Source organism: Ptychodera flava, chromosome 10, assembly GCF_041260155.1.
Source record: "Ptychodera flava strain L36383 chromosome 10, AS_Pfla_20210202, whole genome shotgun sequence".
NCBI lineage: Eukaryota > Metazoa > Hemichordata > Enteropneusta > Ptychoderidae > Ptychodera > Ptychodera flava.
Genome location: NC_091937.1, coordinates 40,354,661 through 40,643,018, shown reverse-complemented (window position 1 = coordinate 40,643,018; position 288,358 = coordinate 40,354,661). Strand labels below are relative to the sequence as shown.

At 37.7% G+C, this 288,358-nt stretch overlaps 7 protein-coding genes and 1 long non-coding RNA gene across 42 annotated transcripts in view; 4 read left to right on the top strand and 4 right to left on the bottom strand.

Annotated features, from left to right (window-relative positions):
• The window catches only part of LOC139142791 (WD and tetratricopeptide repeats protein 1-like), a 354,040-nt gene extending 348,826 nt beyond the window's left edge, over window positions 1-5,214 (top strand). The window contains exons 11-14 of the mRNA XM_070712959.1: window positions 817-1,055; window positions 1,943-2,111; window positions 2,513-2,705; window positions 3,242-5,214. Of these exons, the coding sequence (XP_070569060.1) occupies window positions 817-1,055; window positions 1,943-2,111; window positions 2,513-2,705; window positions 3,242-3,571 (931 nt within the window). The 3' untranslated portion in view covers window positions 3,572-5,214. The remainder of the gene's footprint in view (window positions 1-816; window positions 1,056-1,942; window positions 2,112-2,512; window positions 2,706-3,241) is intronic.
• Window positions 5,215-17,503: 12,289 nt separating this feature from the next.
• LOC139142807 (E-selectin-like) lies at window positions 17,504-27,410 on the bottom strand. Its single transcript, XM_070712975.1, has 5 exons — window positions 27,089-27,410; window positions 25,496-25,573; window positions 19,035-19,395; window positions 18,757-18,827; window positions 17,504-17,937 (listed from the first exon to the last, which is right to left on the bottom strand). Exons 2-5 carry the CDS (start codon window positions 25,554-25,556, stop codon window positions 17,912-17,914), a joined length of 519 nt encoding a protein of 172 aa, XP_070569076.1. The 5' UTR covers window positions 25,557-25,573; window positions 27,089-27,410; the 3' UTR covers window positions 17,504-17,911.
• A 3,118-nt stretch (window positions 27,411-30,528) lies between these two features.
• On the top strand, window positions 30,529-31,023 carry LOC139141656 (uncharacterized). Its single transcript, XM_070711243.1, has one exon. The coding sequence runs from the start codon at window positions 30,529-30,531 to the stop codon at window positions 31,021-31,023; it is 495 nt and encodes a 164-aa protein (XP_070567344.1).
• A 16,112-nt stretch (window positions 31,024-47,135) lies between these two features.
• On the bottom strand, window positions 47,136-96,641 carry LOC139142799 (C-type lectin 37Db-like). 2 transcript variants are annotated; one of them, XM_070712966.1, is made up of 5 exons: window positions 96,563-96,641; window positions 69,294-69,682; window positions 67,124-67,484; window positions 47,779-47,852; window positions 47,136-47,459 (listed from the first exon to the last, which is right to left on the bottom strand). In XM_070712966.1, exons 2-5 carry the CDS (start codon window positions 69,640-69,642, stop codon window positions 47,434-47,436), a joined length of 810 nt encoding a protein of 269 aa, XP_070569067.1. In that variant the 5' UTR covers window positions 69,643-69,682; window positions 96,563-96,641; the 3' UTR covers window positions 47,136-47,433. The 2 variants fall into 2 exon arrangements, with proteins under 2 accessions (XP_070569067.1, XP_070569068.1); XM_070712967.1 differs by lacking the exons at window positions 69,294-69,682; window positions 96,563-96,641 and adding exons at window positions 72,101-72,186; window positions 72,870-72,969.
• Window positions 89,810-97,498, bottom strand: LOC139141655 (lectin BRA-3-like). The gene is made up of 5 exons (XM_070711242.1): window positions 97,359-97,498; window positions 96,562-96,647; window positions 91,289-91,652; window positions 90,927-90,997; window positions 89,810-90,159 (listed from the first exon to the last, which is right to left on the bottom strand). The coding sequence occupies exons 1-5, from the start codon at window positions 97,496-97,498 to the stop codon at window positions 90,134-90,136; spliced, it is 687 nt and encodes a 228-aa protein (XP_070567343.1). The 3' UTR covers window positions 89,810-90,133.
• A 25,674-nt stretch (window positions 97,499-123,172) lies between these two features.
• On the top strand, window positions 123,173-126,160 carry LOC139141501 (uncharacterized). The gene is made up of 3 exons (XR_011554202.1): window positions 123,173-123,542; window positions 124,583-124,686; window positions 125,805-126,160. It is a non-coding gene; the product is annotated as an uncharacterized lncRNA (long non-coding RNA).
• Window positions 126,161-134,557: 8,397 nt separating this feature from the next.
• On the bottom strand, window positions 134,558-255,310 carry LOC139142781 (androglobin-like). Of its 34 annotated transcripts, none has more exons than XM_070712948.1 (42): window positions 255,162-255,310; window positions 191,806-191,965; window positions 190,983-191,159; window positions 190,332-190,544; window positions 188,331-188,470; window positions 186,868-186,957; window positions 185,227-185,417; window positions 184,449-184,541; window positions 179,534-179,563; window positions 177,770-177,879; window positions 176,887-177,064; window positions 176,185-176,275; window positions 174,982-175,189; window positions 174,141-174,269; window positions 173,592-173,739; window positions 172,930-173,125; window positions 172,252-172,315; window positions 170,285-170,329; window positions 168,469-168,594; window positions 165,588-165,638; window positions 164,215-164,248; window positions 163,297-163,467; window positions 162,528-162,678; window positions 161,864-161,978; window positions 159,779-159,943; window positions 158,970-159,008; window positions 157,527-157,674; window positions 155,825-155,848; window positions 154,362-154,403; window positions 152,560-152,607; window positions 150,110-150,137; window positions 149,347-149,441; window positions 148,455-148,548; window positions 147,808-147,942; window positions 146,845-146,998; window positions 145,324-145,511; window positions 140,428-140,636; window positions 139,374-139,558; window positions 138,678-138,989; window positions 137,501-137,832; window positions 137,151-137,334; window positions 134,558-136,542 (listed from the first exon to the last, which is right to left on the bottom strand). In XM_070712948.1, exons 1-42 carry the CDS (start codon window positions 255,218-255,220, stop codon window positions 136,339-136,341), a joined length of 5,556 nt encoding a protein of 1,851 aa, XP_070569049.1. In that variant the 5' UTR covers window positions 255,221-255,310; the 3' UTR covers window positions 134,558-136,338. The 34 variants fall into 34 exon arrangements, with proteins under 34 accessions (XP_070569049.1, XP_070569050.1, XP_070569040.1 ...); XM_070712949.1 differs by having other exon boundaries at window positions 255,177-255,235; XM_070712939.1 differs by lacking the exon at window positions 255,162-255,310 and adding an exon at window positions 246,270-246,442.
• Window positions 251,756-269,168, top strand: LOC139142784 (vacuolar protein sorting-associated protein VTA1 homolog). Its single transcript, XM_070712951.1, has 7 exons — window positions 251,756-251,899; window positions 259,308-259,402; window positions 260,744-260,871; window positions 263,470-263,545; window positions 264,240-264,354; window positions 265,355-265,567; window positions 266,530-269,168. The coding sequence occupies exons 1-7, from the start codon at window positions 251,791-251,793 to the stop codon at window positions 266,673-266,675; spliced, it is 882 nt and encodes a 293-aa protein (XP_070569052.1). The 5' UTR covers window positions 251,756-251,790; the 3' UTR covers window positions 266,676-269,168.
• The last annotated feature ends 19,190 nt before the right edge of the window (window positions 269,169-288,358 follow it).

The following is a 288,358-nucleotide window of genomic DNA, read 5'->3' as shown; positions in this document are numbered from 1 at the left end:
CTCAGTAAATTTTTACACAGGCAAGTTTTATATTTACTTGATTGTTTCCGTGTAATGTGAGTACCCATTCAAGAATCAAAGCTGAAACTTCTTTTTACCCTCCTTGATTTACAGTACAATGTGACATCCATCAAGCATGCAGGTGTTGAGTAAATTTTCAAAAAATTTGTAAAGAAGAATTTTTATGCAGAAAAGCTACATTGTAAAGTCCTATTCAAATACACTGTGTTTTGCACCTTCAAAAAATTCAAAATTCTACATGTGACAAAGAATTTAATTTCCTTGGCCGTATTTTGAATGTGTAATGAACAGTTATACCATTTACAGTGGAAGATGCCCATTATTTATTTTATTACAATGTTTCAACTTATCACAAAGGTTCAGTAGTTATAAGAATGAATGGAAACTTAATAGTTACTGTGTATTCCAGAGTGTCCATGAATAATGTATACACTAGTGTGACACAAAGTGTGACACAAAGTATCAATATCTACATTGTTCCATGGTATTTTCAATCATATGATAAAGAGTAACAAATTTTCACATCACTACATACATACAGTAAGCAGTTGTTAAATTGTTGCATTATGAGTTGATAGTTAGATACATAGTAACAATGTAATGTTGCAAAAAGTTTAATGCAAAATATATTAGTATTTCAGGTGCTACAATTCTCATTTTTTTTCAGATTGCTAGCTTGAAATGATGACATATATCTGGTTATATGTATAGTCATTGCAAGAACTTTTGGTACATGTAAACTGTTTTCTTAAATATGCAAAATACTTAAGCCAAAATTTATTTTCATGCTAACAGGGATGGTGACCTGTATGCTGGGCTAAGGGATTGTCATATTGCATTATCTATTGACCCAAGTCATTGCAAAGCCCACTTCAGATTAGCCAAGTGCTTGTTTGAACTCACTTGGACCAAAGAAGCACTGGATTGCCTGCATCAGTTCAAGGAAAAGTTCCCAGACTATGCCAAGAATCATACCTTTGAACAGCTTGATAGGGATATATGTGCAGCCCTCTATTCCAAGACAGAGGATACAAGTAAGTGACTCTAACGCTGAGTAAAATTATCAATTGTTCTGCCGAATATCCATTTTTTTCCCAAATTGATTTTTTTGACTTCTTAATTCTGGAGGTGATCATTGTATGGTTGTCTAAATATTTTCGTCAAAAGTAATATATTTTAATGTTTGTTTCTGTGAAATAATTGTACATGTAGTTGCAGTAATTTGTCGTTTGGCATAGTAAAATTGCTAGGGGAATTCAAAAATTCATAAAACCAACAGGAAAATTTTGCTTCTGTTGCTTTTAAATACCTCACAAATCAAACAAAAACCTAAATTTTATGTGCTGAACCTCAAAATGCCTCCACCCCTATAGAAGAAAGTTTTGAATTACAAACATCCAACCACAACATTGTAATTTAAACTTCCCAACAAAATGATAAATTGCTGAAATACATATTTCATATTTCACTATCAGGTCAAGTTAGTACTAGTTGGACATAACTTGTGTTCTATGTTGTATTTTAACAAAGACTTAAACATTTTAAGGCCTATTAAACAGATACTGTAAACTGTAAACAAAATTTTTTACTGACTTAACCTACTATAATTTACCGTACCAAGTAGGTAGAAATATATAACGGTATATAGGTACCGGTATTGCCAACTTTTCAAATTGGGAAATGAAAGGAGTAGCAAGATAAGGGTTAATGCAAAATATATCCACAATCATCATAATAGGGGCTAAACTATTTCTCCCGCAAAACGCAATGACTTTTGTTTGTGATAAGCATCTTCTAATTACCTGGTAGGTACCCCTTATGTTGTCATATGAACAGAGGGAAAAGGCTAATTTGTGTGAACTGTGATGAAAGCAAGTTGTCCTTTTACAAAAAAAAATCAAACCATTTGAATTCTTTGCAGACTCTGAAGAAGAGAAAAAGAGTGATGGAGGCAGTAGTCGTCGAAGGCAGCGAGAGACGCAGTCAGAACATGAGAAAGTGTTACGAAGTGCCAGTTACGACTATGATCTTAGATTCTGTGGTCATTGTAACACAACTACAGATATCAAAGAAGCCAACTTCTTTGGAAGGTAAGGAATTTAAATAATACAAGTCCAAAGCTTGTTCATGGTTCTGTTAATGGTTCAAATTTGGTGATAGATTTTGGAATAATTGCACTTGAACCAACCCAGTGTTGAACTATGAAAATAACAAACTGTTTCCATGATTTTGAATGATTTAGCCATAAGTTCAGGGTCAAATATTGACATCAAAATAAGATGTATAACAAATGTTACAAAAAGTGTTACCAATCAGTGTTTGCATTACATCTTTTTTCCTTCCCTAAGTATACATATAAGTACCAGTATACATGTATGCATAAATATTACATAAAATATACTCTTTGGAGACTGATTCTAATATGCATAAATATTACATAAAATATACTCTTTGGAGACTGATTCTAATCTCATCCTGTTCTGCATTACAGCAACGGTCAGTACATTGTAGCAGGTTCAGATGACGGGTCCTTTTTCATTTGGGAGAAAGCTACCACTAACTTAGTCCGTGTTCTCAGAGGGGATGAGTCTATTGTCAATTGCCTGCAACCACATCCCAGTCACTGTTTCTTAGCAACCAGTGGCATTGATCCTGTGGTCAGATTGTGGAGTCCAAGGCCAGAGGTGAGTTCAAATAATCACTTTTCTGAAAGAAGAAAGTATCAAAGAAACCTTATTCTGGTGGAATGCAGTTCTGCAGAAGAGGTCATGCACACCATGAAAGTTGCACTTGTTATTTTGTCTCATTTTAGGAAAAATTGCGTAAACACTTGCATTTGATCAGCACTAATGTAAAACAAACGTACAAAGCAAGCGGATTCTGTACGAATGGATTCTTTTCTTTGTAAGTTGGTAGAAGTTACAGGAAGCAGCTATACTGTTGTATGGTATATCTTGCACTGATGTCCGCTTTGGAGTCATGATTTTGCTGCAACTTACTCAAAGTATTTACTGTATTTACTCAAAGTATACAATAAAGAGCTTGGAAACATCAGAAATTTTCACCTCATTTGAATTGTATTTTTGTCACCCTTTGACCTAGGCTGTATTGGTTCAAACTCTTTCAAATGAAAATTTCCTGGTCCATGTGTAAATTCATTCCTTTTGCAGCAATATCATCCTCTCATTCTAACTCCCACATGCCATTGTCTGTGTTGCAGGATGGCCCGAAGGAGGATGACAGACACATAGAAGAAACAGACTCGGCAGCTACTGCAAATCAGAAAAGAATGAATGCTGATCCACTCGAAGTGATGCTGATGAACATGGGATACCGCATCACAGGAATTTCAGAAGGATCTGACGATGAAAACGCAGAAAAGCTGCTGTACAGTGTAGACCTAGCTAAGTTGAAGCAGACAACACACCTTGTGACAGATTCCAGCTACATTGTAACAATGTTGGGCAACTACAGGAGATTTCAGCTATATTGTAACAAATCCTGGTTGCATACAGCAGATTTCAGCAACACTGTTACAAATTCTATCTAAAGATAGACTGATGAGTTAAAATGTAGCTATATTGTACTCAATGTAGCCTACAAATGGATACATTAGAGAAAAGTGATACATAAGAACTACATTTTATATAATTTAAACATTATTGAAGTCATATTTATATGTTGTAAAGTCAGCACATTGAGTGCAAAGAGCTATGACAGTGATTTGAATATTAGGTCAATCAAGTTCATGTTGAACATTGAAATTTGCCTGATAGGTTTTTCCGTAAAATGAACAAGTATCTATGCATTGTCATACATATTTGCATAGATGGACATTACTGTATCATAAAAGTGAATTATACACACAAAGATAGAGCTGTTTATAGATGCATGGTATTTTCAACAGTGACATAAGGGGCCTTAGGAAAGAAAACAGACAAAATGTCAGCCATTATGGAAATTATGGAGTTGAAAGTTATCCTTACAAACAATTTGTTATCTTGTTGTGTCAAAAAACTTTGTTGCAATTTTGTACAAATTAGGATTTCAGGCTTTATGTTGATAAGTGTTCATAAAAATGATAGAGTACAAATGCACATTTGCTTTAAGTTGATACATGTATTGAATGTGTGTACACCTTGAAAAGTATCGATAAAAATCCCAGAAAGTATCAAATGACATCAAAAGTGTCAAAATTTTCATCAGTTTTGAGTCTTGTAGTTTTGAGTCTTGTATAATAGGCTTTGCTAGACATTAAAAGATGTATTGCACTTTCAGATATTTACTCATGGGAAACATTCACCATGTTTGATCTTGTCATTGGTGACTCAGTTGCAACATTTGATCCTTGATATCATTTACATATTAATTCATTTCATTTAGTGATCAGGAGTGTAATTGTCACAATCAATTTATACATTTTGTTAAATTAAGCCCTCGACTACCATTGCCAGTGTTATCCAGTGTACCAAAGGTCATTCTGAGCACTTAGACGATCTTGCATGAATTTCACCGCACTCAAGGTGTATAGAAATTCAACATGGCACTGGTAATTCCCAGCATTCACTTGTAGTCAAGGGGTTGCACAATGACCCTTGCTGCAGGCTGATGTACACAAAATGTCTTTACAGGGCATAACCCATTGGGTGAATGCTGTATATAGAGGGGCCTGTGCCCTAGTGCATACCACCTGCAGAGAGGGTTATTGCTATTATATGAAAATATGTGTTTCTGGCAGTTTAAAAGTGATTTTTCTTAGTATTGTGAGCACTCAAAAAGGATGAAACAGCAAGTGCTGTTGAATAAACATGTTCCGCCCAGGACAAAGCATTGTTGACAAGAGGGATATTTAGCAAGCCCACAGCTATGGCACAACTATTGAAGCAGATGACAAAAAATGGCAACACTGATATGAAGCAGCACAAAAGACCTGGTGTTCTAGTCAGGCAGGTCAGACAAAATTTCAGGTTTACTGAGCTTACCCTGTTTCTTTTGTTATCACTATGTATCTAATTATTGAATGACTTCTAGCAACAAGTTTCCTATTACATCTAAATGTTCATTTTGGCATCGACCTTTATATATTTCAATTTTACTACAGCCAGCCTGAACTCTCACTGTCCAATCAGAACAATGCATTGGCATACTTAACATGCTCGCGTAAAAAAAAAACATGACCCTTGAATAATTTAAGAGCGTGACAACAAAAGATTGATTTCTATACTAATATTACTGTAAATCACTGCTCTGCAGAAGTGAAATACACTGCTTGTTCTTATAGGGAATTTTGTAGTACTCATCAATAGTAAAGTTGAGGTCTAACCCCTTGCTGGTGATATTCTTCTAGGGTAGACGTAGTCTTTGTTACCCTGACTGCACTTAGGGGCTGCCATCTGCTCGCCCTCACACAGTTCAGGGAAACGCCATTCAAAAATCTCTGGGGAAAGATAGTGCAATGGGGACAAGAGCGATGCATCGTGGGAGTAACCGAGGCACACTGTAAATTATGTTTTGAAAAACAGACATGGAAAATATAACATCAAGGTTATGTAGAAGTGGCTTTCGAAGTCCTTTCTCAGTAATGAGGGGGAACTATGACTTTTAGATCAGTTACTCCCAGAATGCATTGCTCTTGTCTGTATGGCACCATCTTAACTCGGAGATTTTTGAACTAGATTTCCCCAGACCTGTGGGACGGCCTGAGAGAGCCCCCAAGTGCATTCTGGGTATCTGAGACTATGTCAGATTGTCTCTTGTTTTAATTGGAAAATTTAATACACTGATGTATTTCAGCAGAACGAGACCTTGCCTCCTGGTGATTGTCTGTTGTGAGTCTACAGTACAGGGGAAATGGTTTATTTTCGTCCATGTTGCAGTCTGTCCATTGTCTTTGATTGGAATGAGTCAATTTGTAGCATGTACAGTGTAAGATATGGAGTAATCATTGAGTAAAATTTACATGATTGTCTCTTGTTTGGCAATTTGTTTCTTTTTTTCAATGCACTATGAAAGGCCATTTTTAAATACATTTATTCTACATGGGTGTGTTTCTCAATTCTCTACCATCTGCAGTATTTCCATGTTGTTTTCTGACAGAGAAGGAAAGTTCTGAATTTTTGAGTTGATCAAGAGAAATCTAGAATTGCTTGATTTGATAATGCAACAGCCTGTATTAGACTTCAAAGCTACAAGGTGAAATTTGGCACCACTCCAAAATTATTCATGACATTTTATCAAGGTTAATATCAACTCCATTGCTAATGAAAAACCAGAACAGTTTCAAATATCATTTCTAAAGTACTATGTGGGTAAACTGTCTTCAAATGATTGATAAAAATGACCTTGCCGTCAAGTGTATACTTTGTGTAGTAGATTTGTTTGTACATTTCAAACAAATGTCAACAAAATATACTTGGTATATTTTACTCTACTGCCCTTGTAAATATTTTTTTTTTGACCAGACACACAAAAAAAAACGAGTCTTGAGTGTTGTGTGATTATGCATAGATAAATATCAATTCTTTTTAGAGTCTTTGATATTTTCTGTTGTAACATACTGATTCTTGTGATTGAACTTTTCCTTTTGTAAGATATATATCAAAAAGGATTTGTCTTTAAATATGTATGGAGAACCCTCATCTGTAAGCAGATAGAAGGGCATACATATAGCTCTCCTTTGAAGAAAGGAAGAGTCAAGCAACATACAAATTTTAAAAAATCACCCCTCAAGATTTGACAGTTCCTATTGTATTCACCATTGTGGCTGGATCTTTGTACTTTGATATGGGGTGGAAGGGTTAACAGATCTTGTAGTTGTATGGTGAGGAAAGTACAAACTCTTGTAAGTAGAATTTAGATTAAAAACATGTTATGAAAAAATATAGCTGGTTTTGCATGCTTCATTGTCTGTATTCTACCAGTATATTTTGCAATTTTCAAATCAGATGAATAGTTCTCAGAAGACTTACACCAGGGGTGTGCAGAGACAAGTTTAGGGTAGACATATTTGATCTTAAGGGAGAACACGTCTTGAGGACAGAAATTCAGGCTCATCAAATTTTATCAATTCTCTTCTGATCTATCACTTGTTGGAGCTCATTTTAAAGCTCTTGATGAAAAAGTTTTCACCATCTTAGTTTTCGAAAATCGAAAATGTTATTTTCCTCCATAGAGTTAACATAGGGATGGCGGCCATTTTGAATTTCAAATATCAGCAATCTTAGGTCACTTGTCACGATGGTAACAAAGTTTGCACAGTGACCCTGATTTGTATTCTTGCTGAGAAAATGGTAAAAGAATGGTCGAAAGTTTGATTCAGGAAAGTTTGAGCAAAAGTTTAAGTCCCACTTTAGAGGCGCATATTACCTCCTCAATGAGCAGAACGGGTGGTCATGCCAATATGACAATGCTTTTGTGCTCTAAAACTTGCACATTTTGCATGCTGTATACTTTTCTCCTGAAATTCGATTTTTGGCTGACCTTTACATAAATATTTTGCCTTTCAAAATACTGCATGGCTGAAAAAAATGCTACTTTAAATTTTGCTAGCAGATCTTTATTTCCACTTTTTACCAACAACACGATTGGAACGTATTTGGGATGATTGGATCTTCATATTTTTCAAATTTCTCAAAAGTGTTAGGTCCCGTATAGCTGAATGTTGCAATATTACAAATTACTCATAAAAAGAAGTGTATAACGTAAAAAGAAAAGCAGATCAGCTTTCATTTGCAGACTAAACAGACATTACTTCACCATCCAATTATCCTAAATTACTTCCATTCGTGTTCAACCCTTCCCAAGATCTAATTATTGGCCCCTGAGGTACTTTTCCCAAAAAATGCAGAGGATGGAGAAGTAGCAACATTTTAGATGTTGTAGGATAGGACATATCAGTTTAACCCTTTCACCACCATGGTTTGTCCCAATTCCATTGTTTTCTATGGTAAAGTTGGACCTGTATACAGGGAACTGGGGGTGAAAGGGTTAAAAGGCTTCATTTTATTGAGATCGTTAAGTTAATTTTCTTGACAACCAGCTCGTGAAGTTGCATTTTAACACTAACCCTTTCCTAGGGCATATGGTTTTAATGACAAACACTTTTGTTACTTTCGCCTGAAAAAGTATTACCAAATACACGACCACTCATTTGTAGAGACACAGACATTTCAGACAATGACTGTATGTATCAGTCTTGTTCATGTTAGTTTATTTTCAACAGAAAAGCGTTAGCAGTACAGCAAACAAAATCACAGAATGATCCTTCACAAGTGAAATTATACTCAAAGGCAGAACGAAAGAGAGAAAAACACTGTATAGTGTTTCGTAGAACTTTAAATTAAGTCAAACGATGGCTAATGACAAGCTCTCGTCTTTTCCCAAGGCTTTAACAAGTTAACGGTCAGATGTTTTGAATCTCAACTTAAGCATACTTTTAAGTTTGTGTGATGTAATTAGCCAAACTGAGCTTAGTTTCTAACAGATTTGATCGAATTTTGTCCCTGTGCATAGAAATGCACTTCTGGAATATCGTGTTATACCCAAAACCCCGTAAGTTTAACACCGCATAAAATTGGAAGTTTGTGCAATGGGCGAAAGCCAACATTACGATCAATTTGACATGCCGTCATATCAGTCACTGGTAGCCATGGTGATTATGAAGAACAGGAACAGTTCTCTGAAAGGAAAGATACAATTAGAAATAAATTGATAAATTTATACATGAAATACAAGTATGGAGTCGCCATTATTGAGTCTTGTCCGTCTATCGATAAAATGTTGGATTTTCAAGTTCAGATTTTCAGATATGACCCAAGTTAAGATTTCGTCATGTGACTAAAATAAAAATGAATATTGTTGAAGTGCAATTAATCGAGCCACACGTGAGCCAAAAGTCGATCGAACTAGATTTCGATATTTCCACATCGAATATCACAATACTATGGGAACTCTTTTGACTAAATATACAATGATGAATGTTATATAAATCTTTGCGTATATTTAGGTTCCCTCTGTTTATTTGATCAAATCTTTCATGTAATTATGAAATGAAATTATAATTGAATAAAAACAATTACTTTTCTTCTGACAAAAACGTGAGAATTCTGCAAAACTCAAATAACACTTTTCACCTAAACTAATTATTCAAAAGTACATCAAATGATTTTACTTTTTACAGGGCCAGTAATGCTAACTTTTAATGATTTCATTATTTTATTTAGTACATCAATTGCAACTTCTTATTCTACTCCCTAAAGAATGTTTAAACACTGACTATTTAGCTTAATAATAGTCAACTTAGTGTCTATATGTGCAAAATGCATTGTTATTGTTTATATTTGAATTCTAGTCCGGACCAGAAGTCACTTTTCATCAATAACAATGCAGTTTACACACGTATCCGGCTGAGTTGACAATCTGAACACTGTGTATATCATTATGCCTTGGGGAGTAGAACAATGAATTATGGTTCACATTAAAATAAAAATGGTGAAAAAATTATCAAAAGTTAGCATTACTGGCCCTTTAACACAATTAACTGTTTTCGTTGTTGCATGAACCTTGGGTTACGTGACTGGAATACTTACCGAGTTGTCTTTGGCAGATGTATCCTTTCTTGTTGGTACAGTAATCGTCATCATATTTATTGTTCTTTTTAATCCTACAAAAGATGGCAAACACTCAAAGTCACGAAATTGAAACCACATTCACATCTCTACGACATTTGCTGTTACGTCGACTCCATCAAAGCAAAAGAGATTTAATATACTTAGATTGGCAACCTGCCACAAAAGGAAGTCATTTACAAAATAGTACAGGGGTATTAATGCCACAACTGAGTTTTAATTGTATTTAATCAAATATCGTCGGTTGAGAACGCGTCCCGAATGGTCAGATTCGAAAACAAAGCGAAGAATCGACTGTTCTTGAGAATGTCATGCTTTTGAAATACGATGAGCGCTTTCACACTTTTAATTATGACATGAGTGATGGAACAATGTTTGTAGGAAAACTCACCATAATTGGACACAGTTTTGCCCGTAGTCAGACTTTTTTGTCTTATCATCTGGTTGTTTGTCTCCCACTGTTCAAATTTTTACACATAGGGTGGACCCATTTAAACACTGACGTGTCGTGGCCGGTTACGACTATGCTGTCATCGGGATCGTAGTAGCCAATCCACAAACCATTCTGGTGACATTTTTCTTGTTCATTCCAGCAGCTATGACCTCGTTTTCAGCGTTCTCCAGATGTCCTCTGTATCCATGGTAGCAAGCCAGCCTCCGTTGCTCTCACACGCCGCTTTTGCCTCGTCCCAGGTCAGGGCACCGCACGTCGGTGTGTACAGGTAACATTCACACCGATGGAACGTGGCTGCAGACAGAAATATGATATTATGACTTTGATTTTGTTACAAAAATATGGCACGTTATGTATGAACGTATAACAGTGTAAATCGACTATATTTCATCATAATATAAAGTTCAACGTTTACACATAGTTGGCGTGAACGTACAGTATGTATGTATGTATGTATGTATGTATGTATGTATGTATGTATGTATGTATGTATGTATGTATGTTGTGAGCAGATAGTAAGGAACAATGGCTATATGAATGTACATGTTTGCTCACTATAGACTGGTGTAGTACAGTCAGGGCAGCATTTGCACCATTTTCACGAAGTTTACGTCTGGTAAATAGTGATGTCCGTCAGCGAAATATACTGCAGGAGAGGAATGCGTATCCACAGGGCATAGACTGCGATAAGATCGATCATTTCCAGTGCTAATAGGTGTACATTTCAGCGACAGGAATTAAAAATTATTTGCCCCAGCCATATGATCATAAATGCTAAAAAACATTTTTAACACTTCATAACGAGAGAATTTATGTAACCATTCGATCAACCCATCACCTTCTGAATGTCCATGTATATTTCCTTGCTTATGTCACTTTTAGTGTTTTATGTCAACAAAAACTGAACAATTTTTGTAATGCACTCGTTTTGAATACAGAATGCGTTCAAAAGTTGGTAGCATCACAGAAAACCCGGGTTCCTTACTTGGGTTTCCTACCTAGTTGTCACTTATTCATTGCCTTTCATGTGTCGACAAATTAAAAAAAAATGTTTTATTATGAATCTTCTTGAAAAGAAATTTCCGCTGAAGAGCTGTACATGATATTCAATATAGATACGCAGTAAAACTCTCGTCAACGGTCGATATAATCATGACAGGGGCTACAGTTATCTCCCTATGAAATGTTTTCAAAGGGCTCAATGCACTACAAGTCACATTCTATGTTCGTAATCAGAAAAACAGTTCAACGGTTGTCAGCAAAGACTTTGACTTGGAAACGAAATCCATTGTCCCCATCGTTTCTGTAATGTATAATTTACCCAGAACCTGCCCCGAAAATTATAGAAACTGACTACTTTCTGCGGTGCATTTGAAATCCAGTACGGCTGAAACATCGAGCCCGTTTTTGCTGTTCACCGCAAGAGTTAAACTCAAACTGTACCAAGCAAAGAAAAAGTGTCTCTTTGTGTAACTATGTGAGAAATATTCCCATAGTAAAACAGTAAGACACAGATGTGTCTTGATTCCACGATTCATTCACGTATTTTTCGTTTTGTTTGTAAGTACAGATAAATTTGTAGGATAAAATATTAAAGGGACAAAGTCGGCCATTTTCATAAATTTTGCTTGATACGAGATACTAATATATTGTTTGACATGTTGAAAGTTACTGAAGGAATGGGTGACTATGCATATATTTATCTCGGTTTTTAAACCATCGTGAGAATGAATAAATGGCCATGACCATTTATTCTTTTTCACGATGGTTTCATTATCGTGTCTAAAAATGGGGTCGAATATATGCACGGTCATCCATTCATTCAGTATCTTTCAACATGTCAAACAATATAAATAGTATCTCGTATCAAAAAAATCATTAAAATGGCCGACTTTGTCCCTTTAAGACATGTCTCTCAATCCGTCTTAAAAAGCTCAACATCGATATCATTGGCAAGGGTCAAGTTTGGCTGAAGGTTGGCAATGGATAGTAGCGGTCTTCGAATCTAACACTCTTCCCGACGAATTTTGTCAATTTCAACTGACCAAGACTATGCAACTTTCTGTCGTTGATCTTCAATCTCTGGCCAAATGCTACAAATTAAAGTTATTACCAAAAGACCCGCGAAACTGACTTTGTTGTAGGTGTTCATACACCATACATCCGGGTATCTTTCCCTGTTCCACCGCATTCCGATGTACTCAGCCTCATCATCGTCACAGAACAGATAAAAATTAAAACATGACTGAAACTATATTTGTGTTATAATATGGTACGAACAGTAGACGCACAACTTTACATTTCCTGCTCTCAACTACATCAAATATTCTGTATATTTGCACGCAATGATAATTTTGTGTCTATTGTTACCTTTGATGTCTAATATTTAACCAAAATAATATTTTTCACCTATTGCAATAACTGAAATTCTCCGAGTCTGCATAAAACCAATTCTTTGAGCTTTTGTTTCCTGATGAAACGCACATGTAGAATGTATCAATCACTTTCATACTAAATACAAATTTATCTTACCTGATTGGCCGTAGACCAGAGGGAAAGCAAAGATCACCAGAATGGCTAATACTGTGTTCATCTTGCAGATTGTCCGAACTGTTCTGAAAGGACCAGAAGAGTGCTTGTTACAAATTCATCAATAGTTAAAACTATACAATGGTATAGACCATTCACATTGGTTATGTTGATACTTTAATAAACTATATGATCATAATTTATTTCAAAATTTTCCGATTCAGGACAACTCATACAAGAAAAAAGTTCTGAATCATCGTAAGTGCAATTATACGGCAAATCTTTCTTCAGCAACGGACAGCGAGAATGACATAATATTTTTTTTCGAACTGTGCATAACTTGTGAATCGCTCGGAGTAATCTTTAACGCGAATAAAATGGATAAAGATTGACTTACCTAGGAAGCCCGAAGTCTCCAAAGTGTCGGTTGATCATCAATTGTGACCAATGGTGTTATCCCGATATCGGGGCTTTTATAACTAATCTGTCAATGAAGATACGTAAGTGCATTGATGCGTCACACATGGCGCACATCAATCGATAATTATAATTTAAATGGCGCTAAAACTTACCCTTTGAAGAGTGAAGAGTGTATTCGTTTGACAAGGGGTGTAGTAACAAAATGTCCTAACATCACATAATTGACGCAACTGTCAATCAAAGCTAGAATTCAAACTTCAATTGTAGGAGGACCATTTGTTCTACTAGTCAATACACTCCAAAGGAAAATTTCGCAACCACGGACTGGCATAGTTATACTACAGTTGAGCTCAAGCTATTCGGGTTGTTAATTTACAATAAGAAGTCGGCGACGATGTTTAGCAACTTCAATGTCGCATGCACACGCTATGTAGGAGAGTATTTATATAGGATGGTGCACACAAAGAGAAGATTGTAAAGACAACAATATTAGGGCACTTCTAACTTTAATAACACGCGTTAAAAAGCATGGTGAACAAGCAAGTTCTGTATTATCAAAAATGTGACTCTAACTAGTTTACCTTCTCGTACCATCTTTCTGAACTTAAATCACATACATATACTTTTATGGATCGTCGCGCTTTTTATAGGAAGGCTCTCTTTTTATCATTTATTGTATTGTTTATCATTTCCCTTACACGGTAGGGGGCACAAAATTATTGAGATACCTGATTATTCATTGTTCTAAAGTAGTTAGACACACAATCTGATCTGTGACGTGTACCGGGCTTGCAAAACACGAGAAAACTTAGTTGAGAAAATTAAGCACAGAACAATTTTAGCTCGAGTTGCATAAGATGTCGTTTCATAGTCGTTCGGGACAGAGAGTTCACCGTCCGCCCGTCAAGATGAAAAAATCGAAAGGCATCACGATGTGTGTTTATTCAAAATGATGGGCATGAGCTTTGACGATTTATAAAAGAACGCATGAGTGTTAACAATTCTATCGGTAATGCCAGACATTTCTCTTATGCTCTTGTATATTTGTGTAAACATTAACTCCATCTACACAATATGTCCCTGTATGTTACATGAGATGTGTGAACAGTTCATTCCTACAGAAAGAGTAGAAGCAAACAACTGTACCGTATGCCTACTACTAACATGTTTGTTTATACAAAGTAATGGTGCTGGACGTATGATAAAGAATGCCATTATTACATCACACTATAAAACATTTCACACGTCCGATAAACTTATATTATTTCAATTGGGCCAGCGGAAAGCTCAATTAAGTGTTATTTGTTTAATATGGCGACGTGTAAGTAAAATAAACCTTTAGATCAATACAATGGTGGATTAAAATGAAACAAAAAAAAACACATCTGATGTTTTGACAGTTTTTTGGTGTGTTGAAATAGCTCGAAAGAGCAGAAAGTCCAATCTATTTTCTATCACAGAAAGCCATATACATCATAGGAACCTAAGCCAAACATACAAATTTGAATTATTTACTTCACTTTATATCAATAAGGTAAGAAAGGACAAGAATGCGTATGTGAATGTGTATGTGTCAATCTTTCTCTTATCCCCTCCCTGTCTTTCCATGTCTCTGTACACCTCTATTGTTAGCAGTTCTTTTAGAATTGGCCGTTGTTTGTCTCTGCGTCTGTCTGTTTGTCTGACCCCCCTCTCTCTCTCTCTCTCTCTCTCTCTCTCTCTCTCTCTCTCTCTCTCTCTCTCTCTCTCTCTCTCTCTCAACTCACAAATCAAAACTCGGTCTCAATCTTCCTAACTGACACACCACACACACACACACACACACACACACTCTCTCTCTCTCTCTCTCTCTCTCTCTTCTTATGCTTTATGACAGAATGCATTTCGAACGATTTCAAAATAGGAGATGACCATCAGACTAGCAATTTACAGTGAAGCCGCCATGCTATCGACAGTCGACCAAAGAGTAAAAATGCATCGTCCTAATTGAAACTGAAAATGGCTTGGGTTACTTAGCCATGCTTACTTTTGGAAACCAGGCAGCGATGTAGTTTGTTTGTTGGTTTTAATTTGAATGAATCACGGAAAATGAATGAGGGAAAAGTGAATTAGATCTAAGACGTAAGCAACGAATGTGACATGTTTTAAATTTTTAGAATATTTTAAAATGTATATCCATGAAATAACACTGTAAAGACATGATGTACCACAATCTTGTCACTCTGCCTTCATTGATGACCTGCTGGTGTTCTTTACTGGTCACTTCGTTGATCCTTTTATCTTTGTAAACCACAGAAGTGGGGGCCAAATTTCCATGAGCATTTCATCCCCGAAAAAGAAAATCAACACCTCCATAAAATTTTCCGTATTTTTAGGGCTCTGGCTATGTAGGCCTTTGAAGCAATTTACTGGGCGGGACATAGGTATGACAGCCTGAAAACGCTAATGCATGTAACGTACGTTACCTTAGACTAATCTGGCAAAGAGCCAGGGGACGTGTACTTTACATAAAGTGTCAATTCCAGCAAACTAGTTTTGATAATGTAATGCATCATCCACTCTATCATGCCGAACTTAAAATCACCCTTTGTAGAAGTATTCGCCGTGCAGTTCCATTTGTGAAAGTAAATACAAAATACGAATGTAGCACCTGGCAACCATAGTGGACCTCTAAAAGTGCTGCATCTGTGTCGTATTTTGATAAACCATGAATCGAATGAAATGTTTATCATGTAACAAAAAGTGCATCTTATGCAGAGATATCATTAAGTGTCGTTGGCTGGCTAGTGCAATGCAGAGAGAGAGAGAGAGAGAGAGAGAGAGAGAGAGAGAGAGAGAGAGAGAGAGAGAGAGAGAGAGAGAGATGGGATGTGTTTTCCAGATGCAACCTCGTGGTTGAAAACACCACACAGCGTAAAGGCCTGGGCGAGGGGCATTTACCCGAGTGGGTGCGTTCACTCGAAAATACGGTTTCAAAAGATGTTGCATTCGATGAATTCCAGCAGTCGAAGTATAATATATTATAGACCCAGGACTTATTTTTCTATATGTATGGAGGTAACAGTCGATGCTATTATAAAGGGATGGAATTTTGCGAATATATGAGTCAGTGAAGCACACAGATGTAGAGAAAATTTTGCATTATTACTTTTTTTGAGTCACATCTAGATTGTCAGGGTAATAATGATACCAGAAAACAATGATTTTATTTGCTTGAAATATGATATTTTTTCTATTCTGTCCCATAAATCATATCGAAATGCGAGGTATTCAGCTTGTCAACAGTGCCTGTATTCCGTTATTTCGGATATAGCCTATACGAGTATGGCGAGAACGTCCGGCTTTGGCTACGCCGGAGTTGGGAGGCGGCGTAGCCAAAGCCGGACACTCTCGCCATACTCGTAGGGCTACTTCGGATAGTGTTCTTTACCACTGAATTCGTTGGGACCAGAATTCTTTCATCAACGACGACACTGCATATCGTGGGCAATGCTTTCTGTTCTATTATATCATCGCTTTAGACCGGGGCATGTCCCAACCGACCACTAATTACAGTCTCAGATGATGGGACGTTTGTTTGTCTGTGAGGTGTGAATAAAATGACTACACCTGTCCAGTAGAGTTTGTGATGGATGTCAAGATATGCCACCTCCCCGCTAAGTTTTATGCCAATTTAGGTTAAAAGAAAATTAAATTCGGTATGAAGGAATGGGAAAAAAACTGTGCAATAAGGAAGGATCCTTATAGGCGACGAGACAGCACAGTGTAGATCACATATCTACACTTGGAGTTGCCAATGTGGTATACGCATTAAGAACACTCCGAGCCTTTAGTGTGGATAAGTTGCAGTTGTTGTGATATTAATCTGACGATGGATGGGGGCTGTGGGTATATCAAAATTCATGCCAAATTCTAACTTTTACACAGACATAAGATTCCCCACGTTGGTGATAAACGACGCTGACGCCACAGCCCACACCGATTGAGTATTCATAACATGACTGACGCAAACGTGCGGGTACAAACAATAAGTGAGAATAAGGATAAAAAGGACTGAGAGAAAGAGAAAAGGGAAGATTGACGTTGGAGGAGATCCCTTGACGACCTGAAGACCACGCAGGACCAGACAACTGCTCGGCACTCCTCTCCTCTACGGCTTAGACGTTTTGGTTCCCACTACTCCCGACTATTTTGTTAGTTAGGCCATTTTTATCAGGGCAGCAGTTTACGTTAGTTGGCTTATTTTATTAAATTTACACATTTCAGTTTGCACCATAAATTCCCAGTGTTGGCGTCGATCCATTCAGATGTCATTCTGTGTAGGTACCTCTCAGCTAAGTCTTAGCCAAGCGAGTTAAATCCAGCAAATGAGTGAAATTCCCCCATTATATTCCCCGCTCAACCCCCCCCCCCCCGCGTGACACAGCAGTAAGTGATAAGCACAACTCATACATTCTCACAGTGATCTGATTTTATTACTTTGACAGTGACTTTGAAACGCAGGATTACGAAGTAACGACTAAATAGAAACCTAGGGATACCGCGAAGAACTTGAATCTGCTTCCAACATTTTTGACACATATTCTGTTTAAGGAGGTGACAATGACAAAGGGGAAATGAGCGCCCGCACAAGTATTGCTGAAAATCTTCTTGCATAGTTGAAAACGTCTTCATGCAATTTTCATCATCATTGTCAATCTGCAACCCTTGGATGTTTCATTTGGAATGCGTCTCTACTTTTCGATACAAGATACAAGTTTGGTGGGGCACGACACTTGATCATGACAATATATCGCATTTATTCGTTGAGAGCGAAGAATATGCAGCAGAGCTTCGGACCGTCAAATTGACTCAACGGCGATTAATAGCAGACGTGGTCGCATGAAGCTGTAAGAAAAACAAGTGACCGATAAACTTCAAGTAAAACGCATTAAAGAACAACAAGTAATTCTTAGAGCGGTTGGTCACAGTGAAAAAATACAATTTTCTTCCACGTTCGTTCATTTTTATTTTTTTCAAATCATGCTAACTCCCGCCAAAACTTTACTCATATTTAGTCTTTAAAGGGACAAAGTCGGCCATTTTTCATGAATTTTGTTTGATACGAGATACTACTTATATCGTTTGACATGTTGAAAGGTACTGAATGAATTGGTGAGCATGCATATATTCGACCCCGGTTTTAGACACGATACATGAAACCATCGCGAAAATGAATTAATGGTCATGACCATTAATTCATTTTCGTCATGGTTTCAGTTACTTTATCTAAAACTGGGGTCGAATATATGCATGAGCACCCATTCATTCAGTATCTTTCAACATGTTAAACAATACAATTAGTATCTTGCATCAAACGAAATCCATGAAAAATGGCCGACTTTGTCCCTTCAATTGAAGAGATAATGTTTTGGTTAAGCTAGAAAGTTGCACAGTTGAATTACAATAAACTGTTATTTTTTCCTTAAGATTTCTGACCATTACTTTCCTTCCAAAGAGAGAACGGTCGATGCATAAGAGTCTGCAGATAGACGGCTGTAACAATATCTGTACTAATGGAACACGTGACATCTCAGGCTCTCCGTAGACGGCAGTGATGGTACAGTAAGTTACACTCACTGCCTGCATCAAATTGTGGGGAACAGAAGAATTATACCAGGGGATGCGATGACTATATTGTATCAGATATCTGAGGTCTATACTTACTGGCTTTCTGACAAATGTAGCCCTTCTCAGAAGTACAGTATTCATCGTCGTACTTGAAACTTTTCTTGGTCCTGAAATTCAAAAGAAAACACATCATGAAATTTTACATCTTTGTTGTATGCTAGCGGCAATGGTGGGAATATACACCTGTAAACTCTACATCCACTGAGACATATCAGCATGGATATTCCCTGTCTCATTGAAATCTCAATGAAATCGTCAAATTTCTTGACCCTGATCAGCGAGCTCTGTCAATAAATTATGGACATACAACTCACCATAACTGGACGCAATTTTGTCCCGAGTCGTCTTTCTTTTTGTTATCATTAGGTTGGCCTGGTGCCCATTTTGCAAATTTCTTACACATCGGATAAACCCATTCGAACGCTGTTTCGTCGTGAGTACTTCCATCAAGACTCCTGTCGGGATCATAGAAGCCGATCCAAAATCCAAACCCATGGCAGGATTCCTCGTCCATTCCAGCTCCTTTTATCTCAGTTTTCGATTGCTTCCACAGTGCCTTAGTATGCATCGTTGCAAGCCAACCACCGTCTGCGTTGCATGAATCATTGGCAGCCTGCCAGGTAGTCTCCGAACACACGGCAGTGTACTGGTAACATTCACATCGTCTGTAAGTTGCTGAACACAAAGCATGTGGCACATTAATAAAGCAAGAATTTTCACACTATCAAGTTAATAATTCCAGCAATATATGAATGTATTCAATCAAATCATTTTTAAGGTTTTCAATGTATTCCCCGGAACAGCAATAGTAAGTTTGAATTTTGAATTCTTTCAGAGTGAACAGATTTGTACGTGTAATCTTTGCGATGTGTGGTGTTATATCCTGTAACGATTTTGGCAGTGTCAAATGTAAGTGCAATGCCATGGAAATTACGTTTCTTACGAGATGTGCTGAAAAACAAGTGCGACTTCTAGAAAATTTATATCTGGAAAAAATGTCAACACTGCATATAGGATTGCACTTGTTTTGCCAAGGTATCTACTGCCCGGCACTGCATTCATCGACGTTAACTTAAAATGCTGGCTATATAAGAGTTACTGGTGCCTGATGAATGCTCAGGTCGAGGCCCTTCTACATCGCATCACTGTGATCTGGTGAAACTCGTTTTTTTTTCATGCCATGAAGGCAATTCAAAAATTATTGTCTCTTTTAGTGCGATCCATGCATAAGTTAAGATAGAATGCGCCCTCGAAACAGATATTCTTACTTTTAATTTTTACAATTTTTTTTTTTTTTTGATATACCACTTGTAGGGTTCATTTAAACACGATTGGAACTAATTTGGGATTATTCGATTTTCATATTTTTCAATTTCTCAAAAGTTTTAGGTGCCCTATAGTTGAATGCTGCAATATTACAAATTACTCATAAAAACAAGTGTATAACTTAAAAAGAAAAGCAGATGAGCTTACATTTGCAGATCAAACAGACATTACTTCAACATCCAATTATCCAAATTATTTCCAATCGTGTTAATTTTAAAGCCCTTGGTGTGAGAAAACTTTTCACCGGCTTAGGTTTTCGAAATTAAAAAAATAATTTTTCTGCATAGAGTTAACTCAGGGATGGCGGCCATTTCGAATGACAAATATCAGTAAATATTGGGTAATTTGTATTTCTAGTAACAATCAAGAATAAAAATGGGGAGTCACCGTGCAAATGATTTGCACGGCGACTCCCGATTTTTATTCTTGATTTTGAAAGAGAATGGTTGAAGGATTCGTCTAGGAAAGTTTGGGCAAAAGTTTAAATCTTTCACGTTCGAGGCGCATACTACCTTCAAGTTGTCCTTGGAATGTTTCATTAATTAATATCAACGGTAAGTTTTCACAATTTTCCACTTTTCGCATTGATTATAATGCACAACAATTCATCTGTTCGAAACAATCATAAGAAAAGCATTTTGTACTGGGATTTAGGACTACAGAATCTCGTACAAAATTTAAGCCGTTTGATTTAAAGGTACACTGTCACCTATTTCAATTTTGCCACAGTTACCATGGAAAGAGAAAATCTAATCAATCACAGATTTTAAGCGGGTGGCCGCTTTTTAAAAACAGCGCCCTCGCATGGGCATTGTGATTACCAAGGAACGCCCCTTTGACCATATATGGGCATATTTGGATTACAGGTGACTGTATACCTTTAATGTTTTCCATATTGGCTTATTCGAAAACACAAATTAAGAACTTATCTCATCTTTGTGACTTAGTTTTAATTGAAAGACTGAGTTCATTCTCAGATAGATTAAGGTAGTATGTGCCTCGAAACTGAAAGACTTAAACTTTTGCTCAAACTTTCCTAGAAGAATCTTTCAACCATTCTCTTTCAAAACCAAGATTACAAATTCGGGGTCATCGTGTAAATTTTGGTACCAGAGAAACAAATAATCAAAGATTTATCGATATTTAAAAATCAAAATGGCCGCCATAGCCGTGTTAACTCTATGGAGAAAAATAACATTTTTGAATTTCGAAAAACCAAATGTGCTACACCAAGAGCTTTAAAATTAACCCCCACAAGTGGCAAATTTCGCTGATCTTCTTAAGGTCTTTCTTCATTTTCATCATACTAACTTTTCAAAGTTTTCAAGTGAATATAATGTAATCTGTTGAAAACGATCATAAGATACCATTTTATAATATGATTGAATAATCAATGGGCATTCTGCAAGAATCGCGAGTCAGTCGTGTGAGTTGTTTTGCTCTGACGTCATTCTTTATTGAAGGAGAAAGATATATTAAGAACAACCACTTCATTTTCTGTTCACCTTCACGGAACCATACGTTCATTAATGATGATGAGAAAAATACTGCAAATTGAGTCTTCAATACCATTTTTCTACTATATATGGTCATAATTGAGCAATAACGTTCGAATACCAAAGAGTTGACCTGTTTTTCCATAGCGTGGACATCTTTTCTACGAGAGGGAGATATCGGATCATCTAGTCTAAACGTTGTTGTAATTATCGTACCTTCAGGTGGCGGTATTTCAGGCATTTTGAATAAACATACTGGGGGACAGAGAAGGCGAATTTCATAATCAAAACAGTCTCCAGTCTGTTGACTGTGGAAGCACATAAATCCGGTGTTCAAATCGCAGGTCAGGGAAACTTGGCTGGTTGATCATGCGGAATGTGAGGGTCGACGGCCAGCCTGCATTCGATGGCGATAGCTTGCAGGGAGCAGATTTTAATTTTTATCGGACAGGGCAAATGTCGGTTGGTTGGCCTTGGGACACGGATTGGGCAAAAAACGAGAAGACGGGAAGTTACTTGTAAAACGGGGATAGGGAAATTGAGCCTATTAAAAAAATTAAATGTGGGTATGGTGTTTCCGGGGAGAGGAACATCACAAGGCAAGAGAGCTTCATATCTGCAAGGGAATAATAAAATAAGGGAATTTTTAAGGGCAGGGGAAATCGAGAAGTTTTTTCGCCACAGGGCAGGGAGCTTCAAAAATTGACAATTGGGAAGGGAAACAGGCAAAATACGTCGGGAGTGGGTAAAAATGAAGTTTGAGTGCGGGAACGTAAGAGGAAAAATTTTCAGTTCGAGGGAAAATTATGATCAGCTCATTAATTATCCTCTTGATTTAAAATTGGCCAGTTCACATTACTTGCACAATATATGATAAGGACTTCTTTAATTGTGCATTGTTTGTTGGCTGCACCTCATAAACAGTCTAGTGAGAATCACGTTTCAACTTCATACCTTCAGTCACGGTAGTGGACACGGTAGTTGACACAGTAGTGAGGTGGAGTAACCGTGCTTCAGATGTCTGTTGTATAGGTTAAGTAATCGTTGCGGAATTGCCGCATACTGGACAGAGAAGGCGAATTTCATAATCAAAACAGTCTCCAGTCTGTTGGCTGTGGAAGCACAAAAATCCGGTGTTCAAATCGCAGGTCAGGGAAACTTGGCTGGTTTGATCATGCGGAGTATGAGGGTCGACGGCCAGCCTGCATTCGATGGCGATTGGGTTGTCGCAGAATCCATAGGTGCCTCGCAATTGATTAATGATTTCAAACTCGCCTATCGAGTTTGGGTCCAAAGGCTGGCCATTTCGTCACTCATCCAGATTGTCCACTCCGAACAGCCACCGTTGTTGTCAAAGTACGAGAATATGAACAAGTTAAGATTAAGATAGTGTCAAGAGAAATGTAAAGCCCGGTTCAGAAACACGCATGCAAGCCTTATAGTGAGAGCTGTCAGAACAGGCGATGACTGGGCAAGACGAACGGAAAATGACGAAAATCATATAAATAATCGTCACTGGTGAGGAAGAGCATGGGAACACACAGTAAGATGTTTGTTGTCACGTGATCAGGTTAGTTTATTTAAAAGTTTAAAAGTTTATTATTATTATTATTATTATTATTATTATTATTATTATGGTTTATTTCATACTCAATTTGTGACCCAAAGGTCAAATAGAATGAGTGTACAATATATAAAAAAAGTCAAAATAAACAACACAGTTTTTTTTGTGTGTAAAAATCTATATAAGAAATAGAACAAACTTTAAATACTCCAGTTAAAAGATTGATATAAACATTAAAAAGTCCACCGAGAGACAGACGGTCAAATAAACTGATAGAAAATAACAATCACAATTACAACTGATGCCGGAGAAGGAATTTATGAACTCTGGAGCAATCTCATACTGTAAACCACTTGACTTCATTCTTTACGTCTTATACGGGTTTTAAATTAATCTTGTTTTTATTCCTCGTTGAATACCCATGACATGATGTAGAGGGAATATGATAATTAAGCTTATGATCCGGTTTTAAGATTTTACTGGCAAATTGTTTACACATTTTCTGACGTCTTATTTCAAGCGTGTCGAGCTTCAACGATGAAAGCGATTCCCTGTAAGACAGACATGGATAAATAACTGGTAGTTATGAGTTTGGTTCTTGGATAAAGAACCATCGGTGCTTTCCACACAACTGTTTCGAGGTGCCTATGTCCAAAATGGAGCCGAAGTAATTCGCTGTCTGCAATCCATTATCGTGCAGGCGTTCACTGACACAAACTTATCGCTGCTACGACGTAACAAGAGGAGGGTTGAAATCATAAAAAAATAATGTGGACTCTTGTGTAGGTCTGATTCAACCGCCGTAAATAGATATTCAGTACTGCCATACAGAGACAGCGCCAACACCTATTTCATTTAGCCATCTTTATATTTTGACATCGTAAAGCGACTTACAATTCACTGACTGATTGTCGTATCTTATATGTAGAAAGAAACAGAACTGGAAGTGTCCACGTGAACTTGTTTATTGAATACTGAACCATGGCTAGGCCTCACGGCCCAGCCACTGATACATCAGTCTGTGAGTCTGTTATGACGATGGATGACAGTCAATCCTTCCTCTGAATGTCTGACGTCATTCAACCATTCTTAGTTTGACTCCTTTCACTGACATTTGTGCAGAGCAAGTGCAACTGTAACCTTTGAAAAGTCGCTACGATGAGAAAAACTATGGAGGGCATCTCCTGTTGGAAGAGATTGCATATCTGTTGTTTGCCGCCGTTTACTTGACACACTGATTATAGAAGAGTTCTTTAAAATGAAAGCGGAGGGAAAATGAATGTCCCGATAGACCATGTTCCGAACCGCGCGAGACATTCCGGGATATCGCGAGAATATGTGGTTCGCAGTAGACGTGTTCTCGCAACACAGGACAAACTGCATAAAACAGGACAAGTCGCTAATTACGTTAAATACTGCATAAAATATATGAAGTTGCAATCTTTGCTCAGTTCTGCGCTTTTTCTAGTTCCATACAAAGTTTGACTTGTATTACTAAGCTGGAAACCTGTTTCTACGGGCATGTATTAAAGTCTCGCGAGATCTCGCAATCAGCGTAACATCGTCTATTGTATAGAATCCTGTAGTTTGTCGGAGTGGACCAATATTCCTGACATTTGCCGAGTTTCTATATTATACATTACAATTGATATAACGCAACACATCAGCGCCCTCAACATTAGAAAGTTCTAGGGAAAACGGAATGCAATGCCAAAGTTTTTTTCCACTCCTTTGTTGTGATTGTCGAGAAAGAAGATATGTTAGAGATGCAAATTTGTCTGACGTTTGACATTATAATACAAATTTACCGAGGTTCACTTCTTGGGCATGCGTCGCATGATGTTTGCCGGAATGGTGCTAAGAATTGAAAGATGTATAACTCACTATGCACTTTATGCAAATGATAAAGAATTTGAAGTTCTATTCAGCGGTTTTCAGTCTTGGTCACATTTACGTTGAGAGAACAGGCATCGATAAGTCTGTGTACAAGAGCGTAGCCATCTCAAAGGGACAAGGTAGGTAGTTAGGGTATATAATCATGGGTCCACTGACAATGTTCAACTTTCCCGGCATCATAATGATTTAACTTATTGTTTGGTTTTGTCTATTTGCATTATGTTTGAACATTTCTTGGAAAGTTCGATTCTCTATCTATACTTTCTGAAATCAACTGTGTATATATCTTGTTCATAGGTTTTGTTAATTAGGGACAACGGGGGAATATGTTTCTAAAAGCCAGTTCTTTATCTATTACCACAATCCTGTTTATTAAAGTGAGATTAAAGAAGAAACACGATAATAACTTCAAAGTCATCGCTTGACATACCACAAATTTGCAAAGTTGTTGGCTTTGCTTTTCATTAAATAGTGTATTTTCAAAGTATCTTACCTGTATCAGCATAGGCCTGATGTATGGCCACAACCACTAAAATCACTGTTGCAGCATTCATCGTGTCTCGTGGTGATTCTATTGATTATCGTTTGACGAATGATAGAAAAATAGAAATTATTAGAAAGAAATGCTTAGAGAAAAAGGAAAATGCAATTATGGAAAATAACTAGAAAGTAACCGACCAGAGAGTCTGCACCCTGATTTTTCTCAATTCAAGTAGACTTAAAACAACGAGAAGGCTTTACGCGATGCGCGCTGACTATGTAGTTTCTGCTGCTCGATGCACTTCTTGAATGGCTTTCATAAATATTATTTCCCTTATTTGAACAAATTTTGGATAATTTGATCTTCATAGTTTTCAAATTTCTCAAAAGTGTTAGGTGCCCTATAGCTGAATGTTGCAATATTACAAATTACTCCTAATAAAACAGTATGTAACTTAAAAAGAAAAATTGATGACGTTACATTTACAGATTAAATCGACATTACTTCACCACCAAATTATCCCAAATTAGTTCCAATCGTGTTCCTTTCAAATTTTAGGTCTACAGATGTTTTAAATATTTTTTTTTTTTATGTTCCAGTCTTTCATTTCACTCCAGGGTCTCCTGATGCAGAACTAATAATGGACATTTTGAGGGGTACGTAGAAGATTAAAATCAGATTCGAGCAACAGATGTAATAGACAGGAGCTTAAACTCGAAAAGTTTCCTACCACAGAAACGCTTAAGAGGAATAGAAATAATACAATGGGTTCCAATTGCTCTTTAGAAGCAAAGACAAATGTAGTCACATTCACGTATGACAGTAGTCTTGCCATCCGAGTCAGCCGTAAGTTTAAGATGCGCCATCAAGCGTGTTTGCGCAATTGGGGCGATGTTCTGTGCCGAGTCAGGACAAAGTTTTAAACAATCTTTGAACATCTGCTCAAAAGGTTAGTTAGACGACAAGAATACGTTTATATCGGGAAAGCATGGCACTTCTGGTGTTTGTGTAAACTGCAAAATATCCCGATACCAAAGACGCTGGCTACTTCAGGAGCTTCTTCGTCTGAATCAACAGAAATAAATCGAGAACCACAAAAAATATCTACACGCAATTAAGACTACACGTATAGAAGAGTAGCTCGCCCTTTCGAACACTTGTGAAAACCTACGCGAATTCTGGTTTTAAGGTAAGCTTAATATGCGCCTCGAAAGTGACTGACTCAAACTTTTGCTCAAACTTTCTTCGATGAATCTTTCTACATTCTCTTTCAAAATCAGTGATAAAGATCGGGGTCACCGTGCAAATTTTGATACTAGAAAAACAATTTACCCAAGATATTTGAATTTCAAAATGACCGCCATCCCTGTGTGACTCTATGGAGAAAAATAAAATTTCGATTTTGTAAAAACTGAGACGGTTAAAAGGTTTTATTACACAAGAGCTTTAAAATGAACCCCCGCAAGTGTAGCATCAGAAAAAATTTTGAAAATTTTCAGGGTCCAAATATCTATTCCCGGTCCGCATTCTACCTTAACTAACTATGCATGCACTGATCGAAAGCGTTTATGATGTGAACAAAACTCTGAGACAAATTTCACTTACCGGAACTGTGGAAAACCAGCTTGAGAATGACAGTTGATCAACTTGGGTTACCAATGAACACTGTATGCAACGTCGGGGTATATATAAGAATTGAAAACTACCGAAGGCAAACAGCCGTACATCATCGGAGCGGTCCATACTGACTGGAACATCGAGTGTTATTTTCACCACCTTTTTCTTGAAACGAAAATTTATTTAATAATGCCTAATGGCTCTGATAAAGACCAGAAAGACCCCTTTGGTGGCAGGTATATATGATTGTCAACATCATACATCAGCCGTTCAGAATCATAGAAATTTTCTAATTGTGTGATCAAGATGGAAAAATATAACTTGCAAAGTACAATTACACAAACAGCAAACACCCGTCCATAGTTAAATTTCATATCTACAATTGTGCATTCCCAGAAACATATTGTTTTGGTCATCAAAGGGAAATAACGGCGATAGTTTATTACCAATATGAAATGCTTCTATACGTTGCTAGGGTGAAAAATTACCTGACTCAATATCGATACATATTGTTCCTTTTATTCGTGCACACCAGCGTCGATATAAATGATTCCTCATTGATAATTGGAAATATGTTTTATCAACAAACGAATAACTGTGTTAAAATGTATCGACTCGTTGTCTTTATTACCGGACATTCAGTGTCATCTAACTATGATGCGTCAAATGTTTGAAAAATATTGGTATGTTTGAACGGCCGTCTAAGGAGACAGATTAGTCTCCATTATCCAGAATAAACAGACAAGTAATACGGCTAATCGTCATTACTGATGCTTTTAATACTCCTCTTGCCCAGCCAACAGAAAGTGGCTGCTTCCTTTGCCAGATTTTCATACTTAAGTATTCCCTTAAACACACAGGAACACACACCCTCAAGTAAAGTAAGCACTCGCCAAAAGTACAGACTGGGCAGTTAAAAGTTCAAGTAGCTATAATCCGGGGTTAACTGTTCGGAAAGCCTGGGCCATACGCGAAGGCTTTGTAAGCTTCCATTTCTGCGTCAAAGTCTATGTTTGAATTCAACATATCGACCATAGAAATTCCTGTTCATAACAAACGGGAAGTTTCTGATCCCGCTGCTTGTAGTGCTTAATAGCTGAAAAATATCATGCCTATTTTCATGGCAACATACACGGTAGTCTCCTCTTGTCTGGCTAACTGTTAAACAATCAGGAGGGGCTCAAATATTGTCAAAACGTCACACTTCTGTGATGTATTAGATGCAGCTTACTAGCTGTTTTACCAGCTGTTCAGCCTGCCTTTATAGCTTACATGTACATAGCTAAATTTTCATGTTCAACTATTTTCGGAATAAGCTTTTGATGTAGAAGTGTACCCTTCAAAGATTATATGGAATGTGAGACGAGATTTACTTTCATTGTGTCATAATGCGTATGAATTCACATTTCTAACACTAACGTTTCGAGTTGAAATATAAGAGACTATCAACTATAAACAGCTAGACTGAACATATGAAAGATATACATAAAACTGGGTGTTATAGATCAGGACTGGCTTCGTGCCTCAAAATGAAAGACTTAAACTTTTGCTCAAACTTTCCTAAACAAAACTTTCAACCATTCTCTTACCAAATCAACAATAAAAAATGGGGGTCGCCGTACAAAATTCGGAACTAGCGAAACAAACTGCCCAAAATTTTGCAATTTTTGAAATTCAAAATGGCCGCCATCCTGTGTGAACTCTCTGGGGGAAAATTAAAATTTTGGATTTTCGAAAGACTAAGACGGTTAATGTTTTACTTTTTCAAGAGCTTTAAAATGAGCCAGCGCAAGTGGTAGATCAGAAAAGGATTTAGAAATTGAGAGTCCGAACATCTGTTCCCGAGGCCCGTTCTACCTTGAGCAAACTTTCAACCATTCTCTTTCAAAATCGAGAATCAGTGATCACTGTGAAATTTGGCACGAGAGAAACAAATTACTTACTTACTTACTCGTGCTTTTCCGATTACTATATGTGTGTTTGTACTGTGTCTGTGTGTCGTCTGCTCCATGCACACTGTGTTGCTCGGTCGCGCACGGGATTGTACCATCTAAGTCGGTTTCTGTGACCAACTCTTTTGGTTGGAAACGGTTGCCGACTGGTTTGTGTGAGGCCTAGCAGCTAGGCGATGTAGCCGTGAGTGTGTGGGGGTTCGAATCCCGTTTGGGTTATAGTAAAAATTTATTACAATTTACCGACATTTGAAATGGCCGCCTTCCCGTGTAACGGTTACTCGTGGGGATATTAAAATCTCCGATGTTTACAAGACTAAAGTTTATTTACTCCACAAGGTTCAAAGTGAGCCCCCGCAAAGGGTAAGCCAAAAGAATACTATAAAAGTGTGAGAGTCCCAGTAGCTGTCCTCAAAGGCTCATTCTACCTTAAGGTGAAATAAAATGGAATAGTACTTAAATTCACGCGATCATATGGATTTTTATTTTTTTCATTTTGTTTTTATATCTAATACTCATCCAACAGGCGAGCCCAATTACAGGATGACGTACCCATAACCACTGCTAATGGAGCAATGAGGAGTAAAGTGTCTCGCTCAGGGGTACAACGCCGTGCTGAAGTCTCGAACTCACTATCCTCTGAGTCTGTTACTCTGGACTAACCGGGTCTCGAAATCACCATCCTCCGATAGTGAGTGCGGTACCTTAACCACTGCCCCAAGTTGCCTCCTAAACAGCAATGTCCAAGTTCATGAATGGGTTACACCCTTTGTTTACCGGCCTCAATGAGTTACGTAAGCAGACACGTAGCAGCATGTTCAATATCTTAGCTCCGCTATTTTCGACGAATTTTCGATGGATGACTGGTACTACAGCCTATATAGAGAAGTTTGCAAGCAATTTTGGTAAGGTACAGAGACGTGGATTTTGAAAAAATGGGAACGGATTTGGAAACATTTAGGCGTAGAATTTGATGTTTTGCTGGTGGTAACCCATTGAGGCAAGCAAACTGCCAAAGATGGCGACTCTGTGCATACCAATGTGGCATATGGCACTCGCTGTCAAGTTGTGCTTGTTTGGTTTACTGGTCATTTCTGGTAACATTGAACGGAATCCCGGTCCACCAAGTTGAGAAGCGCCGATTCAGAAGCAATAACCAAAGGAGATATTACTACTTTACATGAAAAATTAGACACCATAATAGCTGATACGAAAGCCATGAACAGTAACTTCGCACTACTTCAAACCAGGATTGACAATGTTGAAGAAGATATTAATGATATCAAAGAACAAATGAAAGAAGAGTCAGAGAAATGAATTCGAATGAAATTGAAAAGTTAAAATCTGAAATAGATTGTTTGAAAAGAAAGTCAAGTGTTTCTGTTGACTCAGATTCACAAGCAAGTCCTACGACCTGGTTGAAAACAACGCTTGACGAAATGAAAAAGTCAATTAACGAAATAAGGAAGGAGAAAGATGATCAAGAAAACAAAGTCGGCGAAACATTTGGTGTTTTTTGGTGTGTCACAGAATGGGGGCAGTGAAACGTGGGCCGAATCAGAAGAAAAAGTAAAGCGAATTATTCATGATAATCTTGGGATGGAAGACATCGTGGAGTTCGAACGCGTGCATAGAATTCCAAACGCACCATCTGTTCGCGGGTCCAAACCTGCCGTCGCCATGTTCAGAAATTACAAAGACAAGGAACAGACTCTTCGTAAGGCTTACAAGTTGAAACACACGAACATTTCTATCAGTGAAGACTATACAAAAAGAATACGGGACATACGTGGCAAGCTATCAGATCTCCGCCGTTCTCTTGTCAAAGCTAATAAAGACGTGAAAGCTTATCTGCAATATGACAAACTTGTCGTAAAGGAAGCGCACTGTAAACGCATGTTTCGTGTCAACGAAGAGTCTGGGCAGATATCGGAACGTACGTACAACTTTCGAGGTGGAAGCACTGAATAGGGATGTGGTCAAGGCCCATACTGTAAAGATGTCAGGTCACTTTCTCTGTTGGTATGGAACATCAGAGGACTTAAAAGGAATATTGGTAATCCAGAATTTTCTTCCTTGTGTGCGAAATATGATAGTTTGCTTACCAGAGACATTTTGTGTAAAAGACGATAAAGTAAATTTTCTTTCTGATTATAAAGTATTCTTATATCCTGCTGTTAAACGCTCAAAAAAGGGCGTCCCAGCGGCGGTGTTGCGGTTTATGTCAAAAAGTGGATTTTCAACAAAATTATAAGTTGTAAAACTCACATTTTAGAAATTGTGTTTTCCTACAGTTTGAAAATTCTTTGTTTCTTCTGATAAAAATGTTACTTTTTGTTGTTGCTATTTACGTCCTGACAACTCTTTAGAAGAGATAGTTAGATTAGATGATTATCTGGTTAATGTGTGTGACGGTAATGATATTATTTTGGCAGGAGATTTCAACGCCAGAACAGGTACACTTGACGATTATATAACCGACGATTCAGTAGCACACATTCCGGTATTGGAAAATGTAAATTATGTCCAAAGTATTTTTACAGTCGAGTCCACGTCGGTCAAAGGATGACGTGGTTACACCTGCTGGCAAAGTATTTATTGATTTATGTAAAGGAATGGACATACATTTTTTGAATGGCAGGGCTAGCAGTGATAATGTTGGGAATTTTACTTGTGCAACAGCCTTGGGAGCTTGCGTTGTGGATTACATGATCATGTCTGCCGATTTATTTGAGTGTGTGAACGACTTTGACATTATCTGACCATTTTGCATTATCTTGTAATTTACTGTCAAGTACCACGCATGACATTGTCTCTACAACAAGTGGTGATAGCCAATGCGCAAAGCTTGTTCGTTACCGTTGGTCAGAAAATAGCAAATCTAGGTATTTAGAAAATGTCACTTCTGTTGAAACATCAAATTCTTTCGAAGATGCTATTGCCAGCTTAGCTGATGTAAATACAGCTATTCGTAAATTTACCAGTGCATTGCAGATTGCAGGTAAAGGTATGAAAGGTTCAGATTGTAACAGAAATAGTCGTAAAATACAAGGTTGATTGACGATTATGTTATTTCAAAAAAGACTTATGTACGATAAGTTGAAAGACTTTCGGAAAACAAGCTCATATTCTTCACTTAAAGAGTATTTGATAGCAAAGAAAGTTTTTAAGCGGCTTGTAGAGTTAAAAAAACAAACTATCAAGATGCCATTAAGGAGAAACTGTTACAAGCTTTCAAGGAGGGTGGTTCTTCAGACATATGGCAGATTTTGAAGACGTGTATGAACCGTAAAAGCCATACTTCAAATGCCATCAGTTTAAATGAATGGTATGATTATTTTAAAAACCTTTATGTACAATGTAGTGACACTGATGTAAGTGACCAGTCTTTTCGTGAAACTGTCGAAGATGCTATAAGTAATTTACTTTCATCGCCTTCTCCGAATCAAGCCGAGGACGGAGAACTAAATAAATGTATTACAGAAGATGAAATACTGTTAAGTTTAAAAGATTTAAATCTGCTAAGTCTCCAGGAGTTGATGGAATCCCGGGTGAATTTTTCAAATTCTCATCCGCTGTTATTACTCCTTTCCTTCTCATTTTATTTAATAGTATCTTTGACTCAGGAAATTTTCCTGTGGACTGGGCTATAGGTGTCATTATCCCTCTTTTCAAAAAAGGGAATAAAAACGTAGTTAACAATTACAGAGGAATCTCACTGCTTAATGTTTTTGGAAAAAAAATTACATCAATTTTAAACGAAAAGATTATCTATCTGGGCAGAGTCCAATAACATAAGGTCTGACTGTCAGGCAGGCTTTCGTGAGAACCACAGCACTGTCGATAACATTTTTGTTCTACATGCGATTACCCAAAAATACCTTGGTAGACCTGGTGGAAAATGTTATTGCCTTTTTGTAGATTTTTCAAAGGCTTTTGATAGAGTGAATCATTCCTTGCTTTAATTGTATAAATTGTCACTTCTTGGTGTATCAGGTCAAATGTTTTATATCTTACATTCTATGTATTCAAATGTCAAGTCTTGTGTTAAATCAGGGTCTTATGTATCACAATATTTAATTGTCCTGTAGGGGTTAGGCAAGGCTGTATGCTGAGCCCAATACTTTTTACCTTTTTATTGAAGAACTGAACGACATGCTAGTAAATTCTGGTAATTTGGGGATTCAGATAACACAAGACATTTATAATTTATTTGCTCTTTATTTGCTGACGATGTTGCCATTTTTGCAGACAGTGTTGTAAATCTACAAAGGTTAATTGATGTTTAAAGTCTTTTCTGTAAAAAATGGGAAATGAAAGTAAACATTGATAAGACCAAAGTTATGGTTTTCCGCAGAGGTGGCCATAGAGCACGTTCTGAAAAGTGGTTTTTAAACGGTCAAATGCTAGATGTTGTAAGTTATTATAAGTATCTGGGTTTGTTACTTTCATCTAGAAATACTTGGGGAAAAGCAGTATCGACACTTGCTGACCAAGCCAACAAAGCATTAACTGGCATTATATGCTTCTTCCAAAAAGTGGAATGGTTTTCCTTTTAAAATTCATTTTCAGTTATTTGATTCAATGATTCTCCCCATTTTAATGTATGGGTCAGAAATATGGGGGTATCAATATTATGACAAAGCTGAGAAGGTACAACGTAAATGGTGTAGGATATTTTTGGGTCTGCCTTCCAGTGCAACGAATGAAGCTGTCCTTGGAGAATGTGGTAGATTACCCATTTTTGTCAGAACTCTGCAACGCTGTGTGAAATTTTGGCTTAAGTTAACTGAACTGCCACCAACTAGGTTGCCACGCCAAGCTTACGTCATGCTTTTTAATTTAAATTCTCTTGGCAAGCAGAACTGGGCAACTTCAATAAAACATATTTTGTATTCATACGGTTTTGGCTACGTATGGCTAGCCCAGGAAGTGGGGAACAAGGAAAGGTTTTTGCATGAATTTTTTACTACAGTCCAAGATGTTGCTAAACAGCAATGGTGGGCAAATTTGAATAGAAAACAAAAAATGCGTTCGTATACTTGTTTTAAGAGTGCTTTAGAACCTGAAAAATATTTGTTTATGAATTGTAATTTCAAATTCCGCCAAATCTTTGCATGTTTTCGTTGTGCGTGTCTGCCATTAAACGTCGAAGAAGGCAGACGAAGTGGTACTCAATGTAGTGTCAGATTTTGTAAAATTTGTAAATCAAACAAGGTTGAAGATGAATATCATTTTTTATTTGAATGCCCTGCTTACACAGATTTACGAATAAGATATCTTCCCAGTGACTTTATTATACATAATCTTTGTAAATTTTATCGCCTATACGTACATCTGATACAGAATCATTATGTCAGTTATACACTTATATTTATAAGGCTTTTCATTTACGTAAAGAAGTGATATGTTATGTAAATTAATCTCGTTTTGTCTGGCAAATTGGCGGGTTTTTTTTTTTTCCCCCATAATTATTTGAAAATGTTCATTTTTAATTATTTCATCTGGAATGTATCTCCTTTGTATAGGTGCCGGAGGCCTAGAAATACAATAAATCCATCTATCTATCTTACCGGCCTCAATTCAGTTACTCAATATCTATTTTCAAGGAAGTTTTTATCTGTTTATGACGCGGCTCCCTTCGTCCAACTGCTGGTCTATTATCACCGCATTCTAGTCCGCACTCGAGTCCGATATTGAAGACCACATAGTGAATAGTAATGTGTTATAAGATTCGAAATCCAATGACGTCATGTAATTTTGTTGCTCAACCGTGAACTGATGGGCAGGAAGTACCTTTACCCGTTTTCGATATGACATCTAAGCTTATGAGTCAGCTAAGCAATACATACATACATACATACATACATACATACATACATACATACATACATACATACATACATACATACATACATACATACATACATACATACATACATACATACATACATACATACATACATACATACATACATACATACATACATACATACATACATACATACACATCGTCAAGTACAAAGTAATGATATCTGTTACTTAAATTTCATGCATCCTGCAATCTTCAGTAACACAAGAAGTGAAGAAGTCATTTCATCTGTCTGAAGATTGCAGGATGCATGAAACTTAAGTAACATGCAGATATCAATCAATACTTTGGTACTTGAAGTAATTTATGTTTTTATTTATAACGCCCTGCTTTAGCATTGAGCACTGTAATTTCGGTATTCTTACATATATATATATAGGCCTATATAGATATATATATATATATATATATATATATATATATATATATATATATATATATATATATTTTAGGGGTTATTACACGAAGTTTGGGCGATACCGCGTCTTATCACATACATAGACCCAGCTATCCCTATAGTATGACGTCACACTATAGGTATATGACTACGATGAATCCATATTCCACATGTGGTGGATATGGGACCCGGACTACTTTCAACAAAAGTAAACAAACACAATCAGCTGTTCAGGACACGATGAACACCGCTTTGAATTTCTCGAGACGCAAAAGTGGGAGGGTAATGAAGTTTAGGGAAATACGGGGTATTAAAATACATGTGTAAAATATAAAATACGGCCGATTCTAGAATTTTCATTAATTTATGTGCGGGCGGGAAAATTGTAGTCTGCTGTCACTTTTTGACGATCGAGTGGACAACACAAAATGACGACATTTGAGTAGCGTCAAGTAAATGTCAGTGGTCAAGAAATTGACCTATTCCCCGCAAATCAACGTCAACAAAACACAATTATAGCCACAAACACATCAGTCAAGTAGTTCGTAGACCTTTTGCGGGCTACCGAGTGCAGTCAAGTTGATTTCATGTGTTGCCACCAGAAAGTTTTTCATCGGAGCCCGACAGAGTGATAGCAGTGAGTACGAACCCGATACTTTAAGCAGCTACCAACGAGGCATCGATCATTACCTTTCAGAGAAAGGCTACCGTTACTCCATCTGTAGGGATACAGTTTTTAAGATGTCTCAAGATGCACTCAGAGCGAAGCGTTTGCGATCTTAAAGTGTATGTCCCGCATAAATTCAAAGTTAATTTTGCTTAAAATGAGCCATGCTATATGATTTTGCCACCCCTACTTTATCAAATAAATGCATCACCCCAATGAAACGACGTGGTTAAATATTATTAAAATGCAATATGTTGTGCGACTTTGAAGTTAGCTGCCATTCGGGTCGTTTCGGAATTCGCGGGCATTGCCACCGGAAATGACGTAACTAATAGAATGTACGAGTGAGTGTGTTCACCTCGGCCATAGCGAATGCTTACCGCTGTGGCTTCAACATGGTGAGAAGTTACGCCTTTGGTGGCTGAAGTAACTGCAGCCATTGTCAGTTTATTGCATTTTAGGATGATGTATTAGCCGCATTTGACAAAATTACAAGAAAGGGTCGGAAAAGAGGCATTCAGACAAGCGTTTTCTGCGGTGCACATTTTCGAGTGCCGTGCTTTGAATAAACACGGTTCGGAAGCCAGATGTACGGTAAGATAGACTTTAATTCCTGGAGTTACTACATCGATTATGTAATCGCAATGCCGTACCAGTACGACCATTGTCACCAGAAAGCTTCGCGTGTATCATCATCAACTGTGGACAAGTGCGAGAACAGCAGCAAGACTGCGACAGGTTGCCCAAAACATGTCAAGGATGCGGGGGCCGCGGAGAAGTATGGCCGTGTTTACATCCCCAAGACTGATCGCCGATTCAGATGCTTTACGAAAGTGACTGTAAATAAATAAATGAATACAAGTACTAGATCTCATGCATGTGTGACTCTATAATTAGTAACGTTTGGAGATATCTAATTTTATATTCCTAAAAAGTTTACGTAGTGATTGACTGACTCTTTGCGAGACTGAACGATAGGTTGTGTATAATACAGCACGGCGCTGCCAGTAACAGTGACACAACGTGTAGCAAAGAAGTTTATACTGTTGACGAAGCAGTCGCGTTGTCGTCATCTGTTCCCTTCTGCTCGACTAAGTCTCCCCTAAAATATTTTAGCTTCTTTGAGAATTTCGCAGTCATGAAACCATGAACACTGTGCTTTATATCGCTGACACTTAATCAAGAAAAAAAACTGCGGAAGCTGATCACTCCGTCCATAGACCCTAAAAACGGATGCTCCGTCACAGAAATGGCCGGCTGAGCCGCCCGGCCTCGGGTGCCAGTGTGCCCGATATTTACATCATGTCAATTTTAATGTATCTCTTCCCGAGAATTTGGCTAGACATGTCTTTACGGTCACATATTTTTAAAAGTGCCAATGTTCATGTGAGGTTTTATAACGCCAAACTGAAGATTTGCGGCGAGAATAATACCTTTGGTGTTTATGCTAACATGACCCTCAGCCTGTTCCACTTTCCAGCTGATGAATGATAGGAAAGATGTGTGTTATGAACGGTGGACAATTTTCAACTTGATCTCTACTACATTTATCTACAAGCGTCATGGTGTAATTCAAATTTTTATATACAGATTTTGAACGAGGCAATTTGTGTTGAGAAGTAATAATAAGGTGGGATGGCAACTCCAGACTTATATTTATATTTTGTTAGCGTGCGGTTGTGTGTACGGTAGTGCACTGGTGTGTTTGACTGTGGTCACGGTGGGCTTGTCACTGACGCGACGGTCAACAAGAGTTCCGCTCTTGTTCTCGTTTAAGTTAAGGTTCCGACTGTTAAAATTTGCAGGCCTGTAAATTCTGAACAGCTTTGTCATATCTTCTGTGACGATGATATTCTCAGTTGCACTGCTTTCACTCATGAAATTATCACTATCTCCATAGCCAATGCACGAAGTCACCATCACCCATTCTATTAGTGACGTCGCAGCTACTTACGCCAAAACGGGGCGAGCTCGGCAATTTCCGGAAAATGTCGCCATGATGGAAATCGAAAAGTGCAACTTTTCCCGTGTTTTCGTCGAAATAACATAATACAACCGTCTAAAAACAGCTCAAATAAGCTTTAGTTTGTGTGTAAATGTTTGTTTTGTTAATACCAATTTCATTGACAACCAGAACTATAGTATATGCCCAAGTCAAACGAAAAAGTCTCAAAATGTGGCAGGACTCACCCTTTAATCAAGAACAAAACTGCGGAAGCGTAGCTGATCACTCCGTCACAGAAATGGCCGGCTGAGCCGCCCGGCCTCGGGTGCCAGTGTGCCCGATATTTACATCATGTCAATTTTAATTTATCTCTTCATGTCTTTACGGTCACATATTTTTAAAAGTGCCAATATTCATGTGAGGTTTTATAACGCCAAACTGAAAATTTTGCGGCGAGAATACTACCTTTGGTGTTTATGCTAACATGACCCTCAGCCTGTTCCACTTCCAGCTGTTGTAGGAAAGAATATGTGTGCTATGAACGGTGGACAATTTTCAACTTGATCTCTACTACATTTATCTACAAGCGTCATGGTGTAATTCAAATTTTTATATACAGATTTTGAACGAGGATATTTGTGTTGAGAGGTAATAATAAGGTGGGATGGCAACTCCTGAGTTATATTTATATTTTGTTAGCTTGCGGTTGTGTGTACGGTAGTACACTGGTGTGTTTGACTGTGGTCACGGTGGGCTTGTCACTGACGCGACGGTCAACAAGAGTTCCGCTCTTGTTCTCGTTTAGGTTAAGGTTCCGACTGTTAAAATTTGCAGGCCTGTAAATTCTGAACAGCTTTGTCATATCTTCTGTGACGATGACATTCTCAGTTGCACTGCTTTCACTCATGAAATTATCACTATCTCCATAGTCAATGCACGAAGTCACCATCACCCGTTCTATTAGTGACGTCACAGCTACTTACGCCAAAACGGGGCGAGATCGGCAATTTCCGGAAAATGTCGCCATGATGGAAATCGAAAAGTGCAACTTTTCCCGTGTTTTCGTCGAAATAACATAATACAACCGTCTAAAAACCGCTCAAATAAGCTTCAGTTTGTGTGTAAATGTTTGTTTTATTAATACCAATTTCATTGACAACCAGAACTATAGTATACGCCCCAAGTCAAACGAAAAAGTCTCGAAATGTGGCAGGACTCTCACTTTAAGTCGAAGGGCAAAGGAAACAAATCTCGAGCCGCCGAGCCACTGACAGACGATGACATTAAACTTATGCGAGAAAAGAAAATACTCGGTAAACTACAATCCAGAATCGGTCTTATACACAGTGTGGTGGAAAAACACCAAGCTCCTTTATGTTGGTTTTAGAGCCTGTGACGAAAACAGAAACTTGTGTCGGGGCGACAGACTTCTGAAAACAACTACAGCGGGTCGCGAGTATCTCCAGTTTTTCGAACGTGACAACAAAACCAGAAGTAGTCAATATGTTGACGTTCGCCCGTACGCACCGAAAAATGTTCGCTGTTGAAGACAAGAGTATCTGTCCCGTTGAAACCTACAAAATATATAAAGACCAACGCCTATATGACATGTGCAAACTACATTCTCCGTTCTACCTGGCCATAAATTATAACACAACCATCCAGATATGGTTCAAATGACAACCGATGGGCAAAAACAAACTGGAGAGCGTCGTGAAAACCATCACAAAACAAGCCAGAATAAAGGGACGCAAAATGAATCACGTTGCATGAAAGGCAGCAATCCAGAAACTCAGTGAGCATGGTATACCTCCGACCCAAATAATGCAGCTTTCTGGTCACAGAAATGTCCAGTCTATCAATTCCTACCCCGTAAACTCTTTAAATCAAAAGGAAATAATGTCAGATATTTTGACCGGCACCAAAAAAACAGAAATCAACTGATGCCAATGCCGCAACAACTGTCTCCTGCTGCCGTCGAGGCTCTGGCGATGTCCATCAACAACATGATAGGAGCGTCGACGATGACCCGAGACAGAGTACGGTGACAGCTGCAGCAGCAGGAATGTTCTCAGAAGCAGCCTCGACGACTTGCAAATTTCACATCACGATCAACGTTGCCGGAGCATCTGGTAGCAGTCAACGAGTCGAGCCAAGGAAGCGAAGAGCGTTCGTCATTTCAGACAGCAGCGACGATACTTCTCCTGACTATACAGACGCATCAGAAGAAACGCTGTGTTGTTCTCTCAAAGCGACGATAGCTCGCAGGATTTTCAGTGAACTTGAATGTTCAATTAATTGCATTTTGTATTTATTGTATTGCATGATAGTATGCATAAATTTCCCAAATTACCTTGTCATAGAAGTGCTTTTGAGGTTCCGGACATTCGTAGTACTGAGTTTTTAATTCGAGCCGCACACCGTTGTTAATTACATTTAAACGAGTTAGTTTTTATTCGTAAAATATAAAATATACAATTGATAATTTCGTCAAACAAAGTTTTCAAAAGTTCATACAAAGTTTGGAAAGCAGTGTTCTTTGAATGGTGTTCAAACAATGACGACATTTTTTGAAATATGCTCGCGATTGATATCTGTTCTCGGTAACAACGTGACAGAGTAATGGTGCCGTCCCGCTTCACTCGCACGTCATTGTTATTGTTATTTTGATCGATGAATTTTCACTGACATTGATGTTATGGAATAAATCAAATAAATACCTTGTGTTAAACGATACCTGGTCTTTCGTTGTTCCGCTTGATTCGCACAGAATACCCCCAACGAGAGTTGTTATTATCCATAAGAGCAGCCTCAGTGTGCTCCAAGAACTTATGAACTATGGCGTGGCCATGAACAGCTGAGCGCGGTCAAGTCAGCTGTGACCCAACCATGACCGCATAACATGAGCGGAGGAATTTTTTTTCAAATAGTCCCTATCTTTTTTCCTCGGCATTTAGTGTGGGATATCATATCTGAAAGGTTTATTCAAGGAAAACTGGGTCTATGTATGTGATAAATATATAATCCCCCGTATTCCTCACTCGTGTGTCTGCGTCGCGGACTCGTGATTCCCCGTGTAGCGGCCGTATCCCCCCTCGCCTTCGGCTCGGAGGGATACGGCCGCTACACGGGGAATCACTCGTCCGCGACGCAGCCACACTCGTTCGGAATACGGGGGGATTATAATATAAGTATTCGAGTGATGTGTCCGTATTTTGACAAGTTGCGCAGCAACGAGTCAAAATACGGACAAATCACGAGAATACGACGCGGTATCGCCCTAACTTCATGTAATAACCCCTTTATCATACATGCATGCTTTTGTTATGACTGTTTTCCTTCAGACGCTCCACAGTCGCTCGAGAGCTATTCAGCTCTGGGACTATTCGCCCATACACGAGTATACAGAAGCGAGAAATACCCCAAGTCAGGAAACAGAATGGCTATAAAAACCGCGCCATGTAACATTCCGTGTCCGATTTCACTGTGAAAATTAGCAAGTTCATCTATCATGCAACCGTCGATCGTTCCCTATCATTCTAAAAGTTCATACCTGATACTTTATCTGATTCAAAAACGCTTGTTTCGTGTGATTTTCGGCCGAATTCGACGGACACTTCGCCAAAACCTGGGGGTGAGCAACATTCCGGTCACCTCTTGGGTACCTCCACTTTACTGACGTTGGCGCCGCCTACCCATGAGGGATGACTGGAATGTTGCTCACGCTTATGTTTTGGCCAGGTGTCTCTCGAACTCGGCCGAAAATCACAGGAAATGAGCATTTTGTAAGCAGATGAAGTATCAGGTATGAATTTTCGTGTGATTTTCGGCCCAGTTCAGAAGACACGTCGCCAAAACATAAGGCATGAACAACCTTCTAGTCACCCCTCATGGGTACGCGGCGCTAACGTCAGTAAAGTGGAGGTGCCCAACGTCCACTGTAAGGTGACCGGAATGTTGCTCACGCTTATGTTTTAGCGACGTGTCCGTCGAATTCGGCCGAAAATCACACGAAACGAGCGTTTGTGAAGCAAATCAAGTACCAGGTATGAATTTTGAGAATGATAGGGAACGGTCGACGGTTACATGATAGATGAACTTGCTACTTTTCACGGTAAAATCGAACGTCGAAGATGACATGGTGGCACAATCCCTATACGAAATAGCCATTTCATTTCCTGACTTGGGGTATTTCTCGCTTCTGTATACTCGTCTATGGGGCGAATAGTCCCAGAGCTGAATAGCTCTCGAGCGACTGTGGACGCTCCGAAATTAGCGACGAAATCAACTTGAAATCGACCTTGCTTCCTCCAGGCTGTACTTATAAAAAGTTGGTTGCTGAGGAGTGATGACAACCGTATCACTACTTGACAGTATTAATATCAGCAATATTTACACAACAAGGATGTCATTGATAAAGTTCCTCCACATTTTAAATTTCAAGAACCACCTATAGTTTCCTACAGCTATTCTAGAACTATAGGTAGGAAACTATTTAATTACAACAAGGTTTTAAGGATCTAGACCTGGAGAACATTCATGACATTACTTGTGATTGCACGTCATCTTCCTTTTGTTACAAGCCGTATGGTCATGTAATAACTGGTGACCTAAACATCGTCACGAATAATAAACTTCGGCAGTTGTTCCAGTATGGCCCTAAATATCGTGAGCCACCAACCATAAACTGGAACTATAATTTAAAATCATTATGGATGCTGCCGAGACTTATGCAAAGAAGTGGGCCTCTGTAGAAGATGAAGACGTTGAGTGCCTCTCTGACTGGTTACGTACTGTCAGAGATAAAGTTCAGAAACGTATATCACGTCTTCGTTCTTCATATACTGTCATCAAGACAACATCTTCATTTGATGACTCCACCATACGTGAATGCCTAGATGCATTGCATGATAAATATGTTGTCGTGCCTGCAGACAAAGCTTCTAATAACATCATTTTTGTCTGCAAGCAATTCTACATTCAGTGTTTGATGAATGAACTGAAAATTAATTCAGGTGACAGTAATACCACCTACTGTCCATCAAGCCTGTCCAAACAGGAAATATTTGATAATCATTCATCGGTTTTGAATGCATTTGGCATCAAGCTATCAAATGATGACAATGTTCTACCTCGACTATATTGGATTCCCAAATCCATAAGAATCCATATAAGCAACGTTTTATAGCAGGTTGCAGCAGATGTACAACCAAACGCTTGTCACAACTCTTGACCACAATTTTGTCAACCATCAAATCTGGTCTGGTACGATATTGTGACAAGGTTTATGAAACGAGTGGGATTAATCAGATGTGGATATTGAAAAATTCTAAAGAATTATTACATACTCTAGATACCAACAAAAGCAAGTATGGTTCAATCCGCACATTTGATTTTTCTACACTTTACACCACCATCCCACACAACAAGCTTAAAACTAGGTTGTCATCATTGGTTAAGCAGGCCTTCTTTTACAAGAATGGCAGTCGTAGGTATGATTACATTGTCATCAAACACAATTCAGGCTATTTTAGTAACAACAGTGATGCCAAATGCAAATACACTGATACGGAAGTAATTAAGATGCTACACTTCCTAATTGACAACATATATGTCTCATTTGCCGGTATGACATTCAGGCAAACTATAGGCATTCCTATGGGTACAAACTGTGCACCACTTCTTGCTGATTTATTTTTGTATTCATATGAAGCTGAGTTCATCCAGACTCTTCATAGTTCAGGATCTAAAAGAGTTGCAAAGTCCTTTAATAATACCTATAGATATATTGATGATCTCATCAGTTTGAACAATCCTGGAATTTCTAATTACCTCCATCACATATATCCAGATGAATTAGAAATTAAAGAAACAACGGAGAGCATAAACTCAGCATCGTATCTTGATCTATTTATTGAAATTAGACACAATGCAATACACACCAAGTTGTATGATAAAAGGGATGATTTTAATTTTGAAATCATTAACTTTCCCTACTTGACCAGTAATATTCCGTCGAGTCCAGCTTATGGTGTGTACATTTCACAACTACTGAGATACTGTAGAGCTTGTGATTCATATGGAGATTTTCAAGAGAGACACAGCTTATTAGTCTTAAAGCTGGTGAGACAAGGATTTTCACAAAGTAGGTTGGTTAGATCTTTTAAGAAGTTCTATGGTAGATATGGAGATCTTATATCTAAATATGGCAAATCTGTCACTCAGATGATGAAAGACAGTATTCCCGACTTTGACTCAGAACAGTAATTTAGCAGATAGCTGAATTACCGTACAATAACTTTGTCACACTAGTTCAATCTTGACGGGTGTAGCATGCTAGCAGGGTACGCTTACCCATTCCGGACACCTGGTACCACCACTTATATAGTGGTTCAAGATTGTACTACCGATTTTGTCAGTGATCTTATGTTTCTTTGTGTGTTTGTTTTTACTGTTTATTGGACCTGGTAATTATTTGCCTTGAATGATAATGATTGCTGGAATCGATTTGATGTCATATTGATATTATTCCGCTGTTGGGCCATTCCACTTCAAAGGTGGGTTTATAGAGCACTTTTAAAGCGAACAATTTAAATATTACTATGTTGACACAGGTTTTCACAATTTGAAGAAGATTTATTTTTCGTTTAAAATGATGGTGGATGTAAAAACTAGGCAGGAGTTTGTAAAATGGGTGTGTTTTCGTGTTTTGATACATTAACCTCATCCCTACGTGAAAGTTATGAGGCCGCCAAAAAACGGGTCAAAATACTCGCACCACGCCAGCGTTCGATCTCAAAATCGATCAAGTATGAACAGCTGAGAGCAATGGAGCAAGCAGCTCTACGACATCCATGAATGCACAGTGGATATAATACCTGTCACTTTATCTCGAAGAATTATACATGTCCCCAGACGTCAAATATGCCGAATTTACCTTCTTAGTAAGCGGATTAGGGAAAACATGAAGTGAGTACACTGTAGGCTGTAGTGTCGTAACTCGTTCGTGATTTTGTTGCTGTAGCTACAAATAAAACATGTCAAAGGTATTTCCGTCGTCTGCTCCGAATGTTCGTATATTTTCGTTCCTGGCTTGCCTAAATAGAACTAAACTAAGCCTTCCTTTAACAACCTAAGCGAATGTTTGACTTTCCCTATATCTTACATTGTATCTGAAACCTGCACCGCACCGGTGCCACCAGACACGATCATGACCTGTGAATGTCACTGACAGGGACAAATCGGATATATGATGTGCACCTTCAACCTTGTCTGTCGCGAGTATTTTCAGTGCGGTTGGGTTTTTTTTTGGCTCATTTACGGCTGTAAACGATGTAATTCACCGCCCAGATAATTAAGATCATCAACAGGAAACTTGTCGTAAAGCCGTTCTATCATGATGCACTGTCAAACGATATCTTACATGTAATCTTCAGCAGCGTAGACGACACGAAAACACCGCACCGCCACGGGACCGGCCTTGAACGATGACAGGTGTCGGCAAATGATACAAATTTTCAATACGTTACTTTGTATGTTTTGGTACAACTGTACTTGTGCCTAACTGCAATGCCAATGAAGTGACTGCAAACAACAGAATTTTGACCATAATCATAATGACGTTTCGGATTGTCATTTGTCTTATTCGCTCAGCTGTTTTATATGTACATATACCAACGAAGGTCATGCATACCAGAGAAGGTCACGCGTACGCGTAGCTGTAAGTAGTTCGGTTACAGTGAAAATATAATTCGTATTTTCACTAGTTAAAATATGGGTACATATCAGTACCGTCTGAACAATAGAAGAATGGCAATACAGGCATAGCATGTATGATAAATATATATATATATATAATATATATATATATATATATATATATATATAATATATATATATATATATATATATATATATAATATATATATATATATATATATATATATATATATATATATATATATATATATATATATATATATATATATATATATACAAAAAACACAAAATGTATACAATGTGCCCTCCCGGTTATCACCATAATGGCTTTATGGCAACCTCTGAACTTGGGCACAGAGAGTACGGTTACACATTGTTGAGGATTGAAAATATGGACTCACCAGAGTGCTCCAACGGCAATACATACCATGAGCGAAGCATAGTGCCAACAGTGAACGCCCCTTATATTACGCAAGAGGCTGCCCAAACAATCTCAGAGTGCTCTAACTACTATTAAAGCAGTGAGCGAAATACACAAAATGTATACAATGTGCCCTCCCGGTTATCACCATAATGGCTTTATGGCAACCTCTGAACTTGGGCACAGAGAGTACGGTTATATATATTTTTATATTATATATATAATACACACACACACACACACACACATATATATATATATACACACACACACACACACACACATATATATATATATATATATATATATATATATATATATATATATATATACAATATAATATATATATACAATATAATATATATATATGTGTGTGTATGTGTGTGCGTGTGTCCTTTACAAATTGATGATAGCTTTAACAGTTACTTCGGAAATGACGGTCTGTTAGTTTAAGAAGAAGTTAAATTTAGTGAACGTCTTCTTAGTGACACAAATACTTTTAAGTTTGGCAAATGTCTTTATCAGATCGGTTTTCCAGTTTTTCGGAAACAGCACGGCACTCTCTTTCTCTTGTTTTCACGGACAGTGATGTTGCACAAACACATAACCTTTATTTGCGATTTTGTAAGTGCGCATTGCATGGATACCCATTTTCCCTTGGAGTGCCACCAACTGGGGTATACTATACGTACTTGCATATCCTGAAAAGTTTTTCTGCGTCGAAGGCATGGGGTCATTATCTCGGCTACGTAAACAGAAGGCGGTCAACTTAAACGCGGTAGAAAAGACCATTCACTGCATGGTCTTCAAAATTAGTCAACACAACTATTTCGTCAGAAAGTTATAGAGTCCAAATATGTGTGTTCCCGAGCTATATTTTAACTTAAAATTCACCACAACCAAAAAAATGCACTCTTCTGTTTTGACCGGTAGAGAAAACGAATTCGGTATAAGAGGGATGTGCGTCTGCGATAGAAAATGCAATAAGAAAAGGCCTTTCCAAAAACATGACCGCCCTGTGCAGTAGGAGTAAAAGTTGTATTGAATGATAAGGATTACGTCTTCATTCTTTAAGTCATCTGATTTTATTACTATGACTAAGTTAAATGGTTACAATGTTGCCAAATATACTTAATAGCGAGCTAGGGATGCCATGAATAATATTAACTGAGCGGAGAATGACAAGAAAGAAACCCGCATACGTATTCTTGAAACTTTTCGGGCGGGTATAATAGGAAAACCTTAAAATTTAACAAGTTTGTTCATATATAACCTTAAATGTGATGTGTTTCTTTTCAAAGATGTCTCCAAGCTGGATACTCATCTGGCAAGGCACTGCATTTAATCCCCATGTTGACATTTATGAACCCGCACAGTTGCACAAAGCTGTAACAAAACAATCCACGCAACCGGTGAGAAAACATAACCACGGTCCCTCTGTGGCATAACACACTATTCTTTGGACTTTTATCATTCAATCCTTTCTAGTATAGAATCGTCAATACCGTACGATCTACATATAATAAAAGGAGTAATAGTTTCTGTTGCAAGAGTATACATAAATTCTCATACTCTCGTTACGTCTAAAATAAGAGACGGTCGAGATGACACGGTGTCAATTTTTTTCAAACATTGCCCGTATCACATAGTGTAGATCAGGACCATTGTATAAGAAGATGCTGCCTTTTAAGGTTTCGTTACTTACTGAGTTTCTTCTGACAGATATAGCCTTTTTCAGAAGTACAGTATTCATCGTCGTAAGCGAAGTCTTTCTTGGTCCTAAAATAAAAAGCAAAAACCAAAAAAGAAAATGTTACATCACGTGCCTAATTCTATTGATAACGGATTTTTACAAAAAAAGGATAAAGCACTGAAATTATAAATAAAGCGCTCAATTACACATCCAATTAAGTATATAATGGGTGTTAGCTGTCTCGTTTAATTGATATGGTTGTGAAATGGTAAAAGGCTTTGCAATATGCAAAATATATATCAGACTTTTTGGAAAACACTACAGTTGAAATGTCGTCGATTTGTGACATCATATCGAAGTACTTTAGAAACCTACTCACCATAACTGGACGCAATTTTGTCCCGAGTCGTCTTTCTTTTGTTATCATTAGGTTGGCCTGCTGCCCAGTGATAAAACTTTCACACATCGGATAAATCCATTCGAACGCTGTTTCGTCGTGAGTACTTCCATCAAGACTCCTGTCAGGATCATTGAATCCGATCCAAAATCCATTACCATGGCAGGATTTCTTGTCCATTTTAGCATCGTCTATTGAAGTTTGCAACTGTTCCCACAGTTCCTGTGTATCCATTGTTGCAAGCCAACCACCGTCTGCCTCGCATGAAGTTCTGGCGTCCTCCCAGTTAGACTGGGAACACACGGCAGTGTACTTGTAACATTCACATCGTCTAAAAGTTACTGAACACAAAGCATGTGGCACATTAATAAAGTGTTTCACACCAACAAATAAATAATTCCAGGATATATTTAATATAATCATTTTAAGGTTTTCAATGTATTCGCCTAAACGAAATAATAAGTTCACTTGAATTTTGATTTTTTCAGAATGAACAGATTTGTACCCGTGTGGGCTATCATTGCAATGTCAGATTTTGACAGCTTCAAATGTCAATGCCATTCTCGCAAAATTATACTCAAAGAATTACTTGGTACTTTTACAGTAGTGTATTGAATCACCAGTTAGACTTTTAGTTTGAAAAAAGTGAAAGACATAAAGGATCATTCATAATTCTCAAGTTCAATTCTCTTATTAATAGGCAAGGAAGAATGCCTAGTATTTGTTAAACCATGTATTTTTTATCATGTTCTCGAGTTTGAGAGTGATCCTCAATGAAAAACACTGTTTAAGGTTGCACTTGTTTTGCCAAGGTGTCTACGGCTCGACACTTCATGCACCGAGTGTTATCTTTCTGCGGGCCGCATTAGAGTTCCAGATGCCTGATTGGTGTTCAGTGTGCAGCCCTTCTATATCGTATCATATGATCTAGTGAACCTCGTTTTTTATGCAATGAAAGAAATTCAAATATGGCATGGTCAATGACAATGCTACCATTTTCGTCTCTTATAATGCGTTCCATGTGTAAGTTCAAGTAGTCCTTCGACTGTTTCGCTCATTAATGTGATGGATTGTTTTACATAATTTTTCTTATTTCGAATTGATCATAATACACACAGGTCATCTGTTGAAACAATTATAAAAAGTTTTTAATATTTTGATTCAGGACTATAGAACATCGTACAGTATTAAACCCGTTTGATTTTATGCTTTCACATACTTTCGGCCCATTTAACAGCACAATATAAGAATCAATCCCGTCTAATAAACTTAGCCTCAATGGAAATAGTGCCATTACAGACTATCGAGCATATGACGTCATAGTTGAGCAACGGCCTTGGTGTTTCTAAAGCCTCGGCCAGTTTGAGTATAACGTTCTGGAAGGGTCACTTTTCCAAGAGAGTTCACAGGGACATCACCATAATTGTTCAACTCCGTTTTGTTTAAGCTTTAAGTAAAGAGTTGACCAGTTTGCGTATAAACACACCGTCAGGTGCAGCCAAAGGAGCTATTCATCGAAAAAGCTGTTCCGGGAGCGGTTCTTTTGAGGGCAGGGGAAATTTTAATTTTGCTTGGGCAGGGGACATATTTTTAGCTTGCAGGGAGCAGATTTTACTTTTTTTATCGGACAGGGCAACTGTCGATTGTTTGGCCTTGGGACAGGGATTGGCCAAAACGAGAAGACGTGAAGTTACTTGTAACACGGGGATAGGGAAATTGAGCCTATGGGTATGGTGTTTCCGGGGAGAGGAACATCACAAGGCAGGGGAGCTTCATATCTGCAGGGGAATGATAAAATAAGGGATTTTTTTTCAGGGAAGGGAAAATCGACAGCTCATGAATTATCTTCTTGACTAAAAATTGGTCAGTTCACATTACTTGAACTGCACAATATATCTTATCATGATAAGGACTTCTTAAATTGTGCATTGTTCGTTGGCTGCATCTGATAACAGTCTAGTGAGGATCACCTTCAGACACGGTAGTGAGGTGGAGTAAGCGTGCTTCTGATGCCTGTCGTATAGATTGAGGTATCGTTGCGGAATTGCGGCATATTGAAGGACAGAGAAGGCGAATTTCATAATCAAAACAGTCTCCAGTCTGTTGACTGTGGAAGCACAAAAATCCGGTGTTCAAATCGCAGGTCAGGGAAACTTGGCTGGTTTGATCATGCGGAGTATGAGGGTCGACGGCCAGCCTGCATTCGATGGCGATTGGGTTGTCGCAGAATCCATAGGTGCCTCGCAATTGATTAATGATTTCAAACTCGCCTATCGAGCTTGGGTCCAGAGTCCCTCCATTTTCGTCACTCATCCAGATTGTCCACTCCGAACAGCCACCGTTGTTGTCAAAGTACGAGAATATGAACAAGTTAAGATTTAGATAGTGTCAAGAGAAATGTAAAGCCCGGTTTAGAAACACGCATGCAAGCCTTATAGTGAGAGCAGTCAGAACAGGCGATGATTGGGTAATACGAAGGGAAATGACGAAAATCATATAAATAATCTGAACTGGTGAGGAAGAGTATGGGAACACACAGTAAGATGTTTGTTGTCACGTGATCAGGTTTGTAGAAAACAAGATGGCATTTAGTGAAAAGTTTATTATTATTATTATTATTATTATTATTATTATTATTATATATTATTATTATTATGGTATTTCATACTCAATTTGTGACCAAAAGGTCAAATAGAATGAGTGTACAATATACAAAAAACGTCAAAATAATAGACACAGTTTTTTTGTTTAAAAATCAATACAAAAAATAGAAAAAAACTTTAAATACTCCAGTTAAAAGATTGATATAAACATTAAAAGTCCACAGAGAGACAGACGGTAAAATAAACTGATAGATAATAACAATCACAATCACAACTGACGTCGGAGAAGGAATTCATGAACTCTGTAACAATCTCATGCTGTATTAACCACTGGCCTTAATTCTTTACGTCTTGTACGGGTTTTAAAATTAATCTTGTTTTTATTCCTCGTTGAATACCCATGACATGATGTAGAGGGAATATGATAATTAAGCTTATGATCCGGTTTTAAGATTTCACTGGTAAATTTTTTACACATTTTCTGACGTCTTATTTCAAGCTTCTACAATGAAAGCGATTCCCTGTAAGCCAGACAATGGATAAATAACTGGTAGTTATGAGTTTGGTTCTTGGATAAAGAACCATCGGTGCTTTCGAATTCCACACAACTGTTTCTGAGGTGCCTATGTCCAAAATGGAGCCGAAGTAATTCGCTGTCTGCAATCCATTATCGTGCAGGCGTTTACTGACACAAACTTATCGCTGCTACTACATAATAAGAGGAGCATTGAAATCATAAAAAATGGTTTCGACTCTTGCGTAGGTCTGATTCAACCGCCGTAAATAGGTTTTCAGTACTGTCATGCAGAGACAACACCAACACCTATTTCATTTAGCCATCCCTATATTTTGACGTCGTAAAGCGACTTACAATTCACTGACTGATTGTCGTATCTTATATAAGGACGAAAAAGGGGGTGACCACGTGAACTTGTTTATTGAATACTGAACCATGGCTAGGCCTCACGGCCCAGCCACTGATACATCAGTCTGTGAGTCTGTTATGACGATGGATGACAGTCAATCCTTCCTCTGAATGTCTGACGTCATTCAACCATTCTTAGTTTGACTCCTTTCACTGACATTTGTGCAGAGCAAGTGCAACTGTAACCTTTGAAAAGTCGCTACGATGAGAAAAACTATGGAGGGCATCTCCTGTTGGAAGAGATTGCATATCTGTTGTTTGCCGCCGTTTACTTGACATACTGATAATAGAAGAGTTATTTAAAATGAAAGCGGAGGGAAAATGAATGTCCCGATTGTATAGAATCCTGTAGTTTGTCGGAGAGGACCAATATTCCTGACATTTGCAGAGTTTCTATATTACAACTGATATACGAGAAACACATCAGCGCCCTCAACGTTAGAAAGTTCTAGAGAAAACGGAATGCAATGCCAAAGGTTTTTTCCACTCCTTTGTTGTGATTATCGAGAAAGAAGATATGTTAGAGATGCAAATTTGTCTGACGTTTGACATTATAATACAAATTTACCGAGGTTCACTTCTTGGGCATGCGTCGCATGATGTTTGCCGGAATGGTGCTAAGAATTGAAAGATGTATGGCTCACTATGCACTTTAAGCAAATGATAAAGACTTTGAAGTTCTATTCGGCGGTTTTCAGTCAAACGCATCGATAAGTCGGTGTACAAGAGCGTAGCCATCTCAAAGGGACAAGGTAGGTAGTTAGTTTAACTTATGTTAGTTTAACAATGTTTAACTTTCCCGACATCATAGTGATTTACCTTATTGTTTGGTTTTGTCTATTTGCATTATGTTTGAACATTTCTTGGAAAGTTCGATTCTCTATCTATACTTTCTGAAATCAACTATGTATATATCTTGTTCATAGTTTTGTAAATTAGGGACAACGGGGGAATATGTTTTTCTAAAAGCCAGTACTTTATCTATTACCACCATCCTGTTTATTAAAGTGAGATGAAAGAAGAAAAACCTTAATAACTCAAAGTCATCGCTTGACATACCATAAATTTGCAAATTTTCATTAAATGTTTTCAAGGTATCTTACCTGTATGTGGATAATCAGCATAGACCTGATGTATGGCCACTATCACCATAAGAACTGTTGCAACGTTCATCGTGTCTCGTGGTGATTCTATTGATCGTCGCTTGACGAATGATAAAAACAGAGAAATTTTTAGACAGAAATGCTTAGAGAAAAAGGAAAATGCAATTATGGAAAATAACTAGAAAGTAACCGACCAGAGAGTCTGCACCCTGATTTTTCTTAATTCAAGTAGACTTAAAACAACGAGAAGGCTTTACGCGATGCGCGCTGACTACATATTTTCTTGTGCTCGATGCACTTCTTTAATGGCTTTCATAAATATTATTGCCTTTATCACGATTGGAACTAATTTGGGATAATTCGATCGTCATATTTTTCAAATTTCTCAAAAGTCTTAGGTACCCTATAGCTGAATGTTACAATGTTACCAATTACTCATAAAAACAAGTACGTAACTTAAAAAGAAAAATCGATGAGGTTACATATGCAGATGAAATCGACAGAAACTCGAAAAGTTTCCTACCACAAAAACGCTTAAGAGGAATAAAAAATAATACAATGGGTTCCAATTGCTCTTAGGAAGCAAAGTTACACGTAGTCACATTCACGTATGACAGTAGCGTTGTTGGTAGCCTTGCCATCCGAGTCAGCTATGGTGCGCGATCAAGGGCATTGCGTAAATGGGGCGATGTTCTGTGCCGAGTCAGGACAAAGTTTTAAACAGTCTTTGAACATCTGCTCAAAGGTTAGTCAGACTACAAGAATACGTTCATATCAAAAAGCAGGGCACTTCTGGCGTTTGTGTAAACTGCAAAATATCCCGCTACCAAAGACGCTGGTTACTTCAGGAGCTTCTTCGTCTGAATCAACAGAAATAAATCGTGACCCACAAAAAATATCTACACGCAACTAAGACTACACGTATAGAAAAGTAGCTCGCCCTTTCGAACACTTGTGAAAACCTACGAGGATTCTGGATTTAAGGTAAGGTTAATATGCGCCTCGAAAGTAATTGACTCAAACTTTTGCTCAAACTTTCTTTGATGAATCTTTCTACATTCTCTTTCAAAATCAGTGATAAAGATCGGGGGTCACCGTGCAAATTTTGATACTAGAAAAACAATTTACCCAAGATATTTGAATTTCAAATGACCGCCATCCCTGTGTTGACTCTATGGAGAAAAATAAAATTTTCGATTTTGTAAAAACTCAGACGGTTAAAAAGGTTTTATTACACAGAGAGCTTTAAAATGACCCTCCCCAAGTGATAGATCAGAAAAGTATTTGAAAAGTTTCAGGGTCCAAATATCTATTCCGGTCCGCATTCTACCTTAACAAACTACATGCATGCACTGATCGAAAGCGTTTACGTGTGAACAAAACTCTGAAACAAGTTTCACTTACCTGAAATGTGGAAAACCAGCTTGAGAATGACAGTTGATCAACTTGGGTTACCAATGAACACTGTATGCAACGTCGGGGTATATATAAGAATTGAAAACTACCGAAGGCAAACAGCCGTACATCATCGGAGCGGTCCATACTGACTGGAACATCGAGTGTTATTTTCACCACCTTTTTCTTGAAACGAAAATTTATTTAATGATGCCTAATGGCTCTGACAAAGACCAGAAAGACCCCTTTGGTGGCAGGTATATATGATTGTCAACATCATACATCAGCCGTTCAGAATCATAGAAATTTTCTAATTGTGTGATCAAGATGGAGAAAGACAACTTGAAAAGTACAATTATACAAACAGCAAACACCCTTCCATAGTTAAATTTCATATCTACAATTATGCATCCCCAGAAACATATTGTTTTGGTCATCAAAGGGAAATAACGGCGATAGTTTATTACCAATATGAAATGCTTCTATACGTTGCTAGGGTGAAAAACTACCTGACTCAATATCGATACATATTGTTCCTTTATTCGTGCACATCAGCGTCGATATAAATGATTCCTCATTGATAATTGGAAATATGTTTTATCAACAAACGAATAACGGTGTTAAAATGTATCGACTCGTTGTCTTTATTACCGGACATTCAGTGTCATCTAACTATGATGCGTCAAATGTTTGAAAAATATTGGTATGTTTGAACAGCCGTCTAAGGGGACAGATTAGTCTCCATTATCCAGAATAAACAGACAAGTAATACAGCTAATCGTCATTACTGATGCTTTTAATACTTTTTCCCCGCCAACAGAAAGTGGCTGCTTCCTTTGCCAGATTTTTATACTTAAGTATTCCCTCAAACACACAGGAACACACACCCTCAAGTAAAGTAAGCACTCGCCAAAAGTACAGACTGGGCAGTTAAAAGTTCATGTAGCAATAAGCCAGGGTTAACTGTTCGGAAAGCGTGGGCCATAAGCGAAGGCTTTGTAAGCTGCCATTTCTGCGTCAAAGTCTATGTTTGAATTCAACATATCGACAACAGAAATTTCTGGCCATAACTGACGGGAAGTTTCTGATCCCGCTGCTTGTAGTGCTTAATAGCTTAAATGCATCATGCCCATTTATAATTTCAACATAAATATTATCTTAGTCTCCTTTTGTCTAGCGAACTGCTTAACAATCAGGAGGGGCTCAAAATATTTTCAAAGCGTCACACTTCTGTATTGTATTATATGCAGCTTACTAGCTGTTTTACCTGCTGTTCAGCCTGCCTTTATAGCTTACATGTAACATAGCTAAATATTTTATGTTCAACTATTGTCGGAATAAGCTTTTGATGTAGAAGTAGTACCCTTCAAAGATTATATGGAATGTGAGACGAGATTTACTTTCATTGTGTCATAATGCGTATGAATTCACATTTCTAACACTAACGTTTCGAGTTGAAATATAAGAGACTATCAACTATAAACAACTAGACTGAACGTATAAAAGATATACATAAAACTGGGTGTTATAGATCAGGGCTGGCTTCGTGCCTCGAAAATGAAAGACTTAAACTTTTGCTCAAACTTTCCTAAACGAAACTTTCAACCATTCTCTTACCAAATCAACAATAAAAAATGGGTGTCACCTTGCAAAGTTTGGAACTAGCGAAACAAATTGCCCAAAATTTTGCAATTTTTGAAATTCAAAATGGCCGCCATCCCTGTGTGAACTCTATGGGGAAAATTAAATTTTGGATTTTCGAAAGACTAAGACGGTTAATGTTTTACTTTCTCCAAGAGCTTTAAAATGAGCCCCCACAAGTGGTAGATCAGAAAAGGATTGTAGAAATTTGAGAGTCCGAACATCTGTCCCCGAGGAGCGTTCTACCTTGAGCAAACTTTCAACCATTCTCTTTCAAAATCAAGAATCAGTGATCACTGTGCAAATTTTGGTACGAGAGAAACAAGTTACTTACAATTTACTTACTCGTGCTTTTCCGATTACTATATGTGTGTTTGTACTGTGTCTGTGTGTCGTCTGCTCCATGCACACTGTGTTGCTCGGTCGCGCACGGGATTGTACCATCTAAGTCGGTTTCTGTGACCAACTCTTTTGAGTTGGAAACGGTTGCCGACTGGTTTTGTGTGAGGCCTAGCAGCTAGGCGATGTAGCCGTGAGTGTGTGGGGGTTCAAATCCCGTTTGGGTTATAGTAAAAATTTACTTACAATTTACCGATATTTGAAAATGGCCGCCTTCCCCGCGTAACGGTTACTCGTGGGGATATTAAAATCTCCGATGTTTACAAGACTAAGCCGGTGAAAAGTTTATTTACTCCACAAGGTTAAAACTGAGCCCCCGCATAAAAGGGTAAGCCAAAAGAATACTATAAAAGTGTGAGAGTCCCAGTAGCTGTCCTCAAAGGCTCATTCTACCTTAAGGTGAAATAAAATGGAATAGTACTTAAATTCACGCGATCATATGGATTTTTATTTTTTTCATTTTGTTATTGTTTTCATTTTGTTTTTATAACTAGTACTCATCCAACAGGCGAGCCCAATTACAGGATAACGTACCCGTAACCCACTGCTAATGGAGCAATTAGGAGTAAAGTGTACATGTCTCGCTCAGGGGCACAACGCCGTGCTGGAGTCTCGAACTCACTATCCTCTGAGTCTGTTACTCTGGACTAACCGGGTCTCGAAATCACCATCCTCCGATAGTGAGTGCCGTACCTTAACAACTGCCCCAAGTTGCCTCCTAAACAGCAATGCCCAAGTTCATGAATGGTTACACCCTTTGTTTACCGGCCTCAATGAGTTACGTAAGCAGACACGTAGCAGCATGTTCAATATCTTAGCTCCGCTATTTTCGACGAATTTTCGATGGGTGACTGGTACTACAGCCTAGAGAAGTTTGCAAGCAATTTTGGTAAGGTACATAGACGTGGATTTTGAAAAAATGGGAACGAATTTGGAAACATTTAGGCGTAGAATTTGATGTTTTGCTGGTGGTAACCCATTGAGGCAAAGCAAACTGCCAAAGATGGCGACTCTGTGCATACCAATGTGGCATATGGCACTCGCTGTCAAGTTGTGCTTGTTTGGTTTACTGGTCATTTCTGGTAACATTGAACGGAATCCCGGTCCACCAAAGTTGAGAAGCGCAGATTCAGAAGCAATAACCAAAGAAGATATTACTGCTTTACATGAAAAATTAGACACCATAAAAGCTGATACGAAAGCCATGAACAGTAACTTCGCACACCTTCAAACCAGGATTGACAATGTTGAGAAGATATTAATGTTATCAAAGAGCAAAGGAAAGAAGAGTTGGAGAAATTGAATGAAATTGAAAAATTAAAATCTGAAATAGATTGTTTGAAAAGAAAGTCAAGTGTTTCTGTTGACTCAGATTCACAAGCAAGTCCTACGACCTGGTTGAAAACAACGCTTGACGAAATGAAAAAGTCAATTAACGAAATAAGGAAGGAGAAAGATGATCGAGAAAACAGAAGTCGGCGAAACAATTTGGTGTTATTTGGTGTGTCACAGAATGGGGGCAGTGAAACGTGGGCCGAATCAGAAGAAAAAGTAAAGCGAATTATTCATGATAATCTTGGGATGGAAGACATCGTGGAGTTCGAACGCGTGCATAGAATTCCAAACGCACCATCTGTTCGCGGGTCCAAACCTGTCGTCGCCATGTTCAGAAATTACAAAGACAAGGAACAGACTCTTCGTAAGGCTTACAAGTTGAAGCACACGTACATTTCTATCAGTGAAGACTATACAAAAAGAATACGGGACATACGTGGCAAGCTATCAGATCTCCGCCGTTCTCTTGTCAAAGCTAATAAAGACGTGAAAGCTTATCTGCAATATGACAAACTTGTCGTAAAGGAGGCACACTGTAAACACGTGTTTCGTGTCAACGAAGAGTCTGGGCAGATATCGAACGTACCTACAACTTTCGAGGTGGAAGCACTGAATAGGGTTGTGGTCAAGGCTCAACTGTAAAGATGTCAGGTCGCTTTCTCTGTTGGTATGGAACATCAGAGGCTTAAAAGGAATATTGGTAATCCAGAATTTTCTTCCTTGTGTGCGAAATACGATATTGTTTGCTTTCTAGAGACATTTTGTGTAAAAGACGATAAAGTAAATTTTCTTTCTTATTATAAAGTATTCTTATATCCTGCTGTTAAACGCTCAAAAAAGGGCGTCCCAGCGGCGGTGTTGCGGTTTATGTCAAAAAGTGGATTTTCAAAAAATTATAAGTTGTAAAACTGACATTTTAGAAAATTGTGTTTTCCTACAGTTTGAAAATTCTTTGTTTTCTTCTGATAAAAATGTTACTTTTTGTTGTTGCTATTTACGTCCTGACAACTCTTTAGAAGAGATAGTTAGATTATATGATTATCTGGTTAATGTGTGTGACGGTAATGATATTATTTTGGCAGGAGATTTCAACGCCAGAACAGGTACACTTGACGATTATATAACCGACGATTCAGTAGCACACATTCCGGTATTGGAAAATGTAAATTATGTCCAAAGTATTTTTACAGTCCACGTCGCGAAGGATGACGTGGTTACACCTGCTGGCAAAGTATTGATTGATTTATGTAAAGGAATGGACATACATTTTTTGAATGGCAGGGCTGGCAGTGATAGTGTTGGGAATTTTACTTGTGCAACAGCCTTGGGAGCTTGCGTTGTGGATTACATGATCATGTCTGCCGATTATTTGAGTGTGTGAACGACTTTGACATTATACCTCGTACTGAATCTGACCATTTTGCATTATCTTGTAATTTACTGTCAATACCACGCATGACATTGTCTCTACAACAAGTGGTGATGGCCAATGCGCAAAGCTTGTTCGTTACCGTTGGTCAGAAAATAGCAAATCTAGGTATTTAGAAAATGTCACTTCTGTTGAAACATCAAATTCTTTCAAAGATGCCATTGCCATCTTACCTGATGTAAATACAGCTATTCGTAAATTTACCAGTGCATTGCAGTTTGCAGGTAAAGGTATGAAAAGTTCAGATTTTAACAGAAATAGTCGTAAAATACAAGGTTGATTTGACGATTTATGTTATTTCAAAAAGACTTATGTACGATAAGTTGAAAGACTTTCGGAAAACAAGCTCATATTCTTCACTTAAAGAGTATTTGACAGCAAAGAAAGTTTTTAAAGCGACTTGTAGAGTTAAAAAAACAAACTATCAAGATGCCATTAAGGAGAAACTGTTACAAGTTTTCAAGGAGGGTGGTTCTTTAGACATATGGCAGATTTTGGAGACATGTATGAACCGTAAAAGCCATACTTCAAATGCCATCAGTTTAAATGAATGGTATGATTATTTTAAAAACCTTTATGTACAATGTAGTGACACTGATGTAAGTGACCAGTCTTTTCGTGAAACTGTCGAAGATGCTATAAGTAATTTACTTTCATCGCCTTCTCCGAATCAAGCCGAGGACGGAGAACTAAATAAATGTATTACAGAAGTTGAAATACTGTTAAATTTAAAAAGATTTAAATCTGCTAAGTCTCCAGGAGTTGACGGAATCCCGGGTGAATTTTTCAAATTCTCATCCGCTGTTATTACTCCTTTCCTTCTCATTTTATTTAATAGTATCTTTGACTCAGGAAATTTTCCTGAGGACTGGGCTATAGGTGTCATTATCCCTCTTTTCAAAAAAGGGAATAAAAACGTAACTAACAATTACAGAGGAATCTCACTGCTTAATGTTTTTGGAAAAAAAATTTACATCAATTTTAAACGAAAGATTATCTATCTGGGCAGAGTCCAATAACATAAGGTCTGACTGTCAGGGTGGCTTTCGTGAGAACCACAGCACTGTCGATAACATTTTTTGTTCTACATGCGATTACCCAAAAATACCTTGGTAGACCTGGTGGAAAATGTTATTGCCTTTTTGTAGATTTTTCAAAGGCTTTTGATAGAGTGAATCATTCCTTGCTATAATTGTGTAAATTGTCACTTCTTGGTGTATCAGGTAAAATGTTTTATATCTTACATTCTATGTATTCAAATGTCAAGTCTTGTGTTAAATCAGGGTCTTATGTATCACAATATTTTAATTGTCCTGTAGGGGTTAGGCAAGGCTGTATGCTGAGCCCAATACTTTTTACCTTTTTATTGAAGAACTGAACGACATGCTAGTAAATTCTGGTAATTTGGGGATTCAGTATTTTTTAAGTTTTGCAGACAGTGTTGTAAATCTACAAAGGTTAATTGATGTTTAAAGTCTTTTCTGTAAAAAGTGGGAAATGAAAGTAAACATTGATAAGACCAAAGTTATGGTTTTCCGCAGAGGTGGCCATAGAGCACGTTCTGAAAGTGTTTTTTAAACGGTCAAATGCTAGAAGTTGTAAGTTATTATAAGTATCTGGGTTTGTTACTTTCATGTAGAAATACTTTGGGAAAAGCAGTATCGACACTTGCTGACCAAGCCAACAAAGCATTAACTGAATTATATGCTTCTTCCAAAAAGTTGAATGGTTTTCCTTTTAAAATTCATTTTCAGTTATTTGATTCAATTATTCTCCCCATTTTAATGTATGGGTCAGAAATATGGGGGTATCAATTTTATGACAAAGCTGAGAAGGTACAACGTAAATGGTGTAGGATATTTTTGGCTCTGCCTTCCAGTGCAACGAATGAAGCTGTCCTTGGAGAATGTGGTAGATTACCCATTTTTGTCAGAACTCTGCAACGCTGTGTGAAATTTGGCTTAAGTTCACTGAACTGCCACCAACTAGGTTGCCACGCCAAGCTTACGTCATGCTTTTTAATTTAAATTCTCTTGGCAAGCAGAACTGGGCAACTTCAATAAAACATATTTTGTATTCATACGCTTTTGGATACGTATGGCTTGCCCAGGAAGTGGGGAACAAGGAAAGGTTTTTGCATGAATTTTTAGTAGAGTCCAAGATATTGCTAAACAGCAATGATGGGCAAATTTGAATAGAAAACAAAAAATGCGTTCGTATACTTGTTTTAAGAGTGCTTTAGAACCTGAAAAATATTTGTTTATGAATTGTAATTTCAAAATCCGTCAAATCTTTGCATGTTTTCGTTGTGCGTGTCTGCCATTAAACGTCGAAGAAGGCAGACGAAGTGGTACTCCATGTAGTGCCAGATTTTGTAAAATTTGTAAATCAAACAAGGTTGGAGATGAATATCATTTTTTATTTGAATGCCCTGCTTGCACAGATTTACGAATAAGATATCTTCCTAGTGACTTTATTATACACATCCTAATCTTTGTAAATTTTATCGCCTATTACTTACATCTGATAAAGAATTACTATGTCAATTATACACATATATTTATAAGGCTTTTCATTTACGTAAAGAATTGATATGTTATGTAAATTAATCTTGTTTTGTTCCTGGCATATTGGCGTTTTTTCAGCTGGTATTCTTTTTTTCCCCATTAATATTTGTTCATTTGTAATTATTTCATCTGGAATGTAATTTCTTTGTATAGGGGCCGGAGGTCTAGAAATACAATAAATCCATCTATCTATCTTACCGGCCTCAATTCAGTTACTCAATATCTATTTTAAAGAGTATTTAAAATTGTGTGTCAAGAGTATTCAAGGAAGTTTTTATCTGTTTATGACGCGGCTCCCTTCGTTCCACTGCTGGTCTATTATCACCGCATTCTAGTCCGCACTCGAGTCCGATATTGAAGACCACATAGTGAATAGTAATGTGTTATAAGATTCGAAATCCCATGACGCAGCGCTCGAAATTAACTGTTTTCCTTTGTAGACCCATTGGGCTACCATTTTCTGACGTTGGTAGCCCAGTGACAAGGTTTGGTAGCCCATGCATGAATGAAGGTTTTTTTGTAAAGGATATTTTTATTGATATCTAGACAATGAAAGATTTATTTTGCATAATTCTATCAAGGAAGTGAATTTTCCAGTCATTTGACATCAATACCTGCAGATCATAGCCTTAGGAGAACGGTATAGCATGACATAGTGGACAACGGTGACGCCTCAAAATTTGCAAATTTTGATGTTCGTCATGACATCGACCTTTCACGTAGCACGTGTAAACATAGCATGGCTAAAATAGATTGGCTATGAATTTCAGGATGACAACTTGGTATAGTCATGTTCCCAATACTTTCGTGGCAATTTTGGCTATATTTCTCCACCATAGTACACTATCATTGGATGATCTCGTACACTTCGGAAAGCGTAATTTGTGGATGGCCCAACAGCTTTTTCTTTGCAGTTTGAATAATTTTGTGTTTATCGATTGTGATTGATACATTGTGATTAAATAACTATGAAAATGAATTTTCATTGGCCATCAGTTCCCAAGCCTGTCATCCAAGTACATCAGTTCAGATAATGATATTTTATTGAAAGTTTGTCGCAACAAATTCGACTGCACTGTCGCCTTTTAACTTGCATAACAAAGTAATAGTCTGGCCTTTCTGTGTCCAGCTGAGTTGACTGTATGAGCGTCAGTCATCTCACAGCGATCAACATCATGTCGTCCGCTAAGTAATTTCATGTCCCAGGCTTTGGTAGTCCGTGTGGGCTACCATTTCATGGGTTTTGGTAGCCCCGGGAAAAGTTGGTAGTCTGTGGACGCGGGACTACCGCTAATTTCGAGCCCTGCATGACGTCATGTAATTTTGTTGCTCAATCGTGAACTGATGGACAGGAAGTACCTTTACTTGTTTTCGACGTGACATATAAGCTTATGAGTCAGCTAAGCAATACATACATACATACATACATACATACATACATACATACATACATACATACATACATACATACATACATACATACATACATACATACATACATACATACATACATACATACATACATACATACATACATACATACATACAAACATACACATCGTCAAGTACAAATTAATAATATCTGTTACTTAAGTTTCATGCATCCTGCAATGTTCAGACAAAAGAAGTGAAGAGGACATTTTATCCGTATGAAGATTGCAGGATGCATGACACTTAAGTTACATGCAGATATCAATCAATACTTTGGTACTTGAAGTGATTTAGGTTTTTATTTATAACGTTCTGCTTTAGCATTGAGCACTGTAATTTCGGTATTCTTATATATATATATATATATATATATATATATATATATATTTAGGGGTTATTACACGAAGTTGGGCGATACTGCGTCGTATTCGAGTGATGTGTCCGTATTTTGACAAGTTGCGCAGCAACGAGTCAAAATACGGACAAATCACGAGAATACGACGCGGTATCGCCCTAACTTCGTGTAATAACCCCTTTATCATACATGCATGCTTTGGTTATGACTGTTTTCCTTCAGACGCTCCGAAATTAGCGACGAAATCAACTTGAAATCGACCTTGCTTCCTCCAGGCTGTACTTATAAAAAGTTGGTTGCTGATGAGTGATGACAACCGTATCACTTCTTGATATTATTCCGCTATTGGGCCATTCCACTTCAAAGGAGGGTTTATAGAGCACTTTTAAAGCGAACAATTTAAATATTACGATGTCGACACAGGTTTTCACAATTTGAAGAAGATTTATTTTTAGTTTAAAATGACGGTGGATGTAAAAAATAGGCGGGAGTTGTAAAATGGGTGTGTTTTCGTGTTTTGATACATTAACCTCATCCCTACGTGAAAGTTATGAGGCCGCCAAAAACGGGTCAAAATACTCGCACCACGCCAGCGTTCGATTTCAAACTCGATCGAGTATGAACAGCTGAGAGCATGGAGCAAGCAGCTCTGCGACATCTATGAATGCACAGTGGATATAATACCAGTCACTTTATCTCGAAGAATTATACATGTCCCCAGACGTCAAATATGCCGAATTTACCTTCTTAGTAAGCGGATTAGGGAAAACATGAAGTGAGTACACTGTAAGCTGTAGTGTCGTAACTCGTTCGTGATTTTGTTGCTGTACGAATAAAACATTTCAAAGGTATTTCCGTCGTCTGCTCGTATATTTTCGTTCCTGGCTTGCCTAAATAGAACTAAACTTCCTTTAACAACCTAAGCGAATGTTTGACTTTCCCTAGATCTGACATTGTATCTGAAACCCGCACCGCACCGGTGCCACCAGACACGATCATGACCTGTGAATCTCACTGACAGGTACAAATCGGAAATATTATGTGCACCTTCAACCTTGTCTGTCGCGAGTATTTTCAGTGCGGTTGGATTTTTGTGGCTCATTTACGGCTGTAAACGATGTATGTAATTCACCGCCCAGATACTTAAGCTCATCAACAGGAAACTTGTCGTAAAGCGGTTCTATCATGATGCACTGTCAAACGATATCTTACATGTAATCTTCAGCAGCGTAGACGACACGAAAACACCGCACCGCCAGGGGACCGGCCTTGAACGATGACAGGTGTCGGCAAATGATACAAATTTTCAATACGTTTGTTTGTGTGTTTTTGGTACAACTCTACTTGTGCCTAAGTGCAATGCCATGAAGTGACTGCAAACAACAGAATTTGGACCATAATCATAATGACGTTTCAGATTGTCATTTGTCTTGTTCGCTCAGCTGTTTTATATGTACATATAACGATGAAGGCCATGCATACCAGAGAAGGTCACGCGTACGCGTAGCTGTGAGTAGTTCGGTTACAGTGAAAATATAATTCGTATTTTCACTAGTTAAACTATGGGTACATATCAGTACCGTCTGAACAATAGAAGAATGGCAATACAGGCATAGCATAATGATATATATATATATATATATATATATATATATATATATATATATATATATATATATATATATATATATATATGTATATATATATATTATATATATTTATATTTATATATATATAATACACACACACACACACACATATATATATACACAATATAATATATACACACACATATATATATATACAATATAATATATATATATATAACACACACACACACACACACCACACACACACACATATATATATATATATATATATAATATATATATATATATATATACACACACAATATAATATATATAAATATGTGTGTGTACGTGTCCTTTACAAATTTACGATAGCTTTAGCAATTATTTCGCAAATGTTGGTCTGTTAGTTAAAGAAGAAGTTAAATTTAGTGAACGTCTTCTTAGTGACACCAATACTTTTAAGTTTGGCGAAGTTCTTTATTATATCGGATTTCCAGTTTTTCGGAAACAGCACAGTACTCTCTTTCTCTTTTTTTTCACGGACAGTGATGTTGCACAAACACCTAACCTTTATTTGCGATTTTGTAAGTGCGCATTGCATGAATACCCATTTTCCCTTGGAGTGCCACCAACTGGGGTACACTATACGTACTTGCATATCCTAAAAAGATTTTCTGCGTTGAAGGCATGGGTTCGTTATCTTGGGTACGTAAACAGCAGGCGGTCAACTTAAACGCGATAGAAAAGACCATTCACTGCATGGTCTTCAAAATTAGTCGACATAACTATTTTGTCAGAAAATTATAGAGTTAAAACATGTGTTCCCGAGCTCTATTTCAACTTAAAATTCACCATAAACATAAAAATGCGCTCTTCTGTTTTGACCGGCAGAGAAAACGAATTCGGTTTGTTCAAGAGGGATGTGCGTCAGCGGTAGAAAATGCAGTAAGAAAAGGCCTTTCCAAAAACATCCCTGTGCAGTAGGAGTAAAAGTTGTATTGAATGATAAGGATTACGTCTTCATTCTTTAAGTCATCTGATTTTATTACTATGACTAAGTTAAATGGTTACAATGTTGCCAAATATACTTAATAGCGAGCTAGGGATGCCATGAATAATATTAACTGAGCGGAGAATGACAAGAAAGAAACCCGCATACGTATTCTTGAAACTTTTCGGGCGGGTATAATAGGAAAACCTTAAAATTTAACAAGTTTGTTCATATATAACCTTAAATGTGATGTGTTTCTTTTCAAAGATGTCTCCAAGCTGGATACTCATCAGGCAAGACACAGCATTTGATCTCCATGTTGACATTTATGAACGCGTACAGTTGCACAAAGCTGTAACAAAACAATCCCCACAACCGGTGAGAAAACATAACCTCTGTGTCATAACACATTATAATAGGGAGGGACAATATATATTATGAGAGGCTATGTATTGGTGAAGCGTGCTATTTTCCCGTTGAAATTTTTTTTCGAATAGAGGCAGGTAGGCTAACTTTCTTCCTCTGTCATAAATTTACATAATTTTCTGTCCATAATCAAGGAAATATGCCTTTGTGAGAGAGCAAGGTTGAGCTACACTTGAGTAATAGTTTCTGTTGCAAATAGTATTTGTTCTTCGGACTTTTATCATCGCAATCTTTTCTAGTATAGAATCGTCAATGCCATACGATGTGCATATAATAAAAGGAGTAATAGTTTCTGTTGCAAGAGTATACATAAAGTCTCATACTCTCGTTACGTCTAAAATAAGAGACGGTCGAGATGACACGATGTCACATAGTGTAGAAGATGCTGCCTTTTAAGGTTTCGTTACTTACTAAGTTTCTGACAGATATAGCCTTTTTCAGAAGTACAGTATTCATCGTCGTAAGCGAAATTTTTCTTGGTCCTAAAATAAAAAGCAAAACGAAAAAAGAAAATGTTACATTATGTGCCTACTTCTACCGATAACGGAATTTTACAAAAAAAAAATCACTAAACTTAAAAATAAAGCGCTCAATTACACATCCAATTAAGTATATAATGGGTGTTAGCGGTCTCGTTTAATTTATATTGTTGTGAAATGGTATAAGGCTTTGCAATACGCAAAATATATGAGACTTTTTCGAAAACACTAGAGTTGAAATGTCGTCGATTTGTGAAGTCATATCGAAGTACTTTAGAAACCTACTAACCATAATTGGACGCAATTTTGTCCCGAATCGTCGTGCTTTTTGTTATCATTAGGTTGGCCTGCTGCCCATGTGACAAAACTTTCACACATCGGATAAATCCATTCGAACGCTGTTTCGTCGTGAGTACTTCCATCAAGACTCCTGTCAGGGTCATGGAATCCGATCCAAAATCCATTCCCATGGCAGGATTTCTTGTCCATATTAGCATCGTCTATTGAAGTTTGCAACTGTTCCCACAGTTCCTGTGTATCCATTGTTGCAAGCCAACCACCGTCTCCTTCGCATGAAGTTTTGGCGTCGTCCCAGTTAGACTGGGAACACACGGCGGTGTACTTGTAACATTCACATCGTCTAATAGTCACTGAACACAAAGCATGTGACACATTGATAAAGTGTTTCACAGCAACAAATAAATAATTCCAGGATATATTTAATATTATCATTTTTAAGGTTTTCAATGTATTCGCCTAAACGAAATAATAAGTTCACTTGAATTTTGATTTATTTCGGAATGAACAGATTTGTACCCGTGTGGGCTATCATTGCAATGTCTGGTTTTAATGATTTTGACAGTTTCAATTGTCAATGCCATTATAGCAAAATTATACTTAAAGAATTACTTGGTACTGTGGTGTATTGAATCACCAGTTAGACTTTTAGTTTGAAAAAAGTGAAAGACGAAAAGGATCATTCATAATTCTCAAGTTCAGTTCTCTTATTAATAGGCAAGGAAGAATGCCTAGTATTTGTTAAACCATGTATTTTTATCATGTTCTCGAGTTTGAGAGTGATCCTTATTGAAAAGCACTGTTTAAGGTTGCACTTGTTTTGCCAAGGTGTCTACGGCTCGACACTTATGCACCGAGTGTTATCTTCTTCTGCGGGCCGCATTAGAGTTCCAGATCCCCGATTGGTGTTCAGGGTGCAGCCCCTCTATATCGTATCGTATGATCTAGTGAACCTCGTTTTTTCATGCCATGAAAGAAATTCAAATATAGCATGGTCAATGATAATGCTACCATTTGCGTCTCTTATAATGTGTTCCATGTGTAAGTTCAAGTAGTCCTTCGACTGTTTCACTCATTAATATGATGGATTATTTACATAATTTTTCCTATTTCGAATTGATCATAATACACACAGGTCATCTGTTGAAACAATATTAAAATAAGTGTTTTATATTTTGATTCAGGACTATAGAATATCGTACAGTGTTAAAACCGTTTGATTTTATGCTTTCACATACTTTCGGCCCATTTAACACCACAATGTAAGAATCAATCCCGTCTAATTAACTTAGCCTCGATGGAAATAGTGTCATTACAGCCTATCGAGCATATGACGTCATAGTTGAGCAATGGCCTTGGTGTTTCTAAAGCCTCGGCCAGTTTGAGTATAACGTTCTAGAAGGGTCACTTTTCTAAGAGAGTTCACAGGGACATCACCATAATTGTTCAACTCCGTTTAGCTTAAGTAAAGAGTTGACCAGTTTGCGTATAAACACACTGTCAGGTGCAGCCAAAGGAGCTATTCATCGAAAAAGCTGTTCCGGGAGCGGTTGCTTTGAGGGCAGGGGAAATTTTAATTTTGCTTGGGCAGGGGACATATATTGAGCTTGCAGGGAGCACATTTTAGTTTTTCTATCGGGCAGGGCAAATGTCGGTTGGTTGGCCTTTGGACAGGGATTGGGCAAAAACGAGAAGATGGGAAGTTACTTGTAAAACGGGGATAGGGAAATTGAGCCTATAAATAAAATTAAATGTGGGTATGGTGTTTCCGTGGAGAGGAACATCACAAGGCAGGGGAGCCTTATATCTGCAAGGGAATGATAAAATAAGGGAATTTTTTCAGGGCAAGGGAAAATCGAAAAGTTTTTTTTGCCACAGGGCAGGGGAGCTTCAAAAATTGACAATTGGGGAGGGAAAAAGGTAAAATATTTGGGGAGTGGGTAAAAATGAAGTTTGAGTGCGGGAGCGTAAGTCAAAAAATTTTCAGTTGGAGGGAAAATTACGATCAGCTCATTAATTATCCCCTTGACTTAAAATTGGTCAATTCACATTAGTTGAACTGCGCAATATATCTTATCATGATAAGGACTTCTTAAATTGTGCATTGTTTGTTGGCTGCACCTGATAAACAGTCTAGTGGGGACCACGTTTCAACTTCATACCTTCAGTCACGGTAGTGGACACGGTAGTGGTCACGGTAGTGAGGTGGAGTAAGCGTGCTTCAGATGTCTGTTGTATAGGTTGAGGCGTCGTTTGGGAATCGCATACTGAAGGACAGAGAAGGCGAATTTCATAATCAAAACAGTCTCCAGTCTGTTGGCTGTGGAAGCACAAAAATCCGGTGTTCAAATCGCAGGTCAGGGAAACTTGGTTGGTCTGATCATGCGGACTGTGAGGGTCGACGGCCAGCCTGCATTCGATGGCGATTGGTCGTCGCAGAATCCATGGGTGCCTCGTAATTGATAATGATTTCAAACTCGCCGATAGAGCTCGGGTCCAGAGTCCCTCCATTTTCGTCACTCATCCAGCTTGTCCACTCCGAACAGCCACCGTTGTTGTAAAAGTTTGAGAAATCGAAAAACATGAAGATTTAGACGGTACTACGAGAAATGCGAAGCCCATTGCAGAAACCTACCTTTTAAAATAGGCACTTACCGGGCAAGACTTAAGGGGGAACTGATAAAGAGACGACAAAGAGGTAACCGATTGGTATAACTGAGGAAGAAGACGGGAAAATATACACTGAGACTTGCCGCAAGTCTGTAGGCCAATGAACATGATCTAAAACAGAGCAAATTGAGGGGACAATTAGCAGGCTGTCGCGCTAATTGCGAGGTGATCGCGAATCAGAACAATATTACCAAGCTATAACACCATAGCCATAAGTTCCGTAGTGACAAACTCTATGCTACAAACACAAACAGCACAGCACAGATAGACAACAATGGCAGATAGCCGCTGGACGCAAAACCACTACTTGACCAGCCATCTACTGCCGTTTATGCCCGAGAAAATCCAAGTGACTAGTTGGCAAGTCCAGGGAACACGCTACACGGTGTTTGTTCTCGGGTGAGAAGGGTAGCCGGCAGTACAAAAGGGGACAGCGTGGAGAGACAACAACATGTGACAGATTTGGATTCTGGGATAGAGAAGAGAGGTGCTTTCTTACACAGCTCCCTGGGAGCTATCCTATGCGTAACGTGATAAGTATGCGCCTCGAAAGTGAGAGACTTAAACTTTTTCTAAAACTTTCCTCAAGCAAAGTTTCAACCATTTTCTTTCAAAATCAGAATAAAAATCTGGGGTCACTATGTAAACTTTGGTACTATAGAAACAATTTACCAAAGATTAAGCGATATTTGAATTTCAAAATGGCCGCCATCTCTGTGTTAACTCTATGGAGAAATTTTTTTTTCGAAAAACTAAGACGGCAAAAAGTTTTATTACATCAAGAGCTTTAAAATGAGCCCATGACAAGTAGTAGATAAGAAAAGAATTGTACAAGTTTTGAGAGTCTGAATATCTGTAGACGAGGCGCATTCTACCGTAAATAGTAGAACGCCGAATGTATAATCACAATATCAATCAGTGACTTAGTGAACTATAGTACAATTTTTCACTAACACAAACCTAAGCAACTGCCACATATTGACGGAAAAATTAAACTTATCGACAAACAAAGTGGACAGTCATTTAAAATTATGCGCTGTGTTAGGTCCGATTTATCTACTGTAACTATAGGTATTAAATAACGATACTTGGAGACAATGTTGTATCTACATCCATTTCATTGACGTCATGCCTCATGTTGACGTCATACAGTTGCTTCTTTATGCAATAAGTAAGCAGAAGAATGACGATCTACGATTGTCGACCAATCATCTTTCTCTAAATGTCTGACGTCATTTAACCATTCTCTGTTGACCGTTGACAAAACACAGTGTGAGGTGAAACCTATTTTGCGATTACATTTACTCCCGATTAGACCTGTAAGTTTCTCTTCTGTCATGTCTGATCGTTTGTTGTCCTCGGTTGGTTGCTTCGACTTGAAACGGTTGTCTTGTTGGTCTGATGTAATCTTCTGTGGCAATATTGTGCGAAATACGTTGAACAAGAACATTTGAGTCGTCACGATCAGAATACAATGAGGGTACTAAACTTCCATTGAGAAAGTATATTTAGGGAGCATTCGTTTTTTACGGGGAGGAGGTCGGTGGAACTTGAGTGACAAATGAAATGTAAAAAGCGACCCCCTCCAAATCAACTTTCTAAAATTTGACCCCCCCCCAAAAAAAATTCATCAATTGTAAAATGTGTCCCCCCTCAAAAAACAGAATAATTTTTAAATGTATATTTCTTAGAAAAGATAAATTAGGCAAACGAAAGACCCTCCTTACTAAAGTAAGAACGTGGCAAATTTAGTGAAATGACACGCTTAGTTCAGCTCGACACAAGGAGTACGCTGATAAATTATTATTATTATTATTATTATTATTATTATTATTATTATTGTTATTATCATTATTCCTTTTAATCGAATCATCTCACGCCATGAAGGAGATAAACTTAAGTCATATTTTGTCCATAGTCATCGCTTTCTTCGCTATACATTCGCAAAGTTTATTAAGGCTGAACAAAAAAATTGTGCTGTTCCGATAACCCGACCTACCCTATTTTTATCTTGCCGACCCTTAACTTTTTAGAGCTAAGTAAACACGGAAGTAAAAAAAAAAGAAAGAAAAAAGCCATAAAATCACGCGTTCGTTACTTGACATTTGATTTTTCCTTGAACGAGGAAGTCTTTTATGTTTTTCCCTTTTTATATGTATGATGCATTTTCTGGAAGTGTTGTGGACAGTGTTTGATCGCCCTAAACCCCTGAAAAATGCATATTTAAGATCGGAACAGCACAACTTATTTTATTTTGGACTAATCATAGTCCAATGAAAGAAAGGCTTTTCATTCTTACCAAAAATAACGGCATAGGCTTGGTTTACAGCAATCACTACCAAGAGTATTATTGCAGCATTCATGTTGTCTCGCGGAGACGTCCGTCTGTTGTTAATGAATATAAGAAACGAATGTTTTGAGAAGTAGAAAAAAACAATTACATAATATAAAAGCGATTGAAGCAACCGAAGAGTCTGCATTGATAGATTTAAGTCGGTAATGAAACGCCTTACTGCTGTATAAATCGGTTTAACTGAACAGATCGTAAGCAGATAAATAAGAAATTTGTATGGCAGCTCGCAGAGCTTATTAATCAACGAGGGAATTCCACTTGTGATTTCACTTTGACAATGTAGAATGTAATGTCATCACCCACTTTGAAAGATGCAAGTACGTTACTGAACCGGGACTACGGATTTCGTACACAGGCTAAATAGTCGGTCAGTTTCTACTTAACAGTTTGTTTTCTTTCAATACTCTTACTCGTCTCTCACATTTTTAGGTCTGCGCATTTTCAGTTGAAAAAATTTCTGTTTTTTGTGCTCCAGTCTTTCATTCTACAAAAACATCAAATAAAGGACAGCCAATAATATTCTCTGGGATGTTTATCACATTATGATAGACAGACCAATATTTAGCACAAGCTTCAAAGAACAGTGTGCTTCAGATGTTAGTGAAGAATGGAAGACAGTAACAAACACACACACACACACTCACTCAGAAGTAACGTAACGAGTTTCGATGATTATCAAGAAATAAAGTTGCTCGAGTAAATGGCGTTAGCTTACCGGAACAGTGGAGAACTATCTTGAGAATGATTGTCGATCAACTCCCGTGACCAATGAACACCGCAGGTAATGTCGGGGGTTTATATAAGAATTGGAGACTGCGGAAAGGCAAATGACCGTATGTCATCAACACATTCCATATTGACTGGATCGTGGAATGTTGTTTTCGCCACCTATGTTTGAAGTGATAATTTATTACCAAGCATAATGGCTCAAATAACAGCTACAAAGACACCTTTTGTGAAAGGCATCTAAGCACGCTTTGAAAAATCATCTGCTATAGTCAAGTGAAATCTTCAGTATTTTCCCGTGGTCATCGAGATGAAAAACTCTAAAAACCTAACTAAAATTATAGAAACCGAAAACACTCTTTTCTATTGTGAAATTTCAATTTCGCCTCTCTGTATTTCCTACACTTGCGCAAAACCTAAAACACATTGCTATTGTCACCACAATGCGATTAATCTCAGGACGGCAGCACTATTAAGTGTTAAAAAATTACCAATACGAAACATTTCCATATGTTACCACAATGAAAACTTACAAAACTCAACAGCGATCCGTATTGTTCCTTTTATCATTGCATATTGTATATTGTTGAAATAATTGATAGATCATCAATAATAATGTGTTTTATCAACAACCAATTGTTATGTTTAAGAGTCTTTCAGGTCTCAATTCACCGTCTTTATTACCTCTGCATTCAGTACCATCTGAGTTTATAGGTCATATGGCTAACAAACGTATTGGTATGTCGGAAAAGGACTGATTATCTGTCGAAAAGGATAGATTGTTCTCCATTATCCAGAATAAACAGACAATCGACATGCAATTATCGTCAACGCTGATACTTTCGTCAGGGCAACAGAGTGTTTCCGCTGCCTTGTGCACTATTTTCATACATAAGAACACTAGTATTCATACAAACACAGAGAGACAAGGGGACAGACACAAAGGAGCTGGCTAAAAAGGCCCCTATTGTTTTTTCAGGAGTTCAGCTTTCTTCTTCTTCTTCTTCCACCAATCGTGCAGACCTTTCGTGACATAAATGTAAAAAATGTATTAAATGTAAAGAATGTATTTCGTGCAAGCCCAGCTAGACCCGACCCGACCAAAGAATGTATTTCGTGCAGACCTAGCGTGACATAAATGTAAAAAATGTATTAAATATATTAAATGTAAAGAATGTATTTCGTGCAAGCCCAGCTAAACCTGACCCGACCAAAGAATGTATTTCGTGCAAGCCCAGCTAGAAGCGACCCGACCAAAGAATGTATTTCGTGCAGACCTTTCGTGTCATAAATGTAAAGATTGTTAAATTGGCAACTATTGGCCATAGCTCGAATATTTATGGAAACTTGGTAGAGTTGTTGAACATATAAAAGCAATCCCTCTGGTTGTAAAAACGCTTCGCTGAAGCATGTAAAGTCGTTTAGACGAAAAGTTCATGTTTTACTACACAATGAGAACATCAGTGGTGTAATTCAGATCAAATATGATGATCGCTTTCATTCCGTTTACGTATCAGTCGATGAACTGCGTTGTTTTCATTGTGGACTGAAAGGTCATATCCTTTAACGTTGTCCCAACTATAGATCGTCAGAAAACAATGATAATGACACTGGAAATGTTCAGACGATACTTGTGTGGATGAAAATTCAGGTCTAATGGATGTTGTCGATAGTCAAGAAAATGTAAATGAAGGTATTGATCAGCATATGAATACTCCAGAAATTAACACCTCAACTTCGACTAACGCCTCAACATCAACTCGCTTTGTTTTAAAACAATGAAGCACAATCAGAGTCCGCTCACAAAGTCACATCTGTTGATGACAATAATCTGTAGATCAAAGACCTCTCACCAGTTAAAACAATAAATCCACTGACGCTCAAGAGAAAGAAAAAGGTGTTAACTCTGCTGCAAACGTCCATGCCGATGAAGACAGGGTATGAACCCCTGCTTCGCCTTCGTTCTCTCCGCTCCCCTCCCCTTCATCATCATCATATTCAATAGTTCAGTCTTAGTCCCTTGAGTTTCCTGATACTCCCTTTTCAGGTGTCAATATGAATGAGTCTCAGGATTTATTTACTTCTCAGTCTCAGTCTCCAAGAAAAAATTCTCAAAGTCAGTTTTTTTTTGGTCAGGAGTAAAAACATCAAACTCGTTTGATGTTCTCAGCGAAATAAACTTGTGACAAAGTTACAACAACATGTTAGACAATGTAAAAGCCTGGCAATTACTAAATACGGGAAGTAAAATCGTTCTTGTCTTTGCTTGTCTAGTGATGGCAAGTTTCATTTCTTGGAATGTAAATCGGTGTCATGATTCTTTAAAACGGTACAACATTTTGTCTTCATTGAAGTCCAATCAACACGCTGATTTTTATTTTTTACAAGAAACTCATTCTACAGTGGCTAATCAGGCTCAGTGGCAAGTAGTTTGGCGTGCGCCTATTTATTTCTCACATGGTACCAGTAATTATGCTGGGGTTGCAGTGCTGTTTCCGCAAAACAAAAATGTTGATCTTGTTTCTGTAAAAAGTGTCGTTCAGGGTCGTCTACTTCATTTGCATATTAAGATGGATGACACTTCCTTTCATTTGTTCAATATTTATGCTCCTTCAGGTGGAGATGATTGTTGTATTTTCTTTCAAAGTCTTCGTAAATTTCTCCTTGATTTTGATCTTGACGATGAGAATATTGTCATAGGGGAGACTTTAATTGTACTCTAATGATTTAGACAGATCGTCACATATGCAACCACATTTAAAGTCTTCGCATGTTTTTTCTTCGCTTGTCCATCGTTGTAAGCTTTCTGATGCCTGGCGTTATTTTCATAATCAGGTTCAAAATTTTACGTGGCACAGAGGAGAGCAAAAATGTCGCATTGATACTTTCTTCATCAACAAGAGGTTGACTTCGAAAATTAAATCTGTGTCTATTGACTCTCTTACTGATTTATCTAATCACTCTCTTGTTTCTCTTGTTTTAACTATGAATGCGAGTGTCAACAAAAATCCAGTTTGGTGTCTAAATACTAGTCTTCTTAATGATGAAAATTACTGCACTTTAATAAAGGAATTCTGGGAAGGTTGGCGTAATGAGAAGGATAGGTTTTCTTCTCTTCAGTCTTGGTGGGATATAGGAAAACAAAAGATTACAGAATTAAGTCAGCAGGACAGTGCTGAACGGGTTCATCACTTTAAACGTTCAAAACAAAAAATTATTGAGGAAATTTGTACTCTGGAAACATACTCAGCCTTCTCTGGAAACAAGATATCATCAGCAAAAATACCTGTTAGACAGTTTTCAGAAACTTGATACTAGAGGTGCAGTTATTCGTTCTCGTTTTCAACAGCTCAATGATTCTGATACTAATTGAAAGTGTTTTTTCTCTTGAAAAATACAAAGGCTGTCGTAAATCCATTACTCATCTCCAACGTGAAGATCATACAATTACAGAAAATCAGAGAGAAATTCGTCAACTTACTCGCCAGTTTTATCAATACCTTTTGACTGCTGAGCCTGTTTCATCTGTAGCACAAAATACTTTGCTTCATGATGTCCCTCAACTGCCTGCTGACAAAGTTACTCAACTTAATGAACCCATTAGTCTTGATGAGTACACCTTTGCACTCAAGAACATTGCAAATGGTGAAACGCCCGGTGTTGATGGCATACCTTGTGAATTTTATAAAAAATTCTGGTCTCTTCTGGGGAATGATTTTCACCAGGTTTTTCAAAATTTCCGATGGCCTTCTTCCGACGTCCTGTCTAGAGCTGTTATCACACTCCTTCCGAAACAAGGTGATAACTCCCTTCTTAAGAATTGGAGATCTATCAGTTTGCTTTGCACTGATTATAAAATTTTCACTAAAGCTTTATCGCTTCGCTTGAAGCAAGTTATGCAAGATATCATTCGTGTAGATCAAAGTTATACTCTTCCAGGCAGACAGATTTTTGACAATATTCATTTAATTAGAGATTGCATTCATTTTCATATTGACTTGAATCTTCCTCTTGGTGTTCTTTCTTTAGATCAGGAAAAAGCTTTTGATCGTGCCAGTCATCATTATCTTTTTCAAACTCTGCATGCGTTCGGGTTTGGTGAAAATTTCATCAATTTTATTAAACTTCTGTATACACAAACTGATAGTCTTGTCCGTGTTAACAGTTCCCTTACTGCTCCTGTTCAGTTTTCACGTGGTATAAGGCAAGGTTGCTCATTATCAGGGCAGCTGTATGTAATTGTTATTGAACGTCTTTTACACAGAATAAGACAAGATGACAAGATTCAAGGTGTTATGATTCCAAATTCAGTTGATCGTAAATGTAAACTTTCAGCTTATGCTGATGACGTTAATACTCTTTTAACTTATGATACTGATATTTGAGGTTAATTATTGGTTTTCTGTCTATGAGCATGCCAATAATGCAAAAATTAACTATCGTAAGTCCCAAGGTCTTTGGGTCGGCGTGGGTGTGCTGATCATCCGCTTGAAATTCTTTGGAATAGTATTGGTCTCAAAGTCCTTGGTACTTATTTGGGCAACAGTAACGAGTATTTTTCAAAAAACTGGAGTGAGTGTGTTACAAAGATTGACAATAACTTATCTTGATGGAATTCCAAGGCCGTGTTATCGTTATTAATCGACTTGCTGCAACTAAACTCTTTCATCGTTTAATTTGCCTCTCTCCTCCTGCTTTTATCTTTGATGAAATTCAGCACAAATTTCTTGATTTCTTCTGGCAAGGAAAACATCGGTTGCCGAGTCGAACAGTTTTTGCTCCATTGAAGTTAGGAGGGCAAAATCTTATCGATCTCTCTTCACGTGTGAAAGCTTTCAGGTTAAATTATCTTCAAAGATATTTGTATTCAGGCCTGGATCATCCTTCATTTTGTTTCCTGATTTTATTTTCGAAGTGTTGATAATCTCAAGTACACCTCTCAACTATTTACAGTCAATTTTCAGTCTGTTCCAGAATTTCCAGCTAATTTTTATCTTGAGCCTTTGAGAGTCTGGAAGTCACGTATTTTCCTGAGAAAAGGTGGACCCCTTTCAATCAAAGATATTTTCCATGAAGCCTTTTTTCAACGATTGTGTTAGTTTTACAAATCCTCTTGATAGTATTCTTGTTAATCACTTTATCACTTTGTTGGCATTACAAAAGTTGGAGATCTTTTTGACCCTTTCCAAAAACTTGGCGCTCCCCAAGCCAGTTTAAAAACATTGTTTCTATTCATTCGGATAGAATTTTAACAAATACTGTCAAGACGTTGGTTGATTCTATTCCCTGTGATTGGAAAAACAAAATCCAAAGTTATTTTGAAGAGGAAATTGATTTGGATGACGTTCATTCTTGTCATCGTCCTTCGTACTCTTTCGAACTTATTTGTAAAGGCACTGATGACCATATTATTTTGAATTGTCCCTTGTATAAATTTGAAAAGGGTAGCATATATAAATTCTTGATCATCTCCAATTTTCATGGAAACAATAAACGTCAAGATACAGTTTGGAGAGATCTGCTTTCACTTTCTGAAAATATCAAACCTTTTTTCACTTCTTGTTATCTCAGTCCAATTCCCAAAAGAGAAGTTGGAGATCTTCAATGGCGTCTTCTCCATGGTGCGTACGCAACTGGCTCGTTTATGTTCCATTCTGGGTATAGCTCATCCTCTGATTGTATTTTCTGTAGCACCAGAGATGACCTTTTACACATATTTTTAGAATGCCCTCGTCTTTCTCCTTTGTTCATTCTTCTTCGTAAACTCTGTCACCGTTTTCTTGGTCAGGAATGCAAGATTTTATACTGGTGGTTTGTTTTAGGCCCAACCTTTGGTAAATCGTACATGGACAAGAATACTTTTGCGCTTTTAAATTTTCTTTTTACGACAGCTAAAATTGCAATTCATGTGACGAGACGAAATGCAATTAATGGTCATGATCCCTCAATCAGTAATATGCTTGTTTCTGTTTTTAAAAGGCGAGTTTGTTCTCGCATTTTAGAAGAATATAATTACTTCACGCTCAATTCAACTATAAGTGCTTTCAAAAAACACCAATAATACACCAAAAACATTTGGTGTATTAATGACGTCATTGCTTCCGTAGACATTGATGGAATAATTACTATTGATTCAATTTTGTTGTGAACACTTCTTTCTTTTGTGTGCTTTCAACTCTAAGCATTAATTTCCCTTTTGCCAAAACCTTACTCGTCCTGGGCACCGTACTCCTCACGGAATGAGAGGGGGTAGTCAGTTGAGAAAATTCTTGGTTGGCATGTCCCTTCTCATTGGCGGTTAGGCGGCTTTTTTCTGCAAGATGAATAGGTGCTCTTGACCTATTTCTTTGCAATTTTTCTGTCGCTTTTTCTTGTTTCGAAGTTTGTTTTGCTTTCTCCTATTCAGTGGAGATTTTTCATGCACCTCGCATCTTGCCTTCTGTCAATAACAAAATGGCGCTTTTTTCAGATTTAATTGGCTTCTTTGCCCATGTTGCAAGTGAAATAGCTACCTGTTTGCCTTTTCACCAGTTCTCTCCGTCTCGCTCCAGCATCAGTGTCATTGCCATTTTGCATTTTTTGCTGATTTTTTATAGTCCAACTTTCCTTAGTATATTCAGTCATTGACCATCATTTGCTATAACGCATTTGTCAGATTTCATTTTAGCTTTTCGTCTCTAAATTTGAATTGATTTGATATGTACTTTTCTGTACATGAGATTAATTTTAGTAATAAACGTTTATTTGAAAAATCAAAATCTTCTTCTTCTTCTTCTTCTACTTCCGCCGCAATTCTTTGCTCACCTAGATCTCAAAAACCGCTGGGCGCAACAACTTCAAAATTGCAGAGCTAATAGACTCGGATGAGTACTCGTGCACTGTCAAGAAATTTTGACTAGTCACGTGATATGGTGGTAATATTGGATTTTTCTTAAACCTAAAAATGGCTTTACCTTGTGACCTAAGGGTTCAGTAAAATTGACATTTTTTGTACTGCAACAATTAATTACCTAAGGTCTTAAAAATTTGCAAATAAAATCGCGTGCGGTCAAGTGATTGGGCGTCCTAATGGATTTTCGTAAAAATACCAATTTAGTCTTTAAAAATCTTCTCCTCAAGAACCAACGTACCAATTGAACTGAAACTTTACTCGTATCATCCTTAGTGTAAGTATTTTCAAGTTTGCTAAAATCATTTAGATCGGTCACTTGGTTGGGCGGCCATTTTGGAGTTTCGAAAATTACCAATTTTATCTAGTCAATGGTTATGGAAAATGTGAAAAATGATGCTTTAAAAGTTTTCTTCTAAAAATTAATGTGCCTCTGGCCTTTTTAAAGTGCCTCTGGCCTTGAAATGTGGCATGAAAGAGCCTTGCCATATAGTCTACAAATGTTGCAAACAAAACTTTGATTGATGAATTTTTATGCAAATGAAATGGATTTAAAAGTTTCAATTTTTAAAGGTTAAAATATATATTAAGATATATATTGCCAAACCAAGTGACTGATCCAAATGATTTTTGCAAACTTCAAAGTACCTACACTAAGGATGATACGAGTTAAGTTTCGGTACAATCGGTGAATTTATGCTGGAGTAGAAGATTTTTAACATTAAATTAGTATTCTTCGAAAATCCAATATGCCCGCCAAACCACGTGATAGATCCAAATGATTTTTGCAAACTTGAAACTACCTACACAAAGGATGAAACAAGTAACATTTCGGCTCAATCGGTGCATCTATTCTTGTGTAGAAGGTTTTTTAAGATTAAATTTGTATTTTTCGAAAATCCAATATGGTGCCGAACCACGTGACCGATCCAAATGATTTTAGCAAACTTGAAACTAGCTACACAAAGGATGATACGAGTTAAATTTTGGTTCAATCGGTGAATTCATTCTGGAGTAGAAGATTTTTAAACATTAAATTGGTATTTTTCGAAAACCCGATATGGCCGCCAAATCTAATGACCGATCCAAATGATTTTAGCAAACTTGGAACTACGTACACTAAGGATTAAACAAGTAAGGTTTCATTTACATCGGTGCATAGGCTCTGGACTAGAAGATTTTTAAAGGTTAAATTGGTATCTTTCGAAAATCAAATATGGCCGCCCAACAACGTAACCGCACGCGATTGAATTTGCAAATTTTAAAGACCTTAGGTAATTGTTGCAGTACAAAAAATTTCAATTTTACTTTACCGTTAGTCATAAGGAGAAGCCATTTTTATGTTTAAGAAATATCCAATATGGTCACCATGTCACGTCACCAATCAAAATATGTTGACAAAGGTGCACGAGTACTCATCCGAGTCTATTAGCTCTGCAATTTTGAAGTTGTTGCGCCCAGCGGTTTTTGAGATCTAGGTGAGCAAAGAATTGCGGCGGAAGTAGAAGAAGAAGAAGAAGAAGAAGAAGAAAGCCAAACTCCTGTAAAAACAATAGAAGCGTAAGTCCCTATTGGCTTGTGCCCCTAAAAAGAAGAAGAAGAAGAAGAATATTGAACCACTACAAATACAATAGGTTCCCAAGCCCCATAGGGGGCTTAGGCCCCTAATAATTTTGATACAAGTATGCACTTTTTAGCCAGTTCTCTTTGTGTTTGTCCCCTTGTCTCTCTGTGTTTGCATGAATACTAGTGTCCTTATGTATGAAAATAGTGCAAAAGGAAGCAGAAACACTCTGTAGCCCTGGCGAAAGTGTCAACGATGACGATAATTATATGTCGATTGTCTGTTTATTCTGGATAATGGAGAACTATCTATCCTTTTCGACAGATAATCAGTCCTTTTCCGACATACCAATACGTTTGTTAGCCATACGACCTATAAGCTCAGATGGTACTGAATGCAGAGGTAATAAAAACGGTAATTTGAGACCTGAAAGACTCTTAAACATAGCAATTGGTTGTTGATAAAACACATTTCCAATTATTGATGATCTACCAATTATTTCAACAATATACAATATGCACTGATAAAAGGAACAATACGGATCGCTGTTGAGTTTGGTAAGTTTTCATTGTGGTCATGTATGGAAATGTTTCGTATTGGTCATTTTTTATCACTTAATGGCGCCTCTGTCGTGAGATTAATCGCATTGTGGTGACAATAACAATGTGTTTTTGGTTTTGCGCAAGTGTAAATACAGAGAGGCGAAATTGAAATTTCACTACAGAAAAGGGTGTTTTCGGTTTCTGTAATTTTACTTAAGTTGTTAGAGTTTTTCATCTCGATGACCACGGGAAAATCCTGAAGATTTCACTGACTATAGCCGATGATTTTTCAAAGCGTGCTTTCACAAAAAGGTGTCTTTGTAGCTGTTGTTTGAGCCATTATGCTTGGTAATAAATTATCACTTCAAACAAAGGCGGCGAAAACAACATTCCACGATCCAGTTAATATGGAATGTGTTGATGACATACGGCCATTTGCCTTTCCGCAGTCTCCAATTCTTATATAAACCCCCGACATTACCTGCGGTGTTCGTTGGTCACTGGAGTTGATCGACAATCATTCTCAAGATAGTTCTCCACTGTTCCGGTAAGCTAACGTCATTTACTCGAGCAACTTTATTTCTTAATAATCATTGAAACTCGTTACGTTACTTCTGAGTGTGTGTGTGTGTGTGTGTGTGTGTTACAGTCTTCCATTCTACACTAACATCTGTAGAAGCACACGGTGCTTTGAAGCTTGTGCTAAATATTAGTCCGTCTATCATAGTGTGCTAAGCATCCCAGAGAATATTATTGGCTGTCCTTTATTTGATGTTACTGTAGAATGAAAGACTGGAGCACAAAAACAGAATTTTTTTCAACTAAGAATGGGCAGACCTAACATTGTGAGAGACGAGTAAGAGTATTGAAAGAAAACAAACTGTTAAGTAGAAACTGGCCGATTATTTTAGCCTGTGTACGAAATCCGTAGTCCCGGTTCAGTAACGTATTTGCACTTTCAAAGCGGGTGCACGTGATGACATTACGTTCTACATTGTCAAAGTAAACCACATATGGAATTCCCTCGTTAATTAAAAAGCTCTGCGACCTGCGTACACATTTCTTATTTATCTGCTTACGATCTGTCCAGTTAAACCGATTTATACAGCAGTAGGGCGTTTCATTATCGACTTAAATCTACCAATGGACACTCTTCGGTTGGTTCAATCGCTTATTATCGCTATTACCGTTACGTAATTACCTTTTTCTACTCCTCAAAACATTCGTTTCTTATATTCATTAAACAACAGAGGGACGTCTCCACGAGACAACATGAATGCTGCAATAATACTCTTGGTAGTGGTTGCTGTAAACCAAGTCTATGCCATTTCTTCTGGTAAGAATGAAAAGCCTTTCTTTCATTGGACTATGATTTGGCCAAGATAAACTAAGTTGTGCTGTTCCGATCTTAAATATCCATTTTTCAGAGGTTCGGGGCGGTAAAACACTGGCCACAATATTTCCAGAAAATGCATCATACATATAAAGGGGAAAAACATAAAAGCATCCTCGTTCAGGCAAAAATCAAATGCAAAGTAACGAATGCGTGATTTTACGGTTTTTTTCTTTCTTTTGTTTTACTTCCTTGTTTACGTAGCTCTAAAAAGTTAAAGGTCGACAAGAAAAAAAAAGGGTAGATCGAACTATCGGAGCAGCACACTTTTTTTGTTCGGCCGTAATAAACTTTGCGAATGTATGGCGAGAAAAGCGATGACTATGGACAAAATATGACTTAAGTTTATCTCCTTCATGGCGTGAGATGATTCGACTGAGAGGAATAATAATAATAATAATAATAATAATAATAATAATAATAATAATAATTTATCACCGTACTCAATGTGTCGAGCTGTACTAAGCGTGTCATTTCACTAAATTTGCCACGTTATTACTTTAGTAAGGAGGGTCTTTCGTTTGCCTAATTTATCTTTTCTAAGAATACATCAAAAATTATTCTGATGTTGCACCCAAACTATGATATTACTTTGCTCTTGCTGCTCTTTTACAGAATATCAGATACTAGTATCTCTTCTGTCGACGTAATATGACCAGGGCTGAAAACCGCAGAATGGAATTTGCTGCCGTCGTTATTTATCTAAGCTTTGTGCTTCATATATTTTTTATTTATCTTTGCATCGCTATGGCAGGTATCTCCACTTATCATGCCCATGAAGTGAAGCAATACAGCAAATTTCATTATCATGCAATGATGCCACACTATCACGTCGTGCTCATTTGCAACATCATTGCGACTTCTCATCTGATGAACATGACATGAATGTGAAATATCCTTCATAACGGCACGGTGTTGGGTAGAGTAACCGTGATAATGCATTTTCAGTAGAGCCTAATCTCTTTAATCCAATATTTAATGCGTCAGTTCATTTCACATAATCAGCTCTACCTAGTCGTAAAGAACTAATGTCAGGAATAAGTGGTCCATTCCGACAAATGCCGTGACAGAGTGGCAAAGAAACAAACACACAAACACAAATAAGGGAGCATTTGCTTTTTACAGAGAGGGGTCGGTGGAAATCAAGGGGGTTGACGTTTACAAAACCGTTTTTAGGGGGTCAAATTTTACAATCAATGATGGAAGGGGGGTCAAATTTTATAAATGTTTGTATGGACTTAGAGAAAAAAGAGAAAGAGGTCTGATTTTCGGTACAGAGGGATAACTATGGAATACAATTTTTTGACAAAACGTCACATGACCCTGATGACCTGTGAATTCAAATATATTTACATTTATGTCCATCACTCAGTAACCACAAGTGCTACCCGCTTCATATTTGGTATGATGGGAGACTTTATGATGGCACATCCTGTACCTCATTAAATATGCGCATATCTTATTCTGGGCTAACCAGTAGAGATAGAGGTCTGAAAGCATTATCCACGCGTTAACTTCTTCAGTGCATTTTGTGGACCTTATACAAATCTGGTTCATCATTTGTAGAATATGCCTCGGGAACAGATATAGGAACCATAATTTTTTACAATTCTTTTCTTGTCTAACGCTTGTGGCGTAAATTAAGTTTTCACCGTTATAGTATGGTGAAAATGAAAGTTAATTTTCCTCGTAGAGTTTACACAGGGGTGGCGGCGATTTTGAATTCCAATTGCCCGAAAATATAGGGTATATCGTTACTCTAGTACAAAATATGCAGGGTGACTCCTGACTTCTATGCTTGAAAGCGTTGTTTAGTAAAGTTTGAACGGTTTAACTCTTACAATTTCAAGGCACAGGTGCAGTTAGCGTTGATGCTTCATGTTCAGCCAAGCAACTCGCTATTAGCTCACAAATCCGTCTATTTCCTGATGAGCTGTTAACTATATACTGTTCGGTAAGGGCGATAATCCGTCGTGTTGGTGATTACTACCAAAAGCAGCCACAAATAATCCACAGGATGAGGTTGGGCAATGAACAGATATTGACTATTTTCTTTGATATACTATTGCAGAGATACCGACATGGTCAAAGTTTTTGTTATGTCATGTTTAATATTTACAAGTTATTTATCATAATCGATAAATAGTTGTATTTCCCGCTAGATCCTGAACCCAGATAAAGCAGATGTACCTTCATTGTATGTATGCAATAAGTTGCTTATGGAACAAGTCATCGTTGATGACACAGTCCCCACTTGTTAATGGGTACTTTGATTACAAGTACTCGGAAAGGATAGAGTACTCTACATTAAAAAAATACTGAGATATAGATGGGCCTTTATGCCCGAGAATGAGTTCCATTGTGGTGAAAACATAACATTACAGTTTACAGTGGGATGCAATAACACGATTTAAGCACAATGTTTGATGAATTTACAATTTTGTTAACATCTCTCAAAACTGATTTCCCCCGCTCTTAAACATCTCGTGAGTGAAGTGGATGAAACGGATCTAATCGTCACCTGTATTCGCAATGTGACTTTGTATATGATATCACAGATACGATAGTAGTATCTGTGATTTTTTTTCCATTCTGGTTAATAATCGATATTTTCACAGAAATCAGGATACAATTACGCTCCCAGAGAAGTAACCGACTTTACTCGGTGCATTCGACCTCACAAATGCCAAGTATGGTTCAACACTTACATCTACAACTTTGCATCCAACTAACATTAACATCCCATTAACGATATCCTTACAACGAGATCACATAACAGTATAACTTCAGGTTCTAACAGCATTCTGTATGTTTTGGCACAAAATCTTACGCCATTCATAGCAAACATCTTACTATGCTCTTTGCACACAGTCCTACATAGAATCCCATCCAACAATCGTCACTCAGGAAAATTCTTATGTAAACAGCATCAAAGGTTGATTTTCATCCATCGTTTATAATATATTTCCATCAATTCTTACGAACTGCACGGCATTTTGTGTCGGTCTCTTATATTTATTCTGAGGAAGGAGTCGGTTTCAAATGAAAGTTCTGATGATTTGAATTATTTTGTTTGTGAAAGATATAGAAGTTCTTGTTCATATTCCTAAAGCGCGTGTTACTTTCCAGGAGCTGGTACAAAACGGTAGAGTGATGGTTTTGACGTCACCTAATATCTTTCATAGGCTTTGGGTTAGGTATACCTATCATGAACTGTCAATCTAGTTGTGACTAGTATTGTGTATACAGTCTTCTTTAAACACATTTATTCGTACATCGAACCTTATATACTCACACTGAGCTCCGAGGGTCTGAACACGATGCGATGAAAAAACGCATAACCTATGACACATTTTAAGGCCTCTGTTGGACACGTTGTGCTCATCGGAATTTCGACTTCCCTTCCCTACGTCTCATACAGCTATTAAAATGAATTTATATATCCCTGTCCAATGAATGGCCGTACCTGTACACTTGATACGCTGAACTGCTCCACACATTAACAAAACTGCTACCGTGAGTGCTGGTCTCTTGTATGAACATGATATGTACGTCGCGCTAAGCGATTAAATATGTTTGTTTATATTAAAATTCTACTGTTTTGCACATTAAAATTTCAACTGCTATCATCAAGCTTGTCTCATGACCCTTCTTAGAGCGCTGCTCGTTGTCATTGACTGTACAAACGGTACAGGGGTCAATTATACTCTGCAATAAAGTCTAAACTGATCATGAGATTTCGGATCGGAAGTGTTCGGCTGCTCGTGGATGTCTTGACAGAATCGTCCACTCTCGAAATGATACAATTCAATGAATCGAACTCCACTCATGTAATATCTAATATCATCTCATTTGTCGAACCTCAAGGTACCTCCAATTTCCTCAGATATTCATTGCAATCTGCAAATTGAACGATATATTCATTAACTATGCCTCACCAAGTTTGCTTGTGGCAGAATAGGCAAAAAATTGAACAGATTTTTGTCCATTTTAAATTTCCCGCCATTTTCAAAAGTTTGCCAAGTTAGCTAAAAACGGAGATTTTTTGTCAAAGTGGAGCGAATCCCTTACCCGTACTTTCAGTGGAATGCACCATGTCGTATTTGTAAAGATTCAGATGTGCACATGCACCATTTACGTTGTTTATCATGTAGTTGTATGGAGGCGGCCATATTGGGGTGTAACATCCGTTTATTATTTGTCTTACTGAAACCTCCCGTAGCCTGACCAAATTGCCAAGCGGCAGAATCTAGCTTAGTGAGGATGTGGATAATTTACATAAATTTACATCTCATTTGCATTTAATCAGTAAACAACACTGATGTCTACGCACCCACTCGATATAATACGTCCTCGTCATTGCCAAAACTAAGCTATAACAATGATATAGTATATGTGTGAGAGAGATAAAGTAAACGCCCGATGCCAAATAAAAAATACATTTCGAGTTCAATATTTTTGGCCAAAGTTTATAAAAATCACACTTCAATGACTTTGATCTGGCATCTTTCCTCTACGGCTATCATGATTATAAACATGTTCATTATGATTTTTGTTTCTTTCTTTTCAATTCTGATTAGGACTTAGTGATAAGTAAATTTTAGATTTCTCTCCCAACATACTCTCAACCTATAAGTGTAGGGAGAGAGAGTACGTTTTGAGAGAGTTGCATTGAGTCAAGTAATGATAGTGGTGTTTCTTAGAACATCTACATTAGTTTGGAACAACAACAGAATAGTTATATTTGTTGAATTTTATTGGTCAGCAACAACACCAGACTAATATAAATATAAGCAACAATACAAATGACAACAACGACAACCGGATTCGGACTTTCACTGTCTGACATTTTTGGCAAATTGCGACTTCTCCAACTTTGTAACTTGACTAAATGCACTGTCTATGTGTGCGCTTCTTTTTGCATTCTCCCATTAGTTTCAACCGAAAAAGAGCTACATTTTTTTATTCAGCGCACTACAGTGAGTAGCACTTGATTCAGTTAACCCCGCGTAAACCATAGGAACAATATAAATAATAGCGAAGAGTCTGTGTAAGTACAGTGACGCTTGACGTTTTTTGGTAAACAATCAATTCGAATCACGCGGAATTGCCCCTGAAATAAAAGCGATTTTATCAGCATCTATGTGTATTAGAAAAGTTTGCATTTTCCCTAAAAAATCGGGGGGGGGGGGGGGCAGCTGCCCCCACTGAACCTTAGGCTACGTCTATGGTATTTAAACGTGTGTGTTTCAATAGTATTCAAGGAAGTTTTTATCTGTTTGTGACGCGGCTCCCTTCGTTCCACTGCTGGTCTATTATCACCGCATTCTAGTCCGCACTCGAGTCCGATATTGAAGACCACATAGTGAATAGTAATGTTTTATAAGATTCGAAATCCTATGACGCATGTAATTTTGTTGCTCAACCGTGAACTGATGGACAGGAAGTACCTTACTTGGTTTTCGATATGACATCTAAGCTTATTAGTCAGCTAAGCAATACATACCTACATACATACATACATACACATCGTAAAGTACAAAGTAATGATATCTGTTACTTTAATTTCATGCATCCTGCAATCTTCAGACCGAAGAAGTGAAGAAGTCATTTCATCTGTCTGAAGATTGCAGGATGCATGAAACTTAAGTAACATGCAAATATCAACTTTGGTACTTGAAGTAATTTATGTTTTTATTTATAACGCTGTGCTTCAGCAATGAGCACTGTAATTTCTTACGAGGAAATCTGTGTACTTCGATATTATATATATATATATATATATTATATATATATATATATATGTGTGTGTGTGTGTGTGTGGGTGTGTTTTGTGTGTGTGTGTGTGTGTGTGTGTGTGTGTGTGTGTGTCCTTTACAAATTGACGATAGCTTTAGCAATTACTTCGCAAATGTTTGTCTGTTAGTTTAAGAAGAAGTTAAATTTAGTGAACGTCTTCTCAGTGACACAAATACTTTTAAGTTTGTCAAATGTCTTAATCATATCCGTTTTCCAGTTTTTCGGAAACAGCACAGTACTCTCTTTCTCTTTTTTTTCACGGACAGTGATGTTGCACAAACACCTATCCTTTATTTGCGATTTTGTAAGTGCGTATTGCATGGATACCCATTTTCTCTTGGAGTGCCACCACCGGGGGTATACTATACGTATTGCATATCCCTAAAGGTTTTTCTGCGTTGAAGGCATGGGGTCGCTATCTTGGCTTCGTAAACAGCAGGCAAAACGGTCAACTGAAGACCATTCACTGCATGGTCTTCAAAATAAGTCAACACAACTATTTCGCCAGAAAGTCATAGAGTCCAAATATGTGTTCCGAGCTCTATTTTGACTTAAAATTTACAATTATCATAATCCATTAAAATGCGTTCTTTTGTTTTTGACCGGCAGAGAAAATGAATTCGGTCTGTTCAAGAGGGATGTGCGTCAGCGATAGAAAATGTAATAAGAAAAGGCCTTTCAAAAAACATGACTGCTCTGTGCAGTGGGAGTAGAAGTTGCATTGAATGATAAGGATTACGTCTTCATTCTTTCAGTCATTTGATTTTATTACTATGACTAAGTTAAATGGTTACAATGTTGCCAAATATACTTGATAGCGAGCTAGGGATGCCATGAACAATATTAAGTGAGCTTAGAATGACAGAGTAAAAGAAAGGACCCGCAAATGTATTGTTGAACCTTTGCTGGCGGGCAAATGGGAAAACCTCAAAGCGCATCATGTCTGTCCACATATAATCCTAAATATGGTGTTTCTTTTCGAAGATGTCTCCAAGCTGGATACACATCTGGCGAGGCACTGCATTTGATCCTCATGTTGGCACTAATGCGAGGAGGAAGAACCATATTATGCACATTGGCACGTAGCTTCAACTGTAATAAAACAATCCACACAACCGGTGAGAAAGCACAGCACATGAGGGGAGGCAATATATTATGAGAGGCTATGAATAAGTGAAGATATGCTTTTTTCCGTTGCAAACTTTGACTTCAAATATGGCAAAATAGGCTAACTTTCTTCCTCTGTCACAAATTTACATAATTTTCTGTCCACAATCAAGAAAATAATGCCTTTGTTATTGAATAACTGATATTCGTTCTCCGGAGTTTTATCATTGCAATCCTTCCCGATATAGAATGGTAAATACCTTACAGTAAAAAGGAGTAATAGTTTCTGTTTCTAGAGTATTCACGGAGTATGACTCTCGTTACGTTTCAAATAAGAGACGGTAGCGATGACAGGATCATGTCAAAGGGTTTCAATTATTGCCCATAATCACATTATGTAGATCAGAACCATTGTACCAGAAGTAGTATGCGCCTCGAAATTGAAAGACTAAAACTTTTGCTCAAACTTTCTTAAACTAAACTTACCAAATCAACAATAAAACTCAGGGGTCACCGTGCAAAGTTCGGAACTAGCAAAACAAATTGCCCAACATTTTGCAATTTTTGAAAATTCAAAATGGCCACCATCCCTGTGTTAACTCTATGGAGGAAAATTAAATTTTGGATTTTCGAAAAAATTAAGACCGTTAAAGTTTTTCTTTATCCAAGAGCTGTAAAATGAACCCCTACAAGTTTGAGAGTCCGATTGTCTGTCCCCGAGGCGCGTTCTACCTTAACGTATAGGTTCTTACTTTTCTTCTGACAAATATAGCCTTTCGGAGAGTTACAGTATTCATCGTCGTATTCGAAGTCTTTCTTGGTCCTAAAATAAAAGGCATGACCAAAATAGAAAATGTTACATCTTAGGCCTAATTTCGGTCGATAACGGAATTTTACACAAAGAATAAAGCACTAAACTTAAAAATACAGCGCTCAATTACACATTCAACAAGATTAGTATGTTATGGATTTTAGCTATCTCGTTTAATTGACATTATTTTGAAATGGTATAATGGTTTAAATATGCAGAATTAATAAGACTTTTTGGAAAACACTACGGTTGAAATTTGTCAATTTTTGACCTCATATCGAAATACTTTAGAAACCGACTCACCATAATTGGACACAATTTTGTCCCGAATCGTCGTGCTTTTTGTTATCATTAGGTTGGCCTGGTGCCCATTTCGTAAAATTCTTACACATCGGATAAATCCATTCGAATGCTGTTTCGTCGTGAGTACTTCCATCAAGACTCCTGTCGGGATCATTGAATCCGATCCAAAATCCATTCCCATGGCAGGATTTCTTGTTCATATTAGCATCCTTTATCTCATCTTTTAATTCGTCCCACACTGCTTCTGTATGCATCGTTGCAAGCCAACCACCGTCTGCCTCGCATGAATCATTGGCAGCCTGCCAGTTAGACTTGGAACACACGGCAGTGTACTGGTAACATTGTATACACCGTGTGAAAGTTACTGTCAGAACACAAAGTATGTGACACATTAATAAAGAGAGAACTTTCACATCACCAAATTAATAATTCTGGCATGCGTACAAGGTTTTAAGGTTTTTCATCGGAACAGAAAGATTAAGTTCACTTGAATTTTGAATTTTCTCAGAGTGAACAGATTTGTACGTGTAAGTAATCTTTGCAATATCTGATTTTACATCCTGTAATGATTTTGACAGTGTCAAACGTAAATGCCATATCATTAAAATTATGCTTCGTATAGGATTATTCAGCACTACGGTGTATTAAACCACGCACTAGACTTCTAGTATTTGAAAAATGATAGAAGGAAAGTATTATCAAAAATACTCGAATACTCACTTATGTTGGTCTATTTATGAAGACTGTTTCTAAGAGGTTTTTAGTTTTAGCAAAGGAAGAATAGCCTAGCCTTTTTTAAATCGTGTATTTTCACCATGTTCCAGAACTTAAGAACACCATCGAACTAATTTGGGATAATTGAATTTTACATTTTTCAAATTTCTCAAAAGTGTTAGGTGCCCTATAGCTGAATGGTGCAATATTACAAATTACTCATAAAAACAAGTGTATAAGTTAAAAAGAAAAGCAGATTAGCTTACATTTGCAGATTAAACCGACATTACTTCATCATCCAATTATCCCACATTGGTTTCAATCGTGTTTAACGTAGTATTCGCCTCGAAAGTGAAAGACTTAAACTTTGGCTCGAATTTTCCTCAACGATTCTTTAACCATACATTTTCAAAATCAAGAATAAAAATCGGGGGTCACCTTGCAAACTTTGTTGCTAAAGACACAAATTACCCAAGATTTACCGATATTTGAAATTCAAAATGGCCGCAATCCCTGTTTGAACTCTATGGAAAAAAATCAAGTTTTCGAAAAAAGCCGGTGAAAACTTTTATTACACCAAAAGCTTTAAAAAGAACCTCCACAAGTGCTAGATCAGAAAAGAGTTGTAAAAGTTTGAGAGTGCCAATATCTGTTCCCCAGGCGCAATCTACCTGAAGAGTGAAGCCTATTTCAAAAAATTGTATAAGGTTGCATTTATTTTGGCAAGGTATCTATGGCCCGGCACCTCATTCATCGCCTGTAACCTTGCTGCTAGTCTGGCAGAGACCCTGCGATTCGCGTTCTTCCCTGTTCATGCTGTTGGAACACGCGCGCGCCCTTCAGAGACGCGACGCGAATCCCAGGGTCTGGACGTTCTTGCAAGCGACCGGTCGGATTTCTGCCTGATCCGGGTACTTTATAGAACTCCACACACCCGTTAATCAAAACAAAAATGACAAGTAGCATAGCCAAATAAAATGAAAAATGAAAAATAAAACCATACCGCGTATATAGGTTCACTAGCTACTAGTATATATTCTCTCCGCCCGGTTAGATAGGTGTTTCTTTTGAAGTCACAACCCTTATGAATATTCATATACTTGCAAAAACCGACAGTCGCTGTGTCTGGCAGCGCGTAGCCTTCGAATGGAGTCCCATCGTGGGCGCGCACAAAACAAGGCACAGCGACTGTGGAGAGTCTACCTTGCTGCGAGCAGCACTATAGAGTTCCTGGTGCCTGACGGATGCTCACGTCACAGCCCCTCTATCATATCATGTAATCTAGTGAAATTCTTGTTGTTTTAACACGCCATGAAAGCAATTCAAAATATGTCACGGTCAATGATAGTTAGTCTCTGGAATGCTACCATATATGTCTCTTATAATGCTTTCAATGTATAAGTTAAAGACGGCTTCGAGTGTTTCACTTATTAATATGAAGGCCATAATTTTCCCCATTTCGAAGTGACCATTATACATAGCAGGTCCTTTGTTGAAAATATCATACGGGAGTATTGTATATTTGAATTCGGGGCCTAGGGGTGCAGAACTTTTTACAATTTTCAAGCCGTTTGATTTTATGCTTTCACATACTTCCGGTCCATTTAACAGTACAAAGTAAGAACCAGTCCCGTCTTATTAACTTAGCCTCAATGTCAGAGTGACTTTACCGCCTATCGAGCATATATCGTCATTGTTGTGCACAATGGCGTTGCTAAAGAGTTTTCCAGTTTAAATATAACATTCTAGAAAGGATCAAGTTTTCCAAGAGAGTTCATAGGAACATCACCATAACTGTTCAACACTGTTTAGCTTAAGTAAAGAGATGACCAGTTTGGGTATAAACTGTCTAGTGGGGATCAGGTTTTCCAAGACAGATCATCGGATCATCTAATCTAAACGACGTAAACTGCATACCTGCAGGTACCTGTCGTGTAGGTTCAGGCCGTTGTGTCGTTGCGGAATTGCCGCATACTGAAGGGCAGAGAAGGCGAATTTCATAATCAAAACAGTCTCCAGTCTGTTGACTGTGGAAGCACAAAAATCCGTTGTTCAAATCGCTGGTCAGGGAAACTTGGCTGGTTTGATCATGCGGAGTATGAGGGTCGACGGCCAGCCTGCATTCGATGGCGATTGGGTTGTCGCAAAATCCATAGGTGCCTCGCAATTGATTAATGATTTCAAACTCGCCTATCGAGCTTGGGTCCAAAGGCTGGCCATTTTCGTCACTCATCCAGCTTGTCCACTCAGAACAGCCATCGTTGTTGTCAAAGTTTGAGAAATCGAAAAAACATGACGATTTAGACGGTACTGAGAAAAACAGGAAACCCATTTAGATACCTACCTTTAAAGCTATGCAAGCTGGGCACTGATTGGGCGAGACGAAAGGGAGAACTGACAAAGAAACGAGAAACAGGTAACCGAGGGATGTACTGAGGAAGAAAACGGGAAAATATACATGCAGACTTGTTGCAAGTCTGTAGGCCTATGAACATGATCTAAAACAGAGTAAATTGAAGGAATAAATTTAAAGGCTGTCGCGCTGATTGCGATGTGATATCGCGAATCAGAAAAAAAGTATCAAGCCATGATCTGCATCATAGCCACAAATTCCATAGTGACAAACTCGATGTAACAAAGACAAACAGCACGTACTGCACAGGTAGACAACATTTATTTAGCAGATGGTTAGTGGACGTGAAACCGCTACTTGGCCAGCCAGCTACTGCCGCTTATGCCCGAGAAAAAGCCAAGCGACGAGTTGGCTAGTCTAGGGAACACACTACACGGTGTTTGTTCTCGGGTGAGAAGGGTAGCCGGCAGTACAAAAGGGGACATAGTGAAGAGATAACAACACGTGACAGATTTAGGTTCTGGGACAGAGGAAGAGAGATTCTTTCGTACACAGCTTCCTGAAAGCTATCCTATGTGTAATGTGTTGAGTTAGTATGCGCCTCGAAAGTGAAAAACCTATGCTTTTGCTGAAAATTTCCTCAAGCAAGCTTGCAACTATTCCCTTTGAAAACTCAAGAATAAAATCGGGGATCACCGGGCAAATAAAGGAACAATTTACCCAAGATTTACCGATATTTGAAATTTAAAATGGCCGCCATCCTTTTGTTAACTCTATGGAGAAAAAGAAAATTAAAAAAAATCGAAAAACTAAAACCGGGCGAAAAGTTTTATTACTTCAAGAGCTTTAAAATTAGCCCCCACAAGTGATAGATCAGAAAAGAAGTGTAAAAGATTGAGAGTCTGAATATCTGTCCCTGAGGCGCATTCTACCGTAAATAGTGTAGTAGAGAGCCGAATGTATAATCCCAATATCAATCCATGACTAATCGAACTATAGTACGAACTTTCACCAACACAAACCTAAGGAACTACATACTGACGGAAAAATTGAATTTATTAACAAACAAAGTGCATAGTACTTTAAAATTATGCGCTGAGTCAGGACCGATATATCTACTGAAACTAGGTAACCAATGAGGATACTTAGAGACAATGTTGTATCTACATCCATTTCATTGACGTCATGCCTAATGTTGACGCCATACAGTTGCTTCTTTATGCAATAAGTAGGCAGATGAATGACGATCGATGACTGTCGACCAATCATCTTTCTCTAAATGTCTGACGTCATTTAACCATGCTATGTTGGCCGTTGACAAAACACAGTGTGAGGTGAAACCTATTTTGCGATTACATTTACTCCCGATTAGACCTGTAAGTATCTCTTCTGTCATGTCTTACCGTTTGTTGTCCTCGGTTGGTTGCTTCGACTTGAACGGTTGTCTTGTTGGTCTGATGTAATCTTCTGCGGCAATATTGTACGAAATACGTTAAACAAGACCCTGTGAGTCGCCCCGATAAGAATACATTGAGAATAACAAACTTTCATCGAGAAAGCATATTTATTTGCGTTTGTGTGTTTGTTTCTTCACAACTCTGTCACGGCATTTGTCGGAATGACATTAGTTCTTTACGACCAGATAGAGCTGATTATGTTAAACGAATTACCGTATTAAATGTTGGATTAAAGAGATTAGGCTCTACAGAGAGTGCATTGTCAGGGACATTTCACATTCTTGTCATATTCATCAGATGAGAAGTTGCAATGCCGTTGCAAACGAGCATGACGTAACAGCGTGACATGATAATGACATTTGCTGTATTGCTTCACTTCATGGGCATGTTAAGTGAACGAGATACCTGCCATGGCGATGCAAAGATAAATAAAAAATATATAAAGCACAAAGCTTAGATAAATAATGACGGCAGCCTAGTGAATTCTTTGATTTTAGCCCTGGTCATATTACGTCCGAAGAAGAGATACTAGTATCTAATATTCTGCAAAAGAGCAGCAGGAGCTAAGTATTATTATTATTATTATTATTATTATTATTATTATTATTATTATTATTAGTCGAATCATTTCACGCCATGACGGAGATAAACTTAAGTAATATTATGTCCATAGTCATCGCTTTCTTCGCTATACATTCGCAAACTTTATTAATCATAGTCCCATGAAAAGAAAGACTTTACATTCTTACCAGAAGAAGTGGCATAGGCTTGGTTTACAGCAATCACTACTAAGAGTATTATTGCAGCATTCATGTTGTCTCGTGGAGACGTCCCTCTGTTGTTTAATGAATATAAGAAACGAATGTTTTGAGAAGTAGAAAAAGCAATTACGTAATATAAAAGCGATTGAACCAACCGAAGAGTCTGCATTGGTAGATAAAGTCGGTAATGAAACGCCCTACTGCTGTATAAATCGGTTTAACTGGACAGATCGTAAGCAGATAAATAAGAAATGTGTATGCAGGTCGCAGAGCTTTTTAATCAACGAGGGAATTCCACATGTGATTTCACTTTGACAATGTAGAACGTAATGTCATCACCCGCTTTGAAAGTGCAAGTACGTTACTGAACCGGGACTACGAATTTCGTACACAGGCTAAAATAGTCGGCCATTAACAGTTTGTTTTCTTTCAATACTCTTACTAGTCTCTCCCAATTTTAAGTCTGTTCATTTTTAGTTGAAAAATGTTCTGTTTTTGTGCTCCAGTCATTCATTCTTCAAAAACATCAAATAAAGGACAGCCAATAATATTCTCTGGGATGCTTAGCACACTATGATAGACGGACTAATATTTAGCACAAGCTTCAAAGCACCGTGTGCTTCTACAGATGTTCGTGAAGAATGGAAGACTGTAACACACACACACACACACACACACACACACACACACACACACACACACACACACACACACTCAGAAGTAACGTAACGAGTTTCAATGATTATTAAGAAATAAAGTTGCTCGAATAAATGACATTAGCTTACCGGAACAGTTGAGAACTATCTTGAGAATGATTGTCGATCAACTCCAGTGACCAATGAACACCGCAGGTAATGTCCGGGGTATATATAAGAATTGGAGACTGCGGAAAGGCAAATGGACGTATATCATCAAAACATTCCATATTGACTAGATCTTGGAATGTTGTTTTCGCCACCTTTGTTTGAAGTGATAATTTATTACCAAGCATAATGGCTCAAATAAGAGTTACAAAGAAACCTTTTGTGAAAGGTATATATCTGAGCACGCTTTGCAAAATCATCGGCTACAGTCAAGTGAAATCTTCAGGATTTTGCCGCTGTCATCGAGATGGAAATCTCGAACAACTTAAGTAAAATTACAGAAATCGAAAACACCCTTTCGTAGTGAAATTTCGATTTCGCTTTTCTGTATTTACAGTTGTGCAAAACCCAAAACATATTGTCACTGTCTCAACAATGCGATTAATCCCACGACAGCAGCGCTATTAAGTGATAAAAAATGTTTCCATACGTGAACACGATGGAAAATTACCTAACTCAACAGACATACATATTGTTCCTTTTATTAGTGCATATTGTATAATGTTGAAATAATTGATAGATCATCAATAATTGGAAATATGTTTTATTAACAACCAATTTGCGTTTAGGAGTCTTTCAGGTCTCAATTTACAGTCTTTATTATCTCTACATTCAGTAGCATCTGGGTTTATAGGTCATATGGCTAACAAACGTATTGGTATGTCAGAAAGGACTGATTGTCCGTCGAAAAGGATAGATTGTTCTCCATTATCCAGAATAAACAGATAATCGACATGCAATTATTGTCGACGTTGATACTTTACTGCTCTCGTCAGGGCAACAGAGTGTTTCCGCTGCCTTTTGCACGATTTTCATACATAAGGACACTAGTATTCATACAAACACATAAAGACAAGGGGACAGACACACAGGTGCTTGCTAAAAAGGGCATAATTGTATCAAAATAATTCAACTTGAAATTAATGATATTCGAAAAGCCTTAGTTATTGGCGAACACTTTATAAACTATTATTTAGTTTAATGCGATTTCCATGTAACAGTTACAATAGAATGCACGATATTGACAACAGACTTTTGTGTTCATGACAAATTAGAACCTTTTGAGTCCGCTGGTTTTTTTTTTAAATGGACTGCTTAATTGCAGAAAAATGTCATGCACATATTTCATCGCAATACACTGGTACATAGAATATTTTTCTTTGTCTCCCGCACTGCTGAACGATTAGTGAAGCTGAAAACATTATCTACGCCTTAACTTCTTCATTGCATTATGTGTTGCCTTATACAAATCTAGTTCATCATTTTTATAATATGCCTCGAGAACTATATAGGGAGCATGAAGCTTTACAATGCGTTTCTTGTCTGACGCTTGTGGTGTAAATAAACTTTTTATCGTCATAATTTGGTGAAATAAAAGAATTTTCCTCGTAGAGTTAATACAGGAATGGCGGTGATTTTGAATTCCAATTGCCCGCAAATATAAGATATTTCGTCACTCTAGTACAAAATACGCAGGGTGACTCCTGACTTCTATGCCTTAAAGTGTCGTTTAGTAAAGTTTTAACGAAGTTTAACTCTTTCAATTTCAAGGCACAGGTGCAGTTAGCGTTGATGCGTCATGTTCAGCCAAGCAACTCGCTATTAGCTCACAAATCCGTCCTTTTCCTGATGAGTTGTCAACCAGCTGTTGGTGATTAGGTACCGTTCAGTTTTTACGGCCGGGGGGGGGGCGGCAAAATCCAGGGGGGGTCATCACAATTTTGGAATCCGCAAAGGGGGGGGGGGTCATCGCTTTTTCACTGGTAGGAAAGGGGGGTCACCACATTTTCAAAAACATAATACCAACAATAAAGTTCACTTTATGCCATTGCCATGATCGATCCTCTTTACCAGCGGGGCGCCTTCGGCGGCCCACTACAATAAATATACATTATGTATTACCCATGACCCTCTTAACGGGCAGACGCCTTTGGCGGCCCACTCCAATTAGGTTTACTTCATGCAATGGCCATGATCGACCCTCTTTACCGGCGGGCCGCCTGCGGCGGCCCACTCCAATAAATTTACTTTATGTAATACCCCACGGCAATCTTAATGGCCGTGCGCCTTCAGCGGCCCTGTCCAGTAAAGTCTACTTTGGTGGCCCACTAGAATAAAGTTGACTTTACGTAATGGCCCATGACCCTCTTAACCGGAGGGCTGCCTTTGGCGAACCACTCCAATAAAGTTCACTTTATACAATGTCCATGGACATGAGTTGTCTATGCCTTACAGTCGTCCTAATTAACAGACGTTTCAATGGATGTGGCTGAGAAGTTTGTGCACTGGCATCTCTGCTACACGAATAAAGTGTGCCGCGTACCGGAGTTCAAATCCAAATCATGTGGGTAAATTTGACATATGGGTTTTAGTTATTTTTAAGCGGGGGGGGGGGGGGGTCATCAATTTTTTTCGTCTGACAAAGGGGGGGGTCATCTTTTTTTCACGAAAAATGCAGGGGGGTCTATATTTTTTTGAACAACCGGCGACAAGATTTTGCCGGCCCCCCCCCCCCCCAGCCGTAAAAACTGAACGCTCCCTTACTGCAAACAGCCTAAATTAATGGACAGGATGAGGTTGGGCAATGAACAGATATTGAGTATTTTCTTTGATATGCTATTGCTCTGGACATAAAAAATACCTAACAAAATGGCCACCAGGCAGCCATTTCACAGTTTACAGTCGGATGAAATGACAAGATCTAAGCTCAGTGTTTGATGAATTTACAAGTTTGTTAAAATCTCTCCAAAATAATTTCCTCCGCTCTTAAAGTCCGCGTGAATGAAGTGGATGAAACGGATCTAATCGTCACCTATATTGGCAATATGACTTTGTATATGATATCACAGATACCACTATATGTGTATGACTAGTATTGTGTATACAGTCTTCTTTAAACACATTTATTCGTACATCGAACCTTATATACTCACACTGAGCTCCGAGGGTCTGAACACGATGCGATAAAAAAATAAAAAAACGCATGACCGATGACACATTTCAAGGCCTGTGTTGGACACGTTGTGCTCATCGGAATTTCAAGTTCCCTTCCCTACGTCTCATACTGCTATTAAAATGAATTTACATATTCCTGTCCCGTGAATGACCGTGCCTGTACACTTGATACGCTGAACTGCTCCACACATAAACCATACTACGACCGTGAGTGCTGGTCTCTTGTGTGAACCTGATGTGTACGTCGCCCTCAGCGATTAAATATGTTTGTTTATATTAAAATTCTCCTCTTTTGCATATTAAAATTTCAACTGCTATCATCAAGCTTGTCTCATGACCCTTCTTAGAGCGCTGCTTGTTGTCATTGACTGTACAAATGTACGGATAGACTAACTGTTGGATTTGCATACACATATCAATCTTTATTTGTTGCTGAACGCTTAAATTATCATGAAAGGGGTGCTGCACCTGTTTACTACCAAAATCTGGCGCTATCGAGTAAACTTGCACAAATACGGTGCTTCTCCTACCATGTCTCAACACGTGCACGCCATTCAGACGGTAAAACTGTCGATGTTTCTTTCGAAAATCCAATTTGGTAGGCCATGCTGTATTTACTGTCAACAGCGTGGGCGCATATTACATGCCAAGAAATTCCTCCCCAAACACCAATCACTATTGATAATAATGTAACCAACACAGGCTGGGAGTCAGTTTTAGTTAGAAGTGAGCAAATCGGGGACCATTTTTCATGAACGCTTCATTCACGTGACAAAAATCTGACAGGCTCGGTGCAAGTGTTCTGGAGGTACTGCTATACTCATGTTACAAATGTGACTATGCGTGGCAAAGGGCCATGGCATAAGGCTGCGGCTCCGCACTGCTATCTGTCTCTGTCATCCCCTATGTCATAATTCCATGCCCGGTTATATTGTCTGATAGAGTTGCAAGGCAACCTTCTTGATCATCCTTCCAGCGATAACACAGCAACTGTATCAATCCATCAAGATCGGTTGATTCAAATTCCATAATACACCACGAGTCTCAGCTACTGCCTTAATGGAATAGGGCTGTTCACAGTTTACGTCACTGTTCTCTCATTAATATGCAAAAATAAATGTTTGTCCGCATTTTTAGATTACGCTTTTGAAAATTGCGCATGCAAAATCGACGAAAACAAATCTTAGTAGACGACTGCTAGTGTAACAATGAATACTAAAAAGCATATTCACGACTCAGAGTACAAGCTGCAAAAACGGCCATGTATGCAACAGTGATAAAATTTGTCCGCATTTCAAGCTGCGTGTCCGATGTCGCGCGCGTACAGCTATATTTAGTAACAAACCTGTAACCGTGAACAGCGCTATTCTCCACTAAATTCTTATTGATTCTATCTGCCGCAGTTGGGAACTGTACAGCAATCACATCCATCTGTGGGACGGTAGTATACATAACTATCCATGTTCTCTTTGCGACAAGTAGTCATGTTTGCATTCTTCGCAGTGCTCATCAATGATCTGATCAACTTCTTGCAAAATGAAACTGGCATAAATTTACTTTATCAACTTCAGAGGCATCTTCGGATCCAAGTCATTTGAAACAGAGGTGGATTATACTCTGCAATAAAGTATACACCGAGATTTCGGATCAGAAGTGTTCGGCTACATGTGGATGTCTTGACAGAATCGTCCACTCTCAAAATGATACACTTCAATCAACTTCACTCATGTAATATCTAATATCATCTAATTTGTCCAACCTCAAGGTACCTCCAGTTTGCTCAGATATTCATTGCAATCTGCAAATTGAATGATATACTCATTAACTATGCCTCAACAAAGTTTGCTTTTGGCAGAATAGGCAAAAATTTGAACAGATTTTTGTTCATTTTAAATTTCCCGCCATTTTCAAAATTTTGCTACGTTAGAATAAAACGGAGATTTTTTGTCAAAGTGGAGCGAATCCCTTACCCGTACTTTCAGTGGAATGCACCATGTCGTATTTGTAAAGTTTCAAATGTGTACATGCATCATTTACGCTGTTTATCATGTAGTTGTATGCTGTTTATCATGTAGTTGTATAGAGGCGGAGGCGGCCATATTTGGGCCTGGCACCCGTTTATTATTTGTCTCATGAAACCTCCCCACGCAGTCCCGCTCACTGGATGATTATACTTGAGTAAACATCTCTGAGTAAGAACATTTCTATGAACTGATTTTAATCTAAATACAAAATCATGAAAATACTGCCAAAGTTGCAGCTCATGTGCCTTTAATGCCTTCCTTTGCTGATATCAGCTGTTCATGGTCGATTGTTTAATAAAACTCCCAAATTCCAATATATAAAAACACGATTGGATCTAATTTGGAAGAATTGGATCTTTATATTTTTCAAATTTCTCAAAAGTGTTAGGTACCCTATAGCTGAATGTTGCAATATTACAAACTACTAATAAAAGGAAGTGTATAACTTAAAATAGAAAAGTAGATGAGCTAACATTTGAAGATTAAATCGACGCTACTTCACCATCCAATTATCCCTAAATTAGTTCCAATCGAGTTAACATTTCTTTTGTACATCTTGACACTCGCAAGCGCTGAAAATGTTTCAAATTCCCGCAGTGGAAATCTTTATTCCTCTCACCTGATTTTGTATTGGTATGGTTGGTTGAATACTCACCATTTCTAATGACTCACTGTTAGAAAGGGTGAGAATTCAGAGAGAGTGGTGGACATACATGAGTGCTTATTACTCATGGCAAAGGCGGGGTATGCTTTATTTCATATGTGGCATTGTATGAGAAACGTTTTAAAGTATCATTTATTGACTATATTTGTAAACAAACAAACAAAATAAACAAATAAAAGCCATTCTTTATTGACAAATATGAACAAAAATACAGCCCTTTATTGGTTCTTTCTTGTATATGGAAAACAATCATACGTAACAAATAAACAAGCACGTGTAAACAAACAAACAAGGAGGCAGAGTTCCCTGTGCTAAAATCTCACACTGTGTCTCAAGACACTGATCTCAAAAGGAGCCGTTAACACGAATTTAAACCATAGAGGGGGGTCAAGAAGTTGCGGCTGCGGCTCCCATCCGCCATCTTTGTATGTCATCCCCGTTGGGACCATGTTTTACTGTGCTTCCAGATAAAGAGTAATCTACAGCTAAATTAATTAATGTCGACTGGGCTAGAGGATCTAACAGAAACTCGCAGAGAGTCGGCGCCTGCGGCTCCTCGCTGCAAAATCGTTTGTTTATGCATTCGAGTTCCTCAGGGTTGCCATACCGTTGATGTACACTGAGTTAGGAGGCCAGAGTACTTAACGCCTGTGGCCACTTAATGCCATCTGTGAAATATATTTTCACTTCAGGGCCACTGCCTCACCGTCATTCGAGATCTAGGGCAAGCTATAGTCAAAGTGCCCACTTTGATTTGGCTATAGGAGATTCGAAAAACAAACAGGGAGGTGGAGGTTCAAAATCTCGGCGCCTGTGGCTCTTCACTGCCAATTTGTTTGTTCATACCTCAGGGCTACCTCAGGCTACCTTTTAATACCACATGATTGATAGTCAAATGTTGCTGTAATCAGTCTTTCCCACGCTTTTACAGTCAGCGTTATAGTGTCCACAACCACAAATTGTTTATGATTGTCAGTCATTGAAACACGGCTGTTTCATTGAAAACCTTAGAATAATAGTTTATGAAAGAATTTTCTGTCTCGTTGAGAGTGATTTGTAGGTATGATTTGCATTGACTAAGTTGGAGGCCCTCCTTATGGTTTGTAGAATTGTGAAGCCCCCTGCTGAACACCCAGTTTCTTTTTCGTCCCCCCCCCCCCCCAATTTTCTCTTCCGCCCTTTGCCGTTAATTGTGCTCGTTACCTTACAGACATTTTTGGAAAAAGCTTTATCTCCGAAAATCGACAAACATTGAGAATTGCGCTTTAACACTGTATCTGGTTGGAATTACACCATCAAATATTACTCACTGTTTCCATTTTAAGATTATTTGATTATCCGTAAAACCAGACGTGTAACGCAAACTCTGACCTCGTAACGATATATCCTATCTAAATCCTTCCCAATACTTACGGATATATTCCATATATTGCGATTAAATATCGTTTCTGAGGATTTGATTTCAATTTGAAGACGACATCCTTCAAAATCTTCTGAGACAGAAAAAGTTACATAGAGTATCACCCCCGTAAAGCATATGCAGTCACCAGAAGTCTAGACTCGTGTACACAATTAATCTTCATCACCTCTACAAGATCGTACTAAAGTCCCGCTGCTTTTGGTAACTTCTACTGCATTACGGTAAGATTCAATGTCATTTTTTGATTGTACAAAACAAAAATATCTACATTATATGTTATTATTGGCCACAAGGACTCGAAATGAAAAGGTATTTATCAATTTTGACCGGCAATCAACGAAAATTTGGTGATACATGGCGCTACTCAAGTTCCCGATATAATTTTGTCCCACATTCGATAGGCAATGTTGAAATTTACACCAAGGATAAAGATATAATTACAATTTAAACCCCAGGTCGAAAAGGCCCGAGATCGTGATTAACTATGGTGCTAAAAAGATTATTAGGTTTTTTGTCTTTTTGTTCTCCTTTGAAATTGCAATCGTTATATAAATACATTGCTAGATTTTTGGATTAAATCTAGTCAGCACCGGGCTTTAAGTTTGTGGTCAGTTGTCGCGAGATATATTATTTACTCTCTTCAGATGTCTTATCGACGTCTATAATACAGAAACTTTGTGAAAGAGTATCAAGTTAATTAACAAGAACGTGAATGACGCATAGCATTCAACTTCATTTACTCGTATGTTCATGGATGCTACCTTCAAAGAAATTGTGCCAATTACAGGCAACCTGGCACATCAAACACTCGCGTATTAAATTTCCGTGTTGGGCAATCATTCATGGCCGGGATATTAAACCTTTCATCTGTTTTAACATTTACACACAAAAGAAGAATGGTATACACTCATACAAAATAAAACTATAACCTTGATTCAAATATTGACAACCCCAACATTAGCTGATATTGTAGTTTTAGATTTGTTAAGTCGCTGAAATGGGTACACGTTTAACATCCACGAACCTAAGTCACGAGCCTAATAAATCACCACAATAAAACTTCCTATATTAATACTCTGAAAAACAGCGCATGCAGTTTGATCTCTAATTTTATTTTTATGACATCAAATTGCAGTAATCATGTTCATCGGGCAAAAAATCAAATCAAATCTCGTGGACAATTACCTTGGTAACCGTTGAAATCGTCCTAATGCCGTCTTATAGGCCTAAATGAGTTTGAAAGGTATGTTGTTTTAGGCAACAATCAGGAAATGAAAGTAGGTCACTTCGTCAAGTAAAAATACAAAGAAAATACTGAAGACTTAGCTCGTTTCTATGACAATTCTTTCTCTTTCGGTTCTGGTGGAACGTCTGAAAGCGCTCATGCTGATACCATGCTATATCGTCATAAGCTGTAAGTAGTATAGACAAGATTGGAACTAATTTGGGATAATTGGATTTTCATATTTTGCAAATTTCTCAAACTTGTTAGGTGCCATATATCTGAATGTTGCAATATCGCAAATTACTCATAAAAGCAAGTGGGTAATATATAACGAAAAACAGATGAGATAACATTTGTCTATTATATCGACATTATTTTACCATCCAATTATCCCAAATAAGTTCCAATTCTGTTTAAATGAATGAGCATGAAAGAGATATTTGAAGCAATACAAGGTCACTATATTTAGTCTTTTCACAGTTTTTGGAATGGTGAAATTTGATCTGAAACGTAATTATGAAAAACTAAGAAAAAAATAATTGATTTTTCTTTGATTGTGTAATACTTCTATTGAAATGAGTTTCTAACACATGACTGTGTCTATATCATTAAAATGCTCATCTTGACTGTATACGTTGAAGAACAGAGTGGGATGGTCATCTTCAATCCTTTCAGTTCTATGCATGTTTTGAAGGGTCGCATTTTTGATTCATTAACGTTCAAGGGTCGGCATGTTTTAATTCATTAAAGTTCAAGAGTCGGCATGTTTTAATTAATTAAAGTTCTAGGGTCGGCATGTTTTAATTCATTAAAGTTCAAGGGTCGGCATGTTTTAATTCATTAAAGTTCAAGGGTCGGCATGTTTTAATTCATTAAAGTTCAAGGGTCGGCATGTTTTAATTCATTAAAGTTCAAGGGTCGGCATGTTTTAATTCATTAAAGTTCAAGGGTCGGCATGTTTTAATTCATTAAAGTTCAAGGGTCGGCATGTTCTGATTCATTAAAGTTCAAGGGTCGGCATGTTCTGATTCATTAAAGTTGAAAGGTAGGCATTTTTGATTAATCAAAGTTCAAGGGTCGGCATGTTCTGATTCATCAAAGTTGAAAGGTCGACATGTTCTGATTCATTAAAGTTGAAAGGTCGTCATGTTTTGATTCATTAAAGTTGAAAGGTCGTCATGTTTTGATTCATTAAAGTTGAAGGGTCGGCATGTATCATAAAAAGTTCTTATGCATTAAAGTTATGTATTTATTAGTCTAAATATGTACCAACAGTTGTCATTCCGCAAGAGCTCTGTAAATTTGTATTACTCCGAAATACTGAATTTCGATATTTGTGCACTAGTAAAGTGAAAAAGTGTTAAGATCTGGCCAAGAAGATACCAAAATTGTCCAATTGTCTGATAAAGATTAGAAGTCACGTGTGATTGGCTAATAAGACAACAAATGGGCTGATTGGCTATTCCATTGAGGTAGCAATTGCGATTGCTATTTAGAAAAAAATACAAGGTAATAGGCTAATAAAGCAATAAATCATTGTCTTCGCCATTTGTCAGATAAGATAGAAAAATGTGTGAAGTTAGTTTACAATATGTTACTCTTTGGAGATAGTCATCTCATTGTTCAGAAGAGCTACCACAGAGTAAAAGATATAAATTAGAAGGGCGAGCCATTCGGGAAGGGAAAAGGTAATACTTTTTAGTACAATGTTACGTGAAGGGTCATGATATATTTTGTACATGTATTTGGAGGAGGTTCGCTGTATTTCTGCATTGGAAGATAATCTCACATTCAAGCAATATGCAATGAATTGTAGAAGACCACTCATCACAAGAGATCTTTACTCAGTGTCGATGGCCCTAGAAAATTCTATCCTGGGATCGATCTTGTCTTTCATTTCTTTAAAAGTGTACTGCTGTCATATTTATCCATCTACCTTCGGAAAAGGTAGATGGATAAATTCAGTCTTCTAATCTGTGTTCAGAAATATGTCTTTATGGTCTAACCCATAAATGAATATTTCTTGATGTAACCTTTTTTGTATCATTCTTTTTGCCAATCCTGTAACCATTTATATATATGGACATGCTCATTGTCCGAAATAAAGAATTAATAATAATAAAAAAAATTAAGATATCGAAAACACACAAACTCTTGCTCCACAAAAGTCCCTCAAAACATGAGAAACGACCAACTTCGGAAAAGGTAGTTCGAAGGGTTCATCTTCAATTTAAACAATGGCATATTAGACTATGGGACACACGACTATACTTATATTATACTTCTCGCCTTCTTTGGTAAATTGTTATTTTCCCGACGCTTCGCATGTTTTGTCATTGTTTAGCGTAGTTTTCACTTTCTATTTTCTTTATTTTATTGCGCCTCAGGTGAGAAATTTAAGTCCAGTCCCTCATGATATAATAATATAACTACCTATGCCCAATGTAAATCTTTTCGGCGGCATAACAGGTATTAGATAGAAGGAAATCCTTCCTCTCCTTATATATTATGACTAGATTATTGAAAATTAATGGCAATCGTTTTAAGCTCTAAAACATCTGTCAATTCATCGGAAAATCGCATACAAAATTTGCCATGCCCACCTGTTTATATTTAATGCACATGATACACAACATTTTACTAATATAGGTTTGCTGATTTTTTTCACTAATCTGAAAATAATATGAAATGAACAACGGTAAGGATATTTGCCGTGAAATTAAACATTTATCGATATGTCTTCGTTCTCAACAACTCAGTTCACTGAGAGATTTTTTGTGTAATTGTCGGATGAAAATATTCCTAGTTTGATAGTAATTATTTCAGGGATTTTCAGAAATCAGTTTGACAAAGTAACACTGTAGGTTAGTAGACATATGCAACATGGATTATATAAAACGCAAGAATCATATGAAAACAAGAAATAACACAAAGTTCTTCTGTGGTGACTTTATAGCTCAACTTTTGAAGTCATCTTACATAGCGTAATGAACCGATACCTTCATATCTGTAAACAACTCAAAAACCACTTAAATAGGGATGTGCTGATCAAGGTTTGTTCTTTTTTTCATAAGAGAATACGTGAGCCCTGTGGAGACAGAGTGGGAGTATCCTAGGTCATGACCTCGAAATTAATAGACATTATCACTACCGTTAACGAAGTTGACTTCAAACACATTTCCAAAGTGTTTACATGTGTGCGTGTAATTTGCTAGTAGCTGCGCCTGGTGTACAAGAGAGGAATCCACTGATAAAACGGTGAAAAGAAGCAGCGCGATGTTAAGGTCACCGTGTAACAAATTCTAATCAGTACATTTCAAGGTTTGCATAGCGGCGCTGCGGAGAAGCAAAGTCGTGCGTAACAACGCTAATCGCGCGGCTTAGGTCCCATGGTTACGAAAGCAAGCGTGTAATGCTCTTACAAGGTATTCTGTATTTAGAATGACGACTTGATTCAGGGACTTAAATAAAATATCAGAATTAAAGTTAAATATCATATAATATCAGTATCATGAAACGACTTCAAGCACTTCGCAGTGGTAGCAAGCGATCCGAATACGGCAAAAATCTCCCGTTTAAAATTGATCCTTTAAGGTAGAATGGGCCTCGGGGACAATTTTTTGGACTGTAAAACTTTTACAAATCTTTTCTGATCTTCCACTTGTTGGGGTTCATTTTAAAGCTCTTGATATAAGAAAACTTTTCACGTAGTTTTTAAAAAATCAAAAGTTTTAATTTTCTCCAGAGAGTTAACACGGGGATGGCATCCATTTTGAATATTGGTAAATCTTGGCATAGAGAAAGATAGATAGAGTGGCAACGGGTATTGTTTAAGACGTGAAGCGATTACGTAACCCATCCATGTTCGCCTCGCCTCAGGTTGCTCTCGCCTCTCTTTTCCGAAGAGTGCCGACCATGAATCCTTCGGTAGTTTTCGGATTTTCGCCAATTGTTAAGCGAAAGTATGTTCGGCAAAGTTTGTGTTGTTGTTGTCGTGCGGTGCTGAGCAGAATTGACATGCTTGCGAAAACGGGAGTGTTTTGAGCTTCAGGAAAACGAGTTTTACCGTTTTAAAAATTCCTCTCATATTTTTATGAATATATAATGAGTGTGTTTGAACCAAATTTGAAAGTCTTTTATCGATACTGTCTGGTTTTACTCAATGGTTTACGGTCAGTCGTACCCTCTTTTACACGTGCGTCAAGGAAGGACATGTTTATGAAACTGCTGCCGTGTTATGTTTTGATTGGCGTGAAGCAGTGTTTCTGGCCTGAGAGCTCACAAAGTAACTATGGTTGCTACGCGACTGGCAGTACGATGCCATCTCGTCGTATTTTTCGCATAATCTCTGTAATCATCAACCACAAACAAAGCCTCCAAAAAGTTTAACACCTTTGGAGCTCATTTTAATATGAAAAGCCAATAGTCTACCGAGACGACCATGGAACAAAAGGCATGCAAGTGTTGCTACTCTGCCTATGTTACTCTGTGATCTTGGGTAATGTGTTTCTCTGGTACCACAATTTGCATGACCCCCCGCCCCCCGATTTTCATTCTTGATTTCGAAAGAGAAAAGTTAAAAGATTCGTTGAGGAAAGTTTGAGCAAAAGTTCAAGTTCTATCCCATGCATGTTGATTTCAGTCGTTAAAAGTTTCCCGTTGCTTTACATTTTTCTATATATTGTCACAAGCCTACTGAGGATTTGCACACGTAAAATTGACGTCACAAACACTTAAACAATCTGTACTTTTACAATCTGTACTTTTAAGCACAAGTCTTCTTGCGTCAGCAAATTTGAAAGCCAAAACAAGTCAAGGCAAGTATTAATTCAACACCTAAGGAATAAGCTTACATCTTAAGGCAAATCATGCTTTCTTTGAAGAAAATACATCAGCTTCCACATTATGATATTAGAGAAAAGTGTCCGATGCACGTACATAAAATTCTAACATACGTGGAGAATGTTTTGCAAGTAAGTGGTTCTGTGTTTATACTGATCACGTTGTATCAATTTTTGGTAAAAGCTTTTGAAAAATTTCTCTAAACGACAACCGTCAATCTTTGCATCGCATCAAGAGATAATGAACGGTCGATTTCTGAGTGGAGCATCCACAACTCGATATATCACCGTATCCGATTTTTAGCCCTCACCCTCCGAAAGTCTATTACAGCTCAGAAATACACTAATCAAGTGATCGCAAGAGGAACAAGGCACGAGACACTTCACTACGTTCAGTTATCCTAAACCGTCGTTACACTTCGAGCCACGAATAGCAAATTTCTCTGAAAATGGCATCAGGATTTTTCAATAATATTGCAATATTTGCACAAAAACAAAGTTGGATTAACTGTTGGTATGGAAACATGTTAAAAGATAGCAAAAAAGGTCATTAATACATAGTCCATCATATCTCCAAATAGGCAACAGCGATTGTGCGCATTCGTTTGATTCTGTTATGTACAGTTGGAATCAAACACATTTTACATAGTGATGTAAAATATAATTTACTCCATGTAAGAGTCAGCCACAAACATATCCCTATTTCCAAAAGCTGTTACTGAATTACTTCACCATGGAAACATAGTCTGTTGCAAGGTATTTTGCATAAATGTCAAAATTGTTTGGGGCCGAGAAACATGTTTACAACTACCCTCCTACTACAATTTGAAAAGTTTCCCCTTCTCAACCTTTCTCAGCCTTAATTTGACTCTCTATCTAGGAAACTCTTCGCATGCCCTCTTTTTATTGCAAAAGTCTCCCTTCCTGCTACAATATTTTACTGTGGATGATACGCTCTCTGAAACACACCACCAAAGTCTGACCACAATCAATGACCCACCATTAACCCTTTGAGCGCCAGAGTCAATTTTGTCACCTTTACAAAAATATACACCAGTCAATTTTTTCGGATTTTGCCAAATTTTGATAAAAACTAGCCAATGAAATGTGATGTCCATTTTGTTCGAAATTATAAAAAAAACCTGGAAAATTCATAAAAATTTGTTAAATGTTGCATCAAAATTTTGGTGGGAAAAATACAGCACTCAAAGGGTTAAATAATTTCCAAAAGATCGGTGACAAACAGCGGTATGAAGTTGTCAGACTCTCCCAGAATACACTTACACTCATATCCACAATTTATATTTTAAGCGGCTATATGGACCCTCGTTCAAGTTTTTCCAATATACGGAAAGTTGAGAAAGCAAGTAAATGTAAAACTACATTCAAACTCAAATTTCCCTCTAGATGTAAAATGTCAAAGTTGTTGCAGGAGAGACACGTGTCAATTACCAATATTTTCAAACAAATTGAATATTATTTCTTTCACTAAAACGGCTTTGACCGTAATTCGGTGTATGAACGTTCAATAGATATGCAGGTGTTAGCTGTTTATATTGAAATATTAGCATTTTATTACAAACATTCACAAGTAAAGCTCAACGTGTGACTTCACATCAACAGTGATGTCTTATCGATTGATAGATGAAACTAAATGGACAGATGTTTCTCAGTTTAATGTCAGTATTTGGACTCTCAAAGCGTTAAAGTGGTGACTATGATTTCTATCTATAGGTGATGTGTTGAAGCGCCATATTGTGCAAATTTCTTGTTGACTAAAAATGGAAACTATTACACCGGTAAACTGAAAACTATATCCATGTTATTCTTAGCCTCTACACCTGCTATTGCTATCAGTAAAAAGCTGTAAGTAGGACAACTCTGTTAATATTAGTTGTCTCTTCATTGGTATTTATCATCTTGGATTTTGTAAACATACCCGTAATGAAAGTAATTTGAAAAATGCCCTCGTTATTGTGGCTTATGACAACAAACAACAATGTGCATTATGAAAAATGCCGATCAAACAAAAGTATAATTCCTCGGGTTCTTCAAGCAAAACAACATAGCCTGGGCATTTTTCATGAATCATGCCCAGTAATTTTATGAAAATGAAATTCGGGTAAATTTACATCGGCGGAAAGAAAGAAAGAAACAATCAGACAAACAAACAGAAATAATGTACACTGTGTTCAAGTTCAAATTTTTCACTTTGTAATGAAACGAGAATACAGGCTGATAAGAACCTCGTTAAAAGTATAAAACGTCGCTACTTTTCGTTTTTCAACATATTTATTCTGTATCTAGTTTCAAGGTCCACTATCTTAAGCCATTCGTAACCATATTTTGACTTCAACATCATAATTTGCTATGGTATAGATTTGGACCTACACGGAGGAAGATGGGATGAAAAGACGTAAACACTCCTTGTAGATGTTATCCACGTTGATTTTGATAACTTGAACCCAGGTGAATGCTAAGCAGTTAATTGTGCTAAAATGGGCTAGTTACGTACACAAGAAAATGTAAAACATACGGAAAAGTGCCGAAAGTAACTGTAAAGCTATTGACCTTTATACTTTCTGAAGTTGGAGGCCCAATGTTTGAGCTTTTCCACATTCATTAAACTACATGTTTCGGCTCCTTACCAATGTCCCTACCCACTGTACTCGACTCTTTCACAACACGGTACCATGATGACAGCTGTGATCAACGAGACTGTCCTGCACTCAAATTAAAAAGAGTTGCTAAAATAAACCAGGGCTGTTGTAAACTTCCCATATGACTCAGCAAGTCACAGCCTGTCGCACGGCGACAAAATTATGGAAACCAGGGTTGCTGGGCAAGAAGTGGAATAAAAAAGCTTCTAAAACATTTTGAACACGCGGAAGTATTTTCCGATTTTATGTGATTTAGAATAGGTATTTCAAGGGATCACATGACTGTAAATTTGAATACCTTCTCAGAAATAAGGTTTCCTTCCCGTGTACAAGCGCTGCAGTGTTTCCTGTGGAAATTTGCGTGATCAAAACCAGTAATATTAATCTTGCAAAGAGCAGAAAGAGTATCTGCGATTGATGTTTGCGAGTCTAGATCGTTTCGGATGCGACGGTTTTCCGACCGTTTGTTGATTCCTAGTCAAATATCCTTCAGAATCTGTAACAAAAAACTAGAATGGATAAAGAAATCAGATACAGAAGTTTTTTGTCACTTGTCGGTGCAAATTTCGACCGGAAACACCGCAGTACTCATGCAGGGAAGATAAAAAGAGACTTTTAGGCAAACATTCAGATTGAATGTCACATGATCCTTGTTATTGATTACAAAATACACTGTCACCACAGCATAGCCTTTCGGAAAGCATTATGCTTTAATAGGGATATGAGCTCAGTTGTTTGCATATGATACATTGTCTGGCAAGGCCCGGCACATTGATGTAAATAGCACACATAATATAAAGAATGGAGAAGTTAATGGTTTAATTTATTGACAAGTAAACGTTTCTTAACTGAGAACGGCTAACACAAAGACATTGTCTGCAAGATTGATCTAAAGCTTAATCAGTTAAGCTCGATTAGTTATTTGCAATATTTAGTCTTAAAAGAGAATAGCTAGTATTCATCAAATGGAACACGGGGAATTGACCGTTACTCCACAAGAAAGTTTTTGCTCTGGAGTTTAAAGTATGTATATAATATTTCTCCGACAAAGTCTAGAGTTGATCAGCCGACTATTCTGCTGCCATCTTTCGGTCTGTTGTACAGTGACACTTGTTTTCATTATTTTTTGATGTTCTTGATTTTTACGTATTTTATTGCACGGATAAAGCATGCCAACGAACATAATCAAATACTCCATTGGATGATACTGTCAAAATACATTCAAATGATCCCACCTCTTTTCCCTTTGTTTTTGTTTTTCGTTTGTACAGTTTACCTTTGACAGCATTTTATTTAAAGTCGCTAAAAGGCCTCCACTTGCCGACCTTTGGATCCTTCCCAACCATCATTTTCTCTTGGAAAAGAGTGAGTTTGAAAGGAAAGGTTGAGATGTGTTAGCAGTGTATTCATAACGAAATATACTGAACGATCCCTGTTGGTGTTGACCCTAAAACTTAAAAATAGAAGTTTCACTAGAGCTTTTTGCTTTTGGAATGAATACAGATGCCATAAGCTACCTTTTACACCCATCTTATACAAAAGGAAACAGGCTTTTACTAAGAAAAAACCAACTGGATTATGTTTCACTCATTGAATCTCGCAACGCTAAAATATTCCATGCGCCATCGCTTACTAATGATGTGAAATAAGACAAGCCTTTCAACAGATGTGTCATATTTTGTTGGCCGAGAGCAGGCAGACAATTCTTAAGATGTCTTATATCGCGAAGATACATATTTTCTTTAATGTTTAAACTAAGCGATTAAGATTTCGTCGTCATGGAATCGAAGTGAATCATCAAAAGATAAATGTTGCCCCAGTGAAAAGTGATAAACTCACACTTCAAAGGACGAGTGCATGCTGGTCTGTCATTCATTTGAGCGTATGTACAGACCGCCATGAGGCGCGTCAGAGGTTCCAGTTTAGCTTTACTTCGGCGGGTTCGTGACATCAAATGTTAATATTTTGAAGGCAACTAAAACAGCAATAACGTACGAGTGGAGCTTTGTTGTCATTTCTGCCTCGACATGAGTAAACGGCGTTGGAATGATAACTGACATAAATTCAAAATCCTTGCTCTCACATTCAATTTTTAGTCAATCTTTTAAAAGGACTACGATTGTTATACCACGATACGGAAAAAGAAAACACATTGCGGAATTAAAAACCTCTCCGCTGTTCAAAGGTGACTCTTTGTCTCTGAAACTTTGAACAGTAAAAAAAGGATTAGTGCAAGAGCGTGTAAAACTATTGAACGATCTGATGAAAACGTAAATAACAATACCCTCTTTTAAGTGGCATTATGCTGGACAGGGTCGCACATTTCTTGGCTAATTTGAGTAAGGCTAGATTTGTCTTTACAGGACGTGCTTGAACGTGCATGCTCACATTGACTTCCCTGTCTTTACTGTCCTTGTCCATTTGCTGCACGATGCGAGATTCATTAGTATTCATTTATGCAAATTGTATTAATGAGTATTGTTTCGGTATTAAAATTGTATTGTTATATTCATGTACCTCGTATCTTACATTGTATTTGGTTGACGGTACTTTAGATGGTACTAGTATTATAACAGCTGACGGGGAGTTCACCGTTCTAATACATGTACACTGGTGGTTATTTTGATATAAGGTTTCTTTGTGTTCTCACTATACATCGATTATTCCACACTGAGTATTCGGGTTGTTATGTTCTCCTTCTTGCATCGTTAACAAGTATACTCAGTATAGACATGGTATCATCCCTACTGAACGTTTATGACATTAGGAACGGTTCAGATCCCGGAATGAATACCAAGATCAAAATGGGATTTTCGAAAATGAGGTTGAACTAATGGGCTCAAAACATTGCTTTAATAGTATTCTTGCGTCTAAATTTTTTGGTGACATGGTAACATCACGTGATTATTGCGTAGCTTGAATGGCGCAGTTGGTCAATTTTTATCGAGACGCTTAGCCGAAAATATTGGAACGAAGTCTACCTGCCGATCTAAACGAAAACAGTCAATCGATCTCCTGAGAAGCAAAAGCTAAAGGACATATGAGTAATAGGTATTGGTAAGTACGGCAAGCGTTCTCTTTTTCCATAAGTGATTTCAATTGCTGTGGCTCTGTCCAGGCTTATTGTAGATCTCATTCAAGGATTCAACTGGGGAAGAGGAGTTGCACTGCCATAGGCGGGATATGTACCTAGATTTTGACCCCCTTTTCGCCTCATGTAGACCGTAATCCCCGCGCTTTACTCGGACGTTTCATGAGACACACTGGAAGGAGAATTCGACTGGTCAATCTCGGGGGTAATGGGCAAGGTAATTGTTGTGCGCAGATTATATATCTCAGTGGGCAAAACAGTTGGTTTGAGGAAACCTTTACCGTTGTGTTGGTATAGGTCTGCATAAAGACATAACCACTGACTGTAACCATTTTATGAATCAAGCGGTCAGAACCTATCAACTATGCTTGGCATGTAAAACGACGATATTTATCCTCTTTAAATCGATGTTTTTATGGAATCAGGAACAGAATAAGATTGAATCAACACTTCCCTATATTTCAGTTGAATCAAAATTTAATTTAAAAATACGTTTATAAAAAAACAATGTGTTCAATAAACGTCTAAAACCGAGGGCGTCGTGTTAGTAATCTAAGGAAACACTTCTACTTGCCTCGTATCTCGGTATAGAGTTATATATCATGTTAACTATGAACAGAGTTTGTCCCCAAGCTATTCGTGATGACATTTACTCCTGTTGTATTTGCACTTTACAGTCGCTTCAACGATTTGCCGCAAGCGTCTCTCTAACTACGTAAACAGCTCTTGTCAAGAAAACCCTCAGGGACTGTTCGTTGTTACAGTGAAAACTGACGTACGCGAAACGTAATTCTTCTATTTTGGTGCTAACCTCCTCCCCTTTCCAAAGAAATCGAACTCTCTATTGCGAAATTTATTTCATGATACCCAAGTCGTCAATTCTGTATGAAGAAACACACATACTGTGCCAAGTGTATGCGTACATCGCACACAATCTTCCTTGTTTTGTATTTCGACAATTCTATTCAGACAGTATACTGTATTCTAGCATTGTGCTACAATTCTGTGATTTCGCTAGTTCTGTCCTATTTCAATCCGTTGAATGGGAGAGATGTTCCACAATGAACTCGAGGCAGGTTCAATACTTGTGAACCATAGTGAGTCAAAAAGTCGAGGGATAGCCAGTAATTTCAACCCTTAAAAGTGTATCAACTCTATTCATTTTGTAGCATGATCCATAGCTCGCATCTAATGATTCTGCGATGAACCCTTGCATTTCCAGAAAATGAGCTTCCTTTTCCAATCGGAAATAGGACACGATCCCCTGCCCGTGCAAACGGAGGAACTACGTTTTGTTCATTGCAGTTTTTTTCCTGGCCAAGTTCCCTTTATAAAACACTATGAATGTTGAGAACTTTGTAAACGTCAGCGAGGCTGGCCCACAAGAACAAGATAAAGTCTTTAAAAAAACGCATTAGTTCTTGAAATCTAACCAATCAATCAATCAATTCTAGTCGAGATCTCCACTTTTGTGCAACCCACCGATAATTTTGTGTATACCGGATTCTTAGAATCGCGGATCAGTAGGTCGAACTCTACAAACATTTCATAAAACTTACGATATGTATAGATATATATATACCTAGAAAATACAGAATGTTTGAAACACAAAAGAGGATAGACTTTTAAAGAAAAGGAAAATCTGTCTTTAGTTAGGAATTATTTTCCAGCAAGTGATTATTTGTCAAGATAATTTGAAGCAGTGTGGTAGCAGTAGCACTCATTAGGTGGTGAACAGGTAGCATACACATTCGTGTAAAAAATTATGCAGACTATCACATATAGACTCACTCACTGGGCGCCGTCCTTTGACTCTAAGAATCAAGTTGACGCCACTAAAGCTTTCGACACTCTGTCATTCGTTTATTTGGATTCTGTGGCCAACTTCTTAATCTCTTTTCCCCTTATATCAGACAGATTCCATAGTGTAATAAGTAATGGAAAATCACCATTTAACACCTATTTCAATGACGTATTCCCTAGTGTTTAATGTCGGAATACCCCTCCATACGGTGCACTTTGTGGAAATTATATCTTCAATGTTTCTAAATGCAAGAGTATAACATTCACAAACGAATAAAAATTGTATTGAAATAATAATTCCATAGATGGTGGTGTGTTCAATACAGTGTCTGAGATAAACATCATATGTGCAGTTCTAGCTACTGCAGACTCAACATCAGCTTTTACATGGATACAATTGTCGAAACTGCGCTCAAATGTTATATGGGACCCTTGAAACCCAAGTAAACACTGCATCCAAGGTACGATGGTGATTGATGAAGGTTAAAACATGTCTGTCATAATCTATATCGTATAATTTAAATGTTGCAGCTATGATGATGAGTTGCATCTAGATATCTTAAACAAGAAACTCGCACAGGCGCAGTTCCGACGACTGTTTCCCTTTAGAATAGAGTATAGCTCTATGGTATGGCGTACATTGTCAGTATTATCTGTATAGAGAAGTTTCCTGTCAAAATATTAAAGTTTCCTGTTTACGGTAATAATGGTTTCAGGCGCGGCAGTCTTGTACGCTTTTCAATCTTCCTCCTCGGACGCTTCTGCGGAAGGGTTTAGATCTGATTCTTTGCCATTGGATAATTTCAGGAAGATTCTCATGTTCTTATAGGTTTTGTTTCAACCGCCATTATATGTCCAAACTAAATTGCTTCGAGTGCCCTTTATGAAGTGCCGTGACGACGGCTATATATGAGACCGTTAGATTTATCTCACCGAGACCATTACAGGGTGAAACAACATTTCTATTGACCCTAGTAAATTGATTCACTAACTAATGAAATTTATTGATTAACCAATCAATCAATCGATCGATCGATCGAACACTCAATAGAGTAAATAGTATTCACAATATGACCACTTCCTGCCATGGCGCCATGGCATACCAATAGCGAGTACTGAAACTAGAACAGAAACGCTAATTGCTATTTAAATATTCGACATCACTCCATGTAGAGATGCTCGGATTTCCATATTGCTCGACGTGAAAAAGTAAATGATCAAGATTAAAAGATTCAAATAGGTTTAATATGCTCATAGGCTGTCATTTGTGGTGGAGAATCAAGGTATCAATTGATATACAATAGTTTGTGCTTTAAGAGGATGCAAAGAACATGCATGTCCTGTAGCATTCAAATACCAACGGTTTTTTGTTGAGTCTTAACAATTTAAGACGAAACTGATTACATATGCCTACTTCTCTACACGCCTTCTCACTCTATAAAACACAGTCTTGGTGACGGTGTAAGAAATTTCACAACTTATGTACGATTCTCAAGAGACTCATGGGTGAATAAATAATCTAGGTAAACTTTATCGGTATTGAAAATTTAGCTACAAAGAGACTTTTTCCTGTTTTTAATTGCCCACATATGCCATAAGGAGCCATTCGTACACGCTTGAAAAGTCGTATGTATGTATGTATGTATGTATGTATGTATGTATGTATGTATGTATGTATGTATGTATTTATGTATGTATCTTTGTATCTATGTATGTGTCTACGTATGTTGTGTCTATTTATTTATGTGTGTCCTAATCAAAAACTTCAAACCTCAGCACGTACGTTCGATTGCAGAGTTTATTCTCTATGCATTCATTTCTTCATGACGAGATGATCGGATGACATCTATTGAACTGATTGAAGCTAAGACATCCAAGCGTAGCACAACATTTTGATATGTCTCAGATCTGAACAAGGCCAAGCCCCGAATGCTAGATTGTTTAGCTCGAATTTTCTTCCGGTGCTATTAACTACTTTGATGTGATATGCACAGGATAATTTCAAATTACACGTATTGGCAACAAGTGACTCAATATGAAGAAGGTCTCATAATTTCCGTGGGAGAGACATGAACCAAAGCCTAGATACGATGGAGTCTCTTATTATTCCAATGAAGTTTATTCGTCTTCCGGAACGGAATCGCAGGGTATCTGCCTGAAAAGATCTTTGTGTATTTAATCGCCCGTGAATATTATACCACACTGTTACTCCTTCGTGTACGACATGCGGTGAAAATCCCTCATAGGACGTGTTTGAATATTTCACAATAAATCCTTTTATTGAAGTTGTTCGTCATACTGTTTCCCATTCTGAAGACATTGGTTATAATCCCCACGCCGATGTCCCTCGCACACAACAGCAGGTGGTGTCGCCTGAAGCGATTGCTTCACTTAATTCATATTTGAGGTTGCAATTGCATGGGCAGACGATGCTGGTCGATTCGCTTCGACAATTAGCTTCCCGTCTTTTTCATGCACCATACATAGCCATCGATCCGGTTGAATTTCCTTATTGCCTGCTCTCATTATTAGGAACGACCTCGGGTATTTTTTTTCAACGAACGAAATCCAAAGTTCGAGGGGTAGATATAAAAACTAGCCATACCAATGCCATTGGCAAATATCAATTAGCTTGGAGCTAGTGGCGATCTTCATGCTGTTATTTTCCGGAAAGGTTGTTCCCATTTGGCGCAATTTTGGAAGATTGTGCTGCGTTGAAAAAGATAGGACAATAGACGGTATCAGTTGCCTTCAGCAGGACGCAAATGAAATCAATGGGAAAAAATTCGTCGCCGTTACATTGTCATCTTTGGCAATTTCGATAAGGATGACCAATATAAAGGGATAGACATAAAATTATAAAATTTGTTGAAAATGGCAAGGGTCTTACAGCTTTCAGTAAATTGGCGGAAAATTTAGGTTAAAGAAATGAGATGTGATCGTGCTCCACTACAAGCTAGGTAACCTTACTGGAATTACATAAAGTCCGGGGATGGGAAGGACCATGCTTGTTGAATTGAATTGAGTCAGAATTGTTAAATGAATTGTTGTTATGAACCCTACGTCATCTGAAAACCCATTAGGATTATCTTTATCCCAATCCCAATCCCAATCCCAGCAAACATATGCATAAGGTTGCACGGAAGAAGACATTGTTTTTGTATGATATTTGCCGCTGTCATCCATCCCTCCAGCTCCAGGTTGAATAATCTACCAGGTAACTATATAACGCCTCTGGAGTTAAACATATTTTCACCGTTACTGACATACTTCCCTGTTTTAGTTGCTCGTCTTAGCTTGTATGTGATCTACTTTCTCCCTTACTCAATGGCGAACGGAGGTGGACACACCCATCCAAATTTTCACTTGTTCAACCGTGTAACGATTCAGTCGTTTTACACTGTGTTATGTTTTTCATACGATCACTGTCACAACAAAGATTTTTGTTATTCTGCTCTATGTAGAACAGGTAGAATGACCCCTCGATCCCTTTTTCTCGCGAAAGGCAAGTACTTCATTCCTTGTGAAAGGAAATCGTAAATGTCGCAACATCACAGCCATGAACTATACGGCCTTGGTTTTGTATCGTATGTAAAGATCTTTTTCTCTTTGCGTTATTATTGCCTTTGATGTGAAAAAGGACCATTTTAACACATTCCGTCAGAATAAGTAATTTTTGATATCTGTTAGAGAGGAGATATGTTAAGAATAATGAGAGACTGAGGAAACAAATTTGTACGAACCTTTTTTTTCTTCTACGGAGCTCTTGTTCAAATGATTCTGTCACGGCATAAAAACATATTCAAACTTAAAACGAATCATAAGATTTATGAGGCTCCACTACTCAGAAAATCATGTCTCTTTAAGGTAGTATGCGCCTCAAAAGTGAAAGACTTAAACTTTTGCTCAAACTTTCTTTGAGGAATATTTCGACTTCTTTCTTTCAAAATCAAGAATAAAACTCAGGGGTCACCGTGCAAATTTTGGTAATAGGGAAACAAATGACTCAAGATTTACCGATACTTAAATTCAAAATGGCCGCCCTCCCTGTGTTAACTCTGTGGAGGAAAATAAAGTTTTCGAATTTCGAAAAACTAAGCCGGTGAAAAGTTTTCTCATACCTAGAGCTTTAAAATGAACCCCCATAAGTGGAAAATCAGAAAAGAATTGCAAAAGTTTGAGAGTCTAAATTTGCGTCTCCGATGAGCATTCTACTCTAAACCCCGGCAATCGACACTCGTTCGAAAATGCCGACCACACAAGAAATGCACCAATCCACTTCAAAATCACTGATACTCACTCAACTGACAAACAAAATTCCCTGCAATGGGGTTTCAAACGACAACGATAAAGTAAATAACATAAAGGAATTGTGTTACCAATTTTAATACAAGCGTTATTCTTCAATACGGTATGACACGAAATATGCTATTAAAATACATTGAACGTAATGGTAAAATTGGCGCCAAAATATAACAAATCACTTAATTATTATGGGAACGCTGCACATTTTATTTATATATTATTATGAACATGTTGTTATGGGTCACGTGAACTTCTTATCTCCAGCTGCCTACAGCAGTGCCCTTTTGGTAATTATAAGCAATTTATGTAATTAATACGATTGGAACTAATTTGGGATAATTGGATTTTCCTATTTTTCAAATTTTTCAAAAGTGTGAGGTGCCCTATAGCTGAATGTTGCAATATTGCAAATTACTCATAAAAACAATTGTGTAATGTAGAAAGAAAAAAAGATGAGATTACATTTGCAGATTAAATCGACATTACTTCACTATCCAATTATCCCAAATTAGTTCCAATCGTGTTGTATGTATTTAAGAAACATTTGTCTGCGACCCATATTATCAATTGATCATACGTCCGTCAAAATGAACTACAGTGTCATTTCAATATCTTATGAAACTCTAAAATCTATACTGTGATCACCATGGTGATGCTGACCAAAACGCACGGAGAGCTGTAGATTGTTATGAAAATGCAGAAGTGTATTTTAAAGCCTTCTAGATTTTTCTTGAGAAAAAAAATCGATTTTCCCAAATTAGTACCAATCGTGTTGTATGTATTTAAGAAACATTTGTCTGCGACCCATATTATCAATTGATCATACGTCCGTCAAAATGAACTACAGTGTCATTTCAATATCTTATGAAACTCTAAAATCTATACTGTGATCACCTGGCGTCACCACTTTCAGAAAACGTTTTATAGCCGACGGAATACCTTGTCCGAAGATCTGAAGACGAACAGAGTTTGGGAGTATCACCCCCGTAAATTATAAACAGCATATTTAAGTCTCTTGTTGGTATAAATCTTCCTCATCAGTGGTATTACGTCTTGCGCCAGAAGAGTGTCTTCTAGTATCGTCTACACTTGAAAGACGTCCATCCTTTTGAACTGTGGTAAGAAACGATGAATTTCTTTCTGAATGTTCCTTGGAGTCTTGATGAATTATTCACGTAAGGTAATGTTGTCTTTGAAAGATTTATGTCAGCCAAATCTGAAGGTATTGATTCTTTAATTCGCAATTTTTTGTTGTCGGGAAATACAACGTTGCTGTTTTATGGATCACCGAGCTTTAAAAGCCAACCAGCATACTTACGAACTGCTCTCCAATATTGGATGATGGAACTAGTCAGTAGACAACGTGAGAAATTAGCGAGATTTCACTTTATCCAGATAGAAAATAGTTAAATAAGAATGAAAAAAAAATTCGGTACTTCAGCTTCTTGACAAAGAAATGTTTTAGTCTTTTGGGGAAACTTTGAGTCCACCAATATTTTGCTATATGTGGGCATCGGGGTGCGAAAAATGCGCTTTACAATTTCCAGTTGATAACTTCTACGCTAATACGCATCATAAGAAATATTATGTTCGGGACTTTGTCTCAGAAAAGAGTGATTCTTGTCAAGCGTGGATGGTTTGCATTATGGAAAATCATACCATTGACAGATATCAATAAAAGGCGATCACGATCTAACATTTGCTTTTAGAACAATATGCATTGTACAGTTTGCATTTTCAGTTTCTCTGTCAGAAATTTGCGGAATAGAATAAACTGGTCGTTCCTGAAAGGAGTTGTAGTAGATGGGAACATTTAAAATATTTTCCTCCAACGAATATTAAAACATTTCCTGGGACGAGCGAAGAAACTCTTCGTCGGTAGGCGTGATGAAATGTATAAAGTTGTGTCGTGCCTATCAGTGAAAGAGTTCAACCCCGTTTAACGATGTAGCATGATACAGAAAATGGATGCAATTTCATCAAAGTTTATAGGTATGATTATGAAAATCTTTCAGAAAAAATAATGCCGACTTCATGTCGAGTCACTGAGTGAAAAGGGACTATCGTGATATTTGAATATGCATTAAACCTTCATGGATATATTAATTACAAACCTGCCTGACATCAAAATTGCAGTATTCACATTCATTTTCCGCAGGAAGACTCGAATCAGACAGAATATCACGTGGTCACTGACAGTCTTCTGAGGCTCAGCAACACTGCCTGTCGTCCGAATCTCATGTGCTAAGCTCTCTTTGAAAGGTACGCGTACATTTGTTTCTCAATATCCATTTCGATGGTCTTTTCTTTCTATTCTAATCATTATTGCCTTCTTGCTTCTATTTTCTTCAGTGCCTAGAGAGTTATGGAGTAATAACCCGAATCAAATACTCAATTATCATTTAAGAAGCTAGGAATAAGCTTGCGCGCAAGCTCAGTTCATTTGGCTGAATATATGCGTAATTTTCCTCACGTTCACCCAATGTTCCCGAAAATGATCAATCGGGCTATAAAAACAAAATATGAATGGGTTGAAAGATGATAGCAATCTGGACATGACAGATGAGGTAGAGTGCGCCTTAAAGACATCTATAATTGTGGTATCACATTTTCAAGAGCTTATTTTGAAGTTTCTGGAATAAACGAAGTTTTCACTTAATTCGTTTTTGTAAAAAATCGAAATTTTCAAGCCCCTTTTAAAATTTAGAAAGGTAGCAGTCGCTTTAAATTGCGAGTAACAGTAACTATTAGGTAATTTGTTTCTCTCGTACCAAATTTTGCTGGCTCACCCAAGACTGTTTTTCTTGATTTTGAAAGTGAAAGGCAAAACGTTTCCTAGTGGAATGTTGGAGTAAAGCAATAAAATTTTCAATTTCCAGACCCGTACTACCTTCATTGATGACAATATGTTGCATTTGCATTACTCTCTCGACATTCTAAAGATACCTTAGCATTTTGTTTAATGTGCTTTTACCGATAGGGATTTACACTCTCTACGGGAAAGCGATGTTGAAGGCTTAAACAGTTTGCTAAACTTTCCGCAAAAAAAATTTAATCATTTCATTTCAAATAAAGAATTGAAATCAGGGGTTGCCGTGCAAAAAAATGGTACCAGAGAAGCAAATGACCCAATACTCACCGACTCTTGAAATTCAAAATGGTCGCCATCCCTGTGTTAACACTAAGGAGAAAATAAATTTCGATTTTCGAAGCCGTCAACCAATTCAAATGAGCCCCGCAAATTGTATATCCAAAAAGTATTAAGTGCGAAGTATTTTGTCACTGAGGCGCACTATACCTTTAAGCAAACTTTACTGGGTTCATGACTATTTTTATATTATTTGAAACTCTCACCTGTAAGAGTAAAATTCTCGACTTAGCTGTCCACAGGTTGTCTATGAAGAACCAGTAAACACAAACTTTCTTCGACAAACAGCCGTATCTTCAGCCGATATATCTATCATCGCCTTTACGATGGACAACGAAACGTCAACGGGATCAGCATCGTGGTCTGTATCTCTCTCCACCCAGTCTACGTCCACCAAGGAGTTTATTCAATATCGGCAAGTCGAGTTTACTTGGGCAGACATTTGCAAAACTATTATGGGAATCGTTGGCATGTTTGGCAATGGCCTTGTCATTTTAACAGTTTTGAAAACCCCATCATTGAAAACTCTCACAAATGTGTTTATTGTCAGTTTAGCGGTGGCCGATCTCATTACGTCTGTGTTCATAATTCCATACCCTTTGAATGGCGTTCCCGAAGGTTTTCTCGGAGAGCTAACGTGTCGAATTTACGTTTCTGGTTTTCTTCTGTGGCTCAACTTTGACGCTTCTGTATTCAATCTCATGGCTGTGACAATGGAGCGATATTTCGCAGTAGCGCCACCCTGTGCTATATAAAATTTACTTCACGAAGTCTAGAGTATTGATGATGGTCGTAGCTGTTTGGGTTCTGGCAATCATACCACAGAGCTTTTGTCTCTATATCTGGAAATACGATTATGAAGCGCGTGATTGTAAATTAGAGTGGCCAGGCACTGAAGAATTCCAACTCTTCGTCGGAGTTGGGCTGTTTCTGTCGACCTATTTTATCCCGGTTATTATGATGTTTATCGTTTACACTCGCATAATGATAATTCTAAAAAGACGCGCCAAAGAGCTAGAGGAGAACAAGCAAAACAACCCTGCGTTATCTTTGCTGAAAGCTCGCGCCAATGTAGTGAAAATGCTCATAATAGTGTCGTCACGTTCGGTGTTTGCTGGGCTCCTGACCAGTTCATGTTTCTTGGCTATAACTTCGGAATGTATATCAACTTTACCGGAATCTACTACCGACTGATTATTTTATTTGCCTTCTGTAACTCGGCCATCAACCCATTCATTTACGGCTTCAAAATAAAAATTTTCGCAAAGGCTTCATGAGTTTGCTTTCATGCAGAAGCATGAATTCGGTAGGTAATACCACAACGAGAGTTACCAATACGACGGCCATGTCATCGACAGCTCGAGAAAATCAAAATGACAGGGAAACCACGGCTTAAGCTACCATCACTGATTATATTAGATTAAGTTGATAAATGGTCTGACATAAGCCTATCATTTTCCTTTGAGCTTATATGTTATTAATACGAAAATACCAAGATATTATCGCCGAAATCTCGTCGTTTGTATTATATCTTGCTCATTATTTTAAATCAGAGCGTAAGTTCACGTCACAAATAGAGAGTGACCTATTTTATTCTAATCTCACTCCAATAGATCATACTTAGACCAACTGATTAGATGTAATTTTAATATTACGTCATCAAGCACAAAGAAGATATTCCTATAAGTTCTCTTTGTGTATATGGGAAATCAACTACAGTGTACATACAAAATATATCATTCAGTGCATCAACTTATACGTTATTCAATCATACTTGTACTGTTACTCATTCTATGTTTCCTGGTTAATAGATTGTAGAAAAAATAGATCTAGGTTTTTTCGTTCCATTGTTCGTCACAGCTTTTTTCATTTGACGAGGTCCACCGATACTTCCCGTTAAAAAGGAAGCGAGCTTTGACATTATGAGTTTCAATAGCAGTTAATAAGAGTATATTGACTGTGTTTCAAACCACGGCCGCCTATATTTGAGCAAAACGAGCCAGAAGAAAACCTACTCCATATTGGCAGACTAGCATCTAAAGAGGATAGCTTTGGTGTGCAAGGTATGAGTATACCAGGGTTCTCATATTAAAATCGCCAAAGCTGTCCAACTCCAAGTTGTTTTTTTTGTTATCTTACTAAGGCAACAACATTCAGAGCGACGTTGAATCACGAACTGGCAAGATGACAATGCAGAGATAAATTTGACGATTGTGTCGACGAGTGAGCAATATTCTACCACCTACAGTTGTTCAACGTATCGTAAACTGTTAAATATAAGCCTTAATTCATTTCTTCAGAGTTGGTACTCGATTGACTCTAAACCACAAAATGGCTAGTTCAACTTTGCTCGATATCGAGGGATTAGCGCAGCCCGAAAACTAGAAATGTACATATGCAAGGTTGACAACTTTGATTACGACGAAGAGTGTCTCAAATGTGTTCCATAGGCGAACCAAAGGATGAAACTTTGGCTCTTGCACCGCTTGTCATTTGAGTTTGGAGTTTCGGTGTTTGGCACACAAGTTGGATTTCTCGGCTGTGAAGCACTAGAAGTTTGAGTCTAACACACAACATTAAGGATGTAAGCTTATCGATTGCCGCGTTATCTTATCAAATAAAATGTAAAAAATAAATACACTGTACCAAACTTTTACCTCTCGAAAAGTACTTTTTACCGGTCAGTAAGTGAGTGGCTCAAAATGTCGCAGTTTCGATCAACAATGAATATGCCCCTGCGTTTCTTTGAGCAAATACGGCTAGTTTTCAATCGGGTTCGAACCCACAACATATAATGACAAAAATGAAATGGTGTCCGTGTGACTTTGGATAAATTGTTGCATTTCGGTCGAGTAATTCTTTGTGGTGAACGCTACCCTTAGGGTGTACCAGACATAAAAATCTGTGCGTGTCGAATAATGAAATTCCAAAGTCAAATGCCAAGCGCTGTAATTTAGATTGGCATTATTATTCACTTGAAGACGTGATATAGCCACAATCTGATGACGTCAAAAACGCCGAACACAAAACACAGAGGCTAAGTAATTGCGGCACTGATTATTTAATAAAGTTAACTAAATATTCATTTTCATTTCCTGATTCTAACCGCCAAAATAATTTATCGCCTCTTTTAGACCATAACCTTTGACCTCATTTGCATTAGTATACACACCTTTGACGTCATCAGTCTGTGGTCGTACCACTTATTAAAGTTTGCCGATAGATTAAATTTCGTCTGTATAATTTTCATAGCAATTAAGCAGAAAGTGGCCAGATTTATGACAGGGGATACAATTGTGTTGTAATGGGATGATCTTCGCCATACCAGTCCTGTTTTATCAATTACTTAGCACACGAATTGTAATCAGTGATATTGTGTTTCTGAATGTCATTTCAAAGCGCACAATGGTTAAGAAATTCAGATTGTGTTAGTTTGATCATGTATCTTTTCAAATAATTATGCAGACTTTGTCATTTATATCACAAATTGTGGTCTACGGTACAATCCTTCAGTTTTCCTAGTTTCACTTTAAGAATATTATGATCACAAAACTCAGACTTTCTTATTTCAATCATCTATCTTTTCACACGTGCACAATCGTATTTACCATATATTTGTTTCCGTTGTGCGTTTTCAGTTGTCATTTCGTACGGGACCATCGGTCTACAGTTAAATAAATCATTTGTTATATTATAAATTGTTATAGCTGTGATTTATCCCTATTTATTGTTCAATGAATACCTGACTGTGTGATTTTATGCACATAATTGCAGTTCCTTTAATTTTTTAGGATTTTACTGCAAGAGCGGAAGTTACCTGTCTGTTGTCGACAAATATCAATGATTTAGACTAAATTGACGTTTTGCATTTAAAGTGTTCGCATTCATAGTGGAGAGCAAGCACGGCAGAAGACGAAAACGTCGTCCTTCAAACGAATCACATGAACTCACCTTTACGAGATTTACTTAGCCAAAATTGTTAAGACTTATTGTGTTGTAAGGTCAGTCTGCGAAAGGTGTATCAACGTGGCACGCTCGATCGGTAACTTTAATTTGACACCGGAATTACAGCAGCTGACTTGTCTTCTGACACCCATTATGTCAAACGTTTGACAATGCTCCTATACCCACAAATGGTGTTATAATTTTCCCTAGTATAGGCTTTGCTCGACTGATACCTTTAATTTGAAAACGGAATGATATCATCTAACTTGGCTTCTGAAACCCATTATGTCAAACTTCGGAGAATGTTCTAATAGTCACAAATGGTATTTATGATATTCCCGCTGTACGCTATGTTGACAACAATGTGGGCATGTCTAGATGGAAATGTTACATTAAGATCCAGCCTCCCGTGGCAAAGCTGGAAAAGATGATTACGAGATTGTTTGGCGCTGGACCTGTCTATTTGTAATATTAGTTCCAATAGTCCAATTATTCCAACTAAAAACAAATGGACTACAGCTATTGCTGGTTACTGGATAGAATATATATAGTCAGCGTCGATGCCTACTATTATACTATAGATTACAATCCTACAATTTCGGTTATTGCCTGATATTTAGCTTATTTTGGCAAATAATCTACAACATTACACATAAAGAATATAATGAGACGTAGAACGTTCCAATTTACTGAAAAAGATGGTTTTGATGACATCAATATGGGTATAGCTGGATGGATTGATAAATTCAATAAAGTCTTACCGCAGCTGAAAGCGAAAACATCATCGTCAGAACGAGTCGCATTTATAAAGATGGCGCTTTGGACACACATATTCGGACTCTCAAATATTTAGACTGCTTTACTGATCTACCACTCACGTGGGCTCACTTTGAAGCTCTCAGAGTTAATGAAGTTTCCCACCATAAGCTTATATTTTTGTGAAAAGTGATTCCCTTGCAGTTTTACACAGGGATGGCGACCGCTTTGAATTTCTGATATCGATGAATTTAAGATAGTTTGTTTCTATAGTACTAAACTTTGCAAGATGATCCCGATTCTTATTGATGATTCTGAAAGAGAATAGTATAAAGTTCTGTCGAGGAAAGATTTTTAGCAAAAGTTTAAGCTGTCGAGGAAAGATTTTTAGCAAAAGTTTAAACTATCACTTTCGAAGTGCGTAATACGTATCTACCTTGCCTCACCCACACAAGATTTAGGACTCGGAAGCCGAGATTGTTAAGGTCTATTTTCGCAATCAGGCCTGGGCAATCAGGTCAGTCTACGAGTAGCGTATCAACATGCAACGCCTCTATCGATTACTTTAATTTGATAGCCGAATGATAGCAACTAACTTGGCTCCTGAAACCCATTATGTCAAACTTCGGAGAACGCTCTAATAGTCACAAATGGTATTTTTAATTTTTCCGCGGTACATTAGGGTGACAACAATGTAGGCATATCTAGAGGGCCATGATAAATTCAGATCTTGCCTCATGGTGGCAAAGCTGGAAAATATGATCAAACCGTTCGGTGCTGGGCCTGTTCACTTGTAATATTAGTTCCGTAAGTCCAATCATACAGACAAACAACAAATGGGCTACAGTTATTGCTGGTTACTGGGGTAGAATATTATATATTAAAGCTAACATACAGGACTATGTTCCCGAGGGTAGGTGACTTTCGCCTGAGGAGGACAAATCATGTCTCAGTCCTGCCTCGAAGATACATAATCTCTTATGGGCTACAATGTTTTTAATACATGCCTCTCTGACATGGGTTTCACTCCAAATTTGCGGTGTTGCAACTTCGAACGTCGCGTAATTATATATTTAAATCACTATCATGCGGTATCGATTTTTTTCTTGATAATTTTATGAAAACGGTATTTCCTATTTAAACATGTAATTTGATCATCTTCAAATCCCGAAATTGGCAAGTTGGAAATAGTTTCGGTTCACTTTCAGTCCAATGATGACTATGATGACGTCATCAACAAGTTACAATTGAATCCTACGGAGCGCATGACGTTCAATTTATGAGGCATACCATAAATAAAGTCAGCGGCTATGACCTCTTATTGTATGTTAGACTGCAGTCCTACAATTTTTTGTTATTGCCTGACATTTAGCTATCTAAGGGAGATACATTTAGCAAAATAATCTACAACGTTACACAAAAAGAAAATTTGAGTAATTCAGGGAATAGGCAGAGTACTGATATTAGGAGCTTGATAAGAAGTGTATATATATCATGTCAAGCGTCATACGCCAATCCTACATTGCAGTAAATTTCGCCAATAGGAAGATATTCGGATATTAAAATTCTTACATTACTTCGCCAGTATAAAGCCTGTGTTGATTCATGTAACGCTTTGAGCGCCAGTCAATTTTTGTCACCCTTATAAAATGTACCCCAGTCAATTTTTTCAGATTTTTGCAGACAGTTTGATGAAAAACTGTAGCGAATGAAATGTGATGTCACTTTGGTCCAAAATTATCAAAAAAAATACAGAAAAATTCATTAAAAAATTATAGCACTCAAAGGGTTAATACTTGCAGCGTAACTGAAGTTTTCGCGTCATGTTTGTTGGGTCAACATATTGATAGTGGCCATTTTGGATTAAAAGTATTTGTAACCTTTAGGTAATTTGTGCCACAATTTGTATGACGCCCCTGAGTTTTATTCTAGATTTTGAAGGAAAATGGTTAAATTTTTCTTGATGAAGTCACTACCTGAAATTGGAAGTCATATCAGAAAATGTCAAGAACAAAGGGTATTAAAAAGATCCTATCCGACATCATTCGACTTATAGAGATACAAAACCGACATTTATCCAACGGCTCATAATATCAGTCAAAAACTCGAAAAGAAGAAATGAACCGTCCTTTGGGTTTTACCCTGATTTACGACAGAGAGGCTGATCTCTTAAGAGTTCGGCACAAGACCTAATACTTCTCTAGTACAACAAATTAGCCGAGTAGCGTGACCACTGCAGGTCACCGAGATTGGCAGGCTGCTTTTTAAGAAGAATAAGATCGAAGACGGTTAATTCGGAAGAGAAATCCCTTTGTCACACAGCCTTACAAAAAGGTGATCGTCTCTGTATCTTGTGAGAAAATAATCTAGATAAGGACTCGAGGAGCCGGTTCGGTTCTAGACTTTATCAGCAACCAGTGCAGAGGATAAACCGTTGTCACCGACGCTAAGACCAATCAGAAAAATGGAATCCTCGATATGCCTTAATTGGCTAATGTCAAAATGAAAACTTTTGCTATTTGGAAATAAGTGTTTCAAAACGTTCTCGACGAATTCTTTTCCATGGGCCCACCAGGAAAGGAACTTCTTTCGCAATAAAGATCGCCAGTGTTCATTATTAGGAAATTTAGGTCATAGTTTCTCGGAAAATAAATTTTGTTTAACAACCTTACACGGGTGAAAAATGCAAAAAAAAGTCTAAACTTGCAGTATTATCACGTCTCACAAAATACGCAATCTTCTAACATCAATGTGCACGTCGAAACGCATGGAACACAACACATCTCTGTAATGAAGTGCTCTTTGAGTATTGGTCCTACTAATATAATCTGTTTCAATTTGTCACGAAATATATATAGTTGAAATTTCAATGTCTACATCGCTTTTAAAATATGTCGATTTGAGATAGATATCTGTATTAAGTACATGATACTGCATATGACGTTTTTACAACTACACCGTATGTGAAAAAGTCAGTGGCATCAAATCAAATGAATATTGAAGATGGGAAGCAAAATCGTCGCCGCTATGTTGGCGTTACAATACAAATTACCATACGTGGACGGGCATATGAAATACAAGTAGTGTTTTCAGGCGTCAATTGGTGTAAAAAGATAACCTTATTTGGTTGTATTGGAGAATGCTTCAAAATAGCTTCATTAGCATGGTTACGTCGTCTTCTATCATTGAACACAGCACGCAAAGTTAGGATTGCGGGGATTTCTGTAAATCTGAATTGGTTTTAGGTGTGGTGAGCCGCTGGCAAGCTCAAGATTCCGCACAAACACTGACAAATCTGAATGGAAAACTTACATCACAAATACATCAGAAGTCGTTGCTTTTGTTCTACTTTTCAAGGCATTGGATGCATATCGAAATCGGAAAGCCTAGTCTAGGGGAAAACCTTTTGGTGGGAATAACATGATATTTTGAGATGTAATATTAGATATCTACGAGGTGTGATCGAGATGCTGAAATGTGTAGTTTTGCATTCTATAATTTGATATTATGTTTAATTTCACATGGCATACACAAATCTTCCAACAGAAGTTTACAAAGTTTTATTGGCCAACCTTTATTAAATATATTTTGTCTATTTGTTTCTTTCTTTCACATCTCCAAACAGGAAGTGCAAAACGATTATAGACTATCAAGCTGGCTACTACAGGTAGTGACTTTAAGATTCGAAAGGAAATAATTTACGTTTACCAACTCTACGCATACACTGTAACATTTAACACGATTGGAACTAATTTGGGATAATTGGATCTTCATATTTTTCAAATTTCTTAAAAGTGTTAGGTAGCCTAAAGCTTAATGTTGCAATATTACAAATTACTCATAAAACAATTGTATAATTTAAAAAGAAAGCAGATGAGCTTACATTTGTAGATTTAACCGATATTACTTTACTATCCAATCATCCCGAATTAGTTCCAATCACATTATTTGCAATGTTTCTTGCGATGTACCATAGCATATTCTCTGTTAGTTTGTGTCAAGTACAATAAACACGATCTGAACTAATTTGGGATAACAGTATAGTGAAGTAATGTCGGCTAATCTAATAATGAAAGCTCACCTGCTTTTCTTTTTAAGCGATACACTTGTTTTTAGGAGTAATTTGTAATATTGTAACATTCAGCTATGGGGCACGTTACACTTTCAAGAAATTTAGAAAATAGAAAGATCCTATTCTCCCAAATTAGTTCCAATCATGTTAATAAAGAGTAATTGATCGATTGATTGATAGATCGATTGATTGATTGACTTCACACCTAGACATTCATGTATACATTTTCAATACAATACACTTTATTCAAAATGTAACAAAACCTTATCCTGACGTAAAAAGGGATGGCTCAAAAATATATTTACATATTTGTTCAATAGGTATGTACAAATTAGATTGCTTGTTTTCCATTTTAAAAGGAATGTGTACAAAATTCTGATAAAAGACATAAAGCAAACCAATTTAAACATTTTCTATAATAAGAGGAACAATTTACAGTCTTTTTTACACATTTACACTTCTCTGTGAACTGTCACCTGACCATTGTTACACTTTATCTTTTCCTCTTTTATTCACACTAAATATTCAATATAAACATTTCTGCACACACTGTTATGTACATAAAAATCGACTTTGTTTATTTTCATGGTGTGATTGCCGCAACATGCAAACTGCAAGACAAAAAGAGTGCATGTGACTTCCTTCCACGCATCACACTGAGAAGGATGAACTTAGACTCTGAAAAAAGAACTGGTCAGATATTAAAGCAATACACATGGACGGATGAAACCCACGATATGCAGAAATAGTGGTTCTACGTAATGCACTGGACAGTTTCCATTAAGACATTCAAATCAAGATTAAAGCAGCATTTCAAGCATTTTTCAGTAATCAAACTGGTTCAACCATTTCACTTCATTTTTCCTCAAGGTCTAACTTTGCCACAGAGAATTGCTCAGTTGTACCAAAATTTTTACAGTTAAGGTATGGACATATATTAAATGTAACCCCTCTTCCTACTTCTATGGATAGAATTGGAAATTGTAACTAACACCAATCAAGTTAACCCTACCACCACTATGGTTTGGCCCAAAGCCATTGTTATCGATGGTCAATGTGGACCTGTTTACAGGAATACAGGGCGAACAGGTCAAACTTTCCACTTATTCAGTACTTCCCACAAGGGGGCTATGTAAATGTTCTTACACATGGGAAAAGACTGGACTGAGTTAAAACTGCATTAGCAGAATTGGATCAAAATTTCTTAATTTAAGATTTTCAACGCATGCAAACAAAACTGAAGATCTGGAAGTGTCCATACTGTCTGACAGATTAAACGTATTCCGTGCAAGCGAGTCATTTGAGGAATGTTGCAAATGTCAGACTTCAAAATCAATGTCCATCATTAAATACAAAGGTCAGATTGGATCAAAATATCTCCTTCTATAGTGACTCATTAAATTGAGTTGTGATTCACTGATACTGCTATAAAGCATCATCAGAAAGGGACTTAGAATGAGACTATGCTAGCAAAGAAGTAGCCGCCAATTCAAAAAGCAATTGGATGGTTATCATGCCACAAATGGTGACTCCAGTCTCAGATGCACAGATCAAAATGAAGGAAAGCTGCTCTGTAGCCCTTTTATACGTCTTCAACTCCAGCAAAATTTCTGAGTGTTTTTGTAAGACGAAGCAGTCCAGTCGAGTTCAGAAGGGAAATAATTAGCACTCAAGGGAAAATGAAAGAGTTGCCTAAAGTCTGTTTGAGAATACACACAATTCGCAATGATACGATCGGCAACCTTGTAAAATGGTCGATAATGACGTACAATTCCAAACACCATCAATGGGTGCTTCAGTCAATGACTTTAAAAAGTGGTTCTATTCACAGAATATGTACAGATGCAAACAATCAAAGACTGCCAATGAAAAGTGTACCACAAATAGACTGTCAAACACTTATAAAGAAATCAGATTGCAGGAAGAAATCCACAGATTAGAGAACATCCTGTGCAAAGTTGGACGAGTCCATCCCAGTGTGAGTGCATTCCATTTACTTCTTTTTCTTGCCAGCACTCTTTTTACCCTTGGCACTTTTACGGCCTTTTGGTGACGGAGAGCTCTTTTCCTGCTCTGCTTTGAGAGCTGCCTCCTGAGCTGCAATTTCCTCCAACCGTTTACGCTCAGCTTCAAGGAATTTCTGACGGAAGGCCTCTCTTGGTTCATTGATTTTGGCTCTTGCCATATCCAAAGTTGCCTGTTGACATATAGAGATAAAAATTCTGAGTTCAAGGGAATCTTGGGGAAAGATATTTTGACTCTTAAATTTTAATGATACTTTTCTGGTCTACCTTGTGTGGGCTCATTTTGAAGGTTTTGGAGTATCAAGCAGCCACACCTGCACCACCTGCACAAAGACATTCACTGATGATAAGCAGGATGAAGAGCTTACAAGAAACAATCTAGATTGAGAATTGTAATTTCAGACTTTGCGTACAAAGCAGAATGTCATTTAAGGATCATAAATATTCAAGCATTATAGTTTTTCACACTGAGTAGGATAAACAATACATAAATATACACTGTATGTTGAAACATGAAAATACATACAGTAATTTAATATGATGTATGTGTTTGTTAAATTGATGCCAAAATGATGACAATCTGGACAGCATACTTGCCAACTTCCATTATTTGGCTTGCATGATGTGTTCTTACATTTACATATCATCATGAAAAGAAATCTATTTCTTTGCCTAGATACTATTCGAAATAAATGATGCTTCCACTAGAAATGAAATAGCCCTTGCGATGAGTGGGTGTATGGGACAGTTCTATTATAAATGACTTGGAAGGGCTTCTTACTTGTAATTTCTCACAATCCTCAATCTGTCTTTCCTTGGCTGCATTCCGTCGCTTCCTGTCTTCTTCTCTGCTTTCAAGCACCTCTTCCCGGAATAAACGATACTCTTGTATTGTCCTCTGTTGTTCATCTTGCTCTCTTCTCATTTCTTCCTCATCAAGTAACCTCGGCTCCACATTGCTATTCCTGCATGAGCCATGAGAGAGAAAAGGTGAATTTGTTTTGAGGTCTGATCCAATTGGGCATTTTGTGAGCTTGAAAACAGCTCTGAAATTTCAAATTAACCTTTTCACAATCAAACATTGAGAAAACTTCATTCTTTTCTAAGACCTTATAAAATGTTGCAACCTACCGGAGAAATGGTGTTCTATCAATTTCTCGCAATATTTCTTTTGGAGGAGGTGGTGGTGGAGGTTCATTGGTCAGTATAGCATCAGCAGGGTTATCTTCTAGCTCTGAAGCTGGTGTCTTTGGCGGCCCTTCTGAGACTGGTTCACTTGACTCAATATCTTTGCTCTCTTCATCTTCGCTTTCTTTCTCAACTTTAATCATGTTTTCTTCCAGGAATTTCCTCCTAGATTCCTGTGCTTTAGCAGCTCGGCCAGGTTCTGCAGCTTCCCAAGCCTGTTTCATTGCACGAATTTCATCTTGTCGTTCTGTGTCTTTCTTTATTTCAATCTCCTCCTGTTAGAGAAAATTGGAGTTTGTTACCAGAAAATAGAAGTGTTGCCATGACAATTGAATGTCCAGTGTGTTCTGCCATAAAGAACTTGGCTGAAACATACAGAAAGCAAGTCCAACATGTAGAATGTAAAAATGTGTGCTCACTCTTTTCTCAACACCTAACATCACTTTTTGGAATCAGGTTTTGATATCTCCCTCCCTCCCTCCCTCCCTCTCACTCTCTCTCTGATTTCACATGGTTCTTTATTCCATATTCTGGGAATAATACCATATACCATATACTTTGTTCATCAAGATGTAACTACAGAATATATGACAAATGTTACATAGAATATTAAATTTTTATATGAGTTAAAATGGCTTCCAATATAAGATGAAATACTGCAATCTAATCATTAATTTTCATCATTTATATGAATATATACAGCAAAGGATACTTCCAAGGAGGCATTGCACTGTTGACTGTAATCCACTGGAATATTCCCACCTCAAATTGGGAATTGTCACAGAGTGTGTTTAAATGAATCAATAACCACACCAAATTAGGTCAAAACATTCACATGACAGAAAGACGAACAATGTTTGGTTAATGTTATTTTTTTTAAGGCTTTGAGTTTTAGCTAAGTGCATTTTGTGTCGCCGACAAATTGATTTTCAAAGTCACGTTTCTGTAACATTATTGATGTGTAGGGTTTCACATATTGACAAAATGTCGGGTGTTGGCGAGAAGAATTTTGAAGTTTCAGATTTGTTATTGATGATGTTTCCATCAACCATTTAACAGATGCTAATGTCCCTTCTTCAACAACAGACTTTATCTAATCAATTCACCAATCTATACTTACCGTCGGTGTCTGCTCTAAGACAACTCTAAGAATCCAATTCGGTTTGCTGATGTCAAATTGTTGAGATGGCGGTCTTGATCCCTTGTCTTTATCTTTCTCCTTTTCTTTTCCCTTATCTTTCCCTTTCTTTCCGCCTCCTTTTCCTTGGCTGGCTGCTGCTTTTTCACTCTTTGGAGCTGATATTGGTCTGTCCTTGTTTGCCTTCAGCTCAGTCTTTTCTAGATCTTTCAGGACTTGTACAAATGCCCAGCTGCTCTCTGATAGTGGCCAGCTCTTCCGAAGAACTTTGGCTTGGATGATGTATTTATGAGGCTTTACAACAAACATTGTAGAAAAACAACTTCAGGAAATTCCTCGTCACACTTATTTTTTCTAAATTATACACGTTGTGCTCAAGGATAGCTCAGCATGTTAAAGGATCTTTGTAACAATCTTATGACATAGCGATAGTTTTAAAGAAGAGAAAAAAATAAATTCTACATTTTAACACTTGGGTTGTCAACACAAATGGCATATTTGCCTCATAAATAATGTCGCAAAGTTAACTTACCAACACTTCTTTCTGAGTTTTAGCAGTTACAGATGGAGAAGAGTTTTAAAATGGCAATACAATTGAATGAAATATGACAAATATTCACTGAATGAATGATTTGTACTATACAAAAACATGATTACCAATTTTTTCTCCGTCTTTACCTTGATTTCTTGTTCTTTATCACTTCCACCATCAAGATCATCATCATGTCGATGTAACTCTGCTGATCCACGACTACCTCGTGATCCACGACCATCGCGACTACCTGCTGACTCTTGTCTTTTCTTTGCAGAACTCACACTTGAACTACTCAGTGATGTGTGTAATTTGCTACCGCCTCGTTGAGCTGAAATGAAATGAACAACTCTGTGACTGTTTTATTCAAATTTCCCATTACTTTGGTAGACATTGCCCCTTACACCTTCTACTTTGATCATACGCACATTTTGAACTACTTTAAATCACTCAATTCAAGCGCATCTTTTTTATTTTCTGTAATATGTGAAGTTTAGGTGATGTCACAAATCACTCAACATACTCAAACAAGTCGGTACCAGTAACTGAAAGTATGTACATTCTCACTGAACACAAGTTTAACTCAATCTAAACATATTAAACTGTAGGAATGTTGACACATATATTCAAAAGCATCTAGGGCTACAATACTTCAATTTCTACTAAGAGTAGAACTATCAACTTCATGCCAAACAGGACATAAGGGTGAGAACTTGTGTGCACACTTGGTACACAGCAAACTGGGGTAGGATGTTTGGACAGGATGATAAATTTACATGCCCCACTAAGCATGGAGAAGTGGACTTGTAATTGGTTTCAGGTTCAACGAGCCTCTGGAACAGAAATTTGAACTCTCCAAATTGTACAATACATTTTTGGTCTACACCTTTTGAGGGCTCACTTGAAGCTCACTGAGTGAAAAACTTTTCATCCTCTTACTTTTTGTGAAAGCAAAAATTTGTTTTTTCCAAAAAAAAGAGTTAACACAGGGATGGCATTCTTTTGCAATTTTATAAATATAAGAACAAATATTGGGTTTTTCTATTGTCAAAATTTGCAAGTGACCCAGATTTTTAATTTTCAATATGAAAAGAAATGTTTGAAGCGGTTTTTTTTGAAAGTTTGAGTGAAAGTTTAAGTTCTTCAATTTTGAGGCACGCACAATCTTAATTGAGATGGGGGATTGAAGTATCAACCTACATGCTCTACTGCTAGACCTTCTGGGAGCCTCTTCACCAGGTTCGCGGTCTCGAAGGAATGTGAAAGCTGGAATGACAACATGTCCTTTCCCAGTGGTTTCTGTGACTTTTACTTCATTGTCCAACACTTGTAAGAGAATGTACACATCAGGTTTGGATGTACAGAGTTGGACACTGGCAATCTGGTCTTCTAAAACTTTTACCGAGTATCTGAAAACACAATAAAAAACAACATAGTCATGACACTGTAACATAACCTTAACAAGCAGCAATAATATGGCATCTGGCCAGATGTACAATGACATACAATGGCCGTGTGTGATATTCTATGTACATAAGGAAAAACAGAAACCCCATCATGACCATGCACACAAAAGTATGTATTGAAAAACATACTGTCCTATATTTGGTGTTTATACCCATCCATAATAGCCAATTTCAATCAGTGGACACACATTATAGGTTACAGTCAACATTACAAATTCAATTTCCTTGCAAGAAATGCATGTGAAACTTTACAGAAAGTACTTGATTGAGAGATTTTCGGATTCATCATGACTACTCATCTTTATCATGATGAAAGCAAAACAAGACTTTACAGAAATTATTAAGAGGAAATATAAAAAGGGAGGTTTCAATTTATTAATACAATTACTCCCTTTTTTAATTTAATTTTTAATTTTTTAATATTAATATTGGATAGGCAAACCTTTTTCACTCCAGGAAACACAGATTCTTCTTATGAAATTCTCAACAACAAAAAAATATGTCTTTACTGGTAGCACTCAGGTCACTGACCAAGTTCATAAACGTTCAACATGACCTTTGTGAAGATGATAAAAGTTTGGCATGACCTAATGCTTTCTGAACACAGCATGTATGCAGGATAGAAATTATCGATGAACTGGCACTGGAGTTGAACCTCCGCTTTACTATTGACCAAGTTGGTATTATCACCAGATTTGTACTCAGCTCTTATCCCCTGAAGTTCAGTTCTCTAAGTTGTCTAGTGTGACACTCAATCTAATGCTATTAAAAATACAATAGAGCCTCTTTTCAGTTTTTTCCCCTTGGCAATATTGTGTGATATAATCAGAATAATGATTGATTCCAGAGAGATGAACAGAGCTAAATGCCTTGAAGTCATTCAAGTTTCTGTGCGTCAGCATCCCTTTTGGATATCACATGAATGATCAAAGATGCATGTTCAGTTTTTGAAGAGAGCTTCTCAAGAAGTTTCCAGTGTGGAACATGCAGCAAGCCGTGAGCAAAATGTGTATGTCAGCTGATGTTTTCAAGAAACCCCACCTCACATCAAATTATCAGTGATATTGACAAAGTAGCTAGTTTACATTGTGTACTTCACAATCTACAAGTTCAGAACCACTTTGAAAAGCTTTTATCAAAAAATTTATGAAAATTCTTTAAAACGAGATGAGTGGGGTGAAATGAAAGGTCAAAATGCTATAGGGATAGTGCGCTTGGTGTTCACATGAATTCATTAACAATGCATCACCATTTGGAACACAATCAAGATGTGAAAATTGTCATGCTTTGAAAAAGAATTGTAGTTAATCCTTTCAAACTTGTCGAGATCAGAATTAGGGACAGCATGAAATTGATATGAATTACCTTATGATGAGCCAAAAATCCAGAGAGATTTGAATGAAAGGGTAATTTCAACACACAAAGTAACTTTTTATCATATATTTTCCATCTGCAAAACCAACATTTGAAAACCCTGGTCATGCAGACCTTCCTCTGAAGGTAAACTACACGTTTTATTGACACATAATTGGGCTGATAGTTTGTTGGGAATCTTAATAAGAGAAATGTCCATCCAAGGATGAACAGATCCACGTTCACAGTTGTTCCCAATATTCTTATTCAGACAATGGATCAATGACCTCCTCTTTGCACACCTGGATGTCTGATGACTAATTGAATTCTCCAAAGGGTCCATTCAAGCTAAAAAGTAGACTTTTCATCACACATTGCCATCATTTTCACACTGGAAAGTTTGTAATCCTCAACAAAAAATATATTTCCCAGGTGTTCATGTACTATATGTCACCATACGCTTCACTGTCTTCACTCCAACTCAAGGGAAATTGAAGTTCATGGAAGCCATTTATAAAAAAAATTACCCCTTTTAGCGGCACCTGCTGATCGACTGCTGACGGCATATGCCTCCTTACATATCTAATTGCACGTTGAAAGTGTTTTAATGTTAGGTAAATCCGAAACACCTTTCTCAATGTACCATTTTCCTCCAATCATTTTCACACTTCTATTTCATGAAACAAAAAACACCCATTTCATCTGTAAGATTTTAAGGTTAGAAGGTACATGTAGTATTGCTGAAGGCTATGAGTATTGATATCATGTATGATTTAAAGAAATAGCCATAAACCACATTTCTGGGCCCTTACAATGGTTTTCTACTATTTACTTTGGAGGTAAACTATTTTGTCTGATTTAAACATCAAGTGTTCATGCGATCTTCAAGTGAGTAAAACTTATTGCTTATAATCTCAGTTACACACTTGTATTTCAAGCAATACGGTTTCCTTTGGTTGTTGGGAGTTCAATGAGCAAAATTTGTTTTCCTGGCAGTATTCATGCACCAACTAAGAACATTTATTGAGGTGGTTTGACTCCATATGCATTCATCAAGAATGTCTTTCTGTTAGACAAAGGTGGTATTTTCCAGTTACATTTGAATGGTTGCTGGCTTTTGATGGGATTGACCACAATATCTTGGATGGTTTGTTCTTAGATCTGAGATCTTCAACAATATCAGATAATTCTGTGCTATTGGCATAGGCTTGGTTTCAGAAGGATTGTACAAGATTTGCATAGCAGATTTTAAACTTGTTGTCAGTCAGGCTGATGTAGGCTTCAGAGACAACACTTTCACGATGGTAAGCCCCTGGAGTGGACAGTTGAACTTTTCATCTGAATTTATGATCAGATGCACTTTCTTTGTGTACAATGACCCTTTTGTAATGTGATTTTGATGATACCCGGAACATTCTCCATTCAGCTGTAACTCAACTTCACTGTATTTCTGTTGATGATCTTGTGTTGTTCTGAACCTTTCTGGATATGCTGATTGAGTAGAAGAAAACAGTCTTTTGCCAATATAGATTCAAACTAGGATTTAGGACTGCATGAAATTTCCTCCAGACATAGTTTGGCACAGAGCTTTACTTCCGTACTCATCAGCCCCTATGGCCTTCAGTGAAAATTGGTTCTACCCAGGTACACGCTCTCTCAAGCAAAAATAAAACGCGCTTTTGCTGATGGCCAGGTAGCAAAACACACTATTCAAATAGTGATTTTTCACTAACACAGAGACTGACCTTTATTGATACCATTTTCTGATCAAACCACTCCATTGTCCCTACATTTCACTACAATTTTGTCATTAGTCAAACACAGCCATTAAAACTTCCTGAGTTTACACGAATTCTAATGACTCCTATATGCATACATCTTTTACTTCATATGCCTCAAGTACATACATGTACACATCATCCTAACAATCATCCCCAAACTTCATGTAGCGTACTGATGTAGCAAGCACAGTATAATTTTCTTTGTCGATTCATGGTGGCTGTTATTAGGGCCAGTTAGTAGGGTTCTCAAGTTTTCACTGGAGGCCCCTTTGATGATATTGAACCTATTCTACAACAGGACAACCTAATAGAAGAGGGCCCAAAGCAACACAACTTCATAACCAGACTGTCGCCACTATTACTGGAAGGAAAACATCTCTCTAATCCATTTTATAAATGCCTCAAAACTGAAAGTCTTAAACTTTGTCTCCAACTTTTTGCAAGAAATGTTTGAATCATTCTTTTTGAAAAATCAGAGTGAAAATTTAGGGGTCCCTTTTCAAAATAAGTACTAGAAAAACTGTGATTTAAAATTTATTGATATTTAAAATTTAAAGGCCACTCTGTGTAAACTCTGTAGGAAAAACATTAAAAGTTCCATTTTTACAAAACCTAGATAGCACAAACTTCATTTACTTAACAATTTTTAGCAGTATATAAATCAAAGTATTGTAACAATGTAAGGGGCTGACTATTTGTGCCTATGGTACATTCTTCCTTAGATAGTACACCCTACACAATTGAAGTTTTCAACTTTTGCCTTAAGTACACAGCAGGGAACTTCAAATTATTATGTTTTAATGTCAAAAGGCCGAGAAAGAAAAGTTTGATATATTACAAAATTAATATAAGCGCTAGAGAAGCATTTTTTGCCAATGTTTGAAATTCAAAAATGGCAGCCATTGTCCACTGTCAAAGTAAATACTCTGAGAGAATTATTTTTCAATAATTTTCGTAGGAAAGGACAGTGATGACAACTTGAAAAAGTCGTCACAAGCTGCTATAGAAATTGACATGTTAGGACTGCATAATAAGATCTGCACTGAAGTATTCTTTGACTTACGGCAGTATGCATGCTAAAAAGAAAGCTTTCAACATTTGCTCAGACTTTCCTTGAAGCAAATTTACACTACCCTTTTTCCAAATCAGGGATTAAAATCAGGGTTCACCACGCAAATCTCTGTACAAGAGAAACAAATGACACAAAATATTACCAATATTTGAAATTCAAAGCAGTTGCTGTACCTGTGTTAATTCCACAGCAGGAAAGGAAATTTTCAATTTTCAAAAAACCAAGAAGATGAAGATGCTATTGGTTCTACAAGCTTAAAAATGAGACCATTAAAACAGTATATTACCTGCAAAGTCTTATGAAAATTTGAGTGTTTGATTATCTGTCCCTGAGGTGTATTCTACCTTAAATCACACGGTCATTCATCTTTCACACTTGATCCAAATCCATTTCACACATTCAACTTTCATGTCATGTGACTTACCGCAGGATGATGTTGTTGTCATTGGGAAGATAATAGTCTCGGATTTCTTTCACGTTGAATGTACTTGTAAGGTTCTCTCTGATTGGTTGAGGCAATGGGCTCAGAGAACCAATCAACCTCATTCGCCATTTACCAGATGGTAAAGGCATATCTGTGGTCCGTGCTTCAGCAACAAATGTGTATCCTCTCTGAAATGAGGTTCAAAGTATAGGCTCATAGATTCTTCCTTTTTACTTTCCATTTTCAAAAAGCCTCCCATAAATGTTAGCCTAAGTAAATGTGTTCAATTTTCAGCTAGTTCATGCCGTAAAATTAAGACTTAAACTTTTGCCCAAATTTACTCACGTAAACTTTAACCAGTCTCTTTCAAAATCAAGAATAAAAATTGCGGATTTTTATGTAAAATTTGATACCAGAGAAACAAATTACCCAATATTTAACAATATTCAATTTCAAAATAGCTTCCATTTCTGCATTATCTCTATGGGGAAAATGCAATTCCCGATTTTCACAAACTAAGTCAGTGAAAATTTTCTTTACTCCATAAGCTTCAACATGAGCCCCAACAAGTGGTAAGCCAAAGGAATATTGCAAAAGTTTGAAAGTCCGACTATCTGTCCCAGGGACACATTCTATTTTAATGTGTACTGATATTTCATGGGTTGTTCTCCTGAAACTTGGTCCAGAAAAAGTAGGATAAACTTCAGTGGAGACTCAATCAAGATATATCATATATGTTACAGTCAATTGAACTTTTGATCTCAACATGCTAGATTTTAGTCACTGAAATTTTCGGTTGCAGCACTACAACCTTCGTCAGCAGAATAACCCGATCTAAATGTCGTGACCTTTTGGACACGTGACATCAAAATCGGGTCATAGGCTTTTGGTAATTTATACCTTCCACTGTCTCTATTAAGGGATGGCTGGTTAACTCGGATATATATTGCCTCCTTGACACCCCTTTCGAAGTATCGGGGATCCCTATCAAGAATTTCTACATTTTCAAGTTCACACTTGTTTCAAGTTTCAAGTTTGATAGGGATCCCGATACTTCGAAAGGGGAGTCAAGGAGGCGATATATATCCGAGTTAACCAGCCATCCCTTAATAGAGACAGTGGAAGGTATAAATTACCAAAAGTCTATGACCCGATTTTGATGTCACGTGTCCGAAAGGTCACGACATTGAGATCGGGTTATTCTGCTGACGAAGGTTGTAGTGCTGCAACCGAAAATTTCAGTGACTAAAATCTAGCGTGTTGAGATCAAAAGTTCAATTAACTGTAATTTGGCTACCAACACAGATGAATTTCCATGCAAAATATGTGATTTTATTTGAGTGGAAGATATGTACTGGAAAGCTTGTGCCCTATTCGAAGTAATCTTTCATAGTTGATAGCTTCCATTATCATTTTTATGTTTGAGATTACATTTGCCTTGCAGTACAGCATACAATTCAACTCTACAACCATCAAGTCTCAACAACATGCCGAATTGCCTGCAATTACTGCAACACTCACCTTGTTCCTTTTATACTCATACGGAGCGACTCTCTGGAAAACCCTAGGTATCTCTTCACCAGTGTCATTATCAACCACTCGGAGCATACACGTTGGTATGGAAACATACAACTTGGGTACAAGCAGCATGGGTTCTTGTACGTAGAAAACATCCCTAAAGTGATGAAGTGTTGAGTGAATGATTAAATCTGACGCCAATATCCAGACAACTCCATTCAGTGGAATTTTTAGACATTCTCCACATTTTACAAAATATGAAAGTACATTGGCGGCGATTTTCTTGTAAGATTTTCTTTCAATGCCCCCTCTTTCAAAATCGTGTCTTTAAATTGTCATTGCATTCAATATGAGACACCATGATAAAAGTTTGGATTCAGGCCTATTAAGATCCCCATGAGCTACATCATACATGGCTATCCATTGAAAGCATGCCTAATGGCAGAAACAGAAATGTTTTCACGTTATTCTAAAAGTTGGATGAGCAATGATTACACGACTGTCCTCAGATGGGAAAGCATGATACCCCTGCTTTTTTTTTAATGGACCAATTTTGATACAGAAAAATATTGGGGGGGGGGTGTCCAAACCAAAATTTGACAGAGAAAAGGATATACAAGAGTGTGTTTGTTCCATTTCTTCTGATTGCATTTTGAACATTGGCAACTTTCCAAAACAATATCTTCATGTCTGCCATATGTGAGATGTACAACTACAGTCTTTACCCGGCTACCCTTACATCTTGCTTTTTAATTTTGCCCAATTTTAGATGATTTGAGGTTGGGTCTGTAAATATGTAATGCAGGGGTGACAGGATCGAAATATGGACACACAGCTGTTAGACCTGGTAGCAAACATGCTTACACAAGACAAAATTTTTGAGTCAGCCATGTTTCATACTTGTAGGAAGTACTTGTAGGAAATGTAACATTTCTCCAATACCAGGCTGAGAAGGTGTGATCTTACCTGAAGACAACAAACCAAGTATTAGGTGGCTGGTCAGGGTAGTTACCCTGATAATCAGAGTAGGAAATCTTATTCCATTCATCCTGATAGAATGGAAACTTGGGCATTAAATCAGGATCTATCTTGAACATCGTCCTGTAAGAAAACAATTACAGCAGTTTGAGTCATATGTATCATGTATTATCATGTAAGGTGACAAACACATACTAAGTAATTTTGACTCAATACAGTAAGTTAATGCTAACTTAATTGTATTTGTCTTCACTGATTGTAAAGGTAGTGCATTGTGTAGTATTGTAGTAGTTTAGCAACACATACTCTAACTGAGGCACCAAACTTCATTTGTCAATCTAAAATCAACATTTTGGGCTTGCCTCGATACACATAATAGCAACAGAAAACCGGTGAAAGGGTTACATATCTCTACTACTCTCTGTTACTGATGTGTATATACAATCATATATTAGCACGTCTTCTCTTTCTGATCTGCATCGATTTTTAAAGAAAAATATGATCACACTTCTCCAATCCATTCAACTCAGAGTTTATATTGAAATGCCTGTACATGTGTGCCTGTTCAACTTTTAATTCACTTTTATTACTTGGTTCATGAAATACACCATCTATCATAGATGTTATGATTTTACCTGAATAAAGTCAATGCATGTTGGTCCATGTTTGGTTCAATGATTGTCCAGGACTTCACCAGATGCTCTTTAGCAAATTCATTTTCCTTGTTACCTTGTTGTAAGAAAGTACAAAAAAGCAAATAAAAAATGCAGTTATTAGTTGTCTGACAGGATTGACAATAATACTGATACATTATTGGGAATTCATTTCTGATTCACAGAAAATTGACATCAGAATATATTTACACTTCAACTTGCTTGCGAAGATACTTTTATTGGGTAGCCAATGTGTTTCTTCATTTGAATGTTATTTGATGTTGCTTTATGGGGACCTATTTTCGTCAGTCCTTGCCAAGTCTGATATTAAAATACACCATTTTTATAAGGTCTGATAATGAAATTTATTGCCCAGGTCGTTGCATAGTCTCTTATTAAAATTCACCGTACTGGGACTTTGCCAGGTCTGATTTGAAAATAATCATATTTGGACCTTACAAGTAAAATATATATACCATTGCATAGATCTTTTTGAACTGATGCAGTACATGGACCATTGCTTGTCTGATATAAATATTTATTTCCTTGGATCTTTTCCAAGACTGATATATTAGTGGATAACATATTTGAACTTGACCACTAATTAATGCCTAACGCTAGAATGTATGATACTAAACTATTTCCGGGCATTTCATTTAATAACTAAGAAGAATCATTTAAAAAATCAAAGTCAACTTGAAACTTTGCAAAATGTTATATCAATATGCATTTACTTCGACTTTCGCCGAATCAGATAACTTATATTTAATTGGATTTTTGCCAAGTCTGATATTAGCTTGTATTTACTTGAATCTTTTCAAAGTCTCATACGAGATTCAATTTACTTGGCTTTTTGCTGAGTGAATCTATTTACCTGGCTCTCTGGCAATTCTGATCTTCCTTACGTAATAACCTCTCCAAAATTTCTGCACAGCAGTAGCTGCTGCAGTTTCGTCCTCTGTTGGTTCCCTGGAAAAAGACAAACAAACAAAACAAAACATCATCAAATGTAAAGTTAAAGTATCAAACAATGTAATTAAAAATGTGGATGGGCTACTGCATGCATGAACCCTGTGGCATTTATGTATGTTAGTCTGCACAACATACATATATTATTACATACATGCACAACAAGAGGCAAAACATCTACAATTTCTACCCTCACAGTTGCTGAGCGTTGTGAGCCAAGCTTATTACTGATAAGAGTATAGGGAAGCCCAATCTTACACTGACGTTCTCTGAAATTGTACAAAATATTTTGGAGAAACCAATGGCTCTAAGGCAATTATTTGCAGATTGGAGGAATACAATCTGAGGTCCAGCAGTTCTATTCACAGATCACTCCATGAAACTAACAGTATTCCTAGCACTCAAACAGAGTAATTTTACCCGCAATTTACCAGCGAATAAAATCTTTGGTTCTTTTCTCCCTTTTTTTAGATTCAAAATCTGATTGTTACCGCATATATGAACATGTTGTCATCCCACTAACAAAGGCTCACTATTTCAAATACACCACACAAATATTAAATGCGGTCAACAATCATGATCAACGTAAACAAAATCTTCTCTATCATTAACAAAAATATTCAAACGAAAGGAAAATCATTTCATGTATGGATAAATTGTTTCCTTACCGATTCACCCAATTTTCAGCAATTTCACCTGTGAACAAATCAAATTTAGACACATTTAAGAAAAGGTAGCACGTATAAACACTGCTGCAAAGAAAAGTTACAAGCAGAAGGCACACAGCAAAACATACAAATTGCACTAAGGGAAGCCACACTGAGAAAAACAAGAAAAGAAACACACAAATACTTTAGTAATCTATGTTACCTGTTGTTTCCTTTCTACATAACTTCAACAACATCAGAGTTCAGAGTTCAAAATCAAACAACTAACTTATTTTTGTAAAAAAAGTTCAAAACAAATCTTGTTAATAGACACAGTTTTGAGTTTAATTTGGAGGCAGTCTGGATACCTTCATGACTTCCATTGTTGTGATCCACATGGTCTGAGTGATTTAAACAACAAGTTGTGCAGAACATTGAGACAAAAAATTGCAGACATTTCAAACGATTAAAATTCACACTTGGTGCGAAGATATAAAGGCACTAATACAAATCAGATGGTACATGTATTATTGAAGAATTTAAGTTGTAAAGATACATGTCGGGTCTTATGAAAAAGTTATATATTTAAGGTAGTATGCGCCTTGAAAGTGAAAGACTTAAACTTTTGCTAAAAGTTTCCTCAATGAATTTTTTAACCATTTTCTTACCAAATCAGGAATAAAAATCAGTGGTCACCGTGCAAAGTTTGGTACTAGAGAAATAAATCACCTAACATTAACTGATATTTGAAATTCAAAATGGCCACCATCCTTGTTTAAACTCTATGGAGGAACTTAAAATTTAGCTTTCGAAAAACTAAGATGGTAAAAGTTTTTCTTATACCAAGAGCTTCAAAATGAACTCCGACAAGCAGCAGAATGGAGGAGTATTTTTAAAATTGAATATCTGAATATCTATCCGTGAGGCGGATTCTACCTTAACAACAATCATCATATGACAAAAACAATGACATAGAGATGGATAGAAATATTAACAATTATGAAATTAGAATGTGAACAGGTCTGGAGAACACAAAGAATTATTTATTTTGGTTTTCAATTATTTTTGAAACATACACTGACAATAGATTATTTTGTTGCTCATTTTTACTCATTTATAGATCAATCTTTGATGAGCATTTCTTAGAGAATACTATGGCTACTTTTCCTGAAAGCATATTATTGACTAGACTAGAATACCCTTCATAACAAGAACACCACGGATCACCTTGAGCAATAGATCTTCCAGTACAAATATGTACTTTTATATTTCATTTTGCTGAAAAAGACTCATGTGTACCTCAATCAATGGGACACATAATATCATATTTCCCCTCCACATATTACTCTACTCAGATTGAGGTATCAATTAATGCATTAATGGTGTAAACTAAAAGCTGATAACATTGCTTGGTTAATGGACTTGTATGTGCACTTGATTTTCATAATAAGGTGCATGGGATTCTACAATGTGCTTTCTTGTCCTTGATTAGTTTTTAAAATTCTCTGGCAAATTTATCTGCAAAGTGGCCACTTTATTTGTGCTGTATCTAAACTATATTTTATGACATTCTACTGCCATACTATGTTTCATCACACACAGTACACCAATTGTATGTACTCCAAAATTTCACTTTACTTTCACTATTGTTTGCGTTCCCAGATGACTCAATATTACAAACTCTTGACATAAAATGAGAAATTACACCAAAAGCTGTCCAGTACTTTTGATACTACGTTTGGTTTCCTTCCATGCCCTGAGAGTTTTGTTTCAATCGACTGTATGCACCATTAAACAACAGTCATAAAAGAATGTTCCAGATGTAATACAAATTCTCATTTATATTTTTGTTGTTTGAGTTTGATTTTTTCTTGGATTGCTTGCTTGCTTGCTTGCTTTCATTTATGTAAATTCAACTGATAATGAAGACATATAGCTGTATCTAAATTTGTACAATAATCAATTTGTATGAAATTGAATGGCAGTACATTGTCTAGAATATGAAATCTGCTGTACAGCATTTCTGTTTTAATGTTCACTATTCAAAAGTGAGACAATGTGGCAGATATTGTGACCATCACATTTAATACTAACATGGCAGGTCACAAGAAAACGACACTAAAGTTTCTCCACCTGCTCTCACTGCTGACTGATTATACCTTTTTGGGTACACCAACCAAATCATTACTGAATTCAGAAATACATAAACTAAAAGGGCTATTTCAGGAGGCAGAAAGCTTAATAATGTAATTTCAGACCTAAGGATAAAACATTGAGCCATCTAAAGTAGAGAACAGTCGAACACAGCCTGGTGGAAAGTAAAACAGATATTATTTAATATTTTGGTTGCTAGAAGCTTGGTGCGCATAGGTGAAAGTTTATGCAATTTGGTAAAATTAACTTGAGTCTATCTAGAGGAGTGCAGCAGCCTTATGATTACTAGGTTGCTAATGAAATGAAATGTTGAATACCTTGGGGATGGGGGTTGATTTCATCATGACTTTGAGATTGTCTACGTTCTATATGAACATAAGTTGGGAAAAACATCAACACAAAGATGAGTAACCAAGGCAGCTAGGCTGCACTGATTTCAAAGGTCTGCAGTTCTCTTAGCTTTTGGAAATATTTGCAGTTTTGTTATTTTCTGAGGGAATTTCTTAATTAAAAGGATGTCTACTATTGTTTTATTCTAAGCCTAGTGGCACATTTAGCTGTACTACTGCTGTAATATCTATGAAGTTTGTTCCACACACAGTCAGTGAAGTTTGAGATTCTTAGCAAGAATCATTTTTTTCCAAAAAATTCTTTGAAATTCACTGAATGAAACAAGAAAACTCCTGTGAGGAAATATCGTTAATCTATATTTTAAAAGTTAGATCAATATTTTGTTTTGAAAAATGAAAATTAAACAGTAGACATTGATTTATATTTCGTGATTTTACTTTTAACCCTTTGAGCGCCAAAGTCAATTTTTGTTGCCTTTATAAAATATACCCCAATCAATTTTTTTCAGGTTTTTGCAAAAATTTTGATAAAAAACTGGGGCCAATGAAATGTCATGCCCATTAGGTCCAAAATTATCAAAAAATTACGGAAAAATTCATAAAAATTGGCAAAATGTTGCATTCAAATTTTGTTGGGAAAAATTGCAGAGGTCAAAGGGTTAAAACAATGTTTTTTTTTGTCATCTATCTCAACTGCAAATAAGTTTCCAAAAATCCAATATGTACAGCCCATCACATCGGTACTGTGGGGCCTAGCATCACAGTCTAGCAATTTGTAAACACTGATAAAATGAGGCAGGAAAGCCATAAACACTGTGTGTAGATTTTTTTTAGTCTTCATAGGCAAAACAGTGTAGAAACAGCAGATAGCTCAGCTATTCAAATGAAGCATGATGAAAATGTAAGTGTAAGACAAGTTACACTTATCATCACACATTGCTGAAGACTAAGCTTGCTGGATTTGTCATAATTAAGAGAAGTAAAAGTCATGACAAACAAACAGTTTTCACACAAGGCAGTTGTAGAGTCACACACACGGTTGCAAATTCTTCAACTTTTTCCTCCAAGTCAGACTGCATTCACATGACAAACACGTGTAAAAACATAGATCACTATAATTTACAGATGAAGAAACTGAGTCAAGAGAACAGACAAGGGTGAGGAAAGAAGAAGTTCTTTTTCTGTATAGAAATAAAAGACACATTAGTACAGAACACAAGAACAAAACAAGAAATATGTATGAAAATCACTGAGATGCATGCATCTGTGAGAGATGAGCATGAAATGTATGTGAAAAAAACTCCAATATATGGTATGCCTAGACTGATGTAAAACTGAAAACTGCAGTGACAGCATATGAGATTAGGAAATAAAATGATGATTTGCTGTGATACATTAGCTGTGATACATTTGTAAAGAAAGTTGTGAAAATAAAAATATGCTGTGCATGAAAAAACGAAAAAATCACAGAACAAGAGTGCACTGCAGATAGAAGAGGTTAGAATGCATTTATACCATAACCCTGTTTGTCCAATGTCACCATTGTCAACGATACTTAGTTTTACATTACATCACATTCTAAGCAGACAGAAAAAGTTTACAATATGAAGTTAAGGCTTACATTTCATAAAATGTGAGTTAGTCCCTGACACATACAACAAAAAGTTTTAATGAGTAGGTCTTATTGCATATGTAGAGATAGCTTTGAAAGACACAAAGTGCGATTTGCTAGCTGTGTTAGATCATGTAACATATGCAATAGGACTTACGCTTGCGTCCTGCTTTAGCAGATTTCCTTGATGCCCCAGTGGCTATACGATGGGAAAAACGATTGTTGGGGGAAAAGAAAACATGTTAGAACATAAAATTTAATGACAGCAACACTGAATAATGTGAACAATTATGATACTGCATGACTGGACATCAAAAGTAGCATAGTTTCAAGATTAAACAAAGTTGAATTATGTGGGCAGGCTGTGTGGATTTTAGTACAGTATAAACATCATGCATATTTTACACAGAAGTTTAAATCTCTCATTTCAGACAAACTGTTGAAATTCCAAAATGCCATGGAATGCTACAAAGTTTAATGACACTCAACATAATGCATTTACAGACTTCCAAAATATCACCAGACAAATATGTACACTTCAGTTACTAAAAGTGATAAAGATATATGAACACATTATGTAAATATATTGAAACTGTGTGGTGCTTCTGATATCCAGCCAGACATATCATTTGAATTGACAAGGTGCACATATCAATGGTACAGTTCATGTGCTCATATACCATAGTACAGACTGTTAGCGTGACCTGCTATGATACAAAGCAAATGCAATCTTTGATATTCTGTGAACAGACTGTTACAATTGAGTCTACTCAATTTAGTAAGTTTAATATGAATGTATCAAAGGCTAAGCAATGTAACAAAATGTATGCAACAATGTAACCATTATGCTTCAATGTTGATAAGTAAGCATGCTGTGTAGTAATCCTAGATGTTGCAATTATGAAGAGCAGACAATGCAATTATGGAGCAGTAATATGTAGTAGCAACAATGTAGCAATTTAAAGGTAAACGATACAATGTAGCAGCTACCTGAAGAATGTAGCAAGAGTGTTATGAGTCATTTAGTTATAAGATATAACAAGTCTAAATTTTGATAGAAAACTATCCTTTGTAAACAAGGACATTGTCAGTGTCTCATTTAATAAAAGAATCCAACATGGCATTGTTGATATCTGAAACCATAATGGCAGCATTATTCAAATATAAAAATCTTGTCAATGTGTTACAGATGGTATACTTTCTTTGTTTCACAGTTGCAAATATTCTACGTTTCTCAATACTTTGCACAATCATTGCCAATTGCAATGATACAAAAACGCAACTGTGTAGTATGTACCAAATATTACACAATACTTAAAGAGGAAAATTCAAACAACACCATATAGAGATATTTGATTCTGAAAAGTCAGAAGTTGAAATTTTACAGCACTAGTAAAGAAACTGCACACAGGACATTTATAACTAGGCAACGGCTGAAGGGCAGTGCAAAAGACGTTATACGGTGCACTGCTTCTATTACACACAGCAAACCAAAACCCATCCACCCCTTACTGGAGGAAAATGAAGTAATCCACATCCTGAACAGAATGGGATTATTCCACACATAGGCCTTGCTCAGGGGTGAATTGGTTGACAATGACGTTAGGGAAACATAGATACCTCCAGATTCACTGTGTGTGTCCTCTGTGTTACATGAACACAGATTGAATGAATGGCACAAAGAGAAAAACACACAAACATATTAACAATGGTATGATGTGTACAGTACAGCATGTGGTGTGTTATTCCGTCGGTGTGGGTAAACATATCATGAGGTTAGAAGTGCTAGTGTATGTCCTGAGCCTGGCAGTATCTGATATGACTGCTAAGTTTGTCTATTAGAAGCTAAACCCTGACACATTGTTGCTAATGTTTTCCACGTTCCTACTTATAGCAGGTAAAACACTTGTCAATTTTGAGAATGTTTCGTTGTTAATTATACATGTCAATCAGCCATGTCATAATCAGGTGAAAGAGTATTTGATATGATGTACAATCTTAAAAACAGGCACCAAAGAGCATGCCATGTACTTGACCATACAGCTTGATTTTCAAACATTACTGCACTTGTGAATTTAAAAAAAGGCTGTCATTATAAGTTATACAACTTTAACATTATCATTGTAACTGTAACAATCAATTTCTAATGAACACGATTTCTGTTTGCATCGTGCCTGAATGTCTGAACAACATAGTCAGCATAGCGTAATTTTGATCCCCTATCTATCAGACCCTTCTACTTTCATATCATGAATCCAATCGATCCTCAAAATGTCCTGCAAATGAGCCGACTAAGCCTTCTAAGTCCTCATGGATTATTTAAAAACATATGATGTGAAGGATTAAAGTCTTCAATAGCTCAGCAGAATTAACGTAACTCTATCCAAATTGACCATCTTCATCTTTCTCATCAAAGGAAACTGAAGTTGCTGCATAGCAGTGTCAAAGTGTGCACTTTGTAAGGCCATCTGTACAAATCCAATGTTAATTATTTGAAATTGTTATGCAGTTTTTAACGACAGCTGTCTCCTTAGAAAGACATTAATAACTTCCTAAAAATCCGTCTTTTTTCCAAATTAAAACACTGAAAGCATAATTAATTGCAGTATTCCCAAAAACCTCTTTATGGCAGCAGCATGACAATATTAGTGGTAATATTTGAATTATTTTTAAAAACCACTGGTCACCAGAAATAATATTAATTTTCTTGCTTTGCTACATTGTATTTTAAATTGATGATAATAAAATATGTCATTCTAATGTGCAACATATTTACAAACTTCAACATCACATCTCATTTGAATACACTAATTTGAATAGCCAATCACACTAGCTTTTACACTTTTGCCATTACAATATGATTATTGTACTTTATATCTTTCTTGACAAAAAATTACACCTCTTGCCCAAAACATCACAATTCAAGGAATCAGTCGTACACATTTATTTAAAAGCAAAATGATAACTTTCTCTGGACCTTTAACACAGTTATGAACGGAAAAAAGCTGACATTGGAGACCTTAACAACCACACAGAATGGCATTCAAAGTCCCTTGAGTTTCTGTTTTATCGTTAAAAACTGTCTAGATGATTGGCATGATGTTAACGACATTTTTATGAGGTAATTGTCTTGTTAACAGGTTAGGGATGATATTGACTGTGTTATATTTTTTGTGGAAGACAAAAAACAGCAGAAACTACCATATGTTCCAGCCACCACAACACTCAAACAACAGTCCCTGATAAATGTCCACGACAAAAACATATGCTGATGTCAATAACTTCTTCACTTCTATGTGACACGTGTGAACGAGTCTCATACCTGGTCTGCTACCACTGGATGTCATTCCTCCGAGAACGTTTCTGGTTAGGACGTCAAAGTTGAATGCCTTCCAAGCAAATACCATCTCCAGGGTGAAACTCTCACCAAGAGCTGCTCGTAAGGTGGTATACAAGGCTTCATTGAAAACCTAGATGTATGAATGCAATAAACAGATAGTTACATCTTGCTAATCCATGAGGTTTCCCATGTTAACAACAGAATTTATGTCTATTAGGCAAAAAAAGAAAGGTCTTCACTAAAAGTACACTAGTGGGAACTGTTTTACTTAAATTCCATATTAAAATCATGACCATACCTAATACAAAAACTGCATCTGATTAATGAATAAGAACTACATGTACTTTGCAATCTACACAATTATTGTGGAAAATCTGTATGGTCCAAATATCTAAACATGCAGGCCATACCAACAAAAGCAGTTCTCTGTTCAACTGTACATGTAAACATTTAACTGAAATCTATCATTTCTTTTTACATTGATAACAATAGGTCAAACCCAGAATTTAAATGGACCATGGTACAAACCAACCCACATGCGCAAACGTGCACAGAAATATGTGTGTTTCCATACATGTTTGTACACATGTGGGTTTGTTTGTACTGCCATCACGTGATCTCTTGGGTGTACTGAGTCTGTAGAACACATGGCGTCCTTTTTATTCCGGAGTAGAACCATTGAAAACACATCTACTGAAGGATTTCACAGGCAGCGGGAAATCATGCAGTATGTATTCAAATTACCAAGCATTTACGCACTACAAATATAACAGAGTAACTGAACACTAATGTACTTCGTAAATAAGAAGTCTTCCATAACCTGTAATTTATACCAAGATCCACAAGGAAATCTGTGGTATTTACATTATAGATAATGAAAATATTGATATCAAAGGCTACATGTATGCACTGCACATTCAATAAGGGATTGATAATTATTTTATACTGCCTTGAGCAAATACTGGGGTAAAGCATGTGTATGAACACTATCAAACATTTGATCACAAAACTCAATGATTTATAAATGATTTTATGGCCATGATATTATGGACCAATCCATGAGAAGCAAATGAAAAGTATTGTAATTAACAGATGAAACTACACTCTTTGGAATACAAATACGTTTGCACTAGAATAGAAATGCTGATAAAAGCTGGAACTGTGCAGAGTTAAATGTTATCAATGATGTGATTTGCATGATGTGCCCTGTAAAGTGAATTAATTGTGTTACAGCCATGTGATGGCCCTGCAATATGAATAGTGCATGAATGTGATGTGATGTGGTGGAATTGTCATATGTTAGTTGATTGGCAGTGGTGTCTTAATAGCGAGATAAACTAAAGCCATGGCCATTAATGCAGCCGTAATTAGTGGGTCATTATGTCACAGAAAATGAAAACTTAGCGTGTTGCAAACTATAGTCACCTTGTACAAATACCGTTTTTCCAGAAATGTGAACTGTTGCTATTGTGTGAAATGAATAAAAACACCATTCACAAATTATAATTCATTCATGCATAGTTAATGTACTTTATATATTAATTCCCAATGTGTTTTGTTGCATGATGCAGGTGCAATACTCGCAGTGAATGATTTACTTATATTGCCATTCACTTTGTGCGTTGCCGAACAAAACTTGATAATGCTTTTTTCAATTTTTGCATGGAAATGATCAGTCATATAAAAGCAACTTGTAAATTGCATATTGCAACAACTTTTATGACAATAAAAAGAAATCTTGAAGCTTCTTTATTGCTGGGGAAGTCAAAAAGAAACTATTTAGCATCTTGTCGTTAGCAAGTAATTTACACTAGACTGATACACAGTTGTGTGAAAATTTCAGTCATAAACATTTGTGTACCATAAAACTTTATTAGATTTCACATGCAAATTTTCCATCTGACAGCAAAATTTATGAAAATTTTACTGTATTTGAAGTTAAAAATGGGTGATACCATTTCCATCAGCTTTGAGCATTACATATTTCATGATTGATGTAAAAATGAAACTACAGTTACAAACTTTCAGCTTTTCTAGCCCACCAAACATTGGAGGGCTTCCATTTTTTCTGAAAATGTCTTCTTAGGGTGTTTCTTTCATTTTCAAAATTTCTCTTATGACAAAGGTACATATGATATAAACAATTTAAGTTGCAAAAGTTAAAACATCTCATCTGAGAGTACAACCAAAATCATGCATGGAGTAGTCTACAATTAAGTAGGGATGTCACATACCTCAAAGTTGTGAGCAGCAGCCTTGACACCTTCATTGACCGGATAGTGAAGTAATGCTAGTTTGTTCATGGCTTCTGAAAGATTATCTTTGTCATCAAAGACCTGGATAGTGTTCTTTATGGAAAGCATAACTTGATTGGCATGGTCAACAAAGCGGCAACTTTCCTACAGTGGAAACAGAACAAAAAGTACTCTACATAAATTACAAACAATCTATAGCACCTGCTACTTCCTATCAACATCCAAAGAACTGGCTACTTAGTATCAAAATTAAAGCACTGGTTACTCCACATCAAAATCAAAGAAAACAGCTACTGTGTATCCAAATCTGCTGGTTTGTATCCAAATCTACCAGATACTTATAAAATTAAGTACTGGCTACTTTATAAAATCAATGCAATAGCTAATTTGTATCAAAATTAAAGAGGCTGCGACTTAAGTATCAAATATCTTGTTCACATTGGCAACCTAACTGAAATTTGGGCCGACGCAAAATAACTGTCCTTTTGGGATTAAATTTGGTCCGTGTCCACACTGTACCGGTACCAGAATTAGGGCCGACGTAACTTTACCTTCCTTTGTGACCTCTGACCTGTCAAAGTTCAAAATGGCGCATTTGAATATGGCACGCTGTTTCTACTGTTCATGATTTTCCTGTGTTTTTACGCACAAGAAGGGCAAATATGACTACCACTCACCCTTTTAATCATCGGAGAGATCTTCACCATTTATTGGATGAGCATATGGTATATATAAGACCGCGGTGGAGAAATAACCAGTGCACGGCATTTTTGACATGCCTCTCTGGTCTATTACGTGCACTGTGGAATCGAATGACATGGTCTCGTTTGCGGAACAAAGGTTGGTGGGAAGTTCAGCGTACATGGGATGATATTAAAATGTAAAGGCTGGATTGAAAACTTTCGAAAGGTGTAAACTTTAGTTTCAAACGTCGTTTGTTTTGTGCGAATAGGGTGACTAGTTCAACTTCGATCCATAGCGGAGGCCTGGTCAACTGGACCAGGGCCGACGTAACGTGTCCACACTGGCGATTTGCGTCGGACCAAATTTTGCGTCGGCCCTGAGTCGGCCCTGAACCCCCCCTTCTAACCGGGACCAAACTGAGTCGGCCCAGGGCCGACTCAGCGTGTCCACATTGGTTTTTTACGTCGCCCCGGCCCTGGTCGGGACCTGGGCCGACGCAAAGTCGTCAATCTGAACGTATCAAAATCTAGAGCAATGGCTGATTTGTATCAAAGTCTAAAATACTGGCTACTATGTATCAGAATCACTTAGAAGGTAACCTTCAGAAACATATCACCAGTACAGCTGTGCATTTGCCTGTGATGCGGTTGTGTAGCCACATGAGTACCTTCCCCATATATGCTTTTTTTTACTGATGACATTTGGGTTGAAATGTGACACTTTCCCTCTGACTGTGCTGAACTATGTTTTTTGATGTCAATTATTCAATTCCTGCCGAATATCTAATAATTTTGCTGGGCCATCTTTTTTCTGATAAATTACTACATATTCAGGTATGGGAGTTTTAAGAAATGATTGGTTATGACACCTCATATGTGCATTATTTTTCAATAACAATTTTTGATCGATAAGTTTTCAATGACATTGTCTGTAATTCTTTTCAATTTCACGCATGCATTGCAGTGTATGTTGAGAAATAAATAGTAAAGGCATAAGTCATACAGCAGGCCTAATGCCTGTAGAATTTCAGTTTAACAATCACCAAAGTTCGGTGCCTAATGGACAGTACCAGTCACTGGAATAATAAGGTCCTTTCAGAACTTTAATACAATGGATTTGATCAAGATAGTCTACTCTCAAAAGAGTGAAACAGGCTGTTGTATCTTTGAAGTTAGATTGTTAAAAATGCATGAGTAACATCTCTGATACTTAATTTACATCAAACTGTTTGAATCATCATTGAAAAAATGTCATGCATTGCAGGGTAAAACATCACAGCATTTCTTATCACATTATACCATATCAAATCATATCACATAACATAAAACTTTACAGGGCATCAATTCATTGCTGCCAAAGAACACATCAGGTGGAACTTACCTTTGTCAGATGAGACATTACAGTCTCTTCATCTCCAAATACAAAACTCACAGTTGAGCAAAGATGAACATGGTAGCCTAATGGTGCATTCATCATGAAACGCAGCACATGCCGACTGAGAAGTAAGTAAAACACGTGAAATTAGTGTAATTTAGTTCAATAGATGTGCGTTGACTACTGCATTACACAAACTGCATGAAACTATTTTATTCTTGGAAAATTGTATATTTTCCATTATTTCAACTGTTTAAATAAAAGCAGGTGTGAGCCTAGTACACAGAAACACAGACTTTCTTTAACAGTGTTTCATCATGAATGGAAGAGGGGGATTCTCCCTCTGTTGACATGTTGGCACCCCTAGTAATTTGCCGGGGGGCGGGGATGAAATGGTGCTAGTCACACTTTAGCGATACAAGTAGAGCACATAAACAGGTGAAATAAATTTTCTGGTGAAGGGGAAAATCAAGGTAAGGACGTTTACGTTACATTAACCCTTTGAACCTGGCATGATGTCATAGGGTACCAGGGGGTCAGGGTGCAAAGGGTTGAGCTTTGTACAAATGATACATGACTCATGGAGCATCACATCAGAGATACAGATACAAATGTTGGGATCAAGTTCAATACTGACGGACTTCAATAAATCAATGACAACGATAATTACCCAGGTGGTAGGCTAAGAGCTGCAGCTCTTGTTGATGTTGAACGTATTCTTAGAACAGGTTGTCCAACTACCAAACTCTTCCAGGAATATGGCTCAGCTACCAGTAAACCTGGTGTTACAATGACTGGTGAATCTTTGGTAGTTGAGGCAACTGTAAATAAACAACAGACCATGAAATATATTACCAGCAAAGTTCAATATTAGAATGCATAAAAGAACAACATACAGTTGCCATGATTCAGTCAATTTATAGTGTTGCATTCATAATAAAGTAGAAAAAGATCAAACGATGATACTGTGTAACATCCATGTATAAAAACCTCATAATCTGATAGATTTAGATAGGATTAACTAACTTACACTTACCTACTATTAGGCAAGACTAGCTAAGGCTTGAGCAAGTTAGCATTGTCAGGTTATACTTGGATAACTATCAACTTACATACACCATCCACATTCTTACAATCTCCACTAACAGTACAGCTCAGCTGAGAAACGATACATTCTGATGTAGTTGACTGTCACTTACCTCTCCTCTGACTTAAACATCTATTCTGAACTTCTCCTATCTTAGCAAATCACAACCAACAAATACCTTATCAGATGATTTTCTATCTCTGTTGAGACACCATTCTGGTAAGTAAACTCACTGGGTATTTCTCCTTGCCGTCTTAGTCTAGGCAAACTCTGCTTCAATCCCACCCTACCTTGGCAAACTTACCATCCAACCTTAATAACACACTACAGCCAGTCATCTGCATCAACTTACCTTCTAAGAGACTTCCGCCACTTGCAGCAACAGAGTCCTTATCAGATTCTCTGTCTTTCCTTTCACGTATGGTGCTGTGAGATGTCTTGGGTTGTTCAGGAGGAGGATCAAACCATCGAGACAGGGATGAAAAACTGACAATTATCTCAGTGGGTTCTAAGTTATCAACAACTGACACGAATGTTAAGGTAGAAAAGCTGAAAACTTCAATATGGATAGAATGTCAACATATAATTAGTTGTATCAAAAGAAAATGACTAACTTATAAATTATGACTCATTCCATTTTTAATAATACCTCTAAACATACAGCCATGTAAGGTTCAATTACTTGGCCATGATTTCTGCCACAGAAACTTTTTAACACCCAACATTTCCATATTTTCATATCTCTTTAAATATTCTATGTTGAAAGAGATTTAATTCAGTTTTTGAGGATATGTCTTCAGATACTGCTAAAAATTTCCTGTCTAGATCACAAGACATGTATGAAACATAAAAGACAAGAACTAATTTTGCTGCGATACAATACGGCATTGCAACTAGATCAATGATACCTTAAGTAAGGTTTTCTTATGTAATATGCCTGATAGGTTTTTTCATGTGCACTTTCTTTGAAAAAATAACATCCAAAGAAAAATAACGGAATGCGTCAAAAAATTGCATCCTTTAATTAATTTTGGGACAATAGCAAGTATCACACCTTAGTCTGCTGATGAGATGAAGCAACTGTACTGTGGAACTGAGAGCCAAATGTGGCCATTCTAGAAAGTTACTGTGTAAAACCATAAGATGATCTCTTGCTGTATCAGGCAAAAACTACACAGCAAATCAAATAGAACTGCATCATATGCATGTATTGTATACATTACTTGTATTTCAGAATAACACAAAAAAGATTTTTGTTGATAAAGGATACACAGGTAATGTGGTTGTCTCTCATCTGGAGTTGACTGTGATGATGTAAAACAAAAGGAAAGAGATATTACAGGTGAATATGATATCAAAAAACCCATCGCAATACTGAATACCATGGTGATGAAATGAGTAGATAGGACAGGATAGTAGATCTACTGCAAGTCTAGAACTACTTTCTATCTACGTATTCTTTCCATGAAATGATTTACTCAATCAGAACCACACTGTAGACAGGTCCACTGTTTTGCAGCATCAAGGTCCTGTGTTTGACACACAACAGGTACAACATCTACTTTTAAAAATTTTAAAGCTTTTCCCCAAAAACCGATGTAAGATGCCATCATGCCTTTCCTGGATGGAAAAGTCACAAGAGGAATGACTAAGCACGGACTATTCAAATCAATCAAGGAAAATCTGATAGCATTTTACAGCAGTGCTGTAATAATGATAAACTCATCTTTGAACATGTCATCAAACAGACACACTGGCTGTAAGCTGTACAAAATCTCATTACTTTGTCACTTGTGTACCTTGGACCCTGAGAAATGAGCTGCCAAACACAAGAGAACTGTCCATAACATCATGTGGCCTATGCACTGAGTTGCGCATTTCATGGACAGTTGTCTGATTTGCATATTGGACATTCTAACCCATACACAACAGGACAGCCGTTTCATATTACTGTGGATTTTTGAGTTTTGTCAATTTACAATTCAGAGTTTAGGCTTTTCCTGTCACTTCTATTTGATTTGTGAATCCTGTATCTTGTCCTTAGTATTTCTTACAGAGAGATCTTTACATGAAGCCTAATTCAACAACTGAAAGAAATCAAAGCATGGCTAGTGGCTTGCACAGATGGTTCAAACGTATCTTTTGGCAATGGTAGATGTTATCAAACAATCAACCGCAGCAAATGTTAAACATATTGCTTTACATTTACGGAGAAATGAACCTTAAGCTTTACAGGTATAAATGTATGTATGTTTCCCAAAAATAGAACTTCTCAGAACAAGTCATTATACTTGAAGTTTCTTTAAGAGATCTAATTTTGGTGGACTGGCATAGAGGTTTTCGTTTGTGTAATAGATATACACCTGGCATGATCAAATTTTAGAAAGCAGGCTTCAGCCAATTCAAGCTAAAATAATCAATACTGAAACACGTGCAAACATTATTTTCTTTACAATTATTGTAAATCTGAAATCCCTTAAGGTAGATGTGGGCTGTTGTTACTGAGTTAAGTCAAATGACAAACTCAAATGTGATCACATTGTATCACTGTGTATCACAATGTTGCAAACGGTGTGCTGTTGTGCATTGAAATATTGCTACAGTGTGGCAGATTTAGTAGGTTATGTACAATAACACACGCACACTGACTGGGGTTTGCCTGGTCACCTTCTCCTTATCTTTTTCCTTTCCATCCTGAGATGCAGATAACCGAATGAGAGAGAAAGAAAGGACAAGAAAGAGAGAGAGAAAGATAGAGGACAGATCCGAAAAAAAAGAGATGGAATTTGGGGGAAAAATAAAAAAACATCAATCGCATGCATTATCCAATAAAAATCAGCTCATGCAACCACAAGGTGCAATATGATGGTCTACCACCTAATTCTGTTCATTCAGTAAGGGAGAGGGTTATAGTTATCACCATGTAAAATTTAATTACTGGTAAGGTAGAATACGCCTTAAGGACAGATATTCTGACTCAATTTTCAAGGGATTATTTTGGTGAAAATCGAAAATGTTGTTTTTCCCCGATGACTTAACACAGTGATGGTGGCCATTTCGAATATTCAAGTGCCGGTAAGTATTGGGTAATTTGTACAAAATTTGCACAATGACCCCTTATTTCTATTCTTGATTTCCAAAGGGACTGGTTTAATCTTTCTTTACAGCAAGTTTCAGCACAAGTTTAAGCCTTTCAATCTCGAGGCGCATACTACCTTAAATCTATACCAAGCATCCCGTTAGTGATCTTTTCCAACAGCCATTAGTTCACGGTATAAATTTTGAGTTCAGTGATATTTTTCACCGTAAAAGTGGTGATTGGTAGGCTTGCATAACCTTGAAACCCTTTACTACCATTAAATTATCACCAATTTGGTTTAGATTTACAAGTATACAATATACATTACAATTTTTCAATGTTAGATTAGTATGTTAAAATGAAAGAGAGAGATAAAAACTTCCATGGTGTTACCAGGTTATCTTATTTGGATTAATCAGAGGAAATAGGTAAAATTTCACAGAAATTTCAATGGTTCATCATCAGAGTCACAACAAACACTCTTCTCTTAAATATTTCGTTTAATTTCTCTAACATCAATGCCAGGAACATGTTTTTCAAAGTGGCTATGTCTTTTTGATGTTACAGCAACATTGGCAAACTAATTATGATGATATCTGGGAGTAATTTTGACAAAATAAATCATTTAAAAGCTTTTTGTATGTGAACGCAATGTTTCACCTCTAAAAGAGTTATGAATAAAGGAAACAACGTTGTAATTCATAAGATCAGTTTAAGTTTGAGAAAAGAGAATATTAAGCTCTGATGTCTTGGTGCCATGATTTTGGAAACTGTCAAATATGGATAAATTTACAGTTTTTATAATTTTTGAATTGATATGGATTTGGGCAAGAAAAATTCCAACTGATGAAACAACATAAATATCGTGGCTGAGAAATATAACATTGCTGAATCCAATCATTTTATTGAAGCATCCTAGAGCCGTTTGTAAAAAGGATAATACACCCTAAATAGGCAATCGCTCCAAAAAAAAGACACACAATGTCATGTACTCTCTTAAAGGCACTGTTCGTGATCCCTGGGATCGCCTTTGTTCTAGTATGTAAGAGGATTATGGAGGTGTGATAGCCTTTTGTTTTCCATTGAAATTGTAATCTAGTAAGTAAATTTTCTGATGAGACAATCTGGTGCCAACACAGGCCTTTAAATTCATATCACACACTGTACAGTGTACCTTGTACAAACATTTGCTAGAACTAGAATTTCTATACACCTTATCAGAAGTCTGCTACTTCTCAAGAGATCAACATATCTGTTTGGATATCTATACATGTTAGGCATGTATCACCTAATCCTTTCTATAGCACAAGATCCCTTTACATATCTGTAACACTGATCCCCCTTAAGAATTCTACGGGCTTACTATCATGATTGAGGGCGCATGCAGTGTAACGAGTGGGTATATTTTAAAACCTACAGGTGCCAACACTCTGACCCTGTCTGTCATGTCGACAAAATAACAGAGATACAGCACTAAATCATGAATCATGCTGAGTCTTTTGACAAACAATGAAATGCATCAATGCCATGCAAACAATAGGGTTTTTTAAGCAGGTGGTTTTATCACACATTACAAACAAAGCTTTGAGAACGGTATGGTCTAAACAGTTTAGTTACTGCACAAGTGAACATGGTACAGCTATACGAACTACACTATGCATGTCTTTTTCCTGTAATCTTGGTCAATATTACCTTCGAACTTGCTACGGATGTAATTAACTAAACTCTACCCTCACTTAATTTGTACATGCTGGCAATGCAAAGATTGAAATCCATGCAATATTGTAATTCCATCTTTGGTCCACAACTCCTTATAAAACCCTATTACCCCAATTATTTGTATAACTCAATTTTTTTCAATGGTAAAGTTTATCAATTCTCTGGAAACTTGTATTAATAGACTTAAATAATTGAATGTAACACAGCTCAGCTTCACAGTCATAAATTCTCATCCTGTGTCCAGATGTTTCCCTATTATGATAAATGTGTTTATGGACAGCCAAAACCCCAGGGACAAGCATACTCCAATTTTAAATTATAGTGCTTGGAAACATATGCAAGTCCTCTGCATAGTGTGTTGCTGAATGCATAATTGAACACATGATATACAATATTGGATATCCTTCTTTGTAAAAAAATGTCACGTAAAGGTGATCCGTTCCATATTGTGATAGCATCGGCAAAAACAATGTTGTAAATCATAACAGATGTTCACTAAGTCTGTCAGTAATTGACATGTATGTACACGGCAGAACCCTATAACAAAAGAAAATTTGTTATTAAGAGCTAAAAATCGGCAAACAAATCCAAACCAATCCAAATAAGCAACTGCATTTGCAGATGGAAATATGAGAGAGGCAATGATGAGAGGACGAGAGAGAGAGAGACAGAGAGAGGACGAGAGAGAGAGACAGAGAGACTGATTGGGTTTAGGGAAGATCTTACGTGATGGTGGTGTTGAGGTGAAGGGCTGAACGGTTGTCTAGCAGGGGTCTGCGCTGTCATGGAACTGGCTTGAGTTGGTCCACCTGGTGCAGCTGACTTTGTTTTAGCGTTAGTAGGCTGGACATTCTGTCAACAAGAACAATTGCATTTTGACAGTAAATAACGGTACTTCTATCCTGCAATGAAATGTGTCTGATTATCTTGTAGCCATGGGCATACTCTACAATTCCCTAGCATATCCCCTGAGTGATCAAGTTATGGTGCTGTCCCCAGTCAGGTTTTACCCAAAATGGCAATGTTTTTATCAACTGTTCTCATAACAAGCTTTCTGGTTTAGATTGCTTTCAATGCGTTGTCAGACTGATATGTAGAGACAGTGGGTGGCAAGTTTCGGGTATTTTATACCTTGACATCGCCATTGTTCACATCTTTGTTTACATCGTTCAAAACTAGTTATATTTCATCTTGTGTATAAATTTATTGAATCCCCAAAACTCAGTAAATGTCACGTAAGTTGTCTTTGCAATGGATTATATGACATATGTTCTTTTTATCTGTTCAGCTTTGTGAATGGATCAAGTCACCAGCCGGGCTTTGAAAATGATCAGTGAATATTTGCAGGGAAATAAATCAGCATTACACATGTGACAACAAAACAAAAGCAAAAACTATGCACATTTGTAAAAGTGTCAGGCATAATTTACTATTCTATCGGGTCCACAAATTTCTCTCCTTAATTGTGTATAACTTTCTTTTTTCTTTTTTGAAATATTAGAATAATGGGGTGCGTAGATGGCTATTCTGTTGAAACCATTTCTAAATATCATTCTTGTTGAATTAAAACATGTGTTTTTCACAGTCCTGAAAAAACACTGTGGTGAGAAAAAAGCAGCTATTTTATGAAGAATGATATTTTTGAGACCACCACATGTATCGCAAAATATTCTACTAGATTTCCTTTTGTGTTTGTTTGTTTGTTTATTTGGAACAAAAAGGCAGGAAAGGGAGATTCCATTCATAGTGCTGGGGTATCAGGGTATAATAGCAATGTAGTGCGATGCTCATGACTACAAAACCATGCAACAGTCTACAGCCATTTCAGTCCCCTCCTTCCCTGATATGATGGTGTCTCCCAGTAAATTATGCCAACTGGGTCAAACCATTTCACAGGGAAAAAAGAGTCTGAAAGGGTTACAAATCTGCTAAAAATGAAAAGCAAGGTTTTTGGTTCGGTATTTTGTGAGGTTCATGAGAGGAAAAAGGTTAAGCGAAGCAAAGCAAAGCATTTTTTTAGGCTTTTTGTAAAAACTTCTATTAAGATCACATCACACAACATGCTGCAGTTAAGAGTTAATATATTTTATGTGAAAAATGTAGTGATGTTAACAAAGTGAAGATTTCTTAATTCAGGCGAAAAATGATTTGTTATACAAAACCCATCACATAATGGCCCATCATATATATATCGTGGATATTTTCAATAACAATATATAAATACGTAATAGGGGCAAATATCCAATTCTTTATGAATATGGGACAGCAACAAGAAGACAACTATAAGATGATGACAAGCTTGTTAAATTGGTTAAGAAGTAGATATGGTTTTTTTTTATTATCTAGTTTTCTTTTCAGTAAATCCAACTGACAAACTTGATAATGCCTCAAAACTAACTTTGTGTTACCGGTTGTATGATGGGCCAGTATCGCCTTTCAAAATGACCATTACATATTTCGCTTTTACTCTTGTTTTTCTATTTGGATGACAGCAGCCACACATTAAAACACAAAAAAATATAGTATGGAAAAAAAATTATACCTGGGCACCAGCCTGTTGTTTTTGCATTATCAATTGCTCCAATTTCTGAGCGTCAGCAATGAGGAAAAAGCAGTTACATCAAATAATTAATGTGAATTACAATTAACATATAACCCGTCCCCATTCAAAATGACATGATCCTTTACATTATAATGATGAAGGGGAAAGAAGGACTGAACCATTACAAAAAGAGGGGATAGAAAAGTAATGCCATAACCAGGAGACTTAAAAAGGAACAGGTGATTGTTAAAATGGATGTGAATGGATTGGAAAAGTTTATGATCTGTGTGCACATTTAATTCTGTATGGCTTGTTATTTATGTGTGACGCTGGCTTGTGTATGATATCAGAAAAACTTCAGTAGTGCAACGAAAAAAACAATATTATGTCAAAACATCACATCAATTAGTCACAACAGTGGCATGTATGACACAGGTATGTTATGTCAGTATACGGTACACTTGGTTATAACAATATGATGAAACACATTTTATTGTACATTTACAAATCCAAACAATTGACCTGCAATGAAATTCATGTTAATTTGCAAGAAATCAGATTTGAGATGTATTTTGCAAAACATTAAAGCTAATAGCATTGAGAGTTTGTCGTGCATAAATATTCATGAAGAAATTCTTATTTTTATATGACCATTCTTTTCATTGCCTGATTTTGGAAATTTGAAATTCAGTGAAGACTAGAGCACAAAATAATAATGTTTTTGTCTACAATCTATGCATAATACTTTCATAAGGGGCTGTCGATAATCAAAGCTGACGCACGACAAATGTAATTCTTTCGTTTAGGGGGGGGATAAAAGCTCATTTCGTTTTGTGTGCGTCAAAATCGCATAAGGATTTTCTATTGTTTTCGAAGTGCGACTTTGCAGCGAGAACGCAAAACTACCTTCGCGTTCATCGAGAACAATGACCACAAAATACGGAGACAGAAAAGACAACGAAAAGACATGAATGTGAAATAAAAACTTCTATGCTTTTTCAACGTGAAACATGTATGTGAAACACATTTTCCTACGTGCGAAATACATTAAAATGTTCTGTCTTAAAAAGTGAAACGCGTAAAGTGGAGGTTTATTAATTAATGTGCCCTTCCGGTATTTTTTCATGGGAGTGCGGATCGGAGAGGTGCGTGTGGGTTTGTCAGAAACGGCATCATAATACAAAATTGATTTCGCATAAGAACTTTTGTTTTGAGGGGGGAGGGAGGGGGTTTCAAGTAAAACGAAGGAATTACGTTTCTTGTGCGTCAGCTTTTATTATCGTCGGCACCTAAATAAATCACTCCGTGCTCCTGTCTGTCTGTGTGTACACTGTACATAATAATGTGATCTGTCTTTGTGCAGTGAATTCAACTTTAACCTCTTTGGTGTATAACTTGCTCATTTCTCTCTCACCTATCATTCAAACTCTTCAAAACCATTAAGTCTGTACGTCAGTCTGTTTGTTACTCTGTTCCTGTCTTACCTCTAATAATGTACACCTAAATTCCTATAGCGCCCTCACAGTCTTGCTGTCAGTCTCTCAGTCTGTCACACCATCTCTCTCATTTCACCAATCCTCAATCTTCTCTCTCTAACATTCATTCCATCAACCTGTCTCTAACAAAATTCCCTTCCTCGTGTCTTCTTCCCCCATCCTCCCCTTGTCTTTCTCTCTTCCCTCTCTCACTCTCCCTTGCTCCCTCCTTCCTCTCTCTCTTCCTCTAACTCACACATATACACACATACATATGCACACACACACATACACACATACACACATACTCACAATCAAACGTTTTTGCATAAATAAACTCCATACATTCTACCTGTCTGTGAATTCACACATTTAGATCTACAAACACAATAGTGTATCTGTCAATCAAGATGATAACTGTGTGCAGCACACTGAACACATTGACTTTCCTCATCTATTCTGATCTCTGTTGTGACTACGTTTCATACTTACCTTCAAATCAGCCATCTTGTGATTCCCTATGTAGGTGTTTGGTTTGTGGAAGATGTACAGTGTCCTGAAAGTACACAGACAAGACATAAATTCAATCAGTTGAACACCCACTTAAAAGACCTTGTAAATCAATTACAAATCACTTAAGATTTCCCAATATTTGATATTCAAAATGGCTGTCATCCCTGTGTTACCTCTATGGGGAAAAATTACATTTTTTGATTTGGGAAAAACTAAGACGGTAAAAACTTTTCTTTCATGAAGAGCTTTAAAATGAACCCAAACAGGTGGTAGGTCAGAAGAAAATTGATAAAATTCTAAGCCCGAAGTTTTGTCCCCGAAGCTGTTCTACCTTAAGTAGGCCACATTATGTCCTGTATGTAATTTTCTAATTACCAAAATAGATGAACATATTCACAGATTTTAGGGAATATTTTCAGTCAGTAAATCAACATTGAATCTCCTTTAGCTGTGACTTTCGATGTATTTTCCAGTATTTTGGCTTTGTCGATAAAATTAGTTTCTCATTGTTTTCCAAATTCGTGTTGAAATGCCTAGTGTTTCTTTAGTCAGCACAGTCTATGTGTATAGCTAGACAGCTTGGATTTCACAAGTACATGAAAATTTGCATAAAACTTCACAGCTATCTATTTCCAAATCACAATATGCATGTCATACTTGAAACACTTGGCAAAGTCTTCAAAGTGCATCCAGATGTCTTTCTGCACTGGTTCCACTTCCTTCTTCTCTTTCTGTTCCTCTTCCGCCGTGTCTCTTTCTCCTTCATTGGTGGACCCCTCAGCTTTGCTGCCAGTTTCAGTCAACACTGACATAGCATCACCCTCAGGCACATCACCAGGTTTTAGTGTACCATCTGTGAAAACGCCACACAGAGCACTTGGTTATCTTATGTGTGAAAAATTCTATCTCATTGTAATACATACTGCATGCGATATGTACCCTTCACCTATCTATAATGTGTAAATGATATACCAAAGAACCAATCTTTTCAATTCTACCTTTTGATTTTTTCCTGGACATAAAACTACAGGAAAATTCACTTTTTGAGGTTTAAAACAAATACCAAGGTACATCTTGTGGTCTGCAGTCACAGTTAAATAGTCTGGTTTTATCATACACTAACACTCACGTTAACCTGTCCAGAATGGCAGATAAATGGTCTGGATAAAACATTTGTGGTCTGAGGCCCTTGACCACTGAATTTGCTAACCCACATTAACATCATAGTTTTATGTATGACTGGAGTTCAAAATGTTCATTAACTTGACTTGGAGGACTCAGGAACTCTGTGAAAAGTGAGTTCAGTAAATTTGTATTACCTTTCTCCTTTGTATCTTTTCCCATTGGTGTCACTTTCTCCTTGTCTGACTTCTCAGTTTTCTCACTCTTCAATGACGGAGCTTTCTCAGCCAGTGTACTCTCTTTCTTCTTCAACCCGGCGCTGATCTTTCTACTGGGTTTGGGTTCCTACACACCAAAACACGCACACCTAGTCAGCTTAAACATTTCATATGGACAGTTGAAGAATCTAATTTCAAGGCAATCTGGAGCCCTTCTTTACTCAGTTTCCCTGTATACAGGTATACAGGTCTAATCTTGCTGTTGAAAACTATGGGTTTGGGCTAATAGCCATATTTGTGAAAGGTTTAGTTGTGTGCTATCACCATCAGGTAAGGTGTTTACACGTAGTCAAGGTAAGTCCTTGAAACTTACGATGTGTGGTTATAGTACACTTTTGAAGTATTTTACATAATGATGGATTTCCTTCTGTAGTATTTGCTATTATTTTTCAAGGGTAACAAACTGTCATTACAAGGTTACAGTGTAGAACAATACAAATTTATCAGGGGACTGAGAGGACCACCTACCTCAATTTTCTCTAGCTTTGCTGCACTTTTCTCTCTCTTGCCGTCTTTCTTGTCATCCTTTGCACCTTTCTTGTCCTTGCCATCTTTGCTGTCTTTGGACGGAGTGTCAGGCTTTGGTGGCAGTTCTGCCTTCTTGCACAAACAGAAAATATTGTTACATCACATAAAGATAAAAAGTATCTATCGCATAGCCCCCTAATTGATGCTGGACTATTTAGATTATGCCTACCATTTTTAAAACGGTTATTATATCTAATGAGTTTGTGTAAAACACTGATATTCAACGGGTTTCATTTTTCCCTATCATGTCATCTAGCTGTCAGCTTTCACCTTGACATCGGTTTGCCCTGATGTTTTATTGAAAAGCAATTATTGTCTCACAAAAAACTAAAAACCGAAATTGTCTGATCACTTCTGTATTTCACTGAGCATCATATGAGCTTGTTCCTAATTTCATAACCAAAGCCCTCATGCTGAAAAGACACACCTGGTCCACAGTGATCATTAGAAAACAATGGGTTTCAGCCAAATACCGTGGTGAAAAAGTTAAATACAGTTTCAAACTCTCCTATCAGAAATCATATATTCAAGACTCTGACATTACCAGCTTTAAAAAATCACCAACCGAAAAAAAGTTTTGTAAAAATGATAGTATAGTTTAAAATAATGAGAGCACTACAAGAGCCCAAGATCTAGTAGGAAGAGATTTTACAGTGTCATTATTGAAGTTAAGGGGTCTATGTACAGCTTACAGTTAAAAGGTAAGGACCTCTTAGTAAAATAATTATAGTATATTTACACTACTAGGTCCAGTGTTGTTGACCTGAAATCAATACCATACCTGAAGTTCAGCCTTGGCTTCAGCCTCTTTCTGTTCTGCTTCTTTCTCAGCTTTTATTTTCTCTTCTAGTTTTTGCTTTTCTCTGAGAAGCATCATCTCTTCAGCTTTTTCTGGATTATCTTCATCACCCTCGGTGACGATTTCACCCATCAGTGCAGTGCTGGGACGTGATCCACCTCCTCTAGACAGTGATGATCTGGGTCTCTTCCTGTCACAGAAACATATCCACACACACAATAAGGAAAACTGAACAATGAATCTACCCTTGCGTAACCCTTTGAGTGCTGTAAATTTTTCCCACCAAAAGTTTTAGTGCAACATTTTACCAATTTGTATGAATTTTTCTGTAAATTTTTTTATAATTTTTGACCAAACAGATATAACATTTCATTTGCTACAGTTTTTCATCCAAATTTTGGCAAAAATCTGAAAAAATTTAACTAGGTTACATTTTATAAAAGCGACAAAAATTGACTTTGGCGCTCATAGGGTTAACCACTGTTTAATATTTAGCTACTTTTTAAAAGGCATGGCGGAAGTTATACCATATGGGGATGAAACAGTCGAGTTTTCATATCTCTGACAACTGTCCATGAAATTCTTATCAAACTTCATTTACAAAGTAATGGACACAGAAAAATCTTTTGTAAGTTATATCTTTTGTTGTTCTCATTGAGGCAGAATGCACCTCAGCTGCACATTTTTAGCTCCCTGTACTCCTTGTTTTCAAGAAAGAACCAATCTTTTACACGGAGTGCTTTCATCATGAATACAAAGTTCCTCTTTCCACTTTTTTATCCAACATTCCCTGTCACTGAGATTTGCATGTAGCAATCTCTAGTGCTGTTCCATATTATTTGTTCATAAATCCTCTTAGATCTCAACCGAAAAAGATTTCTCCAGGTATAGCTAAATGAGCAGCAATCAATATGGACAATTCTAACAATATCAACAGTAATTAAAGGTATACGTCACCTGCCACAGTTACCATTGAAAGAGAAAATCTAACCAATCACAGATTTTAAGCAGGTGGCCGCTTTTTAAAAACAGCGCCCTCAAATGGGCATTTTGAATACCAAGGAACGCCCCTTTGACCATATATGGGCATATTTAGATTGCAGATGACTGTATACCTTTAATACATTACAATGTACAGAATGAGTTTGAAAGGTGCATATAAGACTGTATGCCCATACTACTTACACTTCAGTGGGGATTGGTATAGGGCTGACTTTGTAGTTGACATACGGTGATGTCACCTCTACCCACTGCTCTGGTCTCTTGATTTCAGGTTCTGAAATTTCAACCCAAGGATTAGCATTAGTGAATAAGTGCATAAAAACCTTGCCATATGGACAAACATTTTCCTGGGGACCTCCAGGGATGTACTCAGGTTTAATCCTGAATCCAAAACCTAGGGTAGTGTCATGTAACTATCTCAAGTATCAGTCCTCATTGCATGCATTATTGCAAATCAGATTTGACAAAACTTTTCTTTATCAACTGTCAACTTCACTTTCACATGACACAGCTTTTCTACCATTTCTTCCTACTTCGGTCCTTTCACCCCTCTTTCCCTGCATAATGGTATAATCATACCACTAGAAATCATGGGATGGACTGCACCAAAGTTTGTCAGGGGAAGGGTGCTGTATCCCTGCTGTATACAGCAAACATGCCACCAACCAATGAAAGTCTCCAAATAACAAAGACAAATATGCAGCCACATACACACATGCACAGGCACACACACATGCATGCACACACACAGACACATACAGACAAACAGACATACAGACACACACAGAGACACACACAGACACAAACATACAGACACACACACACACACAATTATAAACATGGAACTTTTCACAGTAAAGGCCAAAAAATGTTCTATTTATTTACCAGGTGGTTGATCATGAGGAGTGGTTTTCTTTTTCTTTTGACGGATCAACTTCCATGCCGGCACCACTGGTGGAGGAGGTGGGGCAACCAGCGGACAGGATCTTGTCCTTGTCAACAACAATGGATGTGGGAATACATGGGATAATCCAGACTGCCGGAGTCTTTCCGATGCATCAGCCTGGGAAAAAGAATTGGGCACCAGATGGTGAAATCTTCAGTAAATCCATTATTATCAAATATCAGTTCATTGACACACTGGTTTGTTTTGTCCTCTTGTACAGGTAATTTGGTTTTAGGACAATCAACTTTAGTAATTCTGCTTTGAAAGCTATTACTGTTTTCATTAATATTTAAAAGGTCATGCAACACTTATCCTTACGTCTTGAGGCACTTAGGAGTTCAAAATCTTGCATTACATGTATGGCATTAGCCTATACATGAACATTCAACAAAAAATCAACACATTTCTTAGTTCTGCTAAGTAATTTGTTTTCAAGACAACTTAGATTTTGCTTTGATTTAAAGAGATGATTTTAATTTTAATGAATAATGAAACACAGATAATTATATCAAGAGGGATGTGTGACTTCTTTCATAATCTATCTTTGCATATAAATTCATGACAAGAAACAACAGTTTAACCCTTTCAGTGCCAAAGTCAATTTTTTACCTTTATAAAATATACCTCAGTAGTTTTTTTTTACCGATTTTAGTCAAAACTTTGATATAAAAATTGTAGCCAATGATATGTGATATCAATTTGGTCCAAAATTATCAAAACATTACAGAAAAATTCATAAAAATTGGTGAAAATGTTGAACTTAAATTTTGGTGGGAAAAATTGCAGCACTTAAATGGTGAAGCTTATTTCAGCTGAACTCACCATTTCTCCTAGCATGGACACTCTCACAGGAACAGGTGGTGGGTGTTCATAGCTGACATAGAGAGCTACTTGTGGCCCACCTGCTGTCTCCCCTAAAAGACCGTCTTTATCTAAATACGGAATAAAGACATTTAACTAGTATCAAAGCAAATCCAAACTTTCAAAACAGATAAATTTCCTAGCATTATGCAGGATTCACATGAACAACATAGTCTCTGCGAGATAATCTGTACTGTGTCAGTAATGTTAGATAGTCAATAAACAGACTTTGTTGGAATAACATTATGGAAATTTCATGTAAAAATTATGGTCATTCCTATCAGAGATTTATCAATCAAAACATAATGACATCGTACTAAATGAATGAAAGTATTCCAATATTTGAAACTATTTTGGTTCATTGACTTTGCATGAAATCATTACTGTTCATAGAGAAGTCTGTACTCTACATCATCTTCATGGAATTGCAGCAATACATCAGACTTATCTGTTGAACTTTGTTTCACACTATGGCAAGGACAACACCATAAATATTTTGCAAAGAAATAAAATTCCTATCAAATTGGCATGGTTATTCCTTGTTAGAAAGGAGACCATTTTATAATTTGATTGTATGTATCATTTCATATTTATAGATGTCTTTGACATGTTTTGAAAAAATTGACATATTCCTTCAAATTTACCAAGTCTAAAAATCCTTCAAATAGACAGTATGATACATCATCCAGGGATCATTCGACTGCTTATTCATAATGACATTTTAGAACAAAGACAAAAAATCACATTTAAGAGATTCTTTTTCACAGCGCCATCCTTGAAAAGCACAAAGGCCAACTGTATCAGGACATGCACTATTTTCCAAATATGGCAAACATAATCACACTACCTTTTATGGTGATATGATTTCAAAATATGGAACATAGTACATGTATTTTGGCCAATGAGGGAGACATGATTTCCAAATATGGCCAATACATGAAGAATGTCTGTCATATGTAGACAATACTACAATATAGACTTTGGTGTTGTCATATGTATGAAGAAGTATACAAGTGAACAGAAAAATAAGAAAATTACAGAAATAATTGTTACAGTAAGGTCAAAAATGGTGTCCTTAAAAAGAAGAATAATAATTCACGGTTAAAAAAATCGAAAAAATGAATTATAAAAGAATTCAGGGATGTACTTTGAGTAAACATTAATAAAATTTCATCAAAGGGATAGGGAAAAATGAAGAAAGGCCTGTCATTGTTTTAATATAACTTTTTGATTTTCTTGGTTGGTTATTTGAATATTTCTGCTCAATTAGTAAAACTATTAAAATATTAGATCATAAAAAAGCATTTAACCCATCAAAATATGCAAGAAAATTAATTACGAAGCATGATTTTGGAATGTAATATCCAGAAACAAAATTCACACAATAGCTTGTCAGATTTTCCCAGTATTGTACAGTATCTTGATATCATAGATTTGGTGGATGGTGAAACAAATAATAGAGGGGAGTTTTGAAATGTGATGGCATTCCAATATTCTTACAGACAGGTGAAATAGGGTATTGCCGATGTGTTAGGTCTATCATGCAAGTTGATTCGCAAGCTATAAAGTATGTGATTTCATATTTTAATGTAAGCAAGTGGCATGCATTGATATGCATTTTAACGGATATGGGATCACGGGGTGTGTAGGAATTAGACGGGATATTGTACAAGTATCTGGGAAAAGCTGGCCGTTACCAATGAAAGGCCACAACACTGGACACACCTAGCATTTGATCCCCCTGGGTACCCGGTCCTATGGGATAGTTGGCGCGCAGTTGATTGGTTGGTAGATCAGGAAGACAGTCAGTTGCGACCGCAGCCAATTTTGGAGAATACCAGTTGGTAGACAATAAAATCATCAAAATACAGAGAAAGAGAGAGAGAGAGAGAGAGAGTCCCGTAGTGAGCGGTAGATTTCTTACAGTTAGTGTGAGGTTTGGTTCTGTGGATCAGACCAGGACATGCACTGGGAGAGACAGAAGGTGTGATAATTATCCATGCAGAGATAGGTTGATCTTGAACTTGAACTTTGAACTATGCATGCATCTTTAACATCACACAACATGCACATTTCCCTGTGGTCAGAAGTTATTCTACGGTGCTGACACTCCACGGCAGCTATCCATTAGAAACATCTTCACAAGTACCAGGCACACACAAAATTACTGGCTCGGTTGGTTGGTTGGTTGGTTGGTTGGTGAGTTCAGTGAATGGGTGGGTGATCATGGGTGATTATGGGTGTACATGGCAGTGAAGTTGGGTTATGTTGGGTGATGGGTTCATGGGTGCATTGGTGAATGATCATGAAAAGCTGGGTGTACTCTGCAGATGGATAGGGTCTGGATGGATGGATGGTTGGTTCTAGCTGGTTATACTCCATTCTTGATGGGTGTTCCAAGCAGTGTCATCAATGAAGGGAGAACAGATGGGTACAGAAAGATGGGTACAGCAAGCAGAAGGGTACAGATTGAAGTTTTGAGAGGAAAGGTGGGTGGTTCCCTTGTTTAGAGGGGATACATGGGTGGGTGTATTCACTAGATGGACAGACGGGTCAGTAGATTGGCAGATTGGTATGTCTAGTTTTGCTGAGGAAATTAGCATATGGATGTGCCTGGTGAAAGAATGCACACAAAAAGGTGCGCCAAGTGAATGGGTACGTACTGGGTAGGTGCTGTACTTTAGTAGGGGAGTTGACAGGTGCATATGGGTGTACTGAATGGCTGCATCGATATGGGTTCACCAGGAGACGTTATTGTACAGGTTGATATAGTGAGGTGGATGGGTACATCTGCCTTTGGATGGGTGCATCTACCTTGGCAGATATATGGGTGTACAATGGGTGTACGAGTGAATCGGCAGATGATTGTGCATGGTAAAAGGGTGACCTATGGTTGGTTTGTGTGCTAATGCGAGGTAATGTGATTGGATATACACAGGTAGGTATAGATAAGTAGACATAGATGGGTAGGTACAGGACTAGAGAATACATAGATGGATAGGTACAGGATTGGAAGATACAGGATGGGTAGATACCAATAGGCTTGACGGGTTGGAGAATATACATGTAGATGGGAGGGTATAGATGGGTTGACATGGATGGGTTTACATATTCAACGGGTGGCTCCATGACTTTGTTTGTGAACAAACTATGATGGGTCAACTTTTCATGAATGTGTAGAACATCGCTAACGCTTGTTGGGATGTTACGTGTACTGGGTGAAATGTTTGACTGGTAGCCGTAAAGGAGATAGGTGTATTCATGTCAATGGATGGGTTGATGGGTGTGTCCAACTGGTGAGTGGCTGGATGTCAGTTGGATACATGAATGCCCATATGGGTTTAGTGGGTGTACAATGGGGGTTGAAGGGTGCGTTGGTGATTGCTTCACTCCAGTGTTGTGATGGTATGTGCATGACTAGTACATGTTATACTTATGTTATGTTCTCCTGCATTTCTTAGGTTCTTTAAACTTTGAAGTCTGAAATTATCTAAGCCTTATTAATTTTTCTTTTATGATCACTCGTTTATGAGACACTGACTCAGTCAAATTTGTCACTCAGCATTTCTCTTTCTGTTGATACCCTTTTCAAGAAGAACATATTTTACATCAGTATTACCAATAGCTGCTGTAATCATCAAAATGCAGTCATTTCTTTAAAGAGATCTGAGATTAAAGTACTATTCATTAATTTCGCCATTTGGTTTAGTCTCATTGTGCCGTTCTTTTGTTCAAATGCGTTAAGGTAGCGGTAAAGGCAATTTTTGCACCAATTCTTTTCTCAGAGTTAATGTCAAGTTTCAAGTGGTTAGAATCAAGATATTTAGTTCAAATTTTCAGGATAACTCCCTTAGTTAATACTTTCTCCAAGAATATAAAAATTGTATATTTGTAGCCATGATTTTGAAATATGACACCAATCAATATTTAAATTTAATTTTTCATATTTTTTTTTACATATTTGAATTTAATAATAATTGGATAGTATTAATATTACCAAATTAGTTATAAATATGTTGACACTATTAATTGTAAGATTTGTACGGCAGGATTTGTAGATAAAATTTGTTTTTATGATTTTACATGGGTTTACATGTCAAAAAATTATTTAAAAATTCTTTCAAATTTCAAAATGTGATTTTTCAAAAAGTACTTCAAAGACAGAAAATTGTGCCGTACAAATTTTATCTGTGACCTTGTTAATAGGCTGTAAAAATTCCATGTCCATATCTCATTTCAAAGTTTGGATTAATTGGTTTAAAATTATGTACGAAAACTGTTATTCTGTCAAAAATGTTGAAAACAAGCCATATTTGCACCCCTCTTTTGAAGTCACAGAGCAGTCTTTTTGGTTAATCTCACTTTTGACACCTCTTTGACACTCAAAGAATCTAAAAATGCATTTACAATAGCAGTCATGCATTCTGAATGCAAGCACTGCCTTGTCAAACTTTCCTGAAAAACAGTAAAAAATGACTTTCCCTTTTCAAACATTTTTTAAAAGCTAGGGGACCTCTACCATAGTTAATACACTAAGGACTCCCCAACTTCCTCTTATTTGGTCAGTTTTTCAGAAGTTTCAACGGGCTATAACTCTGCAATGCCTATGACCCCAAATGTCTAGTTTTTTTTATTCCACAGAGAATGTTGACTACTTTTATGTTTTAATAGTTTTATTGAAGTTTATAACTGACGCTCTAGCCTTTACCGCCACCTTAATTTTCTCTGTTTAATTTACACTGAATGTTCAAATAACTCCCTTTCTATCAGTATCTATCTCAAACTTCCTCTCACTTTTGTTTTCATTTTCTCTGAATCCTCACTTTCAGAGTGCTTCACTTTCTTTCACTATCTACCCCACTCTCTCTCTCTCTCTCTCTCTCTCTCTCTCTCTCTCTCTCTCTCTCTCTCTCTCTCTCTCTCTCTCTCATTTCTGATCTTTCTCTGACTCATCACTTTCATATCATGCGTATTCCTCTTTCTCTCACTATCTATATATCCCTGTCTCTCAGTATCTGTCTCTCTATTCATCAGTGTCTCTTTTCCTTTCTTTCTCTCTATACACTTTCAGTGCTCACCTCCCATCATCTCCCTACCATCAACATCTTTCTCCTAGCGTCTGTCTCACTATTTATCACAGCATCTTTTCCCATCTGTCATTCTCTCTGTTGTCCTATTTCTCTGAATATCTCTATCTCTGTCACTGAGTATGTCATTCTCAGTGTCAATCCCTGTGTCTGTTTATATCACTCTCTCTTCTTCAGTGTTTATCACAGTCTGTGTCTGTCTGTCTCTTTTTCTTACTCATCTCCTATCTCCTCTGAGACTCTCACAATCAGTATACTGTTATGAGTCTTGATCAAGATCCTTTTTCATTACTTGTTTGTCTCATTACAGCTGCCATCCTTGCCCCTAGCCATTACATAGCTATATTAATACTACCTATTCAATAAATAATCTGTGTTCATGGTTGATACTGGCAAAGTAGGACTTTTGATTTCATACTCTAATCACATCATTAAAAGTACAATGAGAGTAATCTATGGCTCATTAATGTGACTTTACCAGAATGTGTGTTCATGTGACGTCAGACTTATGCTGTTTATACTGTGTTATATGGAACAATATACATGTACATGGTACATGTAACACATGAAACAAATATTAACCTGTACAAATGTATCACAACTACCAAAGCATTGTTGAAATGTTTTATGTTTCAATTATGAACATCAACCTTGACACAATCTATGAAAGCATCTATGAAAGCGCTTTTAAGGGCATATTTAAAATGCCAGTATAATTATTGCACACATCATATGTGACGGTATATGCCTGACATTAGCTGGTAGCATTAAAAACTTACAGCTTGTTCTACATCATATTATGATGATTCTACGGTACATGCTTAGATAGGTTTATTTACAGCACGTTGGGATTCTACAATTATTCTAACATTGTTGCTTACACAGAACTTTGACATTAGTCCATCACTATGTCTGCTTGAGTCAACTCTCTCACATTAGCTGATTTTTCTAGTCAGACTTTCACAGCATATTTACAATTGTTGATAATTCTACATGCCTAACATTGATTTCAGTATATTTAGATACTCTGCTTCTGTCATAAAAGGTTTTCCCAGCAGCAAAGACAGGATTAGTAGACCATTATCAAGGCCTTGTTTTGTTTACTGCACCTTTGCAATTATTAGTTAATTTCATAGCACTGCTCAATTGGCGATTTCTACTGCATAAGCTGCTTATGTGTCTCTTCATAGGTTAAGGTGATTATTTTCTGGGATGTCAGGATGTGTGGTGCAGAGGAACTCATTCCATGATTTTGATTTGGTTTGGTTTTTGGCTGTGATGGTTAGAATAGTTACTGTTATCAAAACACACATAAAAACCAATGTACAGAACAATCTGCATCATGCAATGGATGACAAACAAGGCACGACACACGGTGCATCCATACATGCATTGAATTCTGGGATGGGACACAGTGGAGAAAAGAAAGCACCTACACACATCCCCTACACCCTTCCAAAATTTACCACTGGTTACTAAGGCAACACGTCACAAAAATTTAGTCAAATTAATTGCTGTTAGAAATGTTATTTCCATTTCTGGAGTTTTCTTACTTTTGTCCTTGTCCTTATCTTTATCCTTTTTGCCTCCTTTTTCTTCTTTGTGGTCTTTCTCCTTGGCTGGTTTCTCAGCCTTTTCTGCTTTTTCTGATGTGAAAATACAGATTTCATTGAAGTTATATGGTCACTGGAAGTTTTCATGTAACGGTACATGGTCAAAGAGGTGTGCCAGCCATTTTTACTGACAGACTGTCAATTTTGGTGGCACAATTTTTGTGTGTGTGTGCTGCTCCCCACAATAAATAGAAATGATTGACTACATAGTGCCCCAGTACAGAAAACAAAAAAGTTAGACCAAAATTTATCTGTGAAAGGGTTATGGCTGAATTATAAATCCATTGGAACATAGCTCTGTTGTTGATGTGTATTGTATCAGAACAAGCAGAATTTTGGAAGATGAGTACATGATCAAGTTATTGTGTCTCATGACTTCTGACTACTACAGGAGTCTGTGACTGTAGCCTAAAGGTTTGAAATCTACAAGTTCTGGTGTGTTAAACCAACTAAAAAACTGAACTTGAGAATGAGATTATGCAAATCGCACACTGAGAATGTAATCACAAGTTGAACAATTGTGACAGGCTAGTCAGTTAAACATATCCTTCCGACAGATTGAGATGAGAGTTTCCAATAAAATACACATACACATATCATATGGTAAAATTCAGCAAATGTGTATCAGTCTTAGAAAAAAGCACTGACTACCAAAATATAATACAAGAACTGAACCTTTTCTTCACATTTCTTCACACATCCATACCACTCAACGTACCTTTTTCCTTCTCTTTATTTTCTTTGGCAGCTTTATCATCCTTCTTGCCATCTTTGGAAATCTCGTCTGTTTTACAGGAATCTTTTTTCACCATGTCCAGTTCCGGTGCTTTCTGCTCCTCAAGTTTCGGCAACTTGAACTCAGGCAACAAAGTCTTCAGAAGTTCCCAAACTTGGTTGATATGGCCATACCTACATTTTGGATGGCAAGAGAAAATGTCACTTCACGTGTACAAGTATGAAAGGCAATTTTCACATCTGTGTGTGGATTAGTCAAAAATGAATATTTTTGCATCTATATTTGGCTCGCAAGCTATTACATCAACCTTTTCACAACCATGGTTTGGTCCCAACCCATTGTTATCAACAATGATTGTGGACCTGTTTACTGGGAATTGAAGTGAACAGGTTACAAGTGTTCTGATAACAAATGACGTTTTCATTAGTGCAGTCACCAGTTACCTCAGACAGACTTGTTCCTGAATTCTCATTTTGGTTAACAAAATCACTACTCTTTATTTGTAAAGAAACCAACTGCACATTACAATCCAGTGCAACATCGTCCAGCATCTAGTACAGTACATCTATTGAAATCTCATGCAACACTGCCCTCTACAGTCTACCCCTAGGATTTCTAGTGATACCATGCAACACACTCATATCATAATTTAACATGACAATTTATGCCCTCCTCTGTGGGAAACTGAACATTGTTGTCACAACCCTACAAGCACTGCCCTCTATAGTCTAACATGACTATTTCTTACACAGCTAGACAATCAGAATCACAACTTTTGGCCACTGTTACTTCCATGCGACACTGCCCTCTATTGGCACCCCTCTTCTACCTAATATGTTGCCATGCAAATGTACCAGTATACATTGCTTCACCACTGAACAGATAACCATGCTTTCACTTGTACAACGGGGGATATAAGTTGTAACACTTAACAATGGCACTGGAAACATGCAAGATTGACACCTGTTGACGCTGTAATCTATACCGAACACTGTAATGACAGCTTCCACCACTTCTAATGCATCCTACATGAAACACACCGACCTTCTGCAGTCTACACTCACAATACCAAACTATCTATATTCTATACTCATCTATACTTGCCCTTCACTATTCTGACTATTCTGTCTATTTCTGTCCATCTTAGTTTTTCTAAGTAACTTGCTGTATACTGCCTTCTCTGTAATGGAACTGCACATATAGACATTCAAGTCTCAGTGACTGCCTGGCATATGACAGTAACAAAACATTCGTGACAAAATATCTTGCTAGTTGTAACATTCAAAACAATGTAATTTGTTGCAACTAAAGAACTACATTCACTCCATAGTGACAAAATATATTACAAGTATTCAAAGAGCACTCATAATGCTGTAAAAAGTTTAGTACATTATTTGTCGTAATGTATCAAAATATGAGAGAGAGACAATGTAAGATTCGTTATGGAAAGATTGTATCTCAGTGTCTACAATACATAGTTTATCAACCTTGTCACACTGTTTGAATAACCACATTCTCATTCAATATTCAGTGGAATGTAAATATAAGGACGTTACATGCACTCTCAAAACTACAGTGAACTGATATGAAAAGAGTCTAATAGTATGTTGATTTTTTACTTACTGAAGTGGTATGGTTTCAGGTAACCATCCAGTGAGACAGTGTATCACAGTGACATCACCAAATTCACAGTTAGTGCTTCCTCCATTGTAACTGAAATTCAGCAAAATATGATAAAACAATCATAAATACATTGACATGTTTTTTTCTATTTTTGAATTTAAACTACTGTATAGTACCTTTGAGAAATGTTACTGTACAGTGATAACTGTACAAACAATCACTATGCCATCCTATGGAAGGCAATAGTGGCTAGCAGGAAATCTACTGTCAATACGGCTTCTCATCATTTTCACTGTTTGCTGTAACCTGAGTATTTCACAGGTAAATGTTTACAAATAAATCTATAGTATTTAAAATTTACAGAACCACATTGTCTAAACTGTCTACACCATAATATCCAGATTGAAATATATGAGCAGAGATGCATTTGAAATGGATAACAGACTTTACAGTTGCAAACACTCATTTTCATCAAACAGTGTTCATATTCATAGTCTAGACTCCACACGTGGAAAGCTTAGTACTGTAATCAATAATGCTTTTTATCATTAAACAAGCAATAATGTCCTAATAGGCTTATTAAGCCTCCATTGATTTGTTTAATCTTCCAATCAATTTTAGTCTATATTAATGCTCATTAGTCATTTAGGTATAAACATTGTAGCCATCACATTACATTCTAATTGCTCAATACCTAATCAAAACCAAATCAATGTGAATTAACAGTCTCTATGCTGCAAGTAATACAAATCAATACAGACTACAAAAGCAATGTTTATACTCCTTTCAATATCCATTATCTACTTACATTGAGTTTGACAATTTTATTTGAAATATTTCACTACATTGTATAAACTGATCTCAGTTTCTGTCGTCAAACAATTTTTATGATTTTCTTTGCCAGTAGCCATAACTTTAGATGATTTTTTAACTATTTCTGTTTTTAATGTCAACTACACTTTCCTGTTCTACTCCCTAAAAGATTATTGAGGTACGCAGTATTCAGCTTGTCAACCCAGTTTGTACATCTGTAGACTGCATTGTTATTGTTGACAAGTGAATTCTAGTTCAGACAAGAATTTACCTGACAACAGTAACAGCGCATGTTATACAGATGCTGTGTTGACAGGCCAAATAGTAGGTGTTTTAGCATTCTTTGGGGAGCAGAACAAGAAATTCAAATTAACATACTCAAACAAAAATAGTGAAAAAATCATCCAAAGTTACAGCTACTGGCCCTTTGAAACAGAAATCCAAATTAAAACAGAAGTCAAACTGGCATCACCTGAGGGCCTTTACAGAATTGACAAAAGTTTATGGTTTGTGGTGTGTTATGACTACGATGTGTGTGACTCTGAGTAAGAGTGCATACCTGCATACCACAGAGTCTGGAGGGCAGAACAACCATGGTCATTTGAACACATGGATAATAAGAGTGTGGCAGGATAACAACAATTACTTACTCTAGAGATGCGACTTTGATGAGAGCTTTGGACAGTAACATCGGCCATAACTCATGTTGTAGTGTTGTTGCCGGTAGCAACATCTTCTCATTATCATCAAATGGAATTGTATCGTCAACAACAATCTTTCGCCAAACTCCCTGGAGAGAAAATTGTCACAGCACATTTCAATTACTTGTAAATAAGGAACGCTGAAGGAAAGAAAACGCTTCAAGAAACATCACAATGGGGAATATCTAAAGTCAACATGTTCTAACAGGAAAGAATGGACAAAACAAAATAATGACTGACTCTGGCACTAGACATCGTCTGGGGACAATAAGGGTTTTACTCAGCACTATGAATGGACATCATCAGAAATCAATACAGACATCAGGTCAGATTCCAGGTGGTGACTTTAGTTCAGATTGCCACTGGTTACCAAAAAACTGCTGAAGTTGTTGTAAAATGGACAAGCATTGATACGAAGTAACAGAAAACATTCTCGAAAGAGGCCATACTGTCTGCTTTGTACAAACACTGCTCATTAACAAAATTTTCCATGACCAAAAGTGCAATTGTTAACGTCATGTCCAAATACACAAGCAGATTCCGGACAGCTGTCAACATAGTTTATGCTCAATTGCTGAGATTCCTTGTTCATTTTGAGTTTTCATAGCCAAGGCAATGGACCCAGTAACAATAGAACTGTTGTTTCACACCAGCCATTCTTGCTGGTGAGCCAAGTGTGCAAAGAAAACCATACTACCAAAGAACACAGGGCTACTGTCTTGAGATAGTGGTTGAAGTAAGACAAGGAATGTCATCTACAGTGATTTTTTGAAACCTTTTACAAAGTCAGAGTCAGTGGAGCTCCAACTGTCTTCATCTTATGGAACTGCCCGTCTGCAGGACTTTGGTAAAACAGTTGATCATCATTAAAATGCACTACACATACAGGGCTCGAAATTAACTTTTTACCCTGGTAGTCCCAGTGGGCTACCATTTTCTGAAGTTGGTAGCCCAGCGACAAGGTCTGGTAGCCCATGCATGAATGAAGAGGTTTTTTTTGTAAAGAATATTTTATTTATATCTAGACAATGAACGATTTATTTTTCATGATTCTATCCAGTGAGTGAATTTTCTAGTCATCTGACATCAATACCTGCTAATCATGGCCTTAGGAGAACGGTATAGCATGCGTAGTGGACGACGGTGACGCCTCAAAGTTTGACGACCTATTCACACATACGCAGAGCTTTGATGTTCGCAATGACAACGACTTTTCACTCACACGTGTAAACATAACATGGCTAAAAATAGATTGGCTATGAATTTCAGGATGACAACTTGGTACAGTCATGTTCCTAATACTTTCGTGGCAATTTTGACTATATTTCCCCCGGAAAGCTAAATGTGTGGATGGCCCGACAGCTTTTTCTTTGCAGTTTGAATAATTTTGTGTCCAATTGTGATTGATAAATTGTGACTAAATAAATATGAAAATGAATTTTCATTGGCCATCATTTCTCGAGCCTGTTATCCAAGTACATCAGTTCAGATATAAATGATATTTTATTGAAAGTTTGTCGCAACAAATTCGACATGTCCTTTCTGTGTCCAGCTGGGTTGACTGTATGATCGTCGGTATAGCATGTGTAGTGGCGTCAGCGATCAACATCATGTCGCCCACTAAGTAATTTCCTGTCCCAGGCTTTGGTAGTCCGTGAGGGCTACCATTTCATGGACTTTGGTAGCCCAGGGAAAAGTTGGTAGTCTGTGGACGCGGGACTACCGCTAATTTCCAGCCCTGACATAGCAAAGAGCAGTCACCATGGCCATATTTTCAGACAAACACAGCTTCAATGAGTAGAGGTACTGAACTCACAATCAAAGGATGGTGAACTAGAGACTGTGGCATGGTGTTGTGCCCTTGTTGTGCTCCTTACCCACTGATTAATGGGATAAGTAAACATAAAAAATAAACCATCTACGGTTAAACAAGAGATACAACTGACTTACCATCCAATATAGTTTGACCACATATTTACCATGTGGATTGTAGAGGGGCATATGGGGTCCTTTACCAACTTTGCTCATGGAATATATATGTTCCCATGGCTTCCATGTGTGGTTGGTGGGTGGTGAATATACAACACTGGCAGCCGCATCTTGATCTGTTGTCATGGTAATTTGCCATAATGTTGAGATTTGACTGGTAATCCATCTAATTAACTGAAATGAAATAAATGAATTGCGTTATCTAAAACTCGATTTGAACAAACATAGAATAGAGTGCAACAAAGTTGAGAAGAGCATACAGTAAAACTGTGTTGATCATGTGTTATAAGGTGGTGATTAGTTAACCTGTTCAACCCAAATCCATGTAAACTAGTCCATAATCAACATTGATGACAATTCACTTGGGCTAAACCACGGTGGTAAAGGGGTGAGTACAATTTTCTTCAAGCCCTAATATTTCATTTCATACAGTCATACTTTCTTGGTTTCACCCTGACATTCCCATGGCAAAAACGAAACATTCTTGGACCATTTCCTTTAAAATAATGGGAAGGATTTATTTCACATAATTACCTTATAACCATTGCCGCACTGATGGGTTACCCAGGGGCAAGTCACTTTATACACAAGGGCATTATCTGGAATACTAACCTCACTATCATGGATATGTTCATTGGCTGTCATCAGGTCAAAATCTGTAACATTTTCATCGAAGACTACTGGTGTCTTATCTAAAATAAAATCCTGGGGTCTCTTCCAGTGATCCACTCTCTGTTTCAGTGATGGAGGCATTTCTATCCTGCCTTCAGGGTCATCGAAAAAATGCTGCTGCAAGGAAGGACAAAGATCACATTCATGGGTCTGTGTATACCGTGTATTGTAGACCGACATGAAATCATGCAGTGACAGACCAAAACGATAACAGCTTGGATTACAGTTTCAATACATTAAACAATTGATGCACAACACTTGAGGGGTGTACAGCAGTGAAAGAAAAAAAAAACAAACTTTTAAGTATTCCACACATAAGTGCACAATAGAGAATATTTTGAAATTGAATTAGTAATGTGGTTTCTCCGCCAAATGAAATAATACATTCTTGAGTATTTGTAGAAAATGTATAGATAGCATAATGTGTATGACTGACAAGTAAGAAATTACTGGTAACATTTTTAACAAAAATCTTTGGTTTTCAAGTAAAAAGTATGTCAAAAGTTGTCATTACTTCTAGTAATTTTTCACTATTACAATAGTTGGTTTCTTTTGCACCATCACTACCTGTTATACACAACCTTGAACACAAATTTACCATGCTTGTCAAAATATAAACCCCTAACTATGTACAAGCTCCAAGCCCACTTTTGGAGAATTTTTTCCAAAAACTGATGTCAATCAGCATACATTTATGATAAGTGAACACTCTCATCTTGCAGCTTATAACATTTGACAATCTGACTTGTATGCATGGACTCACCAGATTTGGACTTTTTCCTTTGTCTTTCTCTTTCCCTTTGTGAGGTGTGTCCCATTTCTCTTGGTTGATGTCTTGCTCTGTGAATTCTGGCCATATCACTGGTTTGTGTCGCTTGGCTTCACCGGTCGAGCCTATCACACTTGCAGCTATGGATGCAGCTCTAGAAATGATAAAAAGAGACAATTTCATTAGTAATGGACTTTCACACTCCGATCCTTGCCTTTATCCCAGTCCCTATACATGAGGTACTGTGCCTGTAAATTGATGTCTCCTACAGCAAATGTACATACATAATAAACTGCTGTGAGGAAAATTAACTAAATTTCATAACATAGTGAAATCATACACATTATGAAACATGAACTGCAACCAGCCTCAGAATTCACATAGGAGTTCTAATTGAGGAGCTGTTCTTAATACTAGTCAGGTAAAATTGTCTAAAATTGTCTCTTTTGGCTTGGAAGAAATCTATCCTTTATAGAGAAGTATCCTAAATTAGAATAATGTCCAAAAGAAAAGCTCTTACTACAAACACTATGTACAATGCTGGACAAGCTCAGCAGGATCCAGCTTGGCTACAATTGGGATAAATTAGTTTTTTTCAATGGTACTATACATTTTATACTTACAGATGAACACACAGTATGACAACACTACAATTTGAACTACAACTTTCTCTTGCTACTCTGCACTCGTATATTGATCCACCAAAGCCATTGAAAACAATAGAGTTAATGGTACCTAAACTCAGCTGTGGAAAGGTTTTCAAAAGATCATCAAATTATTATCTCTGATGAATTTATTACAGAAAATAATAAATTTAACAAAAGAACATTTATAACTTAATTATTAGAAGCATTTTCAACTCTACTTCTACTTAAGTTAACACCTCTTTCAACAGTGTCATTCCAATAAAAACATTTCAAGGAGCTGTATCTAACACTGACAGTTACATTGCAAATGGAATTCCTTGGACAAAAGACAGTTGTTCACGGAGTATTGATCAGGGGCAGATAAGACAATAGCCTACGTGATTTTTGAGGGAAAGTTCTCACTAATGGACTGAATATTTCCTTGGCTGATTAATCTTACAGTTAGAGTACTGATGATGTAAACAAATGCCAAGAAGGTGCTAATTCATTGCGGCAAGTGAACTTAAAATTTAAAATGGCTGCTCCAACAAGCAAGCAGAGTTGATTCATACCTATCAAACTTAATTGCAACAAATATTTTTTTTTACAAAAGCAATCCAATACTATTTGCACTACCGGACATAAATGGAAAAACTTATGAAATAATTTCAAACGTTAATGAGCATGACCATCTCTAAATACTGGATTTTCCTAATGAAAGGCATTGATTCAGTCACCCCAATTTCCCAGTAGAGAGGTCCGATTTTCACACAGAAAGTAATAGAACCACACCAAAATTCTGGAGAAAGGTTTGACTAAAAGAGGATAAACCTGATAACACTTGATGTGTACATATGAATGCTATCAGAAGTTGGTATGTGTGGTTACACTGGGGATCTATGGCATTAACTGCATCCACAAGCCATCCTACTAGCTTACCTGTAAAACAAACTGCTACGCCTACCACTTGCAACTCTCTCCGGAGAACCTCCCTGGTCATTCAAGAATTTTTTCATCATTTTCAATGAGGAAGTCACCTTATCGGTCTTTCAAATGCATCATAAAAAACCTGGTACTGTACTGGTTCACTCAAGTAAATGTTGCCAACAACAGACTACCAGTATAGAAATTATCCACCTTTGCTCAAAGTGTGTGTAATTGAAATCAATATTAAGACGCATTCATTTTTTTCAGGATAAAGGTAAATGTTACGCCAATTTAACCTTCAATGAATTTTTTATTTTACTGCAATGAATGTGAGCTACCCTACAAAATATTCTATACTTCATCTAGAAATGAAAATCTATGGATTATCAAATGGTTGCTATGGGAAGAATTCAGACAAGAAGATGACTAAGGCTCTTCATCAATGAGCACACAGTTTGCCTCCCCCTCCTTGTCCTCATAATGGTATGACCCCGCATTCATCCAGCAGCCTGGAAGATTATCAAAAGCCTCAGCAATGACCATTTGAAATGTCTAAGCTTTCACAAATCAATAATTGTACAAACAGCACTACCCTGAGATCATGGAAACAATTGTTGAATACACAGTAATCGATTAAGACAGAATGCTAACATAACCTTACAGGTCATAAACCCTTTATTGAGTGTTTCTTGACAATAATTTGACAACTTCAACTCAAAAACTGTTTTCGATTGAAAGGTAACAGCTTCTTACCAACCGCAGATCACATCATCATGATCACATGTTTTTTTGCCCTGCTGGTTTAGATTACTAGTGCTACATGTATGAATAACATATATTTTCACTTTCACTGGTAATTCAATGAAACTAATATCCTGGTCACCCTGTCCCGAAATTGAATAACTCGGTTTACAATACTCAGGTGAGACAAATGTAGCGCAAATGGGGGACAAGGAGTACAAAGAGAAAGTTTCATCCTTTCAATGCCAAATTTTAGTATGACCCTATTGTCTTCAATGGAAAGTCGAACCTATTTTGAGATTACTTGGGAGTGAGACGGCTATGGCAAAATAATAAATTGAAAGCTCTCAGACTGTACAAATCTACATATTCGCTACTCTAAGATCAGTATTATTTTTGTATTGACTCTTGACATCTTGTCAAGATTAAGTGTTACTATAACATATCAATAAATTGACTTAATCCTATTTTTCTTATTCAAATAAGTGGTTTCATATCCAATTACATCACGTATTAATGATAAAAGTAATATTTCTTGAGAGATATGAAATGGGATTAATTCCTACTATTGCCATCAAAACCTAGCCAGCATGTGGCAGTGTCATCAGTCTTTTATAAACCTCTTGCTGCCAAACTTACTCAGAAATTCTACATCAGCTTTCAACTGGGGCTTGCACTTCTGTACATAGTAACATCAATATATTTTTAAAAAAACATACGGCTGAACTTTATGCAGACAAAACTTCCATTAGCAATACAATCACACAAACCATATATCACATAAATTCAATAAAAGCCGAGCTAACTCGATCAATATTTCACATGTCTGTCACATTACCAGAACTCACACAATGGACTTTTTACGATTCAAGTTTCCCTTTCAACGGGTATATTCAATAATATTTCTAAAATAATACCATAAATACCAAATTAACACACAAAAAGCGTGATATTGGTATGAATATTTTCACAATTGGCACAACCCACATCACCCAATGCAGCACCTTATGATCCATTACTTGATACTGCGTAACTCTATAGACCTAGATGCCAGAAAGAATTAATGTTTCATATTTGATAAATTTCCAAAGGTAAAGCCTGACATTCCATACAGTGCATACTCAAACAATAAATATGCCCACTACAATAATGAAATTCAGAGTGCAATTCAACTTGAAGCTTTCAATCAAATTCAACAATTCTGTGCAGTTGAAACAGTTTAAGAATAAATGTCACATCTATATATTATAATTGGCCAAAAAATTGTATGATAACAGCAGCAGCTTTGAGCCTTTTTGAGAAATTTTCAGTGTTTATAATAGGGGCTGGCAGTTCTTGAGAGCAGCCTTTGCAGTACCTAATTACATGTAGCATATATCTCTTGGATACCGGCAGTTATGTCATCTTGGTTTTTATCTGTGCAATCATAAGCAGCCTACTGTCTGTGGTGCATTGCACCCATTTTGAAGGAGAACTTACAGGTAGGTATGTTTGTCAACTTCTCTTTATCATCCTTAACCCTTTCACTGCAGTGGTTTGGCCCAAACCCATTATCATTAATGGTTAGTGTAGACCTGTTTACAAGGAATTGGGCTGAACCAGTGAAAGGTTCTAAAATATAGTAAATACTATAAACTGACAAAAATACTTCCAAAAGACAGCTTCTTCTGTTTATCATCTATGGGTTCAAAAAATATGACTGACATCATAAATGCTACAAAATTGACTAAAATACTGCCAAAAGACAGTTACTCTGTCAATATAAAGACCGGTTGGATGTACAGTAGTCAAAATGCTCTGTTCACCATCTATCATATGACAGTGTTGAACTCTGTTTAAGTTCAATAGACACTTATTAGATTGTCTGAAACTCAGGTTGGATGCATTAGAAATTTTCTTTAGCTCACAAAACATTTTCTTCTGTCAGAAAATTAAAGACATTCAAAGCAGCAACCTTAAAGTTGTACATTCTCCTGAATGAATGAATATGAACTGTTGAAGAATATATCCCGGAAATGCTTTGAAAATCCATGGAAACTTTTTCTATGTTAACTTGCAAAAAAAAAATTGTAGATCGTGTAAGCCAAAAGTGTGGCTATTATCATGCATCAATGAATGTTGTAAGTACTAGTAAGTAAGTGGACCATTTACAGAAAAACATATATAACTCCTGCCAATTGCCGACTGCTGATATAATGTAAGCACAGATATGCTAATGATCTACAAAACTTTTGACAAAGATTAAACCTCTTCCATAGAGTGAAGAAAAAGGAATTCTCTGGAGCTTTCACCACTACATCTTGCATAACCTACCATGACTTTTGTCAATGAGAATTAGCCATACCAATACAGAGTGACATACATCTCTACTACTTACACAAGATTAAAGGTGTTCAATTCTAGCTGTTGTCTATACACATAGGTACACTGGCAAAAGTCCAGAAAAAGTGAACTCTTCCATTTTGTCAAGAACTAAACTTGACTTGAATCTTGACACAGTTTTTACCTTGATGTTCTTGAAAAGACACTGGTTGCAGTTTAACTTTTACAAACAATGATGAGAAATGTCATTGTGGCAAGTTCTGCTATTACATAATCTACCTTCTTAGAGAATATTACATAATTTTACGAAGATCTGGACAAAAGTGAAAAAGATTCAAATGGTATACACTGACAAATCTCATCCAAATAGATGTGTGTTAATTATAGCTAGACATTGGACAAATTGACTCGCTATTCACAATCTTCAACCAGTTAATTTCCATAGAGAGTTTTCTCAGCCATGAAGGAGGATACACTTCAAATGATCTCCTCTATATCCCTGGCCAACTGCAGATAACAATATGCCATGCATTTTTAAAAATTTGAGTACCTTCCGATTGAGCTGAAGTTTACAGCTTAGTCTGTCATCACACACATATAAAACTCTAAGGAGGTATTTTTTCATACATTATAATCGATGGACATTATTGAACATACACTAATAAAGCTTCAAGTTAAGTAAATGATTTTCTAGGTAACAGCAAAACGTTAACACTGCTAGAAATTATCAACCAAAGGAAAAAAAAGCCTTGCTGGGCAATTTGTTGACGAAATTTTAAATTTGCTTGCACAATGATGGTCAACTTGTCATCTTTCAGGACTTTACAAAGATTTTGAAAAACTATATAATTTGTCAAAATTTTGGATTGAATCAGGGACAGAGCAGCTGTTTAATTTGGAGTACATTCACACATCAAACTTACCCAGATTTTCTGCTAATCTGAAAATTGAGATATTAAACAGAAAAGACAATGTTTCCAGGGACTTCTGCGAGGACGTTAGCTAACACTCCACAAATAAAGCGGTCGCAGCATTAACAACGTGGGGTATTTCTCTACCCTTCAAGATGAATGCATAATTTTATTACCTGAGAAAACATTCGAATACTTTGGATTTATGAATAATGGAAGGAAAATGCCTTATGCATACAATAATGGAAAAGGCAAACTTACAAAGTGCTGGTGACAACAGAAGCCGTTAACTGGTAAAATATTTATCAACGTGACAGAGTGGCCATTAACTCGAACAACATTACTTTGTTTGCGAAGTCGCAGACTACAAATCACAGTTGGACAATTACATACGGAGTAATTCCGTTGAGTATTTTAAAATTAGAAACTCTATTCCCGGGAGTTGTACATTACATTAATTTTGCTCTATCAATAAGATTTCTTACATACATCTGTAGAGCCCGGTTAACAGTAGAAATTTGTCATTACAATTTACTCAATAGCGTGCAGCACGGAGATCGTTTCACATATTGCATTTCGTTCGCAAACGTCTAAAAGCCAACCAGCGAATATGTTAAAGCTCCGATCATGCCAATGTAATAGCAGAGGATGGAGTGTAACTCACACGTAGCACTTAGGGAGATGAAAATTTGATCAGAGAAACAACTTGTCAGACTATAATAAAGCCATTCAGCCTGACAGACCGACAGCCATCTTGAATGTCGAAAATAAACAAACTAGTGAAAGACTTACTCTTGTTTTGACGCAGAGCTGACTCTGTTTGACGAGTCTTTCTTTTTGGCTTGTTTTGATGCCATTGCTGACGCCAAAATCAACCTCCTTTGGCGTCAAATTTGTGAGATTTGTATAACTGGAGCTGATATTCCCTTTGCATAAATCTCCAAGAACTAAGGTGGTTGCCACGAACAGAGGTCACGTAACTACACGGTATACGCATGCGCAGCGACCTTACTTATCACTCAACAATGTCTTCATTCAAGAAACTAAATAATTCATACTCTACTCGCTCTTCAAAAATATTTATTTTTACCAATTTTGTGATTAAGATGCCAACATGACATATTCATCATCGCAGTTTAAAGATAAAACATGCAAACCAAACCTAAGAAATTTTCAAAGCGCCCTCAATAGGGCAACCAGTAAAGTATATTCGTTTTCACGGCATGGGGTGCGTAAATACTTCGGTCGGATCCTTCCAAGACTCGCAGTAATGACACAAACGTTGATGATCCTTGTTTGTCTGGAATTTGTGAGCTGGTCTATTGTTACTTCAATTGTTGGTGATTTGTTATATTTAACGGAACCGCACGGCATGTGATTAGTGTGAAGCTTGCGCCGAAGTGTTGACAGCGAAAAATGTGCAGTTTGATCACGTTCGACACATAATATATAAAGGACTGGTCTAAATGTTAACAGTAGAATGAAAACATTTTGGTCCGCGTGAGAACAATTAAAAACAGGTAGTGGATAAGAATTACAGAACGGAAACCCTTGAATATTTATACTATAAAGCGAACCATATTGTCATTGTCGGCATCTTTAATGTGTGAAGTTAAGACGGATTAGAAGTACGAATGATGTAACTCTGACGTTTTTATCACGAAATGGAAAGTGACGCTGGCTGTGAGGAACTAACTCAGGACAGTGATAAGATTACGCTAAGAAAAGGCCGATTGACTCTCAACATTTCTTAACAATGCACGTTAAGTACCAAGGGCACGAGGAGGGGAAAAATGAGAGTATTGTAAATCTAGCTGTCGACGACGTCCATTAATCGCCAATGTAGGTCACTGGAATTATGACGTCACAACCAAAGTTAATCGAAAACTTTGTAACGATGATATCGTTTCTAAAGTTTTTTAAACCTTGTACTTAACGTCACTTCCAGCATTTCAAAACTTGTCACCCTAACATTACTAAGACAAGAGCTGCAATGACACTGCCCCTGAGTTTATCATTCTAGTTACGAACTGTACATTACTTTGTCGTTGAACTGTATGAAATTTGAAAAGTTGCGAAGGCTTGAACAACTGACAAAAAGGTTGTTATTTTCTGAATCAAATATCAGGATAGAAATTGTAGTTGTCAACTTAGCCTGTATTATACGTAGATCACCAACTTGAAAGAAAACACGGAAACACAGTATCGGTTTACCAGCAAATCTGAAAGAGCACACCGTACAACATCCATCCAAAAACTTTTCACTGCAATGTGTACTTGTGAATAAGAAACAGAATCAAGAATTAAAGACCACTTCTTGGGTCTATGTACCAACAAAGTTCATACGAGGAATCACGTGACTTGAACGGGATGTCAAATGTTGGCATGATCGATCGCGAGAATGTATCTCACGGGTGATCTCCGAGTCCACATGAAGACAGCTGGGTAGTATTGAAGGGTACTTTGCCTGGATGAACATACCTCGGCTAGAAATGCGTTTTTAATGAGAAAGTCAACTTAGATACACCCTACAGAAGATGCCTCATTCAGATTCGTATTCACTTAGATCATTTCGGCTGAATAAGCCGCTAATTTGTAGATGTGCTTGTGGCAAAATGAATTTCACATTCCGACCACACTAACATCAAGGAGATGCACACAATAGGTCTGAACACAGCGAGACTTAAAACTGAATTAGCCTTAGGATTCTGTCAATTCTAACATCTTCTGAGAGGATACTCGAGATTCCAAAACACCGTCCATCTCGAAATGAGAAAAATATCAGTCATTTGAGCTCAGTCTTCGTCAATTTAAATCCATGCTTCTAAGCAAAGAGGGTACACGGAGAACGCACACAAAGTACGGAGTCTAAATCAACACTGAATCAAAGATGATAACCTCTCGCCATGCTGACGCTTACATCGCAGAACTTGAGACAGTTGTTCCAGTCATGGAGCAAGTTTGGTAGTTGAATAGGTCTGTTCACTTTGTTTACGAAAAATTCCGAAGGATTACAGCAGACTATTCTTCGCATCCAAATTTCAGCCTCAGGTAACTTTTGGCGCCTTAAAGGGATATTTGGGGATATTTGGCCTGCTGTTGGTCCATAGCTGTGGTGTCTTACGACTTGTACTCCTCCACCACAGGAGGCGTTAAAAGTCGTAGAAGTCAAAATCAGCCCGTAAAAGGCAGGAATCCCGTCTGAAAACACTACAGCTATGGACCCACATCGAATATTTGGCGTGCTTTTGATGTCTTTTCTATGGTATATCCTACACAGACGTTCATCAGGGCGGCAAATCTCCTTTGCAATTTGAAATGAATATTACATATATATATATATATATATATATATATATATATATATATATATATATATATATATATATATATATATATATACATATATATACATATATGATGCTGCAATAAGAAGTTAAATACACTATTAAGATCTTACAAACTATTAACGCGACCAGCGACTTACAGAGACAAAACTTCCTATCTTAATTTTGAAGGGGGTAAGTCGCTCCTACAGGATATGTTAAATGTCAAGAAGAAATTGAACACCTTTTTAAAACCAACCTTGAACTCAAATTAGGTCAAAGGCTCATTTGAGAAGAGTCCAGTGTCACATTACTTTACAGTGACTTTACAGCAGCCTTTATCTCCTTAACATATCTTTCTATAAGATACCAAAAACGTCATTTTAACCATAGAATTTCGAGGGTCTGTGTTTTTACTTCACCGGTTCCATTGCAAGCAAATTTAAAGACAGTCATCTGTTTCGTTAATCAGTGATACAGCGTGTTTCAAGGACGCTGAACAACATGGAGGGCTTCTAAAATAGTTCACTCTATCTACAGAGAAGCACATTTGTCCCTGTAAAATGACAATTCCAAAACATAAGACGTAGAGAAAGTTTTGGATCTTTGACCACTGTACCAAGTCAGTGTTCAACGCGTAGACATTTTGAATTGCAACGTTTCATGAATACGGGGGCGTAGGTGTGAAAATATTTTGCTAGTTTATTTACCGGGCCCCGGGGGAAGAACTCTTTAGAAACATCCTTCATGTGATTTAACACACAGTCTAACGATCGTACTATCTTAAGAGAATAAAATCAACGAGAAAAGAGAGATTTACATAGAAATAAAACTCTTCAACGGACACCTCAGTGATACGTAATCACTAAATGAGTGTTCTATTGTTTGAAAGGGCCAGCAAAGAATCAGGCAAATTTTCCAACTGTTGAGACTAGGTTGAAATGACAGTTCCTTGGAAATTGACATCTAATAGCATCATTCTAGACTGACACGTGTAAAAAGAATGTTGTCACCTTTTCATCGTGGAAACCTTTGTCTGATCCCATTATCTTTAATTGTTTTGTTGGGATTAAATGCACTAAGGGTGTGTGACGGGGATTAAACCAAAGTAAAAGAACTTATTCTAGACGTGCGTGGGGATGAAAGCAAAACCTTATTGTAACAAAACGTGTACAAAAAAACAGTAAACTGAACCCAAAAGCCGTCTTAAGGCGAATTTAAATGTGGCAAAACATGTAACTTTGGTGAGGCATTTACAGGCCATAAATATCCGTGAAGAAACCTTTGGTATCGACAACAGTCACGTGATATTAATGACGTCACTTGACTGGTACACGTCTCTCTCTACATTAAAACAGGGCCCTCGGACGGTGATTAGAACGAGCATTTGATCTCAAATGATGCAATTTATATTTGCATTGGCCTTTAAGCGCGTATCGACGTTCCGAGTAAATAAATAACGTTTGACAACAGATCAAAATCAAAGTTTTCGATTAGTTTTCTTTGCAGAAATCTTTAACATGTTGCAACGTCGAACGAAGTTCGGTTGATAATTGTTTGACGGGTCACGTCGTGAGGTTTAATTTGCTTCTAATCGAAATGTTTCAGACAAGGGACTTGGATATAAATCAGTATAACGTTGCTATGCTAAAAAAAGAAAAACAAATTAAATGAATAGCCCTAGAAAAAAACGCCTTTTGGAAATTCTACTGCCAACGTAAACTTGCGTTGAAAAGCCTAACAATCGGTACGACAAAGGACCTCCCCAATTACAGTGCTATTTGTTGTAATTGTTCATCAGTGAATAACCTTTTTTATCTCTTGCGAAACTTTAGAGACAATGAAATCACCCTCCGGCTTTGCTTCTTGAGATCGGACGGAGCTTCAAACGGACCAGTGTGGACAATAGCATGTTGAGATGAACGGCAGTTTGTGGCCAAAGGGTAGAACGGCCGTGGTTTAGACCGGAGTCTCAAAGAACTCGGTATTCAGAATTTGAAAATAATAGTGGTCCTTTTTGAAGGGGGATTTGCTGATGTTTGATATTGGCATAGGCGTCTACGACGAGTAACAAAGACCTAATTCCCGGGATATCGCTCATATAGACCACAGGACAGATTTTAACAATTGTATCTGTCTCTGCTACACCAATTTGCTATCTCACCTGTCTCTCCAATAATCAATATCACTGCCCGATGGAACCATGGTGCGTCTAGGGTCATCTCCCATCGGGGCCGACATCTTACGACTAGAGTTGAGCTCCTCAATGCCGGGTAAAAACGAAGACCTGCCATCGCTGGTGGGGCTTGCGAACGCAGAAGCCCGCCTCCCGCCCCCACCTCCCCTCGTCACATCACCACCTGCCAAATTAATGGAGGAAGTCTTCTTGTCTCCCGGAACGACCGATCCCCGACGGTCGGCACGACTTCGGTTCCTTAAGGTTTTACCAGTCGCAAGAGAACTTAATTCCGGGAGAGAGTCCTCCTCCTCAATTTTTTCTTCCATTCCATTGTTCGATGGAATTTCCAATTTCCGTCCCAAGAGTTTCGAAGCTCGATCGTAAACCTCCTCAATCGGAATGGACAGTACAGGGTAAATCGTCTCCCGTGCGTATGCGGGCATTTTGTCAGACTGGCGCTCCCTGTCGTGGTCGGGGGAGACCCGCTCTCGTTTGGACGTCATCTTGTTCAACAGCGGACAAATTTCACAGAGATAACGAGGTTAATCCATTCGTGCTATTTACGATCACTTTTGTCGCCATCAAGGTAATAATGACATCGTGAACGTAAATCACTCCTTGCAACTGAATCGAGGTCTGCAAAAGTTCAATCACAGTAGCGGCGTTTGGCTTGACGATAGCGATATCAACCCCACGAAAGCAACGAGAAATTTCAAGTAGATAAGAACAACAACTGAGTTGTCTGTAGTTCGATTCTGAAACAAGAGCGTGTTTACTGTTTGTACTCCAACAAACAACCACCTGTTGCACATGTGTACCAACCACTCCGGAGCCAAAACTGGTAAACCCAGGTATTCGATAAGAACGCGAACGGCGTAGTAAGCTTTAGGCAAATCATGAACAGGAAAATTTTAATACTGTGCAAATGCGCTCCCAAAATGAAGATCCCGGCACAAAGTCCTTTATGAAATCGCAATACACGCACAAACAAGAACGTCTATTTGGTTAGCAACGAAGCGTTGCAAAGCCGAAATTCCAACTTGAGGAGGGCGCACTTGGGGTGATGACAAGGATCACTCAGCTGCATATAGGGCAGGTTTCAAATTTCGCAGGAAGAGCTCGCAACTCACCACTTCGTCACTTCGTACCGTCGCGTGCAGTCGATATGGTCCGATGTCCTGACCGACTGACAGAGAACTGACGTACTTGGAGGTTGTGAAAATCTAATCCCTTATTTACTCAATTCTGTTGACTTAACGTTTTACACATCTTTCAGTTCACACCTAAAGACAACAAATTGGCGAACACAATGGATGACAATGATGTTTTCAGCGCAATAGAAACAGAATTTACCTGGCATTGAATTCCAGTTTATGACAACCACGCTAATGGCCAAACATTCGGTTCTGCATCCAAAAACGGTTGAAAGTCGCGAAAGGATGAATGGCAGTCACTTGGTTGACAGAAAAAAAGCCGATAGCAGCGCTGCCTGCAGGTTAATAGGCCATTTGGAAAACTTGTGAACTCAAAGTTACCGTAAATCCGGGTATACTGGCACGGTAGTCGCGTTATTGGTAGCGTAGTTGACCGATGCCTATCTCTGGTATGTGTGTGGCATTCACGTCACATGTCCTCCTACATCCCAAGACAGTCGTTTCTATCGATGCGACCTTGCCTGGACAGATTTGAAGGAATTTTGTGAGCCGAATGACAGCGTTGGTCAGCAATAACACCGTCAGTAGTATGTACGCAGCGTTTGACTAGACGCTGTTAAAGTCACGATATTACATCTCATTTACAGAACACTGGTTTTACTGAATCTCTTTGATAAATGACGCCAACTAAACGAGTGCAGGTAAATACCCGAGTTGAACACGATCACCAATTTTCCCAACATAATGACACATTATCGAAATCGTTATCAAAATCGATAAATATTTAACGTGTTTGTTGTATAACTAGCAACAACAAAATCTGGCTATCGAAGGAACTTTTTATATAGTATCGCGTCCGATCGATGTAATGGGTTCTGCGTTACAAAACAGTTAATCGGAAAACTTTTGGACATCAATAATTTGTTAAGTATTGTAAAATTTGAGATGTTATTGTTTAGGGCATGATTGTTTTCGATATCATTGTATTATACACATCAGTAGAGGGGGACAGTAGAGGGCCCCCCTCTACTGTCTATGACTGTATTGATATTTAAAATTATGATAGATCACATGAATTTTGAATAACAGTAATACCAAAGACCAAGCTGTGGTAGAACTGCGCATCAGGTTGTGGGAAACGTGCAATTGCGATGAGGGCAATTTCGGAAATTTAATGTCAAAACGATGTCCTGATATTTAATTGTCAACATAGATTTGATATTTATGAAAACATGGTGAGATAATAACATTAAACTTTGATAAGTACAAATCCGTGCAGGTGTTCAGTAAACGTTTACTGTTAATCGTTATGTCAACTATATTATACAAAGCGACCGATGAGATTAACTACTATGGCAATATCTTGGCGGCCATACAGATCTATCAAGTAGGGTCGTTGCCACGGAAATGAACGCTGCGTAATGAACGACACAGCCTTCAATGTGAAGTTTGTGGACGGTACGGCGCAACACTAGTATGTGGCGTTGTTTCCATAGATACAGACGCCATCGCGATGACCGCTTTTAACATTGTTGCGCACGGACACAGCACGGACTGTATTTGGCAAATTTATACCTGGTATTAAAGAGCACATGCAAACAGTATACATGCAACAAAATTTGCACGGTGACCCCTGAATTTTATTCTTGATTTGGTAAAGTGTTAGCTCTGCGTGGCAGGGATGTGTGCTACCGGCTATAGGCCTGTGGTGGGAGGCCTAAATCCGGGTGTGTAACACACAGCCCTGCACGCAGAGCTAGTAAAGTGTATGGTGGAAACTTCATCATTTGAGGAAAGTTTGAGCACAGCTCGAGGGATTGAGATTAATCATAGAAAGGGACTGGTGGGCCACGCTTTTGAAGAGCAAATCCAAAATATCACGATCGAGGTCACGGGGCCGAAGCCTCAGACTGAGGACATGAAAAGGGGAGGGGGGGGGAGGGGTTGTTACACGTTGGGTGGCAAAATCTGGAACCCTTACTGCAGGATTACTGCAGCCCGAGTGCATGTTATTACTGCCTTGCAATTGAGGTGGCACACATGTCCTCGATGTTATTGCTAACGTCAATGACGTTGACAGAGCGGGACATGTTTCACTGGCTAATCCAAATATGCTGATTTTGCTATTGTTGGCAAGTGACCCCTGCCAAGATAACTACCGTAACGTTTTATTTTAATCATTTCTTTGTACAATGTGCCCTTCTTTTTGTGGACCACTTGGCTTTGAAGAGAACTAACTGTTTATGCTCCATGACCTACAATATGAATTCTCTGCACAAAACCAAGAAAATCGAAAAACGACGATAGCTATGACTCACGATTTCGGGGTCCGCTCAACAAAACAGAGTCAGCAAAATGAGCGTAGATGTATTAAGTTAAGCGTTCTTGTATTGTGAGTCGTTGCAAAGGGTAAGCCAATTTTTCCAGTCGAGATCACACATTATTTCTAAATTTGTGACCGGCCAGAAAACAAAACGTCCTTGCCCATGACTGACAGCCTCGCCAGCAAAACCTATCAGAACTCCACCACTAGCCAGTCTCGAATGACTACCAAAGTGGTAGAATTTTGTGCAGCAATCGCATACAGAACTATAAAAAGTCGGATACACCTCCATTTTAAACCGAAAATCTAGCTTCATGAGGTCGGGGGATCGATCATCAAACTTTACATACATATTGGCTGTGTACAACATTGTCTCATAAATATATTGTCCCCTCCCTCATCTCTCTATCGGTTGTTTGTTTGTTTGAAGTGTTGTCAAGGCGACATGCCAGACGAACATGAGCCAGGCCAAGATAACTTCTATCTCAAAGACAAGCAAAGCGATAATTTGAACCTAACCATCGATAAGGTTTCTAGGCTACATGTGCAGTTGGTGTATACTCTGTGTACACACAGTGTGATATGAGGAGCTTGGGAATTGAATGAACCAGCACAAAGCATGTACATGTATGACATGTATAATGCGTAAGTGGACTGGCATCAAAGCTTGGGAGGTACCAGTTTACTCCAATTCACTTCCAATCTACAGAGTGTGAATTTCAGACATTAATTTTGAGTGATGGTTAAAGATCCACAGTTGGTCAATATGTATATCTCTGTGGAGTTCAATCGAAGTCATGATTGGCTTCTTGATGCAACGTGACAATGTGTTTTTCTATCTCAAAGGCACAAACAAAATAGAATGGCATTAACGTTGAGCTAAAGCTCAGAAAAGGTCCTACAGTCACGCAAAATCACGAAAGACATGAAAAGTCCCAGGGATTCTTGTGACAACTCACGTGATAGTCTAAAAGTAAGATAGACTGCACTGCGAAAATCATAGTCATTTTAGGGGAGGAGGGAGACAGCAAGGGGGATTATGAATGTTACTGCTCACAATCGAAGGCTTGATTGTCAACTAGCAATAGCAAATTAAGGATAACGGGACGCATTATTTTAACACCACTTTGCTTATGGAAAAGAAACTCTTTGCAAACATTACGTTTATAAGCATGTAATTAGAACCTGAACAATATAGAGTTTAGCCAGAACACAGTCAACTGATCATACTCTCCATCGTTGTACGGTCAGAAGACAATCATAAGAAGTGAAACTATAGTACAGATTCTAAATGATTCAAAGCACACTTATTATGTTCACTTATATTATTTTTTCGATATCCATGCCCCCATTTTGGTTCTGATTGACGTGAACGGGAATGCTTCAGTCTGATCTTGTCTGGTATTTATCTGCTTGTTTGTTGATTGTTTCACTTTTGTTTGTTTTACCACAGTCCCTCCACTGTGGGTGGAGGGACTGTGGTTCTACCCTTGTCGCTCTGGTTGGTTACTGATATAAAATAGCGTGAAGTTGTATTTATTCGAATAGACCGTACAACAGCCTGCCTTAGTTCTAATGCCTAAAAACACTTCTCTGTTCATAAAATAGGAACCTGAGCTAATTTAATTTAATCATGGACCGCTAACCTAGTTTTACTAGGATTCAAATCATGGGCAATGCCCGCTCATAACAATAATAAAATTGACAAAACTAGCCAAAATGTCTGAATTACATACATGTCTGGTGCCTCTAGTGAAAATCTCAGTCGCAGTTTGGTGTAGCTGACGCCCTGCGCCTTGTTGTAAAGTCCTGGAGATGTGTAGGAACGTTGTCTCTTTGATAGTGGCATAGTTTTCTGTCTTGAACGAGAATCTGCCATATTACCATGGTATTCTGTTTTCCGTTTACTTGATTCTTGTATTCGCTCTCCATCCACTGCGAGGTGACAGTGTTCCAATGGAGCAGGGAAAATTACTACAGCCCGTCGGAGGTGTTCAAATTTATGCGCTGATTTTCATAGAGTTATGAGAGTGCACGGTATCACTTTACACGACAACATTTCACTTTTTATGCGTAGTTTATTAAGCCAACAATAGGCAATTAGATCTCACTTAAGGTATTCCGTATCCAATACACATCTCAGGGACTGAGAACCAGATATCTGACACTACTTTCATTTTGAAGGAATTAAAAACTCCAAAGGAAATTTCGCCAGGCTATCACGTCTTAACCAAATCTAATACCACAAAGCCCTCTGAAGCAATTATGAAAATGCAGTTTTACTTATTTTTGGCTTTATCAGTTATTTTCAGTGGATATTTGATACAGACCCAGCGGTAACTTAATGTAACTAATGCATGCGTTCATGCGTAAAATCTACTTATTACATTTAATGGGTTATACTGTTACCTTATTCGGCAGGTCAGCATTAACTGAGTAGCGTTCAATAGAAAACTTGCACCTCGGCAGTCCCAACAATTTCATGTCTCTGCCTCGTGCTCTGATTCATGATTTTTTGTTCCATTTGTTTAGCTTTACTGACTTCGGTTTGTCTTCTTCTGTTCGGTGTACACGCGAAACAAAAACTTTGCAATTAAAGTGAATGAGACGGCTTCTGTGAAGCTCATTTAGTGTTCAACTGTTGAGGGCGCCACGAATTTGTGCCGCTGCGATTGCAAGACTAGAGGAAGACCGGTACTACATCTGTTACGTCATATTCGGGAAAGTTTCGTTTGCACTTTGATGTCAATAATTCCAAACTGAGCTTAATTGTATCCCAAACGTGGTATAAAAGCATGCTTTTTGTAAACTCTGGGCTTGAAGTGTGTAGACGAATATTTGGGCAATGAATGCACACACCAAAGGCCCTAGTAACGTCATTTTCTCGAAATATCCCGATGTTGGATTTGTACAGAGAGACAAACACGACTATGTTGATTTTATTTCCCATGGTTGTAACCTTGCATGCCGGGCAAGTTCTAGTGACAAATAATTTGTTCATTATTTTCACGAATCTTCTTAAAATTGATTTTCAGGTTGTGCGGAGCATGGCGATTGCATTTATTGAACCAAGCATCGATCCGTTGTCAACATCGAACTAAAGTCCCTGATATAATTCAAGACATACATCACCATGGAAACATGAATATTTCTATTTCCGGTTTCTGCCTAATTACTAATTTATGGTCCATGCTGATCTTCAACTCCAGTAAAAATCGTTTATCGGGTGAAGGTCTGTGTGAACTTCAAAATTATGTCTTCGTTTACTTCTACACACAGTCCCTTCGTCAGGGACTGTGCTTCTACAAACAACGTCACTGCACGCATGACACTAGACTTGCAACGGTTCAAGCCTTTCTTTTGCGACAGAGAGAACGAAACACGAACAAAAGTTGTACCAAAGCACTCAAGAAAGAAACCGATGGAATAGAAAGGATGAAACGCTGAGTGCTTTGCATCTCTGTGCCTCTATGATAGTTTGAATTGTTGACAGAGTTCAGACAGGTGGCCGACACAACAATTAGTTTCAAACGTATTGATTGAAGGGAGATTCTGTTCTCAGTGTCTCAGGTGACACACGAGAAACTAGCGCCACCTATTAAAGTGGAAGTGAACCCAGTCAAGTCCCCGCCCAGCAGAGCGATTGCCGTACACTTACCCTTTGCTCCTGAACGCTGATGATTGTTGTACATGCAGAGAAGTTGATAATTGATGCGTGTGCATGGAGAGAGACTGCGATGATTTGGACGGGCTAAGTCCGGGAGGTCGTTTCGTCTGGTCTCGTAGGTCAGACTGCGACAGCGCCCAATTGACGGACAGTCGTTGCATTTGCGTGCCCGTCTTCAGAGGCGGGCTGCCTTCCTCTGTGCTGGATGCTGACCCGGATGCACTGCTGTCCGGTGGAGTAGCTGGTTCTACATTTATATGATGCATTTTTTGAGATGTAAATTTTCTAATACAGGTTTCACTTAAAAATTAACCAAAATTTATGGAATTTGATATTTTCAATCAATTATTGATCTTTGTCAAGATGTAAAGTGTACAAAATCGATGTACTGAAATGCTGTTAGCAGTATCACTTATGTCGTTGCCTGTGCGATTGTAGAGCTTGGTACTGAACCGATTCAAAAACACAACTGCCAAGAAACAACATCAAATATTACTCAAAAAGTATTAACGATGCACAGATTTCACAAAGATTAACTTTCGATTCAGTCTTCTGAATGGGGTTTCCTGGCGCACGCACTGGATACGAGAATCTTGGTATGATGAGCGACTGAGCCTCTCAAAATCTCACCGTCTGCTTCAAATCCTTTTGTTTGAATACGATATCGATTAGGCGATGTCGGTTGTGAAAATCATATGAGGTGTGATTCTGCCGGTAACGGCACACGTAGCCCTGTCTTCACGTGTCTGTCCAAGCCGAGGCTGGTCTTGTACAACAATCCGACGCAAATAATATCCACCGAAGCAGAGATGTAGCAACACGCAACTGCTGTCAACCGACCAAAGTGATGATGTGGCGAAGCGATAGCGTAGGGTGATGACGAGGGTAGAGCTCAGTGAGATTATGCCGTATTCAGTGAAACGAGACGAGTGCTAAATCTCCAGTGCCTTTTGCACTCTGGTTTTCAAAATTATGGGTTGAGTCCGGTTGATTTCCACCGGCGTTACCGCTCTAATGACGCCGAACTAAATTCCAACTTCTCCCTCTTCTCGATGTCGTTGTACAAATATTCAATCATCGAAGAGAAAAGAACGATGGTGACGCCTAAAGCTTTGATCCAAAACAATCTGTGCAGCATAATGTTGGCGGTCAGCTGATCTGAAAACTCATCCCTTCATCGGAAACTGCCTTTTTTCGTCAATCCACGCTTCCATTACAATATCCTGTTTTAAAAATCGCGATGAAAGATTTAAATTCAAAGGCTTTGTGAACGAATGCATGGATATCCGTGTATCAGGCAAGGCAGCGAGGCGCACTGCGTAAAGCTTTAGGCGACATCACAACCGTCCAAGTCATTTGCGGTGCTATATCTGTCAGTATTGACAAATCACACGCAGAGTAATGTCTATTGTTGTCATCTACATCAAGGTTTTTCCATCAGTGTTCTGGAGTGACCTCGTGTGGAGTACCTCAGCTAAGTGAACCAGGCGCTGGTGAGTAGTCTGTCTGGCTAAGACTCACCGCTACGAACGTTATCAAAAGGGATAGCCGCGTTTCAGCGATAGCAAAGTCTAATTGGCCGTAGTCTTATTTCATCAGGTCCCGCAAATCATCAGTATTGTTCACTTTCGTGCGTGAACCTGACCGAGGCAGACAAAACCAAACGGGAACGCTTGTAGAGAACACGCGGCGGGAGATGAACCCTCAGGAAAAGTCAACTTCAAGTACATAACAAACGCATCAGCATGAAACGCACAGCAGAGTGTCCTCCTCGGATGTCGCCCAGCAACGGCGCGGAAAGATGAAGAAATGAAAGCAGAAAGCGCTAAGAGATATAGTTCCTCACTTGACACGGAGTAAGGAGAGAAATAAACACTCGTGCAGCTCACAACTATGCGCATTGCGAATCAATTTACCGCCAGATTAGCGAGCGGTGTATATTACAATTTGTCCCTGATTTGATTGTCGGGTGAGTTGATTTGATGACGTCATTATGTGACGAGAAAAATCGTGTCTGATCTCCCGACAATATGAAAAATATCCAGATTATCACAAAGTTGAGGTAAATATGAAGTTATGATGCTATGTACTAATGTTGCTCTATAAAACCGTATGCTACACTTTCGCCGGGTTAAGAATTGACCCACTTCGTTTAAACCTATAATAATAGTGACAGGTCTGCCCGTTGAACAAGTCTAGAATATCGACGACTCGCTTTCAACCTTTGATCAAGTACAGGATGTCATCGAATAGCCTTTGTGCTTCCGTGCCATCAACTGGATCTGTGTGATCTGTTCAAACCACAGGCAGCTTAGCCTGCACAGGGTGTATATTACTGAACTTTCACCCCAAAATGTAAGTGTGTCTCTGACAAAACGTAGTTGTCAGCAGCTACGGGCGTTTCAGACTTACACCATTAAACTGCACCGACCCTAGAGCCTCACCCACATGATCCAAGACTTACACATTTGCTCAAACTTTCTTCGATGAAAAATATAACCAAATCGAAAATAAAAATCAGGGGTCACCGTGCAAAGTTTTGGACTTGAGAGACAAATTGCTCAACATTTAACGATATTTGGAATTCATAATGGCCGCCATCCTTATGTTAACTCTATGGGGAAAAATGCAATTTTCGATTGTCAAAAAGAAAAGAGACGGATGGAATTTTTTCTTACTCCGGGGGCTTTAAATGAGCCCCAACAGGCGTTAGACCAGAACAGTATTGGAAAAAATTGACAGTCCGAATATATGTCCCTGAGGCGCTTCCTACCTTAACCAGTCTAGTTCAATATATGCTAGCTACAGAACACGAGAGATGTGATTTCCACCTGATTGGCCGAGGATACTGATGCTTCGTCCTGTACCTTCTTTCAGAATAACGGTCGTCCCCTGAAATAACTGTTCATGTTTTATGTTCTGGATACGATATTTACTCGAAAAGGGGGAAGGAGGTCGTCTGTCGTAGAAGTTTCTTTCAAACCGATTTTTACAAGTGGACAGTGTTATGATATCAACTTGAATGACTTTGCCACGTTACTATGGAGATTCTGGCGCGACAATGAAGCAATCAATGTATTGCCACAATCTAGGTCGTTCATGGCGATGTTGAGAGACACTCAAGAGTATGCCTAGGTCTGCTGTAATCGTTTACAAGGTGTTTTATGGCTGACAGCTTCTGACTGACGACAGCAGGCACAGTGCAAACCAGCGTAAGAACGCTCATAAATTGTTAGAGTTCAGCAATATTTCTTACAATTGGTTGAATTTCAACTCAGAATATACTTTTTCTGCAACATTTATCAACGTACACAGTGTAAGGAATCTCGTCTGTATCGTGACCGATGGCAAGTTCAACGTTTCTCGCATTTCGTCGTGCTTGAAAAATGAGGTGCTTGTACCTTTAATTAAACTGAAATTATTTCCCTGTCAGGTCAGTGTTTTAGTACTTGACCTTGTAAAATTTATACTATGTTTTTGTTCCTGTTTTAGCAAATTTCACGTTCATCTTTTACAACCCCGTCATTTATACCTCATTAGATTTGACTTAATTGCCCCTTTACTTCAAATGTGTTTAACATGAATTGGTTTGTCGATAAAATGCGATGTCAAATGCCAGGCTTTATACAATTCTCTTAAGAATTTAATTTTACGAACAAGAGTAGTTCATTATCGCAAGCTCCCCTTAACTGGTACTTCAAAATGTTTCAAAGCAATGCCCTCTATATGCCTTTAGTGAGATAATCAGCTCATGCAATTGAGCACCAAAGTCAATTTTTGTCGACTTTATAACTTTATAGCCCAGTCATTTTTTTCAGATTTTTGCCAAAATTTTGATAAAAAGTGTAGCCAATGAGAACGATGTCCTTTTGGTAAAAATTATCAAAAAAAATTTCAGAAAAATTCATAAAAATTAGTAAAATGTTGCACTAAAATTTTGGCGGGAAAAAATACAGCACTCAAAGGGTTAAACAAGATCTGAAAATAATTACTTCAGAAGTAAGCCTACTCGAATTTCGTAGAATTCTCGTTGCATGCACAACATTGTATATTTGAAGTGAATGCTCCGTATAGAAACATTTAGTATTTCCTGCTCTGAACACCAAAGTGAGGTTACTATTGATGCAACGGGTTTAATTTGCACAGCTTGTAGGATTGTGTTACGCATGGGCAACGGAGCTTTACCGCCAACTTGCTCGTTAGCTCTTCTCCCCCGGCGGCGATAAAATGTCAAATTAATCCACAAGAGACTGGGATCACATATTTCCCCGCAAAGTCCATAAATGCAAAGTCCTTAGCATCGCCACTTTCTATGGCCTGGTTGAATGGTTAAATTTGCGTAATATCAGAGCGCAAAGTCGCTCTCTTGCCTCCTTTATCGTGGACAAGGAAACCGAATCAGGCACTTTTCTCCGCGGTTAATACATAAATTATACTGTAGTAATGTTTTGTCTGAAAGAAGGATGTGTACATGAAAGAGCCGAGCTTAATCCGAAGTTGGATAGCCCGCTTATATCAGGACAACCTATTCAAATTAAGGGTGAAATGCAGTCCAGGGCAAAGATCTCTCTTTTGGTAGAGCTTGTTAGCGTGAGTTGAGACGTGATGAATTATAAGTGTGTAGAGTACTGCTTGGCAGTCAGAGCAGAGGAAAGCTGGAAAACGATGCGTCTTTTTTCACATTGATATTGCGCCTTGGCAAGATTTTTCGACAGTGACATGTTGTACATAGGACACCAGACATGAGTGGTAACCTGTCCATTGACAATATGACATGTCTCAATCGCTATGAATGTATTTAACAAATATTTTCAGATGAAATGTAAATAAATTCTAAAACGAAAGTACAAATTTTAACCTTTCAGACGGGATATAGTGTGGAGTTACTGCTGCTCTGTGAAGCAGTGTGAACGTTGTGATTTGGAGAAAGGCAGTTATAGCCTACATTGAGAATGCGTCTTGGGGACAGATACTAGGACTCTCAAACTTTTACAATACTCTTTTGTTCTGCCACTTGTGGGGCCTCATTTTGAAGCTTATGGAGCAAATAAAGTTTTCATCGGTTTGTTTTTGTGAAAACCAAATTTTTTATTTTTCCCATAGAGTTAGCACAGTGATGACGGCCATTTTGAATTTCAAGTATCAGTAAATATTGCCTTATTTGTTTCTTTAGTACCAAAATTTGCACGGTGACCCCTGAGTTTTACTCTTTCTTTCGGAAGGGAATGGTTACAGTTTCCTTGGGGAAAATTTGAACAAAAGTCTAAATCTTTTAGCTTCAAGGCGTGCCCTCAACAGATCGTAATTTTTGCAAGGTTTTGTTCTTACATAAACAGATCTAGACTTCCTTTCCAGCAAAGTGTGTTGACCTGCCAAATATTCATTTTATCACAATTTTCTACACAGCATAAATACTTTTGTCGATAATTTTCATACGTTTTAATACAACACGGTTTACAAATATGCTTCAGCGAGGCAGGCAATATACAAGTTAAATCTAAAGCATGCCGGAAAACATTCATAAAATGATCAATGTTAGATGTAAAGCAACTGCCCTTTTAAAGCTTGTTATCCTAAAATATTGTATATATCAGAAGAAGAATGTAAGTCTACAGGGCAAAGAGACAACTGAGTTTTGAGTCCCACGTGACTGTTAAATCTGACAGTAATCTACAGATATGGCAACCGCTCTATCGTTTACTGTTGTATCCAAAGTACAGACCTTGCACCCTGCGCTGCTTGTATTGATTATATTTCGGGAAAGATAGCGAATTTCCATGGCAACAAGCCCTATCGAGAGATCTAATTACGCCGGTGAAAGTTTCAGGTCTCAGATGGAGGTCAGAGGTGGTTGTAAGTAGCCCCAAGTAGTTGCCATCCAGCAGTCTAATAGGATATGCTGTTCTCTGCCGATAAATTAGAGTGTCATGGATGTCGATCACAAGTCACTACTCCTAAGTGGGTTCTACACGCTAATAGTTTCCAGTTACCATGACAACAGCTATGAACGTTTTATCGGTATCTTGATATTTTGATCACGCTCTGGTGTCGTCGCATTTTGACCATTCGTCTGAAAGATTTTCTCCTGCTGACCAGAAATTTTTCATTCTTCTGGTTGCCATTTTGGCATGTTTACGGATTCGGATATTTTTCTGGGAGTCGCACCGATCGAACAAGTGGTGACAGTTCAGAGATTGGTTATGAAATATTAGATCAGGATTTCAATGACTATTTTACTGGATATAGGTTTTCAAGATCTGAAGCGAGTTTTAACAATGAGAGGATGGCTTTTATAAAACATATGGCTTGCCATCTTTATGCTGTAGCTTCATCATACAGCATTTTGTTTTGCGTATTGTTAAAGGGAGGCTGTCGTCGGAACTGCGCGTGTGCGACTTTCTTGTTTACAAACAATGTATTTAATGCACGATATCTAGATGCATCACGTAAACATAGCTGTAACGTTTAAATTTTACGATAATCATTAACTTTCATCAACCGCCAACGTACCCTAGATACAGTGTTTACATTGGTCGTAGTGGTCCCTGGCTTTAAATCTCCTTTCCAGATGGTGTTGGAACACTCAGTGCTCAAACTAGTACTGTCGACGCTTTCGCGTGTGATTACTGTTTATTTTTCGAGAAAGTTTTAATTGAAACCGAGTCCGCTCTGAAGAACCTATAATCAAAGCATATGTGGACACCGTCCACAATGTTCAAAGCATTGAATGATGGAAAAATTGACAATTAGTGACGAAAAACATCAGAAAAATCGTGAAAGTTAGAGCTCCAGTTTCATGGATTGTTGCAAGTTATGTAATTAATTTATCCAAGACAGTATTCAAATCAAAGTTGATCAATACAGATTGAAGCAGACGGGAGAAACTGAATATGGACATACTTCAGTAAGTACTTTATTTCGAAATCCACATTTTTACTCTACTAACATTTTCAAGGCAGCTGAAAGGTCAAGGGTCAGCATTGTCATGGGGTTGCGAAAAGTGCAATGATCTCAGACTGCAACAGTGCTGGCAACGCCGGTCAGAAAGCGTGCATCATCCGTTCCGATACAAATGTTTCTCTGCCCGAAAGGAGCCTCACAACATGACTTCTCGCGATGTATCGGAGGCTGAACTACGGGATGCCAGGGACATTCGTTATCGTGGAAATAGATGTTGCGTCGTTGTACCAGATGCCTCTTTGGGCTATCTATTCCTCAGAAGCGAGACCTGTGTTTTTTGACGATTTGATCTTGATGACTTCCCAAGATAAAATTCACTCCACAAGGTGATCTGCTCGTCATCTTAGCTACTACATGACCATTGCCATGGTAACCATCGAATTGGATGTGAAATATCAATGATACGGGTTTTAATATTGTGCTTCAACCTCTCTACAGCGGGCAATTCAAAGCTTCATTACTTGGAAAGCCGTCACACAATTGTGGAGACTTAGATTACGGCGACGATCGATAAATTTATCTCTTACATGTGTACTAGTCACGCAATGCTATCAGGTTCAAATCCGATTAAATTCATTACGCTGTACAGCCATCAATTTTTATTTTCCCCATAGAGTAATGTCTCTTCAAAGATCATTAATTCTCTGAATAAGTTTTAAATACACCCTTTATGTTTCCTTCGATCTATATTAGGTTAATCGTCAATTACAATATAGTGATAATTGTAAACTATTGAGGACGCGTACAGGGACATAAGATGTCACTTTACGTCACCAAACGCCATCGAATTTGTCCTTGTTTTGTTGGACAAATTACCATGACAAATTATCGAAATTGTCCCTCTTTTATGGGACAAATTATCACCGCGAATTATAACTGCCGACGAAGTTGTAAACGTTCATTCAATAATGCAACGTGACATAAGTTTGAAAAGTGAAGTCTCACATCATACATGAGGAATGAATCTAATAAAGTCGACCCTGTGGTCTCTTCTGTTCCCAGGGGGTCAAAGATCATCCTAGGATTTGTAAACTCTTCCTTTATTCGGGGTCCACACAATCACCTCTGTTGCCCAGGTAACAGCGAATCGCGAAAAGCTCAAAATCCATGTAATGATTTCGCACAACGGTAATTGCGTCGTTCGGAATCGGTTGCCATGGGCAACCATCCTGGCATAGTCAGATCGTTATTGTGAAGAGAATTCACTATTTTCACAGATTTTTTGTGATTTTCTGAAACATGGCCTGTTGTTCTTGAGCTCATTAATATCAATTGTCAACTCTTCGTTCATCGGAAAAATGCCTTCTGCACACAACCATGGAATCTGACTTCCTACGGTCACTGTTCATTCTCCTCAGCAGCTTCTGTCATTTGGAACTATATCTCTACCTGCGACATCAAAACCTCTCCAAATATCAGCACTTTCAAACGACGCTTGAAAACTTACATGTTTCAGAGAGCATTTTCATCATCCTCACGACCCGAAGCGTCGTTGAGAATTGTCTAACTTCGGATATTAGACGCTATGTATATTGTCAGATAGACAGAGATAGAACCAATCAAAGGAAAGAGTCAGAATCACGTGACATTGCTGGTTTGGTGACAGGATAAGACTACGCCGAAACAGAACCTAGACAAGAAAAGATGGGGTAATACTCGCCATGACAAAGTACTAACTTGTACAGCCTTTGTGCATTATTAATGTACATGTATGGTTAGACGAGGTAGATTTATTGAATGTATCTACATTTGAAGTGTAAAACGTGAATTTTCAAACGACCATTTTAATCTTGGTATCCCCTCCCCCGGGATAGAAAACATGTTTCTTTAAAACATATATTGAAAAGATAATACTCTAGCTTCGCGCAATTTCAATAATGTTGTAGTTAAGTGCAAACTATATATTTCCACTACAATAGCAATTGTCTGTAAGTGGGAAGTTAACAGGTATATTTTTGCTTAGAAATCTGAACATTAAGTGAAAAATAGGAACTGAGGGAATTTCTTTTGGTTCAATGTTGTGTTCTGTAGAGTAATAAAAGCAAATGTACCATGGCTCTAAGGCATACAGACTCTTCTGTTGTGAAGTGTAGCAAAGTGATACAGGGTTCAACTTACATACTGCCAATTACACAAGTCTTAGCATGCAGATGGACTCAGGAAATAATGTTATAATTCGATCTGCTCGTCGTCATGGAAACAGGTACAAATATCATTCCTGATCCCTTCCCTGCAACCAGAAAGGTTTAGTCTGTCATTGAGCTCCATTTCGCCATTTACTGTTTACGCTGGAGGGAAAACACTGCACACCGGAAATGGCGGCTTTTTGTTCGTGTATATCGTGTTACACGCCGGGGTTGCACGTCTTGTGCTGACATGACAAGGCTTGTTTCATAGGATGCTTGCTGTGTTTTGGGAACAATATGTTTCGCCAATAATTGATTTGTGTAAGCGTCGGACATGACTCAACGACTTTAATCATTTACTTTAAGTGGAAAATCGTTATCCATTGGGAATGAACACGCAAATGAACTAACTTATTTCTCTTTTTATTAAACAAACGATCTCATTTGCAGTGTGTTGTTATTTTAACTGATGCATGTTGAAGCCGTTGTGAATTCACTGATAGACATCATAAACCACACTTTTCATCAGACAGTGTCATAGTTTTCAGAGAAATCAATGTAATTATAAATACATTTTCTGCAAACAGGTCTCACATGTACATTTCGCATATTCATCGTCACATGTCGAAGGGTGATTGACCTGCTCATCCCAACTACAGAAAATTGCAGTTTCATTGTAGCTTCATGCATGAAGTTATCTGTTTCAACTCTGATGCTAAATGATGTTTATTGCATAACATTCCTCTTTAACCAATGTTTTCAGGTTATATGGTAATCGATTGATTTATTCAATAGTTTTCAACGAGACCATAATAGTTCAAATTATCCTTGAAAGTCAAACAAACGATCTGTTAGAATCTAACGTTGACGGCGCACTAAGATACTCCCAGTACTGTGTCGGCAGTACCCGAATAAAAAGAAATAACTCCTCTTAGTATAAATCTGTTTTTATGGAGTCCATCCGGTTTGTGAGACAGTATAATCAACGTCCCCACCCCTCCCCCATAAGACACTTAATAATAAGCGCAGTACTGTGAAGGCATCTTTAACATGGCCGGAATGAGAAGATTATAACGAGGGTAACGATTATTTCATCTCAACCCTATCAAATGGTCTTCCACATAATTGTGAGAATCTCACGAAAAACTAAAGCCCCTGGCTGGGAGACGCCCTCTATGGTAATTGTGTTGAAAAGATATTTTTAGCAATCCTGTCCGAAGGCAATTTACAGTATACCATTGCAACCAATCATTACAGTTATTTCATCCGAAAGAGCGACGGACGGTGTTGCAGCTGAAGTACTTGTTGGTGAAAATGTCTTGAAAACTGAAGACAAATACATAAACATATTATGTTCATCTTGTTACAATCAGAAAATCTTGCAAACATCTCATCGTCTTTAAATTCTGCAACCACTTCTTTCACCGTGACTCAAAGCTCCTCTTTTGCGGATTTCGAAATCTTCAGTTGTGCACAAAATGAAAACCAAATGTTGCCACGAACAAATTCAAAATCAGTTTTGTTTCAAAGGCAAGAATTATGTACTCTTGACGTATTCTTATATTGATATTCCTAGAATCTTATTAGTTACAATTATTGGTCAATCACCTCGGACTTAAAAACAGACTCCAGTATGAGCAGAGGTCAGTCTTTCCCCTGTAGTGGTTATTATCTGTAAAAACATCTACTGATCAAGATTTGCAATCATGTGATTCAACAAATTTAATCCTTCAAGAGATATCTTTCCTTAATTAGAAAGTATATCTAAAGAAACAGTCGAACTTGTAAAAAACTATTACAAAATCGACTTTAATTAAAAAAGACCAATCATTAGATCTAATTTTGAGACCTGAACATTGTATGGCAATATATTTCAATCTATGACCAATGAACGATTATTTTATTCAATCAATAGGATTATATTGTTATTTCCCTTTTAAAAGGGAGAACTTTATGAGAAAAGGTAGAGAACGACCCTGCAGGACACGTTACTGTACGACTTGACACAAAGCCAATAAACCCTCCTCATGCCAGTCTAACTACTTTTGAGTCTCTACTTTGTTGATCTCTGCATACCTCATTGCATCAATTCCCCTGGTTGACGATACAGCTTTTTCTTTTGGTGGAGAAAGCGAAAGGCAGCAAAGTAAACTTACTGAAAATATATGAAAACGAGGAGCGGACGAAGATATATAAGAATGACTAAGGAACAGGCACCTGCACCTGCACCAGCAGCAGAAACTCCAGGACTGACCGAATGCCATGGCAACAGGGCACCAACACCCAGCTCGATGCAATAAGACAATCAAGTGACGACAACACCTATTGTATGGGATCCGGAACTTTACGAGAGCAGGAAACGAGAAAGCTCGACGTTGGTGACAACGCTGCACCGATTTCGTCCAGTTCTGTCGCTGGCCTGAAGCGAAACAGCTCCGAGGCGTAGGGTTGTACATGACGGACGGAGCCAAAAGATGGTGCCGGAGTCAACCATACTGTTCGACGGATTGGTTTGGTTGCTACCTCAGTTGGAATAGCATTTGGTCATAAAGCCACATAGGGCCGCACTTACCAAATCTATTCAGGAAGGCCTTTCCGAAGGTTTCCGTGTCAGCCTTGGTCTCATTTGGTTGACTTCGGTACCACCTTTGGGTTTCGTCCGTAAGGTGTAACCCTACGCCTGGGAGCTGTTGCTCTTCGGGCCAGCCACGGAACTGGGCGAAGTATGTGCAGCGTTGCAATCCTCGTCGAGCGTTCTCGTTTTCCTGCATTAAGTATTCAGAGATCAACAATATAGAGACTCACAAGTAGTTGGACTGACATGAGGATTTATTGGCTTGGTGTCAAGTCATACAGCAACTTGCCAGGCAGGATCATTCTCTGATTTTTCCAATAAAATTCTCTCTTTTTTAAAGGGGAAGAACAACGTAATCGTACTGATTCATTAAAATTGTCGTTCATTGGGCATAGATTGAAATATGTTTCTATACAATATCAAAGTCTCAAAATTACATCTAATTTTTGGTCCTTATTTAATTTAAAGCCGATTTTTAACAGTTCTTTACAAGTTCGATCGTTCCTTTAGATATACTTCCTATAGTTAAGGAAGGACATCTCTTGTAAGATTAATTTTGTTGAATCGCGTGACTGCAAGGCGTGATCAGTAGCTGTCTATTACAGATAATAATAATCATTACAGGGGAATGACTCCTTGACCTCTGCTCATACTTGAGTCTGTTTTAATATACCAAGGTGATTGACCCATAACTGTAACTAATAAGAGTCCATAAATATGGATATAAGAATCCGTAAATATTAATGTAAAGATTACATAATTCTTGCCTTGCAACATTTCGTCAGACTCAACCTCTACAGAGTTTTTATATGTTGATAGTGAGTAGATTTTCAATAGATAATAGAGTTGGTTGTCTAGACAGGTCTTAAAAAGATCCGAAAGAAAGCTGAATTCAATTTTTAAAACCCCAATCCCTCTATGAATATAATAATAGGAGTTAATCAAAACAACATGAACGGGAAGTAAAATAACCCCATCTCGTCCTTGATGGAAAACTAAGACTATACATTTGACCTTAAGCAGCTGCTTAAGACAGTGCCTGAAACAAGACACCAATGAGCATTGTCAAGAGACGCCTTCGTGATTCTCAAAGCTATCTTACTATGAATATATCATTCCGCGATGGCTGCTCAATTTTCTTTCATCGCAAAAGGGAAATTGAATTCTTTGTAAAATAACAATTCTGTTCTTGAAACTAGGGTTCAATTCAACTTGAAACCGACGTCTTCACCTTCAAGGTTGTGGACAGCTAAATTATTTTGACTATGCCAATAATTAGGTTTGAAAAGCTGCGTCTTATTACGACCAACGAATGCAATATGCGGCTGGCGCTGCGACCCACTAAAATACAGGTTTTCACTCTGTGCATGATCAACTTGAATCACATTTTAGAGATTGATTATGAACGAATTAATCTCCTGACATCTTAGTATTGTTGACTGACTAGCAGCTTTGATTGTTATGATTGTTATGAGGGGCACAATTCAGCGAGTCTAGCCATCATTTGTATGTGAAACTATGATTCACAAGGCTTGGCGACTGAGAAAACACAGATGTTATAGAGAAATGACTTTGAGACTTACGATTCAGATTTTGTAAGTTTACTTCTGTCGCTGCCCGCCGATCGCTCCCTCTCTCTCAGCAACCTCCTCTTCTCCCCTAAATTCGATATTCGACTCACCCCCCGCGCCGATTCCGCGATCGATTTCAGCGGCACAAACTTTGGCTGTTGTGGGTTGCCAGTCGCCGATCCTCGCTCCGCCATTTCTACACACTGCACGACGTTACTATCCACGCAAACTGGCTGACTGACGTTAAAATTAAAAATTCATTACATTTTTGTTTCATTTCCTGATTTTTACTGCACATATAACGCGACACCTGCTTCATGCAATTAACGTTAGCAAATGTTGTGAAGCAATAGGACAGTGATTAATGCCGGACTTATTAACGAATTCCTGAAGACCACAGTTCAACAGTAATTATTGTTATTGTACAAACAAAAGAGGTTGTCAGGAGTAGAACACATAGGAATTATGGCACATTACTCCTTCCACATATGTTTAGTTCGAGCACAATGTGATATATATATATATATATATATATATATATATATATATATATATATATATATATATATATATATATATATATATATATATGGTACAAATTATAGTACATTGTGTCTTCCAAATATGTTTTCATATATATATATATATATATATATATATATATATATATATATATGTATATCTATGTATGTATCTATGTATGTATCTATGTATACGTACAAATCCTTCACTCAAGGTCATTCACAAAAGGTCACATTATTAAACCTATTAACATGTTGAGATCCAACTATTCTACGATTGATACAATCATCACAGTGTTTGTTAAAGCTAGGAAAATCATCGCATAAGTTGTTGTACGATTTCTCACTGAAAGAGGAATTCAGCATTAAGCGAAGCATTAGCAATAATGAATGGTAATATAGCACTTATAGTGCTTCTTACGATTTTACTTGTACCATACTGGATACAACTGGGGAAAATATGTTATTTTGTTCTAGGGTCATATGGAAAGCATTGCGCATGCGTTGTCAGAAGTGAAGCCTTGAACAGGACACCTGCCGAATCCTGCAATTCGCAACCGTGACAACGCCCTCTTCACTTAACTATAGAGAGAGCGCCCGTACAGTTCAACTCAGCTAATGGCATTCTCGTAATGCCGCAAAAGCTAAACCAGACATGTCCCCGTTGACAGGAGATTTATTGCATTAGTAGTAGACACAGACTTTACATGTAACTTTAAAACGCCGTGAGAACACGTTGAAAAATAAAATTAGTCAACACACTCAAACTTATAATATCTTCCGTATGATGTAGGTCTCACCATAGACCCTCGAGAAAAACTCGAGGGTCTATGGTCTTACTCAGTTACTATAATGGCTAGCAGAATCATAGACCATAGACCCTCGAGAAAAATCGAGGGTCTATGGTCTTACTCAGTTACTATAATGGCTAGCAGAATCATAGACCATAGACCCTCGAGAAAAACTCGAGGGTCTATGGTCTTACTCAGTTACTATAATGGCTAGCAGAATCAGTAACCTCAAAGCCACGACAAAACTATAAACTAATGAAATCGATAAATGTTGATATTTTATCCTGGGATGATATTTAAATTGATGGTCAAAGTCTCTGAAAAATTGTTTTAAACAGTATTACGTAAACCCAAGGGACGTGGAGTTTCCAGAATTTCTAATTTAAATTCGTGCAATGGACCATAATTGACGTTAGTACAAGAAGGTAAATACCTTGTTCATTTTATACCGACCTCGCTATAATTATAGAAAATTGCGACAGCAATCGAGTTTTAAGTTGTTACGTCTGTAGGCAATTTAAGGAATGCATGAAAAAAACTCTCACCCTGCCAGATACTGACATTTTACAACACAATATCAAAGTAAGCCGTTTCTTTCAATGTGGGAGATTTCTGTTTTACCTTTTCTGGGCAGCCGCTGCAGCAGTCTCACTTTTCTCTCCTTTGTTTTTATCACCAGATTTTGACATAGCTGTTCCACTGCGAGGTGTCGGACTTACTGGTGGTTCCATAATTCAAACCACTGGCCACAGACAACTACCGACTCCCGGGCATGGTCAAACCGAGTGGATTTTTTCGGAAAGTTTTTGAACTTTCCATGCAGTTTGAAACGACAGGTGTATGTCGTGCATTTTTTTAAACAAAGGTTTGGCGGAGTTGCCATGCCGACAAGTTTAAGGGGCGATAGAATAGCAGGGGTATTACTTGCTAGGCCTTTGTTATTGATTCAGAAGTTGAAACCAGAACAGCTTCGGTGTTTGTTGTTTATTCTGTATAGTGCGTTACCAACAAGAATATCAAATTCAGTATTGGTGACACGATGACGCAGACGCAGAACCGCACCAGTATGAACTGCTGTGAAACCGGTATGACTCACGCATAACCCAACGGCATTTATCACCCACCATATGCGTCACATATCACCGAAAGTACATGGACAACTAAACGGACATGGCCATTATTGAAAGGCGCGGAGACGGCGATATTCACGTATTGCCCATCCGGTTGCTTGGACTAGTACGTTGTTGAAACACGCTCAGAGATCAACAAACGTATCGCCGAAAACGGAAACTCGCAAAAAAAACCGCGCGCGTTTTTTGAAACGCTTAGCACACAAAGGCTCACGCGAATGCTGAAGCTTTACCAAAGGAATCAAAGCGCTAAAATACACACATTTCTGATCGACTCTAACGCATTAGGACACATGTTACCCAGTGGTAGAGAATGGAAAATTCAAGTCGTTATTGCAAGTACTCTGTTTTCTTCTCTTTCGATCAAAAATGCCTGATTTAATAAGGAAATATCTCTCTAAGTTGATTCTATTCATGAATCTTAGCAAATTGGTTCCTCATTGAAATCGGTAAATTTGTTATACATCCTTTCGAGATGAGTATTTTGAAATGAATTACCACCGATGAAAGAAAGTATATTTCTAACTGTAATATTTCTATCGTCTATTGTTTTCTTAGTGTGTTCATTGAAATCAATGAATTAGATGAGAAAACACGAAAAGTACACAGGAAATGTCAGTTGCGTTTGTAATTGAAATTGTCAGGAGCCAAGGAAGCTGATGGTTTTACGGTTAATTCAGTGACTTAAAAACGCATCGAGATCTGGAAAGCGCCCTCTCATTCATCACTGTGACAAAAATGCAATTATACAGAGTTAGGGGAGAATAATGTATTAATAATTGACGAATCTTTGATGAAAATATAAAGTATTCACATGTTACAGCTTCAACAAAAATGTATTCATTAAAAATGAATTCGAAAGCCGCTATAGGCCCAGTGGAACAGTACTGTATCATCCAGGGTAGCTGTTGACTCGCTATCGTTACGAGAAACGTCTTTCAAATCGTGATGTTACAATACTTCGACGAAAGGCAGCCTAAGGTGATACAACGAGAGGCGGTGCAATATAAAATGAAACAACTAAAACGCTTGATTAAACAATGTATGTTTCCTCATTAGGCCCTACAACTTGCTGAAACACTTCATGGGTTTCAAAAACATTGCACAGAGAAAGATTGAGATATTTTAACCCCTATCTGCGGTACAACAACTGCTTAATCATATTTCCCAATGAAGTCAATAAAACATTTTATTAATTAAACTTGAAAAAGTGTGCCTTCTATGTTATCTTTTTCCGTATTATAATTTGCCCAGAAAAATTGTTGCAGTTCCAAAATACTAAATATACGAACTTGATCAGTAAGCACACTCTGTATTCACAGAAGTTCACATCATTCGACGGTGATTGATATGCAATTATATTTCATGCAGGAATATCATCTCTCTTTGTCTAGGAATACAACATGGACCAATGTATATATCATCATGGAGTATCAATTGGCTTAACATGCAACAAAAATTGTACATATTTGTGACGGAATTACATAAATATTGATATGACCGGTATAGATGTGCGGGCAAGCTTTATTTGTTCGAGCTATCCCCCTCCCCCTCCCTTTCCGGCTAGCTATACATAGCTACTGTACATGAAACTTGTACCTATGAAGTTTAGTCTAGATGTCAAAGGTCACTTCTTTGTAAGCTGAGTGACTGGCATGAAATCAAAAAATTATTCACTTGAAACTTACAGTGTACATTCTGTCTCGTTCTTACTTTGCCTAGGACAAAGTTCTTTTTTTTCTTCACAACTTTTTGACACATACAAGGATTATTTTCGAATTTACAAGTTTACATTGCGATATATTTATCAGTCTGCAAAACTGGTCCTCAAGGAATTGTACAAATAGACTTTAGAGGGCTGTTTTATGCCATTCTGGTCTGATCGATGAATGATCTATATGTAGATGAATGATCTATATATATATTTATCGCTAAATATAGCGATAAAATGAATGCATGGATACGGGTGATGTAGGTCAAATATGGCAGCTAACACCAGGATTAAAGGGTGAAGAATCTCCGCGACTGGCTGATACGAGTTGCTCGGGATCACGGAGGTAGCTGGGATTTACTTAGTAAACTTACAACCATACACTGTGAAAAGTCTTGATCAGGCCGTCGCCTGTCAGGGAATTTTCAATTTATGGTCTACGAGTTCGATTACGACCATTACAACACTTTGTTAGGCCTGAACATGAAGTTTTTTAAACGATTGATTTTATGATAACTTTAGTTTGACTGACAACGATAGACAAGCGTAACCAGTGACGATTCATTTATATTCAAACACCGTACATACAGTAGCAAGACTTTAACATGCAATTCCTTGTTTCCATCAAGTACATAAGATGTACAGAGAAGCAATTTAAATGGCTGTTGGCATGTCCACTGAACTGCAGCGTGTTTTGCAATTCCTCACGTAAAGTTTCAATGAAACAATTCATCACATTTTTCGTTGTCATTGTCATCAGTTTTAACTTGATTGATCAAAAAAAAACAATTCCAGGATCTATAATTTGCAGTATCTACCTTTTGCAAAATTAATAGCGAATTAATCGGATTCTTGAAAGGAGGGAAGCCGAAAGGTATATTTGTTTTCAGGACAAAACAAAATTTCCTCATTCGACAGTTCTGCTGTTCTATATATGATTGAGAGAGATACATGTACATTTAGATGATATTACATAGGGCCTTATTTCGGCCCGAAATAAGGCCCTATGTAATATCATTGAAATGTACATGTATCTCTCTCAATCATATCCTCCCGATGCAAGATATCGAATCCAACATTTTCGGTCGATCAGCGGCCTTGGTTGTTATGGCGACCACCAATCCGTCACCTTGCCAACCAGGTCTGGAGGTTGTTAACCAGACAACATATCGACGCGACACTCGATTCTCGATAACTGCATTCATTAGCTTGTCATCACAGTATCATAAAACCTGCTGTGATGATGGTTATATGGCGCATGAGTTTTACAGACGATTTTGAGCATTTGTGATATCATAAAGAGATTGACCCTATATCACCTACGAATAGTTTGACCTCTGTACCAAATCAAGTTGCAGCTTCACATCGAGGTGAAAAAGTTAAGTCCTGTACGAAATTAAAGTTTGACAGCGTTTAACGTTATCGCTTCGTTGAGCTAGACTAGTCTGTACATGACAACCAGAGCTCAAACTAAGAAATTGAATTACCTTGTAAAATTGCAATTCCTGCAATGTGAATTATCTGTATGTATGATTGTCGTGTTCGAATTATATTCGGGAAATATGAGATAACGTACCTCTTTTTAAGGACATTCAGAGTTAAGCGAATTTTTAAAATAATATGCGATGAATCATATTTGTTTACTTCAAGGAATTAATCGCGTATCCTTACAATCAATGTGATTCTGTGAAAAGCGCACTCTGAGCTACAGGTGTAAAGAGACGCGGAACTATTTCAAGAATTGATTGATCAATTCTCATTATACCTTAACTGTTTCTTAACTTACATTCACAAAACGTTTTCACTTCTTCTTTGGTCCTTTTATTGTACTTACGTCTAGAGTTCTTGACAGTGACTGCGATTTTGTCAATATTGATATTTGGATGACATGTAGAGGCTCAATATTTTGGTCATGTTTGCTATTATACGATGAAATACAAGGTGAAAATGAACATTGGCGCAGGGTTTTTGAGTATCTGGTACGGATCGAAACGAACTGCAATCCGAATTCGCCTTTATTAGGCATATCAATATAGAGGAACAATTATCATGTATAATGGCTATGATTGAAGACTGGATTGTGGGTAGTTTGATAATCTCCTATCGACGACTGAAAACATCAATTGTTACTAAGAAAAAAGAAAGATCTTTTGTTGTGACCATGTTCAAATCCTACTGGTACATTATCCCTATGGCGTTGATGAATGGATGTACGAAATGCACGCAATAATATACACAACTACAGACATCATCAAATGACGGACGATATAACTCAATGTTAAACGAATTCAGCGACATTATGCCGAAATCACCCTACCAGTAGTTCAATATAATATTGAAGACCATTTCATTTCCTGAAGAAGAATATCGCCGCCAATTTGACATGTTGCTGAACCATACCTTTCCGCTTAAGAGTCGTCTCGTTCGTTGTGAAAGACATTAGAGCGGGTAATTGGAGTAATGGCTAAATTTTTAAAATGGAAATTAGAATAAATACCTAAAAACTCTTTCGAGTGTGAACTGTAAGTGTCCTAAAAACAGCAACTTAATGTTATTCACATTGTTTTTCGTCTGCAGCAAAACAAGAGAATGCCACAAATGAACATTATTTTAGTTTGACTTTAAATCACAAAGTGATAGCTGTACACGCTATTTTTCTTTATAAAGTGAATCGCTTGCAAGGCTAGATCCAAACAACGTTAGTCACCGGTCACTGTTCAAAACACGAAAAGGTGAGCTTATATTATAGTTAATTATTGTAATGCCGGAGATTATGATAAAAATGCTTGCCTCTAAGTCACGTTGAATGGAATATAAAAAAACTCTATTGTCATTTGCGTTTCTGGTCACCCGCTCATATATACTATACTCTATCGCATTTGGTATATGTTTATAACTGAGAAAACGGTCACTCTTTGATCTTGTCTCAGACCTGCGCAGTGAAGCCAACACGACAGGAGAAAGAAATGTACTGCATGGGGAAACTCATAAGGACTTTTAGATTCAATGTGCCAAACATCATCAGGATTCGTTACAATATACAATAGCCACAGAGAGTCAGCTGTCTTCTGTGTTATGGTTACCTGTGAATGGAATGTTGGATTTCTGAAAGGCGATGGCTCGCAGTGTTAAGGTCGCCCCTGTGAGAACACTGCACGGCCTGATGCAGAGACGAGGAAAGGGCACAGATTGGTTGGGTCCTGTCAACAGGACACTGTAGCGGCTGAAGCTCAGACCACTTCTGGGGCCGGAGGGACTACAAACGAGGCTACATTGGTGACAGATCTGCAAATAAAGGCTCAACGGAGAGCTAGAGGCCTTTAGCAATCATGTTCTGTTCACTATTGGTGTGCGATCGCTAATAATCGCGAGTGTAAACGTCCGATTTTTTTGAGGGTGTGTTTATTTGCGTTAAACTTTCATGCTGCGTAAAACACGTCTTTGCAAAGCTCAGAAATTTCCATAGTAAAATACAAGGTGTTCCTTGTAGTCCTTATGCCGAATATCAACAGTTCCATAACTGTTGATATCGAATAACAAGAGAAATTGAACACACGTGTTGCCTAAAGCTATGCCAAGCGGAATAAAAATATTGCAACATGAAAGTCTGTTGCTTGTTCAAATGTATTATTGAGTTGACTGTTGTAAAACCGTTAAACTTTACACTAATCCGTAATCACAGCTACGCTGGTACCTTAAAACTATTCACCAACCAGATAAGCCTCGTAACCACGGATTAAAAGTTCTCACCTGCCTTTGACAACCAAGTTACGCGTCGTCTGCCCGGTTGGTAGGCGTGCGATGCATGTAAGCTCTATGAAGGTAAAACAGTCAAAAGTCACTCACAGAGGTTGGAAAACTCACCTAAATATGCTTTTTATGCTAAATCTCCGTTTTCTAGCGGTAGGCGGGGTGTGAGGAGACGTCGAAATGGACGAAGCTGTTGCCATAGCTCCCGATTCTGATCTTTGCACGCGATTTATCTAGCAGAAATTGGTCGGCGAAGCCATTCCTTGACCTCCTTGTAGTTCAGATTGGATGCGTTTGTCATTGACACTGACTGCGGGTGGAAACGAGCGGCAATAAAACTGTGACTGCCAACCAATTAACGGTTTTTAAGGGCAACCTATCTTGTTTGCTCGAATATACTTTTCCAGACCCGCTTAAACTCCTTACATTGCAACTGAAGTCATCTGACTGGATCGAGCCATTATCGTCAGTAGGGTGGGCGAACACCATTCCATGACTCTGCGTTGGTCAGAACTCCAAGATAATATCAAAATCGACGTCTGGTCAGCTTTTGGGTGCGATCAGTCGAGTTGGGAAAGGTTATGTTGAACATACACTGCCAACGGTAGAGGGAATTTCTGAACAACTTTATGCACTCATCCCGAACACCTTAAGTGGTTGGACACCCGTCGCGTCACCATGACGGAATAACTTTTAGCTGAAAGTATTTGTGCGGCAAGTTGGTCACAAACCTGTTTCATTTGAGTGAAAGGTCATTATAACCCACTCAATAGACGTGGTCCGATATATTATTATGATAATTATTGGCTTTACGTTTGACTTGGCTATTTTTAAACTGAATGAGCAAGCTCACTAGGTTATAATTACACCCATGCTGCAGCCTGTCGTACAAAGATGACATATAAAGAGGGGCTGTTTTACTTATAACGTTCACTTTTATTCACATGTCGCGGCACATGCAACTTTCCTATCCGGGTTAAAACTTTCCGCTTAGTGACGAGCGTCGCTATGGAAATTTGAAGATGTTTGTACCCAAAGGTCATAACTTTGGTTTCAGGTGATTCTTTATTTCAAATATTGAACTCCGGTAACGTGACGTTAGCCTGGATGATAGTGATGATCATTATTTTATTCGGAGCAAATTAAAATATTGACAAGATAAACCATGTTATTCCATGCATTGGTCGCTACATTTGCTTGTGTTAAGGCAGAACAGATACATAAGTATTTCATTTTTAAGGCGCGAACTATCTTAATGGTTGTTGGCCTAGACTGACAGCAGTATAAGACAAGCTAATGTTTTCACTTGACCCAGCACGTCGACGGGAGAGAAATTGTCCATAGTTGCCAGTATCATAAACGCTCAAAGAAAATAGCCAGTTGTGACAACTGAAGTTCGTCAGGCAATCCTGTGATCAGTCGACCCGGTCATTGAGTAGTTGATGTGCAGTAAATGACCTTATGGGGGATACAGATCATATCTATGTAGACATGTAGTGTGTTTCGAAGAATGTTTTGTGTTCACAAAAAAATGTAAACTATGTAAGGGAAATTGTCGAAACAAATGTCTCAAACGTCTTGACTTCTGACAACAAAGGGTTGAAATGTCAGAAAAGAGCAACACCTGGGATAAAAAAAAACAGTTTGCTTTTTAAGCGTTATACAAGGGATAATGTTTCACTGTATCACTTGCAGCATTATCTATACCTTTATACTGAAGCTCAAACAGGGACGGTGCTATAGAGCTAATTGCATTGCCGGTTCAGTAAGTTTTTTAATTTTATCTGCAAGACCTGAGGCAGTTTTCAATACACGGCTCGATTCAAATATCTGAACTGGTGGCAAATGGAATATTGACAAAGAGGTGAACTAAGCGTCTACGAACCACCGTCATTCAAAATTCATTGTGCTATGAATTAGAAACCACCGTAGAAAAGGCCACCGTTTATGATCTCCAAATGTTTGACATCAATGGTTGAAGTTCGGGTTCAACAGGTAGTCATCTCAATGATTGAGGGCGCTAAACGATCGCATACATTTCTGCTCCGTTGTCATAATACTGCCAGAAAGTGTCTGGTGGGGTTAGCTGAAAATCATGAATAACAAAATTCTTATCAAAATTCTCGAGGCAATTTAATCAAAAATCTGAATTTATGTTCCATAATGTGATTGTCTTTGTAGTTCATTACAGAGTAAGGAAGTCTAGACAACAAAGCGAAATTGTTCTTTGGGTTTTAATACCATCACATATTGAAGACATTTCCATTGCTGAATGGTTTATTCTTCTAAATCTGGATATTGACAGTCAAAATGGTGACAGAAAAGTGTTTGTTTCGAGAAAGATTTAATGTGCTTTGGCTGGCATTTGTTACCATCATACCTTCAGTGGAGACATCAGGGGGGTAACAAATTTGACCAGTGGATTAGTTAAGAAAACTGGTTCCAATACTGACAAATTATTGAACAACTCCCTGAAGTGCTCCAAATCTTAAAGTCCCTTGTTGTAAGTCGCATATGGCTTTGACAATCTCAACACACTGGTGCTGCGATCCACACTCAGCTCCAGATAGATACAAACAGAGAGTGTAGCAACAACAACATAACGGTAATACCGATTTACGGCACTAACCCCACCCTCTAACGGCCCTTCAGGTTGATCCTCAGCATTGAATGACGACTGAAAGCTGAACACAACGGACGCAGTGAAGCAGATAAAAACTAACTGAAGGCGATAACTGTCCAAAGTCGAACAATGGAGAGACTTGCTATCGAATACATAAAAAACAGCCGATCGTTTAGTCTTTGTGTAAACGTTTGGTTTCACATAAACGCCAGACAAGGACACACACTAAGTGTGCAACTTTTTGGTAAATACATCTGCAAATGAAGAATTACCCAAGTATAACGTGTCTCTGCAAAGAACAGTGCGCAACGGAATTAAGTTTTATCATATTTACTTAGCTGATTCGTTATATCAGCATGGTTTTGTTGTCAGCGTTAGTACAGGAGCATTGTAACAATGACAAGTCAACTCCACGTCGATTGCCATTTTTGCGAGAGAAAGTTTGTTACGTCAGAATTTGCACCTTGTCAATTTTCACTGTGGTGTACCTTCGTGATCAATTATACTTACGCGTTTTTCTCGCCACACTATGGCGGCAGCCATTGTTAAACGACTTGTTGCTCGGACAACTGGTAATGCATTTTGGGGAACGCGACTCCTGAACTTATGGCAAAGTCTATCGCCTTAAGGTTTTCATTGCAACTTCAAACGATACCAACTTCTGTTGCACGATCGCTTTTCATTTATTTCTAATTGCTCATCTAATCAAGCAATTCTTTGTGTCCTTATTTATCGATATGATATGCTGCAGGGTGACTGTACGACAATATAGTAATTACCATTAAAATCGACAAACCGCGACACGTGTTTTGTTAATATTAATTTCAAAATGGTGAAATTCTCACATTAATTACGAATTTCAGCCTCGGGGTATCCCTTGGGAATTAATTCGATGTATTTCAGCCTGACAGCATAATAAAGACGATATTATTATTTTAAATGACGAGTCTTCGTGCTCAGAAATGTCTTTTTCTAGGTTCACTTCGCACCTGTGTCCTGAAGACGGCAAACCGTACAAACTGTAACACCATCACCATGTTTGCTCTTGTCCTTCTCAATCTGACCAATCTATACTAATCTTGCCCGTGAAATGTATGTGCTTGCCTTAAAGGCGTGAATGGCAAGAGCAACATATACATGAATGGCAAATTTGACGAAAAGGGTGCTACTGTGTTACACGAAAACACGCGTCTCTTGATTGACAAGTAAACAGTTATATTGCTAACGAGAGAGTTGTAACACGATCAATGGAAAGGCGACGAGGCCTTATAGAAGCCGCTCGACCCTGTGAGCTGTTGACATCAGAACGATCTAAGTTTATTTGATCTGTGGACGAGCTCGTTAAGTGCTTCATTCTTTTCTCACAATGAAGGGAGATTGTATAGCATCAGAAGCATAGCGGGCAGTTTTTCTATGTGATCACCAAAACTTTGAGAGCAATACTCTTTGCTCATATTCATAGAGAATAACCCGGTAATTCATATGTGCGCGTAGAGTCAGAGAAGACAACGAAATGTCCAACCGTCATATTCATGTAAACCGCCAAGTCTTGCCAGTGGGGGTAAAGTTCATGGTTACAAAAAAAAACTTAGGCATTCACAGTATGAAGACGTTGTACAGTCAGTACAGTTTCATGAAATTAAATTCAGTACGCTTTTTAGTCTACTTAACGCAAAGGAGACAACTAAATTATCGCCCGTTTCGATAAATACGCATGGTTTGTTGTATTATACTGTCTTGCGTGTTTTGCACTTACTTCCATAAATTTGAAGTTCTCCGTCCAAGTTTAGAAGCATTAGATATGGCCCGGCCATCTCCTTGAGTTTTGTGTTGTTCCCTGGCTGCATGCACTTGAGCTTGTTTCACAAGTTTAAGAAACATTTCACGCCTTGGCGTCCTCTGCTATGGCCTGTATAATCTGTTCCTGAACTCGTGCACAAAGCCGGACTAAACGTCTCCACGTGATAATAACATATATACACCTCAGAGAAAATTAATGGTCCTCACTGAATACATACCGACATTCTCATATTGGCCCTAAATGACCCCCAGCGATGGAATAGTCCATTCTCTTTGAGAGGGGGAGGGGGAACTGGTAACTGGAACGGAGTCAAGCTGTAGTACATACTTCCAATGCTCATTTTAGATCACGCCTGATATTCAGAGAAGTACAACATTACTAATTGCCGAAACAAATTGTTGTCTCTGTGCACCCTGAGTGCAACCAAAAATTCATTAAAACTGTGCAAGAACTTAACACAATGGAATGTTGGTAAATAGAGTCTATCACTACCGAAACTAACTCTATATGGCCGATATTTGCACAGGTGTCGAAAGATGACGTCCTTTAATGGACAGTTGCTACTGTATTTACCATGTAGGTATCTCGTGTGTACAAGTATAATTTGACAGTCTGTTTATTCAAAACTTGTCAAAGATAGTTAGCTGCAGTGTGAAGTGTGAAATCATTTAGTTCACTAAAAGTCTGATCGAAAACTGTTTAGCGTCTTATTTTCCTAGCATTCAATTTTGAACGATCTCACCGCGTAAATTCTATCTCTCTGTCAATATATATATGCCTTGGACTGCTCATCTGTCTAATCCAGCCTCTTCCTTCATGTCCTTTGTATCTCAGTCTATCGCCCTCTTTCTGTTTCCCGTCCCTTCTTACTCATTCCTCTCTCTCTCTCTCTCTCTCTCTCTCTCTCTCTCTCTCTCTCTCTCTCTCTCTCTCTCTCTCCTCTCTCTCTCTCTCTCTCTCTCTCTCTCTGACACATAGATAGACATCCCGTTACAGCTAAGTATGCTTTGGTAAACTTAAGCATTTGGTATTTCAGTATATCACTTTTGTCATAACCGTTGAAAGTCAATTTTTAATTTACTGCTCTCAAGAATGGACTATACCGACCGACTTATAAACATATATGTTTACATAGAGACAGAGGGGCAGGACATGCCAAACAGGGTGACCGACTGATTTTATAAAAATATAGAAAAGAATTAAAAACGAAAGGGGCAGACAGGTAGATAGACGGAGAAACTGGCGAACGGTGAGCAGACCACAAATTCTATTGTGGAGGGACTGTGCACACGAATGGACGAGATAGTGATAGACACTAGTATTTTACGCACAGGGTAGTAGAATTTCGATGTTGTGTATAAGTATGTCCAACATATCATGCGCTAGCCATTACCTGTTCGAAAAATTTAAATGTGCAGTTTTACTACGGGTGGACTGCACACTGTGTTCCCGCAATAAAATGGACGATTCTGTTGCCTGGCACGCTGACTAATAATAGTGTCATTCACGGTTGAATGGACTCGGTAAGAGATAAGTAAGAGGCCTGAAGCCAATAGGTGAGAGGCAAACCCACCCACTCTATTGATCAGGGGTCTGTTTACCAATTCACTGTCAGTCCTTGGGTTTGCCGTTATATGACAATAGAGGACCAGGTTTGCCGTCATATGACAATGGAAGTTCTCGAGCCTGAAGGCCGAGGACAAAGCACATGTAAGACAGAACAATCGGCATTGTCGACCGTGCCAGACTTGTATATATTGAGAAGGGACTGTTCATTGCCTCAAGAGGTATACCAATCGCACTATAAATTAACACCATGTAACATAAATAACCTGTTTACGAAACTAAATGACAAGTAGTAGACTTGTTACTGCTCTGTGTGATGATTCGAAGCGGGATATTTTACGCCTTGTTTGAAACTGAACTCATTTAAAGCGTAGATACGCGAAATAGGCTTGATAAGTTGATTGAGATATGTGAGCTACGAAGCTATGACGTCAGTGGATTGGAAAACACCATAAGCACATTGTTGTCATTACAGAGTTTCGAAAGTTCGGATAATTCATTGTGCACGTGGTTAATATCGAGAGTTGATAGCACACAGATGCATAACCTTGGTTTTAGGTATCATGATGATGATCTGATCGATGACGTAATCGGTGACGTTGGTGAAGCTGACGACAGTATCAAATACAAAGAATTCAAAGCAATCTTATATGTGGTATGTTAACAATAAAATGTTTTGTTTTTTTTCACACGAATCACTCGATGACATGTGGTTGTTTCTATAAAGTTAAAGGTGATTCTTAAAAGCTGTGAAGTTATTCCAATATCATCGTTGTTGTGTACTGGGAGCAGTTGAAATATTATCTCCTGTCTTGCATGGCATATACTTCATACTGAGTCTCGAAAGTGATAACGTTACCGTTGATGGCGTCCTTGACAGGACAAGTAGACAACACTGTCTTGGAATTATTTTCATGTGGAAACGCGATTCAAGGCGTGTTGGTGAAGTACGTTAGTCTAACTAGTTAACATATATAAGTGACAGTTAAAACGACAGTCGTTGTTAAAAGAATTTAGATTTAACAAGGAATTACATTTAATTCAATCTTTTTTATGGAAAACTGTAACAAAGTTTTATCTGATACCGATTGAGTGTACAACTTTAATATCTAGTTATGTCGACAATGTCATGTAAGAAACATAATAGACTCTGAGGAGTGTATATTGATGTATGTTGGCTTAAGTTAAAGTTTAATTGTTACATGTGCCGTCCAATTGAGTGATGTACGTTTACTACATTAAACGACGTTAAGAACACTATAACACTATATATATATATATATATATATATATATATATATATATATATATATATATATATATATTATATATATATATGTGTGTGTGTGTGTGTGTGTGTGTGTGTGTGGGTTTGTGTGTATATATATGTGTGTGTGTATGTATTTATGTATGTATGTATGTATGTATGTATGTATGTATGTATGTATGTATGTATGTATGTATGTATGTATGTATGTATGTATGTATGTATGTATGTATGTATGTATGTATGTATGTATGTATGTATGTATGTATGTATGTATGTATGTATGTATGTATGTATGTATGTATGTATGTATGTATGTATGTATGTATGTATGTATGTATGTATGTATGTATGTATGTATGTATGTATGTATGTATGTATGTGTGTGTGGTGTGTGTGTGTGTATGTATGTATGTATGTATGTATGTATGTATGTATGTATGTATGTATGTATGTATGTATGTATGTGTGAGTGTTGTGTATGAGCGTGTGCGTGGGTTTATATGTGTATATGTAGCATTATGTGACGCTTGCGTTTGTATCTAATGAACTTTTAAAGTGGGTAGTATCGTCCCAATCTGACTAAAATCAAATGTAGATAATTACTTCACCACTATTTTAATTACATTGAAATGCAACTGCAAGACGTCTGTGTTAAAATAACATTGCAAGTAGAACGACGGTCAAATTATGTAGTTAAACTGTATAACGATAAAAAATCATTTTGAAATATCATAACATTTCCTATATTGTTTGTCATGTCACCCGATATGTCATATCATTCGATTATTAACGGAGTCTGAGGAAAAGTTGTAAACCTATTATCGTTAGACATCATTACTTCCTTTTAATTCATCAAAATGTCATAAGAAACGTCAACTGTGTTAAATATTACTTCTGAAAATACAAAAGGGGTTCGTTAAAACTGCACTGAGATTTCAAAAGCATCGATAAATATTATTGATCTTTTAAATTCTACCCAATATATGTGTCGGATATTGCTGCCCGTGAGCCTCGTTTTATCGATCTAGTCGACAATACATTACATTGACATCACTACAACTATACCTATATATTCTGACAGGAATGACGTAACGCAGTACAGTTCCCGATACAGAAATAAAGCCAAATTAAAATCGCATTACGAGAGTACAGAATTAACGAGATTGCAAAGTAATTCGTTTCTGTTTACTTCTACACAACACTGACAACAGGATCACCTTCAGGATCATATCCAACTGTGATCGTTTTTCCCGAAAACGTGACGTAGATTGGTAATATCCGAAACCTCTGTCAGGAACCCAGTCAATGAAAAAATGCAATAATTTATGAGAAAAGCGCGAGAAACTAGCGAAGCGTCAAGGTTTCATCAGCATTCAACCAATGATATTTTTCATTTTCTGATGACATCAAGGTCACTTTGGACGCAAAGAAATCACGTGACCGCTCTCGGGAAAGCAAAGGGAGGATTACCGCGGTTTTAACTTGGCTATATCCGCTGCATCCTTAAACAGATACAAAATTGTTGTATATGTGATAATTAGGTCAATCTGGCCTGATAGTGTGTATGTGCGATGTATGATAGTGAGCATGCGTGCCTGAGTGCTTCACGAACTCTACAACGTGTTGAGCGGTCTCAGTCAGAAAAATGTAACAACTTAGCCGGCTATTGAACCACTCATTTTTGGGAGTGGAGATTTAGCCGAGCGGTTCTGTCTATGGCCTCTCAGCTAGGCGACTGATGCCGTATGTTGTGGGTTCGAATCCGATTGAAAACTAGCCGTATTGAGTCAGTCTATACTTTTTATTAATGCCAATTTTTTTATAGTTTTCCGTAATGTTTATGTCTTATATGTGTCAAGGAGGGGTAAAATTGTGCAAATGATTTTTCCTAATAAGTTTACTATAAATGATATTTTAGCTTATCGGCTAATCATTTGGGGGTTTTTTTCCATCATGCTGTCATCTTTTATGAGTATCCTTGCCAGTAGATACCGTATTCAAAATTAATTTTATCACACCATGTATTTGTATATGCCATACACGCGATATTTTTGGCCGAAATTTGTAGAACATCAACGTTTGATGTTCAGAAAACATATGATGCATGAGCGAGCAGTCAATTAACCTTGCTAATTTAGTTTCTCTTTATGATTCTGCGAATGTCTGGCACCAACCAAGTCTGAAAAATTTACACTAACAATTTCTAATGGTGTGTCTTCAGGGCATTTTTTTATCTCCATTTTCTTTTCGGTAAAATGAAAACCATACGTCATCATTTCTTTCCTTCGTATAGTGTATAAAGAGAGTCTATCCCTTACGATATTTCCCGGTTTGATGCATAAAATGGGTGAAATAAATGGGCCCGCAGATCGTTGGGAGAGGCTGGCCAAAATTGTAAAATAGGATGCAGTTTTTAGCTTGCCGCTTTTGCTAAACCAAACACATTATCCATGCGGTTGGAACTGAAAAAAGTGCCTTATTTTCCCTAAAAAAGTTGCTGGCATGCAGTGTGATAAACTGAAGGATGCAGTCGTGTTCTTTGCCAATTCTATCACCAACATTACCGAGGTTAGGGTTGGCGGAGACCCATACGAATCTTTTCGTGAAATATGTGGGAACTTGGTTTGAGGAAAATGGTATGTCCTTACTCTGATTACAAATCCTTGCGACACCAACGCCAAATTTGCATCCCTTAGCTTGAGAAAAGGGGATAGTTAAAATGACAACAAAGAGCACGCAACATTTTGTTGATATCAATTAAGAGTAAACACTGAGATCAATATTACCAGAAAGTCTGAAACAAAGTTTACACGGTGACTCCTGATTTTTAATATTATCATTCAGGAGACTAGTTTACAAGTGCCCGAGACATTGTGTTAGCAGAACTTTAAAATTTTGAAATGTGGTGTACATGTATGTGCTATACGTTAATTTTATATCCATTTGGTCACAGATAACCACCAACACCCAGATGTTTCTGAATCGATAGTGATCAATAATGATTTGCATATTGTGAAGGTGTCACCTGGTCACGGCGAGCAAGGTTTGCATGTCTAATATTCATCTTCGATTTGAATATCTCGCTGCCAGAAATCGCTTCGTGGGTTAGTGGTTAGTGTGTAGGGCTTACGAGTGAATGTTTGTTGGTCCGAATTCTGGAGTAGGCATGCATTCTTTAAGGACCTTGTAGGTGGTGTTAATGTGGGCTTTGGAGGTTTGGCAAGGTTAGAAAAAGGTCGTAGACAGGTGGTGAACAGGGACTGAGCAGATTGGAAGTATCACGCACTCCCCCCCCCCCCCCCCCCCCCACCTGAAAAACAGAGACGAAACTTTTTATACCACTGAAACACAGAAACTGCAATAGTTGAGTCAGAACCGCTAGAACCAGTCGCAACGTACCTAAACAGACAATGGTTGTTCCATTGGATTCTGACAGAATCGCCTGGTGGGTTCTTACAGAAACACAGCAAATTGAGGAGTTCATGGAAATACACACTGCCGAGAACAATGCTGTGACGTAGGGAGTGTGGTTTAAAACGCAATGCATAACGAGTCCGGTGACTCCGGTTGCATTCTCATCTTGGCAATTTAAACTAATAATACATCAACGAAGAAGAGTCACAATTTTTCGCGTACATGCAAAATTCCTGCATGGTGGAAGATTCGCTGTGAAATGTGTCAGACCATGACGTCACATTCTGACCATAGACAGTGGTACAGTTCCACTGTTTATGTTCTGATCAATCACGTGAGTGACAATAGTCACATGTTAATGACGTATACAGGTGACTTTGAGCAGAATGTGTGTCGATTGGCGTCCCAACATGCATGGCAGATGACTTTGAGGTATTCTCAATAAAGAAATTCGAGCAAGCCTTAGTGAGTTCGAAAAGACATTAAGAGCCAAATTTGTGGGAGGATTATTAACGGAGAGTAAGTATTATGAACTGTCAAAATACGATGGTTCGATTAACTGAAAGTCTTACCAAAACGTCACTGAATTGAATTCTTTCTACCCATTGTTTTGCTTTGAGCACCTCTAAGACCCCATCATAGCGATTTCTCATGTACAATCTTGTTTTCATCTCGAAGTTGATGGCGACAAAATCATGTTTAATGTTGCATAACTATTGCCATGGTTACTGGATCAAGCAACACAGTTTTTCTAATCCAACTATTATTAACATTTTATTAATGATACAGATGATATCTATTGACATGCAAACCAAACGTCAATTCACCACTTATGAATTATTAATTGATTTTCATTATGTATATTAATTTTGACGGGTTATGCTCATTCCTTTCATTATGGGCTAAACTCTTCAGTTTGAGTGTGTGAAGTATTTGCCCAGCGTAATATCACTACATCGATCATCCTTATAGATATTGTAATTACAAATACGTATTTTCATAGTCCAACATTAATAGATGGGTTCCTTGCAGACATCATTTTAGTCAATTTCAAGGGCTACCTTGAAGTCTTGGGAATGACAAACGTGAAGCCCACAATATTACTTAAGATAGACATGCATTGCAATTTGTATCAGATGTTTATAACCTCTGTTCACCTTACATTCTACCAGTAAAATTTCGATAACAAGTTTCTTTCAACGGATATTAAATGCCACTTTACGGATATTAAATGCCATTTTACTTTAAGCGTCTTTTTACGCTACAGCGACGCCCGGGTGTTACGATAGGTAGTTACACAGACGTGCGCCAGGGGTACACAACTCAGCTAGGACCAGATTTTAGAACTCAAGCAAAAAGTAGGACTTAATTACCAAGTTGTGCACATGGCTTTGTAATACAATGAACTGACTGGGAAATTCAGAGGTGAGTTTCCTTCGACGCTGAATTGATGAAGCTAGGCGACCACGGAATGCAGTCTTTATAGGGGAATGGGAAAGTTAAAAATAATATTAAGTTAATTATTAACCAAAAGTTTCATTTTATTTGCTATGGAAATAAAATTTGAATTAACTGAACAATTGGTGACTTCGTTTTAGTCCTCGACGCGTGTACTTCGATTTAGACCAATATGCTAAATAACCTTGCCCCATGAGACGGCGTTTATAGCGGATCACTACTGCATGAAGTTTGTAGTTGTTTTTACTAAGATGTACTGCATATCTTAACTTATATATATATATATATATATATATATATATATATATATATATATATATATATATAGCTTATATATATATTAGCTTAGATAGGTAGATAGATAGATAGATAGATTGATGGATAGATAGATAGATGTGTTTATGTATGTATGTATGTATGTATGTATGTATGTATGTATGTATGTATGTATGTATGTATGTATGTATGTATGTATGTATGTATGTATGTATGTATGTATGTATGTATGTATGTATGTGTGTGTGTGTGTGTGTGTGTATGTATGTATGTATGTATGTATGTATGTATGTATGTATGTATGTATGTATGTATGTATGTATAAACAGAATGTCTATAATGTGACACAGACATACACACACTTGTTAATCCACGCTCATTATACTTAAATATGAAACTATATCCTGAGTAAACATAAATACATGATATTCGTCGTCACAATCAGAAATTAAAACACCCTTAATTTCCCATGAGATAAGAAGTGTAAATATCTATGTAGTGGCAAGCTTTACATATATGCAGGTGTTCACAATTGAAGAGAGAAATCATCCATCATTAAAATCACCGCGCCTCGGTGTCAGTGACGTTTGATCATTGTTGTCATATCTTGTGTAGAATGTCGTGAGATCTTCACTTAACCAGTAAAATACATTGGTTGTAAGCCAAGACGAAATGTGCGTTTCCGGCAACGCGAATTTTGATAGTTTCTCTCACGATTTAGAAAACTATTTATCTTTTGTCTCTTGTCTTTATGTCGCAGCGAACAAAAATTATAGTAAATTAAACAATCCCGTCTGACCCACCCTACTTTTGAGTCATGTTACTAGAAACAGACATATTTTTATTAGGTACCACAGTCACTACGTTGTTCAATAACTAGCCACGCGGTAGTTTCTAAGACAACCACTGTGCAGTTATGAGCAAGTACTCTTATAACAGATATTTCAAGTGAATCCCATCTCAGAATGTCACAAAGGACACAATCAATGATGCCTAATTTTGTCATCGAAAGCTGACAGACTAACATAGTGAGTGAGAGATGTATAATTCTATTTACCCTGTATCTGGGGATAAATTGCTTTCATCGGGTATTGGCCTCTTTGTAACGGTTAAATTACCGCAATGCACAAAGTTGAGCGCGCTGACCTAGGTACAACATCGATATAAAAGCCTTTGGTGCCCGGGTCATGGGAAAGTAATGAAAGACCAGACGTCGACTAGAGCTGGGTCTTCGTAAACTATTATCCAGTCAGGTGACACATGTGACCGTTACAAGAGAGTGCTTATTAATATATTGCAGCTCTCTACATCCACAGACAGTCTCCCCCTACTGTCTATGGTACATCAGAATATTGTGCATGTAAGCACCGTTATGTTTTGATATGATTTGACATACGTCGATCAACGTGAGGTGAATACGCATTCTCAAGCTCCCGTTTCAAGACATTTCGTCAGATGTGTTTTAACAGACTCAATGGACTTCTCTCCGTTGTCACGTTTTTCTCTAATGCAATGGGGCGTGAAATTGTACACACTGTATTCGATCAGTCATTTATTATGCATCTTACAAGGTAGAAGTGGAATTCCTATTTAAGTATGATCAGGCACAGACTGTCTATGGTTCAGGCGTGCTATCTATAGAACGACAAGATGGAATGGCTATATAGTCTGAACCGCGTCGGAGAGTTGGGACTTGAAGGCAAAAACGCATGAAAGTTTTAATTTTCTTGTGGGGAATTTATATTCTGTTACAAGTACATTGGATATCGGTGGTAGCAATGTCTGAAGAATTATTTCAACATAGCATTTTATTAAGTATCCGGATAAATAAGGCGGGCGGCAATACAGATGAACCATTCACTGTATGGCTGTATTGAGAGATACACGAGTATAACACTGGCAGTATAGTCTGCCAAACAATGGATTATAACTACACCGGGTTCGAATCACACCTATTCAGTAAGCCTCCACAAGTGTCCAAGGCGTGTGTTTAGTAAACTGATTGTCAGCGGTGTACGCTACTAACACTTTGCTTGGTGCACACATCAAGTTTTCAGGTCTGTCACTGTCGCTATTAATCAGAGCGTTTTCAGAATGTCAAAGAAAATTCTCTCAGGTGGAATAACAAGCCTTTTAGTTCGTGCCGTCGGTTTTCAGAGTAACAAACGAGTTTTCCGGAATGCGTATAAAGCACCAAACATAACGGTAAACAGACATTAACGTAAGAGCTGTCAAATCAAAACCATCGCCAATCCAAAACACATTAAGACTCAAACTTGTCACGATAAATGGGCAAGCTCTATTGTCTTAGCAACCAGTGGCCTGGACTGGTAAATTTCAACATTGCCGAGAACCCGAAATCGTTGTTGCATATTTTTGTCGCGTTTATTTGAGTTTGATTTGAATGCACAGACCATGGCAAAGGCGGCGTGTTCAGAAACGGTCAAAGGATTGACAAGGTGTTAAAACAGGTGAAACAATAGAATTGTAAATAAACTCAGCTCTAATGGACGGCTACCGAGAATATCACCATGGTAAATATACTGTTTTCAATACAGTGGCTGGTTCCTTAAGAACCGCTAGCTGTTAAAAACAGACGTACCGATATAGTTTCATAAACAAACAGAAATGCCCTCAACGTAAAAACGAAACTAAGCAGCTATATGTATCTGTACTCTTAACAGCAGACGATTGTCGATACTATTTTAAAGAAGTGCTTAAAAACGTCCGTCTACTCACGCGTTCCGTAGAGACATTCGTCTGAAGCCAGAAGTCCGGGACGGTGTCCGCGTTGTGGACCCGGCCATGTTGCCAGCCACCGACAGCCGCAGAAATGAGGTAGATTCTTGCATTGGCGGGATTTGCTAGTCAACAACTCGTAAAGAATAAATGAATAACATTCAATCCAAGCTACTTTAAAATTCATCTAAATGATCATTTCAAAAGTGGCCGATGAATTAACGACTTAACAGGTCCCTTTGTGACGTCACGTGATGGTACCTTTAAGCTGGCCGGCATAATCCACATAGCGAAGAATAGGGAACCAGCAAGGAATCCCAGGCACTATACAATCATTTCATTAATGTTGTTGTTTCTTTTCTCGTGACCCATTATGTTTTCATAAATATTGATAAAAGTGGAAAATTAAAATGTAATTTCAACCTCAAATGGCGCTTTATCCAAAGGTGAGGATGTCCCACGAAATATGTAAATCTCTCGAGAATTAACCATGAAAGCGGCTCACTGTAATATGCTTATCGCCGCTAAAAGAAGACATATACAGCCGTGGACAACACGGATGAACAACAACGCTTGGTATTAATAGCTTGTTTACATAAGCATGGACAGCGTTACCATGGACACGACCTGAAGGCAAAGGAAAGAACGTGTGCAGTCATGGTTAGAACCCCTGAGGTTTTGGATTGTGTATTTCAGACTGCAAAAGCTGTATAGTTTTTCTGATAATTCAAATCAGACAACGCCTATATTTGTCACCTAATTGTGAGCAAAGATCACTGAGACTCAAATAAATACGATCACTTCGCGATACCAGCTTTATAGGACAATGAATGAATGAATTTTGTTTGATACGAGACGCTATTTTTGTTTGACATGTTGAAAGATACTGAATGAATGGATGACCATGCATATATTCCATCCCGGTTTTAGACACGATAAATAAAACCATGGAGGTCTACCTCCATGATAAAACCATCGCGAGAAAGTCTAAATGGTCATGACCATTAAGTCGGCTGTTCACCGCCTTCAGCATCCGCGTGTGAAAAAATACACACAGTGGACACGTCCTGCTTATAATTATATGGCTCCAGTTCGAGAACACAGTGTTCGGAATGCGCAAGATTGCCCTACTATCGATGCCCTTTGCTGAAATTACATTTTGACGGTCAACTTTGCCATACAGATCTTCCATATACAACGTTCTTTGCTGGAAAAGAGCACATTTTTCGAAGAGGGCATTTAAAATCACTACAAGCTGCAACAATCGCGGAGCCGTTTGGCCGACGACGGTACCTATTCACGGCCTGTGACATAAATAGAATAAATAGAAGAATTGTTTTCGTCTCGTTTGTACCTCCATGAAGACTTGCCCATGGACTGTGGGCATAGAAATATCAAAACGGAGTAAAATGAAATAATAAACTTCAGCAGACTGTCACGTTAGTGTTGAGGTGCTCGCCAGATTGAAGCAATATACTTTGGCGACTGGTGCGTACATTGCACAGGGCCATAAGGCATTATCAGTCATAACAAGAGTAAAAAATTAATAAATTTATGATTATGAATACTTTTGATAAAAATTAAATATTGCTGTCATTATTGTATACTTATACAAGTACCCTACTGTACTCGAATCTTGCATGATGGTCAGTTTCCGTGCCAAATTTGTGCATTGGTATTACAGACCCTGTTATGAATAACTTTATGATTACTAATATTCTTGATAAAAATAATATTTCTGTCATTATTGTATACCTTCAAAAGTACCCTACAGCACTCAAATCCTAAATGATGATCAGTATTTATGCCAAATTCACGCAGTTGTAGCACAGACCCTCAGAAATATGGTCAATGTAGTTACACTGCAACAGCATTGCTCAGTAACTTGATGCGCGGTCACAGTACTGCCTCGGCAGACTCTCTGAACACCTATTACGGTGTATGAAGGGGTGTACGTTGGCAGAGCGTTCCATCGGGTCAAATAATGATTCTTGTAGAGCTTCTTATGACATCTACATAACGTTTGAAACAACAACAACAACAACAACAACAACAACAACAACAACAACACAACAGTTATGTTTGTTGAATTTTATTGGTCAACGAAACAACTACAAATACACGACTTATAAACAAACAACAATACAAACAAGAACAACAGCACAAGTTATGTTCGTTGAATTTTATTGGTCAATAATAATAACAACAACAAGAACAACATGACTAATATAAACATAAACAACAATACAAACATCAACAACCAGATCTCTGGGGACCATGTGATTAAACTCAGATGTAGAGCACGGCGACGACTACTTACGCGGTATTCTCTTGCTGTCGCCTCTCACAGCAAGAGAATACGTGTAAGTAAACGTCGCCGTACTCTACATCTGAGTTTTGGACACAGCAGTACTACAGAGAGTTTAAATCGTCTCTTGAAGCAGAAAAATATCTATCCTCTGTTAAAATTGTGGCACATACCAAAATGTTAGCTCTTCTGCGTTGTTCTTCACATTATTTGAGAATAGAAACCGATAGAAAACATAAAATAGATAGATAGAAATGAACGAATTTGTCTGTTATGTGAAAGAAATGAAATTGAAAACGAATGTCATTTTCTCATTTGTCCTTTTTTTGATTGTTTTAGGAAGAAATATATCCCTGCTATCTGTCTTAATCCACCAATTGAAAGGAGTTTTATCAAATTAATGACGTCAACCGATGTAAACACACTGCAATGTCTAGCGGCTTTTACTTACCATGCAATGCAATTAAGAAAAGAAATTAACGATATGTGAAATGTATTCTGTAACTTTCCGTTCTTCCTGTCAGTTTTATTATTGTCAAGTATTATGGGCCGATGGCCTAAGAGTACTGAATAAGATCATTGATATAGGACACAGCAGTAGAAGCTGTTCTACGATTACACAAAGTCAAATTTCTATCAAGGAAAACTAGGAAATTACAGCGAAGCAATATCTCGGAGAAACCTCGGCCTGTAAGGCTTCTATGATTTACTTATGAAGATCATCTATTTAACATTTTTTTCTAAATCTTCAACCAAAGCCGACTGCCTAGCAAATAACGATTTAAAATGTCAATAGACCTATATTGATGTCTTGCTTAAAAAGATCCAGGGACAAGCAAACCAATGTTACAGTACCTTTGTTTTGTAGATTAGCCAAACAAAATACATAAATAAATAGATAAATACCGAACATATTCGGCCTCTCAACGTTTGCTATCCAAATTTCGATTATTCTTCATACATTAAAATTCCATTTTATTCTACACTTATTCAAAGAAACCAGATCACAATCGACCGATTATGACGAAAGTTTTGGCGCGTTTTTCGTCTTGTATATCAGGCCTACCAAAACTACGAAACTAACCGCACATTTGGCCCTTGATGGATAAATCAAAAAGGAATGAGCTCGAGCCTTTACTTTGCTTGTTTCACAAGACGGGTATGTGCCAAGCGCTATACTTTGACAGTTTTAACCACTTCGGTATTTCTGGTAATGCGCCATTATTGTTAAATTTAGGATGAAATATAAGAGCGAAATAATATGCTACTTTATAGAGTGCAAACACAACATTTTTTCGTTTAGTCATTGTATGTATGTATGTATGTATGTATGTATGAATGTATGTATGTATGTATGTATGTATGTATGTATGTATGTATGTATGTATGTATGTATGTATGTATGTATGTATGTATGTATGTATGTTGTATGTATGTATGTATGTATGTATGTATGTATGTATGTATGTATGTATGTATGTATGTATGTATGTGTGTATGTGTGTATGTATGTGTGTATGTATGTATGATTGTATGTATGTATGTATGTATGTATGTATGTATGTATGTATGTATGTATGTATGTATGTATGTATGTATGTATGTATGTATGTATGTATGCATGCATGCATGTATGTATGTATGTATGTACGCACGCACGCACGCACGCGCGCGCGTGCGTACGTACGTACGTACGTACGTACGTACGTACGTACGTACGTATGTATGTATGTATGTATGTATGTATGTATGTATGTATGTATGTATGTATGTATGTATGTATGTATGTATGTATGTATGTATGATGAATATGCAAGGTTCAGCGAGCCTACCTTTTAAACATTTCATTTAATATGCCGGCCTTACTCTTGCTCGTAACCGCTGCTAAAAATAAATAGACATATTAAACACAATCTAAAACTGTTTCTTGATACACCATCATTCTTTTTATCAGAATGGAGTTGAACGATAAATAAAGTAAGTTGCGAAATTAAACGTTGATATTCTCATAATAATTACATATTGCACGTCTAATAGGGTCTCACTCGACTGCGAGGCGCCCTCGTTTATCACTGTGAAACGCTAGGGGATTTAATCAATTTCTCATGCAAATAAATAACAGCGCAACCAGACCTAAATGCTTCAACAGGGAGTGAACGATTTGGAAAACATTTAGGTAAGCTAGAAATATATTAATCATATTCTCCTTTTAATAACTCGGTTGGTTTAATTTTTGTTCGGGGTTTCTCGTTTTGCCTGTGTCTCTCCAGGGTCGAATCATGCGTCCTGTAGCGGAATATTCTGTTCAAACTAGAGACACATGGGTAGCCACTAATGAAATGACTATGATCAAAAGGTATGTAGTTAAACCTGTGAGAAGATAACATCGTAATAGGCAGTACTTGCGGACAAACCCACAGCGACAGGCCATTAGCAACGGAGTCGAAGAGATAGTGGCATTTCCTTTTGTATTTCCTTGATAATTGTTCAGTATGAGTGTCTTTCAAAGTTTGACACGGCAGGCTTAAAGCCGTGGAGGGACCGTGGCCGTGACTACATGTCTTTCAAATTGCTGCTCCAAACCAAATTGCTCCATGGGTAAATTGTGATACAACCGTATTATATATCACTAAGATTCATTTCTCTAGTTGCACATATGCTGAAATCGACTAAATTTTGATGCAGCATTGAGTGTAAACGACATTAGACTTGGCAGGATCCCCCGAAACTCTCCCGGAAATTCTCCCAACGATTTCCTCTAAAGTCCCATGTTATCCCGTACGTCTCATCCCATTACTGAAATCTCCCGTCTAGCGGAAAATCGTTCTCGAGATTTATCGTGACTATATATGATAAAGGACGACCTTGACGTACACAATATCATAATTCCTGCGAACAAGGTAGAGTTTTCATGCATGTTTTGAGGTCCATTTCAATAAGAAATGCCAAAAAATTTTGGCAAATTCTCCGACAGCCGATATAGTGTCAATAGCTAAAGCCGGTTCTTTTCGAGTTTCCATTGGTCTCCTTTCTCCCTCCGTGATTTTTTCCACCTCCACCGGATTATTGAGGTTCAGAGCTTATAGCATAGACCCTAGAGAATATAGACATAGTAATTCCCTGACAGATCAACAGGTAGTTTGCCTCGTCCCAGTGGATGACGTCATGGTTGCATGACTGCTCCTATCGCGCATGTGCGAGTTTTGATTCAAGATGGCCGCAGCCAAGATTCCGGCTGTACCTGCCGTTCTGAAAGCTCTCCGTCACTACATCGATATCGCGAAAGAACATGATGCGAGGGACCCAGTAGTATCTTATTACTGTAAGTACATGCTACATGCAAGAAATCAAAGTGCAACTTGTTTTAGATCAGAATTTATTCGTGCTACACCGTAATGTTTTGATTTACGTACACTGTCACGGTACAGTCTCAAGTCCAGACTAGACTCTATCGCCCATAGGCGAGGCTTGTCTCATGTCGAGACGTGACAGTTATGGTTAGGTGTGGAACGATCGTTACATGCGATATTGAAGACGCTTTAACGTCTGCCAGCTGTCTCACACATCAGTGTCGCGCATGTATCACCTCATTGCAATACATTACTAAATAGGTGGAAACTTCGCCCTCATAAACTTGTACATGAGTACATCCATACCTTAAATATTGTTGAAATCTGTATGGATTATCAGGGAGCGATGCCGTAACGACTTTCAAACGATAATATATTGCTGTACAGTGCTCCGAGAATAAAGCCTAAAAGGTGATCTCGCCAATAATAGTTCATACTCGCAGATCAAAGTCAGGCATTAATTGTAAGTTAGCAAATAATTTAAATTTTATAGACATGATATTTCATGCAGTTTAAAAATGAATTAATCTGAATCGTAACAATGCATAATTTATTGGGTTTGTTATTAATTGTCATTGATATTAATGATTATTATACAACTAACGAATTATCTAATCGCTCAGGCCTCAGTGCAAGTGAGAGTGCTTGTTGAACGAGTAATATGATTCATGAACTATGACCTGAATAATTTTCAGTCCATGGCTTCGGTGTAAATTGTAGCTGGAACTGTAGTGTGGTATCTATGGTGAAGTACTGTGCCATTGTGAAGAGTCCGAATAATGTTGAGAGGGCAACCCTACCCATGTTTGTTTTGCTTTTAATGCTGTTGTTGTTTGAACACTCTCTGTACATAAGAAGTAAACAAATTCAATGGGCAACGAGGAGACATTGATGGTTAGTACGGCAGATCAATAGACTGTATAGGGCAGATTACCATTCCGAGATGTCTTTCTAAGACACTAAAATTCAAGGCCTGCCAAGTAGACCATTGCAGTGAATTAATAAAATTAATCACAAAATGTGATATCATTGATTTGTTTAGAAATACATTTTGAAGGATACTGACAACTGTTGATAAAGGAGTATGACTAATACACCTGTGATTATGACCCAATTTCTGTGCCACCATTGGACACAGTACAAGTCAGACACAATACCTGTATCAATACACGTATATAATAACTATACATACTGCATACCCCACCATCACCAACGGCAATCACAAAATAATAGTAATAGTAATAATAACAATAATAACAATAATAATAATAATAATAATATAATAATAATAATAATAATACTGTGTCCATTATAGGATTTAGTAATCTCAAAACATTCTTGTTCTCTTAACCCTTTCACCACCATGGTTTGGCCCAAACCCATTGTAATAAATGGTGAGTGTGGACCTATCGACAGGGAATTGGGGGTGAACAGGTAACTACTGGGTATTACCTGTAATCACACTTATGCTCATTGCCTCTGAGCTCATGAGAAGCATACCATGATCCAAGCTATCTGTGAACTGTTTGTTAGCTTAAGGACTACAGGTAGTCTGCTATAATATTAGGTATCCCACACTGATGGTCAGGAATGACCATTAGAATTAAAGCGTCTAAGACACAGATGTAATAACATTGTTACAGCTCTGACATTATTTGTTACTGTTCATACATAGCAAATTGAATGAACTGAATATCTTCAAGTATTTAACCATGCATTGATTTGTTATTGGTGTGAATTGTCAGAAACACTGTGCTGCCAATTGTAGCAACAGATGGTTTGTCAAAAAATCGAAAAAGTTTTTTCAGAAAAATTTTCAACCATAAATAGTTTAACCACCACAGATTAGCTTGACCTAATTCAATAGCAACCTACAGCTACATGCAGTAACTGAAGTTAGAAATCAAAATAATGAAAGACTATTTTGGTAATCACTTTTCATCTAAATATATGTCTGTTTGTATGTTACAATTTTACGCCCAGCTCTTCAAGGACCTTGTTGTCTGTTTAATTGACATTTTATGTATTCTAAGGAGTTTTATTTAGTTCATGTCTATTTTAAGGGTGAAAATCCCAATATCATGAATTTTCACAAAATGAAGAAAGTAGCATTGTTGCATGACCCTGACCATGAAGATCATTTCCAGAAGGGTTTGAATATCAAATGACAAAGTACTAAATTTTCTCAATCATTTCATCTCTTTCTCTTTTTGGATTTTCCAATTTTTCCATGGAAAACTATGGTGTAACACATTTACTGAACTTTTGTGATAGAATGCTGAAATGACTCTCTATTAGAATCCACAGTCTTCATAGCAGTAGCTATCACTATTTAATTTTGTATGCAATGTATAGCCTTACAATGATACACCAGCAGGACTTGTTGGTCTCTTTGTTCAAGACATTTTAGTATTGATGTTGTCTGTGAGGAGTTTATAGCTTCTTCATAGTCTCATAAATTTATTGATTATTGATGCAAACTGTTGAAGAACTACTGTAATTGCTGTTTGACAAATTTGAAGTGCCAAGTTCAACTGCAAACAGTTCAATCTTTATGTACAGTGAATGATTAGTTGTGTCTTTGACTATCTTCTCAACAACTTTATCGTCAATACAGGTTAGGTTTACAATTTCCTCAATAACAGTTCAAGCATTAACTTCAAAGGATATGTCAGTGTATGATTCTAAGTCGATTTCCACTGTGATTCAATAACTTTGCCTACTCTGTTATCAGCTCAATTTTTTACCTACAAAAGTTGTATGGAGTTGTATAGGACAAAATAAATCCACTGATAGTTAGTAAGGTATAATGTGATACACACACCGTGAAGTCTCTAGCTGTATGAAGTCCATACTTGCCAACAATAATCACGTTTTTAAGTTTTAAAAGATCTTTGAATTGAGGCAATGTCAGTTGAGTCCACTGTTTGGTGTTGTTCATTTAGCAACTACAAATGAATAGTTTTATTGCATAAGCTAAAACACGGAAATCTAAACCCTGATACTAGTGTGTAAATTATGGAAACAGGAATGTTTTCGCATAAATAACATGGAATAAATTCCCCAAGTCTGTCTAGTATTTTATGTTTTTGTAAGATGTGTAACTTGTAATCTCCCCAGGCTTGTTTTTCTTATTTTTCTACTGAGAAATACTTGTTCAAAGTGTGTGTGTATGAGTAACCCAGCTTGGACACTGTGTTCTTTATCAAGGTAGTTCAATAGACAGATACTTACGAGCTTGAGACTAACCTCAGACCTAAGGAAGTGGCTCTGAACTTGGACGGACTTGACATTTTTCTTTTTGGCTGCACTGCCGAAGATTTGCTGTCTGCTCTTGTGTTTTGCCGGTCAGTACTGTATAGTACTGTGGCTCGGTTACCATGCTAGCAAACAGTGGATGTGAAGTGCAAATACTGGGCATTGCCTACAGCATTGCACTGTGTTTACACATCACCTTCACAGATAACAATGGACTCCCATCTTAGGGGACATCTCATAAACAATGTCAGAGTTAAGAAGAGTGTCTCTGATTTTCCCTGAACACTTTCCTTGTTAATCAATTTGTTACTTCACACAACAGGACTACTTTCAACCATATATCAAGTTGTATTTTTAGTCAAAACAGCTTGAAAATACTGTCCGTCATAAATATCTGTATAACAATTTCTGAAAAAAACATGAGTACAAGGTGATCCTGAAAAAGCCTAAACTAATTTGCAGGGACATGATAAAAGACGAGCAGGAAAAGTGTTGTAAACTCTGTGGTATGTCACAGTGACATGTTAAGTTGGAAGTTAAGACAGTGAAATTCATCACACTTTGTCACTGTGCTGTGGTGTGCGTAATGTTATTTTGTTTATATGGTTCAACCGGAAAATTTACAGCTGCAAGGAAATGAATATCATATTTTTGTCTCTGGAAAAATGAAAAATTTCAGTTGATTTCTCAAAGCAAACAGGGATTAAGACGATTCTCAAAATATGAAAAGGGTGGAGAAAGTTGTGACCTTCTCTCTCCTATTTTGCAACTAAATGGATTCTACCGCAGTAATTGAAAACAATAGGGTCAAACCATTGTCAGCTGAAGAAAAGGGCATGCCATTTCAACATATTGTAACTTAGGTTCACAATTTTGAATTGAAGTATCACCAGTTTTTGGATGCTCATTATGAGATGACCCCTGACCCCCACCAAAACCCTTGATTCAAGGCTTAACAAGGGCGTAGACAATTAGATCTTGTAATATAACACAGTGTCAACAAAAGATTTTCACAAGACAAACCTATTAAATGCTGTGAGGGACAAAGCAACCTACCTAATTGCCAGAGCTGCTTTCCTGAAGAGTTTGAGTTCTGCCATGTTGAGTGGAATTAAGGCAGTGTTGGAATGTGTTAGCTCCGCTAGGGGACTTAAACCCCTGGAGTCAGAAACACGTAGAGATCGCCAATTGAAAAGAAACCAAGAAATGGCAAGCCTTATCGATTTCATTTCTTCAGCAGTGTTTGCATTGTAACAACTATTTGTGGTTTACCGAAGGTTTTAAAATTCAGATCAAGATAACAAGACACATGTTGATTCAGTTTGTAACCATGGAATATACCTGCTGTGTTTACTACATCTGATCAGAAAGCTGGATTATGTATAATTTGCTGAGTGTCACTGATACTCTAAGGTAAACCCAGACACACTCACCGCAGTGTCAATGATAATTACATGTTTAAAAGCCCTTCATTGTAGTAGGTGTACAGTTTCAATCTGAGGTTTTATTGTTACAATGTTGCATGCTAATTCAAGGGAGTGAGTAACAATTCGTTAATTGGTCCTGGGAGAATTTCAAATTGACTCATAATGTGCTCTGTTAACCCTCTGAGCCAATTTCCCTGATCTGTAGACCCACCCTTCCTTGAATTGAAACAATTTGGAAGGGTAATTAAAGGGAGAACCTGTGTAGATATTCATAAATCAAATACTGTTATTCAAATTGATGTCAAATGACACGAACACACACTCAGTATTTGTAAATAGACACTGTCTGCTGAAGGTATCTGCAACATGTGTTTCTGCTTAATGCTTTGTCCAACATCAGATGAAAGAGTCAACAGAAGGTGTTTTAAAGTTGAGACATTGTCACAATCAGAGAAAACCTATGCTGTATTGACAATGACATAGCGTACATGTCTAAACAAGTTGTACACTGCAACAATGCTGATGGTGATGAAAATCTGTTATTTTACCCTCAAGGCTGCGTAATAGAGAGTTCATGATGTGTTCTAATGTAGTAAGTGACCGTTAAGAGTTACTCTAATGAATACCAAGCCTGCTTCAGAGACAAAACAAACAGTGCCCACCTGTATATGCACACCTGTATTTAGAAGTCATGTGTGACTTACAGTTCTATGTGCCTCCAAAGTGAAAGACTTAAACTTTTGCTCAAAATTTCTGAAACAAAACTTTCAATCTCTTACCAAATCAACACCAAAAATCAGGGGTCACTGTGCAAAGTTTGGAACTAGAGAAACAAATTATCCAACTTTTGTGATATTTTTTAAAATTCAAACTGGCCGCCATCCCTGTGTTAACTCTACGGCAACATATTAAATTTTGGATTTTCAAAAAACTAAGACAGTGAAATATTTCTTTCTCAAAGAGCTTGAGAATGAGCCCAAACAAGTTATAGATCAGAAAAGAATTGTAGAAATTTGAGAGTCCAAATATCTGTCCCCAAAACACGTTCTACAGTGAGCACATGAATCTCACCTTCACAAAGTGGTTTGATGTTTGCATCCCTCACTTTTCACTCAGAATCTTGAGAGACTGAGACTAAAGACAGCGGCCCTATGTACGACAATTTTACAAATCAAGGCAATCTTAGGGGGCTCAATTTTTTGATAACAACAGGAGTACCCCTCTGAGTAAATCAACTTGCTTTCAAGAGGAGATATGGCCCATTGATTTTCAGGTGTGCCTTGGATTATTTACATCAGGATTTAAAATGACACACAAAGACTAGGGTCATAGGTCATGATAACAATCACATTGGGTATAGACAATATTGCGATGGTTACAATGTCATTTTTGGAACCATAAGCATTCATATAGCTATAGTCATTTTCCTCTTCAAGGGGTGACAAGTTTTGTCACCGTTACTCAAAAACCATGAAAAATATTAGAAATTTCAATTAAAAATTGAAATCTTAGATATTCTTCAGGATTCAGGAATAGGCTGTTGTAACTGTTGTGTGATTGTAAATGGAAGATTGACAAAGCACTATTGTAAATGTAAAACAAAGACAGTTGGCAGGTTCATTCCTTGGAGTTGTGGCTCTGTTTGGCAATACTATTGTTCTTTTCAATATCCATTGTCTTCAAGACGACTCATCACTGGCTTGAGTTGCAATTACATCAATGCCATCATTGAATGTAGAAATGATGAATTGTAGATGTGTTTCAATGAATGGAACTGAAATTATGTCAGAGTAATCCAACCTGTTCACTGGGTTTGTGTTTTGCGTGTATGGAGCCAGTGTTATCAGTACAAAACAAAAGAAAAGACACCACAGTTCAAATAACCATGCAATCATTGGCTAATGTCTCTTGCTTCATACCACACAGTATTCTGAAATACCTGGTACATGTATTCAGGATGTCAATCTGGCCTGTGAATGTGAATTAGGCAAGGTCACCGGGTTCGACTTCAGTTCCAATGTTGACACTTTCACAAGAATGTTGTAAGCTTGATGCTGAAGAATTTCAGCCAGTGTTTGAACATCCTACACACAGAAAAATAGAACTAAAATTAAAAACAATGTGAAGCCAGATTTCAGAGAAATAAATGGGCAAATATTATAACTAGGGTCTCTGAAATTGTTTTGAATACTTTACATACAGGCAGTCAGTATAATAATGACTTTTGCGTAGTTGAGAAAAGTTTATCATCTAACACATGGACTGTTTGGTGCAACTAAAGAATTTCTTGAAGTTTCTTTTCAACCAGAACATGTTATATGTAAAAAAGAATCTGCATCAGAGAGAGTTTTATCCAGTCAGTGTTGCATCAACTGAGCTGTGAGGGCACACTGGTTGTGAAGTACTGTACATGGGATTGTTTGCATTGTGTGGCGCCCTCTCACAACAGCATGCCAGCAAAGCTGAAGGGACCAGCCCTAGCTAGGTCAATCAGTAATAATCTGTTGTCCTCTGTTTCATCTCAAGTGGCGTAATGAATCATTATAAATCTGTCAGTATTATAAGGTTATTTCAGTACAAAGAAAGAATATTCAACATATCTACGGTTGATTATTTTGTAAATGTGAATTGTATTTGTATCAAAATCATTTGAGTACAGCAAAGCATTGCATCATGACTTGTTGTGTACTTTCAGGTCGTCGCTACGCTGTGGAAGAAGGGATGAAGATTGACAGCAAGTCACCAGATTCTCGGAAGTTTCTTTTCGCAGTAATGGACTGTCTAGAACAGGTACAAAGGTGTCTACTTTGTCTAATGTTAGTGTAAAACTCCTCTATTGATTTGTCAATCCCAATATCTCAAACAATAAGTCCCTTTGTGACCTCCTGAACTTAAAACAAGAATCAGCAAAGAGCAGAAAATAGTCCATTCTATATTTCTGTTCTCCATTAATGATATGATTATGAATACACAGGTATAGTGTGGTGTTTGTGTCACAGGACTGTGCTATGATGCGTTGCTTTTAAAGGTACATTCAGTGTTCACATTTTAAGTGATATGATTAGCCTTTCCTGGTCACTTCATTCAAAATCAGCATGCACGTGACAGAGCTGGGAATTAACAATTGTCCCTGATCCAAGGACAACCAAGCCTTAACAATGGTTGTTCCATTGGACTACCTGTGTCTTATGTTTGTTTTACTCTGTTAGATTAGCCTATTAGGAAAAAGAAATTCAGTATGTTGTGGTATACCGTTGGTAGCTTTATACATCAATGTCAGCTTGCACGTTCCATCATGCACTGTCACAGTGTTGCTTGGCTGAGTACATGAAAATTAAACTGGATGAGAGATGATGTTACAGTCAGTAGGATATTAATTTTTTTGTCAGATAATGGGTTGTAGTAATCATATGTAATTGAAAATAAGCCATATGACTTGAGGAAAAGCCGACTTCTGGATGTTTTCTTGGGACTACCAATTTTCAGAAATGGTTGTCCACTTGGACTATAGGTAAAAAGATAATTTCAAGCCAAGGCATAATAATCAAAGTCTCCAGAAGATAACACAGCTGACATACATCATAATTATCAGAATAATTTCTGCATTGAGACATGTCTCAGTTGGATGACTTAGTGAAATGGAGGAGAGGAAAGATCAATTAATGGGCGCACGATATCAATATATTTACAGTCGTTTACATACAAGTACAATGTTTGTCAAGTACAGAAATAACAGGAGACCTCTCATTCTGGACTATGCTCAGTGACTGTTGCAGCTGTAATTTGGTAAACAAGTGTTCATATTCCTATGCATGTGTGTTCCCTAGCCTCCCTCGTTCTACCACAGGTAGCCCTGTTCAGTGCCAAGCCAGGTAGATTCTACTTTCTAGGCAGCTTACCTACACCACTCTCTGTAAGTCAGCCGACTGTGGTTTAAGAGGTCGTCAAACAGTCAAGTCTGTTGCAAGAACATCACATCAGACATGTTATGATATACTAGTTATTGCCAACATGACCTGATAATGATGAATGGACTTGACAGGAAAAGTGTTCAGCCAGATGACCTTAACCCCTAACCCTAAACCGAATTAAGTTTATATTTCATTTATGATATCTTGTCTTTTCTTTCAGATGAAAAAAGAGTTTGCAAGCAATGAGGCAGTGCATAATGAAGTTGTCGGACAAGCCCATTTGGAAAATTATGCCTTGAAAATATTTCTTTATGCTGATAATGAGGACAGGGCAGCCAGATTTAATAAGTTAGTACTTATTCGTCATTGCATTCAGTTTTAATTGATTCTTTTTGCTGTATTTCCTTCTATTGATTTTTCATGTATCTTTCTTGTTTTGTTGACTGTGTATATTTCAGAAATGATTATTATCTGACATCCTGCTGACATATGCATGTGACTCAGAAGTGTTTAGAAACTTCTTCATTTCAATAACATACGCGATGCAATTGTTAATAAGTATCCCCCTTCATTTTAAGCTGCTCACCCCAGTTTCCCTGTATAGAGGTCCAACTTTTCCATAGAAAACAGTGGAATTAGGACAAACCATGGTGATGAAAGGGTGAAATGAGGTATCATGTACCTGCCAAGAGTAGAACTTTGTGAATTTGTGGATACAAACCTGTGGATGTGAACTACAAAGGTTGCCCTGTAGGTCTCTAACTATGTACACTATCCCTAACTTCAACCTAATAACTCCCTAGGATAAGTCTGAAATGCCCTTGTGTCTCCTTATCTTCCCTCTCTTGCCCCTTATACTGCAGTGCCTTATTCCATTCAAGGCCGTCCCATTACAATGGTTAGACAGTTTGGGATTATACCAAAATGTGCTCACTAGGTTTGATTTCTAACTAATTTCATCAATAATATAACATCATAAATATAAATGCCCCTCTAAAATCTTAGCTCTCAGTTCATTCCGTAGTGCATTTAAGATATCTGGATTCTTTGAGTCATGACCAGAATTTCCTGACAAATTCCTGTGCCAGCCCATACCAACATTTGGAAAGTGAAAAATTGTCTTGCCTTCAAGAGTTGTCTTGATCAGAAAGAATGTCATTTACACTTAAAAGTGCTTTCTCTTTGGTACCTCAGATGCTTTTCCTATTCATAGAGATTGATAAACTCAACCGTTTCTGTGTACCCAGTACATCAGCAAAAATACTGGAATCTGAACAATTATATATAATCCCATGGTATTTTTCTCTGTTTGACGTCATCGTATACGAGTGTTTTCGCGGAGCCGTACAACTTCGAGCCGAAGGCGAGAAGTTGTGCGGCTCCGCGAAAAACACGAGTATACGATGACGTCAAACAGAGAAAAATACCATGGGATTATATATTTATCACATGAACAGTCTTCTTATTTTTCTTTTGACGTGAATGGATCAAAATTATCGTAACAAATTGCATGAATTTCGTCGCGATTTGTGTTTTACTTATGCGGATTACTTTCATTTCAAGAGTAAAGCGGCCCGTCACCCAGGAGATACTTTCATTCATAAATCCCATCAAGCTGAAATTTGCTACATAAAATGGTATCTCCACCAACCAGACATACGGATTCTGTCACGTGAACCTGTCAATCATTGTCTCGCGCTGTACCGATGCCAAGGCAAGTCGGCCATCGGTACGGTGGACATAACTTTCATCGTGCTAACGACGGATAGCCACAGTATTCAGAGTTATTCAGAATATTTACAAATAGATTTATGAAGTAAATGCAACGACACGATCGAAACAGTAATTCTCATTCTCAGAGATTCCGTGGCTTTTCAAAATATCACACAAGTTTACGACCGTAGCGAGCGCGAAAGATTCCGTTCGATGACACATAGAGTGTACCTCAATCATGTTTACTGCCGTCACCGCGCCGGTCTCTGCCATGCCGGTGTCAACTCGTTAATCCCGATCTCGGTCGTCAATGTTTGACTTTGATGTTTGCAGTGACATATATCTCACCCGTAGATACATCCTAATTTTACTTGACGGGAACTCTGTTTTGAGTGTTGTCTGAGTCAACTTTCGAAGTACATCGGATTCCACAGCGCTGCAATGCATATACACTGTTTACAGCTCAACAGTTGATGTCTTCGCTATATAGCGCTACAGCCTTCCGGGACAGCCTTACGCCGCGCTACAGGTTTGATTCCGAGCAAGAATTTACGGAATTGTTTGTATGATGAAGGAAATTTATCGTTGTTAGTCGAATGACTTTATGCTTGTGCCTGTATGTCGCTTTCCCGAAGATTATACTGTACTCATGCAGTTGAACTCCCGTTGAGGTGAAGATTTCAGGTTCATCGCCAACCGGGATCGCCAGGTACGACGTCCACGTTGAGCCTTACGAGGCGACTCGACTGGATCGGCGGTATCCCTATTCGATTCTCGGGAACAGCTATAGTTTTAGCGACTCGAAATTTCGCTGGACATGCCTTCTATATTTCCATGTGTGGATTTATCGGTTCACCTTTTTTGAAAAAGTGTCATGAGAGCACGGCATCGATCACGACAAATCGGTCTGTGTTCACGTCGCGACCCGCATCTATGAACGGTATCATGCAAGAAAAAAGTTCCGGTTGATGACGTACAACAGGGGTAATTCGGATTTCTTATCCGTCCTGTTCTACGTCACACAGGTGGGAATTCGGGCCAGTTCATGTGATAAAGGGATTTACAGGAGGCATCTGGTGATATGTTGTAAACAGCGCCCTCTACAGTAAACTTGTATCGTCCTTTTGCCTTGTACAGATATTCATGCACATTCCATATTTTAAGAGAATCGACTTGCTAACAGCAATCTCATATCGACAAACTAAATCTAATTCACATATATTTCACTTCTAGGAATGTTGTCAAATCATTTTATAAAGCCAGTATGTTATTTGACGCTCTTCAAACATTTGGTGAACTCAGTGAAGATGTGAGTATGCAACATATTTATTAGAAGCATTTTAGTAAACCGTTTAGAAATGAAATATGGTCATGATGTTAATGTTGACATGCCCTTGATGTTTTTGAAATAAATCAAAAGTGGTACATCAACGGTATTCTATTTATCATGAGATAAATTCACCAGTTTGTCACAAGCCGTGAGAGCTAAGTCAGAGTTAGAGTGAAGGGTATCTCTGTAGCCTAAGTATGCGGCCCTTACTCAGCACTATGGATGATATTCAGTTGTCTTTTGTAGTGAGAGAAAATTCTGTTCAACTGTCTGAGTTGACAAGTTAAACACTACGTGTTTTGATATGACTTTTTAAGAATATGAAGAAGCTTTTTTACAGACAAGTAAAATATCAAAAGTCACTGCTAATGAAACTTTGTGGTTTAGACTGGTTATCAAAATCAAATGGGTTAGCCTGGTTATCAAGACCAAAGGGTTTAGCCAGGTTATCAAGATCAAAGGGTTTAGTCTGGTTATCAAGATCAAGGGTTTAGTCTGGTTATCAAAATCAAATGGGTTAGCCAGGTTATCAAGATCAAAGAGTAATGGCAATAGTTTTCAATGGATTTGAAGCTCATCACTCCCAATACAGTCAGGTGATTATTCAAAATGGAAAGTGTAGTCTTTTCATTTGCTGTCATGGATCATTGTTTCCCAATGTTACGATTTTCAGATAAAAAACAACAGGAAATATGCCCGTTGGAAAGCTGCATACATTCATGATTGTTTAAAGAAAGGAGAGACGCCCCACGCAGGACCTTTGGATGATTCTGAGGACATGTTTGGTGGTATGTAGAAAATCAAATAAAGTCTTTTATTCTTTTAAAATTGTATTTCCATCTTGATGAATGATTTGAACACTTTTTAGAAGAATAGTAGTTTGTATTGCTGTATCTGAATATCTTGCAATATTGCAAAATGTCCGACACAGTCAGACTTGTCAACTTAGCTGTGTTCATCCTGTGCATATCATCATTAATCATATATTTTATTATTGTATTTTATATAGAATCACATAATAACATGATGTTTATCCCTTCTGAATGTGGTCGAAAAATATCATCCTCCAATATTACTAGATAAGCAGCCACCACTAAAATAAAAAGGCACTCTGAGCCACTTGTAGTATCACTGTGTTATTTACCTTGAAGTTTTTGAGAAGCAAACTTGTTATACCAAGTCTTGTGTATGAGTACCAGGCTGTGTGTTACGAACACAACCAGATTGATAGATAGGTCTTGTATTGAGGATTTGATAGAGTGTTATGCTGTGTGCATTCCAGATGCATTTACCCGGTATATGTATGTGTAAGACTATGCAGCCACAGTTGTGTGCACATGTGCATGCGCACTCAACACCTGTCTTTAACTTTGCAGTCAGAAAACTAGTCCGGTGAAGATGAAATTCTCAACCAAATTTAGAATGGATTCATTGATGTATTCAGGCCATGTTTTAGAGTTTACTATTTTTCCAATAATCATCCTCAGCAGACTGGCTGTGCTACATGTATGCGTTTTGTTGTCCATCAGTCATTCTCTATATGGAAGTCCATCCATGGCTTTGAAATCAATGTGGTTAGACCACATCACTGTTGAAAAGTTTGACCAAACCGGTGTGCAATTGATGGTAGTGTTGATTTAGAGATCAAATGTTTTGATAATTGCATTGTAACGAGTGATAAAATATCCTTTTCTACTTGTTTAATTGCTTTTACTTCAGTTGTGTTACTGGTATTTGAATCATATAAAAAGGGGGAGGCATAAATTTTGCTCATTTAATCTTTTCCAGCTGCAGGAGGGGCTCCGATAGTGCCCAGTAACTTTCCATCTCAGATCCAGCCACAGAACCCATCAATAGGGGGAAGTCAGAACAACCTAGTTATCCCGCCTGGAACCCATGCCCCGCCAACAACGCCCCAAGATCCGGGTCTGAATCGTGGCGTCATTCCAGGGCCATCTTCACAGCATATACCACCACCTGTACAACCAACCAATCAACAAGGTAGGTCTGAGCTTTATGGCTCCTAAGTGCTTGAGGTGTTCATGGGGCCAATGACATCACTTTGTTAGTCTGTGTGTGTGTCTGTCTGTCTGTTTGTATATCCATCCCTTCATCCATCCGTAGACCAAATGGGGAGCTCATAACCTAAAAACAACCCAACCAAAGCGACCATATTAATAAGTGAGATACGTTGGTGATCATAAGGAATATATATGAGTTTTGTAGGTAGCCTGCACAGTTTAAGGGGAAGAAAAGTGAAAATGCATAATATTGCCAAATGGAGTAATGCCCCGATATTTGGTGCATCTGTTTTTAAGGATCCCCTAACTCACACTCCTTCTGTACTTATGTTAAAAAAATTGTTTAATTTTTTCCTGAATTTTCGATTATGTTTGCTGACATCTTCGCTGTAGTGTCAACAATAAACATATAGAGATTCAACAAGATTAGAACAATTCAAATGTACCACCACCGACTGATATCGTCTGTCTTGGAAATGTCAATATTGTATGTCTGGGTGTGTGTTTACATCATTTGAATTATTCAACTATTTACATTTGACAATGGTAGGTGTTGTTGATAAAATATACTATTTATAAACAGTGACAAAGTTGTACAGCTACTGCCCTTTAAGTTGTGAATATTCATGACCACTGCAGTAACAACGGTTTCTTATGAAATGTGGTTATTTATGATAAATAGGTAAATATTCTGTGTTGTATTGCCAGGTAATTGTTTTTACATCATACAATATATTCTTAAGTGACTAATGAGCCCCTCACAGCTTTATTTTTTCACTGGTTAGCATAAAAACAACCACCACTACCTCAGCTGTCCATGACTCTGTATTGCAAACTGAAACTTTGGTACCAACACTCCTGCAGAAATATGTGACTGTTGTGCCAAGATAGGCCATACGTGTAGCAAGTGACCAGCACAGGGATTTTTCTCATTGATTTCAGGTGCCGTCAATCTGACACAAGAGGACTACACAACCGCTCAGAAGTATTGCCGCTATGCTGGCAGTGCACTGCAGTATGAAGACGTACCAACAGCTATCGAAAATTTACAAAAAGCTCTCAGGCTACTACAGACTGGCAAAGAATAAGATAAATAATGACCTTAAATTTGAACTTTAAACTCTGACCTAAGGTAACCCTAGGTTATAGATTTGCATTAAGCGATCTCTCATCTTAGCTCATTGGAACATGTACCTTATAGATCTGTACAGCGGTAGTGTTCTGTGACTTTGAAGATATTTAAAACACTTGAAGTAACAAAATCATTTCTGATGACAAATTTAGAAATCTCCTACAGGAACTGTCAACTTGCTGAACCAAAGCAATGTTTAGATCCATAGACAGTAGGAAAAGGACCTACGTCCAGGACATATCACAAACTCAGTAGAGGTCAAAGGTTAACTGCTGGTCAAAGGCCGTGAAGTGGTGGCAACAAGTTTGCAAATGTGGTGCCGTTTATCCAAATCAAGTCTGTTTTAGGCTGCAGTTTTGGTTTGTGTCAAGCCAATAACATCATTTATGAACTTGAACCAACAGAATCTTGTAAGTCAACTAAATAAGCTAAATACAGGTTTTCCACTTGATCTTTCTTTATCCTCAGACTTATCACATATAAAAGATTATAATATTCACTGCTAAACAGCCACATTTAATTTGCATTTCAGACATTCATCAAAATTTAATGACATCCCAAATATCCATTATGATTGATTGGGAATTTAGAATGCCGTTAAAGATCCTTTGGTCCAAATTTATGAGGTGAACTTTGACCTTGTAATATGACCTCTGACCTCACTTGATCTTCAGTGTTGCCTCTGAAGTCATTCTTTATAGCGTATAGAACAGCAAGATAAAAAATTCATGATTATTAGAAGTCGCAATCGGCAAGGCTGTTCCTACTTCAAGATATTCTGTAAATAGTGAAAACTTTGTGATAATGAAATTGGTCTGTGACAAAAATATTAGTTTACCTGTATGATATTGGTGCTTGGTGGAAGTATCATAGCTATAGCATATTATAGTGCCAACCAATCAGATATAGTCATTCAAGTCATGTGATAAGTATATAACAATATTGTGTATTTCTATTTTATGTCATTATCACCAGATTGCATCTTGGTGAACAATCCAACACATATTTTGTCAGCACAACGAAATTAAAATCTTTGATGAAATGCCATAAGTATTAAAAATGTAAGAATTAATTTTGTTGTGTTCGTATTTCCAGTACTGTATTCACTTGTTTTCAGGATGTACCACATTACTTTAATCGGTATCAAAAAGTAACCTTTCAAAATTAACGAGTATTTCTTGTACATTGTTGTTCCATTCACCAGTTTTTTTCTAGTTTCACATGTACAAAAATGATATTAACAATTGTTGACTGCAAAATTATTGTCAAAACACAAAGGAATTGTTCCATTGTGTTAATTTGCATATCACATGAAAATACAGAGTATTCTGGCCATGATTAGCCAGTTAATATATTGCTGTTATTTGTACTACTTGTTTAACGTATCAAAATGCTTGAAGATCAAGTTTAATACCTTTGAAGAATTCTATTTAGCTTTTGAAACTATTGTTGTTTTTAATTGTTTGCATGCCAAAGACAGCTTGCAGTATTTGCATTATTAAAACACAAGAGTTTAGGGAGCTTATTAGTTAACAACTGAAATATTAAACAAGACTTGTTTTCTAGAGCAAAACAGTATTTGAAATTCTTAGTTCTTTCCAGAGTATTACTCATCTGAACATGTTTTTTTCCCATCTTATGTAAAGTAAACATGAAATATAAATGGCAATTGTTAGCTGATAAATGAGCATATGCAAATTTGAGATTCTGATTGTCAAGGGATGGTTTTGTGATGACATATGCGAAATTTAATAACCACCATTCATTATAATTGTGATGGATATTGCTAGCTATGGCTCAAGCAAAGTCACTGTAACAATTGATGGAAGATTCTATTCCAGGATGTGATAACCTAGGTATTGATGAGACAGATGGACAGCTCAATTGACAGCAGCAAGAATCCTTTTTCAAGAATAAGGAGTCCAAGAAGTAACCTTTGTTTGGTGTTAACACAATTCTTGGGAGAGTAGCAGTGGTATTACTAATGTTTTTTGGTTGGAGGAGTAATTTTCCTTCTATTAGAAGAACTCTGAAAGAGCAGTCAAAACTATTAGAGTTATCAGTGCAGTCAGACAGCAGCAATGTGTAAGCAGCTTTGATAGGCTGACAGATTCTGCCATGTGAGGGCGCTCCAATTAGGGTCAGAGGTCAAAGAGTGTACAAGCACTCAAACACGGCAAGCACTGCTGAATCTTTCATTCTATAGCAGTGAGAGTTAAATCTGAAAAAAATTCTTGTTCTACGTCACAACGTAATTGGTAGGATTCCTCAGCTAAATACAGCAATCATTTGAGCCAAGCAAATTAAGTAACCATTGTGGATGAATTGGAATATAACCTTTTCAACCGAATTCCCTGTAAACAGGTCCACACTTACCAAGTGGGCCAAGCCATTATGGTGAAAGGATTCAGCTTTCATTAAATTAAACAACACTTTGGTACACATCTCATCACTGCAGTCAATTTAGTCATTCTGTAGTCTTTAAAAATTGTTGCAGGGAAGAATTCCAAACGCTGTGCAGATATGATGTTGACTTTTGAATCCTCAGTTTATGGAGTGAGTGGGCTTTGTAAGATAAATGTACTAAAATTTGGAAATAGTCAATTGAATGTGGATGGAATAATCTGTGTGAGCTGGCCATAAATCATTTATATACCAGCAAGTAATAGGGGATCAAGCAGTGCACAGCAATCATGTGATGCATAGCTAGTGTGGTGACTCACCTTAATGTAGTATGCGCCTTGAAACTGAAATGCTTCCTCAAAGAAACTTTCAGCCATTCTTATTCCAAATCAGAATAAAATCAGGGGTCACTGAACAAGTTTGGTACCACAGAAACAATTACCTAGACTTGGTTCAAGTCGGTGAATTTTAAAAAAATAAAATCATTTATAATAGTTTCTCTTGTGTCTCTCCTATTTCGTACAAACCTATCCGGAATTTGGCAGCTCACGCCAGGTTTTCCCAGCAATTGAATGCGTCACGTTTGAGTCTGCGCAGTAGTGAGTTAGTTTCTGCCGGATTCACCGACTTGGACTTCTTGCAAAGTACAGGCGGTGAGACGGACTGTGTACACAGTGACGTAGAGCAAATACAAAATGATTGACAGCCCCCGCCATTATTCTGGCCAATAAGAAGAACGCATGCTAATAAACCTCTGCATGCATTAAAAAGTTTGTTGTCATCTCCGTGTAAAGCTAGACATCGAGTACGTTTTATGTCTGGGCGAATAATGGCATCAAGTTTTACAACTGATCGGTCGACCATCGCTAATCATGCGAGATTACCAAAGAAAGCTTGTTGAGAGTTAGATTGAGGGAAAAGATGTGTTCGTCTGCGCACCAACCGGCAGCGGAAAATCACTGACATACGAAGTCACCCCACATTGTTTTGATTTCCATCGCTTTGGGCACGTAAGAGAACAGGCTACAACTGTAAGGACGGTGTCTTTTTCCATCCTTGAATAACCGGCGACGATTTTCGCATTTTGCAACTTGGGCCCCACAAACAACACAGATATTTTCAGGCATTTTCGGTTATACAACACAGGTTGTGCTGTCTTTCGTGGGAGTGATTGCACTCGACATTTTGTCAACAACGCCATGTGAGTTTTATGCACGTTTCGCTTGGGTCAATTGGTAACCAATGTGTAAAATTTAGTGATGTCATCTTATGAATAATATGTGAGTAAAGAAAACGTCATCTCATGAATAATTTATAGCAACGCAGATCGTGCAAGAAAGCCAAGTCTGTGATTCCGGGTGAAACTCCGGTGTATAGCGTTCACTCCACTCATAGCGTCCACTCCACTCACGCGCGCGTTTCACATGAAAGCAGAATACAAATCATTGCGTTCATCACTCCACTCAAACATTCACAAATCACAGACTTGAACCAAGTCTACAAATTACCCGACATTTATCGATATTTGAAATTCAAAATGGCTGCCATCACTGTGTTATCTTCATTGGGAAAACGAAATTCCTGATTTTCACAAAACTGAGATGGGGAAGACTTTCCTTGCTCCAAGAGATTCAGAATGAGCTCACACAAACAGTAGATCAGATAAGTTTTTTTAGGAAAAAAATGAGAGAATATATGTCCCCGAGACATATTCTACCGTACGATTTCAACTATACTACTTAGAATTCTGCTTCATAAGGATATAAAATATCATTATACCTATAATGATTGTGATAGTAACTACATGCCACAAAAACCCTTTGACAAGCAGAGTATCTAATTTGCCAGTGCGATTTCTTGAAGTTGCCTTAAGTTTTTGACAGAGAGAGAATGAATTATGTTTTGCAGAAGAGACCCTTGTATAGAAATTCCCCTTTCTAGATTTCTTTCAAAGAACTCGAAAATTATTTTTTATTTATAAAGGTTTGCGACACATTCTTTACAGCTGCTATCATTTCTAAGCAGTACATTCAATAAACACTTCTTTCTTGCAATCTTCGTAGTTTACTATTCTGGAGATCGAGGTTGAATTTATTTTTGAGATATTAATGAATTTAAATGTACAATTACTATTCTCAGCAAACTGAACAATATTTCGTTCATGTTAATGACCGTCCTCAAACTCTTTTAGTTTTTGCTCACAAGTCATATGATTTTGGATGATGAACATAACATCCATAATGCTACATAGTTACCCACAATGCAATTTGGCAATCCCATAGTGCACCAGTATTAAACCTTCACAGTTCTGCTTGTCCAATCATAAGTCCCTCCTTTCTACAGGTCGTTTAGCCCATCTTGTTTTTCACATCCATCCCATAATGCTATTCATTGAGTTTGCAGTGTTTAGGTGCAATATTTACAGAGATATTTGTAATTCTGCTTTTTCGTCGCAAATCCCATGTTCATTCTTAAATGTCCTTTCGCTGCAAGATTATGCCATGAAGGTCATCAATTTTATTTGTTCTTTGTATATTATATACCACAACGTCACGCGCCTCTTTCGACAATGAATGGTAAAATGAATCCTAAAATATTTACAAAGATCTCACGATGAACGGGATCCGGGAAATGGTCAAATGTAAGATGCGTGACACCATGGAGGTAAAACCTTGCTTTACCTCTCCGGGTCAAAGGTGATACGCAGTACTTACCACGGCTGCTAAGACTGGTGCATTATGGGCTGCGAGACAAAAGTTGTAGTGTCATTAGTTTTCCTGTCCCCCTTTACTGTTCCAAGTACAGATTGACGAAGCAACAAGTTGACGATAAATATCTTACACTATGCTTTCGATGTTTTGTGTTGAGTGCGATCTCCTCGGAGGCCGGCTTAAGCGCCCTCACCGGTAGAGTGATTTGTAATATTTTACTCAAGGAACGAAAGACTAATTGAGGCAGTGTCTTGTATTGATAATGCATTGTTCAGTATTCTCCATGTAGATGTAATTACGGTGACGTGCAGTACTGTACATTTGAATCAGTCCTTGTTTTTGCAGGTTTTCCTAGGATATCAGGAAGACGACATAGTGGGTGCCAACGACGCCGTGTAGCCAACATTCGCCGACGACAGCCCACGGTAAACTCAATTGTGGGTCAACTTTGCCTGCTCGCACTTAATGTCTCCTGTACCTTGGACGCCCTGAAGTAGAGATTGGCATTTCATTTGTATTTGGGTATTGCTTTGATTCATCGAATCAACAATTGCCTAAATTCTAGTGTGAACGTCAGACAGACCAGATATCCGAGGTGTTGCGAAGGGAATTCTATTTCTCAGCTAGTCATAAAACTAATCTTCACAAGTAAGAGATCCATTTTAGACCGCATATACCAAACTAACTGTGCCAGATACATTCACTGAATCTTTCGATCTTTTATTGGAAATTTAAACCGTGGAATGCAAGTCTTATGTGAGAGTGATGAATGTTGAACAATATGTCACGTAGTCATTCATTAGTGCTTGTCCAACTTTTATTGCAGGTTTTCCATACTGGGGTCTATCGCAATGAAGATTCGAAATAGAACGCTGAAATATGGACCTTTCAGTTGAGAATCAATGATAACGCCTTCTTCACGTCGCCATAGGCTAGCACAAATAAAGCAAGATATCACTGTTTCCAGTCGAGCGAAACTTACTGTAGATATTATCAAATTTTCTGAGAACATCCATATTACATGGGAAGACTATCCGTGTATCATTCTGATCATTTGACTGTGGTAGAAGGATTGCCAAAAGCGCATTGCCGATGCGTTCGTTACTCTCTTGTTCAAGAAGTTAAGATCACTGCAGCCAGCTTTACTTTCAAACCATCGAATCAGAAAGGTCTCCATGCGATCGTGCTCCTTAGAAAGTAACCTAGACAAAACTATTGAACAAATTTAGAGAATTCTATTGAGAAAGCTGGTCATTCTACTGCGGACCACAAACAAATGTAGACGGACCAGTCTTGTGATTCAGGTACGTACCCCGCCGTTTGCTCAATTCTTTTGTCACGTTGAAATCGAGAAAAAAATGAATCGATTTTGCCATTATGTATTCCAAAAATGTCTCAGTGTTGCTAATAGATCCAGAATGGTGTTATCATCAGCGGCTAACACTGTTAATCTAAATTAAAGTTTCGGCCCGTGTACGGTCCCTGACAATCATCAAATTGAGTCGCGGCGATATCGAGGCGATCTGAATTTTACATATGGGAAATGAAATTAGTCGCTTCCAAGAGGGATAAACTGCGTATCACGTGATCTACAATAGTGCTGCGGTGTGAAATTCAGATAAACTACATCACGGGGGAGTAGAACGGCCGGTTATGCCAAAAACATGCATAATTCGCATTATCGATAAAATCGCAGTGTAAAATCCTCTCCAGTGTATGCAATTTAGTATCTCAAAATTATCGGTAACTATGACTACACCATAGTAATATATAACGTCATCGGTACACTTTTCGCCTGTTTCTGCAGATGCTTGGTAAAAGTGCATATGGTTAGGGATAGTCAACGCGAGCCAAATAAAAAGATAGATCCCGCTACAATGACCATCGAAAATTAAGTAATAAAGTCGAAGTCCCAAAGGTTCAGTGTTGATTGACAGCCGCTGGGTCTCAGACAATGTGACATTGATTTGTCTATGGTGTTTGTTCATCCGAATGACACTGGATTTTGGACCCTTGGGGAAGCCGCTGCGATTACCCACCTCCGTATGTTCGTTGTAAGGACATGGAAACAAAGCTAGACATGTAAGACTCCGTGTCTGTCGACTTCAATGGTTTGCTCTATATAGTCCGGTGCCGCTGGACCGTTATTAACTTTCTATGCCTGAATTTTGTTCTGTCGAATGTTTCAAACGACGCCGTGGTCCTGTAGGCCGGCCTAATAATTCTTCCATCCGTAAAAAACACACAGATGAGTGATTACCCAGCAGCAGTACCATATTTGGGGGAAATTGTCGCAGTTTTGGTCAAATTTTGAAGTGAATTGACTTCTACTGGAAGTTATCCGCCGTTATTGTGTCAGGGAAATCGGCTTAAGGGCTTAACGGGCTTCAATAACATCCCTTGTGAAAACTGAATAAGACCCCGTCGACAATCAAAGCGGCCAATGGCCCTCTCTTTCTTGGGAACCGCGGCTAGATTGAGCAGATTCCACAATAGTTTTTCAATTTAAAGAAACTTTGGAGTAAAAAAACAGAATGAAGTGGGCTGAAATAATGTCGTCTTGCAGTCCCATGGTATTCAGTCCGCAGCTATATGGCTGATAACTTACACCGAGTTATTTCATCTATTAACGCCAAAGAAACGTAACCCGTCTGCCTTTTCAACTCACTATAATAGAAATCCAATCACATGGTGCAAGTTTGTCCCAAGCCAACTTATATTTGATGATTTGGCCATAGTTATCGACACGTCCTACTTCGTCATGAAAACATGGCAGTTTTCATTGTGCTCAAACGGCAATGTTGTGGCATGATGGTTGTCGTCTGCGTACAAAAAAATACGGTTTGAAAATTTGCAGTTATCTTTTCTGTCCATATTATTTTGGTTGCTCAATTTGACTGAAAACAATCGGCAGGAAAAATCAAAGCAGGCCTCACATGCACCCGTTTTAGAATCAAAACACAAAACTCTCTTCATTACGATTGCATTTGTATTCAAGATGGCCGCTCGGGAGATTCGGGTTGCCGTTCTAATACTGGGGGGAGCATGCACTGGTTCTATTCCCAGGGAATATAGCGTATTGACCTCGATTTCTATTCCGAAATCTGTATACATGTACAAAGCAAAATGTCCTGGAGTATTTTTATCAATTAACTGTCTCCAAGTCATCGCTTATTGCCGTATGGTATAACATTTATAACGGACGTTCGCATGCAGAGTCGATACATGTAGGCCATGGAGATTCTATGATTGGAAAGAGTATTGGAAAAGTATAAATTAGACGAAATTTTCGTATAGTGTAAGTTAAACCTTTATTTCCACGAAACCATAAATTTTCCATTTAGGATTTAACCTCAAAGGTGTTTGGGGAGAGTAGTTTCAAATTAATTCGTAAATTAAAAGATTCCCCCACTAACCGACGATCAATTCGAACTGAAGATGTCCCTGGTAAAATGCACTTCAATGAATGTCGACATAATTGCCTTGGTATAATTGTCCTCTCCGATTGTTGGTGTCGAGGGTAATGTTGCCCGATAAAAAGTATAGAAATAGGATACTACAAGACAACATCTAACATCCCGACTTTCAAAGGACCGTTCTGACGCTTACTAAACAAACATAAGGTATTGGTGAGTCTATATAAGTCTTTTCTAAATCTAAGATCCCGCTGAAACACAGGAACATGACCTATAACAAAATTTATGTTAAGAAAACATTGCCATAATAAGTAAGGTTAAATTCATGATTGTCTCTGTGAAAATGTGTGAAATGATTTCATCGACACGTTTGACCGCGAGTATAAATACTTTACTTTATATTAGCTATATATAAGAGGTAACAAAACTATCAACATAAAACAAACAAACCAGACACATGCTAAGCCGTGGTGTGATAAAGATAGTCCCTCGTTGAAATCATTAGTTTTGGGTTTTTTGAAACCAATGTTGATCCTGTGTTTTCTTTTAACTTGTCCCGAATGATCTCGACATGAAATGTGCACTTTAAGAAGTCTGCGTTGATAATAATCAGACATTGATGCATTAACGGTGTCAGAAATGCATATACAAATTAAATAAATGTAAGAATTAGGCATTAAAACGATCATAGCCTGAACAACCTTTCGTAAAATAGAATGTACTTACTCTGTACTTTTTAATTTTTAATCATCGACTTTGCAAATTGTTACAATCATATTTGTAACAATTTTTGATAATATTTTCATGAATTTTGTTTCATACCATGAGTATATTTCCTTCATTTCTTAGTATGTCTTTATACAAAGAATCCGTTCAGAAAACATATGCAATAGGTTTTTTGACAAATGAATTCGATATAGCTTTCGACACAGCCTGTATGGATATCTGTATGTATCAACGTTACTCAGGCTGTCGACGACTAAATGTTATAGTACAGACCGGATTTCAGTTTTCAATAATAAGGTTGGGCATTTCATGCAAACAGCATGCAATGATAAGATGAACAACGGGTATTTGGACATGATTCGGGACTATTTTACGAACAGAACAAAAAAAAATGGAAATTCGGTAAAAAGTTACGCCAGTTGAGCTGTAAGTACAAACGTCGGGAACTTCTTTGCCAGGTATAAAGAGTGTGAAAAGATGTGCTGTGACCCTGCAGTTGCGTTGCTGATAATCTTTGTCCAAAGATTCAAGTCATGCGAATTGAACATGAATGACGAATTTGCAAATGTTGTCGAGGAGTCTGTTCTGATACACATGTAAGGTGGGTGTCCACGTCTTGCATTCAATCCACTTTTAACGCTTAATTTGGATCAAAAAGAGACGAAGGAATGTGAGGGACATTCAATTGTTGAGTACAACTCAATATTGACGACATAAAGAATCTTCTCGTCTGTCTGTCGTGGTCTTAATTGACAGCTAATCGCTAGTTTGTTCTTATTAGTTCACTTCTGTCGATTGGTTTGCTCCCTCAAGCGAGTCTGGAGTTTTCACCACCGGCAAGTTTGCAGGACGTCCCCGATGAGAGGTCTTCTCAACTGCGTGGGTCCGGTCTTTGCTGTGTATCTTTTTGTGTCTCCGGAGGTGGCCGCTGGTCCGGAAGGCTTTACCGCAGTAGCATGCATAGGGTCGTTCATCGGTGTGGATACGCTTGTGGATAACGAGACTGTTTGAACGAATGAAAACTTTCTCACAAACTCCACACTTGTACGTCGTGTCGCCTGTATGCCGCCGTCTGTGTGCCTCCAACAGGGCTTTCTGGTTGAACCCCTTGTCGCAAAATTCGCACTGGAACGGCTTGGAGTCAAGGTGTAGGATTTGGTGTGTTTTTAAACTGGAGGGCCGCGCAAAGAACTTCCCGCATATTTTGCACGGAAATGTCTTGTGTTTGCCGTGTGTAATTTGGTGTGATTTAAGTATGGAGTGTGCTGTGAATTTCTTACCGCAGATCAGACACGCGAATGGCCTTTCACCAGTGTGCAGCCTTCTATGCAAAACCAATGTTTCCCTTCTGCTGAGCACCTTACCACACTCATCGCACTTATAAAGTTTTTCTTTCGATTTTGAACTTGATTTTTTGGCAACTTGAGAACAGGTCCCTGTGTCCCCTTCCCTGGGTTCCTTCCTGCGACTTTGTCTCTTTTCTCCTGTTTTCTTCACTCCCCTTTTGCTTTTCTTTGTTTGTTTTTGAGTCTCATTTTTATACCTTCTTCGTTTCGCGGCACCCTCTTCGCTATCGCCCGCCCCGTCGTTGTAGAAATGCTGTCTGGCAGAATTTATTGCACCATCGACACCTGTACGGTTCTCACTGGTCGCAGCACCAGACGGCGTGATATTGGCAACGTCGGAGAAACCAGCAGACGAGGGGATTTCAGGATTGACTTCGAAACGGGGTTGATATGTTGGTACTGAATTCACGGACGGCATTGGACGAAAGTATGTAAGGTTCGTTTGCTCAGACGTCGTTTCTCGAATTGAGCGCGACATTGACATTTGAACTTCATATAGTGAATTTGGTCGAGACTGTGTATAACACTGCTGCTGTTGGCTGCTGCTGGGCAGTCTGAGGGGTAAACAGTCGATTGCTGGGTCTCTCATACCGGGTACTTGCGCTGTTGGCCCGTAGTACTGTTGGTAGTTGACGTTGTATATGGGATGCGGCTGGACCTGGTAGTGATATCCGTGGTTTGAATTGAAGTAGGAATACCCAGGCAGATTCCATGGATAGTGGTCGAAAAGTGGCGAAGGATAGACGAAGTTTGCCGCCGGCGAGTTTTCCTGGTATACCATGGAAGGCAAGGGACTGGAAAAGACATGGTGCGTTGAAGGCAGTGAGCTGAAAAACTCGGAACGTTCTTCATGAAGGCGATCCATGATATCTCGATTCTTTGCCGTGGCACTAATCTGCAGCTTATATCCTCACTTGTTTGCTGTTTTTTGTCTTGTTTTAGAAATTTCTGGTGCCTCGGGACAAATGGGAGCCTTCATCCGTAGTTCAGTGTATAGCGCATCGAAATAAGCCACTGGCGGAAATTCTCAAACTGGCTGCCCGCTTTCCAACTCGCCTGCACATCGATTTCTTTGTTTTTATCTCTGATTGCTTTTTGTCTGTGCGCTTGCTTGCTATCACGCGGATGAAATAGTTTTTATGTTTCGCAGTAACTGTTGTTGATACCAGACATGCGCAGATAAGGTCATCCCTCCCATGTGGATAGTCCTTATCATTGGTCTATATGGCCCTTTCACATGTTTGCCAGCCAGGGGGTGTGTAGTTTTGCAAATTCTCTTGATAATTCCGATTTAATTCAATATTTTTCAATAGCGTAAAACCATACAATGTTTGATTCGTCAATTTCCAACCCTTACACAAATGAAGGCCCGCAACAAGCCGTTTACTCGCACACACGGACAGGAAGCAAAACTTTCAAGCACAAACGTTTTTTTTTTTCTGTGAATTTAATTGAAGTACAATACTTTCTGGATACCAGCCTTTCGATGGGCAGCGATAAATCCAGACATTTTGAAAACTTTGGATACTGTCCTGCCTCTGAGCCCCAGCCTCTCGTGTTATTTTGCAGTTAACTAACATTGGCGAGGCTACAAAGTACCAGGGCCTAGCCATTGTTCGTCAAATAGCCAGTGCTGCATTCTTGTCGACAATACGGCCCCGTCGACCAGACAATTTTCAGATTAGACTGTTAATTATTCAGAAAATTATCTTCTCAGAAGTCTACTGATTCTATTTGGCTTAATCACAGCCATTCTCTTTATGCAAGGAACATTATATTATCGGGGAGAAGTCTGTTAGGTAACAAAACCTAAAATGTTCACCATTTACGAGAATAGACCATTATATCGCTCCATCCACAGGAGTCAACTTGATAAACATGGTGTACAGTACAAACGAACGAAAAACAAGGTGCCAAAATTATCTACAACAAGACGCAAGGTAATTATGATAGTGTTTCCTGTATGGAATTTGCTGCGACTGTAGTGAAAGTTTTAGGGTCCCCCTCCGAATCTTTTGTCTTCATCACCATGGTAATTCTCAAGGCAAAAGTTATTTGCTCAAACAGACGCGCAATTACGTTCAACACAGGGTGTAATACGTCGATGCTATCAATGTACCAGGATCAGGCCGTCTATAATCATCGCTTGGCAGAGCTATTAACAATCGTTGTGTTGTTACGCTAAACAAATAATTATTTTACAAAGTCCAACATTGTATTGATGCGAAGGAAACTTTAGCCGAAGAAAGGATTGGGAAAAATACGAGGAAGGAGCTTGGTAAAGGGGAACGAAAATATACAAAAAATATTTCCGTTATGGAAAACAATAGTATTGAAAATGTATATTTAAAGAGAAACACAGCCTTTGTCGTTACAGAACCTAGTAACTCTAAGGCATTTGCTGTCTATGCTTTAAGGTATAAAGAGTGGACGTCCCAATGGTGTGTCGATGAACACTATTTCTAGTCCTCGTTTATATTTTTGGACATCTCGTCTCGAGAAGGGTAAATATAATATTACATGAATCATTAAAACAAATTATTTTCTTTCGATGTAACTGATTCAACCTTAGTATTCTCTAGCATTCATAAATAGGTTAGGGTTTCGGGTTTAATTGCACATGTAATTTATTTCAAATTTAAACGCTTTATCAAAATGTACCGTTTTTTGTTATTGACCATTTTCGTGTTGTAACTTGAAAATCGGAAATTATTCAACTCTTATAAATCAAAACTACTAAGTGTTTAAAACGACAATCCCGATGTCAATGTTGAGTACATCCGTATTAAAGGATCTGGCGTACGCACGCGTTTATCATAAGTAATCAAATTGTCAAGGTTTACATCTGTTTGTGTGTGGCTTATCCAAAGTTCTTTTGTGATGAGTTCATCATTCAAGATCCTTTCACTTAAGGTAGTATACGCCTCGAAAGTGGAAGACAAATTTTACTCAAACTTTCCTCAATGAAACGTTCAACCATTCTCTTACCAAATCAACAATAAAAATCAGGGGTCACCGTGCAAAGTTTGGAACTAACGAAACAAATTACTCAACATTTTGCGATATTTGAAATTCAAAATGGCCGCCATCCCTGAGTTAAATAAAAATGAAATTTTGGATTTTCGAAAAACTAAAAACTAAGACGGTGAAAGTTTTTTTTCCTCAGGAGCTTTAAAATGAACCCCCACAAGAGGTAGATCAGAAAGGAATTGTAGAAATTTGAGAGTCCGAATGTCTGTCCCTGGGGCGCGTTCTACCTTAATATGATTTGGGAAGGAGCACTGGAACGAGGGGGAGGGGGCACTCACTAACCGCTGAACTTTGAGATCCCTACATATCATGGTCTGAACATGTTCAAGTTCAACAAACGTACAACTTGTATTTCTGTAATTATTGGATTATGAAGCAATTCTTTACTCTTCTGCCGTCTCTGAAATATCGATTTTACCAATTTATTCGTCGACTAAACTTGACACCAGTCAGGTTTAGTCGCAACACTACCTTATCTATCGACTTGGAAGGATTGACTGCAAATTTGTAAAATACTTGTGTGGCAGAGTTTTACAGGAGTGTAGACATTTTTTAGACATGACTTTCTTTCATAAACGTATGTTTTCTTTTTACAATTGTCCTTAAATTTTAGAGAATGTATGTTTCAATATACCTTCCTGTTCTTAACGCTCTGTACAGCTTTCAAAACAGTATCTAAGAATAATGTTCACTCGTTTGCATTCCTACAACGATTTAGGAAATTTCTTAATATAATTTTAACGAATCAGAGTTTTGATATTTTCCTCAGTTTTTGTACCTTTTTTGTTATTTATTTCCTGATTGTATGTTTTGTATTGTATTTTTTATTAGTTTTGGCTGGAACTGTAAATGGGCGCGAGCTCGTTGTTCCTAATCAAATAAACAAACAATTAATTAATTAATTAATTAGAGGTATGATTCACATACTGAAATATGATTTGTTGCGAAAATACACTGTAGGAATTAGGGAAAATTGCTTGACGATATTCACGTGGGCCACCACTTGGTGCAATTTAAACTTCTGATCAATGATATTTAAAGAGGGTTTTACCGAAGGAGGAACAACGGAGAAAAATGAACACAGATCCCTTAAAGCAGTTTAACTTACACGGCTTATATGAAGAGACCGACGGAAAGACAATCTGGAAAAAGTCCTACAGAACCGTGTTTGAGGAACGGGTAATTGTACCATGCGATCATTCTGTGCATACTTAAAAATATTTGTGAAGTTTTTCGCCCGATCTATGAATGGTTAACGTGCATCTAGATAAAGACATCTTGTTGAAACAAAAGTGTCCAACTTCGACTCAAGTCTCGTCAACTTTGACCGAAGATTCGTGTAATAGAAAATTGAGCAAGGGCAACTTTAAAAACCCTTAAATCTGATATTATCAAAATTGTGTGACTTTGGCTGTAAATAGTCTTTGTTACGCTTCCACAGCATGCACAGGTTGAGAGAGAGAGAGAGAGAGAGAGAGAGAGAGAGAGAGAGAGAGAGAGAGAGAGAGAGAGAGAGAGAAGAGAGAGAGAGAGAGAGAGAGAGAGAGAGAGAGAGAGAGAGAGAGAGAGAATAATATTTTATTCCAACGAGACTAATATATTCCAAAGAGACTAAACATCCGGCCAACAGTTTCTCAAGTGCATGCCATAGGTTATGCACTGGACTCACGATCGGAGCTTGTGATTCGTTCGAAAGATAGATTCGGTATGGGCAAGGTGTTGTACACTTTGCACGACAATTGCCTTTCTTTGCAACTCCCTTACTTACCCGGGGAGTAATAGGTATCCCACCCTATAACTAGACTTTTGTCCCTGGGATGGCGGATAAAATAAAGGTGGCATGTAAGTGAGTGAGTGAGTAAAGAAGGGAGGGGGAGGGGAGAGGGAAGGAGTGAGGGGGTGAGGGACGAAGTGGGTGAGTGAGTGAAAGCGTCGTATTGCAAAATAAGTGGTTTCATGCAGATTTCGTCCAAATTTCGCAATTTAGTCTGTTTTTGGTCCAAACCGAAGCTACTTTCAAAGCCTTGCGATCATTCATTCTTTCACTGATTGCCTCACAATACTCGTTCACCGCGTCCGGAAAACAGTCAGCTGGCCCGCTACAATTCTCTCCATTTTTGCATGACTTGTCCGTGTTTTCTTGTCCACCGGTCACAGCCGGGCAAACCGGGCCCAGTATGTAGCTTTCAGTGTCCATAGAAACAAGACGTATGCGTATCATACGAAACTTGCCTGGACAGCCAAGACAAAATCCAGAATTAAGTGCAATCTTTACTGTCAAGTTAAACTTAGCACATTACCTACAGTTCCTCAACAAGAGACAAGAGTACCAGAGTGCAGTAGCCAAGGTATTGAGAAGCCTAACTGTTGGGCAATGGTGGGTTCGATACACTGGCGATATAAACTTTATGATACTCCGAACAAGAGGACAACTTTACCGTAAAAGAGACTGAACATGTATTAAAGTTTAAAACCCATTCAGTTTCATTGTTGATTAAGTTAGTTTAGCTGCTAGGATTTTTCCTTCGATTACACTGGTGAGCTGAGATGTGACTAATATGTGCGCTCCAGTGGATGTTACGCCACTATGACGTGACAGGAGGCATTTTCTGTCTTTCTTTCATCACTAAGGCGGTAGCTTTGAAGTAGACACGTGATGCATGTCTCTGTTCGGACTAAGTCTTACACATACTGATTTGCAACAGCTCCACGTGTCTGCCTAAAACTGCTCAACTACACCGAGCGGCGTGATCAGTGTATGAGAATCGCTTCTGATCTGATGTCGCCGTCAGTATCTACGTATACACAAAGAACTTGTGAGTTGTTTCTCTTGTTTTTACCAGTTTTTTCCGCGAGAATCATTAAGTTGCGACATTTTTGTCAATTGCATATTTTGAAAACTGTGTAATGTGATTAAGTATGCATAACTTGCAGAACGCGCTTATCACATAGGTGAGCGGCAGCTGCGACGCACGCCAGGCGTTTATATAGAAGAAAGGAAACAGTTTGTACTGTAAACTTTATGAAGCCCTCAACAACGGAACACATTTGCCGTGAAAAAAGACTAGCATGCATTTAACAAATTCTTTTTCATATTGTAAGAGGATTAATTATAATATTCTCCCCGTGCAGTTTTAATCTACAAATGTCACATTGTATCATGTATTTCAACTATGTCAGATTTTAATTGTTAAAACCGAATCATGCAAACATCGTATTAATGTGCACACGCTGGTCTTTGCACCAATATCTAATTGTTAATTCCTAGTTGTCCTCACTTTGCACACATTTCTATTTCATCGCCGGCTACGAAGGAATATGGCAAACCTTGGAACCATTTATGTTCGTTTGTTGTAACATATTTGTGTGTATGCTAGCACGGTTCAGAGTTTTGTCCGAAGTGAACACAGAACTTGCGGTGTTCTCTGGTACCTGTGATTTCCTGAATGTGTTTCCAAAATCTTGCTTTATAGGAAACCACAGTATAGCTTCCCCTGACCAAACAATTGCACAAACTTCGAGGGGGGGGGGGGGGAATAAATAAGGTTATTCACAATATTTCGCCGATTATACCTAAGTTCTATAGTGAAGGTATTGTCCCGTACGCGACACTAGCGAAGCGTACAAAGTACAATGACATAAATTCCTATACCTTGAAATAACTCTCTTTAATCATACATCTTTAGTCGACTTTTACACCGAAGTCCGAAATACTGTATATTGTGTTCAGAACGCCCAGTACAAATTGGGTCGCGCGATCGCCACGCGTCCAGCACATCAACTAACCGCGAAGAACGAAAATTAGATTCACGCAGCGGATAGACCGTGGTTCAGGTGATTTTTATCTTAAATTCCCAAAAACGGCATAAATGTGTTTGAAATGTTTGAAATAAATCAGCGTTATCGCGTTAGCCTTTCCCGGTGTTTTCAAAGTTTTGTTGTTCGGCCAAAGGTCAAATGAGTTCAAGAACACAAACACTTTGCAGTGTCAGTCTGGTTCCACTGATTCTGTTAGCGTTACTCAAAGCAAGATAAAACTCTACAAGTAAAAGAGGGAGACGTGTGTTAATGATAGATGTGTATCTTAAAGTCAGCTTCACTTTCACAGAATAGGAATGTCGTGCATTTGTATGCACAAATCAGATGAACATATTCAGGCAATAGTTGAATTAAACTTTATACTTTCAACAATAGCATGTTGTTTGATCATGTTAGGTTTCCTATTATTTCCTTTGTATACGACAGTTTTTCGTATTTAAGGTAGAATGCGCCAAGGGGACAGATATTTGGACTTTCTATTATTTTTACAATTCTTTTCTGATCTACCACTTGTGGGGGCTCATTTTAAAGCTCTTGGTGTAAGAAAACGTTTTGCCGTCTTAGTTTTTCGAAAATCGCTTTTCTCCATAGAGTTAATACAGGGACGGCGGCCAATTTGAATTTCAAATATCAGTAAATTGTGGATAATTTGTTTCTCCAGTTTCAAAATTGGCACGGTGACCCTCGCTTTTTATTCTTGATTTTGAAAGAGGATGGTTTCAAGATAAGTTGAGAAAAATTTGAGAAAAGTCTTTCATTTTCGAGGCACACACTACCTTAAATAGAGGTTCCGCCCGGAAATTTAAGAAACAACTTTTTTCCACAATTCAATCCATCCACTGGATTCTCAAAAAGAGCCAAGATCCTGGATCCCAGTATTTGCCATGAAACCGTAAGAAACGCACTCTTTCATACAGATGGCATTTCTGCTCCCAGGGCGTGCGCACCTCGGATCCGGAAAGACTTAAACTTTTGTTCAAACTGCCCCAGTGAAACCTTCAACCATTCTCTTACCAAATCAATAATAAATAGTTTGGTAACAGATAAACAAATTACTTGACATTTACCGATATTTGAAATTGAAATGGTAGCCATCCCTGTGTTAACTCTATGGGTAAAAATACTTTTCGATTTACGAAAAACAAAGACAGTCTTAAAATGGGCCACTACAAGTGGTAGATCAGAAAATAAATGTAACAATTTAAGAGTCCGAATGTCTGTCCTCGAGGTGCATTTTACCTTAGCCTAAAGCACACTTCAGTCGGTGAACTTCAACGACATGCTACCATTGAAAAAAACAGCTTTCGCCTCAGAGAAAATCTCCTGTAATAGAAATGACTCAACTTAATATTATCCTATACGGCCGACTCACAAGTTGCAATGGCTAAGTTCATGTTGTTAGACTTAACAATACGTGCGACAGGTGCATACCAACTTCAGATTCCTAAAATCAGAAAATTCTGAAATCGAAATCGCGCGAACTTGGAAACAATGTTAAATTTTACATGGGCGCAAGGGATTCTGGCGATAAATTATGGGACTTCAACAGCGTAGCGAAGTTCAAAGGCTATACCTATCTGTAGTGTTATCATGACGATAACCTTCATAACATCCACACTGGACCATGTTCATGACCAGCTGTACATGTTTTAATTTGTAGACACCACACACGCTGAGTGAGCGATTATTTCATTATTACTGGTCCGAAAGGTATTAACAAAGTAATTTGAAAAGCAGGGGACTTTTCTGATTTGTATACTTTTTATATGCGATTTTATTAAATTCAATAAAATACTCATCGTAGTTTCACCAATTTCAAAGTCATGGTAAGTCCAAATCAATTTAAAAACTGGCCCCCAAAATCGAAATTTTGCCAAAAATCGAATTCGTCGATTTCAAGAAATATTAGAATTATACTTAGCTGTCACTAACCACTGACCGAAAACACTGTACAAAGCACACTAAAACTAAATCAGACTCCGACAGTAAAAATGTAAATAATAACAATTTCTGAAAAAAACTAATTCTCAATAATTTCGTTTTTAAATGTCTAAGCTGAACTCTAAAATTTCTAGGTTTACATTCAAGACTTTCCGGTAGTAAAGTTAAAATTCTTGAAACACGTAAGCTTAAACCAAAGGTTCTCTGACCAGTTTCGGTGCGAAAATTTGGTACTTGAAGTTTACACGTGGAAACGGCGTTGAAAACTAGGCATCTCGACGCATCGTCTTCACTATACATTTTAATGCTGTTAATAAATCAATGATAGTCCGAACCAAAGTTAATTTGTCAACAACAAAAATGGACATTACAGAGAGAGAGAGAGAGAGAGAGAGAGAGAGAGAGAGAGAGAGAGAGAGAGAGAGAGAGAGAGAGAGAGAGAGAGAGAGAGATGCAGTTTCATTGATATACTACATAGTAAAATTCGCATTTTTCCGATAATTTTTCATCTGTGGAAAGATATTTTTTGTCACTGAAGTTTTTTATGTTAGTCGAGAATCTAGCAGTGAATTTTATTTTACTGGAGGGACAACAGCTTAAATTTTGATATTTAGTCGATGGGAACAGGTAACCTTTCTCCCGAAGTATGTTGGGAGACAAAACATTTAATATCATGTAATGTTTTTGTTGTCAAATGACTCCTGTACTGTAATAGAATTCAGTTACAGCAATTCCAATACTGAAGACTGCACTACTCAAATTCATACAGTGTTTGCAAGTTGAACATTTGATCATTACGTATTTCGACATGACCTTTCGCGTAGATTCACAAAGTGTACTTTACAACACAGAACAAAATGGCCAAAGTACTTTGAAAGTGTAATACAGCCATTGAAGTTTTTTGTTGGCTTGAAATGCATGCAGATAAAACTATGCTCACGTGCCATAGACTCAGAGGCTGACTATCGTCCAATATGTCAGTAAGTGTATAGTGTAGTCGAAAGTTATAAATTAACTGTTTACTTTCTTTGAAATGCGATGTCGTGATTTCAGTCCAAGCAATGTACTGGACTAGTAAGCTTAATCGTTTCTATTTGTTGCAGCTACCATGTCAGGGGCCAGGTGGCGACACGCCAAACGTTGAAAATAAAAGACATTTTGGTCCCTTATCCGTTGCCAAACAGCGACTTGTCAGCCGTAAAAGAGTACAATTCACGTTGCAGGGCTGATATCACTGACATCACTGACTTATTGTCAAGGTGACAACAGATTCAACATGATACCGCAAAAGAGTAATGACACTGACTGGAAGCAACCATCACAACCATGTTGTTTTATTATATGTGAGTTTTATTTGTTTATAGTTGTATACCTTAAGAAAACACTGCAAACGTTTCCATAATCCAAGAACACTCAACTGTGATAATCAATCGTCATGATTGTAGTATGGAGCGTCGCATGTACCAGTGTGCCTATAGTGAAAATACCTTGATGTAAATGTAGAGTGAACATAATATTTATCATAAAAATTACAAAAACAGCCATGCGGAACGACAGAGAGGAAAAATTATGGTTATCTCGGGAGGTTTACGGTAATTGTTAAAGCTCAATACAACTTCAAGTTGTAACAGGTTTGGATTAAGTATGTTACTTCACTTTACGGAAAATAGTACACTGAAATAGTGTGTAAAATGTGTTTGAAACGCACACGAAAAATCTGTAGTTTTTAGTCGTAAATTGATAACTTCTTATAACACAAATTTCCGCCAAAAGTCTCGATTTTGGGCATTCGTATTCCATTATATACTAGAGAGGGAAATAAAGATACTACTCTATGCTGATGACACAACGTTGTTTCTTCAAAACTTAAACTCAATCTACTTTATAGTCTACGAGTAATGGAAAATTTTAGCAAATGCAGTGGTTTGAAGATGAATAAGAGCAAATCTGATGCTGTGTGGCTGGGAGCCTGCCAAGGCACAAAGGAAAACATCGGCGACTTCAAGTGGACAACGGAACCTGTCAAAATGCTCGGTGTCTATTTCGGATACGATGAAGCAAAGTGCAAGCAGCTGTATTTGGACAGTAAAGTTGCTAAATTAGAATCTGTTTTTAATGCCTTTAAATCCAGAAACTTAACATTGTATGGTAGAATTCTTATTACAAAGTCGTTAGCCTTGTCAAAGTACTTTATTTAGCCTCTTGTATTGCTATACCTGATGATGTATTAGACACAGTGCAAAACCT

Coding starts and splice junctions, on each gene's coding strand:
- LOC139142807 (XM_070712975.1), bottom strand. CDS start 25,556: ATGAATGCTGCAACAGTGATTTTAGTGGTTGTGGCCATACATCAGGCC. Junction 18,828..19,034: donor CAAAATTGCGTCCAGTTATG/GTGAGTTGTATG, acceptor TTTGAATTTCAG/GACCAAGAAAAGTTTCAAGT. Junction 17,938..18,756: donor CTACATTTGTCAGAAAGCCA/GTAAGTATAGAC, acceptor TTTTTCTTACAG/CTTCATGCGACCACGTCTGC.
- LOC139142784 (XM_070712951.1), top strand. CDS start 251,791: ATGGCCGCAGCCAAGATTCCGGCTGTACCTGCCGTTCTGAAAGCTCTC. Junction 251,900..259,307: donor CCCAGTAGTATCTTATTACT/GTAAGTACATGC, acceptor GTGTACTTTCAG/GTCGTCGCTACGCTGTGGAA. Junction 260,872..263,469: donor AGGGCAGCCAGATTTAATAA/GTTAGTACTTAT, acceptor TTTCACTTCTAG/GAATGTTGTCAAATCATTTT.
- LOC139142781 (XM_070712914.1), bottom strand. CDS start 203,346: ATGACGTCCAAACGAGAGCGGGTCTCCCCCGACCACGACAGGGAGCGC. Junction 155,849..157,526: donor ATCCAGTGGTAGCAGACCAG/GTATGAGACTCG, acceptor CATGTAACACAG/AGGACACACACAGTGAATCT. Junction 137,335..137,500: donor GATAGAACACCATTTCTCCG/GTAGGTTGCAAC, acceptor TGGCTCATGCAG/GAATAGCAATGTGGAGCCGA.
- LOC139142799 (XM_070712966.1), bottom strand. CDS start 69,642: ATGGAGGGACTCTGGACCCGAGCTCTATCGGCGAGTTTGAAATCATTA. Junction 47,853..67,123: donor CAAAATTGCGTCCAATTATG/GTTAGTAGGTTT, acceptor TTTTTATTTTAG/GACCAAGAAAGACTTCGCTT. Junction 47,460..47,778: donor TATCTGTCAGAAGAAACTCA/GTAAGTAACGAA, acceptor GTTTTGTTACAG/CTTTGTGCAACTGTGCGGGT.
- LOC139141656 (XM_070711243.1), top strand. CDS start 30,529: ATGATCAAGAAAACAAAGTCGGCGAAACATTTGGTGTTTTTTGGTGTG.
- LOC139141655 (XM_070711242.1), bottom strand. CDS start 97,498: ATGGAATGTTTTGATGATATACGTCCATTTGCCTTTCCGCAGTCTCCA. Junction 90,998..91,288: donor CAAAATTGTGTCCAATTATG/GTGAGTCGGTTT, acceptor CTTTTATTTTAG/GACCAAGAAAGACTTCGAAT. Junction 90,160..90,926: donor CTATATTTGTCAGAAGAAAA/GTAAGAACCTAT, acceptor GTTTTATTACAG/TTGAAGCTACGTGCCAATGT.